We start from the raw sequence: 241,136 nt of genomic DNA, 5'->3' as shown, positions 1-241,136 counted from the left end.
TTTCTCACTATGGATCGGTGAGGGTACATGCAGGTCTGGGAAAGGCATGATCTCGGGGGTGGTAGAGAAGGGTGAGGAGGCATCAGACCCAACTGTGGAATTGGAGAAGGTTCTGAGTAAGGGTTGGCTGGGGGAAGAAGCCTTATAAGGGGAGGGGCCTTGATACCCACCTAGAGTTGAACTCGAGCTCAGCTAACGTGTTTGTTGGGAGAGGGGTAGTTGGGTGGCTGACTGAAGTTTGAATGTCTAGTTTGTCTCAAGTCCTTTCCTACATTTTTTGGAATCTTCAGACTGATCCTGTGTGGAGAACATTTTTACAGGGAAGGAATCCAAAGTCAAGAGCAGTAAGGTGACTTGCCCAAGGTCATCCAACCCAGATAGTGCAGAGCTTGAATTTAAGCCTAATTTCATTTGGTTTAATCACCCGTGTGCCTTCCTCTACACTCTGCTGCCTTCTTCATACTTGGGGGAGGGCAGGGGGGAAGGGAGATGGTGAGTGTGAGACGGGTAGGAATACTCAGTTGCTATGGTAGTCTTCTTTATAAGAGCCACACCCCAAGAAAAACTCCCCCTCCCCAGCTTCTACCCTCACCCCCCACAAGATTACTCCAGTCTTTTTGTTGGAGAGAATTGTTTGGAACACTAATAAATGAGGTAAAAGGGACGCTGCTTGTACTGATTCCAGGGGAAACGCCTGAGAACCACCCACGCAGCCTCCTCTGCTCTGGACTCCCTTCAATAGGGCTGCCACCCTCTGGGCAGTGGAGCGCTGAGACAGACTGGGTTAGCCTGTGGCTCGGGTGAGACAAGGAGGGCTTAGAGAGGGGAGAGACAGGCCACACAGGTGGTGGAGCCAGGTTAGAAACTCAGGAGTTAGCTCACCTAACTCCATTAAGAGATTTTGCTACATTATGCTTGCTTTAGTCATTTTTAAAAAAGAGAAAGTACTCACGCCTTTGGTATCTATATAGCTCCTAATGAAGAGCAGGTATCTATTAAGCAGTTTTCATCCGACTGATACGAGCGTATCAATCCTAGGCACCACCTTTTGTGCCTTTCGGGGACCTTATACCCTGCAGAAAGGACTCAAACCAAGTTAGCCCAGTATGCCAGACCCCCTTCATCACCAGGTAAAGATGCATCCTCAGATGGCCTCCCTTCCAGAAGAGCTGTCCTGGAAGTCCTATCAGTGCTTGGGACAACTGGAGGATTTATGCTCACAAAACCAGATAAAAATGAGGCTGAATCAAGAAAAAGGATGGGAATGGAGAAAAAAAAACCAGGATGCTGGTTGACCCCAAGATAAAGATGCTTTCAGCAGAGAATGGCTCTGTGACAATGGGGTGACCACCTTTCCTCCATTGTGGTTCCTTTCTAGAGCCTCTAAAGAAAACTTTAGACTCCCACCCTAAGAAAAGTTTGTGTGTAAGCATGTTGATGAACAAGACTCACTGTTCACCATCACCCTGCTGAAATGTCCACGGTCCTCAGTTGAACCACTTGTCCTAAAAAATGATGGCACTAATCAAGCACTTATTAGATGCTGGGGTTTGAGTTGGAAAGACAAAGTTTCTTGAACTTCACTAGGTGTCAGGCAAGTCCCCCAGAGGTTTGGATCCAGCAAGCATGTGTGGGTGAGACCCAGGAATCTGCGTTTCCAACACCAGTTCTAATGCAGCTGACTTGCTTGCAGACACGTCTAAGGAGAGGTGTCTAAGGTGTTGCCAGTTTATAGTTGGATACGGGAGCTGCGTAAGCAGAACTGTCGGGACAGAACGGGACCTCTAGTGCCCAACGTGTTTTCGACAAGAGGTGGCCCAAGTATGACTGTACAGGGGAGGGCATGTGGAGCAGGTGGCACATCCACAGGTTACAGATAGGTGCCTAATTGCGCTCCTGAGTGCGCTCCGGTGTGCCATCTGTGCTTGTCACGGGATGGCCTGAGTGACAAGGAACTTGTGGGTCTGTGGGGTTCTGACTGCACCGCCCTGTAGGCAGGGGCTGGACTAAATGACCTGCAGTATTCTGGACCTCCATCCCAACATCCCATTTCGCCATCCCACTGACGGGTCTTTCAGTCTTGCCAAAAAGATGCAGTATTAACACCTGGTACCTTTCTAAATGATCCAAACCCTCCCACTCCCTTTTCTCTTCCCTCTCCCTCACCATTTAATTTGCAGAATCCCAACTCCTGAGTGCCAGGCATACATCAGAGGATGGAAAAGTGACAAGGAGACATGATGGCAGTGAGAAAACCCAGCTGTGATACCATTTCTGATTTTCAGTGGTGAGGATTTGGGGGGTCAGCCCATGGCCTGGCCTGTGAAGCTGCTGTTCCTGCCAAATGGCTTAGTGTGGGCACAGAAATTTGAGTGAATGAGAGTAATGTCGCTCTGAAAAAGAAGGGACTGTATACCTTGTATCACCAGACAACTTCAAAATCAATTCGGTTTTTAAAGGGTCTTGTTAGTCCTTGGAAGTACTCCATCGCTTTCCTAGCTTTCTTGGGGTTCTCATGTATAGAAGAGTGTGTGGAGATCTGTCTTAAGCACTTACATCACATTCTTCCAACCCCAGGGCAGGTACTGTCCCTGTGTCACAGATAAGGACACTGCAGTTCACATGAAGGTCACATATCTATAAACTGGCAGAACGGAGATTTGAATGTAGGAATTTAAATTCATCCTAAGTTCTGAGACTTGGTTTTCTGATTGGCAAAAAAAACAACTGCTCAGGCCTCACTTCTGAACATACATTCACTGAACAGTAAGGCCTCCCCTCCCCAGCACACACAGAAGCCACCCCATATTCCTATTCCCCACCCCCCTTTCCCAGGACAGCAAGGAGACCAAGGAGAGCAGGCAGTATTTCTCTCTGTACAGGTTTTAATTTTTTATTTTTTGATGTTGTTCAGATGAATGACACACTCAAGTTACAAAAATGGGGCCTTAAAAGAAGCACATTGTACAATGAACAAGCAGATTGGAGTTAAGAACACTGAAACGCTAACCCGCTACCACGAGAAGAGACAGGAAGGGGGTACAGGATGGGAAGGGAGGGGCTACCAACACAGGGGTCAGACAACTGAAAGGGGGGCTAACGCGGTGAGAATGGAGGAAAGGCAGGTCTCCTCCAGGGCCCACTGAATTTTGGATGCTACTTCTTGGTCTCCCTTGCCACCACCTCCCATCACCATTCCAACCTGGTCATTCAAATGAGTAGGTGAGAGACACCCACCCCAAGGGCTGAGCCAATCAGATCTTTACCTGGTGGGGTGGTCACCTCGCTCTAGGGCAGCCTTGCCTTTGGGAGGTGATGGTGGCGCAGTGGGAGGAGAAGCCAGGAAGGAGCCAGTTGAGAGTTGATCAAAGATCAAGCCCCTACTTTTCCCCAGACTCCTTGCCCCTCCCGCACCCCACCATAATCCAAAGGCCCTCTCTACAATTTGTCGAGAGGCCCCCAGTCACCCTGCAATTATATAAATAAATAAATACTGAGCCCCTGGGATTGGAGGACAGGCTGGGGGAGGGGCAGCAGGGAAAGAGGAAAGGAGAGGGCAGAGGGGAGGGGTCACAGACATAGTAAATAGTTGTCTCCATCCCAGCAACACTTCTCTCTGGATTTTTCTCTCCTTTTTGTGTTTAACAAGGAGCTAACATCTCAAGGACAAATACTTAAAAATATACATTATTTTTTCTTTTTTGTTTCGCCTTTGTCATCGTCATCTTGCTTTGGAGACTGCTGAGGTCAAAGTTCAAACCGCACTTAGGAACTGCGGCTTGGAGTTTTTGTGTATTTTTTTTTAATTTTTATTTTTTAATTTTTTTCACTTTTTTTTCCAACGTATAAAAAGGTAGCGGAGTTGTCTGTGGGTTTTTTTTTTAATGGTTAAATCTTTGGTTTGTTTCTTTTTTCTCTTGGAGGCCTTTATCTCTCGCACTTGCCTTTCCCACTCAGAGGCCAGTGGGGACCCGCGTGTCTCAATCTTGCTCAGTTTGTCTCACTCTCTCTCTCACTCAGTTCTCTCTGCCCTGGGCTAAAGGGAGAGAGGCACCCCGGGATTTGGGTGAGGAAATCGAGTCGGGTCAGGCCACCCCCTACGTGGCTAGTCCCTTCCCCTATCTTCTCAGGGTACAAGGCTTGGAGAACCTCCCTTGGCCCTCCCCAGGGAAGAGATGTGTGGGAAAGTCATCCTTCCCCCTCCTGATTTCAGCCCCATCTCATACAGGCGCCTGGGTGCCTCATCTCCACCCGCCCCCACTTACACCCCAGCCCCTCCCTCCCAGAAGAGAACAGAGAAGTGTTTTAGTTACTGGCATTTTTTGTGTGTTTTTTGTTTTTGGCACAATTAAAAGGCCCACCATTAGGGTGGACCCAGTCTCTGTCCCTCCCTCAAGTAGGAGGTCACGGTTAGGGAGAAATTCAGAGGGCTCCCCATTTCTCCAATTCAGTCATCTTCCTCTCTTTCTAGCCCAGGCCCCCCACCTCGGAAATCTCACCTAGCCCAGAGCCTGGCCTGGAGTCTCCCTCCCAACCCCACATAACGTTCCCCAAACCCCCCTCACCTCTCTCGCTCACACACAGACACACGGACACAGGCTCTGTACAGACCACAAAATAAAAACGATGAGATAGTTTTGTTTCCCGGAGTCGAGATGGGGGACTGGAGTGGAAAGGGCAAGAGGGGGATGGGGGGCATGAATTCCCCCATCACCTTCCCAACCCTGGCTCCCTCCTGCCCCCCAACCCCTTGCCCTGGCTGGCCCCCAGCCAACGATATTTGGTTTCCTTTTTTTAACATTAAAGTTCTATGAGGTATTTGGTGCCTTATCTCGAGTCCTCAGGGGAGGGGGCCCAGGGGGGAGACCTGGGGCACACTTGCCCCTCCCTCCCTCCTACCCCCTTCCCAATATTTGGTTTCACAGCTGTAGTTAAAGCTTGGGATTTGGTTATTTTTTCCCCCTCCCAGGAATTTTCTTTTATTCTTGTTTTTCTTTTCCTAGTTATGGGGGTTGGATGGGGCGGGTCCCCACCACCCCCGGCTGCATGGGGGTCCCTCCACCAGTGTCAGGGCATCAGCCCCATCCCTGCCCCCTGCTTCCTCCTCTGCTCTCTGCCCCACTCCCCCCCACACTGGGGTGGGGGAGACGTCTCAGATGGCAGGACTAGATGGGGAGGAAGTAGGATGAAGTGGGTGGTGGTGAGTCCTGGATTTTTTTTTCTTTTTTCCTTTTTTTTTTTTTTTTTTTTTTTGGTCTAGAATCATAGTTTTTGAGTCATCTCCACCATGCCTTCCATGCTGCCTGTCTTCTCGGAGGGGTTTTTGGTTGTAATTCCTTTCACTTTGCTCTGCTCAAATGTCCTTCCTGTCTGTTCAGGAGCCCTTAGCCCCCTCTCCACCCTTGGGCCGGAGCCCAGGTCCTCTCAACAGTCTCTTCTCTTCAGGAAATAAAAATGGACACTCAGAGGTAGGGTGAGGGCAGGGAGTCGGTTCAGCGGAGACGCTTACATTCCGGCAAGGACGGTTCGATGGCACACCAGGCCCCATCATGAGTGCCAGGGTAGGAGGGGCAGCCACTCCACCGCTGCCCAGACAAGGCACCCCAGACCCCCGCAACAGCCGAGTCTCTGCTGCCTCCGTGGCCCAGCCCAACAGTTTCATTTCCCGGGTGGGAGAAGGGAGACAAGAGAAAAAGAGAATGCTGAGGCCTCGGGGCCCAAGGTGGCGTCCAAGGCTCTGTCTGCCTCTCCTGGGAGTGTCCAGCAACACTGCCCTAATCCCGGGTTCTCCCCTCCCTCTGCTCTGCCCAGTGAGGGGCGGGGATGGGGGGGCCACTCTGATTTCCATGGCTCGCGTCCTTCACAGCAACACTTTGGTTTGAGGAGAGACACAGAAAGAACGAGATTGATAGAGGCGAGAAGAACGAAGGAAGAGGGAGGGAGAGGCAAGCAAAAAGAAAACAGGAGAGAGGACAGACGTAAGAGAATAGAAAAAGAAATCAAAGGAGGAATCAAACCACCCGAAAGTTTGTTAGTTTTCTTTTGTCCGTTCTTTTTGCCTTCTTATTCCTTTTTCCTGTTTGTTTTGTTTTGTTTTTTAAAGCTTTTTCAGTTGATTGGGGGGGAGTAGGGTGTGTGGGGCTCTTCACCCTGGTCCCTGACACCCTCTCTCAGCCCTGCCCACCAGCTTTTATCCGCCCTGGCTGAGGGACAGGCCCTGCCCCAGCCACCCCCCTCCAGCTTTCCCGAAGACGACGTCCATGAGGTATTTGTGAAGAGAAAGAAGCATCCATCCTTCCATCAGCCTTGGGGACCAAGGGCCTGAACCACGGGGGCAGGGCTTGGCTCCACCTCGCGGCTCCTTCTTATTCTTGAAGAGTCCTCATCTTCTTTCCCTTAAATATATATATATATATATAAATTCTTTTTTTTCCTAGTTTTAATTTATTGTTTGTTTGGTTTTTTGTTTTTGTTTTTGGTTCAAAACTTTGTTGGCCTCCACAGTAGCAGGAGGGCAAAGTGGCTCCCAGCGCCAGCTCTCCTCTGTCCGTCGTCGAGATGTGTCCAGGGCTGAGCATTTAAACACAGGGTCCAGCCAAGACTTGAGGATGGTTTTGTGGGCGTGGTGGCCACCACAGTGCCCTCTTGGATGGGGACCACAGGTCATGGCACTGTCCCTGCCACATGGACCCTGATGGACACGCCATCGCGAGGAACCCCACCGCTGGGGTGCGTGCGGGTATGCATGTGTGGGGGGGAGAGGAAGAGGCTTCTGCCAGTATCAGAGGGGCATGGGGGTGTGAGGTGATTTTTCTTTTTGGTTTCTGGTCAATGTCAAAGAACGTGAAGGATTCCCACGGATAGGCACTGGAATATGAATTTTTTTTTCAGGGAACTGACAGACAAGGGTGAAAAAAAAAAGACAGCTTGAACGTCCTCTTGCCTGGAACTTCTACCTTCCCATGGTCTGGGGAAGGGGGAGATCCCAGAGTAGAGGAGGGTCATGGGCTGAGGGGGTAAGTATGACAGCTACAACTTGGCAAAAAATGGCCTAGCCCATCCTTTAAAGGGAAAAGGGGGAGGTACAGGGGTGGAAAGTCGTCCCAGGCCTTCCCCTGGCTGGGGGGAGAGGGCAGGGAGGAGGTTAAAGCGAGAACCCCCCCTGCCTCAGTGGGGAGAGCTAGGGGCCAGGGGCGAGGGGGATGCATGGTAGGGACACATTCTGTTGAGCTCAACGCTAAAAATTCTGTACATCCTTTGGATGAAGCTACTGAATATTTGGTGTAAAGTTGTTTAGGCCCTTTCAGCTTCTGGAAAAGAACATTTGGCAGGTCGTTCAAAGCCTACCCCTCTGCCCCAGGCTGTGTCCTGTCTTCGCTGGGGGCTGGGGCTAGGAGGCTGGCACATTCTCTTTTTCCTTCTCTGGCCCCCACTGGAGGAAGCAAGGTTGGGGTTTGGCCCCACAGCCAGGGGCTTGGTGAGGTCCGCCCTGTGAGGCTTCTCGGCCCCTGGCTGGGGGTTCTTATTTGGTGTCGTAGCAGTGAGGGTGAGGTCTGGCTTGCAACTGGTTTTTGGTTTGTTTGGTTTTATGGGGGATTTTTTGTTTGTTTTTGGTTTTTTGTTTTTCACATCTGGTTCCTTTGGGGCAGCTGGTTTCTGTTGCGATTATTTTTGGTTTTCTTCCTTCCTTCCTTCCTTCCTTCCTTCCTTCCTTCCTTCCTTCCTTCCTTCCTTCCTTCCTTTTTTTGGTTGGTTGGTTTTTTTGGTCTTTCCTCCCTTGTCGCTCTTGCTCCAAGGACCCTCTGCGCCCCCACCACTGGCCGGGACCGAGGTAGGGGTCAGAGGAGTAGGAGGGGAGGCATGGCAGGCCCTCACTCAGGCTTGGACCCTGCCTCCGGCCCCCCTGGGCCTCCAGGGGTCTGTGCTGCTGCCTCGCTGCAAGTGGAGGAGGAGGACGACGACGAGGAGGAGGAGGAAGAGGATGAAGAGAGGCCAGGAGACTTGCTAGAGATGGAGGCTGCCACAGCCGCAGCGGCTGCTGAAACCAGGCCCACGCCGGGTGGGGCGCTGAGCAGGGGCAGCCCAGCGTGGTTCAAGAAGAGCGGCGAGGTCACCAGGCCAGGGCTCCCTGGGGCTGCGCCGGCTGCCCCCAGCACCAGGTTCCCGCTGCTGTCAAGGCTGGTAAGGGGCAGGGTTCCACCAGAGGCCAGGGCTGGCAGGGGGGAGAGAGAGAGGCCGGGCTGGGGGTGCCTTCTAGCATCCTGCCTGCAATGTCCCCTGTCTTCCCATTGGCCCCACTGACCCCCATCAGCAGCCCTCACACCTTCCCCAAAGGTGAGATGGGTATGAAGAGGAGAGCGATGCAGTGAGCAGGGGCAGGATGGCATGGCTGGAGCACCAATGGGGGGGTCTCGTGGCCCCAGGGGGCAAGGCTGTTGACGATGGGAGTGGCATGAGGCAGCACGCACCTTGGATAGTGGCCAAAGGGTTGTTGCTCATGAGGGCTGGACTCAGCCCGGAGCTCAACCCCACCATTGTGCTTCTGCAAGAGGCAAAGCAGAGGCATTAGCAGGGGCGGGCACCCGCCGGCAGAACTGGGGCTCAGCTCCCCACCCTGGAAGCAGCAGCGACCCTGCTTCTCCCCGCAGCCTCCCCACCAGCAGCTGCCCACTTACCCCGCGCTGGGGTTCAGGCCCGACAAGCCGATAGCCGAGTGGCTGCCTTGAGGGCTGGGATTTGTGCTGTTGGTGGTGGCGGGGGGTGGGGGAGTGACAGAGGGGATGGAATTGAGGGGGGGCGCGGCCCCGCCCCCGCCCCCACCCCCTCCGGCTGTCCGGCTGGGGTGGAGAGTCCCCACAGCTGAGGATAAGGTAGTAACTGCCAGAGAAACATAGAGAGAGGGAGATTTCAGCTTCCATTTGTCCTCCACCCAGGAACCTGAGGTCCACTCCTGCTTCCTCCCCGCCCAGACTTACAGCGTCTCCTGTCAGATCTGACTTGGACTCCCGCCCTCTCTTCCCAGGACCATTTCTTTGTGCCTCTGTCACGGTGACAGCAATCACAGTAGTAGCAATAAGAGCAGCTTTCACCCACTGAGCCTGTGCCCTGTGCCCGGCATGTGCTAGCACCCCACGTACCCTACCCTGAACCTCACCCCTGGGCTCCTTTTATACAGACAGGAACGCAGGGCGCCCAGAAGACAAAGCCCTATGGCTCCCTCTAGGGGCCAGGCAGGGGGATGCGGCTGTGCACGCGGGGCTTTCCGCTCAGGAATTGGCAAGTTGAGAAACCTGAGCTCAGCTAGGGCAGCAATTCCTGGCTCTGTCACGTCCCAGCTGTGGCCTTGGGGAAGTAACTTCACCTCTCTAGCCTCATCTGGAAAATGGGGATAATAATAAAACCTACCTCATAAAATGGATGTGAAGATTAAATTCTCTATAAAGCATTTAGAATAGTGCCAGGCTCACCCTTAGGACTTTATAAACCTCCACTTATTACTTCCCAACCTGGGAAGAGGCACTATGGTATTTGCTTTGTATTATTCTTATCTATGGTGTTAAACACGCCCTGTCCCAAGAAGGGGGAAAGGAGGGCTTTGTACAAAAGTGTGTGTGTGTCTGTGTGACACACTTGTAAGTATATATGCATGTATATAGCTTCCGAATGTATTATACATTCACAGTAATTTTATAAAAACTGAGGCCCACAGTTCCCAGAGAGGTAAGTCACCTCTGAAGTTTACATAGTTTATAAATGCCAGGAACAGAATCCAAGTACATCGCGGTTCAGCAACCCCATGCTTTACTCATAGGAAATCGTGGAGATGAAAGCCGGTGGCTCTGACTGGAAGGGGTGAGGCTGCCCTCTCCCTCGCTCTTCCCTGCCCCCTCATCCCCAGGCTCAGCCTTGAGACCCACGAATGCCCTGAGTCACTTGAGACCCTCGGGCTCAGGCCTGAACTGCATTCTCCACCCCAACCCCCCACCATCTCCTGCCTCCCTGACCTGTTGTGCTCAGACTGCTGGAAGCTTGGGACATCGGCAAGGTCCCGGCACCCCCCTGGGGTGTGACCTGGGAAGAGAGGAGAAAAGGTATGGTTAGGCCACTGTCTCCCAGAAGCCCCTGTGATGCTCCCTATGGGGATGCCACCACTCCTCTGCCCCCAGGATGGGAAACGGGGGCTCTGGGTACAACGCTGTTTCTAATTGCATCAGGAGCTTCCCACAATATCTTTCTTCACATGCACCCTTGGTGACCCTGAGCAGGAAGCAGGAACTCCCATTGGAGGGGCTCCCCTCTCCTCTGACACTATCCAGGTCTGAAATGTGTGTAGGGGGTGGGTATGATAAGTGGTGCCTCTGCATCAGACTGTTGGGATGTCATACGGCTTGATTTTCTGGGACCATCCACCAGCCTCCTTCTTGGCCTCCCTGCCTCCAGTCTCATCCTTCCATCAGCCCCAGAAGCCTCACTCTAAATTTGACCCTGTCCCTCCCCAGCTCAAAACTCCTCCTCAGCTCATCACTGCCCAAGTTCAAGCTTCTCAGCATGTAACTTGGATTTCTGACCACCCCCCACACTCATTCATACACATTCTGACTCCAACCACATTAAATTGTACTGGAATTCCTCAAATAGGGCTCGACACGCTTTGGCTTGTAGGTCTTGTGCGCCCACTCTCTTGTCCTTTATGACTCAGCTCAGACAGTCCCTCCTACATCCACATCTTGGTGACGGGTGGAAGGGGTAGTCCTCTGGGCCCCTTGCTCCTCTCTGTAGCATCACATCCCTTTCCACACAGATGGAACAAAGGGATGTCGCTGTGTGTCTGAGTCCAAGCGGGTCTGTGTGTGCACACCCAGGGGTGTAGTGATGTCCCTGCATGTGTCTGTGTGGTTGTGAACCTGTGTGTGTGGGGGGGTGCCTACATCCCCTACCTGGTATCTATCCCTGTGTGACTATGTCCTGTGATAACTGTTTGACTATGTTGGTGTGTGTGTGGTACTTGTATCCCCCACGTAAGACCACAGTTCCCTGGAAACTATGTGTCCCTGTGTGACAGTGCTCCATCTATGTGACAGCCTGTCCCCAAGGGTGACTCTCCCTGCCTCTGTTCTAGGCACTGTGGACAACCAGGTAAATTGTACTTTGCACAAGGTGCCTGCACAGGGGCAAGGGGAGGAGGTGGCTGAACTTTGTGTCCCCCTCCCCCAGAGGGTCTCTGGTACCAGATGAGGGCTATAGCTGGCTGGCTTCCCCGGGCTGGGCAGCATGGGGGCCGCGCTGCAGGGGTTGATGCGTTTCTCCTTCTGGCGCCGGTTGCAGAACCAGACGCGGATCACTTCCTTCTCCATGTGCAGCTGCTCTGCGATCAGCAGGATCTCCTCTGAGGTAGGCTTCTGGTTCTGCATGCAGAGGGTTCGTTAGCCGGACCCCACTCCGGCCCCTCCTCAGGGCCGCCCAGGACTGGGGGAGGGGGTCTCACCGCTAGAAAACTCTTCTCTAAGGCGAAGCGGACGTTTGTCTCGATGCTGGTCCTCTTCTTGCGTCTCCGGCCGGGGAGCCCATCGAAACCCAGGCTGGGGCTGCTCAGCTGGTTGGGGCTGGGCAGGCTGGAGTCCACAGACATAGTCTCTGTGCCCAGGGGGAGACAAAGACATGAGAGGGCGCCTCCCACGGCCCACCACCTGCCGCACCTGAGAGTCCCAGCCCAGTCCCACCTGCGTCATTGAGCCACTTCTCCAGGAGGGGCTTGAGTTTGCACATGTTCTTGAAGCTCAGGTTGAGGGCCTCGAAGCGGGAGATGGTTGTCTGGCTGAAGTCGTTGCCGTAGAGCTTGCCCATGGCCAGGCCCACGTCACCCTGGGCCAGTGGGGCGGGAAAGAGGGAGGCGGTCAGAGTGGGGCCGTCAGGTACTGGGCTCGCCCCGCCCACTATTTACCACGCCCCTCGTCCCTCCTACCAGATGGCTATGTCCCCGCCCCGTTCCGCCCACCATCTGACCACGCCCCCACGCCCACCGCCTGTTCAGCCCCTCGGCCCCAGACCTGCGTGAAGCCCAGCTTGATGCGGCGTTGCTTGAAGGTGCGGGCGAACTGCTCCAGCTCCTCCAGGTCACTGGGCTCCTCGGGGTGGGATGGTGGCTCCAAGCATTTGGGGGGCTGCGGGTGCGAGAGGTGCGGTTCGGGCAGCGTGGGGCGGGTCACGGCCTGGTGGGGTGGGCAGGTGGGCGGGATGCAGGACGGAGGACCAGGATGGGGCTCAGTAATGGCTGCGCAGACCCCTCTCTCCCTCCCTGCCGTCCAGCCTCTTCCTGCAGATTCCCTTCCACCTCCCTTCAGGAGGCCCCTCCACACTGGGTTGTCAATCCCCGTCAAGGTTCCAATCTGCTGCCCCACGTGGCGCCTCTGCCTGCTGGAACTCTGCACATTCCCTCCCGGCCTGCAACTCCCAGTAGGAGACCCCGGCTTCTTGCGCCGAGGGCCCTTTCCCTGGAGCTGGGGGCGGTGGTTCAGTTCTCCTGTCAAACAGGGGATCAAGGACAGACTCTGCTACCGAATTGCTGGGTGACTCTGGCGAGCCTCTTAACCTCCCTGGGCCCCAGTTTCCCCCTCTGCAGGACGACAACAATGAGGAGTTCTGCCTACTCCGTGGTGTTGTTGGGAAAACTTAGTTAAAAATGATAGGTTGCAAATAAAGTAAAAGTATTTTAAAAAATAGATGGGAAGGCTGACTGGGGGGATTTACAAAGAAGCGACAGCTCTCTCTGGAATGTTTCATTTCCCTACAAATAAAAGACCTGAAGCAGGTGATGGGTGTAGGGATGTTGGTCACACAGGTCCTTGATCCATTATCCAAAACCCTGGGGCCAGATGTGTTTAGGAATTCAGAAAGTTTTCAGATTTTAGAAAGCTTACGTGGAGCTTATATGATAGATGATTTGACCCCCACCCCCACCAAGGTCAAGGCATAGAACACATTAACAGCTCTCAGCAAAACCCAAACCTCACAAGAGGGATAAAGAAAATGGATAGGAGGAAACTTTGAAATCTGTAAAGGATTGTGAAAGATTATTATGAAAGTCTAGAACGCAGGCAGCAAACCAAGCAAGGCCACGGGGCCAGGCAGGAGGAGGCTGAGGTGTCCTGGAGAGCTTACCCCCTGCCAGAGGGGACCCCTGCTTCAGCCAGCAGCCAGCTGCCCACCGCTGACAAGACACATAGACACAGGTCCAGCTTTGCCAGAGCTTCTGGTTTGTTAAAGAGAAGCTGGGAATCTAGCGTTTTCTGGGAATTTTGTTGTCAACTAATTCAATTTTAAAAATACGGCGTGGGCCAAGTAAAACACATCTGTAGTACCCCCCCCCCACAACATTTTCAGTGTCTGGTCTGGGAAAGGGGTATGAATTTTCCAACACATCCTTCCTCAGACACCCTCCATTTGGAGTCCCGGAAGAGAGCTGAGGAATTCGAACCTAAAGGCTTTCCACCCCTTGAAATTTCCTGTGTTTGTGCACATGTGTATGTATGTTGGGGTAGTGGGGGTCAGATTCAAATCTTCCATGTTCTCAAAGGAGTTTATGTGCCTGAAAGGGTTAAGAACCACTGGTCTGGCTGACTCCCCTCGTTTTATGGAGGAAGCTGATCCAGACAGAGAAAGTAGCTTGTTTAAGGTTCCACAGCAGATTAGAGTAGGGGTGGGCCCCTGTCCTGGCGCCTTTGGCTGTGGGGTGGGCCAGATGAAGAGACTCCACCCTCATTCACCCCGCCTTCTGCAGGCCCTGCTGCTGACCCAGCATGGCGTGCTCAGTGGACACTCACCTGTGTGGGCAGCCCGGCCCGGGGCTGGGAGGTCAGAAGAGCTCCCTGGGTTTGCTGAGGTAGCTGGAATAGATTTGGCGTTGGTAGCAGGCCTGGGGAGACAAGGGGGAACACATGGGGTGAGGGGTGAGGGGGAGTCCTGTGGGGCCAACAGGGACGCCATCGGGTGGGGCCTTACCTGGCTGACTCTGCTGGGCCTGCGGCAACAGGAACTGAGCAGGTGGCTGGAGGTGGTGCCCGGGAACAAGCACTAGCTGCTGGAGCTGGAGGAGCTGCTGTATGTCCTGCCATGGAGGGGGATGGACAGAAAGACAGCCTGAGTCCCTCTGCCTCACCTAAGCCCCAAGGTGTGCTGCACAAGGTGGCCTGGCAGTGCGGCATGGAGCACTGGTCTCTGAATGGTGTCCCTGAGCTGAGGGCACCCGGGAGCTTCTCCCAGCCCCGGGCTTCCAGAGCTTCCTACCTGGGCCATCCAGGAGGGCTCACTCTTTATTTACCTTTTCCTTCTTGATGAAATATTTGCCTTGTCTTACATTCCCATGGAACAAATAGAATTGTTTAAAAATGTAAATCAGACCAAGTCTTCCCTCCTTTTAAAACACTCCCAAGGCAAATGGCATTATGTCTGGAATGAGCTTTCACGTACTCCAGCACATAATGGGTGAGGAGATCGCACAACCACTTTGGGAAACTCGTGGCACTGTTATGAGCTGAGCTGTGTTGCCCCCCAGAAAGGATATATTGGAATCCCCACCTTCAGACCCCCAGAGTGCGACCTTACTTGGAGTAGGGTCTTTCCAGATGATCAAGGTAAAATGAGGTCATTAGGGCGGGCCCTAAACCACTGTGACTGATGTCCACATAAAACGGGGACATTTGGACACAGAGACAGATACACACAGAGAGAAGACGCTGTGAAGACACAGGGAGAAGACACCATCACAAGCCAAGGACAGAAGCCTGGAACAGATCCTTCCCCTCCCAGCCCTCCGGAGGAGCCAACCTGCCAACACCTTGAGTTCAGACTTGTAGTCTCCAGAACTGTAAGACAATAAATTTCTGTTGTTCAAGACACCCAGTCTGTGGTTCTTTCTTATGGCAGCCCTAGCAAACGAATACAGGCACTATTGCCTAAAGCTGGTTCCACGCCTGGGTATCAGCCACCACAATGCATACATGTGTTCCCTAAGACATGTGCTAGAATGTTCACGGCAGAACCATTTGTAATAGCCAAACCTGAAGATAGCCCAAGTACCCATCAACAAGTGAATGGGTAAGTAAATTGTGATTCATGGACTGCTACGGCAACGAGAACGAGCAGTCTACAATCTACAATGACACAGCAGTATAAACTTCCCAAGCGTAATAAGTGAAAGAAGCCGCACAATAGAGAACATCCTGTATGATTCCTTTTATGTTCATTTGCATGTCAGAAGTTGGGAGGGAGAGACTAGAAGGGACCCCAGGGGGCTTCTGGGGAGCTGCCACATTCAGTTTCTAGCTCTGCGGGCCAGTTACATGGGCATGCTCAGTTTGTGAGTATCACTGAGCTGCATACTTAGGATTTGTGCACTTTGTGATATTTGTTATGCTTCAGTGAAAAGATTTATTTTTTAAAGGAGAACGAGGCAGGGAAAGAGAGAAAAAAATCCAGTCCCTCCACCAAAAAAGTAAGAATATAGATGAAAGAGGCTTGGCAAAATGTTGGTATCTATTGAGCTGGATAGAGATACAGGTGGTTCCTTATATCGTTCTCTTTACTTTTAGGTTTGAACATTTCCAAAAGAAAAAGCAATGCCTCCCCCCCCACAACACACACACACACACACGCACGCACACACATTCCAATGGCTTCTTGGAGCCCACATCCTTACAACTAAACTCCTCACCTGGCCTCTAAGGTCCCTTATACCGAGGCCGGTGCTAGTCTTCCCGACCTCAGCTCCTACCTCAGGGCCTTTACACGTGCTGTTCCCTCTGCCAGACAGTCAGTTCTTACACTCCTGCCGGGATCCGTCTTGTCACTCAGGTCCTAACACAAAGTCACCTCTTCAGAGATGCCCTCCTTGACGACCTAATCTAAACCAGCCCACCACCACACCTCCCTTTGTCACCTCTATTTCACCTCCTTCATAAGATTTATCACTATCTCAAGGCATCTCGCTTTGTGTTTACTTGTTCCTGGTGCGTCTCCCTCACTGGTACGTCAGCTCCTCGAGAATGTGATCTTGACTGTTTTGGTCACTGCTGTCATCTCAGCACCTAGAACAGCATCTGGCACCCAGGAGATGCTCCACATACATTTATTGAATGAACTAAGACTGATGCTTCATAATTAACTTAGCAACTTTTATGTACAGTTGCAAGTTATATTGCTTAAGGTTACAGTATTTTTTTTCCTTCTAGGAATTTGGTGGGGAGAGGGGATGACACATGCCCCTGATTTCCTCCCAATGTTGTTATTATTGCAGAGACCAATTTATTGTCCCAGGAAGTGAACCACTGGGGGAAATATAAGCAACTTGACACAAAGAGCTCATTTCTCTAATGCATGAAGAGCAATTCAAAATCAATAAGCAAAAACCTAATGACTCAATAGTAATCCGGTCAACAGGTAGGTCTGGTGACTGCTCAGTGAAGGAAATACAAACAGCTCTGAATGAAACAATATTCAGATTCACTCACAATAAGATAAACACAGCTATCAGATCAGCAAAGATAACAACAGTGCTTGACACATGTTGGAGAAACACCCTTGCACATCGCAGGGGAGAGGGTAATTTGGCAATGTCTATCAAAATTACAAATGCACATACCTTTTGACTCAACCACTCCCTTTCTAGGAATTAATCTTAGGGATATACCCTGTTTCCCCGAAAATAAGACCTAGCCGGACAATCAGCTCTAATGCATCTTTTGGAGCAAAAATTAATATAAGACCCAGTATTATATTATATTATATTATATTATATTATATTATATTATATTATATTATATTATATTATATTATATTATAAGACCCAGTATTATATTATAGTAAAATAAGACCGGGTCTTATATTAATTTTTGCTCCAAAAGACGCATTAGAGCTGATTGTCTGGCGAGGTCTTATTTTCGGGGAAACACGGCACTCACACGCGCGCAGGATAACCCCTGTGAAGGATACTCCCAGCAGCAAGCAGCATTTTAGCAAAAGAGTGGAAACAAGCTCAGCACACAGCAGTGGAGGACAGGTGAGAGCATAGGGTGGAGCTTTATGATGGGACGCTATGCCATCATGAAAAATGCTGAGGATGCTCTTTGTGTTCTGATATGGAACAATCTCCAAGATGCCCTGTTGAATGGAAAGCTCATGAGGCAGGACAATGTACCCTGCTTGATGTGCTACTGTTTGTGTTTGAAAAAATTCTATCTCAGTATCTGCTTGGGTACGTATGGGTGAGATCTAGAAAACTACACCAGAAACTGGCAACACTGGAAAATAATTCCTTCTGTACCTCTTGAATTTTGAAAATTTACCTAGTCCAAATAAAGAAATAAGCATCCAGGTGTTCCATGCCCACCCACCCAATTGAACAGTCACTTTTGCCCAGCATCCCTGCTTTTCCAGCCATCTGTCTTGTGACATTTCAAGGCTGGCCCCTGTCCACATGCGAAGGCCTCTGCTTTCTCCATGTGCTTTGGAAAGGGGACAGAGTACCCAATGCCCCTGACCTCTCACCTTTCTCATTCTTACTGCTAATCATCTAAGAATACAGCTTAAAGGATTTGAAGTCCCAGCTCTATCCTTTGAAACAGTGCCCATTCTGACTTCCCTTTCTCACATCCCCTCCCCACCACCAATAAAACTTGCTTTGCATAGCTGCCTCCCTTCCACATGTGGACCGACCCTGAATTGAGTGCAGCTTGGGTTTCAGGAACCCCCTTCCCCATTTACAATGGACCCTTCAAAACCCCGTGACTAATTTGGTTTCATAATTTTGTCTTTTTCTCTAAAAGGCCCAGCAAATTGTATAAACTTCAGGCCCCACCAAACTACCTACCATCTCCACACTGCATTTCTCACAATGCATTGCCTTTTACTTACATATAGTTTTCCTCTGCTTGACTGAAATTCTAGAAGGCAGAGGCCATGTCTCATTCTTCTTGTATCCCTAACACTTAACAGGGCATGGTAAGTCCCATTAAATGCACGCTGAACTGAGTCATGTAAGACCACAAATAAAGTCTTATTACTAGTATTTTTCTGATTTCCTATAACACTTAGCTTGTTAATTAAAATATTTGTTAACGCCTGTCTTTCCCAAGCTTGACACTCAGTGAAAGTCTCCCTTCCTCCCCAGAAGACTGAAAGAGAGGTGTCTGTAGATTTCTTTCTGAATCAGCAGGGAGAGGAAAAGGATGGGGAAAACAGAACCCAATTTGCAGTGAGATCTCATGGTGAGGGTCTGAAAGAAAAAACTGAACCACAGCCCCGGCCACGATTACTCAGGCCAGAAATCTGGGGGATCAGCCTTGATTCCCTCCTCCCTTTCCTCTCCCCCATCCATCCAATCTATCTGCAAGTCCTACCCAAAAAGTTCTAAACATTTTTTTGTGCTCTGAATTCTTTAGTGTCTGACAAAACCTACTGCCCCTTCTCAGAATTAAACAATGCATACAGTAAAGTAAATGGGATTACAAATGAAATCAATTATATTGAAATACAGTCCTCAAACATGTTTTAAATTTGTGATAATAGTAATCTATGGCTTCTTTAATTAGCACATTATTATTTAAGATCAAGCAATAGGTGTGATGACTACTGTAATCTCAAAGCAACGATGAGTAAACATGACATTTTAAGAGGTCTGCAGCAACTGTATAGAATATGGAGAGCTGTGCATTCCATTGGTGACAAAGTGCAAGTACTGCTAACGTGGTCTGTTGCCAATACTCATGCTACAGGGAAATACTACATTTCTGGTTAGAGGATAGTAAAAAGCAAGACAATTGTTTTCCCATCCAAGTTCATGGACCCCCTGAATCCTATCCACAGACCCCTCGAGGGGAGGTCTGTGGAATCCAGGTTCCTGTTCTCAAATATTAATTGAGCCAGAAAGCCTCCATTGTGTTTCACAGTTGTAATATAAAACAACTCCTTGGTGTGGCCCTGCGTGACCCCTGCTTGCCTCTCCTTCCTTACCTCCTGTGACTCTCTCACTCCCTAACTCTGATCCAGCCAGACTGGTCTCCTTTCTGTTACTGAACCCAGAAAGAAGGCCCCACCTCAGGGCCTTTGCACATGCGGTTGCCTTGCACCTTCCTTCCCTTCTTGATCTGCACAATGGGCCCCTCCTTATTACTCACATCTCTAGCAAATGCCCCCTCCTCAGAGAGGCCTCCCCTGGCCACACACGGTGCCTTTTCTTCAATCACTCCCTATTCCATTACATTCTTTTCTTTCCTTCATAGCAACTATCCACTTCCTGTCTGTCTCCCCAACAAGAGTGGGTGCCAGCTCCATGAGGGCACAGACTTGTCTGCCCTATTCCCCACGCAGAAAAGCGCCCGGGCATGGGGGATGTTCACTAAATGTTCGCTGACTAAAGGAATTAAAGAATGAGAAAGGAGACTCTGGGTGAACAGTGAACCGTCTCAGGACTGGAGTTAGCCAGTAGGAAGCCCCATTTCTCCACAATCTAGAGGCAGCAAGAGATCTGAAGCTACTTGGGGGCGCGATCCCACCGAGTCAGAAGGTAAAGAAGTTACAGAAAGTGCAAAGATGTGGGGAGAAGGGCCCCTGCCAGGGCGTTTAGTGCGTCATCTGCTCAGTCACTAACCTGCGAGCAAGACTAGCAGAGAGTAGTTACAAGAAGCAGAATACAACATTAGGAATAGAGACAGTGGAAATGTAATGGCTGCGCGCGGTGTCAGAGGGGTAGTGGATGGGGGGAGGGGGGTTATCACTGTGTGAGGGATATAAATGATAAACGTTTAACTGTTACATTGTTTTGTACACCTGAAACTAATAAAAAAGAAAAGAAAAGACAAGACTAGCAGAGAGGGCTAGCACACCCCATCAAAGCCCAGAAGGAACAGCCCCATTCTTGCTCTTTGCTGCATTGTAATCTCCTCCCACCCCTCACCCTAGTACAGGCACCTAACAGGTGATCAGGAGCTAAAACACTGGTGGTGTTTCAGGGCCGGCTGTGCTTTGCTGCAGCTGGGCTCTTGGCCACAGATTGGGGACAGACAGACTGAGACACATGGTTTATATGACACCTGGGTGACCTGGCGTGGTTCCACCTGGTGGGGGGGAAAGCCATGAGAAGGAACTAGAGGAGACGTAGGCCCAGGTGCAGCGTCTCACCCCCGCGCACGGCGTGGATGCCCCACCCCCCATCACAGGCCTCCACACTTGCTCTGGCAGCCACCACGACTGTCGCATGCCCGCCGACGCCCACTGGCCATCCCTGATCTGGCAAATTATGACCTGTTCTGGATACTCCGTTCGAAGACATGGACAGCCTAGAGTTAAGTCCAGCGTGGGGAGGACAGGAGGGGATGGGGTCTGGGGGCCACGTCAATTATATTGTGATTGATTGTGCTCCAAATGCGGACGGGCTTGTGTTAGTCTGCCCAACGGTAGACTGAGCTGCCTAGGAAGGCAGTGAGTACCTGTGTTGGGGGCCACGTGGATGAAACTGCACTCCCACCTGCCCAGAATGGTGCAGAGGGCGTTCCCACACTGGGTGGCAGGGTAGACTAGACGGGTGCAAGAGTCCCTTCCAGCTGAGAACTCGAGGGATTGATCTTGGCTCTCTTGCCTGCTTCTTGCTGTGTGACTTGGGGGAAAGCCAACACCTCTGGGCCTCGGCCTCCGTAACTGTATAGGGTGACGATGCACTGTGTCCTAGAAAGACCTGGGCTCTGCAGGGGCCAGAAACCTGACTCTGTTCCTCACGCACTGTGGGACTGTGGACACCTTACTCTCTGTAAGCCTCAGTTTCCTCAGGTGACACCTCAATAATTCTGACCTCAAAGGGCGGTTAAAGGAATTAAATGAGACAACGTGTATACAGTGTTTTGCCCGATCCCTGTTCACTATGTGGTCTTCCCTAAATGGTAGCCATTATTACTGAGTCATGTCTCTCTCAGGGCCTCAGTTTTCTCATCTACAGAATGGGGGTAATAATGTCTAACTCTCCACTGAGCGGTTCTGAGGCCTGAGTAATATTATTATCCACAAAGCATTTTGGAGGGGCGGCTACATGGCTCGGTTGGTTAGAGCACGAGCTCTGAACAGGGTTGCCGGTTTGATTCCCACATGGGCCAGTGAGCTGCACCCTCTACAACTAGATTGAAGACGAGCTGCCGCTCAGCTTCCAGAGGGGCGGCTGATGGCTCAGCTGGTTAGAGCGCTAGCTCTCAACAACAAGGTTGCCAGTTCAAGTCTCGCATGGGATGGTGGGCTGCGCCCCCTGCAACTAAAGATTGAAAATGGTGACTGTGTTTGGAGCTGAGCTACGCCCTCTACAACTAGATTGAAGGACAATGACTTGGAGCTTATGGGCCCTGGAGAAACACACTGTTCCCCGATATTCCCCAATAAAAATTACCCAAAAAAAAGCATTTTGGAAATCACTGTACACTCAGGTCACCCTCCTTTCACATCACCCCACGTGACAGGAGCTCTCAGGGCGGGAGCCCCATCTGGCTATCGATTCCAGCCTCTTCCCGACAACTCACAACTTACAGTTCCTGCCCAGACTCTCCACAAGCTCCAGCCTCACATATGTGTCTGACTGTTTGATGTCTCTACTTGGATGATTAATAGACTCTCCCAGCCTACCACGTCCAAAGCAAAACTCCTGGGCCCCTCCCCAGTCCTACAAACACGCTGTTCCTCCCCATCTTCCCATCTCAGGAAACCACCTCAGCACCGCCCAGGTGCCGAAGCCCAAGTGCGGAGTCACCCTTGACCTATCCGATCTATACAAAATAGCATCCCGGACCCCCCTCTCATCACCCCCCCCACACACATGCATGCCTACAAGGACTTTCCAGTGGGCTCCTCGCTTCTACTCCATTCTCCCTCCGGCAGCTGGAGGGAGCTTTGTCAAGCATCAATCGGGTCATGCCACTCACCTGTTTAAAACCCCCAACAACTTCACATCACACTTACACATTCCAAACTCCTCCATCAGGCCCTACAAGACCCCGCGAAGCCTGGTCCTGCCTGCCTCCCCCACACCTCTTACTTATCTCCCACTCATTCGCTCTGTTCCTGCCATACCACCTTCCTCTGTGCCCTGAACAATTCAAGCTGGTTTCCACCTCAGGACCTTTGCACTTGCCGTTGCCTTTTCCTAAGATCTCCTCCAGGCTTCTTCGTGACTGACTCATTCAGGCCTTGGCTCGCAAATGCCACCTTCTCAGTGAAACTTTTCCTGACCACCCTCTTAAAAGTGGCTTCCTCCCTCTACAGCACCACCCAGTTTCATTTTCTTCATTACTCTTACTCTAAAACTGTCTTGTTTTGCTGGTTTGTTTACTTGCTTGCTGTCTGTCTCCCCACTAGAACATAAGGTCCTTAAGGGCAGCCACCTCTGCCTTGCTCACCACTGTCCCCTCAGCGCCATGAGTGGATGCCTGGCATACACATGGTGTTCAATAAGTGCTAGTCGAATGGATAAGTGACTATGGTTTTTCCAGTCACTCCACTAGGGGAAGCTCTAAAGGTGGGGGGCGGGGAGAGAGCATGGACAGAGGTGGCCTGTCTCTAGCATGGGCTCTTTGATGTACCCCTGTCTCCTAGAGGTTGGCCCTGTCACATGGAACCCAGGAAGTCCTGGGTTGGAACAGAACACCACAAAATAGAAAACCATTCAATAGGGAGAAAAACCGCCTACATGCGGAGTATGTGTTACATCCACGCTACCTCATGTTAAAATTCCAGGATAGACCAGCAACAGCAGATCCCAACCCAGGAATTGTGGAGTGCACACCTCAGCCTGCCTCCTGGACTCCTGGGCCTGTGGGTGCACTGACACACACCTCCAGGTGGGTGGTTTGGCTGCCCCTTCTTCAAGCAGTAGGACCCATGTCTTCCTTTTGGGTACTTGCCCTCCCCCACTCTCAGATCAGGGGGTGTAGGTGAGGCCAAACCCGCCTTCTCAGGAGTCCAGGGCGCTGCCTCAAACCTGGCCGGTGGGTGTGTTTTATGTCCCTGGGCAGGGTGGCTGCAAGTCTAGAAGTGCTGGCACCCTGTTAACCGGCCCCAGAATGCAAAAGGAGGCAGGTGCCTGGGGTCAGGCCTGACTTTCCAGCCTGGGCCTTTTCAGTGATCTGAGCCAAATATTCCCTTTTCTTTTCAGCTGCCGGAGTAGGTCTGGGGCCCAGCTGCTACACACTCCCAGCTCATCCTTCACTGTCTTCCAACACTGGCGCCCACCCCCCAACTCCGAGCTCACCCTGCTCTCTCATTTTGAATTCCCCGCTCCCACTGCCTGAAACCCTTTTCTCCAGCTTGTCCACCTGGCAAACTCCTATTTCTCCGGCCTTGGTTCAGATACTGCTTCCTCCCTGACTCCCTCAGACATAGGTCACCTTTCTTTTCTCACCGTATCTAGTGGGTTTCTCTGGGAAGCCTTTATTTACTAGGCCCTACCAGCCCAAAAGATTTTGTCAAGCTCTATTTGCCGTGATCATATTATGAAAATAGAGATTTTCTTTTCACTCTCTAGATACAAAATGATGTTTTAACAGTTAATGTAAATTTTCAATCGATGCCTACCCCTACCCCAGACATTCTGAATGACTCCCCTGGAGAGATGTCTTGCCTGCTCTCAATTGAAAAGCCACAGCAAAACATCCCTCATTGATTCAGTAAACACCCGTGCAGCCCCCGCGGTGGAAAGCATCGTGCTGAGTGCTGGACACGCAAATTATCAAATTGCATGATAATCATCCCTTTATCTGTAGACGCTACGAAAATGCAGGAAGTGTTCCTGCCAAACTGTTTCACTGACATTACTTTGGAAGCTGGCATTACAAGGATGGGGGGGGGGGGGGAACGTCCCCTTCATACTTTTTGTAATTTTAAAGTGATAAGGTTATGGGTGCTTTTGACTTTCTTAGTATTTTTCAAGAAAACCGTTTCCTAGTGGTTCATTGGTGTGTCTATTTCCCGAAAAGGCCGGGAGCTCTCAGGAGCATGGATGGGTCTGCCTCACTCCAGGGCTTGACACAGAGGAGGCTGGGAGATTGTGAAATGACTGCAGGACAGAGCTGAGCAGGCCTGGGACGCGGAAGCAGGCACAAGACACGGCTGGGGAGAGGGGTCAAGCTGGCTGTGGCCTCAGTGGGTAGCCAGGGCTGGGGGAATATGGTCTCTGCCACAGCCTGGGCCCAGCACGGCACCCAGCGGGCGGGCAGCCCGGGATACATGTTTGTCTGTCGGGGATAGAGCCTACGGGCAGAAGACAAACCTGGCCCAGCTTTACATGTGCAGAGGACAGACAGGGGAAAATGAGAGCTGAGGGCCGCTGGAGCAGAAGGAGCGAGAGGAAAGACTTTGGCAGTGTGGGGTTCAGGAGACCTTGAGAAACAGACCTGGCGGGACAGCAGGTGGCAGAGGGTCGGTCTGGAGGCATGGCCTTAGGGGTGCATGAACACGAGGAGTATCTGCCTCACACAGGAGGGCATGGCCACGCCGTCTGCACTAGGCTGCCCTTCCCCCTCCCTGTCACCTTTGTTTCCTCAGCAGATATTTCCACAGGCATATGTGGACACAGCCGTGGGGGATCAGCGCTGTGGCAGAAGGAGAGGCATAGGCTGCGGGACCCCAGAGGAGACAGGAGACAGGAAATCAAACCGGCTGGAGGGATGGACGGCACTGAGGTGTGGGCTCCTGGAGGTGTGGGCTCCTGAGCTGGAGCCTGGAGGAAGAGGAGCTGTCCAGGGAAGGGGAGGGAGCTGACTTCCAGGTGCAAAAATGGATAAGAGCAGGGACACCAAGATTTGAAATCTAGGAAGGAGCCCCGAGCCTTGTGGTGTTCCATGAAGAGCTGTGTGTGCTACGAGGCAAATGGAACCCCTGCTGCTGGGGTCTCTGGTGGTCAGGGTAGGAGGGCAGGACACACGTCCCCCTGCTAAAGACAGCAGCCCTGGATCGTGTGACTGCAGCCCTGGAGCCCCATGTTGGCTCTGCCACTGGTGCTCATGGTGTGACCTGGGGCAGGCAAGTTACTTAGCCCCTCAGAGCCTTGGCCCTGGGGATGTGTGGGTCCAAGGCGGCCACATTAGCACAGTGCCTGGTACCAAGGCGGCGCCCAACAGACTCTAGTTACAGTTACTTGGCGAGCCTGGCATGAGGAGGCTACAATTGGAAAAGCCAGCACAGAGCCACAGGCACAGATGGCTCTGTGGGTTTCTGCAGAACCAGGCCCAGGGGCAGGAAGCTCTAAGGAGGCAGGTACCAGCTCAGTGTGAAGACTAGTCCCGGATGGGAGAACTGGTCAGAAGCGGAAAGGCCCATTGGAAGCAGAACTCTGTCAAGGGAACAGTCCCATGGGCGCTGGACAGCTCCCTGTGCAGCAGCATCTGCCCAGGCGTTCCATGGAATGGGGTGGAGAGAGAAAGAGAGAGAAAGCGATGTGTAGAGAGCAATTGTGGGAAGGAAACGCTGGGCTAAGGGACATTAAACAGGGTTCCTTGCTGTAGGGCTTCTCAGGACGTTCATCGCCTTGGAAAATGGGCCACAGACTCAAATGCTTACGGAAACCCCCAGGCAGACGGCACAAATGCGTAATGTGGGCAGGTGTGCACAGGGTGGGCTGGGGAGAGCCGGCCTATCAGAAGGGGAAGCCTGCCCAGCTCCTACCCTGCTTCTGCTGCTGACTATCCTTATGGGAACTCTGTTGGCCACTGTCATAGGTTGCATTGTGTGTGCCCCCAGAAAGATGCATTGGAAGCCATAACCCCTGGTGCAGGTAAATATGACCTTACTTGGAAATAGGGTCTTTGCAAATGTAATGAAGTCAAAATGAGGTTATTAGGGTGGGCCCTAATCCAATGACTGGTGTCCCTATAAGAAGGGGAAATTTGGACACAAAGACACACGCACAGAGAGAAGATGGCCACGTGACAATGAGGCAGAGATTGGAACCATCCATCTACAAGACACTGAGGATTTCCGGCACCTCCAGAGCTAGAAGAGGCAAAGAGGGATTTCCCCCCAGAACCTTCAGAGAGAGCACAGTCCTGCCCTGCCGACACCTTGATTTTGGACTTCTGGTCTGAGACAATACATTTTTGTTGTTTTAAACCACCCAGTTTGTGGAACTTTGTTATGGCAACTGTAGGAAACTAATATAGCCCCTACTCAGGATCTGACGTCCACCAGAAGTCTCCAGAATGAGGAGCGAGGACGCAGCGTTTCCAACTCCTTTTCTGAAAGAGCGCCTGCTGGCTGAGCCAGGGGACATGATGTGGGCCACTAACGCTGAGTTCCTGCCTTTCTGTTTGTACCCACGCAGGTACCACTGAGGGCGTGACTCCTGCTTTCCTCCCCTATACATGGAGGATGACGTGCCAACCTCCCAGGTGGTGTGAACCCTCAGCCAGATGCACAGAAAGCGCTCAGCTGGGCACTCTGTCCCGTGGAGAACGTCCTGCCTCAGCCGCACTGTGCAGCTCTGCGAGACGGCGGCGGTGTCTCCCAAGCCTTCCTTGGGCTGCTGGGAGCTGCCTGGCCGTGGCAGTCAGGCCCTGCTGGGAGCGGGCCCTCTGTGCGGGGTTGTGCTCTGGGCTGCCCTTACCTGTGCTGTGAGCTGGATGGGCTGGGACAGGGTGAGCTGTGGGGTCCCGGGGGGCTGGCTGGCAGGCTGTGGTGGTGGCAGGTCGCCTCCCCCAGAGGAGGCTGGGGGCTGCGAGGTCGAGGAGGAGGCAGAGGAGGAGGAAGAAGAGGAGGAGGAAGAGGAGGCGGCGGCGGCGGCAGCGGCGGCCAGGAGCTGGGCCTGCGCTTGCTGCAGGAGGAGCTGCTGCTGAGCCGGCATCAGCGCCGTGAGCTGTGGGGGCGGGGCGGCAGGGGCGCAGGGGGGCGTGGGGAGGAGCAGAGAAGGCAGAGAGGGGTTAGTGCCTGAGCCAAACAGGTTAGGGGGCAAGTCTTCCAGGAGGTGGAGGAGGGCAAGAGGCAGGCAGGAGACAGCGGCCGTGGCTCCGGTGGGACACTCAGGCCACCGGTCCTGTAACAGATGGAGGCAGCTGGCCTGTGCCTTGTCCCCATCCTCCCCGAGTACTTACCCCAGCAAGCTGGCTGCCCGTCAGCATGAGCTGGGCCTGGGGCAGATGTGGCTGAGCCGGCTGGGGGGGCGGGGGTGCCGCTGGGGCTGGGTCACCACTGGGATCTTCAGCCTTGATCTGGGGGGGAGAGAGGCAGGGTCCGGGACCCCAGAATGTTAAGTGGAGGCCAGAGAGAATGCCCACCTGCGAACCAAAGAGAGGGCATGAGTGTGGCAACAGCAGCCTCGGGCCGCACAGGAGCAGCGGCCGGGGCACAGAGGCCAGACCCTGCACTGACCGGGGGCTCAGGCCATCCCTGTGGCCTCAGTTTCCTCATCAGTCAGTTGGGCCACCATAACCCCTGCACCCAAACTGCCTACAGGAGAGGGCCACCTTGGGAGAGCACCTTCCCCTCTTGGGAGTCAGTTTCCCCATCTGTGAAATGGAAAATGAGGCCATGGGGCCCTGGAACCTCAAATAAGGGGGTGTGGGTCCCACAGCCCGCCTCTGCTTCAGCCAGAGGTACATCTCTCATCGGTCCAATAAAGTAAGACTTTATTGGAAGAAAGAGTCTTAAGATATTAGGGGAAAAAAAGAAAAAAACCCTGCTTTAGAACACGGGCCATGAATTCCCATGCAGACGGATTCAGGCAGACAGCACAAATGGGTGACCAGGCAGAACTGGACAGTGGGATGGAGAGAGTGTGCCCGCCCCCTGAAGGGGAGGTCTGCCCAGTTCCTGCTCTCCTCCTGCAAAAACCTAAAGCAAAAACGCTGGCAGGACAAGCAAAGCACCCCTGCAGGCCTGAGGTGGCCCGGGTGCTGCCAGCTGTCAGCCTGCACCCCGAAGCCCACCAAGCCCTTCCTCATGTCCCCGTAGGATGTGGATGTATCTCACACCAAACACAGGACAGACCAGCCCAGAGCAGGCCCGGCCCCTCCCTCGCCTAGATAAAGAGCTAGACAACAGTGAGCTGCCTGTGGGGTCTGCTGGTAACGGACACGTGGGAGTGGGAGGAGGCACGGCTTGATGAATCACCCACTCTTAGGCCTCGAGGGGACACTTGGGATCATCCTTCGGCCCAATGTCCCAGCACCATTTTGCAAAAGAGATCCAAAGAGGAAAAGCAACTTGTTCACGGTGACACCATGGCTTGGCAGGGGTGTGGCATTGGGAATGCAGACTGGGATGAACAGAGACACGCAGAGGCCCGGGAAGGCCCACATAATAGAAGGGAAGTGGTATGACCCCCAGTATGGGGTATGAATGTCAGAAAGTTTAAAGAGTACAGAGGGTGCAGCCTGAAACAACAGCGATTATCGGAAACCGGAGCAGTGGCTGTCCCTGGCGGAGAATTAGGGCTTTCTGGAAGTCTGGTTGTGTTCTGCTTTTTGATCTGGTGCTGAGGACACGGCTGTTCTGTTTGTGAAAATCCACAGAGCTGTACACTGAGGACCTACGTGTGTGTCATATTTTAATTAAAAGTAAAACACAACAACAACATGGAGAGCCATGCTGAGAACACTATTCCTTCTTCTGAGCTCTCACATTCTTTCTGGTTCTCTTAAGAAAGTCTTTGTTAGGTGCTAGGATGTCTCTCAGACCTGCCAACATTGGCTAATGTCCCCTTTTAACAAAGGGAGAACAGACCTCAGGCTTAGACCCTTCCGTAGGCAAGAGTCTCTGGGTACATTTTAATAATGATTGTATTTATTTCCACGGCAAGTGATTCTGGTTTTCCATTCGTGAAATTTCCATTTAAAAACATATTTATTTCAGCTGTTGAAAGAGCAAGCCAGTTCATAAGTTGGTAATTGTTGAAGCTGATTGACGGGTGCCTGGGGATTTATTTTCATTATACTCTGCTTTCTACTATCTGCTCCACATTTCCCACAATAAAATGTGTTTTTTTAAATTGAGCCAGTTAACAAAGTTATGATGTAAATTATTGTACATGGAGGTGTGTCGATTTGTCTGAAACCATGATGGGAGCACATGAATCTTTGCAGTTCAGGAAAGACTGACAGCAGAAGTGATGGAGCGGACAGAGAGGCGCAGGCTGAGAGCGGTGTGGATGCAGACTGGGAGTAAAAAGCAGCCACCTCTGCCTCAGGTTACCCCAGGGAACCAGGGCCCAGGCCCGCACGGACGGGAGCAAGAACCCTTCCTTCCCTAGGCCCCTGTGGTTTCCCCACAGAGAAGCAGGGCTGCTGTGGGGTCGGGAGAGGCTGCAAAGATTCAGCTGAGGGGGCGGGGTGGGGGGGAGAAGATGGACGCTCTGAGGGCCAAGGCCAGAGCCAAGCCTGAGACCAGGGAGGGAACTCCCTGGTCCCTGTCCAATCCAGTCAGGATAAGATACCTGCCCATCACGGGGCATCAAGGCGCACCAGCTGTGGAAGGGACCTCACAGGTCGTCTAATCTGACAGCCCTCCCCCATTTAGAGAAGAGGAAACTGAGAAGCCCAGAGAGGGGAAGTGATTTTCCCAAGGTCACAGAGCAGTTCCAAGCCCCCCACCCCATCCCTCTGCCACCTTTAGTCGGGGTCAGGAGTCCTACCCATGCTCCCTCGCCCCTGCCCTCTGTGCTGCCTTGAGGCCTCTGGACCTGCCAGCTGCGCCCCTCCCAGGCTGGAGGGTGGAGACCTGGGCCCCAGACCCCCGGGAACCCAGCAGTGACCAGCAGCAGGGCACTGTCTGCATTTGGGATTTGCCGTCTGGCCGCTTCCAGCCTCGCCATGGTCCTTTCTTACAGCATCTCCCCAGCCCCGCCCCCCGCCATCCTCACTGGGTCTGGCTCCCCCTGACCCTGGCAGCCTCCCGTCATCCAGCCCTGAGTGTGTGTGTTAGGGGGCAGGGAGTGGGGTGGGGCAGGCCCCTGTTTGGTCAGGGAAGTTGGGATGGGGGTGGGGCCCTCGGCTTCCTGTTGTTCATCGCCCTGGGGCTCTGGGGGGGATTTCCCTGGCCACCCCCACCCCCCAGGGAAGGGGAAGGAGCCAGGGTGAGTCACAGGCCTGGGGCGGGAGCCCAAGGGTGAGAAGGGGCGGGAGGAGCCTTGTCACCAGGGTACCAGGGCTCAGTGCCCCCTCAGTCCCTGGGCCCACGGCAGGCCTTCAGAACCCTCTCCCAGATGCAACTGCCACCATCACAGGATACCACTTCCCCTCCCCCTGCCCTGGCTGCTCTGACAGGTGCTTACCTTGGTGCTGGGGCCAGTTGGGGACACGGAGAATGGGGAGGTCTTATTCTGGGGATTCTGCAAAAAGACAGTTGGGGTGGGGATGGGAACAGTGAGATGAAGCAGCTTCTGACACCCGTCTCCCCCACAGAGCCCCCCTTCTTCTCCCTTCTCCCCCTCCCAACCTCTCCTGCTCATCTCCTCCCTCCTGACCTGGTGGTTAGTGTCCGGTCCATTTCTTTCCGTGTCTGCAATGAGAAGGAAAAGGCGGGTTTTCACCAGCCACCCCCAAAGCTCCCCACCACGCCCGCCCCTGCCCACCCTCTGCCTTCCTGCTCCTTTCCCACACACCTGTGTGCTCTGACGGGGAGTCCAGACCTTGCTTCTCGGCCTCCAGGGGCTTAGACATTCTTATTTCTGGGGAAAGAGAAGGGATGGACGTGGGGTGAGGGAGGGGAAGCCAGGAGGGCTCTCGGTGCCTCCTCCAGCACCACCACAGCCTGACCCCAAATCCTCCCCACCCCTGGCCACCTTGCAAGTGTCTCTTTCCAGGAGACATGCCCTCTGTCCTAGGCCCCTGTCTTTCTCTGAGAGGACAAGAGAGGGGCCTTCAGGCCGAGGGATCATCCCTGATCCTTTTCACCCTCTAGAAGGCGCACAAGGGAGGCCCTGGGGCAGGGTGGAAGGCAGATGGAGGTCCTGAGAAGGTTGCTGATGCTCCAAGGGACAAGTCACCTTGGGCCCGTTGCTCAGGCTGCCGCCCAGGCGCCCGTCCTGCCTCACCAGGTTTCGGCTGAGGCATGTTTTCCATTCTGAGTGAGGCCTGGGGGGGTGACGGGAGTGCAGCATCCCCAAAGGAGCGAGTCTTCAGATCTCTAGGTGTGATTCAGCCGCCCGCCGGCCCCCTCCCCCGGCCCACCACTTTCCTGTCCACACTTCACTCCCACCAGCCTCCCTTCTTGTATTCAGTGCACAAGCCTAGCAGCCCCACTCTGACCTTGGTAACTAACTCCAGCTCCAACTCCATCTGGCTCTGCCCTTGACCTTGTCCTTGAACCTAATCCTAGACCTTACCTGGGACTTCAGCCTTGAATTCCAATTGCATGCCCAAATCCCACCGAGATACCCGGCCCCTAAAATGCAATCCCTTTCCATAGACCCTGGAAATGAAAGGTGGTGGCAGGGGGGGTGGGGGGGTGGCAAGCAGCAAGTTGGCACCAGGGGACAAAACCAATGGAGACAGTGCCCTGTCCTCTCAGCACTCTCAGCACTCGGATGCTGACTACTGTGCCAAGCACAGTGCTAAGTAAGACTCTGAACTCATGTTAGCAGTCGGTGCTGACATTACCCCCATTTCACAGAAGAGGAAACAGATTCTGAGAGTGTGTCACCTCCCCAAGAGCACACCGAGACAGCAGAGGTGCCCTGATTGGATCTCGGTCTCCATGACTCCAGGGTTCCCACTTCTCATCAGGACTGCTACGGGCGAATGAACCCCAGTCATGGCTTCCAATAACCACCCCTAGGAAGCTCACCCACTGGGGCCTAGCGCTTCCTGGTCCTAGACGACCACACAAATCTGGGCTTCTGCCTGACCTGTTCTCAATCTCCTTACCCACCCTGGATCCCAACTCCCATCCAGATGGTCCACGTGCTTCATTTGGGCTTGACTCCCAGTTTGGCCTCAGACCTTACTCATGACCCTGACTCTGACCCAAAAGTCTCCCCAACAAGTCACTCCAAATCCCCACGTAAACTGTGACCCCACCCTATCAAGGGAGCTGTCCAACTCTAGTGTGCTCTACACCCAGGACATTTTAGGAAGGCCATGTAAGAGACAGCTGGGACATCCTCAACAATGGGGGAAAAAGTCCAGGAATTTTGCACCTGAGGATTACCTGACACAAAACGCCACTGGGGTTTAAAAGTCGGGAATAAGACTCCAGGGCACACACTCCTGGTGGGAGTGTAAATCGATACAAACACAAGTCAGGAAAGCTAAGAGGTGCCCCCTCCCAGTGGCCCAGCATGGCCACTCCCGGGCATCCTGCCCACCAGTGCCCACGGGCACACATGTTCGCAGCAGCCCTCTCATAACGGCCCCAAAATGGAAATAACTCAAGGGCCGGTCAACGGGGAATGGATCAACAAAATGTGGTGCGTCGATACAGTGAAACACTCCACAGTGGGGTGGGAAGAATGAACCGCATCACATACCAATGAATGTCGCAGGCATGACAGCGAGGGAAAGACATCGGACATAAAAGCGGACAGACAGCAGGACTCCAATTACGCAAAGCTCAGAAACAGGCAAGATGATATCAGATGATCAAGGTCAGACGCCTGGGTACCTTTACGGGGTGCTGACCGGGAAAGGGCAGGAGGAAGGCTGTAGGGGTGGGAAATGTTTTAGATCTTGACTTGTTTGGTGGTTACGTGGGTCTGTACACACGTAAGAACTCATCAGGACTTAAAATCGGAGCACTTTATTATATGTATGTTGTATTTTCACACACAGAAAAGAAAAAATGTAAAAGCTAAAAAAGAAAAGAAAAGAACAAGCCAGCATGTAGTTCTAGTGAGACTAGGCTGGGAAGGGTGGGGCCCTGTTTCTGAGCACTGGGCATGGGGCACCCAGTGACACAAAGGGAACTGCCAGGACGCCCTATTCTGCCTCTGGGCATCAAAGGAGGAGTCGTGCCTGATGCTGCCCCTAACCCTCCCGGCCTCGGCCCTGCTTCAGGCACTGGCTAACCCTCATGCACCGCTAAATCCCACCCCTCCTAGCATCCCCGAAAGCCCCACCCCAGCCCTGCCCCTGATCCCTCCCTCCAGCCAGTGGCCACAGTGACCCAGGCAGATCTTTCCCACAGGCAGTGCTCTCTCACCCTGAACCCTTTCCTGACTCCCCGTCTCCCCAAGAAAAGCCCAGGCTCCTTGGCCTGGCCTTTGGGGTGTGGTCCCTGCCACCCTCCACTGCCATCTCTAACCACTCATGCATCATGCTCTTCAACCACACCAGGCATCTTCTGCTTTGGGGTTCTGCTTGATGGGGAGTCCAGACCTTGCAGCTTCTCTGTTCCTCACCTAGCTGGCGAATGCTTCTGCTGCCAACAGACCAGGCAGCCTCCGACCTCCCCCCACCCCTGAGTGGCTCATCCTTGGTCTCTGTTATGGGCTGCGTTGGGTCACCCAACATTCATATGTTGAAGCCCTACCTCCCAGGACCTCAGAATGTGACTATATTTGAGATGGGGTCTTTAAAGAGATAATTAAGTTAAAATGAGACCACTAGGGTGGGCCTTAATCCAGTATGACTGGTGTCCTTACAAGAAGAGGAGATTGGGACAGAGACACACACGAGGTGAAGACACAGGGAGAAGATGACACCCCAAGCGAAGGAGAGAGGTCTCAAAAGAAACCAGCCTTGTTGACCCTTTGACCTTGAACTTCTACCTTCCAGAACTATGAGAAAATGAATTTCTGTTGTTTAAGCCTCCCAGTCTGTGCTATTTATCAGCAGCCTTCGTAGACTAACACAGCCTCCCACAATTGTGCCCTCCTGCTGTCCCAGCCCCGAGCCCCCAGGGCTGTGGCCACCTCTGTCCCGGTCCTTTCCCACCAGACCAGCGGGTCGAGCTGGGTCTGACGCATCGCTGGGCCCCTGGCATCACCCAGCTCAGAAGACTGTCTGCCGAACAGCCCTCCCTGCAGCTCTGTCTCTTGTTCCTGCCTCTGTCCTGTTGTCTCTGCCACTTAACAAATGTTTCCTAGACCTTGTCCCAGGGCGGGTCCCTCTGCCTGGAATGCTGTTCTCCACGCCATCCACCTGGTTGGTCTCCTACTCATCCTTCAGGACCGAGCGCCTGTCCGGGCTCCGTCCTCTATGAAGTCACCCCCCCATGCCCCCAGATGTCTGTCCCCTGCTCCCTCCACCCTGACCCGTCATCTCCCCTTGTCACCATCCTAGAGACTGTAGCATCTGGGCCCCAGTATGTCTCCCCGATCGGACTAGGGCAGGTCTGACTCATCTTGGGGTCCCTGACACGACCCAGCATAGGCAAGTGGTTTAATGAACAAGGGTGGCCCGAGTCCTCATCTCTCACGTCCAGGCCGTTGCCTCCGCTCTCCTGTGGTCTGGGGAGACCTTTTCCTTCTCTACCAGCAAACTCCTGCTCTTCTCTAAGGTTCACACATCACCTCCTCTGTGAGGTCCTCCCTGACTCCCCAGGTGGTCAGTATCTCTTTCCTCTGGGCTCCCCCCGTCCCTGCTCCCAACACACCTTGACCACCCAGGCAGTGACCCCCAGTCCCAGACTGTGAACTCCTTAGGGCCCAGGCTGGAGTCATCACTGCACAGGCTGGGACTGTGTCTTTGAAATAAATGCGTGGAAGAATCTCCAAGGGACCAGGACCGGGTCCTGTCCCAAAGAAGCCCCACCCCCTGCTGTCACTTGACACCTCCACCCTCAGCCCCAATCCCCAAGCAATTCCAACCTATATCTTTAAGGTAACTTCCCCTCTGCAGGCATAGTGGCTGGAGAGGCAAATGTGATTTGAGGGGACATTTCCGCCACTCTGTTTCCCTTGTTCAACCTAATCACAACCCACACACACAGCTGTGCAACCCTGCTGCCCTTGGCTGGGCAGACGGCAAAATGGCCAGTGCTGCCCTCTGTCCAGGCCTCTCTTGCTCTCCTCCTCCTCCATCAGAGCCCAACCTGAGAAAACGGTGCCATCAAATCATCGCCACCAAGGAAGAGTCAAGAAGATTCCATTTCCACCAGGAAGCCGCATCCAATGATGCCTTAGTGGAGACTTGAGTGACCGGCAATTCCGTCAAGAGGCCGCTGAGCCATCCTCCCTGCAGGCTGTTTCCTGGGCCCAGGCCAGGCTGCCCCACGCCCCCCTCTCTCTCCCACCCCAGATACTGATTTCACTGGCACAGGGTGCCACCTGGGTATCGGATTTTTAAAGCCCCCCTCCCCCACCCTGGGTGAGTCTAATGTACTCCTGCCCCCTGGAGACTTCAAAAGCCCCTCTCAAAGTCTCATTCCTACAGAAAGGTGGGTTGGTTATTTACGGCCATCCCCGCCCTTCTCCCATCCCAGGCAGTGTGTAACTTTTTAGCAGGATGGGCGAGGGGAGGGGAGGTGAAAGCGATGCACAACCCTACAGGCCCCTTGATTCCCACCATCCCAGAATCAAAATCACCCAGGGCTGCTCACGCCCCTGACCTCACACTTGCTTGCCCCTGATTGCCCAGGCCAGGGACTCTGCTCACCCCTCCTCGCCCCTCCCTCCCCGACTTTCACTTCTCCTCTGCATTTCCCCCAGCCAGTTTTAGCAGACTTGGGTCAGCTTCTCGTTAGCACTTACCGAAAATGGGGCTAAATATAGAGGGCCCAAGGGCTGCCCCTCACCCCTTCTGGTCCCGCTTGGCCTGTCCCCTGGGTCCCCTGCCTCCACAGCCCGCTTCAATCAAGACTTGGCCTGGGAGCCCCTGTGGGCAGGTTCTTTGCTGCCGGGAACTACTGTGGGCCCAGCTGGTCTAGCCTGGCCTCCCCAGGAGCCGCACCTCACACCCCGACAACCCCACAGCTGTCCCTGCGTGGCCTCAAGGGAGTCAACACTTCTGAGCTGTCAGGAGAGAGGGATGCAGATATTGGCGGACGCAACAAGAGATGTGGCCCCAGAGCTGTGCTGACAACAGAACTGCCACATAGCACACACACCACAGCACGCAGGGCCCCAGACGTGGATGGAGACCTGCACACACACACAAGGTTGGCTGTGCACAGATCCAGAAAGGAACGCGTGCAGATGGATACCTAGGCCCAGACACAATGACGTGGGCAGACAGGCAAAGCACCCAGACGTGAGTGTGCACACCTGCGCCTACACACACTCACACATCCAGAGTCACCCACACACACATACAGATGGGTACAGATGGGCAAACTCAGACACCCAGGTCACGAAGATGCACAAGGACATGTACACACTCACACCCCAGAGTCAGACAGACACACAGACGTGCACACTCACACACCCAGGTCACTCAGACAGATACACACAGACGTGCACACACTCACACACCCAGTCACCCACAGACAGCTGTACAGACAGACACAGATGTGCATCCACATGTACACGAAGCTGGAAACACACACACAAATGTGCACGTACTAACACGCCTAGAGCCACCTCATCCTGGGAGGTGGACCCCTGAACCCAGTTCGCAGATGTGGAGCCCAAGACCAGGCAGCAGAAGTGATCTGCCCAAGGCCGCACAACGTATTCATTCCTGTCCAGGCAGGGGGGCCCAGCGAGGGCCCCCCAGGCAGGGCAGTTCTGTGAGAAATCCCACGGAAAGGGGCTAACCCAGTGCCTGGCACGTATGAGACCCCCATTCAACCCCAGACAGGGACGAGTCAGTGGTGGAGCAGACTGCATGAGTGTGCGGACGCCCGGGTGTGTGTCCACTGTGGGAGCACACACACATGGACATGTTTGCACACGGTCCCCTCGATAAATAATCATATGCCAGCCTGCAAGGTATCTTCCTCCCATTTCAACCCCCTCCTCACCTTTTCTCTTGCTCACACCCACTCGTCCTTCACATCTCAGTGCAGACATCCCCTCCTCCAGGAAGCCTTCCCTGACACCCCACTGGCTGAACCGGGCAAATCTTATGGGCTCTCATAGTCCCTTGTGCCTCCAGATCCCAGCCCTGACCCCTCTGCCTGTGCCTTCTCCATTGTCTGGTGACAGATCTGTCTCCCCCACTGGACTGGGGACTCCAGGAGGACAGAACGAAAGCTGTATTCAATTGTGTTTCCAACACCTAGCACAGAACTGCTGAATAAATACATGTTGATGAAAGGCCATAGGGATGCCTGCATACCGGGCGTCTGATGTACACAGGACAGCACACACCAAACGGACTCATCCCCACAGACACCTATGAACGTCATACATACCCACAGTCACACCTATACGGCCACAAATAAAACAATTGTGAACTACTGATGACTGTTGTGTTCCAGACACTGTTTTAAGCATTTACACGTACTACCTCATTTACCTCTCCCGTCAGCACTGCTGAGACGTAAGTATCATTATGCAGAGATAGACACATTACACCAAATGAGCTAAAAACCCAAATCGCCTTCTATGGTGCCTCGCGCACAATCTTCACTCAGTCAACTGACATTTGCGGGGTGGGGTGGGGTGGGGGAGAGAGACAGTTAATAAGCACACAGACATATAATAAATTTTCAGGTGGAAATAAATGCCATGAAGAAAAGAAGGCAGGGCAAGGGGGCCGAAAATGGCAGGATTTGTTGCCAGTTTAGATGGGGAGGTCAGGGAAGGCCTCCCTGAGGAGGTGACATCTGAGCAAATGAAGTGAGGAAGCCAAGAGATCCTTGCCAAGGCTACCCCCACAATGCCACACACAACAGCCCCCCACTCTCCGTCACACACAGACACATGACAGTCACACTCAGAAGACTTAGGACTACCGTTCACATATGCATACACAGGTATGCACGCATTCAAATGTCCGGCAACTCAGCCCCCACTCAAGGAGCATTCATGCCTGCCACCCACTGGTCCTCTATCTAAGAGCCTCCTACCACCCCTAGGTTGCATCCCCTCCCCCAGAGCCTTCAGAACACGGGGGCAGAGATGGGAAGAAGAGGCCGGAAGCCCCCAGGTGTCTGAGGTGGTCGGGGAAGGGAAAGAGGAGCTGGGAGAGGGGACCCAGGGTGGGAAAGGGGGAACTGCTGAGGTACAGAGTGAAAGGGCAGAGGAGACAGCTAAGGAGGAAGGGCAGGGCCGGCCAGAGATGGGCACAGCAGGACACACCCCAAGGAGCTGCCCGTGTTCCCTGGCAGTGGCGCTGGCCCCTTACCTGGAGCCCCCATGCTGGAGTGAACCATGCTGCCCGCCCCGCAGGGCTGGGGGAACAACTGTGTCATCTCCCCGCCTTCTCTGGGGGCCAAGCCTTCTCTGCCGGAAGTCACCCTGGGAGGAAACCACAGGGCCCGCCCCCTACGGAAGGGAAAATACCCTGGCGAAGGCCCACCCCAGCAGGCAGTGACCCCAAATAGTGTGTGTTGGGGAAGTGGGGGTATGGGGCAGAGGCCAAGCAGGCTGGAAGGCCTGACTTCCACAGCGGTGCCTCCAGGAGGTGCCTGCGGCAGTTGCCCCTCTCCCTGCAACCTCCATGGGGGAAACACATCTGGAACAGGGTGTGTGGGCCTGGGAGAGAAGGTGGACCCATAACAACAACAACAACAACAACAACAACAACAACAACAACACTGGCTATAAGTATTTGGAGCATGGGACTTTCCCAGTGCGAGACCCTGCACCTCGCACTTGACAAGCATCACCTCTTAAAGCAATCACTATTTGCCCCATTTGGCAGATGAGAAGACTGAGGACCAGGGAGGTGAGGTGTCCTTCCCCAAAGCCCAGAGCCCAGAAGCACAGCAGGGGGTGGCGTTCGCGGTGGGTTTTCGGCGCGGCTGTGGGGAGGGGGGACACTGCCGCGCACCTGTTCTCAGGTGAGGCGACCGGGGCCACCACTGAAAGGAAGTGGCGCCCGTGGGCAGTTCGGGCGGCAGGTCAGGGCCTTGCCCTGGAGCGGCAAGAAGTCGGCCACAGGGCAAATACGGGCGCCGAGGCGGCTCCGGTGGAGGAGCCGGGTCCCCTGGAAGCCGGCTGGATCTTCGCGCCGCGGCGCTCCTGGCCCCGCGCTTCGCTCCGCGCCCGCCAGAGGGCGGCAGCGCCCACCCAATGGGCCGAAGGGCGGGGCCGGCTGCGATGGAGGGCGCCCCTCCCTTCGCTCCCCTCCCGGCCTACTCCCCCTCCGCCCCCGCGCGCACACCTGCGAGGGTCACACAAAGGCGCCGGACTCCCGGCGCACGGCGGCGCAGACAAAGGCGCGGCGGAGCCACTGCCCTTTTCCTCCTCCTGTTGCCTGGTCCGAGGCTACCGGGCTGCCCGGCGCCTCCAAACAGCCCGGCGGCCCTCCCCGGGCCCCCGAAGGACTCGCTGCGACCCACGCTGGGGGACGCCCCCCCAAACCACACGCGCGCGCAACGACGCTTGGACTCACCGCTCCCCCCACACATACACACACATACACATACACTCAAGTATTTCTACACACGGACCCCAGGACTTCTCTCTCTTTTGCTTTCAATCACACATACCACACATACACACGTGTGTGTGCGCGCGCACGCAGACACAGGCCCCAACACCAACCACCACCACCCCCCACCCTCCCTCACTCTTGTGTTCAGACACCGCTCTACTCCCTCAAGTGGATACCTGGGCACAAGGGCACATATACACGTATGTGCCCAGGCAGGCCTCCTGGTCCATTATCTCTCTCTCTGTCTGCTCACACTCACACCCATGCACACTCACGAAGGAGATAACACAGGCAAACCTTCATGAGTGCCCTTCCGTCTGCACCCAGACACGCCCAGGCAGGCAGGCCCCCTGGATGGGAATAACCAGCAGTCCTTACATGTGCTCACAGAGAGAACAGTTCCCAGCTGTGTACACTCCACAACATCCCGTATTATAAAGACCATTTCACTAAGAAAAGCCAGAGATCACACAGCACCAACCCGGCTCCAACTCAGATCTCCTGCCTCCTGGTCCATACCTCTCTCTGATGCAGAATTTCTATACATAAGGGTCTTTGGGACAGCAGTCTGGTGGCAGTAGGGTACTGGAGCCTTGTCTTAATGCTGTATTTGCCAAGTACGCTGTTTTGATTGAGGATTTAGGTTTTGGGGGTTTGGAAATGAAGGTCATAAGGACTAGGGGGGCAGAATCCCACCAAGCCACCCCTGTGCTCCACCAGCCATAGTCAACGTCACCCACGGGTGGAGCGTGCTTTTGGACATGACCCAGGGGCAACCCCTCATTGTGAGCAAGAAGAGAAACACCACCCATTTCTGTGCTGCCCTCCCAGGCCTGCAGCTGAGTGGGGGAGCAGGGGAAAGCCTTACATGTGCCCCCATGGGATGAAGTCACCCCACCACTGCTCTTGCTTCCCACGTTGGCTCCACTGTTACGGCTTCAGGCAGACCAGAACTGAGTCCCTGAGCCAGAGTCGGGGAACCTTGAAGGAGAATAGGCCTGACATGTCCCCCTGCCTGAGAGAGGGCAGAGGGGCAGAGTTTGGGGCACACTGGGTGAGTAGGGCCTGGCAGGCAGGAATGGGGCAGCCCAGGCAGGGGCGATGGTGGCCTCGCAGCTGGAGAACAGGCCTCCAGCCATGTTGAGCAAGACAGGTAGGGCACGGGAGCTGGGGAGCACCAGGGGCCCTGGGGGTGCAGGAAGCCTGGGCGGGAGGCAGCAGCGGGGAGGCCAGGCTGGGCTCAGGGCTGAGCGGTAATTAAAGGAGACGCAGGGGGCTCCCCAGGGCCAGCGGGGCTGGTAACTGACACGCGGGCCCCATTGCTCCGCTCATATTTCTCACCGGATCGATACGTTTGACTCCCGACAAGACAATAATCGCTTGTACGCGGCCGGCGAGTCGATCAAATACATTATTAGAGCGAGGTCCCCCGGGGGCCCGGCGGGGAGTGGTGGGGGGAGCAGCCAGCCCACCGGGGACAGCAGAGCAGGATTCTTCACCCCTCAGGGCCCCCAGCCACGGCCTCTTTCTCTTGGCCGCCCCTGGGGACCCTCTCTGCGGCTTGGTTCCCCAGCATCTTTCTGGATCCTGCTGCGTCCGGCAACATCTCCAATGAGCCCCCGGCTGGATGGGGGCCCCAGGGTCTTTTCTCACAAGTACTGCTTCATCTGTAGGGCTGTAGCATGCGAGAGCTCAGAGAGGCCCCCCCCAGACCCCCAGCTCCGCTGGAGGTAGAGAGACCGTGCAGGCCACACTGTGAGTCCACGGCTGGGCCAGAAGACAAACTGGGACCTGAGACTCACTGAGCAGACCTCTGCCTGCGTCTCAGCACATCGGCCTGCAGCAGAGCCCAGGCCCAGGCAGCCTTTGGGGGTTCAGGGAAAGCTGTCTTAGGGACCCAAACACGTGGGAAAACAGGATGAGGGTGGCAGATGGACACACAAAGAGATGCTTGGCTGGTCCTGCTGCAGGGCCGTGCACTCCTTCCCAGTGGGTCTCCAATACCTCGAATCAAACCCAGCCTGGCCCACCCCCGGCACTGCCTGCCCACCTCTTCCTCACTTTGCTAGCTTCTGGGCTAGAGCCTTCATTTCCTGTTTACACACCTGCTTCCCCGTTGGCCCTGCCCTCAGAACAGCTTCTCCAGTGGCCCTAAGTCGAGGGTAAGCTGTATCCACCCTATGATCTGCTTAGGAGCACCCAGCATCGGAGGACTTCAATATTTCTTCTCCATCATCATCATCATCATCACCATCATCACCAGCAGCAGCAGCAGCAGCAGCAGCACTGCCGATTCTGTGCTAATTGAGCCAATGCATTATTTCTAACCTTCACCACAATCTCAGGAGGTAAGGTCTATTATCATCCCCTTTTTACTGATGAATTGGAGCTAAGAGAACTGAAGTCACTTGCCCCATGTCGCACAGCATGTGAGTGGTGGCGTCATGATTGAAACCCAGACCTGTCCTCAGCTTGCTCTTTCTCTATTCCACCAAGGGCCTCTTTAGAGCCTTAAATTGCTCCCCAGCCTCCAGTGGACAGCAGAAAACCACTCCCTGCCCACTCAGGGACATGGGAATCTCCTCAGAGCCCACAGCCCAACCCCACAGACCTTAGAGTCTGTTCTTGATATTCAGCAATGCATTGGACTCCCTCCTTCTACTGAAGGATCTTTCCTCAGTTCCCCATTTCCTTCAGTTCAAACGTTCCCTGTGTGTCCCTTTGTGCCAAGCCCTGGGCTGGGAGCTAAGGACCCAGAGATGAGCTTGAATCTGCCCTCGAGGAGCTAGCTCATGGACTGGAGTTGATGAAATACCCTGATATTCTATCACTGAGTCAGTAAGTATCCGATAGACAGTATTATGTGTCAGGCCGTGACTAAACTCACAGAATACAGTGGTTAAAAGCAAAACAGTCCATTGTATCTCAGTAAAGCTGAATTTTTAAAAAAGTAAAACAAAGGTGTTGTTTCTCCCTCTGTAGAGCTTACGGTGTTTGGGGGTGGGGACAATTTTAAAAAGCAATCAAATTACGTAATTCCAAGTTGGGAAAAGTGCTTTCAAGAATAGGATATCTGATATAAGATGCAGGGTAGCATTTACTCAGCAATTTGACCATTCATAAGGCAAAGAACGTGGGGAAGAGCATGCAGGCCACAGGAACAGAGGAGGTGATGGCCCTGAGGCAGCAAGCAACATGGCAAATCCAGTAGCAGAAAGATGGTACGTATGGCTGGAGCAGAGTGAGCAAGGAGGAGACAGGTGGAGAGGGAGGCGGGCCAGACCACAGGGCCTTGCAGGACTTTACTGCAAATACAGTGGGACGCCACTGAGAGGGTTTTAAGCTGGGGAGTGACATGGTTCTGTGAACGGTTTCATGGACAATTCTGGCTGCTGGAGGCTAATATGAAGAGGCCAGAATGTGAGGAAGGTTCCCTGTGAAGAAATGGGTGGCATCCACATGAGAGATGATGATGGCTGGGACCAGGGTGGTGGCGGTGGGGGTGGAAAGGAGCAGGCATCCTCAGAAGCAATTTTGAGAGTAGACCCAACAGGGTTGGTGATTGGCTAAATACGGGGTATGGGGGAGAGAGATGAGTCACAGTGAGGCCCAGGAACACAGAAGTACCTTTCCTGCTGTAGAAAGACTGGGAGAGAAGGGGTCAAGCTCAACTGAGAAAGATCCCGGCAGGATGCCATACGTGCCTTGAGGTTGGATCTGATGTTGCAGGTGCAAGGCTTTTGAGCAGCAAGTCTGTGTAAGGGAGACCAATGGGGGACTAGCGTGAGGACAGGTGGGGGGGGGGGGGGAATCTGCAGGCAGGATGGCCAGATGGAAGGCTGGGACAATGGCCCAAACATCAGGGGAGGAAGGGGGCATGAGGAAGCAGATGAGAGTCTGCAGTACTCTAGTGGGTCTACAAGTGGGTGGGTGGGTGGGGGGTTGGGTGGACATGGAGGCTGTCACCAGTGGACAGTGGGAAGAGGAACAGGTTGGGGGAAAGATACTTGGGTTCGTGCCAGGGGGAGGACCAGGAAAAGGCATCTTGGAAGCCGCAAGGTCTATGAACCAGGAAGCCAGCAGGTGTTTAATAAATGCACACTGACACCAACACTCCTTATTGCATCCCCACCACCACCACCAGTTTCCCAAACCCACGAGAATCTCCAGGGGTTCACGTCAAGGAAGAAGAAACTAAGAGCATTGTGATATGGCTCAAAGAATATAAACGTCAGAAGACCAAGCAGGTGCCCATTCTGAAACTGGCCATCTGGTGACCTAGGGCCAGTTCCCTGTGTTCTCTGGGCCTCAGTTTCCCCATCCATAAGTGGGAGGTGGGGCTGGAGGAGCATTCTAAGACTTATTGCAGCTCTAACATTCGGTGACTTGAAAGAATCAAAAACAGGCAAAATGGATTGAGGGATCAACTAGCTGTAGGACTAATATAGAAAGAGAGAGAATGTATTGTAGACTTAGTCTAAGGAGAGCCTGGCTAAGTATACTCCAGGTTCCACTGACTCCTTACCTTTTATTAGAGACTTCTATTATCCCCATTTTAAAGATGAGAAAACTGAGGCCCACAGTCACATAACTAGGCTGGGATGGACCCAGAGTCTCTCAGACGCCAAAGCCTGTTAGGCACAGGCTGTGCTAAGCTCCCCGCTCAGCTTGGCTTGTATGTGTCTCTCACTCAGACTGAGGTCCTTTGAGAACAGGGTCTTTGGCACCCATCACCACATACCCACCAGGGCCCTGGGCTCTCCCCTGACGAGACTCTGTCCTCAGCCCAGGCATCCCCACCAGCCCCCACACTGCACACTCTGCTCCAGCCCGGACTTGCCCTTCACCCAACACTGACTGCAGGCTCCGGGACACCGCTGCGCCCACAGAGCAGGGAGCTGTCCAAAGGCTGAAATGCACTGGCCCTCGACCTAGGTCCAGCGCCATGCAGTGACTCCTTGCTGCCTCCAGCACAAGCCCAATCCCCTCACCAAGGCCTCCAGGCCCTGCAACATCTCACCTCTCCCCATAAGAGCACCACATGCCAGCCACGCTAAAGGAAGCCAAGCTTGTCCCCACCTTGGGGCCTTTGACCTAACTGACCTTTCCCCTAGAATGCTGTTCCCCATCATTTTGATCCTTCCAGACTCAGCTTGAAGGCCACCTCCTCAGAGAGGCCCCCCTTAGTCACCCTCCACTCTATCACCCAGTTTTTATTTTCTTCATAGCACTCTCTGGAACTCAATGACTATTGATGTGTTTTACTGTCCGTTTCTCCCTCTGAAATGTAAGCACTCTGAAAGCAGGTGTCCTGTTTTTTATCTTATTCACTGTGGTATCCCCAGCCCTGAAATACTGCCTGGCACATAGCAGGTGACTGAACCCTATTTGTTGAATGAATTAATCCCTCCAGCCTCCCACGGCCCACAGAATGAGGCCCAGGGCTGGCTCTCCAAGCTCAGGTGGGTATGGGCCCCTGCCAGCCTCTTTCGCCACATTGCCCTCCATGCTCACCTTCTCCCGCTGGTCAATGACTTGGGTTCCCCCACGTGCCCATTCTTCATGCTTCCTTTGTCTGCTGCCCAAATTCTACCCACTTCTACAGCTTCTCTCAAATCTCCCCTCTCTGGAAGCCATTTCTGACTCTGCCAGAGGCCCAATTAATAGTAATGACCTAAGTCTTCCCACAGCTCCAGGCAGCATCCTGGGCTTTACTACTCATACTGCATTGTAATGACCTCTCAGTCAGTCTGTCCCCACAGGGCAGGGCTTGAGGGCAGGGCAGGGCAGGGCAGGATTTGACGGACTCCAGGAATGTGTGTTGAATAAGGGCCTCTGTCCTGCCGACTGTCATGACCTGTGTAGGTGTATATAAGCACTGGTTTGTGAGTCAGACATATGAGAGTTTGGAAACTGGTTCTCCATTCACTTGCTGTGTGACCCCAGGCAACTGACTTCACCCCTCTGAACCTCAGGCACCTCATCTGTGAAATGGGGCAGTAACATGGGCTGAGGGGACTTTCATTAATTTTAAATATAATACTCGCCACCATGCAGAAAAAATTGTAAAAGTTCACGAAGTGTTCATTACATCAAGGTTTCAAATAGAGAAAAATCAGAAACAACCTAGATGCCACCAATAGGACAATGGCTAAGTAAATTGTAGTATATTCACATTCAGTATACAGTCATGAAAGAAAATGAGAAAAACCTACAGATATGAACATGATGACAAGTTCTCTAAGACACTGCTGAGTGAAAAAGCAAGTTGCAGAATGATTTATACAACTTAATATCATTTATGTAAAACACATATGAGTAGAAAAACACTATACATTTTCTATGGGTGCGCAGGTCTCGACAAATGCAGGGAAAACGGTCTGGAAGGCAACTAATTAACTAATGACAGCCACCTTTGGCGAGGGGACAAGGACTAGGAAAGCAGAGGGAGATTTTAACCTTCTCTGTTATGGTTTTGCTTTTTATTAGATTGCATTTGTTTTTGACTAAAAGTTAGAACATATTAAATGATACACAGGTGGCTAACACAAAGAAAAGCAAAGAAATGATTATCTTCAAAGTGAGGACAGTGGTTACTTCCAGCAGGGAGGGAGGGAGGGAGGGAGGAGTCTGTGCGGGAAGGTACACACGGGTGGGGGCTCCTGGGTGCTGGCTGCCTCCTTTATCCTGACCTAAGTGGTGATTGCACAGATGTTTGCTCGATAAAGATTGATTAAACTATACATTTATGACTCATCCACATGATTGGGCTTCCTGTGGGCAGGGGTCAATTCGTACTCGTTGTTGCATCATCTGCTCCCCACCCACTCCCAATCCACTGCCAAGACGCAGACCTTACTAGAGGTCCACGTTCGATAGGGTGCGCCCCACGGCTGCAAGTGCTAGGGGCGGAGGCCGCTGTCCAGGGTACTAGTGGCCGCGGCCGGGGAGGCTCAGGGAAAGCTGACTAAATACGGCAGCTTCAAGACGCTTTATCCTAACCGGCCGCCCCTCCGCCCACCTGGCCTCTGCCTGCCTCTAACACATCACCTCCTCGCTCCCCAATCCTCGCTCAGGTCCACCAGGCTGGCTTTCTGTTCCTGCAACCCAAGTGCCAGCCCCCACGACGTGCCTCAGGACGTGTGCTGCTGCTTTTCCCTCCCCACACCTGGTGCCATCGTTCCCCAGATGTCCCCGTCGTGTGTTCCCTCACTTATTCTAGGACTCTGCGTACACGGCTTCTCCACAGAGAAGTCTTTTTGATCCCCCCACCTCCCATAGCCTTTGCTCTCGGCCTCACTCTTTATCCTTTACCGTGTTGCATTTTCTTCCAGCTCCGCTCAGTCTCACATTCAAGTTTCTGCGTGTGATATGTTTATCGTCTATCTTCTCCCACTTGAATGTTCATGCTGGGAGGACAGGGAGCCTGTCTGTCCTGTTTGGTTTTATCCTCCTTTTTAAAAGGGCCTCAGGTGCACGGAATCACAATTATCATAAGCCTTGGTTCAAAGCAGACCCCCATCATTGGGCTGGGCTGAACCCGCTTCCATAATTAATTTCCTTATTTGTTTTATTTATTTTTAATAATGTGTTCATGTGGACCCACTCAGCATTCAGATTAGAACCGTGACAACAGTCACGCAGACTCGTGTCTGACTCGTTCACTGCTGTGTCCAGTACCTGCCACATAAGAGGCACTCAGCATCTATTTGCTAAAGAAAAAGCTAAGGGACAGTGACCTCCATGCAATGCAAAGGGGAGTTATTGGAAGTGCCCGCCTGGCCTCGCAGGAGGTGGATGGGGGTGGAGAAGAAATCAAAGGCCAGGCCCTTGGCTAAGCTCCCCTTATTCTCCCTGAGGCTCCCACCCCCTGCTCAGCCTGGCTAAAAGCCTCTTCAGTACAATTCAACTCTACACCTTCACGAAGGGCCTACTGTGCCAGACCCAGTGCCCAGATCCGGGGACACAGGGTGCACCGACCTTGGCCATGCCCTTGAGTTCTGAAACCTGTGCCCCCGGCCCCTTGACTGTCCACTATTGTCCCAGGTAACGAGAGCCTGCTCTGTACAGGCATGTGCTATGCGATTTCCTCATATTGTCTCTTGGCCTCTCCCCACCGATCCCTTAAAGCAGGTGCTGTTATTATCCTACCCCCTTTCAGAGCAGCACCAGGAGGCAGGTCAGAGTAGGAAGGTCAATTCCAGAGTCCAGCTCTCCATGAGGTCCTAGGCCTCGGCAAAAGCAAGTGAGGATGGTGGAAAAGGTGTCAACTTTGGAGTCACATAATAGATGGTTGCGTCCCAGCTGCGGGGCTCAGTGAGGCATCAGCAGCGTGTCACCTGGCCCAGGTATCACATTCATGAAGGGCCTCGTTAAATGAAATGTGCATTTTTTTACCACAGTTGGGTGCCACTGCCAGGCCACATCACTTCTAGCATGCTATGAATTTTGTTTTAATAAATCCTGAAATGACTGTAAATATTAGTTAATGTGGCTTTTTTTTTTTATTGTCCTTGCTAAGAGCACAAATCTAATTTCATTTCGGTGTTCCCTCATTCTTAGCATACTGGAAGGCTCAAAAATTAGAAGTGGTCTAGGCCTCTCTCAGCCTCTATCAAGCTTGCTGAGTCTTGGCTGTGTGACTTCAAGCAAGTCACTCAACCTCTCTGTGCCCCTTCCGGAACTGTGAGGTCTCTGCGCAGCACCTGCAGAGGGCCCTGCCTACCTGCAGGAGATACTCCACATTTATTCCGAGGAGTGTAACTTGATGGGCCGCCCAGATCGTATGAGACATCGTCCCTGACGTGGAAGCAAACTCTGAGCGCTGGATACTTGCAGGAAAGTGAGGGATCAAGGGAAATGGGGAGATTTTGGGTGTGACAATCATTTACTGAGATGGAAACAAGCTCCTTGAGGAGCTCAGGGACAGGGAATCAAGAGTTCTGCTTTAGACAATTAAAGGAGGAACCCTGAACCTACTGGTTAGAAACACTTTCCACGCATTATCTCATTGAATCTTCTCAACACCCTATACGAGAACCATTGTCAACATGCTCATTTTACAGATAAAGAAACCGATGCTCAGCAAGGCTGAGTCATTTGCCTGGGGTCACACAGATGGAACCGGGATTAGCATCCAGGCCGCTGGACTGTGCAGTCCATGCTGCCGTCCACTGCCTGCCTCTCCCAGAGCCCTGCCACCTCTTCCCTTTGGCTGTGCAGGAGACACGGGGCGTGGGCTGAGCTTGCTGTCTGAGGCATCCACGCATCTCCCATCCCTGTCCCAGTAGGGCCTCCTGCCAGTATGATCCGTTCGCTAAGAGTTTTCACTAGTCACCTGCCCTGATTCACAGCAATGCCAGAATGCACACTGACCAGTGTCTCTGGGGCTCGGGGATGTTCTCCAAACTCACACAGCAAGGCCATCTGTGAGGGCACCCACTCGCTCCTGCACCACCTTACTCAGAGCTCACTTCCCCCGGGAGTCTCCTAAAGGAAGGCTTCTCACTCCCCTCCATGCAGGACCTCTGTCTGGCAATGAACTTCTCAGCGCCAAAAACACCAGGCACTTTGAGGTTTGCACAGAGAATACGAAACAGACACAGCCCAGGTCTCTGCCTCCCAGAGGCTTCCCCAGCCTCCTCGAGAAAAAGCAGCCTTTAAGCTAAGCTCATGCCAACCCCCGGCCTTTCGCGTGTACCTTTCCCTCTGCCTGGAATGCTGTTTCCCTGGTTAAATCCTATTCCTCTTTCAAGGTTCAGCTTAAATGTCTTGGCCTCTCTCTGTTGGCTTCCTATTCTCGTCTCTCCTTTAGGGGAATTTATCTCAGAAATTTATCTCAATTTCTGATTTTGTATTTAATTGATATTTACACTTAAAGATCTGCATTCCCCTCTAGTTTTTCAGCTCCGTGAAGGGTGACGTACCAGTTTTGTTCACTGCTTTCTCTCCAGTGCCCCACATAGTACCTGGCACATAGCATGACATGGCACATAGCAGGCGCTCAGCAGACATGCGGATGTGTCAGTCAAATGGATCCTTTGAGGGGACAAGCACCTGAGGCAGAGGACTTGAGTCTTCTGAGCCTCAGTTTCCACTTCTGCAAAATCAAGATAATAATTCCTCCCTTATAGGGTAGTGGTGAGGATCCAAACAAGCAAAGACTATTGATGATGGTTTGGGGAAAATGCTCTTCAAATGTAAAAGCTCAAAAAAGCTGGAACCTAGAGGTCGGGCAAGATTCAGAGAAAAAACGACAAGAGAGAAGGGCATGGCCATTTGTCACGCGACCTTATCTGCTGGACATTTTACAGTTCCTCGTTCACTGACTCCTGCAAGATGGTGGTTATGACCCAGAGAAGGAAACTGAGGTCCAGAGAGGAGAAACCACCTGCCCATGGTGTCACAGCAAGTCCGTGGCAGAGCTGGGATTTGAACCCCTCTCTCCCAGGCAGTCACGTTTCCACGCACCTCCAGCAGAACTTGACCCCTAGCAGTGGGCCCTTGACAAACATTTATGTGTTGGACCAATGAAAAGGGCCCGACTGGAGTCACTTGGGCCTGAATGGTAGTCGTGGCTCTGCCACTCACTGGCTAGTGCCCTAGGGCAAGCTACTTCCCTTCCTCAAGCCTCAGTTTCCCCATCTACGAAGTGGGACTCAGGATCCCGCCTGCCAGCTAGGGGGGTCAGTGGATTCCGCAAGAGCCAACAGGTCAAGGGCTTATCAGGCAGTACGCGCGGTCCACGAGCAGCTGTTAGGGCCGTTACCCTTCCAGCAAGGGAACAGCAGGAGCAGAGGGGCAGGTTTCAGGATGAGAGGCCCGTGAAGGGTCAGTCAGAGAGAACCTCTCAAAGGAGAGGCATCTGGAGCCAGACAGAAAGGGATTCCCGACTCTGTGCCTGGCTGTCAAGTCGGGAAGTGGGAAGCTGGCGAGGGGCCCCCTCATCTCCTACCCGCTCTCCCACCTCCTTCCAGGTTTGCTGGGCCTCAGCCAGAATCCCGTACACATTCATCACCCAGCAACTCCATCTCCATCCCAGGGCCCAGCTAGCCCCACTCAGGCGGGCGCTCTCCCTCAGGCCCTGCCCCACCACACGGCCCAGAGGGTCTTTCTTTCTGTAAGGAAGGCCCTTTACTGACTGGAAAACTATCATCTGAAGGTAGTTACATAAAAATCCATAATGGTGAAAGGTAAGAACTGTCTTAGGCACAAGCAAGCACACGACACACGGGTGGGTAGGTGTATATACACCACCTTTGTAACACCAGCTGCCCCTTCCCACGGGCCAGAGGGCTGTAACCCAGAGCTCCTTACTCTGCTTCACAAACCGCTGGCTGTGAGGCCTGTGGGGACGGAATGTGAGTGTTGCACCGATGTCGGGATTTGTTGATTGGTGGGGGCAGTCAGTGAGTCCTAAGTGAAGGGTGGCAAACTGGGAAGGAGATCTGGGGTCATCCCTGAATCCTCCTCCTCCTCCTGAGTGCCCCTCAACTTCCATCAATTCAAGCCAGAGATGTCTGAACCCTTCCCCTCCTTTGCCTGCCCCCAGCCCTGCTTCATCTCTGGCCATCTCTCTGTCCCTCTTTCTCCACTGGCCTAACCGTTATACGGGCTGTTTTTTGCTCCCTCACTTGCTCCACAGGTATCTCTTAAGCCCCATCCCTGTTTCAGACACTGAGCTCGGGACAAGTGACACACCCCTGCCCTCCAGAACTGACAATGGAGGTGGGACCTAGTGCCCTGAATCTATGCCCTCCCCGACTTCCTAAAGCATGACCCTGGTCGGGTCACTCCCCTGCTGAGCCTGAGAGGAAGTCTTGGCATCCTACGCTTTTTCTGGCATTACCTCCCCAAGCTGCCAGGGGAAGGTGAGAGGGCAGGCCTGCAGCCTAGAGATGTCACTGTAGGGGCACCTGGATGGAGGGGTGACCGTACTCCCCAGCAAGAGGATCCTGCCCCCTGTACTCCCTTTCCCAGAGCCTGAGAGAACTCTGGCCCATCAAGGCACAGGTTTTACACAGGAGGGGCCATAAAAGCCATCTAAGCAGCTTGTTTTTTCAGATGAAAACTGGGGTTCAGCACAGGCAAATGACTTGAGCAAAGCCACACATCCTACTGGCGGCAGACAGATGGGGCCCAACCCCCGGTCCTCCAGCTTTATCTATGCAGGTGTAACGAGTTCTAACTCCTCCCGACACTGGTGCCTCCAAGAGGAGGGAGAAGAGGGGCTTGAGACCTTTTTTCTGCACTTCTTGCTGACGGTCCCAGGACCTGGGCCTCTGTTTATTTTCACAGCTGCAGGAGGAGGATACACCAAGAGAGACTTGGAATGAGACAGGGAGGTGGGGAGCAGGCAGGGGAGAGAGTCAGAGGGGAAAGCATGTAGCAGGGCCGAGAAAGAGGGGTGTAGGGAGAGAATAGCGAGACCATCAGGGAGAGCAGAGAACGGTGTAGGGTTCTCAAGTCACTGAAGGAGGAGGCAGCAATAAAGGAGAGTCTAGTCACACAGAGACAGAGACAGTGAGATGCCAAAAAAGAGACAGCAGCGCATGAGGGAGAAAAGCAGAGACAAAGAGAAGGACAGAGAAGAGAAAGAGGGGGAGGAAGTTAAGCCGGGCAGGGCCATCAGAGTCTCTGGAAATTGCTTCCCAATACCCTCACCTCTGGCCCTCACAACAGTTGTCCTGTGGGGTGTGTGGCGTTGTCCCCCACCCTGAATGGTCCGTTTTAGGCTGGGCTGAATTGAGTGGGTAAGTGGGAAAGGGGTCCGACCCCAGCCTATGGCGCCCTCGCTGCCTCCCAGAGACAGGAGCCAAGTCCGGGGTGGAAGGGGTAGGGCAGGCCCTGGAGGCTGTAGCCAATAACGGGGCAGGCCAGAGGAGGTGGCCTGCCTTCCCCAACCTGTCCTTGTCCCCAGCCAGCTGCTACTGCAGGTGGCTTCTGCTCTCGGGACTTCGGCCCATGCCTCCCTCAACCTGTGGCCATCTTCTCCCTGCCTGCCCAAGCCGGCCGTCCTCCTGTCCATCTCTGTGCCCCACAGTCCACTCCTCCAGAACCCACCTTTCAGCTCCCCTGCAGGTTGGGGCCAGCGAGGGTACCCAGCGGCCTGGCTGAGGAGGGGGCTAGGTGGATTGCTGCGGCTGCAAGGGACTGCAGCCGACATGGGTGAAGAGGAAGAGGAGGGGGTCTTGGTGATAGACGAAGCTGATTCTGTGGGGGTGGCAGGGAGGGGGTGGAGGAGGGCTGGGGGAGGGGTGGTGAGGAAGAGGGTTGGGGGGGAGCAGGACCAGGCTCACATTTGGCATTCAGGGCAGCTGACAATAAAAATGCTTTATTGCCAAGAAACTGGATCGATCGGGGCTGGAGGGGGCCGGCAGGGGGGACGCGGAGGGCTCAGCGCAGAGGCCGGCGGCCGGGCCTCCGCAGCGACCAGGGCCCAGCCGCCCTCCCCCCTGCGCCCCCCTCCCTGCCTCCTGCCCTTTCTCTCTCCTGCAGCCACCGCTTAGTTCTTATTATATTTTTTCTTATATATTTTTTCCCCCAGCTTCTCCTGCTCCTGTTATTTTTTTTCTTTTAATTTTTTTTTTTTAAACTCGTTGCACTCCCAATGCCGCAGGCTGGGTGGGGGCAGGGTGGGGGTGTCAGCCCAGGCCAGGCCCCTACCCACAGGGCTTCCAGAGCTGCTGGCTCTGAGCTGAGCCCCACTTTGCCTCCACATCCCCCAGTGCAGTCAGGCTTCCCCCAGGGCCTGCCCACGTGGGTACCTATCTCCCCTTGATGCTCAAGAAACACCCATGAAACACGCCCCCCTCTGATGGGCTCAGGGTCCGGGCCAGGCCTTCCTCCCCTCCCCCTTACCTGGCCCCCTGCTCACTCCCAGAGCCATTTGGCTGATGGTCAGAACTGTCCGTCAAGGGGGCTCTGTGCCCCTGGGGACCCAGATGGGAGGAGGGAAGGGGAGAGGTCGGGGGTCAAGCCAAGTCCCCTCCGCTTGGCTCTTCCCCTCCCCCTTCCAAACAAAGGGAACAGCAGCCCTGACAACACTGGGGTGGGGGTGCGCCGGGTACTCAGGGAAGTGGGAGGAGAGGGGCTGAGGGGATGGCCATGGGCAGGAGGTGGGGGTGGGGCCCGCCTGTCCCTCCTGTGCCCTCCCCCTGAGGTCAAGGCTAAGGTGATTCCTCAACCTCTCAGAGGCTGGGCTGGGAGGGGCGGAGGATCTGGACAGACAAAGAACTGGAGCCCCGGGGAGTTGGGGGCTGGGGGAGAACACCTGGGACCCAGGCAGTCCCGGCTGAGGGGGGGCAGCAGGCACCCCTCTGGCCCTGGCTTCATACTCTGATGGCCCTGCCTCCCATCTGCACCAATCCCTGTGGATCCCGGAGCCACGTGGAACCTCTGAGAGTGGGCAGGATCATTGGGATAGAAGGGAAACTGAGGCTCAGCGAGGGGAGACAGAGCCAGGGTTGGGGTCCAGGGTAGAAGCCCAGCCCCAGGGGTCTCAGCACCATCCAGGAGCGGCTCCCTCCCCGCTTCTTACCTAGGGAGACATCCCTCCTTTCCCTGCCCAGATCTGGGGAGGCTTAGCTGGGGACAGGTTCTACAGGAAGGGAAGAGGAGGCCCAGGAGAGGAGAGGCTGAGGTTTCTGTCTCAGACCATTGGGGTCGGGGGACCAGGAGAAAGAAATTCTAAATGAGGGCTGTCTCTAGCCCCGGCCTGGAACCGCTTGAAGTGGAACTTCAAGTCAGAAAGGGCAGGAAACCGATGTGGACAGGGCCTTCCTGAGCATCTGGCTAGTGGTGGCTAGAGAAGAGGACATTCAGAGAGGTTTTCTCACTTGTCCACGGTCACACAGCAAGGAAGGAGCATTTGTGCTCCTGTCTGTCCCAGACCGAACACGGCACTGCCTCAAGGCCTCACACCTGCCCGTCCCGGACTACGGAGAGCAGAGGGGAGCTGAGGCAGTGAACAGCTTTGAGCCCCCTCACCCATGCCCAGGAGAGATGAAGAACTGCCAGAGACAGAAAGAAATGGGCAAATCTGCTTAAATTTCCTCTACGAAGGTGGCTCTCAAGGAGAGGGCCACAGCGAAGAGGAAGAGGGGCAAGATACAGCAGGCCTCTTTCTGGGGGGGGGCTGGTGCATGCCCCCACAGTCTGCCAAGGAGGCCCCCAGATCGGCCAAGGACTAGAGGGGTCCTGCTGCCCTCCCCCAAACCTCCCCGCCCCTCTCCCTCTTTCTCTGCTGCCTATCGACCGGGCTGTGACATGGTGGATCAATACGGCAGGGATATAAAGCCGGCTGGCTGCCTGCCTGCCTTTGCCTCTCTCTCCCCGCTTGCCTTGCTTCCCTTTCCCGGAGCCGCACCCAGGCCCCCCACCCCCAGGTACCCCTTACCCACGCCGCAGAGGGGCCAGCCCCCACCCCTATCACCACCCCCTACAGCAGGAGAGCTTAGGGAGGCTGAGAGCTTGGACAGCCAGGAAGGGGGTGAGTATGGGAGTGGGCAGGGTATAGACGGGGATGGGGGTCCCACTGGCAGGGAAGGAGACTGGTAGGAATTGAGGGACAGTCCCCCGGGAGAAAGCAGGGATCTCCCTAGTTGGGAGCAGCTCAGGCAGATGGGGCCCTTTGAAGGCATGAGAAGGATGGACCTCTGGGAGGAGGGCAGGGGTCACCTGGGGGGCTGGGGAGACAGTCCTGAGCCCATGGGGCAGGAGAAGGCCTGACAGGTAAGCTAGGGTGAGTGGATGCCAGGAAGAGCGGGGCAGCCCCCCTGCTGCCCACCCACAGAGCGCATGGCTGCCCCGTCCTTGGCGCTTTGTGGGCAGAGCTGCCTGGCCTCACTCCAGAGCCTGGCCCGCACATGTGGGGGTGCTGAGGCTTCAGACAGGAAGTTCCAGGGGAGGGCTGTGCTGTGAGTTGCCATATGTGGAGGGTGTGCGCGTGTCCCCTGTGTGCCTGGGTGTCTGTGTGCCTTTGAGTCCTGCTGTGGGACTCTGGCACTATGTGTCCCCGAGTGTCTCAGACACTGAGTCATGTCTCTGTGACCACCAGCCTGTGGGTGTGTCCCAGGGCACTTGGGGGCTCGGTGTGTACTTCCATGAGTGGGTCCCCCACTCTGGTTGTCCCCAAACATCTGAATGAAGATCTGTGTGTACCCCAGGGAAGTGTGGACATACCCCTGGGAGCAGTGACCCCGTCCCCAGGTAATGTGGTGGCTGCGTGTTCCTGCGTTTCAGGAAATCTGTGTGTTGGCGTGTGCGAGCCTGCACCAGTATGTCTGAGCGTGGATATTTCTGTAAGTGTCGGGACTGGGGCGAGTCCCCATGTGTCCGTGTGTGTGGATTCTGTGCCCGTGTCAGTGGGCAGCTGTAGGTGTGGTGGTGTCTGCACAATCAGAGGCCCTTTCTCTATGAGTGTCAGGGACCACGAGTGCTTTCTGTGTGTCTACGTGACTCCCCTTCTCCCCGTGTGCCGGTGGGTGAGTGGGTCTTGACGAGTGGGTTGGAAGCTCTGGGTGTGTCCCCATGTGTACAATGGTGACTCAGTGCACATGATGGTTTTGGGGGGCGGTCTCTGAGTGGGGAAGGGTTCAAGGCAGCACAGGCTGCCACTGCGATGCTGGCTAGCCCGTTTTTTGGCTATATCGCCTCCAAATCCGCATTTAAGGGCCTGCCTGCCTTTCCATTCCCTGCCAGAGACCCAGACCCCTACCAGGACAGGCCCAGGGCCCTCCGCCTTCCCCCTTGGACGCCTGGACCTCTGCTCCTCAGCACCCCCTGCTTTGGCAGAGGCCACCTCAACTCCACTAAGCGACCTCCGTCCCTCCCAACCCCCCCAGCGCCACCCGCTCCCCCCGCCCTCCCCCCACCACAAGTCCAGTCCAACCCAGACAAAAGCAATTACTCCTGAGGTAGGATGTGAGTGTGGGTGTTAGAAACAGAAAAAAGGGGGAAGGGAGGGGGAGCGAGAGAGACACACACAGAGGCAGGGATGGACAGCCAGAGACCTGGAGAGACAAGGGATGGGGAAGAGACCTACAGAGAGTGTGAGAGACGGACGAGAGAGACAGAAGATGAAAGAGACCAGAAGAGACAGGCACAGACCCAGGAGGCAAGGCGGAGAGAAAACGCAGAGGAAGGCAAACGGGAGGACCAGATTAAGAGACACAGAAGCAGAGACCAGAGAGATAGAAAGAGATACAAGGGAGAGCGGGAACGCGACAGAGCTGAAAACCCAGTGATGGAGCCACGCAGAGAAGGCGCAGATAAAGAGAATGGGAGCCAGAGCCTGGGAGAAGTAGAAAACAGGAGGGGTGGGAGTAGAAAGAGAAGAAGGGAGGGAGGGAGGGAGGGAGGGAGAGAGAGGGGCATGGATGGGGAGAAAACAGGAGCAATACACAGAGAGGAACAGAAAGAATGAGTGAGAATGAGGTAAGATCAAGAGACAGAGAGAGACAGGGAAAGTGAGAGACGCTGGTGAGAAGGGCCTGAGAGACATGCAGCTGTAGGTGGAGGGAAGTTGACAAGCAGGAGAGTCTAAGACAGCAAACCTAGAGAGGGACTGAAGGGGTACTAAGTCCAGAGTTCTCTCTCTCTCTCTCTCTCTCTCTCTCATGCACACACACACCAGTGCACACAGACACACAGCTTTCTCCCCCCTACCCCACAACCAAGTCAGGGGTGCCCAAGCCCTTCCCAGGCAGGGAGGGGACCAAATAGACAGACAGGGGAGGTGCTGGGCAGCAGCAGGGAGGGACAGAGCACACTGGGCAGCTGGGAGCAGTGCACCCTCCTACCACACTCCCTGCACCCTCTCCATTCACATACATGCCACACACTAGGGCCTCGGCCACATTCCTTATACTGCCCAGCACAGCAGCCTGGTGAAGGGTGCGGCCCCTGGACACCAGGGTGGGACACATCCTTCCTGCCTCAGTCAGGCCCACCTTCCTCTGTCCAGCTCTTTCTGGTTGCCCCTACCACCCCAAACCTGGGGGCTTCCATCTCTCAACAGCTGGCTCCCATGGACACACTCACACGGCTCTCTGCTTCTTTCTGAGTGTCTCTGAGTCTCCTCCTGTGCTCTCCCCGCGGGGCTTTTTGCTAACTCTGTCTCTTTTGTCTGCTCAGCTCAGTTGTTTTTTCTCTCCAGGCATTCTCTGTCGTGGGGTGCTCTCTGCATCTCCCTGAGTCTCTCACTCCCACTCTACCCTGCCTGGTGTACTTCCGGACTCCCCTTTCTCAGATGACCTCTCTGGCCTTCCTGTCCACACATGCCACCCCCACCCCCAGCAGGGCAGATGGCTGTGCACGGCCTCAGAAGCCACCCTAGGGTAGGCATTTCCTTTCTTGCTTTCTCCTCCAGCACCCTTTTCCCTTCTCTCTTCCTCACCCCCTTCCACCCCCACCAAGCCCACAAATCCGTTCAGCGCTCTCTGGAGGCAGAAAGCTGGATATGGACCCATATACACCTTCCACGCAAGACTGGAAACAGACCCTGACTCAGAGCAAAAGGAGGCACGGAGGGTGGACGGGAGAGGCCAAGGCACAGACGAAGACCAAGCAAAGGGAAAGAGAAGAGGGCGGCATGAAGCCCCGGGCAAGGCAAAGGAGAGGAAGGAAACCAGAGGCAGAGGCCAGCAGAGGCCAGCGGGGCAGTGGGAGCCTGGCAGCCTGATGATGCCGGGGGTGGGGTGAGGGCATTGTACCCAGGGCCAGTGGGCTTGGACTCCTGGCCTGCCCTCTGCCCATCAGTGCCCTCTATGTGGACCAAGTAACTGTCAGCCCCTGAGGCTCCATGCTTGCCAGGAGAGTGGGCAGGCACTTCGGCCTTCATTTACCGTGGGACTGTCAGGGATCCCAGGGACCCATCGGTCTCCGAAGCTGCTAAGAGATATGAGCCTCTGTTCCCTTCTCCACCTCTGTAACTCCCCACCCCACGGCTGACAGACACTCCCCGGTCCTGGGTGGGTGACAGCTGTCTCCACCCACCCAGGGACAGCAAAGGCAGCCAAAGGATCCAGTGATCTCTTGCCACCTCGCAACACCCCACACCGGCAACAGCCCCTCACATCCCGATTCCACACTGAGAAGTGCCACTGCCTGCAGCCTTGCCACCACGCCTGTAGCAGCACAGCCCTGCCTGAAGCTCCACACAGCTCCACCTCATGGACCATCCCTGTGGGGCCCGCCCCACAGCCACCCCCACACTGCAGCTCCAGCGCCCGCCTCATCCCCCAGCCACATCTGTAAGAGCACACGCCCTAATCGTGTTGCCAAAGCCCAGACTGAGGCAAAACCTAAGGGTGGCTCACAGCCTGGGGTTCTCGGCAAGTCCCTGACCCCACCTACTGGCTTCTTGGTTTTTGTCTGCAGAACACTTGCGCTGCCTCGCAGGCCAATTCTGGGGCACCCCACGACACACCCACCCTCTCCACCGAGGGAGGACGTGCCCACCTTGTAGCTCAATGTCCCTTCTCCTTGTGTAGCCCTGGGTTCTCTCCAAATCACCTCACCAGACCCAGCAATGGAAGCCTGTCACCCACAGCTAAGCTCCTGCTTCTGAAGCACCCCAGATCCCTTGGGGTTTGCGGGCACCTGGGCACACCCTGGTACTACGTCTGAGTCACCTGTGACCCAGGGCCTGGTCCATAGCAAAGGCTACCAAGTCTTTTTGTGGAAGGACAACAGGACAGAAGAGAGGGTGAGACGAGGTGGGGGTACAGCCCATTCCTGCCCAGCACTGGGGGCCTCGGATGCCCCGTGGGCAGCAGCTGGCCACTCCACGGTGCCCAATGTGACCTCTTCATGTGAACTTATTCCGTGGCTTCTCCTAACCCTTCAGGAGCCCCCTTACCACTTTCTCCTCCCAAAGACTGCGGAAGCCCCCCAGGTGGGTCTATGAAACCCCACTCTCCGGACCCAGCACCTGGCAGAGCTGACGGTTCGAGGTAGTAGCATTTCTGCCCGTCTCCCCACCTCCCACACAGGTCACTTCTCCTCGGCATCACCAGACTGAGGCACACAGGAAACCCCAGGAAATGTTGGCTGAAGGAATAAATGGGTGGATACGGGTTTGTGTGTCTGTGTGCTCACTTATTCATTCAATAAATCCCTACTGCGCATTTACACTGTGCCAGGGGCTGGGTGTGCGTGTGTTAGACAAATAGAGAAGTACCCTGCCCTGAAGTTTATGGGGAGACACTACACATATGATCAGATATGGTAACAGTGCTCAGGAAGGAAGAATGGGGGGCAATCCAGCCAGATGGGGGGACTCAGGGAGCCTTAAATAGAGATCTGAGGGAGGCAGAAGAGGGAACCCAACCAAGAGGGGGAGAAGGGCCTGGCCAGCGTGGGAGGAAGAGCCAGAGGGAGTGAAGGGGGGCAGGTGGACCAGAGGCCGACCCAGCACCTCCAGGGTTGGGGGGATCTCATTCACCCTGGGGTTCCAGGCTCCAGCTCCAATCAGGACTCTGAGAAGGCCTGTTCCATTCACGTTTGGGGAATCACTCACCTTCCAAAAGAAGCTATGTAGACAGTGGGGGTGGGGCGATGTTTGTTGTAGTTATAACAAAATGAGAGACCTAGAAGAGTGTGGCCTCCTTCAAGCATGTCTGCCTGTGAGGATGAACTTGAACCACTCAGATATTTTGGCCATAGCCTTCAAGGCCAGTTTACAGATTCCCTCAGCCAAACAGCTCTCTGTTGTAGATTTGTCTCTAGTTTCTATCAAAAAAGCGACAAGTTACCCCAGTATTACCCAACCCTTCGTTGATAAATTTACCAAAGTTGGAGCCAAGTAAAACTTCAGGTGTTCTGCCGAATCAAATTTCCGCCGACAGCACAGTGATTGGCCTCCCTGAGGACATTCCAAAACCTGGGGTGGGTTTTGGTGAGCGGGAAGAACGAGAGCTTGAAGTTCAGGCAGACCCCAGTTCAAACTCTGCCTGCACCACTTACTTGCTCAGCCACCCCTCTCTGTGCCTCAGTTTCCTTCTTTTGTAACAGGTGACTAACATCCACTTTACAGGGCTGCAGTGAGGGTTAAATGCAAAATGCCCAGAACAGACCCTGGCACATACATGGCCCCTAACAGCTGTCAGTTTCCTCATTAGGCTGTAACAGCTCTGGCTCACGTTCCCAACTCTGTCCTGTGTGTCTATGAAAACTTGGATACTGAACAAACATCGGTGTGAACACAAAGGACTAAAATCATAGCCCTGACTGCAACCTCCACCAACTCTGAAGCATGGCTCCTTTTCATTGCCTCTGTTCCTTTAGCCCAACCTTCAGGCATTCCTCAAAACCAGCCTCTAGCCCCCAAACGAATTCTACAACCTGGAAGCTCCTGGATCCTCTTTTCAACGTCAAGAGCATCAGAGACGAGCGTTTCTGGGAAAGCTACAATTCCGTTCCCTGGAGAAAGCATGCATCCTGTCCCCAGACCCTGACATTCTTACCAGTTACAAGGGGCCCATGGATGTGTCTCAGGGAGGCTGTGAACCTCCTGAGGCTGGAGCACAGTTGGGTATATAAGGGTGTGTTTTCCTGGGAGAAAGTCTATACTCAGAGTTGTGAAACTCGAAATCTACGAGCCAAAGGCTGCCTGAAACGTGTGGTTTGGACCACATGGGGATTTTTGAAACTGCATTAGTTGCCAACACTTCAAAATTGGGAGATTTCACATAAAAGTCTGGATTTCTGGCTTCTTTTGAAAAAGGCAAATGGGGGACCTTGTGTCCCTGCATCTCTGCATGGGGACAGTCAGTGACGCTGAAAAGCAGCCCCTCCCTACGCCTTTTCCAGTCCACCATGGCCCCTACCACGCCAGGTTGCAAACCCAGGACTAGTTTCATCTCTTCTTTGAGTGAGTCTGTGACACCTGGCGCAGCCAGGACCCGGGGTAGGAGGCCTATGAGGGCAACCAGCGGCCTCCCCAGGGTCCTGAGGCTGCAGGTTAATCTGCTCTGGTTGGAATTGGGATGACAGCATGGGTGTCCCACGCCACAGGCCCTGCCCCCACCCAGATGCTCACTGCTGGGGCCTCACCAAACTGAGTGGAGCAAACACCAGAGCAGATGCCCAGAGCCCCTGCTTCCTGAGGGGCCGAGCGGCTGGAGAACCCCTGCCCCTGTTTGGGGGTCTCAGTGGGCTCCAGTGAAGGGCCTCGCGAACCCTTGCTTGTTCAGGGGAACTTCCAGCTGTATATCGAGCTCCTGTTTCCCGAGGCTACACGCTTTCATGGAGTAACTTCCTTCTCTCATCCTCACATCCTGGGTGGTGGGTACTGTTACTACCCTACTTTGACAGAAGGGGAAAGTGCGGATCACACAGCTGGCACGAGTCCAGAGCTGAAACTGGAATGACCTCACTGGGCTTCCAACCTCAGGGCAGCACTTCCGGTGGCTTCTGTTATTACTACCCACTACCTTTTACAGATGAGGGCTGGAGGCTCTGACGGTCCCCAGTTACTTGCAGTTAGGAAGGGAAAGAAAAGAGACTGAGCCCCAGTGTGGTGTCAGCCACCAGGTTACCCCCTCTCTCTCTTACTGAGCCCCAACACTCAGCAGAAACCCCCATGGTCACCAACGCCCAGAACCACTGGTTTGGCCAGAAACCCACAGGACACACAGAGGATGAAAACACAAATCAATCAGACGAACCTCATGGAAGGCAAGAGGCAGGAAGGCAGGACAGCACCCCCCCAGGGGGGACAGGGGAGAGGATGGGAAAGCAGAGGCTTCCGAGAGGAAACGGGACCCAGCGCACAGCAACTAGCAAAGCTCTGGGCCCATGGCCCTTACCTCTTGAGCAGACACAGCGAAGCTAATACATTCAGGCCACCAACCCGGTCCAGTCGAGAACCTGGAGAGAGAGCAGAAGGTCATCAGCATCCTGGGGAATTTGTGAAGTGTCCCCGCCCCATGCAGGACGAGGCACTCCTCGAGTGGAGGGACTCTGCTCCTGTCACACATCAGGGGCCACAAGTTGGTGAACGTGGAGTCAGGTCCTGCCAGCCGCTTGCTGCCTTCAGTAGTCATTGCTGGGCTCTGGGCCTCAGGGTTCCCATGTCATAAATGGGCGTCCTGCGGCCTGCCCTTGTGGAACATCTGTTTTCCCATCAGACTGGAAGCTCCTTAAAGGGCAGGGACTGTGTCTTCCAGTTTCAGCCTTTGGCAGAGGGGCCAGCAAAGGCAGGATGCTCAATAAGCACCTGGTGGGTGATTGAGTGGATGCATAAATGGATAAAGGAATTAATTAACAAACTATGTATCACAAAGGAATTCCAGGAGGATCAAATGAGAAAGAAATCTAAGGGTTACTCATCATTAGGTGCCAGTGTGCGATGGGGAGATGCAAATAAAAGTCACGCTGATGTTTCTGTCCTGTGTATCTGTTCCTTCATTTATTCATTGGGTTAATCAGCAAATACTCAGTCTTCCCTGAGCTGGGCTCTGGACCAAGTGTGGAGGGTTCAGAGATGGATTAGACAAGGTCTCTGCCCTGTCCGCTGGGGGCTCGTAGGCAAGCTGGGGAGACCAAATAGAGCCGATGCCAACATGTGGGGGTAGGCAGAGGGTGCTGTGGAAATCCCAGGGGAGGTCAGGGAAGACGTAGGGAGGACACAAGCCCGGAGCCAAGCCTGGCAGACAAATCAACTTCAGTCAGGCAGAGGGGAGAATGGGAGGAAAGAAACCGTCGGGCCTTTGCCTGCCCCAGGCTCAGAGAGAGAAGTGGGAAGGAGGAGGCTGCAGAGACAGCAGGGGCTGACCCATCAGGGCCTGGTCAAATCAGCTGAGGGCAGGGACACGACCCAGTTTGTCTTTGCAAAGGTCCCACTGCACACCGCGTAGCAGACGGAGAAGACAGAAGGGCAGACAGGACATGTGGAGAGCCGTCCCCACAAACCCCACAAAGTGTCTGCTGAGCCTCTCCACAGCCCCGCAGGAAGGCAGAGGGACGGCTGGCATCGTCCCCACTCTGCAGACATGACAGGCGAGGCGACGTGACTTCCCCGGGATGCTGCGTACCTCAGTGAGGCGCAGAGCTGGTTAAGAGAGCTGCGGCCTGTGTATCTCCTCCTGAAACCCAGTTTCCTGCCTCCTGGGAATGTAGTCTTCTTGGGAAAGCTGCCTGAACCCACACAAAGACCACCCTTGCCCCTGTTTGCTGTGAGTATTCAGAGAAGGGAAGAGGACTGTAGGTGAGGGCCACACTGCCCAGAGGAGACAGGATTGCAGGGAAACCTTGCCACCAGACAGTGAGCAACATCGGAAGCTGTGGCTCAGAGAGGGTGAGCCCTGTGGGTCAGGTCACACAGCCAGAAAGCTGACATCTGTGTGGCCCTGTGGGTGTACTCTTGGGATGGGAAGTCCGAGGGGGCGAGCAGGACCACCAGGGACCTTGACGTTTGGCAGAGCACTTTTCTATCTCACAGCAAATCTGGAGGCACAGATGAGGCCCAGGACCAGTCAACGACACAAGGAATTCGTGGAGGTAGGACTGGGGTTCAGGAAGAGAAAAGAGAAAGAGTAAAAGACAGACTGAGACAGCGGAGACAGATGAACAAACGGATGGACAGACAGACAGGAAAGAGAAGAGATGGGAAGACACAGATGGACAGACAGGAGTGGAGGGAACCACAGGCAGAGAGACCAGAGAGAAGCCCAAATGGGAAAGGATAAAGGGGGGTAATAGGAATAAGGGGTTCACCCAATTCCACCCCCAAGTGTTCTCTCTCTACCTGGGCCTCCGTCTTCAGGGGCAGAAGGGGACCAGGACCCCTGGTTCCTGGGGGGAGGGAGGAGCTGGGGTTCTCCCCCCTCAGGGGCTGCTCCCCCCCACCCCCGCCCCAGAGCTAATCAGCGGCTGTCATCTCCACGGTGAGGTCTTGGTTAAGGAGATTTAGGGCCGGGATCAATAGGAAATTTAAAAATCGATGCAGCGCGCAGGGCAAAATCGATGGCGTTTAATCGCCTTGCCGATTCCCAGTCAAAACAATTAGCCGCGCCGGGTGTTGAACACGGTGGCAACACGGCATTAACCGTCAATATTGGTGTAAGTGATGGCGGGGTGGCGGGGAATCCCCGGGTCCTCGGAGGGGCCAGGAGTCAAACAGGCCTTCGGGCTGCGGTCTTCCCCCAGGCAGCACCCATGCTGGGGCTCACCTCCAGCAGGGCCCCCCACTAGCCTCTGCCCTCTACTCCCTGCTGCTGCGATGTCCACGGGCAGCACCCCCCACACCCATCTGCCTCCAGTTCTCCTCGTCGTCCCATCTCCCGGCCCGGTGGCCCCCATATACCCTCTGACAGACCCCTTTCCCAAGTAGGTAACTTCTCCCACGGGAGAGACCGCCCTGTGGGAGCTGGAGGCGTCTTTCCAGCAGTGCCTGCAGATGCAGGAGGTGGGGTGGCAAGTGCTTAGAAGATGCCTTCTCCCCATTTCACAGATGGGGACTCTGAGGGACAGAAAGGGGAAGCAGCTGGCCCACCGTGACGCAACTCAAGAAGAGGAGGAGCCGGGACTTGAACCCTGATTTCTCTGACTCCAAGGTCCATGTGCCTTGCAGCTGCACCACAGGCAAGGAGAAGATCCACCAGATATACTCGCTGCAGAAGGAAAGAAAGCTCAGTATTTGATCCTGGCCCCTCAGCTCTCCTCACTACAACGGTTTGTGTGTCCTGGGGTCTGTCTGCCACCCGCCTGCCAGACTGCGGGCTCCTGGAGGGTAGGCTGGGGTCTGGCTTCTCTGGGGGTCGTCGGCATCACCCAGCACAGGGTGTGGCCCTGGGACAGGCCTGAGGATCAGTGCTCCTTGGGCCCACAGACACAGACTGCCCACATACACCTGCACTGTGGGACAGATGGACCGAGCAACTGGCCCCACACACATTTGTTCAGAGATGCTCAGCAGAGTGGCCCTTAGTGAGAGCGACCAACGACGTTTCCTGAGCTCTAGGGGTGGTCAGTCGCTCTGTGGGTGTGATCTCGCAGGATCCTCACAACTGTTTGGTGAGCATCATTCCCAAGACACAGACGAGGAAATGGAGGCTCAGAGAGGTGAAGTCACTTGCCCAAGGTCACACAGCCAAGAGGGGCAGCTCCGTCTGAGCAGACTCTGAGGGACTGGGATGCAGAACAAATAAGACCTAATGATCACAAGCAAGAGAGCGGGATGCAAGGAGGGAAACAGGAAACTGGCACCTGGATGGAGGGCCCCAAGGGGTCCCCACAGAGCTGGGGGGCCAGGGGCAGGTGAGCAAGGCAGGGGCAGAACCAGAGATGGCACTCTGGTCTCCTGACCTGGCAGGACCAGGACAGGAGATGGTGATGCCAAGGCTGGCTCTCACCTTTTTTGAACTTGCCAAAGGGCTCCTGGTTCTGTGGTGGGGAGGGCAGAGGCTTCCTGGGCCACCTGCTCCCTGACGCAGACGCGCAGGTGGGGGTGGGGGGTGTTGTTCGCAGGGGAGGAGGCCCACGAGATGAGCCAGGGATTGATCTGACAAGGTCCTAATCAGATGGTCAATATCGCTGACCTGACCACTTAACCTATTGATAAGCTGGGAAGGAGGGAGCAGGCGGCGAGTGGGCTCAGGGAAGGAGGCAGTGAGAGGGCTGGGGGGCCTCATGGGGCAGTGCTCGGGCCTGCAGCATGCCTGGGCCTAGGGGCCTGGAACAGGGTGGTCTCCTCAGGCACCCGCCTCCCCTCTGACAGATCGCATGTCTTCTGTCTGAGGACATCTCCCCAAACCCCTCCCTCCACTCAGGGCCCCTCAGCCCCACCCTGAGTGAGGCTGGGAACCATCCGCAGCACCCAGGCCACCCCAGGTCCCCCTGGATCATGCCTTAGCTTTTCACACATGTGAAGGACTTCTCTGAGCCTCAGTGTTCTCACCTGTGAACTGGGGATAATTATAAGGGGGAACACCACAAAACAACCTAGCTGCCCTACAACTGCGGTCTGGTACAATAAATGATGGCATAGCAGCCACATAAAGGACAGCGGAGGTTTAGAAAATATGCTCGAAATAAATTCATTGATAAGGATGCGATGGTAATAATCCATTGCTAGGAAGGAAAAAAAACGCAAGTTATAAACCGGGATGTAGCACATGATCCCATTTTTATGTCTCTGTCTCTGTCTCTGTCTCTGTCTCTGTCTCTGTCTCTGTCTCTGTCTCTGTCTCTCTCTCTCTCTCTCACACACACACACACACACACACACACGTTTTTCCCCAAAGAAAAAAATTTAAAGCAGAAGTCAGAATTCTGAGTTTGGCCCCAGGCATCTGAATTTTAAAACATTCTTTGGGTAAACTTGTAGGCATATTCCCGTTTGGGAAAAAGCTATCCAGAAAGACAGACATTAAGAAGCTAATTTTCTTTTCATTTAACTGGATTATTATGGTGGCTTTTTTTTCTCATCTTTTTGAATATTGGCATTTTCTATCTTTTCTACAATGAACAAGTGTCACAACAGTTAACGTGCAATTGCAAAAAGTGGGGCTAAGGAACCCCGTGTCAGCAAGACAGTGGCTAGGCACTCGGGGGATGCACAGTAAGCCCCCTCCCTTCTCTGTCCCTCTTCCTTTTCCCAACCAGCTTTGGCTTCTGTCCCCGCGTCTCAACTCAGCCGAGTCCAGTGCCCCGGGAACATGAATTAATCTGAAGTCTGCTGCTTACTCCTCTGGTTTCTCCTCAATGAGAGAGGGCAGGGTAGGACCAAGCTGAATTCTATGCCCTGTCGCCTCTTCAGGGAACTGGCTGAGGGCTTACAGACTGGAGGAACAGCTGGAGGGGAAGCTGAGGCCCAGAGGGAGGGAAAGGATTTTCTCAAAGTCAAACAGCTGGTTGTGATAGAACTGAGACCCACGCGGGGGTTCCTGGTTCGGGGTTGTGCCACCCCACCGTGGGGAGGGGAAAACTGCACAGCAAAGTGTGCATGCAGGCCGGAGGACTAGAGAGAGAACACACGCTTCTATGGGGCAGGAGGGCATGGTGGTCCATAAGCGGGTCTGCCGCCGCCTAGCTGTGTGACCCTGGGCAAGTCACTTCACCTCTCTGAGCCTCAGTTTGCTCAAACATAAAAGGGGGATAATAATAACACCTGTCTCACAGCGCTGGTATAAGGGGTCAACAAGACCATGCTTATAACCAACTTAGCAGAGGACCTGATACCGAAAGGGGCAAGTGAGTAGCGGAAATGATACCAGATTATCAGCCACAAATGGGTATGTGAGGAGGGAGTGAGGGGGCTTGGAGGGAACGCAGTGGGAGGGGAAGGGACAGGGTGCGATTGTTCACCCAATCTGTCCTTGGGTGAACAAATGCAATGAAGTTATCTAGTTAAATATGTTATTCATTCACTCACTCATTCATTCATTCATTCATTCATTCATTCATTCATTCATTCATTCAGTAAGCGTTTCCTAAGGCCAATTCTCAGCCAGACCCTAAGTAGGCCCTACAGTCCAGTTATGAAGAACGGAGGTTCCCACTGGGTTAGTAAAGGGCAGTTTGGGATGGCCTGGGCTGGGCTGGCTCTCAGCTGAGAGCTGCTGCCTCAGGGGCCTCCACACTGTCCCTTGGGGCTTCTGCTGACAAGGGCACAAGCCCCACCGACTGAAGGGGGTGGTACTGCAGGTATGTGCGTGTGCGAACACACATTGGAACAGTAAGCTCCGGGCAGATGGGTTATGTTCCCTTTGTCACTCACAGCACCATGTCCCAGGCCTGACACTCTGGGGACATGCCATGCTCAGGCTTTTTCCCTCCATTTCTCTTTAATGAAAAAAAAAAAGTTCAAAGCGTCCAGCCCATTGCCTAACACCTGGCAGGTACTCAATAAATAGCAGTTATTTTTAGCATCATCGTCTCACATGCGATCACTCTTCATCCCCACAAAAAACCTTATTTTGCCAAGGAGGAAAGTTGAGGCTTAAAAGGAGTGATGTGATTTGCCTGTCGCCACGTGGCCAGGACGGGACTCCAAGCAGGTATGTGTGACTCCACAGCCTGGGGTCTCCCCTTCCTCATGGCTGGGGGGAGGGCGAGGAAGGACAACAGTAGGGGGTGAGCAGATGAGATGATGGGGGGCAAGGATGAGCTGACTGGGGTGAGGAAAGCATGGTGAGAGAGACAGAGGGAAGCGACAGGCCCAGGATGACGTGTTTGGAGTCTGGCTGCTTCGAGGCTCAGGCAGGAGGTGTCTGGCTTGCCGACACCCCTACGCCACCGGGAGGTGAGCTCCCTCCGCCCTTGTTCAGTGCAGCAGATGCCCAGCTTCACCATTACAATGGGTAACGAGGACAACAGGGGACCTGGAGGCTCCTGTTCACCTGACACAGACCCAATGAGCACTTACTTACTGTGTGCTGAGCACATTCTAGTAGAGATAGAGCCACGAATAAGACAAAGTCCCTGCCTTCACAGCACTGACCTTCCAGTGGAGGAAGAGATGCAATAGACAAGAATATATACTTCAGAGCTAAGATGACAAACAGATCAGGTGAAGGGGTAAGTTATAAGATGTTACTTTAGACTGAGAGTTCCAGAAAGGCCCTTTGGGGAAGGTAGGTTTTAAGTAGCAGCCCAAATGAAGTATGGGGGTAAGAGCTTTCCTGGCAAAGGAAACAGCAGATGCAAAGGCCCTGAGGCAGGAACAAGGTTGGTGTGTTTGAGGATGAGCAAGAAGGCCAGAGTTGCCTGAGCTTTTAGAGGCTGGAAGAAAAGAGTAGAAGTTGAACAGGCGGGTGGGCGCCAGCTCATGTAAGGCTTCTCAGCTGAGTGTGATGGGGGAATTTCTCGCCGCGGCAGATGAGGGGTGCTTTCATCGTTAAAAACCAGGCTCCATCCCACTCCTTCCCCACACACCCTGTGGGGCCTTCTGACTCATTCATTCTCTAAGAATAAGCTCAAGAAGCCTTCAGTAAACCTTGCAATCCCTGACAGGGCTTTGTCAGCTTTGACTTCCCCAAATTAGGGACTCCTCTGAGGCAGGGAAGGGGTTGGCTCATCCGTGTGCCCTGGCACCCATCTCAGGCCTGGCCGCAGGAGGCCTCAGAAAACAGTAGAATGTTGCTGGTCACTAAGGGGGACTAGAACACTTAACTTCCCACTCCCAGCAAATCTCCACGTGGGGGCAAGCTGTCGCCTGTTTGACTCTGCCCAGTTGCCAGAAGATGGGGCTGGGAGCAGGGGGAAGGCAGTGCCCCCACCCCGGCCAGACCTTGTCCAGGGTCCCAAGAGTGAACAGGCAAGCCCCTCCCTCCAGGCCTCCCCCTCGTCTTCCTGCCCCCCTTCCACACCAGAGTCTGAGGGGTCCCTGATTAGTGCCAGGCTCACAACCTGTCACGTCCCTCCTCACGGCCCTTCCCGGACATGTCAAGCCTCTTCTCGCAGCCCTCCCTCCACACACCTACGGGTCCAGTGACATCCACACCTGCTCACAACTCCCTGCCTGTGCACAGGAAGGACCTCAGGGTAGAAAGCTCTCTGCCTCCCCTTTTCCTCTGGACCCTACCCACCCTTCTCATGCCACCTCCTTGGTGAAGCCCCCTGGACTGTCCCAGGCAGCTCTGCCTCCCCGCTCAACACAGCCCCAGACATCTGGGCCCCAGCCGAGGGGACCCCACTTCCCACCAGAGGAGTTTCCTGGAGGGGCACTGAGGCAAAGCAGGGTGGGGGCAGAGGCATCTGTGCCCTGCACTATTTATGCCTGTGTGTCCTCCGTGAGTTTTGGGAGGGATGTGTGTGCACATTTAGAATCTGTGTATTGTGTCTAACGCTCAGCTTAAATGTCACTTCCTCAGAGGTGTTACACCTGACCCACCAATCTAAATCAGGTTCTCCCATGATCCCCTCCCACGGCCCCTTGTTCCTTTCCTTGCCAGACGTTATCACGGTTTAGAACTAACTATACACTGAGGTCCGATCGGCACCCATCCTATTGGCTCGGATCTCTTGGAGGGCAAGGCCCAGGTCCGGCTGTAAATCACTGTTTCCCTGCTTCTGAGAGGAGCCTGCTCACACAGAGCTCAGTCCCTGTATAAGGAGTAAATTCATTCCGTGAACATTTTCAGACTTGAGCATCTACCCATTTTCATTTCGCTTTAAGTGGGGGATGCTGTGTGCTATCACTCAGGATGTGTCCTTTCTGGTCACCGTGTGTGGCTTCCCTGTGGGGCCTCTGAACGTGGCCTGTGTGCAACCATGGGCACGTGGGCTGGGTGCCACCATGTTCTAGTATCTGTGTTTGTAGGTTTTCTGCTGGAAGAAAACCTCCACCCGAGGAGCACCCTGCTGTTTTGGTATTTGTCTTGCCCTGTGAGTCTCAGTACCTATGTGCACGCGTGGATCTGGACTTTCATACCTGTACGTGAGTCTCTACTCATCCGTGTTTCCAAATCTGGTGTGTCCATTTCGGCATCTCTGGAGACACGTGCACAGATGTCTGTGTGGATCTGCAGGCATTAGTAGCTACGTGTTTTGTAGGAGAAGCTCTGACCAAGGGTACATGGACGCGTGTCTATCACATGTTTGAGAACCTGTGTGTGTGTGTGTGTCTATTTCAGAACCCCTGTATGTGTCTGCATGTCGATTTATTTCAAAATTTGCTTGTGCATCTGTTCGAGACGTATGTAGCCTCTGTAGTTTGGAGAGTATGTTTGTGTGTCAGGGTGATATGGACACGTGTACACCTGTGTGTCTCCTCCCCTGGCTGTTCTGCCTTCCCAGCCTGGAGTCCCTATTCTCTGTCTCTGTCTCACACACCCACCCATGCTCACATAGGCCGTGTGGATGAGGAGGGGGCCGGGGTATCAGCGAGCTCCTGTGTCACAAGGTTAATTTCTCCTCAGCCAGGCAGGCTGGGCCCTGAGGGGAGCGGTGGGGGAGGGGCTGGTCTTCACAGCCCCTCTGATAAATATGTATTTGGGGCTGCTGTGCTCAAAGGTCATGGGGGGAGGAGGAGGAGGGGTGGTCTGCACCGTGCGGCGCTGCTGGGTCCCAGCCAGGCCCGGCATGGGTTGTGTGACCCTCTCCAGAGGGATGATGAGATGCAGGGCGATGGCCCCTCATCAGCTCTGGCCCGCCCCACCCACAGCCATGTCCAGAAGGAGATGCCCTCGTGGACACACAGATATTCAAACTCTGGAGCAGGCACACACGAGCCGACGCCTGCCGATACCCGGACAGGCTCCAATGGATGCACAAAGATGGCCTCGTGGAGAGCGGGGAGTCCACGGACGGACCCAGCCCTTCTTCCTCACCCCAACCTTCACTCTAATGCCAAAAAAACCGAACAGAAACAAGCGCAGAAGAGCGCACAGCATCTCACAACGAGAAAAGGCCCTGTGCACCGACATGCATGTGCATACTTGGACACACAGGGTCCGGGGAAGGGCCTGAGCACTTTGTGGGCAAGCACGTACACACACACACACACACACACACACACCCACGCACACACGCGCGTGTGCACACCAAGAGTCCCAAAGACACAAAGTTCTACGGAGGTAGGTGTACACTGACAGTTGCAGATAAATGTGTGTGCACACACACATACAAACACGCACATACACTCACACATACAAAGACCCCAAGACACACGCACCAGGCAAGCTGCACGGCAGAGCCAGGCTGGGAAACCCACCCTGCGGTAACAGCCGCTCCGGCCCTTCCCCACTGAGGCGAGAATGGCCGGCTGGCCTCTAGGCCATGGCCCCCCAGCCAGCTCCAGCCAAATGCGCCATCATTTGTCCAGCCCCGAGTCACATCAATTGTCGAGCCTCCCCTCCTTGCTGACCAGCCATCTCGGCCATCGGCGGCCTCGGCCATTAGCCAGCTTCTGCCTCTGGCCTGCATTTGTTGAATCTCCCTTACCTGGCAGAACCGTCCAGACCAATGGAGCCCTTTCAGGGTCTGCCTGACCCTCTCCTCAAGGGAGTCCGGTGTCCCCTGTTGTGTGACCTGCGGCCCATGCCTCAGGGCAACCCCCCACCCTCCGCACACTATTCAGGCTGTCATTTTTCACTGACCGCTGGCCACGGTGGTTCTGGTGGATCGTGAGGCTGTGTGTTTGAGTGTGTGTGTGTGAGTCCGCTTGTAGGCATGTGTGTATGGCTGGTGGGATGGCTACAGCTGTGCTTTAAGTCAAAAGGAGAGAGAGTGTGTGTGTGTGTGTGTGTGTGTGTGTGTGTGTGTGTGTGAATAAGGGGTTAGGATGTCAGCAGCTGAGCTTAAAGTCAAAGTATCTGAGTGTGTGCTTGTGCATATGGGGAGTTGGGACGTCAGGGGCTGTGCTTCACGTGTGTGTACGTGCGTGTGCACTTGTGTGTGTGCTTTCATGCAGGGAGGGACTCTGTGGATAGGTCTGGGCTTGGTGTGGGGGCCATAAGGTCTGTTTCTGTCTTGGGCCTGGGGGGCTGCATGGTGCAGGCGTCCGCTTCTCTAGCGGTTGTGAGCAAGTGGAGTGTGTCTCTCCCAGACTCCGTTGCCTGTGTTTGTGAAAGTGACAGATGCTGCCTCTCTGGCCTCACTGCGGAGGATTAAGTCTGTGAATGCCACATGAGTCCGCACCCCACCCCGGTGGGGGAGGGTCCCCAGCCTGCTCTTATACTCTCGCTGGTGGGGGGTGGGGGACACGGCCCTGAATGGTACAGGATCCTGGGGATGAGAGCTTCTGTGAGGGAGAGTGTGTCTGAACAGACACGGGGAGGAAGGGCTCTGTGTGTGCGTGCACTGCACTCACGCTCACATACTCGTCCGTGTTGTCCGAGGCACATTGTCACGAGATGCACATGTGTGCGAGCCATCACATGCAGGACAGCTCCCTGGGGCCGGCCAGATCAAGTTCAAACTTCTCAGAGCCTCCACAGATGGGGCCCTGCAACAACGGAGCCCAGCTCTGCTCTCGGCCACGCCCCCAACCTGGGCGCTTCTTCCCCGCTGCCCTGCCCTCGGCCATCTTTCTGCCCTCGCCTCCCCCCCCCCTTTCCTCAGTGCCTGAGCATCCTCCAAGACCCACTTCCTGGTTTAAACCCATTCCTCCCTCCTGCCAGATTCCCAGTGACCTCGAAGCTCCCTTTGTGCTTCAGGCACCCGGATTATTGTCTACGGCTGGTATGAGATCCACTTCCGAGTCCACGGTTGGTGCCTAAAAATCATTTTCAGGTAGGGAGCGCTCATGCTCCCATTGCCTGTTTATCTCAGGGAACTAACTGTACTTCATGCGCTCAGTGACACACCGCTCAATAAATACCTATTGAGTGTGGGGACCTGGGATGTGGGGCCACCACCTCCAACCTCCCTCTGAGTGTGTCAGAGCTGGGAAAGCTGCTGGCCCTGGGATCTCATGAAGGTGGGGCTGTGGGAGAGTGAGGGAAGGTGCACCTGCCTCTCAAGGCCACCACCTGCATCTGAGAAGGTGGCTGTGCATCCCTGGTCTTCCTGGCAGGGGTCGGGGGTCAGGGGGAAATGTAAGCTCATCCATAGCCCTGCCCTGTCTTTGAAGAGGCCCAGCCCCAAACCATCACCAACAGAGTGAGCTTTCTACCTCGCTCGTGCTCGCTCGTTTGCCGGCTTTTCCTTCAAGATACAAAGAGAGACCCAGGTCCTGGAAGCCTTCGCTGAGCCATGTAAGGCATCTATCCACCTGACAGGTCCTGGGAGACAGGTCTGTGGATGGACATCTCAGGGGACTGGAGCAAGGGGGAAGGGGGAAGGGACAGAGCCAGAGGAAGGAAATGGCGCTGGGACAGCTAAGGGGAAGGGACAGACCTCTGAGAACAGACCAAGCTCCTTATTAGGACCTCAGTCCTAGCACTGCTTGGTGGCTTATGGGCTGGGAGAATTGTGTGGACCTCAAACCCTCACCTGTGAAAGGGGCACCATCAGGGCTGCTGTAAGAGCTAGGTGTCCTCATTATTATTATTATTATTATTATTATTAGATCAGGAGGTGTTGGGCCCAAGGGAAAAAATGACAAGTGATACGTATTTAGAAGAAAGAACAGATCCCAGTCTAAAGAGACCCCACATCCACTTTCTCCTCCAACAATTTTCCACAACCGGGTTTCTCAACCATTTCAATCCTGAAAAATCCTGAAATTAACCAGCCTGTGCCAGACAGGGAAACTGCTCCCTTGCCCCCATCAAGGTTCAAGCAGCCCCTGGTGTGGCCGTCTGCCCTTCTTCCCAGGTCATCCCCACACATTAGGATTCTGCACCAGGGCTCGGATAAGCACTTCCCAGTGGGGTGCTGAAGTTGGGGCCCCTAGCTTGGCTGTCACATTGGTGGGGGAGGGGCTTCTGGCCTATGGCCCCTGCATCAAGGAACAAGTATGTATGAACCAGAATGGAAGTGGCCTGGGGTGGCCACTGATGTACCCACTGGAATAAAATCTGGCCGGCATGTTGTTTAGGATATATAGGCTAATCTCTCTCTCTCTCTCTCTCTCTCTCTCTCTCTCTCTCTCTCTCTCTCTCTCACACACACACACACACATACACACACACACACTGTCCGAGTTCTTTCCCTACCATAGCCCCTATCACAGATACCCTCCATTTTCCCTCAAAAGACGGGCAGAGGGAAGCGAGGGCAACCAAGGCCCCCAAAGATGGCATTGCAACCAGCCAGAGGGTTGGCCAGCAGTCTAAGGGAGATGGAGACCTGAACGTCTCCAGTGGGCACAGATGGGCCTCTGGCCAGCACTCCCCAGCAATCAGGAAGTAGATGTAGAATTGTGTTACCAGCACCTGGAGCTCCTGCCTGCGGCCCTGACCTGGGACACTATGAAGGTTTCCCTGGGCTGGCTGGCTTCGGGGAAGGGGATCTTGTCTTGTTTTGTTTTCTTGAACCCAGCTTCAAGGTTGCTGTGCAAGCACGCTGTCAGCCCACCCGTGCACCCGCGACCTCGGTGCCCATCTTTCATCACTGCACAGGGACGCTGCTTCACCAACAGGCCCTCCTCTGACCCAGGACACAACACACAGACACCTAACAAGAACAGTAACGACAACAATAATAATAGCTCTATTCAGAAACAGTACTTTCACATGTGACTTTATTTGACGTGTCCCTTCGTGTGCACACACCACGTTCAGACCCAGTGCAGGTACGGAGAGTCTCTACTCCAACCATGCTACCTGTCCAGATTCACGCACCCACCACCGATGCCAAACGTGGCCCACAGACCCGCACACACATGGACGGCTGCCACACACAGAGCCAGAGAGAGCCTCCCGAGTGTACACGCAGCGAGGGGTCCGTGACAAGGGAAGCACCAGTATAAATGCACGCGCCAACTCCTTCCTGCACACATATGGCCCACAATGGGGACCCAGTCCCCGGCGCCCCGCTGAACACACATGTTGTGATTCTACACCTTGGGCTTCTCACTCTGCCAAGGCTCCCAGGCCCCGCACACAGTCAGTCTGTCCTGAACACGCCTCGCAACGCACGGAGGCCTTGGGCACACGCACGCTGCCGCCATGGTCAGACTGTGCTCTCCAGCCCCCACCGCGCACTGATGCTCCTCTCTCCTTGTACCTGAGGGAGGGGGGCAAATTCACCTGCCAGTATGACAAGAGACTAAACGTTACCAAGTGAAGTGGCTCATTGGGTCTTTCTCTAAATCCAGGACCTGCTCCCCAACTCCACAGGCCCCAGGATGGAGGGAGAGCGTGGGGAGTGGTCAGCAGGCCAGAGGCTTTCTCTTAGGATCTTTTACCTGGGGCTCCCAAGCTCTGAGGACCTTCTCAGATGGACCCTAGCCCCAATTTCCTCCCCTTTTCACTTCCCACTAACCATCTATGTCATTTTCTTCTCTGTCCACACCCTTCTCTCTCAGTGGGGCTGAACCACAGCCATGAGCCCTCAGTTAAGGTCTTCCCCTCCCCCTCCCACAGCCCCAGCCAGCATCCAGCAGGACTTCTCTAGGAGGCCAGAGGAAATAGGGGGTAGCGCTAGAACCCCCAGGACAGACCCAAGCCCCCGGCAGGGCAAAGAGGATAGAAATACATGGGTGTGTGTGTGTGTGTGGAATAGGCATTAGGTTTGTGGGAACTTGTGGGAGTCTTGTCTCTGCAAGGAGCCCCTCTCCCTGGCTCGCTGTTCAAGGCTGACGCTACCAAAGTGATAACTAAATGAAATCGAAGGAGGGGGTAGGAAGGATGGGGCCACGGAGGAAATGAGTGGCAGGGAGGGAGAATGAAAGAAAAGGGGAAAGGGGGAAGGGAAAAAAAGAGAGAGAAAGAAAGGGAGGGGTGGAGAGAAGGAAGACAGGGGGGAAAAAAGAAAAACTGGGGGAGGGGAGAGAAAGCGTTTGAGAGCAGGAAAAGACAGAGACACTGGAAAATAGGGAGAAAGAGAAACCAGCAAAGGAGATGGAGAAAAAGGAGCTGAGAAAGGACAGGAGAGGAAGAAAAGGGAGCAAAGAGACAGGAGGAGGCAGCCGAGGGGTTCCCCAAGTTACAGACTTTGTCCAGAGAGCTGAGGGGTGCACCCTGGCTCCCCAACATCACTCCCGGACCCTAGAGCTCCACTGCCGCCTCTTCTCCTGCCGGAGAAGCCACCGCTTTTCGGCACCCCATCCCAGCTGCGCCCTCTTCCCCTCTTCCACCCAAGGCACCCCATTTCTTTCTCTGGCCCCTCATTCCCGCCCCCTCAGCCTTTTCCTGGTCCCTGTGTCCTCTTACCTCCGCCCCCCATGCACCCTGCTTGCTTCGGAGCTTCAGACAGCACCACCAACCACCATCCTCACCATGGTCATACTAAACCGGCCCCCACAGCCCCAGGAAAGGGGGGAAAGAAGCAGGCAGCAGCAACACCAGCCTCGACCCCCTCTTGCCTCATTTTCTCCACAGTGGCCCCTTCCCCAAACGCAGGGTCCAAAATGGGGATCCTGCCCAGCCCAGGGGGCCTCTCCACAGCGCCGGAGCCAGCGGGAGCCGATGCCACCTCGCCTCTCTTCTCCGTGCTCGCTCTTTTTTGTATACGGTGGCCCCGGCTGCGAAGTGTTTGATTTTCGTCTTTTTATTGATATTATTTTTTTTCTTGCTCTTTTTCTTTATTTTTTGGCCTGGGATCGGCAGCGACGAACGCCCACCGCCTGGTCTCCTCCGCCAGCTCGCGGCTGTTGGCTCTTTTCTCTAGTCTGCGCTCCTCTCGCCTCGCTCCTTTCTCTTCTCTGTCTCCACTCGCTCCTCCGTCCTTTCAGCTCCGTCCTCCGTCGACTGCTCCCTCCTCTCCCTACTGCCTCCGCTCCACGCCTTTCCTTTCCCCAGCTTTCTTGCCCCTTCTCCCCTTTTGCTCTCCTTTCTCTCCGTCCCCATTTCTTCCCAGCCCTCCCCGCCACCACCGCGGCACATATCTCTCCTTTGGTTCCCTCGCTGTCACCGACGGGGAGCCGACACCCCCTCACCCCCAAATAATAAAAATACCCAGCCAGGGGGCAAAGCCCCCGCGCCGGGCGCCGGGAGGAAGGCGAGAGGGCCGGGGCCGCGGCGGCGACCGGCAGCCGGAGAGCGGTGCGGAGCGAGCGGCGCCCGCCCGGCTCCCGCCCGGAGAGCTCTCTGCAATAGGCCGAGCCGGCTGCATTAAGCTTCTTGCAATCAATAAAGCGCGGGTCAGATTATGCAAAGCGCAGATATTAATATGCAAAGTTTTAAAGATTTTTAAATGGAAGGGCGAGCGCGGCGCGGGCGGGCGGGCAGGGGCTGCGAGGGGAGAGGGAAGAAGGGAGGGCGGGCGGGCGGGCGCGCAGGCGAGCTGGGGAGAGGAGGAGGCTGCCCGCCGCCCGCCCGCCCGGCTGCGCCGCGCCGCCTTGCCTTACCGCTGCTCCCATCGGTAGGCGCCGCTGTCTTCGCCATGCGCGTCAGCTGCACGGCTCCGAGGGGATGGCCGAGGAGGAGCCGCCGCCGCCAACGCTACCCCCGCTCCCGCTCCCGCTCCCGCGCCCGCTCGCTGCCTGCTGCTGGCGCTGCTCTGGCCGCTGCTCCTCGCCTGAGCTGCCGGCGCGAGCCCAGGCGCGCGCCATCCCCGGCTCCCACCTTGTCCCCATGGCAACCCCGGGCCCAAGGATGCTCAGAGAGAGAGCGCGAGCGAGAGAGCGAGGGGGGAGAGAGGGAGAGGGAGAGGGAGAGGGCGGGGAGCGCAGGGGACACGGAGGCTGGGAGAGGCCCGAGACCCACAGAGACACAGAGATACACAGAGACAGAGAGATGCAGAGATACTCAGAGATACACTGAAACAGACAGCCGCAGTTACAGAGAGGGGAGGGGTGGGGAGTAGAGGAGGGCACGGAGACAAGGAGAAGCCCAGAGACCCACAGAGACACACAGAGATATGCAGAGACACAGAGAGACACAGAAAGAGACAGAGGGGAAAGGGAGGGGCGGGAAGCAGAGGGGGACTCAAAGGCAGGGAGAGACCCTGAGGCCCAGAGTCTCTCAGAGACACCCAGAGATATCCAGAGACAGAGACAGAGAGAAAAGGGAGAGGGGAGAGGGCAGAGAGCACAGAGGACACAGAAGCAGAAAGAGACAAAGAGATGCCCAGGGGCAGATATACGCAGAGATACACAGAGACACAGAGAAACATATATACACAGGGACAGAGAGAGAGGAGTGGAGAGCAGAGGGGACTCAAAGGCAGGGAGAGACCCTGAGGCCCAGAGGCTGTCAGAGACACCAGAAACAGAGACAAGGAGGAAAGGGAGAGGGCAGGAATACAGGGGAAAATGAGGCAGGGAGAGACTAACAGAGACAGAGAGATGCCAGAGACACACCGAAACATATAGACACACATACAGTGGGGCTGGGGTGAGGGAAAGAGGTGGGGAGCAGCAGATGGGAACACAAAAGCAGAGCTAGGCACCAAGAACCACAGAGACACCCAGAGACAAAGAGATAGGAAAAGAGGTCCATGGAGAGAGAAAGAGAGATGAAGAGCCAGAAAGCCAGTCACAGAGAAGAAGACACACAGACAGGAGATACAGATAGCCATATATCTATATCTATATCTATATCTATCTATCTATCTATCTATCTATCTATCTATCATCTATCTATCATCTATCTACCGAGAGGGAGAGAGAGAGAGACAGAGTCAGGCAGAGGCAGAGATAAGAGAGAGAGAGATGCAAGAATCAGAGATAGGAGAAAGAGCCACACTCAGAAAGAGAGGGCTGAAGAGGCAAGGCAAGTTGGAGAGAGACAGGCACACAGAGATAGACCCAGAGATAAGGGAGACATGCTAAATCAGAGAGCTATGCAGAAACAGCCATTGAGAGAGAGAAGCAAAGCCAGAAGGACACCAACAGAGACCAAAAGATGTAGAGACTGAGACAGAGACAGAGAAAACAGCAGAGAGGGGGAGAGAGAGAGACAGACAGACAGACAGACAGACAAGGAGAGAGATGATTAGAGTGATGTAGATGGAAACACCATGAAACAGACACAGAGATTCTCAGAAAGAACCTAAGAAACAGACAGAAAGAAAGAAATGTGCAAAGAGACACACAGAGGCCAAGACAGAAAAACAGACAAAAAGAAATACAGAGACAGTGAGAGACAGAAAGCAAAGATGGAAACTTAGAGAGTCAAAATGAAACAAAGAGATACAGAGAGAGACAGGGAGAAACTGCAAGAGGCAAGGCAGGAGCAACCTAAGGAGACAGAGAGATACCATGAGGAGGAGACAGAAAGACATGGGAAGAGGCTTTCTGGGGGACAGAGATCCAGAGGAGATACAAGAAAGAGAGAGAAACAGAGAGTCGAAAGTAGAGAATGAGACTTATGAAAGGGGGGTGCAGGACAAAGAGACACAGCCCAGGGAAGGAAGACAGGGGCAGGCTGGGGTGAGAGTAGAGACCAGGAGACTGACAAGCGGTGCTAGGCTAGGGGAGCAGCCAGGGGGAGAGGGCAGGTGGGGGAGACAAAACAGGGGAAGGGGAAGGGAGGGAGGAGGTAGTAGCCGGTCACTGAGAACATCCCCTGTGCCAGGCACAGTAGGGCTGGGGAGGGGAGAGGAAGGAAAGGGGTGGCTGAGAGGGAAGGGGCCCTGGGCCAGAGGAAGGTCTGAGCTGGGTCTGGGGAGGGCACGTGGCTCCTGCCCCCTGCCGGCAGGGGCGCGGCGGTGCAACGAGGAGAAAGGGGCTGCGAGTGGTACTCAAACCGGGAGAGGGTTTTGGGGGAGGAGGGAGAAGGAGGACACGGGCGCGCGCTGCGCGGTCTCGGCTCAGTAGCCGCAGCTGCCCGTCGCTTTTGTTACCGGTACCTCTGCCCCGCGCGGACGGAGTGGGCACACGGGACCCTCGCGACACGTGCGTGAAACACGAAGATCACCAACTATTCACGTGTACAGAGAAGGCTCCCGGGACCTGCACTGCAAGTGCGTAACAGAAATAAATACTGGAAACACCTACCCCGCGGGCATACAAAGTAAGTACATGGGACCTGTGCAGCGGGCATAACAGACACGGAACTACCCACTACCCTCTGTACGCAGCAACCTCTTGGGACCCACACTGTGCTCTGCGCAAGTGAATGCAAGAAGCAGCTACCCTACCCTGTGTGCACACCATGTAATTACAGGTATCTATGCAGCGTGTGCGTAAGAGACACGAAACCACTTACTATCCACTGTACAGAGCGGGGCCCCAGGCCCCACCCTGCGTGTACACAACACCGATAAATAGGGAACCATCTCCATCACCTGTGCACAAACTAGGCACACGCCACCCACAGGGCATGACCATGAGGGACAAGGAACCACACACCACGCAGCTTCCTGGGACCCACACTGTGTGCCCAACACGAAGGCAGGATTGGCCTATGGTTGTGCCTATAAAATGGGCACCCGAACCTGACGATCTCAGGGGAACACGATAGACACTGAGGCGCAGGGCCTGGAGACCCACAGAGTGTGTATAACATAAGCCAGTATTTTGCCTGCAAAGGCACACAGACCCCACTCGTAAGGTGGAAACTCACAGAGGGTGCCTGCGATGACCACACAGGATCCGCCCACCCTGGAAGGAGCTCGAAGGAGCAGTGGACGCTGAGACCAGTGTGCTGGACAGACTCCTTGGCGGCCGTTGTGTGTGTGCAATAGATGCCTGGAGGCTGCTGGAGGGAAGCTCCGGGGGCAGGGGCGAGGATGGGCGCTCCTTGGCCTCACCTCCAGCACCTAACGGGACCAGCTTGAGGGCGGCCCATTCCAAGAATGACCACGCATGCGATAACTGTGTGGACGCGGAGTATGCACTCAGCACCAGAGGACCAACGGTAAAGATCCGGAAATGCTGACCTGGGGCGTGAAGTCCGTAGGAGACGCTTACTGGACAGTGTGTTGAGGGGGCAGGCTCTGCGTCCCGTGGATGACAGGTGTCTCTTAGTTACCCAGGACACCCACAGGACGCGCAGGCGGCTCTACATGCTCTGCAGGGCTCCACCCAGGCCGCAGTTGTGACCTCACGAGGGTGGATGCAGCCTGGGACACACGCCAGGCACATGCAAAGTTGTACGCGGCACACTGCGTACAACACAGGGAAGAGCTGCCTGCCCTCTCTACTCCAGAAAGAGCTCCCATTCCAGAAGTACCTGGAATATACTACGTGCAGGGCATTGTAAGCTACGAATACTCTAAAGTGTGTGTGTGTGTGTGTGTGTGTGTGTGTGTGCGCACATCAGAATGTACCTCCAGATAGATGTACACGCTCACTAATGCAGTGTATCTGTTCACACATCTGTGGCCACGTGTGTGTGTGTGTGTGTGTGAATGTGCGTACATCTTTGGGTCTGCGTCACAAGTCTTGGGTCTCTCTTACAACCCCTGAAGATAAAGGGGGTAAGATAAGGGAACCAGAGGCACACAGAGGGGGATGGGAGGAAACCGGGAGAAGGAGGAGGGAGGGGCTGGAAGAAGAAGGGGAAAACAAGAGAACTGGAATGGGAAGAAGGAAGGAAGGAGACCCTGGGGACAGAAGCAGTTGGGGACAGGGTGGGTGAGGGAGGAGAAGGGCAAGGACAGGAGGAGAATGGGTGGGAAAGAAAGGAGGGGAGGTTGGGAGAAGGAAAAAGGGAGGTGAGTGGGGACTGACTGGAGAATGGTGAGAAGAGTGCAGGATGGGGGTGTCAAGAAGAGAGAAGGGGACCAGGGAGAAGAGAAAGGAGATGGGAGATGGAGGGAGTCGAGGGAAAGAAAGAAAGAAGAGAAACAGAGGTTTTTCTGGCCTGTACAAAATTTAGAGATTCCCCCAAGGGCCTCCCATGAGAAGGAGTTTGAGGGGGCATGGCAGGAATCACAGGAAGCAGGAGAAGGCAGGGGAAGTCATAATGTAGCTCCCAGGTTGGGGCAGCCAGCTGCCTCCAGCACCCTAAAAGGGGCTCTGAGACACGGGCCCCTGCGGCACAGAGAGGGTACACAGACCAGGCTGAAATGTAGGGTCTTCTAAAGTGGGTGGGGTCCTGGAGGAGGCGAGTGGAGGAGCTGAGAGACTGGCAGACTCCCAAGACAAAGGTTCTAGGGTACGGAGACTTCCAAGGGCCAGAAGGAAGCTGAGATGGGCAGGAGTGGGGGACGAGGAGCAGGTGGAGGGGAGAAGTTCAGAAAGGGGCTGCGAGCAAGAGCCAGCTGACTGGAAATGGTCGGGCAAATGGAGGAGCAGCTAGAGGGCGTCGTGAAGGCCACCGGCTTCCTGCATATAGATGGGTCCTGCCTTAGGCACATCCCAGGGTCAGAAGCTGGCCCAGGTCGGCTCTCACAGAGCATTCCATTCAGTTCCATTTATGAAAGGTTCACTGAAGGCTACGATGTGCTAGGACTACGCTGCAAATTGCAAACACCCAGGTGACGGAGACACCACTCTGCCCTCACACAGAGTCTGGTCTGGGGGAGAACAGACAATAAACACGAACTTACTGACACCCATAGTGAGATGGACGAAGCCCAAAGCTCAGTGTAAGAGTCTGGACACAGAAGATCCGCTGTAGGATTCCGCTTATATGAAATTCCAGACAAAGCAAAACTTTAGTGACAGAAAAGCAGGTCAGTGGTTGAAAGGGGCTAGAAGTGAAAGCAAAGGGCCCAAGAGAGAATTTGTGTGTGTGTGGGGGGGGTAATGGAAATGTTTTGCATCATGATTGTGGTGGTTGTATGACTGTGTGTTGTGTGCGTGTGTGTGTGTGTGTGTGTGTGTGTGTGTGTGTATGACAGAGAGAGAAACCGAACACTTAAAATTGGTGAATGTTATTGCATGTATTTAAATGTTATTGAATGTATTTAAATCACACTGCAATAAAGCTGACCAAAAATAAATAAATAAACAAGTAATTCCAAGCCAGACATTAAGACTTAAAGATAGGGAATATGCAGGGCTTTAGAGGACCCAAGAGGAAGTAGAGGGGGCAGTGAAGGAGGGCTTCCAGGAGGAGGTGATGCCTGAAATAAGACCTGAAGAATGGAGGTGGAGGGTGAGGTATTTCCATGGAAGGACTTCTATACTCCAATACCTGCTTCTTTCACATAGAAGCAGGTGAGAACTGAAAAAAGTTCTGTATGTATTGCACACAGACTGCAAGGTAAGGCTGTCAAGAAACGAGAGGAGAGAAAATCAAGGTTCAAAATGCAAACCCCATGACGACTTGGAGTACCAGGTTGAATAAGCCCCACCTGCACCCGCAAAGGCCCACAAGAGGGAAACTGGTAGACAGGACTGGGAATTGCTAATCTGCCCGTTCCCATCACGGAAAGGGTTCCTTCCCCTGCCCTTCCAGAACTTCTTTCCTTCACGTGGGGACATCCCTCCCCACTAGGAAACAGCCTCTGCAATGGGCGGAACCCGGAGTCCGTGCCCACAGCCCACATGTATCCACAAGCTCGCTGGCCCCAGCGAATCCCTCCCACCTGGATTCTGTGTGGCCACTGCCCCCTGGTGGCTTGAGTGTTGCATTACTGAGGACGAAAGGACAGTTCCAAGGCCAGGCCTAGTCTTGTGTCTCCAGAGCTCAGTCCAAGCCACTCCCGTTGCTGTCCCCACTCCCAGACGACCTTGCTAAACCCAACAGGCACTTTTCAGCCCTATCCGACTTTCCTTCTCTGCAGCACACAGCCACAAACCATCTTTTAAAAATCCTCTTTGGGGAGCACCCTTCTAGTTGCTAGATGGGGTGCGGCCCTATCCATGAATCGCTTAATAAAGCCAACTGGATCTCAAACAAACAAACAAACAAACAAACAAACAAATCCCCTTTGCATCTAAGAAAGTTCACTCCCTTGCTTCTCCTCCGTTGGCTGCTCTCCCAGGGGGAAGCATTGCCTCCCACAATTGCCTTCTTCATGCCAGTAACCCCCAAATTTGTCTCTAACGTATCCCCCTCTCCTAAACTTCAGACCCAGATATCTAGCCACCTCTTGGAAGTCCCAAAGCCACCTCAAAATCAACACATCCAACCTGAACAGGCCCCTTTCCTCACACCGCCCCCCCCAGACCTGGGTTCCGTCTGCGGTAGTGGCAACTCCATCTGCTCTGGCTGTCGCGTTAGAAAAGGGCCTCAGCCTTGACTGCCTCTTCCTCACGTTCACATCCCCCGGGCTCAAAATCCCATCCAGTTCACTTACTCCCTTAATGTTAAGATGAACCATATGAAAATTGCCAATCATCAACTGGCTTTTTTCACAAAATAGTAATTTCATAGAATTTGACCTAATATTTCTCAAATCCATCTCCTCTTCCCTTCTCTACTTGCAGTGTCCTACCATGTTCCCCCGAAAATAAGACCTGGCCGGACCATCAGCGCTAATGCATGTTTTAGAGCAAAAATTAATATAAGACCGGTCTTATTTATAATATTATATTATATTATGTTATATTATATTATGTTATGTTGTCATGTTATGTTATGTTATGTTATGTTATGTTATGTTATGTTATGTTATGTTACATTATATTATAGACCGGGTCTTATATTAATTTTTGCTCCAAAACACGCATTAGCGCTGATGGTCCGGCTAGGTCTTGCTTTCGGGGAAACACAGTTGTTCAGGCCTCTTCACGTCCTGCTCGCCCGTTGTACCTACTTCCTACCGGGCCTCCCAGCCTCCTCGTCCCTTTCTCGTCCATCCTCCACACTGGCCACTGGGGTGATCTTTCTACAACATGGCTCTGATCAAGTCACTCCTGCTTCCAACTCTATCAGGGCTGCCTGTTGCGAACAGAATGAAGGCCAAACTCCCTAGCCCGTTTTTTAGGCCCTTCACAATTTCTGGCTCCCCACTCCCTCTAGTCACTGCCCACTGTGCACTCTGTACTCCAATGCCAGACCACTGCCACTTCCCTGAATCTGCCTCCTCTTACCTCCTGGCCTTGGCACGTCGTTTCCTATAACTGGACTGTCCTTCCCGCTCTTCTCACCCTGGCTAACTTCTTTTTGACTTCAAGAACCAGCTCACACATCCTAGGCTATCGTAAATCTCCAGTTTATACATTCATACATTCAATGCCCACAGTCCAGGGGAGGTGCTGGGGACGCAAAGGGGGAGAGGGGCTGCTCTCCAGAGCTCATGCTCCAGTAAGAGAGACAAACACATCAATAAATCAAAACAACACTGGGACAGGAAACCAGCCTGGGGAAGTTTTCTTGAGTTTTAAAGGGGAAATCGTTCTCCCGAAGTTGGAGGGGCGTTAAACTCAGAGAAGACAGCAAAGAACAAAAGCTAGAATCACGAGGAAGAGCCCATTTTGTGCAGTCAGGCAGTGGGGGTTGCAAAGCATAAGCCATGAGAGAAAGACGCTGCTAGAGAGGCTGGATTGGGCCCGGTCATTAAACACCTTTTGACCTCAGAGACTGTGGGGATTGCATCAAGGGCAGATCAGCATTTTTGAGAGGATGCATTTGAGGAGGTAAGAATAGAGGCAAGAAAAATCATGAAGCTGTTGCAACAGCTTAGGCAAGAGGTGCTAAGCCTGGTATCACGACGTCGGTATCAGGAGCACAGGGGAGGTGCCAGGTTTGCAAAACCTTGAGCTAAGTTGAGGCAGCAGGCTTTATGTTTGGATATGAGAGTGAGGGAGGCGATGGCCCCATGTCTCACCTGGATGCTTGGGTGGATGGAGGTGCCATGGAGGAGAAAATAAGAGGCACAGGACTTATTCAATGAAGTTCTTTGGAAAATTCTTCTGCCTGAGGTGTCCAGCGTTTATGTTGGTTCTACAGTTAATATTAGGATACATTTATGTGCGGCATCGTGGAAACAGATCTGGCTGAAGATCTGGCATCATCAGTGTACAGGTGACAGCTAGAATCATGAGTGAACACTGTCCTTCAGGAAGGATATGAAGAATGAGAAGAGCTAGGGGCCAAGGAAGGGGCCGGGGGAAGGGCCATGTTTCAAAGGTGGGCAGAAGAGGAAGAGTCCCTGCCTGGACCGCAGAAGGAGCTGTCAGAGAGGAAGAAGACCCACAAGTGCTACATCATGGAAGCTGCGGCAGGCAGCCTCTAAGAGGCCCCCAGTGACGCCGCCTCCTGGTACCCTTGCCCTTGTGTGACCCCTCCCCATGCATGTGGGCTGGACCTAGGGACTCACTTCTTTTTTTCTTTTTCTTTTTTTTTTTTTTTTAAGATTTTATTGGGGAAGGGGAACAGGACTTTACTGGGGAACAATGGTCAAATTGTTGTCCTTTCAATCTTAGCTGTGGGGGGTTATGTTCAGCTTCAAGTTGTTGTTCTTTCAGTCTTAGTTGTGGAGGGCGCAGCTCAGCTCCAGGTCCAGTTGCCATTACTAGTTGCAGGGGGCACAGCCCACCATCCCTTGCGGGAGTCGAACCGGCAACCTTGTGGTTGAGAGGACAGGCTCCAACCAACTGAGCCATCCAGGAGCTCAGCGGCAGCTCAGCTCAAGGTGCCGTGTTCAATTTTAGTTGCAGGGGGCGCTGCCCACCATCCCCTGCGGGAGTCGAGGAATTGAACTGGCAACCTTGTGGTTGAGAGCCCGCGCTCTAACCAACAACTGAGCCATCCGGGAGGCAGCTCAGCTCAAGGTGCCGTGCTCAATCCCAGTTGCAGGGGGCAGAGCCCACCATCCCTTGCGGGACTCGAGGAATTGAACTGGCAACCCTGTGGTTGAGAGCCCACAGGCCCATGTGGGAATCGAACCGGCAGCCTTCGGAGCTAGGAGCACGGAGCTCCAACCGCCTGAGCCACCGGGCCGGCCCGGGACTCACTTCTAATGAACAGAATATGGCAGAAGTGATGGGATGTCATGTCTGAGATTAAGTTATAAAAAGTTGGGCGGGCATGTCTCTTTTTCCCTTCTCGCTTCTTTCTCACTTCTCCCGTCTCTCTGTCTCTCTGTCTCTGTCTCTCTCTGTCTCTCTCTCTTCTCTCTCTCTCTCCTCTCTCCCTTCCTCCTTCCCTCCTTCTCTCTCCCTCTGGGGGAAACTGTCATGCTATCTCCTCACACGCACAACCACACAACCGGAGCCTTCAGAAGAGACCACAGCCCTCAGCTGAGGGGCTCATGGATTCCTGCCCTGCAGAAACTATCGTAAATGTTTGTTGTTCTGAGATGCTAAGTTTTGGGTTGATTTGTTATGCAGCAGCCAAGGGAGGAAAGGTTTTCAAGAGAGAGATACTGGTCAATGGAATTAAAAACTGCAGATACAGACTGGAAAATGTCCTTGGATTTGGCGAAAGGTCATTAACATGCTCAGTTCCAATGGTTTCAGTGAACTGAGATTCCAGTGAGAGATGAACGCTGGGGCTGGTGAACAGGAATGCTTCTGCTTACCCAGCATCCATTTCCCCATTGTCTATGTCAGCTCCACGAGACTGTCCATCAGGGCGCCCAGCTGTCCGCAGGCCAAGGGGAGGCACGTGACTCAAGCTGCACCAATCAGAAGCCCTCCCTGTAATTTGAACCATGAGCTTACGTGACAGGAGGCCAGAAAGCGGTTAGCGCTGATTCCTGCGGCGGCCAGGCCCCTGAGGAAACTGCCATTCCTTCCCGCTGTCTCCATCCCTGCCACTACCCTGGCCCCGGTCCCTTCCGAAGCCTGGTTCTTCAGTCTCTCCTTCCATTGTGTGTGCCATCCTCATTTCCTTCTAATAAATTCCTTGCTTGCTGAAGTTAGCAAGAGTCAGTCTCTGTTGCTTGCAGCCAAAGAACCCTAACTTGTACTTGTCCTTTCAAGAACTTTGGATGGTGTGCTCGCTTCGGCAGCACATATACTAAAATTGGAACGATACAGAGAAGATTAGCATGGCCCCTGTGCAAGGATGACACGCAAATTCGTGAAGCGTTCCATATTTAAAAAAAAAAAAAGAACTTTGGATGGGATGAGGAGAACAAAGGACACGCACAAAGTAAAGGGACATAGAGGGTTTTGTTAGTTTTTAAGGTGGTAGAAATTTGGATAATTTATAGGCTAGGAAGGAGGAAAGAGAAGAAGGAAGGAACAGAGAAGGGAAGAATAATAGAGTAACATTCTGGGAGTCGTGATGGGATGGGCAATGCATGGGTGGGGAGGTTGGACTAGAATGGAGCCCGGAGAAGTGAAGTAAGTCTGGGCGTGGATATCTGTAGGTTTGAATTGGAAGCTGAAGAAATCACAACTGCTTAGTCTTCATTTTATTTGTTGAGACCAAAAGGGTAGAATTGGGGATACTCATGGAAGGATGGTAACTGAAAGAGGAAGCTGACCAAGAAGTTGGCACCATATGTACCACTTTGCCACCATTCTTCTCTGAGCCAACCTCAACCACCTGGATCCTGGTTAGGGAAGTGCTGAAGGCCAGGGGTGGAAGGGATCATTTTCCATGTGCCCTTCCAGGGCACACCCCACCCTTCCCTCCCCATGTGGACAGCATCCTCCGGCTCACTTGCCCTCCGACTTCTAAGCGGGGCCTCCATAGGAAGCACCAGCAGGACAGTAGAGGGTGGGAGAGGAAAGCAGTGTTCTGGATATTTCTTCTCTTACTCCCTGCTCTCTGTCAGCACTGTGCCCTCCACAACTCTGGTGCCACTCAGGTATGTTTCATGGTTCTCCCCAGGCTCCAGTAATACCATCACTTCCTTCCCTTACCCCTGCAGACCTAAGGGTGGTCACAGATTCCTGCTGCCTTCACCTCCCTTGTGGGTTCCCTCAACCTTGCCCACACCACTACAAATAGTCCCTTCATTAAATTATCTTCAAAAACCCAGCTGTGATGCCCCCTGTTACCTGCTGGGAGCCTGGCTTTTAGAGAGCTGGTGAAAGAGATCAGATGGTCCGATATGAGGCTCTGGCTGGGCAGGGAAGGAAGAGAAGCCAGGAGGGGTCTGGCTGACTGGCAGAAAAGAGAGGGATCAAGGGGGTGGAGCTCGCTATGAATTGATGCTACAGGTGTGATGGCAGCAAGGGCCTGCCAGGCCTGGAAGGCAGATGCTGGGATCGGAGCACAGGACCCTGGATTTCAAACACGGAAGACAGTACTGTGTTGTGGTTCAATCCAGGGCTTTTAAATTTGGGACGCAGAGAGTCCCGCGTTGGAATCCTGGATCTGCTACTTTACTGCATGCCACCCAGTATTTTTCTCCTTCCCTCACACCCAAGTCATTCAACGATCATTTACCAAGGTATACTTCTGTTCTAGCCACGACAGGCTGCGTCAGACCCAAGCCCTCCCTTGACACGCTCTGCCGTAGTGGGGCACATGGTCACTGGGGGCAGCTCAGAGGGACATACAAAGGGCTGTGGGAACTCAGCTGAGGCAGAGCCGCCCAACTCTAATCTGGCTTCACAGAACCCTGGCTTCCTTGAGTCTTATGTCCTCAGGTTCTAACACCCTCTGTCCCACTTCCTCATGGACATGTGTTGAGTCCCTGGTCACTTCCCCTCATTCCTGAAGTCTCTAGCACCTCCTCAGAGACTTCCCACCCCAGCCCCTCCACCCTGCTGGGATACCTAACCTTCCCATGATGGGCCGTCCTTCCAATGAGCTAGCCGCTCAGTCTCTTTCCACCTCATCTCTGCTGACCTTCAGCCCACCCCAGCCACCCACTCCCATGAGCACACCTTGAACTTAGTCATTAGCTGGAAGGGCAGCACACACCGCGAACGTTTACTGAGCATTTATACCAAATGCCAGGCACTATGCCAAATGGGTCAAATGTGTTTACCCCTCACAGAACCTGCAAGGTGGGTATTAGTTTCCTCATTTTAAAGGTGAGATTACACACTCAGGAAGGTGATGTCACTTCCCTGAGCAAAACATTTAGTAAAGTGGCAGATCCAGGACTCCAACGCGGGACTCTCTGGGTCCCAAATTTAAAAGCCCTGGATTGAACCACAACCCAGTACTGTCTTCCATGTTTGAAATCCAGTGTCCTGTGCTCTGATCTCAGCAGGCCCTTGCTGCCATCACACCTGTGCATCAACTCATAGAGAGCTCCACCCCCTTGATCCCTGTTTTCTGCCAGTCAGCCAGTCCCCTCCTGGCCTCTCTCCCTTCCCTGCCCAGCCAGAGCCTTATATTGGACCATCTTATTTATTGTTGGTTTTGTTCCACTTATATCTCTGCATTATCTTTTAATAACCTAATGCTTAAAAAAAAAAACCCTCTTAATCATTTTAAATAAATGTTTTCTGTGACCCTTGTACATGCTAATCCACCTAACTAGGATACCTTTGCCCATCCTATCCACCCAAAGATGTCCTACTCCTCATTCAAGAATGAACAGAAATCAATCATTAAGGAGAAGAAAAATAAACCACAGTGACATACTACCACACATCCGTCAGACTGGCAAGATTAAACTGTCTGACAATACCAGGCATTGGCAAGAATGTGAAGCAGACAACTCATTCATTACTGGTGGAGAGTAAATTGGTATAAACACTTTAGAAAAACAACTTTCAGTGTGGTAGACTGAAAAAAATGTCCCCCAAAAGATGTCCATGGCTTAATCCCTGGAATCTGTGAATGTTATCATATGTGGCAAAAAAAACTTTGCAGATTTTATTAAAGTAAACATTTTGAGATGAGATTATCCTGCATTATTTGGGAGAGCCCTAAATGCAGTCACATGTATCCTCATAAGAGGGAGAAAAAAGGAGATTAGTCATGGAAGGAAGAGGAGGAAATGTGACCACAGAAACAGAGATTGGAGTGATGTGGCCACAAACCTAGGGATGCTGGCAGCCACCAGAAGTAGGAAGAGGCAAGAAACAAATTCTTTCCGAGAGCCTCCAAAGGGAGTATGGGTCCGACACCTTAATTTTGGCCCAATAAAACTGATTTTAGACTTCTGGCCTCCAGGACTGTGAGAGGACACATTTCTGTTATGTCAAGCCACCAAGTTTTCATAATTTGTTACAGCAGCCCTAGGAAACTAACAAAGGCAGTATCTACCAAACCTGAACATACTTGTGCTCATGTCCAGGAATTCCACTTCTAGGTATATCCCAGCAGAAATGTAAGCATTTGCTCACCAAGAAACATGCACAAGAATGTTCACAAAGGCATTATTCAATGACAGCCCCAAACTGGAAACAACCCAAATGTCCATCAACAGTGCAATGCATGGACTATTTGTGGGATGTTCAAAACATGAGTCAACTACAAATAAACACTGAAGAACCTCGCATATCCATTGTTGAGCAGAAGAAACCAGACACAACAGAAAACATATTGTGTGATTACATTTATGTCAAGTGCAAAAAGATATAAAATTAACTATATCACTGACTGACATAAAACTAGGAAGTTAGAGAAAAGCAAGGAATTGTCACTGTCAAAGCCAGGATAGTGTTCCCACATAGGGAAAGGGGGTTGTGGTCAGGAGGACGCGCATGACAGAAAGGTGGCAGGTTGGGGGCTTCTGGTAATTTATTCTTTAATGTGGGAGGCACAGGTGTTTTACAACAACTTATTAACTGTACGTTTGTTTTATGCACTTTTCTGAATATTTCACAATTAAAATGTATCTTGGTGGTGATAATGGCGGTAGTGTTAATTTCTAATAGAATGAATGGGGCGCTTCCTAATCCCTGAAACCTTCCTGGGTCCCTCCATCCAGTGTCCCTAGGGCTCTTCCAGCCTCTGCTGCTTGTTCAGTCACTGGCCACTCTGGGCTGTGACCCATGGTGTCCCAGTCTGGCTCATCCACCAGAACAAGAGCCAGCATCCAGGCTAGACTCCTCTAAGGGGTCCCAGCAGAAGCCAGCCCAGGCCCTGGCCCTTGGGAGGCCTCCGGGGAACCTGTGCTGCCATGTCCCAGGCACACTGGACCTGCAGATGCCTGCTGACTGAAGGGGTGGCTGACGACACCGCCACTTTGACTCTGTCCATCTGTCTCTCTACATCCCATTCAGTTCCCTAAGATTTTCATGAGGGCTGTTCTCTGCCCGGAATACACCCCCCTGTCATTCTCTTGAACTCTTACTCATTCTTCAAGAACCAGCTGCAGGCTCCTCTCTGTGAAACCGCGGACGCCTTCCTCGGAGCGCCGACAGGCCCCGATTTCCCTCGGCCGCAGCCTATCCAGGTCTTACCCCACAGAATCTTTCTCCGCCTGAAGCTCTTAGATCTCGCTGGGTTGTCCTCAAGGCCTGGGTCTGACCCACTTCTGGGCCTCAGGGGTCTCTTGGTCAGCCCCCGCTCTGGGTGCAGGCTTTCGAAAGCCCAGGCAGGCTCCACACCGCGTGCGCTCCGCGACGCTCAGGAGGCGACATACTTTGCCTCAAGGTTCCCGCCACCGCGGACTCCTGGCACGCAATGCGCCTGCGTGCGCTCTCGGGGCACGCACTTGCCAGAATAAGCGGTGGGTCCCCCGCGCTGAACAGGGTAAAGCGGTAGGAACCTAAAGAAAGGGGAGGGGTGCAGCAGAGGGCGGGGCTGTAGGAGTGGCCTGAGGAATGGGGCGGGGCTGAGACTGGCCCTGGGGCTTGTAGCATGGAACCGAAGTCTTCACGGCCTGAATCTTGTCCAGTAACGCGGCTTGTGGGGCCCATTGCTCAGTAGGGGAGAAGAGACAGGCACCATGGCGGTTCCCGGAATTTAGCCCAGCAGAGGCCAGGACAAGCTGCAGCTCCCACCCTTAAGCACAGTAAGCCACAAGGAGGACCCCAATTCTCAGTAGGTCGTGAAAAGAAAGCCTACTTTGGCTCAAACCTACTCAATGGAAGGAGAAAGGGCGCAGAACCTCCCCGTCTCCCTCCCCAACCTATCTTGGTCCCCTAAAGAAGAGCTGCTCTCCATCTCAGTGCTGCTTCGTCATCCCTCAGGCAAGTCACTTCCCCTCTCTGAGCCCATTCCTTGCCAAAATGGGGATAAAATCCCTACTTTACACAAGAGGCTAAGTATTAAACAGATCTTGAGTAAGTGCCAAATAGACCTTAGCCCCCTCCCAAAGAGGGTACAGGGACAGTCTAGGGTTACACAGCAACTAGCTGGGCCAGGTCTTGACTCCTGGACAGGACTCACCTCCTAGATATGCCCCTTTATCTCTGTATATCAACACAGGTCAAGGGTCCAGGACAGGTTCCTAGATGTGGGCAAGTGGTGCATCCCTTCCCCCAGGAAAAGCCAATAGTTGGAAATCCCTGCCTACCCCACCCCAGACTCCCTTCCCCCTCAGGAAGAAAAACCCCGGATATTGTGTAAGAACTTGAGTTCCTAAGCTCATAAACAAGGGGTGGGGAAAGAGCAGGAGCCACAACCTCCTGCAGCCACAGGGCGGTAGGGAGAAGTGTTTGGCCTCAGAAGAGTTAGGAGATCCAGATTTCAGGAGGTGACTGTCCAGAAGGTGTGAGGGGCAGGGAGCCACCTGGAGAGGGATTCTAGGCAGAGAAGCCTGGTTGCTGGTTTGGTTTCCAAACCTCTGGGCTCTGTCAGCCTTGCAGATCACTGACCCACCTCACTGAACTAGTGGAAAATACAAGCACTCCCAAGGAGCACAGCACTCACGAATAGGCTGGGAGTGTTTATGACTCCAAGGCAGTTATTTCCTCTGACAGATGAGGATACTGAGGTCCAGAGAGGCAGGCAAGCCTGTGGTAGCAGCTGGCAGATGATTTAGCATCCTGCCCACCCTCCAGCCTGATACTATACTGGGCCACAAACTCCAGGACTGGTACCAGGCCCAGGCTCTCACCAGCTCCTTCCTCCAGCCCATTTAAGAAAGAGTCCTAGGGAACCTTGAGGCCCACCTATGCCCCTTCCAGGGCAGTTTTATTGGCGCCATTTGTAAAAGGCCTTTCCCATCAGCCCCCAAGCCTTTGCTTTCTCTTTCTGAGAAGTCAGCTGGCTTCTGGTCCTGGCCCCATGGGTAATTAACACACTTGGTCTGATGCTGTTGCCACACACGTAACACTCTGGGCGCAGGTCCTTGTGCAAGGCCATGTCCAGCTCTGGGGAGCAGAAGAAGGTAGAGGGCCAGGTCTATGTGTGGAAGGCGGGCAGAGCCCTGGCTGGCTGCAGAGATGTGTGGGCAAGGTGAGCAGGTGCCATGTGTGCCCTAGCCCCAGTGCCCAATGTGGCTGAAGCCCAGGGTGGAGGTTTGGGGGGGGGGGGGTAATTCCGAGATCCTGAGAGAAGCCCTTAGGCCAAAGAAGTGTGTGGAGGAGGCCAGCGCAGTAGCCCAGGGGAGATGTACATGGGGGCAGTGCGTGCCCACAGCCCAGGGTCAGGGACGTGATGTGCAGGGGGCCTTTGGTGAGTGTGTGGCTGTGTCTCCTTCTCTTTGGGATCTGCATGCCCGAGCCCCTGGCCCCCTGAAGCTGAAAGAACACACCTGGGGGTGGGGATTGAGGGAGCTTGGGAAGGAAACTCAGCTGGAAGTGGTTTAGGCCTCAGAGCCCACATCCTGTCGGAAGAGCTGTCAAGGCGCCAGGCTATCAGGGAGCCTGGCCATCTATCTGTCTGTCGCAGTCCTCAGAGCTGCCGGAGTGATGGTCTCCTAGTGGCAGAGATGATCTTCGTCCTCCAGGGGAGAAGGTGGCCCGGAGCCTAGGAGGTGGGGTCAGTCCTGCCAGATCCAGGATCAGGAGGCCTCAGTGGGGCGCCGCCCCCCATCCTCCTCCATCAGCAACAGGCGGCGCCGGCCAGCCTCGTAGTCAGCCTCGTCCACACTGACCAGCAGGCGGACAGCCTCCCGGCCCACGGCCTCACGCAGGGCCTCAGTCAGGAACACACCCCGCAGGGCCTGCAGCAGGGCACCACTCAGGTAGTCACCCCAGAAGGCGTCCAGATAGGAGAGCTCCGAGAACTTGATGTCACACACCACGGAGCCCAAGTCTCGGGAGCGGAGCACTGCAGTGGCCTGCCCGAACACGTCCAGCTGCCGCGCCAGCGCCTGGGGCCGCCGGGACGCCACTCCTTGCTCCAAGGCCGGCCCATGTTCACAGTACTCTGCTCGCACCCTGAGCCGAATGTCTGTGAGGAAGAAGGGACTGGTCAGTGAGGGGCCGGCACCAACTCACAGCACAGGAGGACCAGGGGAACCGCCACCCTCTCTCCCTCCCTCCCTCGAGCCGCCTCTGCAGGCAACTCCTGCTGCCCAGTGGGTTGCACTGCAGCTGCCCCCACATCCTTCCCCCTTCTGGTAACCACACCCAACTACGGGTAACACCCTCACATGGCTTCCCTCCTGTGGTCTGGCCTGTTATCTCTTGACCTGCCACCCTCCTCCTCTGTCCCTCACGTGCCCCACTCAAGCCTCATCCTCTCCTTGCTTCTCCCCCCACCACCAGGCAGGTTCTGCCTGGCCCTGCCTCTCTTTCAGCTGGGGATGTTTTGCCCTCAGGACTTGCTCCCTCACTTCCTTCAGGTCTTTGCTCAAGTGCCACCTTCCCAATGAGGCCTACCCCGACCACCCTATTTAAACCCCCCCCACGCCCCTGGCCCCCAGCATTCCCAGTTCCCATACCCTGCTCCACTTTTCCCAGCGCACTTATCACCTTCTCCCCTTACTGTCACGCTTATCACCTGTCTCCCCACAATGTGAGCTCCCTGAAGAACGGAATTTTTGTCTGTTTCATTCACTTGTATAGCCCTGTGGCACACAGTAGGTGCTCAATATATAATCCTATTTGTGGAAGAACCAATGCATGAATGAATGGACTTGCCTTTAGGAAACCAGCCTCACCCCTCACCCACCCTTAAATAGTGAGATTCATGTGGGGCCAACCATCTCCCCAGGCCCCTAACCACCCAGCAAATACCAAGCACAGGGGACTCGAGGCTGGAGCTGGGCTAGCTCTACTGGAACCAGGTACTGTCTTTCCACAGAAGCTAAGATGGAGCGGTAAGCCTGGAACTGCTGGGGGCCATATGCCACCAGGAGGGGAGACAATGAAGCCTGCACCCGTGATAGAGAAGGAAAGACTTCTGAGCTCATCACATGAGTTCCAGCTACAATCTGCTTTCTGCTTAAGCCAATCTGAGTTGAGTTTCTGTCACTTACCACCCTCATCAGCCCAAATAAGGTGGCAGCTATGCACAGGGGACAGGACACAGGACTTGTAAGACTATCCTTGTAAATGTGACCTCGGGAATATCATCTCCCTTTGGGATTACTGAATTCACACCTACGAAGAGGGACTACTAATAGAAAACCTCCTCTCCACACATGGCACAGGCTGTCCTGAGGATCAGCTATAAGCTGGAATAACAACTGCAGTCCGCACCACACAGCACAGAGCGCTGTCTGCCAGGTACCACTCCAAGTGCTGGACTCCTATGAACTCACTGAATCTACAAACTACCCTGTGAGGCAGGCCCTCTTATCACTCCCAATGTACAGAGGAGGAAACGGAAGCAAAGAGAAGTGCAGTGACTAGCCCAAGGTCGCAGGGCCAGGCAGTGGCAGCACTCGACAGAGGTCACGGAACCTCCCAGGCCCGAGAGAACAGCTTTGGGTCAATGGACCCGATTCCAACCTAGAAGTTTCAGGCATTGGCTGTGTTACCTGGGACAAGTCACAACCTCCGAGCCCAGGTTCCTGCCTAAACCAGGGGACAATTCCTGCTGTGAAGGGTTAAGAGGATTAAAAAGAGCGAAGAATAGAAAGGAACTAGCTGGCACTGTGCACACACGGTGCCCAACAGGTGCTCCAAGAATGGCAGCCACCGACATCTCGGATGTGCCAAACACTTTACTCTGGGGACTCAGCAGGATCAGCCCTGTGGGGCAGAGGCCACATTCAACCCACTTGACAGATGAAGAAACTGCAGCCCTGGGAGGGGAAGTGTCATACCCCGGACGCCCTTCACCTTTCACAGACCGTGTCAGCAGCAGAGCACAAAGTAGAAAGCAGGTTCCTGTTCCCTCAGATGAGTTCTCAGCATCTCCCACTTCCTCCTCCCACCCCAAACCCCAAACCCTTCCTCTTTCTGCCTTGAGGTGAACCTCACCCTCTCTGCTCAAGGCCCAGGGAAACCTTCCTGGCCTTGGCCCTCAGGACTCCCCGCGGCACTCAGGCCGGCTCCCTTCATTCTAAGGACCAGGTCAGACCTCTGGTCCCATACCCTTGACTCCCATGAGTCACCATGCCCTCAGTTGACGTGGGCCAGGGGGCAGGGGGCTGGGAGGGGCAGCACCTGTCCAAGGCCACATGGGGCTGCTCAGTGACAGAGGCACAGCCAGGTGGCGGAGTCCGACAGACCTTGAGGCGAGTCCCGGCTCTGCCACACTCTAGCTGTGGGGCCTTGGGCATGTGACCTCACCTCTCTGAGCCTCAGTTTCCCCATCTGAAAAACATAAACAAACAAGAGGTCCCTACTACACGGTGGGATCATGAGGATTAAATGAGGCAACTTGGGAAATGCCTGACCTAGGGCCTACATCACAGAACGCACTCAGAAACAGGAACTGTGATTTCAACACCCGCCTCTAATCCCACAGCCCCTGCCCAGGCCCTGCCCTCTGACCCAACCTCCTCCCTCATCTCCTCCTTCAATCCCAGCTACGTCCTCCCATACGCTGTCCTCCAGTCACCAGGGAAGCGCTCCCAGCACCTGCCTTACTCACTCACAAAATGGCCGACCCACCGCCTCTGCTCAGAACACCCCCCGTCACCCACTGTGTCCCACCCAGGTGAACCCTCTCCGAGATGGCCTTTCTCCTCAGCACAGGCTGCTGCTACACCTGTGGCATAAAGAGCCTCCCGAGCCCCCCAGACAACACGGGAGACAGAAGACAGACAGAACCAGGGTGGGGTTGTGTGTGTCTTGTTCATTCTTTCATTCAAAAGCTATTTACTGAGTGCCGGGAACATGGGGGGACACGAGCACCCTGCCACAAGTGCTTCCTGTGTGCCTGGCCCACCCAAGTCCCTCCCCTCCCTCAGGCCCCAGAATCCTCACAGCACCTCATTATCCCCACTTATAGAGGAGGAAATCCTTCACCAGACCACAGTCCAACCTTGGTCTAAAACACAAGAGGACAGCACACAGCGCGAGGAGGGGCAAAGGAGAAGCTACATTTCTGAACCGCTCCATCTCCGGCCCTAAATCATAGCACTTAGAGCAATCCTCTCCTTGACTCCTACCAAAATAATTTAGTAACAACAGGCAACACCTCTATAGTACTTCCCGCAGGCCGGCACACACTCCACACCTACTGATCCCTTTGATCATCCCTGCAACCTTACGAGGCAGTGCTATTATCCCCTTTGTGCAGATGGGGAAAATGAGGCACAGGGGATGAGTCACCTGCCCAAGGCCACAAAGGCAGGAAGGGGCAGAGCTGGAATTCCAACCGAGGTGCCTGGCTCCAGAGCCTGAACTCTTAACTACCCCATCCTGCTTGCTGCCTCTCACAATCATACACAGAAATCTATAATTAAAAGACATCCTGAGGGCAAGGACAGAAAATTATAGAGAGCAAGGTATAATTTAGATTGAAACGATCAGAAAGGACCTCTCCAGGAAATGACATTGGAAGTGAAATGTAAAGGAGGACAAGTAGATGGAGACAGGAAAACAGGAGGGAAGGGACAAGCAGCACCCTCAGGACAGAGAATGTCACATTCAAGTCCAGAGGCCAAAAATGAACCTGGAGCATTCACAGGCTGAGGGCTTGTATGGCTGGGTCACCCGTGGAGAAAGAGGACACAAGGGGACAATTGGAGGGGTGGGGCCAACCACACCCTGGCAAGCCCAAGGCAGGAAGTCTGGGACCTCCTGAGGTGACCACACCTCTCCACACTTCAGTGGCCCCCTCCGTGACAACACCCTAACCCCAGCACCTGCTCCCATGGGCCCACTGTGAGGATTACACGACTGGATGCAGGTTAAGAGCTGAGGCCAGGGCCTGGCACATAATGAGTCTTCCAAGTACAGGTGGGTGGTCGGGAACAGGACCAGAGCAGCAGTCCCGGAAGGCCGCAGGTGGCTGGCCCAGGATGGAAGCAGCAGACATGGAGAGAAGTGGATGGACTGGCCCAGGTGTGATAGTGAGGGGTGAGGCAAGAAAGGTACCGAGCATTCATGCGACCTGGGCTGGGGGCTGGCTGAGTTGTTTCCTGTGGCCAGAAATACCAAGCGTTTTTCAACAGTTTCTCTCCACTTGGGCAGCTGTAGGAAAATGTTCCCTGGCCCCAGAGCAGAGGGTGGGGCTATGTCTTCCTAGAGAGGGGAGCTGCTCCTGCCTCCTGCACTCAGGTGGGCCCCAGAACCCTCCTGTCCCCCAAACCCACACATCATCAGTCTCTCTTCTTAGACAGAATGAGACACCGAGGAAAATGGGAGGGACCTCCTAGTGGGGGACCAGGGAAGGTATGAGGGGCAGGCCCCAGACCACGTGAGCAGATAAGCAGCCTTGTGTGCCAGGCCCTGTGCTGGGTATGGTTGGGGGCCAGAGATAATCTCACTCAGGTTCTTCCCTCTGCGAGTTCCTAGTAGGGCCGCTGGAGACAGAGGACCTGAGCTCCCATGGTGCGTGGCGAAGAGAGGCAGCCAGTGTGCTACCTTCGCCGCCAGGGCAGGGCCAGCATCGCCGTCCTCCGGACAACAGGAAGACCCCTCCTTTCCTCTAGTCTCTTCCCCAGACACACCCAGAGTCATGGCGTCAAATGTAAAGTTCTTCAACCTCTACTGAGCTAATGGTCAAGGCAATAAGGAGAAGCGGCCACCAACCTCAGAGAAAGGTAAGGGCACAATACCACCTAGGACGTGAGCTTGAAAAACAACATGAAACCAGAAGCTGATCAAGCCTCTCCGTCCCAACTACCAATTTTCCGGAAATACAGACCACAGGGGAACACGTTCAATCAACCCTACCACAGGATGCAACTGGCAAAATCCAGTCTTTGGAAAAGGCTATGGGACTACTTTTAACAAATACAGTGTAAGGGAATGGGGGAGAGAGAAAACAGATGGCAGGGGAGTCTGATAGATTAGGAGAGACTTAGAAGAACCAATACTTATGAGACGATTGGAAATTTGAGCATTCGTTAGACATTTGATAATAAAAAATTGTTAATTTTTTTAGAGCACTCTTATCTTTTAGAAGTACATAGTGAAAAACCTACACATGAAATCACAGGACACTTGGAACTGATTCCCAAATAAAATGGCTGATGAAAGAGCATCAGCCACAAGTGACAACCGTTGATGCTGGTGATGGAGAGCCAGGGTTCATTACACTAGTCTGTTTGCTTCTGTATCTTCTACACAGAAAGTATTGGGAGAAAAGTGAAGCGCAGCCTGTTATTCAAATTCTCCAATTGCTTTCCAACATTTTAAAAAATGGGAAGCCCTGATCCACGGGTCACAGGCTCTGTAGGACGGGCTCCTGGTCATCTCTCTTGCCTTTACCTCCCAGAGCCTCCTCTTGCTCCCTTGGATTCAGCCCTGCCAGCTCCCGCCACCTCCTCACCACCATGGCACACTCCCACTCCAGCCTTGGCTCCTGCTGTCCCCTCTATCTCAGTTTTCTTCCCCAGCCATCCACACGCTCTTCTAAGAGGCCTCCCTAGACTACCCAATCTAGAAAATACATCTAAAACTGCATCCTCCATCACTCTCTACCCCTTTGCTCTGCTTTGTTTCTCTTCTCGACTGACATCTGACATCTCTGTCTCCTGGCTTTCTCCTCCCACCAGAACTCAAGCTCCGTGAGGGCAAGAGCCTCCCATCCCTGCGGTGCCTAGCATATAGTAAGCGCTTTATAAATATATGTGGAATTACCAAATGAACAAACCCCAAGTTTCAGCCCAGCCCCACCCCTGCCATCTACAATGGGGGCCATCACCCCTATACCTCAATGCTATCTTGAGACTTCGAGGTCAGGGGTACCACACCCAGCACAGCATCCAATGGATGGCCCTGAGAGGGACATAGAAACTCAACGGTCCTGTGTCCAAGACCAGGACCCCCACCCGACCCGCCATGCCCTTCTTCCTTACATTCTTGGGCCCTGTGGAGTTTAGTCTGGTTCTACCCCTCATCGGAGGGCAGCCGACAGAGGGTCAATCAACCACAGCTATGACAGGTAAGGAGGGGACAAGAACGACAGGCTCCTTCCTCACTCAAGTCTGGAAAGGCCTCCTTCTACCCCTGGGACTGGGCTTCCTTAAAGGTAAGCTAGCTCCACTTTCAGAGGGGAAAACCAGGGCCCTACTGGAGAAGCCTCACTCCAGCCCCACCCTGCCTCTGAGTCAGCAGTCAGACCTGCTTACCCATCCCCCCCCAAAAGCCAGCCACACCCCATGAAGAACCATCCTGCCCTCAAGGAAAAGACCTGATGCCTCTACTGGCAAAACCCCTCCCCAGCCTCAGCTTGGCGTGCTCCCTAGGGAGGCAATGACTCCTTGGGCCGCACAGCCAGCCTGGTGGCTCTGGTAATTACCCCTGAGTCGGGGTAGAGTCATGACCAGGCAGCCATCCCTTGAAGCCGGGGGCTGTCTGAGATCACAAGCCGGCTCTATTGGTCTGTGCCTCCGGACTCACCCAGCACAGCTATCTGCAGCCTCATCTATGGCGTGGATGTGGCGCCCAGTCAGGAGGGCCTCACCCGGGAGGCAGCAGGCACTGGTGCTCTGTGGGCTGGAGGAGGCTCTGCCAATGGCAGGAGGGAGCCGCAAGGTATTCTGGGCAATGTAGAGCAGCTGCAACTTTGGACCTTCCCACCTGTAATTCCAATCCTCCCACCTCTGCCTGAGCATCTCCCCACCTGATCCCCTCTATGTCTGCAGGCTTGCCCAACTCGGAAGACGGGGTACCGGAGAGGTGGGCAGGGGGGAGTGTGTGAGAGATAGTGTGCCCCCCAGGCCTGTGTCCTCCCCTCAGGACCAGGTGGAATTTCCCAAGGGCAAGGTCTGAGCGTGAGTGTCCACAGCAGAGTGCCCCAGCCTGCCCAGCTCAAGCTGCCTACAGGTCTGCTCAGCCCATGTCTTCATTTCCTTAGTCCAGCCCCCTTCTCACCCTCTCCACTGCGACCACTCCAGGCCGGACCTCCCCTTCTTACTGGACTGGGCAACCCCGTCACCCATTTCCCTGCTCCTACTTTAATTGCCTTAACATGCACCCAACAGGGCATGTGCCATGTGTCCGGAGCTGTTCTAAGTACTTTACAAATCCTAACTCATTTATTAACTGTTTTCCAGACGGGCTCAGAGTTCCTTTAAAAACAGCTGTCAAACTGCCTCACCTCCCCCCACTCAAAAACCTTAATAGCACTTGATTCATGGAATAAAATCCAAACCCCCATCTGCTCTGAGGCCTGCCTGGCGCCTCCAGAGTCCCCACCCTCTCTTCATGGCACTTACTATTCAAAGTGAGCTTCAGTTTCACTGGTCTGTCACTGTACTGGAAAGAGGGTCACCTCCACAAGGGCAGGGACCTTACCACTATTCCCACCCCAAACACATGGCAGTCAGTGAGAAAACTGGTACGTAGCAAAGGTCTGGGAAGGCCCAGTTCCAAGTATATGAGCGTTAATGCATTTTCTCTTTCCACAACCCTGTTTGGAAGGTACCATTACCAGCCTCAGAGAGGAAACTGAGGCACAAAGGGGTTCAGTGCCCTGCCCAAGATCAACCAGCCTATTTAAGTGCCAAAGCCGCAGTTAAATTGGACAGCCTGTCTCAGGGTCCCGTTTGCACCCCTGCAGAAGAAAGGACTGTTGAATAAATACACCCCTGCAAAGGTTGGCTGAATAAACAAATGAAATTGGGGCCAGGGAAGGTTTCCTGGAGGAAGCGGCACACGACGTGCTCCTTCAGCTATGAGCAGGATGGAAGCAAGCAAGATGGCGACAGAAAGGAGGAGGATCCCACTGTGCTGAACAGAGGGATGGGAGCGAGTACGCGCCCACTAGGTGTCCACAGGGGTGCTGCACCCCAAACAAATGCCCGCTCCTCCTGTCCTCTGGCTCTGCAGCCTGCCAGTCACTGTACATGCATTCCCCGAGGACCACAGACACCTACCACAGGTCACTTTGCCTTCCGAGGCAGGTCTGGCCGGCTCCTGCTGCTGCTGCTGCCGCCGGGGGGCGGCTGGGCCTCCTCTCCGACGCCGTCTGGCACCACCACTGGGCCGGCCCCGACTCCGCCGCTGCCGCTTGGTTGGTGGGGAGCCTGAGCAGAGACAGATGGGGTTACTGAGGACCGGGATGATAGGTAGAGGACCAAGGCGGTGCCCGGGGAAGAGATCGAGGCTGGTGTCTGTACAGTGAGACGGTGGGTGAGGCCCTCTGTTTCCTGTGCCTCAGAAGTCTCGTTCATCAGATGAGGAATAAGTATAACCTAGCATCATCTAGAAGGGCAGACGAGCATGACTCCCTCACAGCAGTCCCACTCTCAGGTGTGATCCTAGAGAAATCACTGCACGCTCACACCAGGAGACCAGCATGGCAGCAGCCACTGAGGCACTGTTTATAGTTATTAAGTGAAAATAATGTGAATGTCCAGCAAAAAGAATAGAGAGTAATTTCCAGGATATTTAGTGAAGGAAAGCAATGTGCAAAAGAAATGTCTATAGTGGGGAAAAAAAAGAAATGTCTATAGGGGTGGCCAGTTAGCTCAGATGGTTGGTTGCTGGTTCGATCCCCGCATAGGCTGCTGTGAGCTGTGCCCTCCTTAAAAAAAAAAGTGTCTACAGGTTGCGATACTTCACATACGAAAGGAGAAGAGGGGGTGGTCGGTTGGCTCAGTTGGTTGGAGCGTAGTGCTAATAACACTAGAGTTGCCGGTTCTATACCCATATGGGCCACCGTGAGCTGTGCCCTCCAATAATAATAACAATAATAATAATAATAATAAAGAATAACTGCACGTTAAAAAAAAAGAAGACACAAGACTATATACATATTTGATATTTCTGCAAGATGAAACACTGTGTGAATGAAATTGAAAATGAGAATGAAAGTAAGAATGACACCGGTTACCTATTTGTTTAGGGAGAATAGTGGAAGTGATACTTCTAAGAACATCTTCTTTACATAAGTTAGTTTTCACATATTCAAAAAACTTCACAGACAGAAGAAACAAACCATAAAATTAAACACAAACAGATACAAATGAATCTAATTGTATATACAATTAGTAACATGACCAAGACAAAAGAATTACTTCAAGCTACTTGGAAGAATATTCTGACTGCAAACTCTCAATAGATATACTCTGAGGTGAAGAACCACAAATACATGGTTTCCTTCAGTACCTATAGTCAGCAGATATTAACACTGTAATTTTAAAGCTATTTTTTCTTGTTGTAAAATAAAGCAAATAAACCCACATCTCAATGTTATTAGGAACAATTATTTTCCGTGTAAGAGAAAAAATCCTTGTTATGTGAATTTTGAATTAAAAATACTAATATAAACTTTTAAATAGTAAATTTATTGGGGTGACATTGGTTAATAAAATTACATAGGTTTCAAGTGTACAATTCTATAATACATCTGTATATCTGTATATTACATTGTGTGTTCATCACCAATATGAACTTTTTTAAAGCACAGTTTCTAACTCTAGTCACTACAATGCACACACTCAGCACATCTTGGCCTCTAAATACCACTACCTCCAAAAGATACCAGGCTTCTGGAAACCGCTGAGTCCAAGGCTAGGGAGGGGAAAATACAAGTGAGCCCAGGACATCTTGCAGTGTCACAAAGCAGGAAGCACATAATGAATGATGGAGACATGACAAAAAGACATAGAAGGTAGTCAATCTGAACACCAGATAGAATGACTCATTGATTATAACACAGCAAATAAACATGAAAGCATGAGTCCATAGTTCAACAACAACAACAACAACAAAACACAAAAAAGGGGGGGAGGGAGTGAAAAGGAAAACTTGAAAGAATGCCAGCTAACAGATGTAGAAAAAGTAGTAGAAAATAACCATTTTTCAAACACCAGTGTAATAAATGGTTCAGACAGAGATCACCAATGGATGCTAAGCCCACTGGGGATGCTGTTGGGAAACATGATGTGCCAAAGTGTCATCCCATAGATTGTCTACTAACCATAAAGGGGGGAAAATGTCCCTTTATAAAGGATAAATATGGCAGACACCACCTTAACTAAGTGATCAAACTCACAACAGGAAAATTAGACCTTCTGCTTCCTGATATGCTCCAATAACAAGCACACAGCATCAATCAAGGAACATTCCTGCCAAAAACGTGGAACCTGAGTCGGATCAAGCCTCCAGACCCAATTCCCACTTAGGAAAAATGGGGGACAAGAGGGACAATTTAAATGACACCATCAGGAAATTATCAGACACTTCTGGAAACAATTGGGACACTCTACAAAACAGCTGGTCTTGTAGGGTAAGTCAATGTCATGGGGAAAAAAGAAAATGGCATGGGATGGGGGAGGCATTTCAGTTCTATAAGAGATTAAGATGTAATAACTGAATTCTTAACAACTCAACTATGAGTGGATCCTGAAAGTAGAGACAGTCTTAAGGAGAGATGAAAATGGACCATCAAGACATCGGAGAACGTCTTGGTACTTTCTTAGGTACGATAATGGTCTTGAAGTGGTAGAGGAGAATCTCCTTATTCTCAGGAGAGGCCTACTGATCTAGGGGTAAAGTGTCCTGATACCTAAAACTTACTTTCAAAGAGTTCAACTAAAACACCAGAATTATGTATACACATATGTAAAGCAAAAGTAGCAAATGTTAAAGTTATGGAATCTAGGTGGATAAAATATGAGCATATTCACTGCACTAATCTTTCAACTTCTTTGCATATTTGAAATTACATTTGAATAATTAAAAAACTCGGAGAGGGAGATAGATTGGATAAATTAATAGGCACACCAATTAAAAGACACCAGTTGGAGTTACTCAACATAAATAAACCTCAGAAACATGTCCAGCAAAGACAGCCATGTCAAGAATGATGAACCCATAATGTAATGCCATTTAGATGAAATATAAACCATCTAAATGGCATATAAGAAACAATTCCATACGTTACTTCCAGACACGTGTTTTTGTAGCAATAGTAAACACACACAAGGCAAACATGAGACAGAATGGCCCCTTGGGCCCCTTCCTTGATGGGTCAGGATTGGGGAGGTTCATCAGGGTTCAGAACCAAGAAAAGGACACCACTCATGTCCCCCCCAGCTGGACTCACCTGTCTCCCACTGGCCCTGCTGAGCATCTGAAGAACTGCTTGACTGCCGACGGCGATGGCAGCTGCCCTCTGTCCTCTTTGAAGAAGAGCTGGAGTTGTCATAGTTGTAGCGTTCTGGAGACACTGTGGGGAGAGAATGGAAAGAAGTATTCATAGCCTCCAGCCCCTCCCAGGCCCAGCCTCCAATTCCCATCCCGAGATGAATGCCTGCCCCACGGGGTACCTGAGTTCCCCAGAGGTCAGAGACCAGATACCCACTCCCCCTCCAACACCTCCTTCCTAGTGGTTGCTCGATGCCTCCTGACATAGAGGACTCATCACCTCCTGGGGCCACCCGACCCATGTCTACAGCTGCTCCAAGTTATTCCATAAACTGACTCATAGTCAGGATCCCTACAATGTAACCCCCCATCAACTGCCCCCCCCACTCTCCCTGAGGCCCCAAGGAGTGAGTAGGCCTCTGTGCAGACTCCCCAAATCTTCTCTTCCAGAGCCTGACCTCCTGATATATTTTTCCAAAAGTGCTGTCAGTTCTTCCCTAGTGCTGCGCTTCTACTGGTTATCCAAACCCCATGGGCTTACCGTGTGCAAGGTAGTCTCACAATCCCCCTCCCCAAACTAGCCACCGCCTCAACAGCTCAAGGCCTATGCAACGTGGGGTTCCTATGCCTTAAACCTTCCCAGCTCCTCAAGACTGCTAACCTTCCCTCACAAGGATTAAGGGTATCAACTCTAGATACAAGCTAGCGGGGTTTGACTTCTAGCTCCCATTTTTCTAGCTATGTTATCTGCAAGCCCCTGTGATGTGTGGCTTCTCATCTACCTCTGCCCTCGCTTTGGTCCCGTCTGCTCCTGCCACACTGGTTTCTGATGATGCCAAATTCATTCCTGCTTCAAGGCTTGAAAGCTTGCCTTTCCCTCTCCCTAGAATTTTTCTCCTCTGAGATCTGTGCACAGTGGCACCAGTTCAGCCTCAGTTCAAATGTCACCTTCTCTGAAAGGTCTTGACTGGTTATCCAATCTAAGGGGGCCTCCCTTCACTTAGTGGAACTCCCTACCCTCTATATTCCATTACTTGTTTTTAGTCTTTCTACAACCATATGTAAAAATAAATTGTTTATCTGTTTTAATGTCTGATTCCCCCACTAAATGTAAGCCTCATGGAATAAATACTTTGTCAGATGGTCACCCTGTATCTCCTGTGCCGTCATACAGGATTCAGTTCTTATATATGGACAAGTTGCTTAACACGTTGCATATGGCGGGGTTTAAATCCCTCATGAAGATTCTCGTGATCCATACGCAACGTGTTAACTTCTCTACACCTGATGTTTTCCCTGTAAGGTGGGACAGTAATAGGACTTCCTCATGGGATTACCAGGAGAATATAAAGTGATAGTTCATATGAAGGGCTTACGCTGTGCCTAGCATGAAATAAGCCCTCCATAAAGTGGTCACAAACATCATTATTGATGTGGCCAAATTCCACCAGCTCACCCCTCCCAACGCCATGCCTCCTCCCTCTTGCGTTTCTCACTGATACTCTGTGAGGAGGGGAGAGTGGGATGGGACATAGGCTGTCTGATATGGCGCTGTCCATATCAGGGCACCATAGGGACCCCGATGGGGAAGAAGGCCCATTCCCCACCGGAAGTCTCTCGCCCTTCCATTTAACCATACCTGGCCGGCGCCGCTTGCGCGCCAGGTGCGGCAGCAAGTCGTGCCGGGCCAACACGCGCAGGAGCTGCCCTAGAAAACGCAGGTTGCTCTCGTCGCACTGCCCGCGACGCTCCAGTTCCAGCAGCAGCTCCAGGCCGCTACGAGCGCGGGACAGGCCGCCAGCGGCGCCGGGAGCCTCGTCCAGCAGGAAAGCCAGCAGCTCCAGTTCACACTCGGTCAGCTGCCCGCCCACGACCTCGAACATACGATGAAGCGACAGCATCCCGTAGTAGTCCAGGCACTCATCCTCCTCCCAGCTCGGGGCAGGGGTCGACCCAGACAGCGCCATACCCGGGGGAGAGGGGCGGAACAAGCTCGAACCAGGGCCTAGAACCCACTCAACGGGGAGGGGTGGAGGTCAGCGACGTGGGGGCCTGGCCCCTTCTCCGCCAGTGTGTCTCCCCGTCCCCATCCCGCGGGGCAGGGCCACCCTCACACTTCAGTCGTCTCAGCCTCCCCCTTCCCCGGGAAGGAATGGTATCGCCCGAGGTCCCCTAGTAACAGGTTGAGACGCCAGACCCCACTAGACCGATTAGTCTGTCCTGCCGAGTCCGAAAGCCCCTCCCCAGGTGGTATGTTCCGAACCAGCCTCCGGAACCGACTAAGTGATTCGGTCTGAACAAGATTGCGGGCCCACCCCGAGGCACCCTGCCGACTGCCTTTTGACTCTGGGTAGTACTGTCTGGATGTGACCCTCGGCTCCGTCCAGTGGTACTGTCCGATGAGCCTCACCGCTCCACCCAATTGGTACCATCCCAAAGTGACCCTCTGCCCCCTACAAGTGGGACCGACTCTAAGTAGCCCTGCTCTCCACACAGGTGGTGCTGTCCGAACCCGACCCCCTCGCCTTGTAAGGGTGGTACCGCCCTCTCTCCAACTCCCAGGTGGTTCCGTCTACCCGCCACCAGTCGCCCTTAGGCCTCTCTGGATCCTCACCGGAATCCGGCGTCTAACGACTCCTGGGCGACGGCCGCAGCCACTTGTTTTGGATCTTTCTGGCACCTTCTCTATTATTACGCCTGCGTCACCTCGCCCCTCCTTCCTTCCCCCAACTCGCGCAGGTGCGACCGCCACGCCCCTTAGGCGCAAGCGCAGAGAGATGCTTTCAAGCCCCACCCCTCCAGGCCCGCCCCCAACGGTAGCGTCTGGGTCGGCCTGCGCTGCGCCTGCGCACAGCGTGTGTTGTTCCGCGTCTGAGTTGCATTTAGTACACGGTTGCAGGGCTGCTTCTGCCGGTCCGTGACGCAAATCGCCGGGTCCTTGTTGCCCCACGTCACGACCTTTCGGAACGACTCATCTCATGGACTACAGCCCCCTCTTAAACACGACATAGACGCCTACATTACCACTGCCCCCAGCTGCCCCTGGCAAAGGACCACAATCGTGACGGTCCTGGCTCAGAGTGGTGCCCAGGTTCTTTTGATCGGGACTTGGACGCCCTTCCATTAGACTGCTCCTTACTCCTCATGGCAACCAGGAACCTGCAACCCAGCTGTGCTATCTCGATCCCGACTAGAATCCCTCCTCGTCCAACAGACGCCCTCTCTCCCCCCCATCTATAAGATCCTTCTGAGCAAGACAAGGACTCCCTCACCTCATGTTAGGAACCAATGTCTCCTCCCAGATTTCAGTAGGCCCCTCCAGCATCCATCATGAACCCAACTCCCTCCCCCCCATAACTCCTCCGAGTCTCTGCCCTCCAAGGTCACGGGATCTCCCAATACCCCCATCTCTAACCTGCAACTGGTGTTCAGGCTGCATGGGGGAGCCTTGGGTGTGGTGGGCACCCCGCTCCCAACTTACGTGAGTCAAGGTCAGGGCCCACACGTGCCTTGAGACAAGTCCCCTCCTGGACTGGTTCCCACTTCCGGAATTATCTCCCCTTCGGAGGCGGGAGACCTAGGTACTGCCTGGCACTGGTTCAGCACTGGCTCTGCTTGGGCTGCAGCAGGGACCTTGGAAGAGTCCCTTCCCCTCTTTGATGGCAACTGTAACCTATTGAAGCCCAGTCCACTGGGTCGAACACACAGTAGGTACCCGATCAGCGAATATCATTAAATCAACCGAAGAGTGGGAGGGAAGGGAAAGCAAACTGGGAAGGACTACGTCAATGTTAAATGAGTTATAGTGGGCACCCACGATGTTATCAGGCCCCGCGCTGAGCGTTTTTATGTGTTTGATTTCATCCAATTCCATTAACAGCCTTGCATATGATTCCAGCCCATTTTACACAGGAATAAAAGTAAGGCCTATGTAAAAAAATAAAAAATAAAAAAGAGAGGGGAATTACCCCAATTGTGTCTGGCTCCAAAGCTGTGCTCTCGGAGATGCTCAGTCTCTTCAGCTATGAAATGACACCTCTGATCAAGGTGTCCTGCCGCCCAGGCCACTCCATGGGCCCTTGCTTTCCAATGGTACCCATTTCTCTCCGCTTAACTTTCAGACTTAGCAGAGAAACGGCCCGGGAGAACTGCGCAAGCGCTTCTCGGAGCCCTGAGCCCAGCCCACAGGGCACAGTTGCGTGCGTGGAGAAACTCGCCTAGCCCCGCCTGAGCTTCAACACGCAGGCTCAAGGGCGCGTGCCCTACGCTGCCGGCTCCGATTGGTCGCCACGCGTAAGGGCGCCGCCCAATGGGAGGTGTGGATAGTGAGGGGTCCCACACGCCAGGAGCAGAGGGTCTGTGTCAAGAGCGACGGGGGCTGCAGGAGACGAGAGAGACTGGTGAGGGCGCCGCGGGAAGGCAGCGCTGGGCGTACGGAGAGGGTGGAGGGAGAACGAAGGGGACACCGGGGGTTGAAGAGGACTGGGGCCTGCGCTAGGGCGGGAGCGGCGCGGAGTGGAAGGAGAGCGCTTCTTCCTAAATGCCCCGGAGCATTGATTGAGCTCCCGCGGTGTGCAGGACCCTACGCTTGAGCTCGCCGGCCCCCCACTCCTTGCAGGGAGCTCTTAGGTTGTGGAGTTGATATGTCTGGCCAGAGAAAAGGGATGTGTCGCTGTATAGCGGGAAAGTTGAACTTCCAGGCCCCTGGTGGGTTCTTTCCTGGAAGGACTTACTGATCTGCTGCTGTATAGAAAGCCCCCATTCCTAGCTCCCAAAAGTTCACAATCCAAGATTGGTAAGGGGGTAATGTAAACGAGGAAAGTTCAAATGTTAGGTCTGTCGGGACACCTTCTAGAGGGACATTTACTGAGTGCCTACTTTGTGTAAGCCTTACACCACACGTTGGCCTGCATCCTAGAGGAATTCCCTGTTTGGAGTGGGGCTGTAAACACGGAAAAATTGAACTCTCAGGCACCTGGTTCACTACTTCCAGGAAGATCCTTTATTGAATGGCTATTGTGTGCAGGGCCCTGGCAACTGAAAAATTAGTGAAGGAGTTAAGGAAAGTTTAGCTCCTGGGCTTTTAGTGAATCATTTACTCAAGGAGCATTTATTGGGCACCAACTGAAAGCACGGCCCTGTGCTGGATTGTTACTGTGGGTGTTCATGATCAAATAGGAGAGTTGGTCTGCTGGGAGAAGTGGAATGAGCACAGGGACATTTAAACTCCGGGGGACTCACTTCCTGAGGGAGCATTAATTATCCATTCCCTAAATATCTACTCAGTGCCTACTGTGTGCTAAGCATTGTTCTTGGCACTAGAAATATATCAGTGACGAACGGACTAAAATCCCTGACCTCTGGGAGTTTAATATGAGCAACTTTTGTGTGTCAGGTGTAAACTGAACTCCACCTGCCTCCTGGCACTAGCAGATGAGTTGAAGAAGAGATAGAAAAGGTAGAGACTGAATTTGGAAAATTAGCTCCTAGACCTGTGAGGGAGGTAGCCATTTGCCAAAGGGACCTTGAGTCCCTGCTATGTGAAGAGTCCTAGGTTGGGTTGAGCCCGCACATCTAGAAGGGGAGATGGGGCACATAGAGAAAAGTTCACAAGTTAAAATCCCTGACACTGGTCAGTGGTTTTGTTGATGACAGCAGCCCCTGCAACGAATCTGTCCTGACTACAAGCTCAGTGAGGAGCACAGAGACTTCATCCCAAGTTCACGATAATGGCTACGATAGAGGTGGCACAGGATACCATAGGAACTCCAAGGAGAAGGGAGTGGCCACTAGCCTGAAGATGTAGACATGTTGTCAGAAAAGGTTTCACAAAGAAAATGCTGGGGAGGAGTTTGCTAGACAAAAAGAGGAGAGAACTTTCTTGGCAGAAGGAATAGCAGCATCAAAGACGTAGGGTCTAAAAGCATTTCTGGATAACTGCAAGTGCTACTGTCTAACGTGTATCAAGTACCAGGGACTTTGTGGTCAGTACTACTTTTAGCCCCATTTCACAAGTGAGAAAACCGTCTCAGAGAGAGGAAGTAAGTGATGGAGCTCAGATTCAGGCCAAGGGCAGTCTGGTCCCAGGGCCTGAGCTCTTAATCACTTTGCTTTACTGCACCTCTGTGTCTCCGTGTAGAAGGAGGAAAGGTGCTGCACAGAGAGGGAACTGCAGGCAAAGGCCAAGAGGCCCCAAAATATGTGTGTTCTCGGAAAGGGTGTGACTGGCCCTCTGGGTAAGAAGGGCAGTATCAGAGGCCAGACTGAGGAGGGTTGTCTCTCTCCTGCAGATGCCTGGCCACCTTGGGGCATGTGTCAGCTTCAGAGTCACAGGTTCATTGAAGACTGAGACATAAACACTGGATCCAGACTCGCTGACTGATAGAGGCTGGTGAGTGACAGGATGGCAAGGAAACTCCTGAGACATCCTCCCTCTCTCGGATTCCTGGTGTCTCACCAGCTCCCTTCTTTCTCCAGGCACTGCCTTCCCCACCATGGCAGAGGTGGTGGCTGAGGTGGCCGAGATGGCCGAGATGGCCACACAGATGTCCCCAGGGGCAATGGAGATGTCTATACCGGTGTTTGGGGAGATGATGGAGATGTCAGCAGAGGTGACTGAGATGAAGGCTGGGGAGGCCCTTGCCTCATCCCTCTTCTTCCAGCACCACCAGTTCATGTGCTCTGAGTGTGGCAGCCTCTATAACACCCTGGAGGAAGTCATCTCACACCAGGAGCAGCACGTGCCCACTGTCACCGAGGAGGAGGCGCTGAGCACCCCGGATGCTGGCCTGGAGCCAGAGCTAGTGCCAGGTGCTGCGGATGGGCCCTTCCAGTGTGGTGAGTGCAGCCAGCTCATCCTCTCCCACGGTGAGCTCCTGGCCCACCAGGACGCCCACCTCCGGGAGTCTGCAAGCCAGATCCAGTACCAGTGTGGGGACTGCCAGGAGCTGTTCCCCTCACCTGAACTGTGGGTAGCTCATCGAAAGGCCCAGCACCTTTCTACTGCAGCAGCCGAACCACCAGTGCCACCACCTCTGCCTCCCCCAACACCACCCCCTCCACCCCCTGCTCCACCGGAAGTCCAGATGGAGCCCTACGAGTGTCCTGAGTGCTGCACCCTCTGTGCCACCCCTGAGGAGTTCTTGGAGCATCAAGGCACCCACTTTGACTCCCTAGAGAAAGAGGAGCGCAATGGGCTGGAGGAGGAGGAGGGGTGTGAGGAGGGTGAAGAAGAGGATGAAGAGACGGAGGAGGAAGAGGAGGCAGCAGGGCCTGCAGAGCTTGGTGGCGATTCTGCGGGAGGCGGCAAGACCACAGCTGGCTGGGCCCAGGGCTGTGGGGATTATCCCCAGCACTGGGCCTCGGCAGGGGCGCGCCGGAGACACCGGTTGGCATCCCGAGCCTCTGCGTCAACCACCCACCCCTTCCGCTGCAGCCAGTGCCAGCGCAGCTTCAGCTCCGCAAACCGGCTGCTGGCTCATGGGCGGGCACACGTTGGTGGCACCCACGAATGTCCAACCTGCTTCAAGGTCTTCAAAAAAGCAGCCTCACTGGAGCAGCATCTGCGGCTGCACCGTGGCGAAGCCCGCTACCTCTGCGTGGACTGTGGTCGTGGCTTCAGCACAGAACTCACGCTGGTGGCACACCGGCGGGCCCACACCAGCAACCCACTGCATCGCTGCCGCTGCGGCAAGACGTTCAGCAACATGACCAAGTTCCTCTACCACCGGCGTACCCACGCCGGCAAGAGCGGGGCGCCCCCCACCACAGCAGGGGCCTCCCCGGCCCCCACCGAGCCTCCGCCCCCGCCCCCGCCCCCCGCCCCGCCCACCCAGCTGCCCTGCCCCCAGTGCTCCAAGTCCTTCTCCTCCGCCTCGCGCCTCTCCCGGCACCGACGCACAGTGCATGGACCCCCCGAGCGGCGACACTGTTGCGGGGTTTGTGGCAAGGGCTTCAAGAAGCTGGTCCACGTGCACAACCACTTGCGGACGCACACGGGCGAGAGGCCCTTCCAGTGCCACTCCTGTGGCAAGACCTTTGCTTCTCTGGCCAACCTCAGCCGCCACCAGCTGACCCACACGGGCGTGCGTCCCTACCAGTGCCTGGACTGTGGCAAGCGCTTCACGCAGAGCTCCAACCTGCAGCAGCACCGGAGGCTGCACCTGCGGCCGGTGGCCTTCGCCCGTGCGCCCCGCCTCCCCATCACCGGCCTCTACAACAAGAGCCCCTACTACTGTGGGACCTGCGGCCGCTGGTTCCGCGCCATGGCTGGTCTACGACTGCATCAGCGGGTCCACGCCCGAGCTCGTGCGATGACACTGCAGCCCAGATCACCTCCTCCCGCCCCACCCCCGCCCCCGGAGCCTCAGCAGACTATCATGTGCACCGAGCTTGGGGAGACCATCGCCATCATCGAGACGTCCCAGCCACTGGCTCTTGAGGACACGCTGCAGCTGTGCCAGGCAGCACTGGGGGCCAGTGAAGCCAGCGGGCTGTTGCAGTTGGACACGGCCTTCATGTGACACAGCTAAGAGCAGCAATAAAAGAGTTTGGTTGCAGCAGCAAGTGTGGTCACCTGTAGGGAGAAATGGGACTACACCCTGGCAAGCCAGTCTGGTGCCCACCGGGTACCAGGATGCACCCTGGCCTTACCCGCTGACTCCTCCACAGCCTGCCAGGTTTCTCGTCACCTTTCTCTGCCTGAGGGGAAACTGGAGCTCTGAGACAAGATCTGTCCCAGGTAACCCCACTACATGGCAAAGCAGGTTTGCCAAGGCTGTTTGCTCTGCATCACCCTGCTAGCCAGCAAGTTCAGGGAACCTTTCCTGAGCCCCGGCCACTTGTCAGGTCTGTGCTGGGCACTGTCACATACCTCTTCAGTTCCTCCGCTTGTCCCCCCTGCCCTAGCCTTACCTGGACTCGGCTCTGCCTGGTGGAGGAAGACACTAGACTGCTCTGGGCTCCCTTCATCTCACTTTTCACAATGGGAGAGGAAAGCTGTAAGTGCCCAGGTGCTCGGCTGCAGACTGGGTGACGCTGAGCCCCAGGAATGAGCCAGACACAGGGGGCCCGCGGTGGAGTAGCAGGAACACGCACAAGTACAGAGGGCCTTGCTCTCTGAGCGTGTCTCACTGATTCTCAGCCTGGGTGTCCTAAGGCCTCTTTCCCACGCGCTGGGCACTGCTGGGCCTGAGAGACGAGTCAGGCCTCTGCCCTGCCCCTTGGGGCAGACAGGTTCCTTGGGGCCGCAGTGGGGACGTGCAGGACAGTGAGTCCCAGAGCAGGGACAGAGCTCCGTGGTGGGAGACTTCCTAGACGAGGTAGGACTCTGCTAGCGGAAGAGAACATTCCAGGCAGACAGCACTGCAAGGAGGCTGAGTTCTTGGTCTACTTGGAGACCGTCCAATTATTCACAACTACAACAGCGAACATTTGACTGCCTAGCCGTGGCAGGCACCGCAGTTACTACTAGACATGTATTATGATCCAAACCAGCCTGGGAGCTGATCTCGGGGTTATCCCTGTTACACAGATGAGAGAACGGGCAGAGACTTGCCCAGGTTCTCACAGCGAGGCAGCGGGGTCACTGACATTTGCACGGAGGTGATCCGTTCAGCCCATGTCGGTAACCAGTGCTGCTGAGTGATTACAGCCTGACCCCCATGCAGGGGCTGGGGGCTCAGAGGAGTCTCTGTAACTGGATGAAAGGTGAGCCGGTGCCACAGAGCAGAGCAGTTGGGGTTTGAGGGGGGCCTCAAAAGATCAAAGGTCTTGGGAGCAGGAAGGGATCCCCAACCTTCTCAGTTTTCCTGGGGTGCCAGTTCTTCCCTCTAGATGGAGGATGGTTACGGCAGGTCTGTGGGGCAGGTGCCTCCCAGGCCTCTGCAGACCCTGGTGCTCTGGCAGGCGAGGCAAAATGGGGCAGGGCCGAGTTGTCTGGGAGGGAGGCCTGACCTGGGAAGGCCGTCAAAGCCGTTAAGAAGTTGGGGCAGTGTAAGGAGATGAGGACCATAACTAGGGGTTAGGGGTCCCTGAGGTCAGGGTGGGTGGAGTGAGGGGGAGGCCGGAGATGGTCCAGGAGGGAGAGGATGGGGCCAGAGCTGGGCAGAGGCTGTGGGGGTGGGAGGGTGAGGGACACCCTGGGTGACCTCGTGGCTGACTGGGTGTGAGGGTGGGGTAGGAGCCCGAGGTCTGCCCCTCGCCCGGACCAGCCCTCCTGCCCTCCAGTCCGCCTGCTGTATGTATTCATCTTATGAACAGGGTGATACCTGGGTGGTGTTGAGCGGGGGGCCCAGGATTTGCTCTGGGCAGCAGGCAAGTGCCCTTGGGGTGGCCTGAGCAGACAAAAGCCCAGATGCCACAGAACAGACCTTGAACTCCCTCTGGAATATATGTGAAACTACTCTCTTTCTTCACCCATGGAGCACATCAGTTGCTCCTCCCAAGTCCCCTTTCTACTTCTGGGGCCTCTGCCCTCGCCTACTGCTGGTACCGTGTGGAGGAGGTGCCATTTCCCTCTGCCCATGGCCCCACCATCTGGCTCCAGCATGTTTCTAAATGAGGGTAAAAGCCAGGCTCTCTGCACCAACCTTCCCAACATCCGTTTGAGACATGGAAATGAGGGTTTGGGGCTCTGCCCCCATGCATGCCCACTAAGTCTACACCGGGCTGGTTTTGTGTCCTCTGGGCCCTGAAGCGGCAGCCAGCACAGGCTGAGACAGGGAGAGCTCTTTGTTCATATCCTGATTGTGCCACTTAGGCTCTGTGGCCACAACCTCTCAGATCCCCAGTTCTCACATGTCACCTAAGGGGTGAAAATGCCTCCCTGGATGGAAGCAAATGGTTCCAGCTAGGTCGAGGGGGCAGGCTCCTCCTAGGGCTCTGCCATGGATACGTGAAACCAGCTCACCCCCCACAGGAAGTTTGGGCACCTGAGCCAGCACCCAGACTCAGGCTCCCGATGGCCCAGCCTGGGTTCACTCTGCCCTGTGCCCTGCCTGGGATGCAGCCCACCAGGGACCCCCCTCACCTCCGGAAACAGACAGCCAGACGGGAACAGGTTTTCATGCCAATAATTTATTGAACGGAGGTCTGTACACAGGCAAACCTTACTGTGGAAACTAAGACATCAGGAGTCCCCCCCACTCCGCCCCCTAGCCCTCCAGGGTGAGGAGAGGAGGGAGGAGACCTAGGGCAGAGGATAGTAAGGGAACACAGCTGTCGGAGAGGGACACAGCTGTAGGAGGGGGAAAGGCCAGGTTGGATGGTGCGAATCGACATTTTCTTTAAGAAAAAAATTATAACAATCTATTTACACCAGGGGGCCAGGAAAGGGAAAAGGAGAAGGGCTGGTCTGGTTCTATTTACAAAGGACACAGGAGGGGAGGGGGGTTGGAGGAGGTGGAGGCCTGGGGAGAGGGGCGGGGGCCAAGGGGGTAAGAGGTCCTCATGCCCCCCAACCCCATCCATCCTTCCTTCTCTTCCCTCCCCACAACCAGTTAAAATCCTCTTAAAAAGCCCACCATAGGGGTGAGGCTGGTGAGGGAGGGCCAGGAGGTGGGTACAGGGACTCATTTACCTCTGCCCTCTAGTCTAGGGGCCCAGCCAGGGCAGAAGTTTGATAGGCTATGGCCCCCCCTTCCCAGCCCCACTCGGGGCTCCCAGATGGAAGGGTAGTTGGCGGGGCCCTCAGGAAGAGTTAGTGAGGGGAGCTGTGGCATCGGTTGTCTGCCATTCTGAGCTGGTCTGAGTCTCACCTAAAGCTGCGGGGGAGGAAGGAGCATACAATTAGCCTTTGCCTTTCAGACCCACCTCCTCCCGCCCAGCCCCCAAGAACAGGAAGTCACTGTGGGATGCTACATTAGAAACTGACAACTGTCACTCTAGGTCCAGGGTTGCAAACTCAAATGCCAAAGGGCCATGTTGGTCACTGAGTGACTCACCAGAGAGCCAGGCCCCACATCAAAGGGGGCAGCTGGAACTCAGCCCTGAGGAAAGGCAGGCCCACTGCTGCCCCATCTGATTTTCTTTCCCCAAGAGAAACAAACAGAAAATCTGGATTTGTACATGAAATGGCCCCAATTTTTAAATATAAGCAATAAATTCAACTGTTTGTTTTGTTTGTGCAGGCCAAACATGTCTTTGGTTTTCCAGTTAGCATTTCAACACGAATACGTATAGGCAGTGACGCCCAACACAGGTGGTCAGTCACATGTTGTACAAAATGCTTTCGACACCTTCAAACTGTCAGCAATTCCCAAGTACCTGCAGGAAACTCAGGGGTTGTGAGAACAAGCTCACCGCCCAGGCTGAGAAATGTTGCTTTACCCCAACTTACCTTGTGAGGATGGGGTGAGGGTGGCCGTGCCCCCTGGGGACCTCAAGTGAGGAGGGATGAGAATGGCGTTGAGAGATGGCTGGATGGAGAGTTCTAGAGATAGGAATGGACATGCCCAGTCAGGGGGCAGAGCAGGATGCTTGGAGACCCAGTTGGGATCAGGAAGGGGCACTGAACGGGGATCTAGCTCTTGGTAAGGCCAAGTATGTGTGGACACATACATGTAGCCACTGAACACTTTAAATGAAAGACTATAAAGAGCCTCGCACAGGAAATCAGAGTGTGGGTGAAGCAGGTTCGGGGTCTCCCCAATCAGGGCACCCTCTCCTGCGCCCCAGGCCTTCCCTGTCACCCACCCTCAGCTCCCCACTCCCGTCTTCGACACTAAGCTCTTTTCCACCATCTCTGGCTGCCCCTCCAGCTCCCCAGATCCCAGGCCGTGTCCTCACCGCCAGGACTGAAATTGAAGAGGGGGGGAAGCGAGCGGTTGTTGGGGAGCTGGGTTCCGTGACATCGCAGTTCATCAAAGAAGCTGTGGGCACAGGCTTCCAGTGGGGAGAGCCTCGAGGACGGTGTGTACTCCAACAGGCTAGAGCAGAGTGCGATGGCCTCGGGCGGTGTTCGGGATTTGAACACCTTGGGGGGAGGAGGGGCACAAGTCATGAGGGTGAGACACCCCAGCCACTGGCATACTCCACTGCTGCAGCGCCGGCATCAAATGTGACTGCCCACCTCCCACAAACCCATTTTCCAAATGAGAAAACTGAGGCACAGCCATTGAAGAGGAGCTCAGTTTTTATCACGTGAGCAGCCCGTCGAGTCCTATGGCTGTAGGCACTGCTGTGAGCCTGCTTCCCCGCCAGAAAAACGAGACTCTAGACTACTGTGGGTTCTCAACTTGTGGAGGACAGGAAATTCCATAAACTGAAATCATGAAAGTTACTAGCCCGTTCCCAACCCATGACTCCATAGCCAGGTCCGCAGACCAGTTGGCGTCCAGTAGGGATGTCAGCCATGCTGCCTGAGCCCCTAGCCCTGCCCCACCTTTGTCCAGGGGTGAGCTTTAATCTGGGGAAACTTGAACTCCGTGTAGTTGGGGTTCATCTCTCGGATCTGCTCCCGGGTTGGTGTCCCCAGCACCTGTAGGGCAGGAGAGGAGCCTAAGCCCAGGGCCCGAGCCCCGAGCCCCGCCCCGCCCGCCTGCCCCCCGGCCCTCACCTTGATGATCTCCACCAGCTGGTCTACACCACTGTCCCCGGGGAAGATGGGCTGGCCCAGGAGAAGCTCGGCCAGCACGCAGCCAGCTGACCACACATCTAAAGGGGAATGGGGAAGAGTCAGAGCTACCCTGCCCTCCCCTTACAAACAGCTCTGTCCCTCATGGTCATCCTGAAAGGGGCCAGGAGCTCCATTTTCTTGGCTCAGAGAGGAAGCGCAGTTTGGGAATCCTGGGGCCCGACTGTGAACCTTCAGCTCTGCTTGACTGCACTGCAGTCTCTTGTCCAGGTATGTTTCCGCCCCTCACGGTCTCCCTCTGCTCGGCGACCCCAGTAAACCCTTTCTCTGCCTCCAGCCTTGGAGGACAGCCCAACAGGCCGAGAACAGGCAGCTGTGTTCTCTAGACCTCAGAAAGACAGAGTCGGAAGTTCTGGGCTGCCCTGCTCACACCCTCGCCCACAGGAACTGCTGTAACCTGATACTCTCACCCCTCTCTGGTCTGTACCTTGACCTGCCACAGCCCAAGTTCACACCTAAGGACCACCTCACACTGCCGATCAGATCAAAGTTCTCCAAGCCCATCACGCCCTCCTCATGCCTGGAACGTGGTACTGTCATCCCTACCAACAGGGAGGGACACAGGCTCTGAGTAGGTCACACCCTCACGGTGGCAAAAGGTCACTTCAGACTCCCCCCAGGTCACCCTTAGCCCCCCTCTTGGGATGAGAAGAGAGGACTGATTGGAGGTTTCAGAGCCAGTATGGACTCTGGAGTCAGGTCAGCTTTCAAAGCCCAACCTGCCGAGTCCCAGAGGTGAGACTACGGGCAGGTGTCCTCCCCGCTCTAAGCCTGAGCCTGCTCACCTGTAAAGAAGCTTGTAACAACACAGCCCTCCTAAGTTTGAGGGCTGCATGAAGAACAGACGTTAAGCTTTTATCACCAAGCCCAGCAGAGGCAACAGAACTCAAAAACTGCCATGACAGCTGTCCCTACCCCCACCCTCCCGAAAGTCTGACCGATGGACGAGGTGTAATCAGTGGCTCCAAAGATCAGCTCTGGGGCCCGGTAGTAGCGAGAACAAATGTAGGAGACGTTGGGCTCTCCCCGGACCAGCTGCTTTGCACTGTGGGAAGAGGAGGGCAGGAGGAAACACAAGGCAAGGGTCAGGGTCCACCTCACCACTTCAGCCACCCAGCACACCCCGGGGTCAGGCCCACCTGCCAAAATCGCAGAGCTTGAGGATAGCGGTATCAGGGTCCACCAGCAGGTTCTGAGGCTTGATGTCACGGTGACACACGCCCTGGGAGTGGATGTATGCCAAGCTCCGGAAGAGCTGGTACATGTACACCTGGGATAGGCAGGGGACAGCAGAATTCCAGGCCTGCTCTCCCAGAGCATGCCACTGCTCCACCCGCGACCTAGAGCCCTTCCAGGCCCTGTCCCCCAGACTTGAAAACTGTCCTGCAGCCCCTCGGTTCTCAAACTTGAGTGTGCGTCGGAGTTACTCAGAGGCCTCGCTAAAACGCACTGCCGGGCCCCCTCCTGGAGTTTCTGATTCGGCAAGTTCAGGAAGGGGCTGTTGCAACAAGCCCCCAGTGCTGGTGCTGGTCCCCACTTTGAGAACTACCGCTTCGATCCTATACCTCAGCAGAAGCCTAATAAGTAAGACAGAGACATCAGGAAGGCCTTGTTTGAAAGCAGGCTAAGGAGTCTGCTCCCCACTAACCAAAGCCACTGGCTGGAGGGCTCAGCCTCCTTCATCCACCGGTCAAACCACCGGTCAAACCACCGCAAGCAGCCGTTTGCCTTCCCACTGACTAGCACGTAAGGGCCCAGGAAGCAAGCATCTCTGTGTTTTCATCACTGCCACATCCCCCAGGGGCTACACCACTGCTTGGCAAGTAACTGCTCAGGCCTGCTTCCTGGGCCCCCCCTCCTTTGTTCCTGCTGCCCTTGGCCAGAGATGCCTGGTCTCCTCCTGGAAGCCTTCCTTCATCCTTCCTGCCCCAAAGCAAGCACAGCTGGGGCAAGAATTGTTTCCAGAATTCCCTGCGCTCATTCTAGTATGGCAGCTGCCAGTATTTTTCTAATTCTCTGTGATGTCACCGTTAAACTGAGAATCTTCAGGAATATGGCCTGGGTTTTAATCACCTGGGCCTCTGGAATTGCTCATTGCTGGGCCTGACACACAGGCAGCCACAGGACAGAGTCAGCAAACCAGAGAACTCCCCTCCCGGGAGCTGAGGTCGCACAGCACTAACCACTGGCAGAGCCCCATGGATCACCAGGACCCCCAGCCTCTATTCGCCACATCACCCCTAAGCTCGCTTGCTCGCTCATTCATTCATTCCCTCATTCATTCATTCATTCAAACACCTGCTGAGGGATGGAAACACCCAGGGCTCAGCACCAAGCAGTGGGGAATGAACTGCACCGACGGATGAAGATGCAGGCTTTCCTGGCTCTGTGGACACTAACCTTCCTCCAGCCCTGCCTCCTTCCCACCCCTCTACCAGGCTTTCACCTCAGCATCTCCCTCTCTGTATTCTTGGTCACCACCCCCTAATTCTGAGCCAACACTACTGGTGCCACTGGGCTCCCAGTATGGACCCGAGCAGGTACCTTGCCGCCTCCCCCGCCCAGTCAGCCTGCCTCCCTGATTCAGTCAGGCCCTGCATTTGGCAAGCTCCCTCTCTGGGGGTATGGGGACAGGGAACATGTGGCCTCCAGAGACCAACGTACACTTGGAGAACGAGGAAACCCACAGAGGCAGGAGGGCCCGAAGCCCCTGGCTTTGTGGGCCTGGGCCCAGCAGCCTGCCTGCCTGCCCACCTTGACATAGATGATAGGGATGGTCAACTTGGCCTTGGTGAAATGGCGGGCCACCCGGTACACTGTCTCGGGCACGTATTCCAGCACCAAGTTTAGGTAAAGCTCGTCTTTCTGCAGAGAGCAAATGAAAGGTGTGAGGAAGGGGGGAGGGCAAGTTTGTAGGGAATGGGGGAAGGACTGGCAGTCATGAGAAAGGCAGGCAGAAAAACGGGTGGAGTGAAGATGGGGGCTTCCACCGACCCCCGAAGTCTCACCTTCTCCCCACTGGAGTAGAAAAAGTATCTCAGCCTCACGATATTGCAGTGGTCCAGCTTCCGCATAATCTGCAGCTCTCGGTTCTTGGGGACAAAGGGAGAGCCTCAGAAAACCACCAGCTTGCTCTGCCCCCCACTCCTAGCACGCTTTACCAGAGCCCTACTCCCGTATTCCTGCCAACAGAGCCAAGCAGCTACTCCCTGTGTCCCAGCTCCAAGGTGCCCCTGGGGAAAGCCCCTAATTCCTCACCCGCAACCCATCCCCCTCACACAAAAGATGTGCTTTCTTCTGCCCACTCTTTTAAAATGTTTGATTTATTGCTGACATTTGAAAATCAAGTAACTTCACATATAAATTCAGCTTTGAGGCTTCTCTTGAAAAACCAGGCGATGTGGCCACATTAGGCCAGCCTCCCTGCATAGCAAAAGCGTCACCAGACGAGTAGTGGCCATCCAGTTCATCCCGGTCCCCACTCTTCCCTATTGCTTCCCTTGGAGGCATCTGGGCCCTTGAACCCTGGCTTGGATCCTGAGTCCCAGATTCCAGGCTTCTAATTCTCATCTTCCCAAAGGGGATCCAGCCTCAGCCTCTTCCCAGAAGGCTGGTGGTCTCGGCTTTCTTTCCTATTCCGTTCCCCTCTGGAGCCTCAGAACTTCCCGCCATCGGGTCTCTCTGACTTCTGGGACTCAACACTAATCCAGTACTGATGGACACCCTGGAGCTCCTCCTGCCGAGAGGCCTCACTGCCAAGACCCAGGGCCTGACCTGGCTCCCCAGCCTGGGCTCAGTTCTCCTACGTCCAGACCAGCCTAGGCTCCAAAATGCCGTCCTTCAAACACCAATTATCCCTCAACTTCCACTCCTCCATCTCCTTCTCATTCCCTGAGCTTCCACTCGCTCACAGGGGAGGAGGAAAGGACACCCCATCCTCAGGGGGACACAGCCCCACACCAAGGCACGGGGTTTGGTGAGCGCTGCTGCGCAGGCTGGATCCCACCCCCTACTTATCTGCGGCACAGTAAGACCTTTGCTAACACACTTAATCAGCTCCCCCAGCTTCCTTTCCCCTCTAAGCAGAAGCTTAACTTAGTAAAGGTTGAGGGCTTGGGAATCAGATGCTAGTCTTGACCTCTGGCAATTCTCTTATCTGAGTCTCAGTTTCCAGTTTCTGCTTACTTGAAATGGGAATAACAATAGTATCTACCTTCAGAGAACCTTTATGTAAATTAAGCAAAAACTCGCCTGCAAAGCACTTACAAAGAGCAAAGGCCCAATAAATGTCAGCTCGGGGCTCTGCTGGAATCTATATTCCCATCTTCCACACAACTCACTCTCTTCTCTCCCGTCTCCTCTGGCCCATGCTAAGATCCCCTGTAGAACCCTAAGGCCAGTGCTTCTGGGGCTCTCTCACCAGTCACGCCCAGTCAAACCTCCATGTCCTCACCCGCGCCGCGCCCCCCAAGCTACCTTAAACCTCTTGTCTTGAAGAACCTTCTTGATGGCTACCAGTTCCCTGGTCTCTGCCAGCCGTGCCTGGTACACGACCCCAAATGAGCCATTGCCAATCACTTTGATGTCTGTGTAAGCCACCTCCTGGGAGCGATCCGGGCCTTGGCCTAGAGTGGCTACCACTGTGGTCACCTTGCCGCTGTCACCTGGGGAACAAAGGGGACACAAAACCCACTGACCTTTCCCCTCTTGCCACGATCCCCTCCTGGGGCTGTGGGAGGGAGGGGAATCACTACAGGAAGCTTTCTGGGGCCTCTCTGTCCCTTTTTCCTTTCCCTTCTCCCATATAAGAGGATATTGACATCTAAACCTCTTGCAGACCCTTCATCTCCATTTCTAGTAAGCAGCAAACCACTGGGTCCTTTTGGTCTAAGGAGACACTGACATTCCCAATCCACTCTGAAGTTTACTGCCCTCTGGCCCCTCCTGACTGGGGAAAGCCTTGACCTAACCTCTTCCACTCAAGTGGTAACCCTGAGGTACTTCTACTTTAGAAAAGCACTAACCTTCCTCACAGCTCAGGGCAGAGTGACCTCTACACACTCCCTGGTGGAGCTGGTAACTTCACCAGTGGTTTTTGGTGACAGGAATAAATGACTCCTCCTGGCATGAGTGTGCTAGTGCCCTGACTCTCACTTTTTGGGGACAGTTAGCCCTTACTCAAATACTTTGGGATTAGAGAAGGCATTGACCTGACCTCACTTGTACAGCCCAGAACCCCAGACCCCTTCCAGCATGTGGGTGGACCCTAACGGACAACCACCAAATTGTGAGACTGGTGAACCTGATCTCTGTGACCAAGGGGCTAGCCCAGCTTCCATCCTTCAAAGAAAAGCTGTAATTCCCAGTTCTGGTTTCTGAATGGCAGCAAACTTTGGTAGCATTCTTTGGGAGTCCCTTTTCTTTGGGAAAGTGAAGAAAGGTTCCCCAAAGAAAAGGGGTCATTGATGAATCAAAACCATGTTGAGGGACCAGTTGACACCCTCTTTTGTCAGAGGTGATCCTACGTAGGTCTTTTTCCAGAGCCAATGACACACCTCAGAATAACGAAAGGGGTATAACCAGGTCCATAGTCTATGGAGAATTGTGACTCTCCCCTGCCCTCATTCCATTTTTGTGAAAGGAGACCCACCAAGCCATGTTTTAAGAACAGAGACCATGACTTGGTCTGATGGAAATACTGACTTCCAGTCTGTCCTTATTTCTAAAACGCAGCAACCATTAATTTCCACCATTGGGAGAACAGTTCTACATAATATGAACAGGTAACGATACCAAGCTTTGTACTTTAAAAGGAAAGATGACCTAGGCACCAGGTTTGGAAAGCCCTGGCTCTGATCTTTGGGGACACAATAACTCCAAATACCTGCTTCTAAACAATGTTCACCCCAAATCCCACCCTTTGAAGGGGAGAAAATTCAGAGCCCCTTTTCGGGTGGTGGTGTTTTTATTCTTGTTCTCTTCGGGAACAATAACCCTTGAGCCTCATTCGTGAGTGACGATGACCCCTGATCCTGTTCTCTAATGGATGGCAACGTCAGATCCCTGTTTTGAAGCCTCAAGGACCCAAGACCTTGGTACTGGAATAACAAGAACCTGTGACCCCTGCTTTTTCTAGGGTAACTAATTCTAATTTTAAACTGCAAGTGATGGTTACCCCCCCAAATCATTCTTTGGGAGGGGCAGAGCTCAGATCCCAGTTTTGGGAGGCACAATGACCTCGAGCTCCTATCTGGGCACATAAAAGAACCTGATCTACGATTGAGGGGCTTCAGGAACCCTCATATCCACCCACCGCGGGCGCCCCTAGTACTCACGGCCCAGCTTCACTCCCGGCGGCGGGAAGCTGGTGCCCGCGCTGGGGCCGCCGCTGCCTCCTCCGCCACTGCCGCTGGGGCCACCCCCGGAGCTTGAGGCTCCCACGCCCCCACCCATGGCTCCGACTGACGCCTTCCCGCCGCCGCTGCCGCCCGGGCCGGAGGCCGAGCCCCCGGGGCCGCCACCGCCGCCGCCGCCGCCGCCTCCTGGCTCCGCGAACGAGCTGGTCCGCGCTCGGCCCGAGCCCCCAGGGCCACCCCCTGAAGGCGCGCCGCCGCTCATGGCACCGAGCGCAGGCCCAGGCCGCGGGGCTCGGGCTGCCCGAGCTGCCGCCGCTGCCGCCGCCTTCCCCGGCCTCCGGCCTCTTCCAGGCCGCGCCGCTCGGGCTCCGGCTCCGGCCCAGCGCCCGCCGCGGGGCACACCGGGAGATGCAGTCCGCCTGCCCTCCGCGCCTCCGTCACCGCCCTCGGCCCAGAGAGAGCCGCGTGGCACGCCGGGAAGTGGAGTCCGCAAAGGCTTCAGAGTAGCCCGCGGAGATGATGGGTCGTGCTGCCCGTCGAGAAATAAGGTCCTGGGCAATAAATCGATCCACTGTGCCCACGGCGCACCCAGAAGCACTTTGGGACGCCAAGTCAGAGTCGCACACTTACTCCAATGCGGCAACGGTGAGCCTCTCACCGTTCAGTGTACCTCAGAAATGTAGTCGCAGCCACTCCGTGAGCGACCTCATGCACGCCGGGAAACGGAGTCCAGTCGGTCACTAAGTCTACTAGCTGTGTAGGTCCACCAGCACCAGGTGTACTTTGGGAAATTGAGTCGGCGCAGGAGGACCCGCAGATCTCGGACCAGCAGATCTCGGACAGTGAGGCAAGCCGGGAAATGGAGTCGTCGCCACGCCCTCACCGCATTGCAGGTGTACAGCGACTCCCAAAGCACGCCGGGAAATGGAGTCCCATGTGATTCCCTAAGTCCCAAGTGGATACTGCAGTTCCGGAGATAGGCTGGGAAATGGAGTAGATATAGCGCTCCTCCTCCCTCGTACGCTAGGCCGCAGTTCCTGCCGGGAAATGTAGTCAACACCACGGCTTCAGAGCAGTTGCTACAGCGAGCCCTTGTGTCTTCTGGGAAATGGAGTTCGAGGCAGTCTCCCCATTGACTTAGGGGGAGGGATCTACTATGAGCCCGAAGCATGCTGGGGAATAGTCCAGACCGGATCCTGACACTTTGAGACTAGACTGCCTACGCTGGCGGGGAAGTGGAGTCCAATTGGTGGGTACCTTGGGGAAAGCCTGAGCGAAAGGTGAAAGTCGGCAGTCGCGTGTGGAAACTGAAGAGTGTTTCAACGCCTCCTTCCCCATCTCCAGGTCCCAAGAAAGAGCCTAAGTCGATTAGGAGCTGTTGGAAAGTGGAGTCCAAACACTCCTAAGTTTCCACAAAACAGGAAGGAAACCCCCCCTGCAAACGACTTAGGAAACAGTTACCTGCGGTTTCTCAGAACAATAGTCTTAGGATACAATCTAGCTTTTTCTAGTTTTGTGGTTTGCACCAAGAGGCTGAGCCGAGCGTTAAAAAAGAAAATACAATTTGTCTTGAACCCCCATTCAGCTTTTTGCATCTTTCCACTTCCTAAATTACAGGATCCTGGAGGATCCAAAAGAGGAAGTTGGGCGCTAAGAGTAGCCTTAGGTTTTGTGCACTCTTTAAGTCTCCCCATTTATCGATTTAATACCCGGAAGGACAGTAGCACCAAAGGGAGCTGGGAAACAGAGTTCGTGTGAGTGTGCGTGTGCGTGCGTGTGTCCCGGAAATACTTGGAACTAGAATGAAATCACCTCATCCCCCCCCTCCTGCCTCATGGAATGATGGGAAATGGAGTCTCTGGCCTTCACTTTAATCCGAGCCTGTGTTGGTGCTGTCCTGACCCTTCAGAAGTCTAAAGAAAGTCTCGTCTACTTTGTCCGGTCCTGACTACAATTCCCAATGGACACAGACACCACCACCACCACCACCACCATCACCACCACCCCCGGGGCCGGGACAGACGGTAGAGTTAAAGGCTTTTCGGACTACATTAACCAGAGGCAAAGCGCGGACACACTTCTGTTCCCTCGATGAATGCGGTTGCATCACACACAGCACGGAGCGGGTGTTTCTGGGAGTTGTAGTTTCCCAGAGAAACAGTACCTGCTGCCCTCTGACGGCAGCTCGGAGTCGGAAAGCAAAAATCTGAGTCAAGACCCAAAGCCCTGAGAAGTCAATCCTACACTGGACCAAGAAGGCCCAGAAGGGCAGCGGAGAAGGGCAGGATATTTGCGGTTACTTAACGGCCTGGACCCGTGGGACATGCGCAGTGGGCCGCGCGTAGGCAATCGCCACGAGGTTATTGGGCTCAGTGGGAGTATGAAGGCGACAGTTGGAGGGAATCTTACCAGGATATTTATAGGGCTTGAGAACTTTTGTTGAGGGGTGCCAGCGCGGGTTGTGCCTTTGAAGAGCTTTTGGGTGTCTGGAGGTACTCAGAGGTACCGTGGAGAAGTGAAGGCTTCTTACTGGGGACCAGGGGAGAAGTCAGAGGAGATTTGGGATGTTTTTAAAAGGTCTTTGGGAGACTGAGAAACTACTGGTGACTGAGGGGATCTCTGAGGTGCCTGAAGGGGTAAGGGATGGTTGAGAAGCATCAGGAAGGAGCTTTGGGGGTCAGTGTGAGTGCAGGGCATTATAGATAAAAGGACCTCTGATGGGGTGAATTAATTGATGAAGTGTCGTGGATCTATAAAGGGATTTCTACTTGGAATCAGAGATCCTGGAGGATGTGGTAAGGAGCAAGGGTGTGGTCTTGCAGAAACTGCGAACAGATTTAGGTGGATCATTAAAGGTTAGAGGAGCTGCTGGAGTTTTCAAGACCAGATGCCACCTCTAACATCCCACTCAGCCAGAATTGGGGGCAACCAGTCTGACTGGACCTGGTCTGACCTGAGCAGTTCTAGAGCTGAGCACTATTGAATCCATGTTAGACCTGGTTAGAGGTGCTTTGAAGGTACTGAAATCAGAAGATGAGACTACTAGTCAGGGTCCTCCCCCCTCCCCCCAGTGATGACATCCCCCTCTCCATCACACCACCACCACTAATTCAGCTGCATCTATGTTGCCAGGAGACATGCCTCATCCCAACTTCCAGAAATAGCCCAGTGGCCCCCACCCCAGGGAGTGACTTACATCACCCAGGAGAGGGAGCAGTTGCCCGCAGGCCGCCATGGGAGCCTCGGTTTCCTGCTAATACCCCAGCCCGGGATCCTCTCTTCACTGCCAACATAATCTGGGACCAGCCAACCTTGGCTGGCATGAAATGAGGATGAAGCGAATGGGTAGGAGTTACCGGTTCCTTCCCCCTCAGAGTTGCACAGGGTGGGGTTTCACAGTGAAGCCAGTCCGACAGGCCCTGAGCCCTCAATTCCCACTCTCTTAGCAGCTGTGTGGCCTCAGGTAAACTCCTTCCTGCCTCTGGGCCTCAGGCACCTCACCTGCACGGTAGTTGCTGGGCTGTCTGGAACAGCACTTCCAGCCGGTATTCCTCTTGACTTGTTGATCCCCGATTCGAGCTCCCCAACCTGAGCTTCTAGCTTGATGAGCTCACCTCTCAGATCCTATGATTTTGAGACCCTGGTCTAGATCCAACCATCCTAGCTTTAGGAGGAAAACTCAGGAGTTGAAAGAACACAGACTTCATTTAGTCCTGGCTGGGCTTAGGACCTTGGACAAGTCATTAACTTGAGTCACTTGCCCTGCTGGATGTTGGAGATAAAGGACTGCAGCTCCTAACTAGGTACTAGGTATACAGTAGGTCAATCAATAGCAACTTTAAGCTAGCCCCCGTCTCAACTTGCTGGTGGAGGATGTTCCCATGGTTCCACAAGATTACCAAGGTCCCTTGCAAGGTATACATTCCAAGAGACTGCAGGCCTGTCGCCAAAGGACTCCCAGACTAAGTGCCCTAAGGAGAGTGATGTGTGAGAGGACACTAGAGGTAGTGCAAAAGGAGCTCCAAGCCTTCACCAGAGCCTGGGGACATGGTAGGAATTCAGAGCCAGAGGGAAAAGTCATTTCAGGCAATAGGTGGAGTCTAAATGCTTCCAAGGACAAGCAGCCCCATGGGATAGGGAAGCAATCAGATGATGACCGAGTATGCCTGAGACCTTAATCATTGGGCCCTGGAGGTATGTACCTCCCACCCCCACCCCACTTCAGGTCATTTCCCTGAAACCACACATTCAGATGGGGTTAGGCCCTCTGGCCATAGATTCACTGGGGAGTCAGTCGAGGCCCTTGTCCTTCAGAATCCAACACAGGCTGTGGTCCTTTGATGAGACAGATCATTCCACCCAAAGGTCCAAAGTTTTATTGTTTTGAATACATTCTCCAGCAGCCCCCAACTTCCCTCCGCCCCCCACCCTCAGTCCCCAGTACAGAATAAGGCTTAACCACAGACCCCACCCCAGGGGCCCCAGCCAAGAGGCAGAGGGTCTTCCAGTTTGGATTCAGGGTACCCCCTTCCCACCCCTGCCTACCTATGGGCTGGTCCTAGGAGCAGCTGGGGGTGAAGGGGTTGGACCGGTCCTGGGGTGGGGAGTAGGAGAGGGATAGCAGGCACTTGTAGAGATTTGTGGCCTATGGGTGGCACCCCTCAACCTCCTCTACCCCCCACCCCCCAACACAGAATTTTTGGTTCATCATAAAATGTCCCTCCCTCCCGTTGCAACCCTGTGGGGTGAGAAACCCAGGCACTCATGGCCCCTGGAGGGGCAGGGAAGGCTGGATTGGGGCTGAGGATGGCTGGAGGTGGACAGGGAGAGGTACAGGAGGCAGAGAATAGGGAGGGAGACAAGGCTTTACTTCCTAAGCGATTGTAATAAAAAAGTTCCTGGGCTTCGAGGCCAAAGCCTCAGTTCAAATATAAATTCCCCAGAGTGGAGGTGGCCCCCTTAACAACCCCCTCCCGCCCCCCCACCACCACTTTGCCCAGAGCTTAGAAACCCACCGAGACAGGGACAGGCCCCAGCCCTGGGCACCCACCCACCCTTCACCATTAAAAAAAAAAAAGTTAAGTTTTATACAAAACGTGGGGAGGGGAGAGGAGGAGGCAGGGAAGAGACTAGAGCTGCCCTCACCTCCAGGGCATGGGGGAGTTAAGGCAGCAAAAGAAGCACAGGGGGTGGGGAAACAGGGTCCCCTGCCCACAACCCTCAGGAATCTCGATGCTCCAGAGAGAGCTGGGCTGTGGCATGCTGGAGGTCAGAGCTCACCCGTCTCGGGGTGAGGGGTCCCCCGGCCTCCCCGGGCCCCTCCCCACGCACCTTTTTGTCCTCACCCTCATCCTCCAGGCCCCCAGCAGGGCCCCCACCCCCCTCCAAGCGACAGTCTTCACTCCAGCGCCGTTTAAAGCGAAGCTTGAGGGGCATGCACTGCGCGGCCCCAGGTGCCTCGCCGGGCTCGGGTTTGGGGGGCGCAGGAGGGGCACGAGGAGTCTTGAACACCTCCCCATCTTCCTCATCCTCATCACTGATGTCTGTCACCTCCACCTCCTCTGACTCGCCTTCTGAGATAGGCTCCACCTTGATCTGTGGCGGTGGTGGTGGGACCAGTGCCCCTGCCCCCTCAGCCAGCCCGCCTGCGCTGCCACCGCTGCCAATGCCACTGCTCTTGTCAGCACCGGCCGGAGCCTTCTCCCCAGCTGCCCGCTGCCGGCGGCCCAGCGGGGGCGGCTGGAGCTTAAACTTGAATGGGGAAGAAGAGGAAGAAGAGGAGGACGAGGACGAGGAGGGGACCGGTGGGGTCTCAGGTGCCATGGGTGGCAGCGGGCACTTGTCAGGGCGCTGGGGCTGGGGCACCACCAGCCCAGGGTAGTGCAGGAAGGCGCGGGGGCTGAGGTGGTAGTTGTAGACGCTTTGGGTGTGGGCCTGTAGGTACCGTTTCATGTCCTCAGGGCTGAAGGAGAAGTGGGAGCCTCCCCCTGAGCCACTGGGGGCCCCGCCGCCACTGGGGTACATTGGGCTCAGCGTGGGTGAGGGCGTGTAGGCCAGATGGGTGGGCGTCATGGGCAGAGCCGGTGAGAGCTGAGGGGGTAGCAGGGATCCAGGCCCAGCGAGGGGTGACACAGGGAAGGGGCTCAGGGGCTCAGGGCCACCCCGTGGCCGGGGGTAGACACGGAAGACGCCAGGATCATGGGGCAGGCGGGCCAGTGGGGGTCCTCGAAAGGCACCCAGTTCTGGAGGGCCTGGTGGTCGGGCCCGGGGGTCCTCTCCCAGTGGCTCCTCCAGCTCTGAAGTGCCATCACTACAGTCACTGACCGAGCCTCGGCCCAGGCGTCGGGCCACCACAGCAGAGAAGAGGGAAGATGAGGACGAAGAGCAGGCTGGTGGTGAACGGGGGTCCTCGGTGGGAGATAGCACCTCGGAGGGTGTTGAAGGAGGGAAGCGGAAGTGGCTGCCACCCGACGGCACTGGAGGGGCACTCTGGGGCACTGCACCGCCTGGTAGGAGAGGGGAGATGTGGTATCAAGGCCCCTGGCCTAGTCCGGACATAAAGACAGACCCTCTCCTCCCTCGGAGGCCATGCCTGCCAGCCCTGATACTCACCAGCCAGCCCCACATCGATGAAAGGGTAATTAACCAGCACCAGTTTGTTGAAGTTGAACTTGTAGGTGAACCGTTTCCCCTTGGTCTTGTGCAGAATTCGTTTGTTGTAGTAATAGCTGTGGGTGTAGACACCATCGGATGATTAGTCACAGGGGATCCAAGTCCAAACCCCGTCCCGTGACACCGTTAGGTGCTGCTTGTGAAGGGTAACCGAGAAACCTGGGCCACACGAGGGCAATGAAATGCCCAGAGTGGGGACCAGCTCTCTCTTCAGGTCTGGAGAAAGGCTAGAGGACACACCCATGACTATTCTCTCCTCGGGACACCTGTGTGTGACAAATGGGCTCAGAGAAGGGTTAGGACTTGCCCAAGGTCACACAGGTACGATTTGGAAGAGTCAGGAGTCAAATGCAAAACTTATTTCCAGGGGTCAGGGGCTCCCCAATTGGTGGGGGTTGTCCACATCTACCCAGCGGCTCTGCCCTCCTCACCGCAGGGCCCGGCTCAGCTTGTCATAATTCATCTGGGGCTTGCACTTGCGGACGCCCCAGAGCCGGGCCACCTCGTCGGGGTCCTTGATGACGAATTCCCCGTAGTCCCCCTGCCAGGCGATGACACCCTGGTACTCCTCCTTCCGCAGCAGCTCCAGGATAAAGTGCCACAGCTGGATCTGCCTTGAGCCAGGGGATGACTCCGGCTTGTAAGCCCAATCCGGGAAGGCAAACCCTGGGAACAGAGGCAGGGGAGTGGCCCCAGGTCAGGGCTCCTGGTCCAGGGCTCTGGGTCCTCTCCCAGGGTCCACCTCCTACCCCACCCTCAATGCAGGGGAAAAATGTGTCTCTCCTAAGCGAAGTCAGAACCTGGGTGAGAGAGAGACAGTGTGTGTCTGTCTGTGTATGAGGGGTCTAGATGGGAGCTGGGGGGAGGGGAAGCTGGAGCCTGCTCCAGCGACACCGGGGAGAAACAGGAAACCGTCGGCGGCGGGTCCCGGGGCCAGTGCCAGGGGGCCAGGCACCAAGCCAGGCTGGCGGGCAGGGCTGCCAGTGGGGGAAGGGCAGGAAGGGGCACACGTGGCTATATGGGTTGAGGCAAGCCCCCCCCATGTCCCCCCACTCCGAATCAGGGCCAATCGTACCACCCCTGAACCCCGCCAGCTACTCTGGTCCCCTCCTAGGAACATACACTGTCTCCCTCCCAAGACCTACCAGAGCCCTTACTCCCACCCCAGGACCCGAGAGGAGGATTTTTTTTTTCTTAAAAGGACCAGGAGGGGTGGGGTGGCTGGTTGACGATGAGGTCAGCGCTTGCACACACAGAGGCTTCTGTCTTCCCTGGAGAGTGAAACCCAGACTGTCTGAGATTGGCCCCCCCAAGCCCGGACCCTCTGTGCTACACTGCCCTCCCCAGACCCAGGCACACAAGCCCAACCTGACTGGAGGGCCCCAGCCCAGGCCTTGAGATTGAACAGGCACCACTGAAGCCTGTTCCATCTTCTGCCTTCTCATCCTCAGCTTCTTCCCTGCCCACCTGCCTACCAGCCCCCAGCATTAACCTTGGGTAGAGGTTGGTGGTGGGCTGGCTGGTCCCTGGAGGGGGTGGGCAGCCTGGGGGGGGAGGAGATGGGGGGGCTGCGGTTGTTGTCATTTCCCAAACCCCCGGGTAATCAGGGACCATCAATAATTCAGCACTAGGCAGCCGGTAATGGAGGGGGTGGGAGGAGGGAAGTGGAGGAAGGGAAGGAGGGGGAGGCTGGGCAGGGGCCCTGGTGCCACTAGAGGGAGAAGGCCAAGGTGGACAGCTAAAGATGGGCGGGGTCCCAAGTCTCAGTCGGCTGCCTGGGTCAGTCTCCCTCCCCTGGCCCTGTCTCACATCTTAGCTCTAACAGGTACCAACCAAGCCTGGGGCAAAGCTGAGCCTCCCCCACACTCCACCCCAGTCTGGAATCCAACAGGGGATCTTTCCCCTTGGGGACACGGGGATCAGCAGTTCCTGCTCCCACAGGGACAATCTCCCTTTAAATCCAAAGCTGAATCTCTCCCGCACAGAGACCCAGCTCCCCACCCCTGGCCGTGGGTAGACTGGGTGACCAGCACTCGCCTGCCATTCCCCAATGAGTCCCTGCCCCATTCAGAAATCCCCGCCTCCAACCAGCCCCTCAGGGCTCCAGGGATTCGACCTCCAGCCGGCACTGACAGCCCCTGCTCCATTCAGAAGTGACAGCCCCTAACAACGCCTTCCATGCACCCCAGCATCCATAGCCCCATCCTTCTCGGGAATCCAAGTGTCCACCCGTTTGTCCTCACTCTGCTCGAGAACCCAGGCCCCAGAGGCCCTTGGGAACCCAAGTGACCAAACCACCAGTTCCATGTATCCTCTGACCCCCTCCAAAAAGCCCTTGGCCCTGTCAGGGCACCAAGCTCCATGCTCCTCCCACTTAAACTCCAATCTGGCTCTCAGCCCCAGGAGGGGGGCCCAAACCCCCTGAGACATCGGTCTGGGGTTGGAGGGTGTACTGACTTCCACCCTCCCCCCCAAATTAAAGCCACCCTTCCCAGCCCACCAGCCCCAGCCTCCTTGTCCCGGTAACCAGGCAACGTGTGTGCAGCGACAGTCCTGGGAGCGGGGGAGCAGGAGGCTAAAAATAAACTTTGCAGAAGAGGAGTGAGAGAGACTACATGCAACACAAAGGGAACTCAGAAGGGAGGTGGGGGGCTCTGGAAAGGCCCCAAGCTGCATGTTGGGGGTTGTCCCAGGCCTCCATGGGAAGCCCCCTCCCTGGGCAACCCTGCTCCAGGGCCAGGACCTTGGTTCCAGCTCCTGGCAGGGACCCACCCCACTGCCAGGCCCACCCCTACACCAGCTTTCCTCATCGGACACGGCATACATGAGGGCCTGTTTCAGGCTTTGGGGGGAGAAGGAAGAAGGGGGGGTGACGTCAGGGTGTCTCAATGGGGCTCTGTTCCCCAGGCCTTGGAGCCAGGAGCCAGGCACGGGCAAGGGGAGCGTGTGTGAGTGTGTCCTGTGTCTGAGTCCACGTGCTTAAATCAGGGAACTACCGGGCCTGAACCAAGAAAGCTTGGGGGTGCAGGACCTCTGGAGCATGAGGGGACAGTTAGGCAGGGAGAGAGCAGCTGACACTGAGAGGGGTTCAGGACAGTGCGAGACAGGGTGGAGAGATGGCAGCAAACAGACAGAAAGGGCTGGGAAGGCGGAGTCCCAGAAGGCACACCTGGGTCCCACAGTGGTGGGGTAGAGATTCTCCCTGACACATTGTGGAGACCTGGGGGCGCAGAACTTCTGGACAGCCCCCAAGTTCACATGACTGCCCAAACTTTTTTTAAGGGATTATGGGGGTTGGAAGGGAGGAGTGGTGGTAGAGAAACAGCACAGCCGGCCTCCTGGGGGGCCCCACCACTTCCCCCACTCCAGGCAGCCCTCGGTGGCGCCAGAGCCGGGAAGAAAACAGGAAGTGGGAAACAGCCGCGGCAGAGGAGAGGCCGGGATGTAGGATCGGATGGAGGGGCGCACAGCGTCGGGCCAGGAGTCAGATAGACCCACTCACTGACGGAGCGATCGAAAGGCCATCCCAGGCCCCCGTCTCTTCCCCCAGTCGGGGAACCCACTCGCCGCTCGGCCCCAAGACAGGGTTGGGGGAGCGGCCCAGCCGGTCCCACCAGACGAAGGCCCGTAGCAGGGAGGGAAGACGAGGCGGGGTTGTCTGGGCGCCTAGGCCCCCTCCTCCGGCGAGGGGAGGCTCCTGCTGCCCCCAAGGCCCAGCGGCTCTGGAGCCCGTGGGAGCCGGAGAGTATGTGGGTCGCACGTGACTGACCCTACAGCACTCCGCACCCCTACCCCAGCCCCCCTCCTCGGCCCGGATCCCCAAGCGCCGGAGTCTCGCTCCGAGCCCTTTAAGAGCCGCCCCCACCCGCCGAGCGGGGGGGGGCGGGGTGGGTGGGCCGGTCGGGGCACACACCCGCACAGTAGAGCCCGAGCAGCGGCCGCCGCCGGGGGAAGGAAACAAGTTTGAACAGCGGCGCCCGGCCCCCTTCCCCCTCCCCCGTCCCCGCCCCGGGCCGGATTCCGACGGGGTAGACGGGCAGGGGGCGGCTGGGACCCCTCCCCCCAGCACGCCCGGGCGCAAAGTCCAGCCCGCGCGAGCCCGGGGGCGGCGGGGGAGGGGAAGGGGGAAAGTCCGAGTGGGAGGGGGGTTAATCCCGCTGCCCCCCGCCCGCCGACCGAGCGGAGGAGGGGAACCTTGGCCCCTTAAGGAGGAGCAAGTTGGCGGGGAAGAGGGGGGCGGAGGGAAAAGACGGCCGGTTGAAAGAGAAGAGCTGGGTGACGAAGGGGGGTCAGGGGGGAGCCTGCGCGTTCCCCCCACCTTCCCCACCCTCCTCAACCCCCAGCCCCCGGCGGCGCGGGAGTAGAGTACCCAGGTCTCTCCTGAGCCACCTTAAAGCCGCGCGTTCTAAGGTCGGAAACAAAAAGTTCCTTTTTCGAACGTTCGGGCTGCGCTTTGGAACTTTGCGACTCCGCGCGGGCGGGGGAGAGACAAGCCGGCGGAGACGGGCGGGGGAGGGGCGGCGTAGCCCGGACCCCGAGTCCCAGGCTCCCCACTCACGCCCTCCTCCTAGAGGCCATCCCGTATCCCCCTCTAAGCCGGTGCAGGGCACCCGCCGCGGTGAAGGTCACGGGCCGGATCGCGCAGCACGGAACCCGGGATAGCGGGCCCGATGGACAGGCCCCCCCCACGCCCGGCACACGTCCCGGCCCCCAGAGTGCAACGTGACAGAGCGGCGGGGAGGGACCCGGCCACCCCCGATCCCGGGAATGGGGGAGAGCCCAGCTTTCCGCGTCCAGGCAGGGAGAGGACCAGGACCCGAGAGGACCAGGAGCCGTAGCACCCACACCACTCCGCCCGGAGCCATAAATTGGGGGTCCCATGCAGTAACCCCCGCTCGCACCGTAAGAAGCAACAGGTCTCGAGTGCTTAGGGGTCCCCCGGAACTGGGGATCACTCGGGCTCCCCCAGAACCCTTCAGCCCCCCCAAAGTTTCTCCGCCTTGTTTCCCGGGGCAACAAGTCTCCCCCACACGTGCTGCCCCCGCCCCCACCTGTGTCCGCCGGGGTCTTCATGCTGGGGGTCCGGGGCGAGGCACCCCGACTCCGGGCCGCAGGTCCCGGCGCCCGCGCTGCCCCGTCCCGTCCCGCGCCCGTCGGGCCGCCCTCACCGCTTCACCCGGCCTCGCCTCTCAGAGCCTCTCCCCTCCCCGCCGCCGCCTCCCGGGTTAATATCGCACTCCGGGGCCGGGACGCCCACGCCCCCCGGCCGGCGACGTCACCGCCGCGTCGCCATGGAGACACTGCGCCCGCCCCCTCCCTGCTCTCACGCGCGCGCGCGCACACACACGCGGACACACACACACATACACACACACACACACACTCGCCGGCTCGCAGCCACTGAGGACTGGCCGGCTCTAGGCTTAAAGGGGCCGCGCGACGGGGGAGGAAGGATGGTGGGGGCGAGGGTGGGATGGGGTCCCGGGGTCATGACCCTTCTCTGAGGCTCTAAGTCTGCAGATAACTTAAGTCCTCGACACTCGCAACCTGCCGCCCCTCCTCCTCTCCTGCCCACTGCAGGATCCAGAGTTTCTTTTGGAAGCCTGTAAGAGAGAAGGGGTAGACCTTCTGAGGGGGGTCAGAAACTTTTGTCGGGAGGAGGCATGGACCTTTGAGGAGGCAGAATCTTCTCTGCAGGGGGACGGGGGTCAGGATCTTGGAGGATGATCAAGACCACATTTCCCAGCCTGGCTTTACCCTGCCCCCCCCCCAACCCTGAGCCTGAAGGGGGGCAGCTGTCCAGGGGTGGAGTGGAATGGGTGGGAAGAGTTTCCCAGCATCGGAAATGGGGAGGCGGCTGTGCCCTCTGCTCCTCCGGGATGGATGGGGTCTTGGCTTTCCAGATTGCCCCATTCCCAGCTGGGAAGGAAGTGACCAAAGAGAATGCATTCGGGAGCTCCCCCTCCATCCTCAGGCTGCAGCTGTCCTGGGGACAGGGCTGGCGCCGGAGGTACCCCACCTACATCCACCACCATGCCTGGGGGTTCCGGGGGTGGGTCCAGGATGCGAGGGGGCGACCAAAGTTGGAAGAAATGTGCTCCCAAGGGGTACTGGGGGGGTCGTCCGGACAGAGGTAGTCAGGGTTTAAGCATGAAGGCCGGAACGTAGGACAATGTTAAGTCTCTGTTCTCGCAGCCAGGAGGAATGGATGGAGCTCGAGGATGCGGAAAACCGGAAATCAGCGCTGATCAGATGGCCAGCCGGAGCCGGCAGCGGGTAGAGGGCAAACAGAAGCAATACTCACAGACCAAGCCTGGAGACAGATCTCAGAAAAGACTCTGAGGTACCAGAGGATGGGAATATAGGGGGAGGGGGATGCTCAGAAACGTTGAAACTCAGAAGATGGGCAGGGAGAGACAGTCTACAGGAAGGGCAGAGTCAGCTCTGGGTTCTTAGGGCTTGAAGCCCAGCCTACGTTGCTGGGTTCATAGCTGCATTAGAGCAGTCCCTCACTGGTGCCTTGGAAGAAGTCTCAGCCCTCTTCCTTGGGCAGACCTAGGCCTCCAAGGAAGCATCATCCCCCTGGGAATTAATTATGTAACCTTGCCTACGGACAGTGCAGCTCCCCCACAGATTTGTGACCATCTGGGAGCAGTGTGGTCCGGCAATAATCATCAGGCAATAATCATCATCGTCATTGTTGTTATAACAGCACCCGAATTCCTAGCACTCACGATGCTTCAGACATGGGCCATGCACTGTCCCAAGGGTCTTCTCCTGTAATCCTCACAAAAGACCAAAGAAGCAAATTACTACTATTATCCCCATATACAGATTAAGAAAGTGAGGCTCAGAAGGTAAGTCAGTGTATCAAAGTCCTAGTCAGGAAGTGTTGGAGCTGGAATTCAAACCCAGATCAATCCGATTTGAAACCACCACCTTTAATCCCTATGTTTTACTGCCACCTTTCTTGACTGCCCCCCCCCACCCTAAAGACCATGCAAAGTTTCAAAGATAATGGAGCTGTAACAGCCTCAGTGACCCCTGCACTGGGTTGCAACCCTAACCCTGCTACTTCCTGTCTGTGACAGAGAGCAAGGGAGTTTACCTCTTTGAGCGTCAGCTTCCTCATCTGTAAAATGGGGATATTAACAGACCCTACATGACCAGATTGTTGTGAGAAATCAAAGACATGAAGTAAATGTGCAATAAATACTGGTAATAATTATTGGCAGAGTAAACCATATACTCTGTGGATAATGTAAGCACCCCTTACCCTACAGACTCCAACCGTAGAAAATAAACACACAGCATCCACAGTACGAAGTTGCCTGTTAATGGCATAATCCCACCCTGACCCAGTGGGATAACTCAATCTCACTGCTTCTTATGAAACACAATCATGGATCGTGGGCCTGCCTCACGGGAGATTCTGAACCAACCACAGAGAATGGGAGTCCCTGGTGAAAATGTCACCTGGGCAGTGTGACCTCTGGTGGTTTGTGAAAACGTCCACAGATACTGTAACCCCTTGGGTCTGTGTGACTTCACCATAGAAGTGTAGATTCATTTGGATAGTTCCGTTGCCTCGTGAAAACGAAGAGTCACCCCCAGGAAAGGAGAACACCACCATTACCGTGTGAAACACCCAGAATTTGTGAACATGTGATAGAAAATTATCACCATTGCTCATTCCTTGAAGACATACCATCCAACCAGGGCCATGTCCATTGCAATGAACAAGGGGACTGCCGCTCTCCCCTCCCCCAGTTCACTATGGAAAGCCTCCACGACCCCCCTGGTGAAATGCTGGGGTTGGTGAAAAGCACAGCCTCTCAAAGACCCAGGACAAGCTGGCGATGAACAGTGTAACGCTCCATGGAAAAAACTGGACGGGGAGGACACCCCCACTCTTCCCATGGACCTAGTTCTTGTTCCAGTTTATGGTCCTGACACAGAAAACATTTACCCTATCGTTGTCAGGCTAAGGCATAGATAGAGGCTGTTCTCACAGAAGTCACAACCCTTCACAGACTTCACTCCTGGAACGGAAACGGGATGATCAAAATCATAATCACAACTCACCCATCACCCCTGTGTGTAATAATGTAGTATTACTGCTCTATGAACGTTGTAGTTCCCTTAGAAACAGTGTCACACATCCTATAGAGAGTGTAGCCACCTAAATGGGGCATGACCACCCCAGACAGAAAATGTGACCCCATGATGGTCGCACCCTTCCTCATCTCCCTGACTTGAAACGCCCAAGGGTACCCAGGCGCAGTCCCAGGTCCTCTTCTGTCCTCCATTGCACTCATGCCCTTGACAAGCTTCACCAATTCCAGTTTCATGTATCACCTCTGTGCTGATCACACCCACATGCCCGTCTGCAGCCCAGGACTCGCCCCTGAACGCCAGCATCACACATTGAACTGCCTCACTGGCATCTTCATTTGGATTTCTCAAGTTTGCCAAGTCAAGATGGTCTTTCTGAGCTCCCCCAAACTGTCCCCACCTTCCCCCCAGTCTTCCCCATCTCAGGAAATTGCAACTCTATTTTGCTGGTTGTTCAAGCTAAATACCTTGGTGTCATCCTTGACACCTTTCTCTCATCCGACATCCAATCTGAAGGGAGGTCTCATCAACTACACCTTCAGCTATTTCAGAATCAGTCTTCACGGTCACCACTGTACACCCCCCCACCCCCCCACCCCCCTACCCCCGTCTGGGGTCTCCTCACTGGTCCTACTGCCGCCACTGACCCCTACAGTGTTTGTTCCACCCACAGCCAGAGGGGTTCTAGTAAATCAGGTGACATCCTTTTGCTGCCCCAAACCCTCTAGCAGCCCCTCTGCCCAATGAGAGTAAAAGCCAACTCCTTGCAGTGGCTGGCAAGGCCCTTCCTCCCTGACCCCACCTCCCACCTTTTCTTTCATTTCCTCTCCAGCCTCTTGGCTGTTTCTTGAACATGCCAGTGGTATTCCTGCCCCAGTATTTTGCCCATGCTATTCCATCTGCCTGGAAGGCTTTCCCCACAGAAGTCTGTATAGCTCTGTCCATCCTCTTCAGGTGTTTACTCAAAATCCACCTTCACAATAAGACCCTGCCTGACCTTCCTAGATCCCAGGTCCCTTCTGGGCACTGTTTTTCTCCACAGTCCTCATTCTCATCTGAGGAATATTTCCACAATGTATTTGCTTGTTGTCTGACTCCCACCTCTATAGTGTCAGCTGTAAGAAGGTAGGGGTTTTTTGTTTGTTTTTTGCCTGTTTTGTTGCTTGCACTATCCCCCGAGACTGCTAATCTGTAATAAGGGAATAAGCTCATCTTTGGATAGTGAACCCCATATACCCAATGTGATACCACAAAAGTAGTCCCAGACACACGGAGACACCTCATGGACAGCATAACCCCCTAAGAAGTCTGAACCCCGATGTGAATCCCATAACAGGAAAACCCCATCAAGAGTGTGTTTGTCCTACTGGATGTCAGCTCCACAAAGACAGGGCTTTGGTCTGTTTTCTTAGCTGCTTTTTAAGCGGAGCACAGACCTGAGTCATAGCGCAGGCTGCTGATACGTATTTGCCGACATGAACTGAGTCCGCACACAGCTAGTATCACCCCATACCCCACAATCAGCAGAGCCCATACAGTTAGTAGTGTCCATAACTGATATAAATCCCCACATACAGTGTGACTCGGATGAGGACAGTGGAAACCCCTTATAGACAGCGCAATGCTCAAAAACAGTGTAAACTCCAACGTAGGCAGTGTGACCCTCAGAAACCTCATACAGACAGCGTGACTCTCATAAATGATATGAGTCCCATACAAACTGTGCAGCCTTCATAAACTGTTGTGAACCCTAGGGCAACCCACATAAATGGTGTGAACCCCACGTAGGCAGTGTGGCCCTCATAAACAGCATGAGGCCCAGGTAGGTGGGGAGACAGCAATAAACAATGTGTGCCCCCATACACATGGCATATTCCCTCATTAGTGTGCTCTACCACACAGACAGCATAACTTCTTTGACACTGAATTCCTGTCAACAGGCTCAACTCCCATAACCTGGGGAAGCCCCCCCGCCAAAAACCGCCGTATAAACAAAGTCACTTCCATCAGCTGTGTGACGCTTCATGAGAACAGGGAGCCCCATAATCAATGTGGCCTCAGACAGTGTACCCCATAGACATGTGCCCCCTCACTGGGTAGATCACTGTGAAGAATGTAGACTCACCACTGTGTGCGATAAACCCCAATGTCATTATGTCCATTTTATTAAGTCATGGATAATGTAGCCCTTTCCCATAAATAGGGAGAAACCTCACGTTCCACTTAAACCCTCTGGGCCTTTGTAACCTTCATATCTTCATAAAATTAGTTTATCTGCTCCCCCAAAGTTTTAATTCTCCCATAAAAAGTTACCTAATACCCTTTATTTTCTTTCTTCTTTCTTTTTTTTTTTTTTTTTTAAGGAGGGCTCAGCTCACAGTGGCCCATGCGGGGATCGAACCAGCAACCTTGGTGTTATTAGCACCACACTCTAACCAACTGAGCTAACCGGTCACCCCCCCCCCCCATATCCTTTCAACACATACACAGTAGGACAGTATGACTCCCTGAAGGGTGGTGTAACCTGGACAATGAGGCCCTGAAAAAAGGCGAAGAAATGGTGAATTCCTGAATGGCAGGAATTTCCTAGGGCTCATAAAATTCACCACTCATTTATTGAGCACTTACTATATGCAAGGCCCTGGATTCAACATCTCATGTCATCCTCACCTCAGCTCTATGAGGTAGGTATTCTAAATGATGCCCATTTCTCAGATGAGGAGAGTGAAACAGAGAGGTTACAGGCCCAAGGTTACACAGCTAAAAATCGTTACAGCTGGGACATCAAGGACTAGAACATAATGCCTCCTGATGGACTGATAAATGTCCCACAGATATGCTGAACCCTGGAATCCTTCCAAAAAGCATCACCACCACCACCACCACCACCACCACCGACAGTACAAATAAGATAGGACAAGGTTATGAATAAGATTGTAACAGTATAAGCTCTTCAGGTAGAGATAAATTTCTTCTGAATGACAATAATCATAACAATAGCTAACATTTTTGAGGATTTATTCTGCTGGAGAGACCTAAATGCTTTGCACATGTTAATTCATTACATTTTTATGCCATGAGTTTTTTTTTGTTTTGTTTTGTTTTTGTTTTTTATTATCCCCTTACAGATGTAGAAATGCAGGCACAGGATTAAGTGACTTACCCAAGATCACACAGCTGGGAAGAAGCCCAGCTGGGTTTCACCCCAGCAGCCTGGCTAAGCCTGTGTTTATCCTGCTTCCTGCAACATTATCCCCTCCCACCCTGCATGATAGAGTAATGTCAATGAACTATGTAAATTAACTACATTTTATGTAATTCTCCCAGGGACAGGGTACAGCTCCCTATGCACACCTTTCGTGGATGACAGGGGAAATAGACCTTGGACAATGTGAACTTCCACAGACAGGTCTCCTTTATGTATGGTGTAATTCACATAAGCAATGGGATCCCCCTGTGGACATTATAAACACACCACAGCCAGAGACAATCTGGAACGAACAGCAGAGACCCCTTTCACTACAGCACAGTACTCCCTGGGCAGCGTGAGTTCCTTGGTGGAGAGTACAGACCTCCCCACTGACAGTGTAACTCTCCCTCATAACTGATGCAAACTGACTGGGAACCATCATCCTAATCAATGGAAACCTCTCCCTAACACAATGTAAGCTCCCATCAGGCAACGTGAACCCCAGCCAGTACGGCCTCCTTATGGACAGTCTAATCTCTTTCACACCCACAACAAAGTTAACATGAACAGTGCCTATCACCACGCAGAGAACTTTCTGTGGCTACTGTGAATCCCTTTTGTGACAGCATGAACCACTCTCCAAGGGTCTACCTAAGTGGGCAGTGGGAACACTGATGAGTGTAAACTTTCCTCAGACTCAACACTACCCAATGAACACAGCACACTCTCATCGGTAGTGTGAATGCTACAGACAGTATAAACCTGCAATAGGCTGGGTGCATTTTATTCACATGTGGTGTGAATCCCATGTCGACAGTGGGAACTCAACACAAGCAGCAGAACTATGGCCAATGTTTATTGCTCCCAATTATCCTTCATCAGGGCAAACCAAACGTGGAGAGTATGGATTTACGCCTGGTATAAACTCCGTATCTGGGCAGCAGGAAACTCCTACTGACAGAGCATACTCCTCTCCTCCCCACCCCCAGTGTGAACCCCCCCTTAAAAAAATCTTGCTTCCCCCAGGTGTGAAAACCCACAAAGTGCAGCTCTCCACGGAATGCAGTGTGAAGCCCCAGGAAGCGCTGCATTTCTCCGTCTCGTGTTCCCGCCCATGCCTAGGAGGGGCTGTCAGAAAACTGCGCCGCCATAAATGTCAAAGTCTTGGAGGAAGGGAGTTGTCTCCAGGGCCCCCAAAACCCAGGCCGCGCGCATTGACTACATTGCAGCGCGCGCCACCCCACACACGCACGTTCTCTCCCCTCCTGGTGGCAACAGGGCTTTCCGCGGGGCCGCGCCAGACTTTCTGAAGCTGTTCATTGGTCGTAGTCCCGGCCACCCGACAGCCAATCAAGCGGGGGAAAGGTGACATCACTGTCTCTCCTTCCCTCCCCACCACCCCAAACTTCCCTACTCCCGGCTACCGGCAGCAACAACCACGTGGGGGAGGGGCAAGAGAGTAGAAGCCGGTGAGGTCATTGCACCGCCCCGGCCGCTGCTGATTGGCCGCGGGGCTCGCGGGTGGAGGTTGGCTGCTCCTAGCACCTCCCTCTCGTGCCGCTACCGCCGCTGCTGAGAGGAGCCACCAGCGACGACAGAGCTAGGAATCCGGGTGAGTCGGGGCCCTGGGTCTAAGATGCTCCTGGTGTCCAGTGAGACTCACGAGAAACTGCCCTTCCCGACTTTTTCTCTTCGCCGGGGTTCTTTGGTGCTCCAGGCCCTCTGTCACATGGGAGTTGTAGTCTGCCTTGTACTGTCGACTATGGGCGGGAGACGTAAGAAGACTACCATTCCCAGCAGGAATTGCGACTAGCCGGTCAACAAATGCTCAGGCAACGCCTTCTAAGCCTGCTCATTGGAGAGCCCATCCATTAGCCCCTCCTTCTTGCATTTCATTGGCTACTGTCCCTCACAGAGGCTGGGTTCCGGCCTAGAGTGCAAGGCGACTGGGTACTGTATTTGTCATTCGGCACGAAGACTGCCTGCAATTGGTCAGTGTTGATGTCCATCACTTGCTGTGGGGCAGGGCCCTAGGCAGATCAGACGGTCGTAGGCTCAGGTTGGTGTCGGTCCCAGAGGGAGGCAGGTCTTGGACTTTGGCCCCGCCCCCTAGCGCTGCCGGGTGGGCGCGATTGGTCGTGGCGAGCGTCGCTCGCCGTCAAGAGGCGGAGCTGACCAGGGTGCGAATATCTATTGGTTTAGGACGGCGCCGGTCAGCGGGGTTGTGGCCGCTGATTGGCTGGCTGCTCCAGCTGTTGCAGGTCCATTCACCATTTTGTGTGTTGGAGTAAAAAAAAAAGGGAGAATCGAGAGGGAGAGCCGGAGGGGGGGCGGGGAGGGACCGGACCGGACCGAGCCGGGGCCACGGCCCCCCGCCCCGAAACCCTGCCGAGCCCGAGGTGAGGGACGGGGCCAGGGCTGACACAGCTGGGGGAATTTGGGGTGCTAGGGGCCGAGAGGGGACAGGTGGCAGGGACGGGGAGGGGGTACAGGGGAAAAAAGGTGGGTGGGATGGTGGGAAGCGGGGACAGAGTGGAGGAAGTGGTGGGGAGGAGGGGAGACAGAAGAGGGGTGAGGGGGAGAGGGTGGTGGGCAGAGAATGGGTAACAGGAATGGAGAGGTGACAGGACTAGATCAGGGTGATAGGGAGAGGGAGGGGAAAGAGTTGGAGGGGGTGACAAGGAGAGGTGATGTGGAGAGAAGGTGACAGGTCCAGAGATGGCTGACAGGAGAGTGACTGGGACGAAGAGGTGACAGATAGATGAGGATGACAAGGAGGGGGTGACTGAGGAGGGGGCCTAGGGCCTGTGAGGAGAAAGGCAGAGACAGAGGTGGTGACAGAATGGGAGAGAGAGTAGCAGAGAAGCTGGTGCCAGGAGGGCTGATGGGAGCAGAGGGCCCGAGACCCTGAAGAACCACGGCCTGGGCCAGCCTGGGCTTCAGGAATTGCTGCTCAGATTCTGAGGGGGGTGAGGGCCCACAGGGCCTTGGGTGGGAGTTATCCAGTGAGGAGTGGACAGGAAGAGAGTAGGCCCCAGGGGAAAGAAAGAGGCTTGGCTTCTAGGGTGGAGAAGCTGAGCTGGGCAGCAGGGTCCGGGGTGCCAGGCAGTGCTGTTGTAGGCCCTGGTAGGGTATGCAGAGGTCTGTGTTTGGGCAGGACTGGGGCGGGATTTCAGTCCCCAGGATGGTGCCCCAGCGGGTCAGTGGGGAGAAGGTGGTGGCGGCTGCCCAAACTCCTGGGCACTTGGGTGCCTGCCCCAGTGTGAGACGCCCTGGGCCCTCCAGGCTCTGCCTATGTGGACCCTAGGATTGGCCCAGGGAAGGGGCAGCCTGGAACTGCAGGGTCCACAAGAACAGCAGGCCTCAAGTAGGAGAGCATGAGGTCAGGGGTCCCGTGGGAGCCTGAAACTTGAATCATGGGTGCCTCTGATTGTGTTTGGTTTATGGTCCTGGATCCCCCCCCTCACCCCCCCAGGCTCCCTTTTAGCTTCTCAGGTTCTCTTAGTCACTTCAGAGTAAAGTTTTTTCCCTTTTCTTTTCTCAGGGCAGCTTGAAAGGGGGCGGGCAGTAATGACTGTTCAGGAAGTGGGTGAGGTTGGCTTGCTGGGCTTGTCCTGCTTTCTTTGACCTTTTCCCACTTGCCCCCACCTGGAGTCGGGGGGCATATTTGGGGGTAAGAGGGACCCTCAGCCGCCCTGCCAGTGCTAGCCCAGCCAGGCCAGCCAGGGCGGGGATGCATGCAGGCCAGAAGAGGGGGGGCTGGGCTTGTGGGTATCACGCTGGGTGCTATGGGGGGAGGGGCAGGCTCCTATCCAGTGGGACAGTGAAACCCTGCGGTGTAGCTCTGTGTCCCACTGTGTGATGACGTGTGTGCTTGTGTGTGTATGTGTGTGTGTGTGTGTGCATGCGCGTGCGTGCGCTCATGCACTGCCCTGTGGCAGCGCTGGGTATGAGCCCTTGCCCCAGACGTGCCCCTGCCTGCTCCCTGCCAGGATCTGGGAAGAGGGCTCTACCTGGCAGGCCCTGGGTGCAGAGCAGGGCCGTCCCTCGGGACTCGCAGCTGCCCACTCCTTCCCACAATGCCTGGCCATGCCAGGCTGCTCAGAGGGGTGGGGTGGGGGAGGTGGAGAGAGGCTCACATCACAGCCCAGTCATGTCCCTTTCTGTGACTGTGCTTGTGCATATGTGTGTGTGTGAGTGCGTGTTCTTGTGCTCTCTGGACGGTGACAGTGCAAGGAAGCGTGCTCTCTGGATCACGTGACATGTGCACACTGAGATGGTCAGGAGCACAGATTCTGCAGCCAGATTGCCTGGGTTCAGACCCTAGCTCTGTGTTTCCTAGCTAGCGAGTTTGGACTAGACAAATTTGGATGAGTTGCTTGAGCTTTCTGTGCCTCGGTTTCCTCAAGTGTGAAATGGGACTGCTAGTAGCTCTTGCCCTCTTAGGGCTGTTGTGAGGATGGAATGGGTTAATAAAGGCAAGTTTAGCCCAGGGGTGGCACAAAGTGAGTGCTACATAGGCATGAACCGTTACTGCTTCTTGCATCCCGTTGGGGCAATCAGAGTGTGTGTACGCCTGCTGTGTCCTCTGCAGAGGGAGCAGATGTATGTGAATGTTCCTGAGGAGCCAGAGTGAATAGCTCAGGGGACATGGGTGCCACTCTGTGTCTGGGTGCTAGCCAGGGGCACACTATGCGTTAGGACAGCCAGGAAGGAAGCCTCGGGGATCATGGAATTGAGGCGGGGGGCCTCAGTGAGTGGGAAGTCTTGGGGGATGCTGGTTTGGGGGATTCCTGAGTTGTGCCCAGTGACCCCCGTGTGCCCTCCCACCCTGCAGGTGGACAAAAGATGAAGCCAATGAAGAAGGCGTGTGCTGGCCTCTCAGGTCCTGGCAGCGGAGGCAAGTCCCCCCCAGCTACCAGGGCCAAGGCCCTGAGGCGGCGAGGGGTTGGGGAGGACGACCAGCCAGAGGAGGAGGATGACGAGGTACAGCAGCAGCCCGGCCCAGAAGAGGCTGAGGAGGGTGAGGAGGAAGAGGCCGAGAGGGGCCCCGGGGAAGAGGGGGTCTCCCTGGAGCTGCGCCCCGATGACCCGGCTCCAGGCCCAGCTGAAGACCCCAAGGCAGAGGGGGAGGCAGGCCGCTGGGAGCCCCCACTCAGCCGAAAGACAGCCACCTTCAAGTCACGCGCGCCCAAGAAGAAGTACGTGGAGGAGCATGGGGCCGGCAGTGGCAGTGGGGGGGCAGCTACGGCCCCTGAAGAGCGGGCGCGGACCCCCGAGGAAGCTGGCGCCCTGGGGGTTCCTCCGCGGCCACCCACCTCCACCCGCTCCTCCTCCACTGACACAGCCAGTGAGCACTCAGCTGACCTGGAGGATGAGCCGGCCGAACCTTGTGGGCCAGGCCCCTGGCCCCCAGGTGGCACCAGTGGTGGCTATGACCTGCGGCAGCTGCGGTCCCAGAGGGTGCTGGCGCGGCGTGGGGATGGCCTCTTCCTGCCGGCTGTGGTGCGCCAGGTGCGCCGAAGCCAGGACTTGGGCGTGCAGTTCCCTGGAGACCGGGCCCTGACTTTCTACGAGGGGTCACCTGGTGGTGGCGTGGATGTGGTTTTGGATGCCACGCCGCCACCAGGTGCACTGGTGGTGGGCACGGCCGTCTGTACCTGTGTGGAGCCTGGTGTGGCTGCCTACCGTGAGGGTGTGGTGGTGGAGGTGGCCACCAAGCCAGCCGCCTACAAAGTGCGCCTCAGCCCTGGCCTCGGCTCCCAGCCCGGCCCACCAGCCACCCTCCCACAGCCTCCGCAGCTGCCACACCGTGAGCCGGAGGAGGCCGTGTGGGTGGCCCGCTCCAGCCTGCGCCTGCTGCGGCCCCCATGGGAACCTGAGGCCCTGCTGAGGAAGCCCCCCACGGGCCCCGAGGAGGAGCAGGCTAAGCCAGGGGCCACCCTGCCACCCTGCCCAGCTGCCCTGGACCCCAAGCAGCCTGAGGATGCTGAGGTCTCCAAGATCAGCTTTGGTGGCAACCTGGGGGCTTGCGACGAGGGCGAGGAGAAGCACCCGCCAGCCCTGGGCACCCCGGCCCTGCTCCCACTGCCCCCGCCTCAGCTCCTGTCACCACCACCCAAGTCCCCAGCCTTCGCAGGCCCAGGCCGCCCTGGTGAGCAGCCCTCGCCCTGCCAGGAGGGGAGCCAGGGCGGCAGCCGTAGCAGCAGTGTGGCCTCTCTGGAGAAGGGGGCTGCACCAGCTGCCCGTGCCCGCACACCTCTCACAGCCGCCCAGCAGAAGTACAAGAAGGGTGACGTGGTCTGCACACCCAACGGGATCCGCAAGAAATTCAACGGCAAGCAGTGGCGGAGGCTGTGCTCCCGAGACGGCTGCATGAAAGAGTCGCAGAGGCGGGGCTACTGCTCACGCCACCTGTCCATGCGAACCAAGGAGATGGAGGGACTGGCAGATAGTGGCCCGGGTGGGGCCGGGCGGCCGGCAGGCGTGGCAGCCCGTGAGGGCAGCACCGAGTTCGACTGGGGTGATGAGACCTCGAGGGACAGCGAGGCCAGCAGTGTGGCAGCTCGCGGAGACTCCCGCCCACGCCTGGTGGCCCCTGCTGACTTGTCACGCTTTGAGTTTGACGAGTGTGAGGCGGCCGTGATGCTGGTGTCCCTGGGCAGCTCCCGCTCAGGCACGCCCTCCTTCTCCCCGGTCTCCACACAGTCTCCCTTCTCACCCGCGCCATCACCCTCACCCTCACCGCTCTTCGGCTTCCGTCCCGCCAACTTCAGCCCCATTAATGCCTCACCGGTCATCCAACGCACTGCTGTTCGCAGTCGCCACCTGAGCGCCAGCACCCCTAAGGCAGGCGTGCTGACGCCACCAGACCTAGGTCCCCACCCGCCGCCGCCTGGCCCCCGAGAACGCCATTCTTCTGGCATCCTACCCACCTTCCAGACCAACCTGACCTTCACCGTGCCCATCAGCCCTGGGCGGCGCAAGACAGAGCTGCTGCCTCACCCAGGGGCACTGGGAGCCACTGGTGCAGGGGGCGGAGCAGCTGCCCCAGACTTTCCCAAGAACGACAGCCTAGACTCTGGTGTGGACTCGGTGTCCCACACACCTACACCCTCCACACCGGCTGGCTTCCGAGCAGTGTCACCTGCTGTGCCCTTCTCTCGCTCCCGCCAGCCCTCACCGTTGCTGCTGTTGCCCCCACCTGCTGGCCTGACCTCGGATCCTGGGCCCTCCGTGCGCAGGGTGCCTGCTGTGCAGCGGGACTCGCCTGTCATTGTCCGCAATCCCGATGTGCCACTGCCTTCTAAATTTCCTGGGGAGGTTGGCACTGCCGGGGAGGTGCGGGCCTCAGGACCTGGACGGGGCTGCCGAGAGACCCCAGTGCCCCCCGGGGTGTCCAGTGGGAAGCCAGGCCTGCCCCCACCTCTGCCGGCTCCCGTGCCCATCACCGTGCCTCCGGCCGCGCCGAGTGCTGTGGCCCAGCCGATGCCCACATTTGGCCTGGCTTCCTCGCCCTTCCAGCCAGTGGCCTTCCACCCCTCACCCGCTGCCCTGTTGCCCGTCCTGGTGCCCAGCAGCTACACCAGCCATCCTGCCCCCAAGAAGGAAGTCATCATGGGCCGGCCTGGGACAGGTAAGAGGGGAGGGTGGATGAGCTGCGCGAGGGCTCATTTTGAACAGGGCCTCTTGATAACTGGCTCTCAAGATGGGAGCTCAAGGGGAATCTGGTCTCCTCTCTGCACAGATGTTCAAGTGGGAATTCACATGTCAGGCAAGGGAGTGTTTTGGGAGGCTCCGAGCGGTGTTTCCAGAGGCCTCCTGTTGGGAATGCACTCTGGATGGGTTCGTCAGTCATGGAACCACTCCTGAGTCGTGCTGTTGGGGTTACAGAGGATAATCGTGATGACAGCTCCCATATCTGGAGGCTGGCAGGGGCGTCCCTACGATAAGCGCTGCATGTGGGTTATCTTGCCGAACCCTAACACCCACCCCATGATGCAGCACTCAAAACATACGGGCCCTGCTCTAAACGCTTTTCAACTATTAGCACCTTTAGGCGCCACAATAGCCCTAACAGGTGGGTGCTATGATTATGCTCCTTCAGAGGAAAACGAGGTCAGGTTAGTAACTTGCCCAGGGTCACGTGGCTAGTCAATCCTAGAGCCAGCCTTCAGACCCAGGGAGGCTAGGCCATAGTGCTGTTTATAGATGGGAGACTGAGGCTTTCAGAGGTTCTTCTGCCGGGAGGTGTCAGGACCAGGACTGGAGTCCTCGTCTTCACCATGGACCCAGTAAACATCACAGGTGGCAGTCAGTGCCCTGGAAGAGAGCTGGGGGTGTGCTGGGCGCTGTGCCCTGGTTTCAGTCCAGGTGTGAATCTAGTCTGGCTGCCCTCAGGACAGGGCGTGTAGGCCAAGAGTTGAAGGATGAGTTAGAACGAGCAACCATGGCATGGAAGGGCCTCTTGGAGGCCAATGAGAAGGTAGCTCCAAGGCTGTAAGGAGCACAGCTGTGGAAAGCCAGTGTAGTGTGGCTGGAGGGCTGAGGCCAGGGGCGGGGAGAGGGGCATTTCTGAGATGGTGCTGGAGAGCCAGGGTCCCAGGCAGGCTGGGCCTTGTCAGAGCAACTCTCAGGGAGGGTGACAGACCCGTCACTGGCCTCTTCCTTAGCATCTTTTTCTTACTTACTTATTTGTTCATCTACTGTTGACTGAGGGCCCTTTCTGTGCCTGGCCCTGTGCTGGTTGGTGCTGAGGACACCTCCCAAGGCTCACGGTCCTTGGCATAGACAGACCTGTTCCCAAACAGTGGCTGCCCAGAGTGGTCAGGGTTGTGATGGGGGAAGATCATGAGGCTGTGGGAAGTCAGGGAGGGCTTCTTGGAGAAGGGGCCAAGGGCCTCGAAGTGAGTCCTAAAGGGTGTGCAGAAGGGAGCCTGGCAAGGCCAACAGGAGAACCTTTAGGCAGAGGGAAGAGTTTATGCAAAGGCCTTGAGGCGAAAGCAAGTATTTGAAGGAAGGTGAATCTGCAGAGACAAGGGCTGTAGATGGTGGGTGAGTGATGGAATGTGCGACTGTGTTAGTGAGCGAGGGTCATATCATAGAGGGCCCTTATGAGATCTGTGATCTTGATCCTGAGGACACTAGGGAGCCATGGAAGGTTTTGAGCCAATCTGACCACAGTTATACTAGAGGCAGGGAGACAAGGGAGGAAAGAGCTGCTATGGCTCGGGCTGGGGCAGAGGCCAATGTAGGAAGGAGTCCAGACACTGCCCTCACGCAGCTCCAGTCCAGAGCCAGGGCACAGGGACACAGGGGCTCCGCTTGCCCCTCATATTCATATACTGAGGTTGTGAGCTATTTTAGCCCCACCCCTAACAGTTTTTACATTTGTTACTGTAGTTATGAGCAAAATTCCAAAGAAGTGGACACAGCAGGGATTTTTGTCCTTAGGCAGATAAAGAAACTGAAACAGGACTCTGACCACCCCCTCACCCCCCACCCTCCACAAGCCTACAGCCCCAGAGATTGCCCTCATACATAGCGTCATCTCACATGACCCTGACTGCTGCCCTATGGGGAGGGAATGGCACTGATGCAGGTAGCCTGAGGCCTACTGGGGTAAGCCCATTTTCCAGATGAGGAAAAATGAGGCCCTGTCAGAACAAGAGCCACCCAGCCAGGGACGGGCAGGATTGCACCTTGAAACAGGTCTCCCAATTTCCAGATCACAGGACTCTCACTACCAGAACTTACAGTAATAATAATTTACTGAGCACCACCCATGCGTGTGCCTGGCTCACTGCTCAGTAAGTGCTGACTATTTACTCACTGAATCCTCCTCACAACCTCTCAGGAGGTCAGCATGCTTATTATTTCCAGCAGACAGAGGAGGAAACTGCAGCCCAAGAGGTTCAGTGACTTGCCCAAGCTCACCCAGCTAGGATAAGGAAGAGGTAGGATTTGAACCCAGGTTGTCTGGCTCCAGAGCCCAAGCTCTTAAGGACTCTCAATAATGATTTAAAAAAATAATAATAGTAATCACTCTTTATTGAGCATCTGCCATCTGCCCAGCCTCAGGCGTGGGGCCATCTCATCAGATCCACCCGATGCTGTGAAGGAGGAATTCCCAGCCCTGTTGTCAAGGGGAGATCTGAGGTTCAGTGAAGGGAGGCCCCTTGCTGGAGGCTGCCTGGTCGTCAGAACTTGTCCAGTGCCTGTCCTGGCGGTTCTGAGCCGCGCCTCCCTGACAACACCCATGCTGAGGTATCCAGGTTGCCCTCAGGTTCCCAGCCAGCAGGCCCTTTTGTTCTTTTCCCAAAGGCCTCCCTAAACCCTTGGGAGGTAGGCACCTTGGGGCCTTCTTTCTCTGAGGCCTAGATAGGGCAGATGGTACCTGGTGGCAAAGTGAAGGTGTAGTCCTGGACCCTTCTGCCTGTCCATACCAGGGCCTGACTCTTGCTCAGGGTAGCAGGTGTGAGGGGGTGGCCCAGGGCAGGCTGCCTGCTCCTGCCCCCCCACCAGGCATTTGCTTCCGCTGGGGGACGTGCCGGGGCAGGCGGATGGCATTCTCCACATTCTGTGCATGGCCAGGCCAGCCAGCTGCCATTGCCACCTCCCTCTGACTCTTCCCGCCTGCTCCCCAGGAGAGGAAGCCGCCCCACGGCCTGCAGCCCCAGCCCAGGAGGCCAGATGTCTCAGTCTCATTCCTGGCACGGCTTCCATTCCAGCTCCCAGTGTTCGCCTGGCTTCCCTGTATTGACAGGCAGTGCCCCTTCTCTTGGGCCTGTCTGCCCATCTACCTCTCTTTGAGCCACTGTATGTCTACCTGTCTCTCCCATGGGTTCCTACGTCTGTCTCTGTCTAGGTTTTCATTTTTGGGGCTCTCCGACTCTCTCTTTGGACTTCTGTCTGACTCTCTGTGAGTCTGGCTTTCTGGACCTTCCTCAGTTGGTTTTTCCCTAGACAGTCGTTGTCTGAGCTTTCATCCCACACTCCTTCTGGTTTGGCCCTGTCTTGGGATTCTTTGTCTCTGGGCCAGCTTTGGCCTTTCCCCTGGCCCCCCTCTTCCCACTCTTTAGACAGACTTCCTGCCCACCCTGTGCACATCAGGTGCTCTGTTCCTTAAGCACCAGGTCCTCTACTCCCTTCTTGGGGAGTGTTGGGAGGTTGTCCAGGCCTGGGAGCCCTCTCTTGCTCCTTGACAAATGAACTGCCTACTGGTGTCCCTGAACACTGCTGAGAGGTGTCAGGAGCCATCTGCAGACCAATCCACATCCAAGCACCTGTTCCCAAGATAGGCAGGAAGGCGGGGGTTGTGCAGGTCCAACTAGGAGATCCGGCTGTGGGAGAGCAGTAGAACAGCTCCTGTGCCCACCCACCTGCTAGAGGGCATGACCCAGATCACCCTACATCCCCCTCCCCACCTTTCAGGAGACAAATTTGGTGCCAGCTCCATTTAACTGAGCCCGGCATATGATCCATACCAATGTGTAGGACCTCAGAGACCAGGCAGTGCCCACCAACTATTCTTGGGCAGGTGGGGAAACACGCCCAAAGAGGGGCTGAGAGTCTCCTGATTTCCCAAATCCAGATTCTGCCCACCAGAATTTCCGTTTTGTCTCAGTGAACTCCATCTCTACCACCAGAAGTCCCTTCTCATCCCTTCACCAGACCCAGGATGAAGTCCTGGGGTAAGTGGGTGGGGAAGGCAGATGTGGCTGCAGGCACAGGCAAGGACGACAGAGGGAGGTACAGAGTCTGGGGAAGCCACAGGACAGAGACAACGCTGTGGCTCAATGTGGGGTGATGAGGGAGGTTAAGGAAGGCTTCTCAGTGAAGGTGACATTTAAATTGAAGCAGGAGGAATGAGTAGGTTTCAGGGTAGTGAAAGAAAGGGAACGGCGATCCAGGCCGCGGCGGCCACGGGAGCAAAGGCCAGAAGGGTGAAAGTGCATAACCTCTGAGTGGCTAGTTGAGGCTGAAGCTGACACTAGAGCCTAGGTTTGGCAGAAGGGTGCCAAGAAGGACAGGTCCAGCCAGGCCAGGGTTGAATGCCTTCCCATGAAGAACCAAGAAGGGGTTTAGAGCAGGGGAGGGAAAAGGTTGGATCTGGGTGTCCAAGATCCCCGGGGACTGCCCTGGAAAGGAAGAAGGCCTAGGTTGGGAAGGAGACGACGACTTGGGGGGAGGCGTTTGGGAGGTAGCAGGAGTGAATCTTGGAGACTTCGTGGAAGAGCCCACTGCATAGGCGTTGCGAGGGGTCAGGCTGCCTCCTGGCGGTGGCGTGCGGCGGGGCGGCTGGTGCGCGCATGCGCAGCGGCGGGGGTAGGGGGCGCGGCGGCACAGAGCGCCCGGCGCCCCGGCATTAATGGCTCCATTAGTGGCCGGGAGGGAGGCGCATTAGCGGCTGCGACGGCGTCTGGCTCCCATTACCACCGGCGGCAGCGGCTGCACCGCAGGCGGCTGGACCGTAGCCCGCCGCGCCGCCTCCTCCGCCCGCACCCCGTCCCCTGTTCCCGCTTCCCACCGGGGCCTAGGCCAGGGAACCCTCATCTCCATGTCGGCGGAAAAGCTGGTTGTGAAGCCAGGCAGACCTGAGTTCATAGTCCAACCGTGCTACCTCCCGACTGACTGCAAGATCCTACACCCGTCTGAGTAGCGGGAAAACAGCGGACCGAGGGCTTTGTAAATCTGGACGGGCACCCCTTGAGGGCCGCGCCCAGCCCCCGCCGACGCCGTGGGGCGCAGGTTCCCGCGCCCCAGGGGTAGGCCCCCAGCGTCGGGCCTCGGTCCTTCTTATTGGCTATCGTCACGCCCGCCGGTGCCGATTGGTGGAGACCCGCTCCCCCGTCTGTGCACCATTAACCCCTGCGTGGCTGTGCCCTGGAGCTGGGTGGGGTCCCCCCTCCCGCAGACAGTTCGGGTGCCAGCTGGCCCGCTCCCCGCCGCGGCCCGCGTGGGTGTCAGGCCGGCCGGGTGCCTGCCCGCCCTCCCAGCACAAAGCGGCTTTGTGGGGCCCGTCGGGGGCTGGCGGAGGGCCAGGCGGCGAGTGGAAAATCTCGTAAGCGCGGGAGGGGAGGAGAACGCAGGGCGGCGCCCCCTCCTCCGCCCGGGCTGTGGCGCCTCCCTCAGCCCGCGCCCACCAGCCTTCCCAGCCTGGCGCCTGTGTATACTGCTTCCCCCCCCCCCCCGCCCCCCGCCTTTTCCCACCCCCAAACCCACATCCCGAGCTCCATCCTATCCCGCCCATCTCCCAATCCCTGGAGACCCTCCCCCACACCTCTCGCTTGCCTCTCTTTCCCTCTTGGTCCCCTTGCCTACCCCAGCCCCACTCGCACTGACTCACCCTGGCGCTATTTTTAGGCCCCCATCCCTCCCGAGCCGCACCAGCCCAATCCTGGGCTCGTTCCCCAGGCAACCCTGGCCCTAGCCGATGCCGCCCGGAGTGGGTGGGTGGGTGGGTGTCTATGTAGGGAGCGGGTGAGGGGATCTGGGGACATCGGGGTGGTGAGCCTAGGTGGTGTCCTGGACAAAGTGGTGAGCCTTGGGAGGCGGGGGCGGGGTGCCCTCCGGGCTCAATAAACGGGCCGTGAGTTCCGAGCGTGTCTGACTGTCCCTCAGTCTGTCAGCATCCCTGGCTGTTTGCCCCAGGCCTCTGGGCAGGCCTCGGCCTGTGCCGCCCTGGGTGGCAGTTGGTGTCTCCGTCTGGGCTCCCTGACCCCAGGCTGTGGTGAGGTGGTGCTGTGGGGACTTTTTAGGGCCAAACCTTTTGTGGAGTTGGTTATGGAGTGGTACAGGGGGTGGCTGCACTATAGTTCTGCTTAGTACCTGCCTTGAGTGAAGGATGGTGTTGCACCCCCTCTCAGATTGGGCTGGGGCCCTGGTTTGGGGAACCTCAGCATTTTTCAACTAGAGAGGCCCCAGTTAGGTTGGGATGGCTGGAGAGATGGAGCTGTGTACATATAGGACCTGCTCCCTCTTCTCCACTCCTAATCACCCCCACCCAGGGTTCCTCCACTCCAAACAATGGAAGCTAAGTATAGGGCTGGCCCAGTGCCCAGGGCAGAGGGGCCCTTCCTGCCCGGATTCCGGCCCCTCCCTGCCAAGCTGGGCCCCCACTTGGCTGTACCCTCCCCTGTAAGGGGCCTCTTCCCAACCCTCCTATGTGGGCACTGTGTCTTCTACCAGATGTGTAACCCTCCCAGATGTGTGGGGCCTGCTTTCTCTGCTATGCCAGGCCTAGCTTTTTCTCACCCAACAGAAGTGGGGGAACATGGGGCACGGTTCCTCAGAACTCTGTCCCTGGGCTGCACTGCAGTGGGGAAGGGGTTAACTTGCCAATAGGTGACTCACCGGTGGGAAGAGGAGGGGGCAGCGGTGGGGAGATAGCAGCCACATTGATTTCAGCCTTGATTTCTGCCTCACATTGCAGTCCCTGGGGCAGTGAGGTAATGGAGGGTCTGAGTCTGGGGCTGCATACGGAGGAGGGGGCAGTCACTTAATAGTCCCTCTGGTGGCCCCTCCAGGCTCATAGCCAAGTGTCTGGCCCTGCAGTCTCTGGAGGTCAGAAGGCTGCAGACCTCCCCTTCCCCTCTGCTCAGGTTACCCGGTTTTTGCCCCTTTTCCATGCCTTCCCCTCTGTTAGTGGGTGGGGCAGGCTGAGATAAGGGTTTGTCTGCTCCTGTGTCTGACCCCACCTGTGTGGGAGCCCTGGCTTGGTCCAACTGAGCCTCTACAACCTTTACCTGCCCAGGTGTGACCCCAGGCCTTTGCCTCTACTGGGTGTGGCCCCAGGGTACCCCTTGGGTGATCCAAAGCCTCTGCATTTCTGCCTCTTGGGCCTCAGACCCTTGCCTGTGTCTCTGTGTGTGCCCTCTGACCTTTCTGTAGTTAACCAGTCTCTCTGTATCATTGTCTAACCATATTCCTGGACCTCTGTTTGGGAGTCTGCCTGTGTCTACCCAGAGTTTAAATTTTCAGTAGTGGGAAGAGCACTTGAGTTGGAGCACTGGGCTGTTATGTTTGGCTGCGTGATCTTGCACAATTCAATTTCTCTGAGCCTCATTTTCTCATCTGAACAATGGGCATAATAGTGTTCCTCCCTCGTGGCTGTGAGGATTCAGTGAACAAGGTAATACATATGAGCTCCCAGCACTGCAGCCTCAATGTTAGTTTCCTTCTGCCTCACCCTTTTCTGGAAATAGTGGCTCCCAGCCTAGGGTGGTAGGGCCAGCCCATAGTGGTGTTCTATGGTCCCGTGCCTTACACTGTGAGGTAGAGGGTCCTGGGTGGCTGCTGACTGTTAGGCAGAGTAGCTGAATAACGATGAATGGCCATGACCTTCTGCACACCTGAAGGGCCAGGGTACTGAGGTAGTTAGTGCTCAGCAGGGTAAGTTTGTATAGTTTGTGGGGACACTCTGATGATGTCTATGAGAGTTAACCTGTATTGGGGATGGGAGTGCCAGGAAGGCCATGTGAGAGTGTGTGAAGAATAAAGAGTATGTGTGGTTGTGTGGGAGGGATATTGGGTGTGTGTGATGGACTGTGAAGAGGTGTGCAGGATCATTGTTTGATATGTTGTATGTTTTTGCATGATTCATGTGGGCCAGTGAATGTGTGATGAGGATATGCGTTGGTGACACATGTATGACAAGGCATGCATGAAATGGTTCATGGGAAGATGGGTGAGAATGAGTGTATGATGGTGGGTGTGGAGCGATGGACTGTGAGTGTGGGAGGTAGGACATATATGTGAGCAGGTATTCAAGGTTTGTGACATCGTGTGTGATAGTGAATACAAGACCAAAGGTACATGTGATCGTGGGGTGTGTATGAAATAATGGGTGTGGCAGGAAAGTCTTGTCTATGAGGGGTGTGTATGTGTGTGTGTGTGTGTGTGTGTGTGTGCGCGCGCGCGCGCGCGCTGGTGTGAGAGTTGGTTTGAGGGCTCACGGATGACTCCCAACCCTACGTGCAGTTCGTCTGCCCTGCGGGGCCTTGCTCGCCCACGCGGGCTGAGCCGCGTGTGAGCGTGTTCCTCGCGCCTACTGGACACACGGCACTACACACAACCCCGGGGCCTCCGCACCGCGGCGCCTTGAACCGCCGCCCCCCTGGCTCGGCGCCTTTACTGCAGTGCGCTCGCCCTGCCTCCCTCCTCCCGCGGTCCCGCCCGGGCCGGCTAGGGGCCAACCGGAGCCTGCCCCGCCCTGCCCTTATTTGCATATGACTGACGTTCCCCCGGGGCGGCCAATGGGGGTGGGCGCGGCGGGGACTGACCCGCGCGCGGCGGCGGCAGCCAATGGGCTCGCGCGCGGGGGGCCGGGCTTGCGCGGAAGGCCGCGGGGGAAGCGGGGAAAGGGCGGGGGGAGGCGCGGCGGGGGGAGGGGAGCGCGTAGTAGTGGCGGGGCGGGGAGGCGGCGGTGGTTCGGCGCGGGTCTCGCTCGGAGCGCACGGACGCACGCACGCTGGTCCGTCTGTTCGCCCGGGGCCGGCGTTCGACCCGGCGCTGAGCCGCGGGCCCGGGGCCCAGGAAAGCGGGGCGGCGGCGCCGGCAGCCGGGGCGCGCGGGGCCAGAGCCGTTACCCACCGGAGCTGCGAGGGAGGGAGGGAGCAAGCGAGCCAAAGAGCGGGGAAGGGAGGGGGCCGCCCCCGCGCACGCGCGCCGCGCCCCGCCCCACCTGCCCCGCCCGCCCGGCTCGGCGCGGGAGGAGGGAGAAGGAGGGGGCGGCGCCGATGGCCCCCGTGCCGCGCGCCCCGTGACGGCCCCCGCGCGCGCCGGGGGGCGGGGCGGGGCCGGTGCTCTCTGACCTCCCCCGCCCCCCGGGCGGCGGGAGGCAGGCGGCGCTGTGCGCAGGCGCGCCCGGCAAAGACCCCCCGTGTGGGGCAGCCGGAGGGGGGCGGCGGGGGGGGCATGCGGCGACGGCCTCCAGCTCCCCCCGGGCCCGAGCGGCGGCGGCGGTCGAGGAACCGGCGGCGGGCGGAGCGGCGGCGGCCGGTGAGGAGGCGCGAGCCCCGGCCGGTACCCCCCGCGCCGGACCATGTACTCAGCCCACAGGCCCCTGGTGCCCGCGTCCGGCGCGGCCTCCCGTGGCCTCGGCATGTTCGGTCAGTAGTGCCTGGGCTCTGGGACTGCAGGGGTCAAGCTGTCGGGGTGTTAAATGTGGAGTAACGGTGATGGGGGTATAGTGGGAGAATGGTAGAGGCAGAGTGAAGAGGTGATGGGAAAGTTAGATCTCTGCTGTAGTGGTTAGTGACCGCAGTTCAAGTGGTTAGTGACGGCAGGTGGGAGTGTAGCGGAGTGATGGGTGTGGGGAGTAGCTGGGCTAGTCCTGGTATTTAGGTGGTGGGGTGAAAGAGGTCCATTGTCGTTGGACGTGAACGGTGCAGAGTAACTGGCTTGGGGTATGGATTAGAATCCGTGCAGCCTGAGACCTATTGGCCCTAGGTGTGGACTAGGCAGAGGGAAGGGGCTGCTATTGAGTAGCAAGTGGGGTGGGACAGGGCTTGGGAATTGAGTGAGAGCACTGTTTCTTCTGAGTGAACTGAAACCAGTTGTTGGGCTGGGGTGTTTGTGGTGAGCTCTGGGAGAGAGACCCAAGATCCTGGAGGGTGGTGCACTGGGGAGGAATTCAGGAGGGACAGGACCAAAGGACTGTTTCCCCATTGTCTGCTGGGCCTCTTTCCTTCCCAGCAGATGAGGAGGAGGCCCTGATGAGAAAGATCTTTGTGAAGAGAGGGACAGATCCAGGTCCCTGGGGACTGTTATGGGATTTGTGTCCCCAGGACCCCAGGTGTAGGAGAGGGTCATCATAGTGTCTTGAGTCCCCTCCAGTGCTGGCCTCCTTAGTTCTCTCTGGTTGCCTTAACGTCTGCTTTTTCTCTTGTCAGTCCTTTGCAGATTGAGGTCTGGAGGCCAGTGCCTCACAGAGGGCTTCTCTCCTCCAAGCTTCTGAAGGCATGGGGGGAACCCCAGGTCAGAGGAGTCTGGAGCAGGGGGAGGCCTGGAATGATGGAGACCAGGGCTAGGGCGTTTCCCTCCTCCCTTCTCTTTTCATCATCTTCCCCTAGCAGGGGCCTCCTCTACTGGTTCCACTTCCCCCAGGGAGCTGGCAGTGAGCGGGAAGCCCACTGTTAGCCGTGGCCCGCCCCAGGAGTCCAGCCAGCCACCCAGCTCCTGGGGCTAAAGGTGGGACCTCTGGGACCAGCACCTGGTGAGGGAAGTGCCTTCTTGTGCATATCCTCGAGGAAACACCTGGCACTTTTGCCTTCCCTGGGTAGAGACTTGTAACAGTTCTCTCCCATTGTCTCTGCCTTTTCTTTGGAGTTTACCACACCCTCCTCTCTGGGCTTGGGGGCTGGACCAAACCCTAAAGATATGCTCAGGGCTTGAGAGGGAGGGAGGCTAGGAGGCCTCTTCATGGGCAGTCATTCTCTTTGGGGTTAAGGTGAGAGATGCTGGCGACACCTGTGCCCAGCCCAGAAAGGGCAGGTCTGGGTTCTTGTGGCCTCTGGTAAGCAGAAGGAGGCAGGAAGAAAGACCTAAGACCCCAGCCTGTGGGTAATGGAGGGAGGAGGGGAGGGGAGACCAGGCCATCTGCCTCAGGAAAGAAAGGGAGTGTGAAGCCGAGGTGAGGGGTTATGTCAGATGGCAGCATGGGTGCTGGGAACATGGCATGGCTGGGGAAGGGAGGGTCCCCAGGTTTGCTGAAGTCTTAGGGCCTTGGGACTGTGGGATGGCAGTTGAACATGGCCTGATTTGTGACAGGAGCCATTCGTTCCTCTGGCCTGGTCTCTGGTGGCAGGGCTGGTGGAGGTGGGGGAGGGAGTGGGGCGAGAGCACTCTTTCCCTTCCCTGCTTCTGTTTTCTTTTTTATAAACCTAGAAACCTTTCAGGAAGGAGTTTTTCCCAAGTGATGTCGCATGCACAAGCCCAAGAGGCTCAGGGTTAGGGGAAAGGGGTGTAAAGGAGGAGTGGAGCCACCTGATCCAGGGTAGGAAAAAGCTTGGCTTGGGGGTCAAGGCCAAGCTTTCCTGCTGCTCAGCTCAGCTGGCTCCTTCCCACAGTGTGGACAAACGTGGAACCTCGCTCTGTGGCCGTGTTCCCCTGGCACTCCTTAGTCCCCTTCCTGGCCCCCAGCCAGCCTGACCCCTCTGTGCAGCCAAGTGAGGCCCAGCAACCTGCCAGCCACCCAGTGGCCTCCAACCAGAGCAAAGGTGAGGGGTCGGGGGCTGTGGGAAGCCATGGGGACAGGGCTGAGGTGGCCCGAGAGCCCTCTGATCTGCCTTTCTGCCCTCAGAACCTGCTGAGTCAGCGGCTGTTGCTCACGAGCAGCTACCAGGCGGGACTGGAAATGCTGATCCTGGGCGGCCCCCTGGAGCCACATGCCCTGAGAGCCCAGGACCTGGACCCCCCCATGCTTTGGGAGGGGTGGAACCTGGAAAAGGCCCCCCTCCCACCACTGAGGAGGAGGCCCCTGGCCCTCCAGGAGAGCCCCGGCTGGACAGCGAGACAGAGAGTGACCATGACGATGCGTGAGTGCTCTGAGGCTTGGGACTGGGGGGTGGGATCGCCAGAGACATGGCCCTCACTGTCCCTGCCACTCCCTCCACAGCTTCCTCTCTATCATGTCTCCTGAGATCCAGTTGCCTCTGCCGCCTGGGAAACGCCGGACCCAGTCCCTCAGTGCCCTGCCCAAGGAACGAGACTCATCTTCAGAGAAGGATGGACGCAGCCCCAACAAGGTGCCTCATCCCCACCTGTCCCCAGCTCACCCTGTGACCACAAGACTGTCTCCCCAATCCTAAGTGTCCCACTTGGGCCTGTGTCTGCTGTAGCGGGAGAAGGACCATATCCGGCGGCCCATGAATGCCTTCATGATCTTCAGCAAGCGGCACCGGGCCCTGGTCCACCAGCGTCACCCCAACCAGGACAACCGGACCGTCAGTAAGATCCTGGGCGAGTGGTGGTATGCCCTGGGGCCCAAGGAGAAGCAGAAGTACCACGACCTGGCCTTCCAGGTAACACCTCCTCCTCTTGGCCCCTCCCCAGCTTTTCCTGGCAAGGGGGTGAGTAAAAGGGTCCCCCTGCCCCCTGCCAGGTGAAAGAGGCCCACTTTAAGGCTCACCCCGACTGGAAGTGGTGCAACAAGGACCGGAAGAAGTCTAGCTCAGAGGCCAAGCCCACAAGCCTGGGGCTGGCGGGAGGCCACAAGGAGACCCGGGAGCGGAGCATGTCGGAGACGGGCACCGCTGCTGCCCCTGGAGGTTAGCTCTTTGGCTCTGCTGCCTTGCCATCTCTCTCCCTGAGAGCTGCCGGCGACCCCCTTCCTTGCTCACCCCCTACCCCAGAAGATTCTTTCTGCCCTGTCGTTTTCTTTTGAGGACCCTTATCCACAAAGGAACTGGCACTTGTCTCATGTGAAGGATCCAGGGAGGTCCAGAGAAATAAAATTCTCAATCTCATTACCAACTGCCCCTTACTGAGCATTTACTATGTAGCAGGCATCAAGGAGACTATAATCCCTGGAATTTAAAACCACACTGCGTTTTCAGACCCCATTTTCCAGAGAATAAACAGACTCAGAGAGGCAAAATCGCTTGCTTGAAGTCACAGAAAACTAGTAACTGGCAGAGCCAGCAGTTAAAGCCCAGCTTGGTTGGCTCCAAAGACCACAGTTGGCAGTTCCTCATTGGTGTTTCTATTGACTGAGGGTGGCGCGTGTGCCCAGCACTGTGCTGAGGCGCTTTTCTGGAGCGATCTTGTGGGTTGGTCCACCACTCGGGGTGGGGATGTGATGTGGGAACTGAGGCTCAGACGGGTTAGTGGTTATTAGCTGGCTAATGCCATACAAACCTGTCTCTAGGCATTCTTAATGTCAGAAGGGCTGCCTCCTGGGGAGCAGTGGGCTTGCTCCTTACAGTCCCAGGGGGAGGAACCATTGGGAAGGAGATGCTGGACTGATAGGTGGCATGTCTTTGCTGGGTGGCCCAGGAATTCCAACTTGATTCTGCCCAGTACCTAGAAATACCTGTGGGTGTTTTGGCCAATCCAGGTGCAGATGACAGGCTGCGTGACTGTAGCATTTTTCCTTTTTCACTCTACAGTGTCTTCGGAGCTCCTGTCTGTGGCTGCCCAGACCCTTTTGAGCTCAGACCCCAAGGCTCCGGGGAGCAGCTCCTGTGGGGCAGACCGTCTGCACACAGTCGGGGGCCCTGGCTCAGCCCGCCCTCGAGCCTTTTCCCACAGTGGGGTCCACAGCTTGGATGGCGGAGATGTAGACAGCCAGGCACTACAAGAATTGACTCAGGTCTGGGGTGCAGGACATGGGGGTGGGGGAGACAGGCAGGGAGGGCTTCCCAAGGTGACAGCCCTGGCTAAACTCTCCCTGTACCTGTCCTGCAGATGGTGTCTGGCCCTGCGTCGTACTCTGGCCCGAAGCCTTCTACCCAGTATGGGGCTCCAGCCCCCTTCACAGCTCCTGGGGAGGGAGGTGCCCTGACGGCCAGTGGGCGGCCTCCGTTGTTGCCCACCCGAGCCTCCCGTTCCCAGCGTGCGGCCAGTGAGGACATGACCAGTGATGAGGAACGCATGGTCATCTGTGAGGAGGAAGGGGATGATGATGTCATTGGTGAGCAGTTGCAGGGCCCAGACTCCTGCCCAGGTTTGGAGGGTGGGCAGAGATTGGATCCAGGTTCTCAGGCCCCTGTCTATCCTTTCGCATTTGCGTATGATCTCAGGCATGTTCAGTTCAGGCCTTACTGAGTAAGCCCAGCCCTGCCTTTGGGAAGGAAGCCCCTGGCCAGACAGGAAACCAGGAGGACCCAGGCATGGCGAGGCCATTGGGCACACGCAGTGTTAGGTGCTGTTACCCACATCCTCAGGCAGGTGGGCACATCCCGGGCTGAGGAATAGCCTTCTTGGACAACACTTACTGCGGGCTTGGGGCAGAGCTGAAGCCAAAGCCTGGCATCCAGACTGTTCTCCAGACCTGCACTTGACCCCTTTGCCAATGCTCTTCACTCTGCTCCCTTAGCTGATGATGGCTTTGGCACCACTGACATTGACCTCAAGTGCAAGGAGCGGGTGACCGACAGTGAGAGCGGAGACAGCTCTGGGGAGGACCCAGAGGGCAGCAAGGTGAGGGCTTGGGACTTGGCGCTGTGGTCCCACTCAGCTTCAGGAGGGGGGAAGATCTGTTCTGTGTTTGTTGACAGAGAGAGAGAAAGGCCTGGAGAGGGCGAACTACTTGCCCCATGGAGTATTGGGTCACAGCCTGGATGACTTTTGGCTGGCTTGGCTGCTGGCGGGACGGGGCAAGCAGGATGTGGGTATCCAGGCTCACTGACTCGGTCGTGTCTCTTCCACCCAGAGCTTTGGCCGGAAGGTTTTCTCGCCTGTGATCCGTTCCTCCTTCACCCACTGCCGTCCGTCACTGGACCCTGAGCCCCCAGGGCCCCCAGATCCATCGGCAGCCTTCGGCAAAGGCTACGGGCCCACCCCATCTTCCTCCTCCTCCTCGCCTGCCTCTTCCTCAGCCTCCACCTCCTTCTCAGTGGGCTCAGGGACCTTCAAGGCCCAGGAGTCAGGTCAAGGCAGCACAGCAGGCCCACTACGGCCCCCACTCCCTGGGTCAGGGGGCCCAGTGACACCTTCCAAGTCCACCCGCTTCCTTCCAACAGATCCTACCACCTTCCGGCGTAAAAGACCTGAAAGTGTGGGAGGCCTGGAGCCACCGGGCCCCTCAGTTATTGCAGCGCCTCCTGGTGGGGGAGGTAGTGTCCTGCAGACACTGGTCCTGTCTCCAAACAAGGACGAACGGGAGGGCAGCGGAGGCCGCATACCCTCAGCTCCAGCCCCATCGCTGGCCTATGGGGCCCCAGCAGCCCCCATGTGCCGTCCGGCCGCCACCATGGTCACCAACGTGGTGCGGCCTGTCAGCAGCACTCCTGTGCCCATCGCCTCCAAGCCCTTCCCCACCTCTGGCCGGGCAGAAGCGTCTCCAAATGACACAGCAGGTGCCAGGACTGAAACGGGCACTGGGTCCCGGGCACCTGGGGGCTCCCCGCTGGGCGTCAGCTTAGTATATTCGGACAAGAAGTCGGCAGCAGCCACTTCACCAGCCCCACATTTGGTGGCTGGGCCCCTACTGGGCACTGTGGGGAAGGCTCCTGCCACTGTCACCAACCTGCTGGTGGGCACCCCGGGCTATGGTGCCCCGGCGCCCTCCGCTGTCCAGTTCATTGCCCAGGGTGCCCCTGGTAGTGGGGCCACTGCGGGCTCAGGAGCAGGTGCTGGAAGTGGCCCCAATGGGCCAGTGCCCCTGGGTATTCTACAGCCAGGTGCCCTGGGCAAGGCTGGGGGAATCACCCAGGTGCAGTATATCCTGCCCACGCTGCCCCAGCAGCTTCAAGTGGCGCCTGCCTCAGCACCAGCCCCTGGGACCAAGGCAGCGGCTCCTGGCCCTGCACCTACCACCAGCATCCGTTTCACCTTGCCGCCTGGCACCTCTACCAACGGCAAAGTCCTGGCTGCCACTGCACCCACTCCTGGCATCCCTATCTTGCAGTCCGTACCTTCTGCCCCACCCCCCAAAGGTGAGGCCTGGGCTGGGCAGCGCAAGGAGCGGGACACAGGCCTGTTCCACTCCTTTGTAACCTCCTCTCTCACCTCTTGCAGCCCAGTCGGTTTCTCCTGTGCAGGCCCCGCCCCCAGGTGGCTCAGCCCAGCTGCTGCCTGGGAAGGTACTAGTGCCCCTGGCCACGCCTAGCATGTCAGTTCGGGGTGGTGGGGCCAGCCAGCCACTGCCCCTGGTGAGCCCACCCTTCTCAGTACCTGTGCAGAATGGCGCCCAGCCACCCAGCAAGGTAAGGAAGTCCACCCTCCCTGTGGCCCCATCTGTCCCTCATTCCTCTCCTGGCTATTGGTGTCCATGATTTCTGTCTCCCTTTCCTTTGGTTTCTCTTCCTTTTTCCTGCTTTTTGCTTGTCTGTGGGACTCTCTTGCCATCTTCCCTTCAGCATCTCTGTGCAGCTCAAGTCTGGCTTCAGTGCCTGCAACCTTGTTCCTTCTGTGTGTCTACCACCTTTTGCTGACTTTTTTCACTTTGTTCCAATCCCAAGTTTTCTGCTACTTGTCTTAACTGAGATCCATCCTCCAAGTTCTTGGTCCCCCCTGCCCCTCTCTGGGTCTTCCGCTCACTGTAGCCTGTGGGTGCCCTTGCCCATAGATCATCCAGCTGACTCCGGTGCCTGTGAGCACGCCCAGCGGCCTGGTGCCACCCCTCAGCCCAGCCACGCTCCCCGGGCCCACCTCACAGCCTCAGAAGGTCCTGCTGCCCTCTTCTACCAGGTAATAGCAGCTGAGCCCTCACCTGGAGGACAGCCCAGGAACCGGGGTGGGTAGAGCTGGCGTGCCTCACTCTTCCCCCTTTCCTCTCCCTGTGGCAGAATCACCTATGTGCAGTCAGCAGGTGGGCACACGCTGCCTTTGGGCACCAGCTCTGCATCCAGCCAGGCTGGAACAGTCACATCGTATGGGCCCACAAGCTCGGTAGCCCTAGGCTTCACCTCGCTGGGGCCCAGCGGCCCTGCCTTCGTGCAGCCCCTGCTTTCAGGTGAGGGGCAGCCTGGCAGGCAGTGCTAGGGACCCAGGGTGGGGCTGAGGCAGCCCAGGTCCTAACTTGGGCTCTTGCCTCTCCTGTTTCCTTTTCCATAGGCCAGGCCCCGCTGCTGGCTCCTGGCCAGGTGGGTGTGTCACCTGTGCCCAGCCCCCAGCTGCCTCCTACCTGCGCAGCCCCAGGAGCTCCTGTCATCACAGCGTTTTACCCTGGCAGTCCCGCACCCACATCCTCAGCACCCCTGGCCCAGCCATCCCAGGCCCCTCCAGGCCTGGTCTACACTGTGGCCACCAGCACCACCCCTCCTGCTGCTACGATCCTGCCCAAGGGCCCACCGGCCCCTGCCACTGCCACTGCCACCCCGGCCCCTACCAGCCCTTACCCTAGTGCCACAGGTGGGTGTTGGGCCAACTCAGGGTGGGGTGAGTTGGGGGACCCAGTGAATGGGCTCCAGTCAGGCCTGGCTCAGCAAATGTTCTTCTCCCCACCAGCAGGCTCCATGACCTACAGCTTAGTGGCCCCCAAGGCCCAGCGGCCAACCCCCAAGGCCCCCCAGAAAGTGAAGGCAGCCATTGCCAACATTCCTGTGGGCTCCTTTGAGGCAGGTGCCCCTGGGCGGCCTGGCTCTGCACCCCGGCAGTCCTCGGAGCCTGGCACAGCCCGTGAGACTGCTGCCCCTGAGTCCGAGCTTGAGGGGCAGCCTACAACGCCAGCCCCTCCACCTCCCCCAGAGACGTGGGCTCCCACTGCCCGGAGCAGCCCCCCGCCACCCTTGTCTGCTGAGGAGCGGACCAGCACCAAGGCCCCTGAGACCATGGTGAGTGCCTGGCAGGCCTGGGGGCTCCTGCTGCTGCTGGGCTCTACTCCTTGGCCCACTGCCTGTTTTTCTGTCCTGCCCTTCCCTATACGCCTGTCCAAACTGTGACCCGTCCCTCCTGTTTGTGTGACTGGGCCATCTCCAAGGCTCTGTCTGGGGCAGTCCACATCCATCTCTGTTTCTGGGTTTGGCCCCAGCAAGTCTGAACTCAGTTCCTCCATCTCCTTGCCATCCCCACCCCAGGCCAGCAAATTTCCCAGCTCATCTTCAGATTGGCGCGTCCCTGGGCTGGGCCTGGAGAGCCGTGGGGAGCCTCCCACTCCTCCCAGCCCAGCCCCAGCTCCAGCCCCAGCCCCTGGTAGCAGCAGCAGCAGCAGTGAGGGCAGTAGTGGCAGGGCAGCCGGGGACACTCCTGAGCGCAAGGAGGCGGCTAGTACTGGCAAGAAAGTGAAGGTGCGGCCCCCGCCCCTGAAGAAGACCTTTGACTCTGTGGACAAGTGAGCATGGGCTGGGAGCTGTGGCACAGCCTGGGGGGTTGGTGGCAGAGAGGGTGGCTACAGGCTGGGCAGGGGTGGTGACCCTGCCCGCTCTCCAGCAGGGTCCTGTCTGAGGTAGACTTTGAAGAGCGCTTTGCAGAGCTGCCTGAGTTTCGGCCGGAGGAGGTTCTGCCCTCGCCCACCCTGCAGTCTCTGGCCACCTCGCCCCGGGCCATCCTTGGCTCCTACCGCAAGAAAAGGAAGAACTCCACTGGTAGGCAAACTTGGGACCCCTGGGGTAGGCTGGGGACAGACTGGGGCCACCTCTGAGCCTGCTTGTTTCGCCAGACCTGGACTCGGCCCCTGAGGACCCCACCTCGCCCAAACGCAAGATGAGGAGACGCTCCAGCTGCAGCTCAGAGCCCAACACCCCCAAGAGTGCCAAGTGCGAGGGGGACATCTTCACCTTTGACCGCACAGGTGCCGGTGCCTTGGCGGGTGGGGCTGTGGGGGACCCAGGGCCTGCAAGGGGGGCGTGTCTTGGGAACAGGGTTAGAGATGGGAGAGGTGGGGTGGGTGTTGCTGAGAGAAAGGGACAGCAGGTCAAGGATGGATTCTAGAGTCCAACAGGCCCCCACACTGCCACCACATGACCTTGGGTGGGTTCCCTTTTGGAACCCTGCTGTGAAATAGAATTCAGTGAGGGCTGGGTGGACTCTCAGACACTGGTGTGGGAGTGGGGTGGCCAGGCTTCTGCAGTAGCCTTGACCGTGTTCCCTGCATTGCTCCCAGGTACAGAAGCCGAGGATGTCCTCGGGGAGCTGGAATACGAGAAGGTGCCATACTCGTCACTGCGGCGCACCCTGGACCAGCGCCGGGCCCTGGTCATGCAGCTCTTCCAGGACCACGGCTTCTTTCCATCAGGTAAGCATGTCTTAGAGTCTTGGGGGGCACTTGGACAGGACCTGCCTGCCCATCTCACCCTGCCTTCCCCACCCTCCACCGTCCTTCTGTCCCCAGCCCAGGCCACGGCAGCCTTCCAGGCCCGCTACGCAGACATCTTCCCCTCCAAGGTCTGTCTGCAGTTGAAGATCCGTGAGGTGCGGCAGAAGATTATGCAGGCGGCCACTCCCACGGAGCAGCCCCCGGGAGCCGAGGCGCCCCTCCCTGGACCGCCCCCCACTGGCTCCACTTCCGGCCCTGTCCTCACTCCCAGCCCTGCTGGGGGCCCTGACCCCACCTCACCTGGCTCGGACTCTGGCACAGCCCCAGCTGCCCCACCATTGCCTCCACCCCCAGAGCCAGGGCCCGGACAGCCTGGCTGGGAGGGGGCCCCCCAGCCCTCCCCACCGCCCCCTGGTCCCTCCACAGCTGCCACAGGCAGGTGAGGGGCCCTGAGATCCCAGGACCCACAGTACCCCCCTCAGGACATGGATAGTATATAGGTGGCAGGAATTGGGGGGGCAGGATGGTTACCCCCTCCCCAATAAAGCCATTTCGTCCTTTCGATTTTGGGACGGAATGAGCCTGCTCTTGTCTATCCCTGTCCCCCCACAGCCCCCTCCCTGTGATGGGGGACAGCTGAGAGGAAGCAGGGGCACAGTCTCCCTCCACCGAGCCCCTGTACATAACCTGGAGTGTGTTACCTTCAGACCTTTTCACTTGTACTTTATGCAAAATGGCTCGCGTGAGGGCTGCAAGCGGAGGGTAATGAGGGCCTTGGGCCACAGGGAGGCGTCTGTGGAGTAGGGGGGAGTTCATGCACCCCTTTTTCCCCCAGAGGGGCTGGACTCAGGTTAGTTTGGGGGTGGGGGCTCCTGCACTTTGCCACAGGCATGGGGAGGTTTCTCTCCCCACCCCCCTGCCCTCCCAACTTGGGTTGTACTTTCTAAGAAGGTGATTCCCCTACCCTTGTCCCCATCCCTAGAACAAAACATGTTGATCATGTGCAATATTTCTTACTGTGCCGAGAAGCCGCAATGACGAGATTAAAGCTGTTTAACACACCTGTGTGGCTGCCCACTGTAAAGGGAGAAGGGATGTTGGTTGTACCAGTCCTGCCCCCAGATGGCCATGGAGCTATACATTTTCCCCCCAGTGAGGTGAGGAGAGCAATGCCAGGACCACCCCCTTCCAACATCAGAGGGACCCCATGGGCCCAGGTCCCTGACTTAACTGTGGACAGGGCAGCCCCTCTCCAGGCTTGGTGCTCAGGGAGTCCTGACGCCTACTCGGCCTCTTTCCCAGCCATCCAGCACACCTGGGCTTGGGGAAGGCCTAGCTGTGATGCTGCAACAGCTCAGAACTTTGGAAGTTCCAGTTGGACCTGACAGGTCTCAGCCCAGAGGTGGCACTAGGCTGGAAGACCCCACCCCCAAGTGCTGCGGTGTCCTCGGTGACCCCTGCTGCCCCCATGTGGCCTGAGCTAGCACCACAGTCAGGCCAGGAACTGCTGGGTTACACCCCTCTGAGCCTGTGGACAGTGCCCCTGCGGGGGACAGATGTGTACCCTCTGTGGAGGTTGCTGTGGGTGGGAGGGTCAGAAAGATTCCACAGGAAGTGGTATCTAAACTAGGATCAGAGCACCAGAAGTTCCAGCCAGGAAACCTGTGTGCGAAGAAGGGGGGCCTTCTTTGGGAGCTGGGCTTAGACTGTTGGGCCACTGTTCCCAGAATAATTGCGTGACCCTAACCCTATAGGGTAGTGATGGCAAACTGCTTTCACGTACTGTTACTGATTGGTAGTGATTGCCTGGGGCACTACTGTGATGGTAGAAATCCACGTGACTCCAAGAACCAGAGTGCCTTAATGGTTTGGTGACGCCTGCCCTCGGCAGAAACAACACATTGTAGAACTGCAGGGTCATAGATCAGGGCTGAAGTTGACGTACCCAGATGGGCTTGGCCACGAAGCAGGAAATGGGACGGGAGACTGAAGAATAAGAATTTAATGTTGCAGGAAGGCAGATGTTTAGGGGGTGGGCTCTGGCAGGGGGACACCCTGACCCTGGTCTTGGGCCAGTAGGCGCAAAAGCAGGGAGTGCAGGGCCCGGCAGACAGGTGTGTAGCCCAGGCGGCTCAGGTGCAGGTAATCATACATGTCATGGTGGCTTATGGTGCCATCTGAGTGCACAAAGCCAGGGTCGGCATCTAGGAAGTGGGCACGTGGATGGCCAGCCAATGCCTCCCGTACCAGCTCGTTCACCCGTCGGTTTTTCTCACGAAGTGGGTTAGGATGCTGGCCCCTCGGAAGTAGGCCCTGAGGAGGGGCACCAAGAGTTGTGAGAAGACATCCTACCAACATGGGGGTCTGATCAGCATCTCTGTCAAACTTTTCCAACCCCCACCGTGAAGTCCCCAGCTGCAGAATACAGAAGGGATGGGAAACTAGAGGACTGGAAGGGTAGTTGTAGTGCCTGATGTCCTGTCTGAGCCAATTCAGTAACAACCTGATGCTAGTGTCTTTCTAAGTACTGCTCATAAAAATGTTGACATAATGGCAAGGGGTCAACCCCTCTTTCAGAGAGGAAATAACGTCCGAGGTAGAAGTGATGGAGCCTAGATTCACCCCAGGAATGACTGACAACTTTCGGTTATTCGAGTTTTTGACACCCCAGAATCTCCAGTGCTCCCCTGCGCAAAAGGTGCTGCTTGGTCCCTGAACATCTTGTTATCCACAGCTGCTCTGATGGGTGTAGCAAGCTTCAATGTGAAATTTTGCCTGAAAGCCACTGCTCTGTGCCAAGCTGCCCAGAACTGTGCCTCCTGTGATTACACCGGAGGGGGTCTCAGACCACTGCCATTCTTCTTTCCCCGCCCTCCCTCCTCCTTACCAGCACCACGACTCGGGCCTGGGGCTGCCGCTCGTTCACCAGTTGCACGATGGCCTGGATGCCACCAGCCACCTGCTCTGCTGTGTGCCCATGGTTGTTGGTACCCACCCACACCACCACAATCTGTGGAAAGAGGTGTGAAGCAATAGTGAGGGGGCAGGCTAGGGGGGCTTTAGTTGTCCACCCAAGCCCTGCTCACCTTGGGCCGGATGTGTTCCAGCTCCCCGTTCTCCAGCCGCCATAGCACATGCTGTGTGCCATCACCGCCAATGCCAAAGTTAAGTGCATGCAGAGGAGAGAAAAGCTCCCGCCAGATCTGTAGGCAAGAAGTGGTGTGGGCACAGGCGCACTATCAAGCATGGACCAGCACCCGGGGTCCAAATGTTAACCAAATGTCATTATGGAAGAGCCTCGTTTCATGGAAACAGTCTGGTTAAATTTCACCTTGAGCAAACCCCAATATGGTCAAACCTCACTTTATGCAAATCTATTATAGTCTCCCATTCACAGAACCCCATAGAAGACAGACTCACTTTATAGAAACCCATTCTGCTTGAGCTATGCATTGAATCAAAAGCTGAACGTCATTTTGAGGAAATCCATTACGGTTTAACCTTGCTTAGTGGAAAGATATTATAATCAAGCCCCCTTTGTGAAGAGCTATTACAGTTGGCCTTCACTTCGTGGAAAGGACAATAGCTTTGGAAATCCAAATCCATTAAGCAAACAATAAAGAGCCTCCTCACCTTAGCTCACTATACACAACTCCAGCCTGACATAGCCAGGGTACACATTTCCTTCTGAGTAGAATGTTGTACCTTACACGGAGATTCTGGGTTCTGGGCGCTATCTGAGGATATTTCAGGTACCTCAAATCCCGCCTGGCCTGAGGTTTCATCCAAGTGTGTCAGTGAGAACCCAGGCCTGGGTGGGGCAGGAGAAGGAAGACGGGCCTCACCTCGCAGTGATGCATTAGCTGGACCAAAGAGTCCCCGATGAAGACGACTTCGGGTTCCTTATCTTTGTTGTCTGCCACGAACCGGTGGTGCTGCGGGGACGAACAAGGGGGAGTCAGTGGCACGCGCGCGCTGCTGGGCCCGCCCCGCCCTGCTTCCTTAGGCAGCACCACCCCAACTGCCCTCAGTTTTCCAATCAGGTAGTGACAGCCGCACAAACCAGCTGAATTCCTGAGCCCCCCACCCCCACCCCGATTCCTGAGTGTCACGGGTGGGTTCGCTCACCAGGGACATCCAGCGCCCGTCGCCCTGCACGTCCTGCACTGGCGTGGGTTTGCTGGCCGGGTTGCCCTCTCCGCTCATCTTGGCGCCGCAGCTCCTGCAGGAAGAGCGAGCGAGGTCGGCCCTGGAGTGTTCTCGAAATAGGTGGCTCCGCCACGCCCACCCTTACCCCTTCAGGCAACAATGGACCTTCCGGACGCCCGCAGTCCCGCGGTGGACGACGGCCGGTCCCGGGCGCCGCCTCCTCTCCAGGGGCGGAAGTCTTCACTTAGGAGGGGAGGTGGATCAGAAACGGTTGCTTCCCCCGCGGCGGCCGCGCAGTGAGCTCGTCCGGTGCTTCCCGCTTGGGCGCGTCCCACTCTCTGGCCTGGGCCGGGGCATCTAGCCTACACCGGCACCTGGGGATGGGGGGAGGCGAGACCATCCACCACCCATGGGGAGAGGAGGAAGAAACCACCCCACTGGAGTCACCGGGTGGAGTGAACTACCTGAAAGGCCGAGAGTGGGCGGGGAAAACCTAGTGCCCTGCCTCGTGGGAAGAAACCATTTGCTGAAGGGCTAGAAATGTGAGGAAGGAACTCGTGTGTGTGTGTGTGTGTGTGTGTGTGTGTGTGTGTGTGTGTGTGTGTGTGTGTGTGTCCCATTCACGTGGTGGGGGGAGGGGAGTGAGTGGACAAGTCCATTCTTGGATCCCTTGAAGGGGTGGCTCGTATGCACCTGGCTAGGAGGGGACGCTCTCAGTTTTTACTGATGTGTAAGAGAGTAAAGGAAGATGGCAAAATGTGAAAATTAGAGGCTCTGTTGTAAGGAGACACTCTAAGGCGGCTCCAGGACTTTAGTGAGCTTATCTGCTCAAGGGCCTCCCCTGCTCAAAAACAGCAGTTTTGTGGCATCAAATCTAAACTACACGTTTTTGCATTACGGACATCACTGGCCCTGCAAGGAGGGCAGAAGAAGGTGCAAAAAAAGAAAGGAAATTAGAGACGATGCAAGGCCCAGGTCCAGCCTGGCGAACCTCCCGCAGCAGCTCATCTTGCAGATCTGCGGCCTGTTCTCCCCTTCCTAAACCTACTGCGGACCAACAACTTCAGCTGGGTGTCTGGGCTCTGAAACCCACATCCACAGCCAAGGCCACCTAAGGTTGAAGAGTTGAGGAAGACCATACGTCTTCCCAATCTCCCTGTTCTAGGGGACCACACCCCTAGACCTGGCTGTATTCCCAGATGGGACCTTCCTATCTATTCATTCCTTCTAGGTAGGTTGATACTGAGATAGATTAGTCTTATTTATGTTTTGCCTCAAACCACTTTCCTGGAACAGGGCCTAACTCATAGTACCAAGTACTGTGCCTGCTCACAAGTACTTGTTAAATCAATATTAAATTAATGGGTTAGATCCTAGCCTTGTCCCAGTGTGTTGGGGGAGACAGATTCAGACACAGAGCTGAGAGAAGGATCAAGGTTGTGGTTAAGGGAGGAACTGGGGACCTCTAGGGAGGAGGCAGAGAAGGACTCTGACGGTGTGGGGTGTCCTAGGAGTAGTATCTGAATTAGGTTTTGAAAGATCATGAAGGTTGGGCAAGCAATATTACACAAGTAATATAGTTTGTTGGGCATGGGGAATACTCTGGCATAGCCTGCTTTTAAAGTCTACTGGGACAAGTGCAGAAAGATAAGTTGGAGAGGTAGAGAGGCAATTCCTGAAGCAAGGCTTAGTGAAAAACAAAGCTTCGAGATATTCATTCACCAAGCGCTGTTTTAAGTTAGGTGTTAGCTCATTTCATACTTTGAGCAACCGAATGAAGGAGATACTATTACAAAACCCATTTTACAGATTAGAAAAGTAAGGCTTGGAGCAGTTACACAATTCTCCAAGGTCACACTGCTCAAATGTGGCAATCTGGGCGTTTGAACTTAGGTAGTATAGCTCCAGAGCCTAGCTCTGAATGACGATGCTATACTGATTCTCTAGGTACGGAGTATATCTTTGAGCACTGGGGACTGCCTGTGCACCGGGTGTACCATGGTCCTTCACGCCAGGCCTTCTCTCGTGTTCCAGACAGAAAGTCCACCCATAGATCTCTAAACCAATCAGCATTCAGGAAGGGGGCAGGTCTAGTTGACCTCACAGCCAATTGGTGGCTGGGAGGTGCCTAAGGACAAATGAGAAGTTTCCGAAAGGGAGGCTGGGAGGGATGGGGCTATAACGGGCCCTCAAGGCCTGTGGCACGTGCCCCTGAGCCTCGAGCCTCTAAGACGCAGCGAAGCGAAAGGGCGTGGGAGGGGCACGCGCATGCGCAGGAAACCTGGCCTGAGAAAGCCCGGAAGAGTGCCGGGCTCAGTAAGCTAGGGTCGCCACCGAAGAGAAGCCATTGAGCCCCCACAGCCACGTGGGGTGGGCAGGGCGCTGGGTTCTTTGGGCAGGAGAAGGTGAAGTGCCCCTCCCCCACCTTCCCCCCACCAACCGTAACCCCCCCTTTATCTACCTCAACTGCCCCACTTTTGCTTCTCCTCCAGCCTCACTCCTCCAACACCCCGTGACCAGGTCCCAGTCTGTGATAGCTCCTCTGTCACCCTTTCTGTGTCCTTCAGGCTTTCTCTGTCCAGCTTCTCTTTTGCTGTCACTCTCTCCTGTCTTTTTTTTTTTCCTTGACAATATCTCTCCACTTTCTGCGTTCTCCAGCACCTCCTCAGTCCCAGGATTTCTCTTGTGTCCAAAATCCCTTTTTGGTTCACCAGATCCCTCGAGTCTCATGATCCCTTTCTTGTCCCATCCGTTGGCTATTTTCCTCACGTTCCTATTCCTTATTACTCTTTCTGTATTCCCTAACAAATCTTCCCCCTCACTGTGGCTCCCTTGACTGCACCCAACCCCCATGACTCCTTCCCTGACCAAGCCTTTTCCCATCTCTCTTCGCACACTTCTTTCTCTCATCGTATTTCTCTAAATAGTGCTCCCACTTCACCCCAAACCATCTCTTCTCACTACTCACTTTTAGGTCCCTGACTCATCTGCATGCACGCTGATGACTATCTTTATCTTCCAGGACACCATGGACACCCGGGCACCAGCCACCCAACCTTTCCAGAGGGCTGAGAAACCTGGTCGGGTCCGCCGTCGGAAGACCAGGCGAGAGCGTAACGAGGCCTTGGTGGGCAGCCGCCGGCCACTGGCCCGTCAGGATCCTCCTGTGGCCAGTCGGAATCCACCTTTAGCCCTCCGGGATCCCGTGGCCCCTACTGCCCCCAAGCTGGTGGTCATAACCCAGGGCCGGCTGAGCAGGGAGCACCGGGGCCTCTTCAACCACGAGGTGAAATCTCTGGATGTGGCACGGCTGCTGAGCAGTGGGTCCCTGGATCCAGTCACCCCCACACTGACTACCAAGCCTTCCCCAAGCCCAGACAGGGCCAGAGAACCAGCCTCACAGTCAAGAGGCAAGGAGAACCAGGTGCCTGGAGGCTCGGGCCCAGGCCCACCTAGTCCTCCCAAGCTCCCTGGCTTGGGGCAGCTGCTGGCGGAGCTGCAGTGTCATCTGATTCTGCCACAGGCCTTCCCCAGGAGGAACCTAGTGCAAGAGGCCAGGGACGCCGTCGTGGGTACCTTACAGGCCTGCCATGGCTGTGTGCCTGACCTTATGGTGGTGCTCCGGGGCTGCCAGCCACCCTTGTCAGGTGAGCCCACTTCCTGTTCCTTGTGTTCCCCTTCCCCTTGTCTGTTCTAGCTCAGCTGCCCCTCCATGCTTCTTTTCTTTGTGCCAGGGACCAAGCCTGGGGGCCCTGAGAGACGAGGAATGACACCCTCCTCCTGGGTCAACAGCCCTGAGCAGGCCCCAGGGGAGAGGAGGCGACAAGGGACAAAGGCATTCACCTTTACCATGCCTCACACCTCCAGCACTCCCGCTACACACAGGGTGAGCGTGGCACCACCGAAAAGTCCCTGGCTACCTCCATTGCCCTCAATGTCTTCACCATCCGGGGTGGCCTGGGGCCCCCCAACTGCCTTTGACCTGCTGAAAAGCATCTGGCTGGTAGCCACACCGCCCCCTCCCCGACCCTGGGAGGTTCGCACACAACAACCCCTGCCTCACCTGCCATCACCCTTGTTGCCCCGAACCTCTGCTCTGGACTGGAGTCCCAACCCCCCTGTCCTGCAGCCCAGCCTCTCTTGGTTGGTGACTCAGAGCAGCCCAGAGGCCTGGTCCTTTCCACCCATGAGATTGTACTGAGAAGGCTAATGCTGGGATGGGGGCAGGAATCCTGCACTTCCAATCACCTCAATAAAGTATCTTCTTCCTGGCCCGCTTGATTTTTAGTGAATGGCTGACTCAGGAGAGCAGCTTACCTTAGCTCTGAGTTCTGGGTCCAAAATAGAGGGGAAGGTGCTGTCACTTATCACCTTCCTAGGGCCTGAGGGGCCAGCAGGCTGGAGAAACCTGGGACTTCAGTCAGTCCAAAATGTTCACCCACGGAAGGCAACAATGTGCTAGACTCTTGGCTCTGGCGATGCTGGGGTCCCAGAGTGAGTGAGATAGGCTCTGTCCCCAGGAGATTCCCAGTCCAGTGGTGGGTACAGACAGTCCCAGCCCCAGTGGTTGCAACTGGGAGAGAGAGAGAGGTGCAGGGGCTTGGGGAGTCCAAGAAGAGTACAGGCTCTGCCCCAGGGATGAGGAAGGTCTTAATAAAAGAGCTGACACAAACCTTTGTATTTCTCAAGATTGGTGGAAACTTGCTAGTAGAGGAGGAAAAGAATATTTCAGGCAAGGGGAACAGTATATGCAAGGCCTGGAAGAGGGTGAATAGGGGATGTGGGACCATTTTCATTCAGCCCATATCTGTAGACCATGCCGAGATCTAGAGGGTCACATTGGGGCCCTGCCCTTGAGGGGCTCCTGGTCTGCTGAGCACAAGAACAGTGTGTGAGCACGGTTAGGGCAGGAACAGCAGATGGCCTGAATCTGGCTCACAGGCTTTTTTATTTGACCCATGATATATTTTACATTTTTGAAATCAATTGCCTATTGTTATAAATCAAACAGTTTGCTTTAAAAAAAAAAAAAAAGAATTGCATTTCTGGCTTCTAAAAACAAAAATAGAGAGAAAAAAGGAAAATGAGTTGGCACCCCACCTGTTATCCCCTCAGCAACAACTGGCTCAAGCCAAGTAGCAGAGGCCCCCTTTCATTGGGACCCACACTCTCCCTTGAAAGTGTATCACTCTTTTAGGTTTCCTGCTTGGCCCCCTGGCTTAGAGAATTTAAAAATGGTATTTTGAAGAGCAGTAAATTTTTTGCAGTGGAGGGGGAGGGATGAAGCTAGAAATATGTTGGAATCCGATCAGGAAAATCAAACCCAGGGCCTTGGAAGCTACACTGTAAAGCTTTTCCAGGTTTCCCCATTGCCACTGGGAAACTAGGTGGGTACCACCTTAGTTTGGAAGGGACTGGACTGGGAGATAACAGGGCTGTGACTTGGCTGAGGTCTTATGGCGAGAAAGAGGCAACGCTGTGATTTGAACCCGGGCAACTTATTTGAGTCTGATTTATGAGCTTCTTAACAACACCTCTGTCTCAGCAAACCAGTCGCACAACCTCGTAAGCAGTGACAGGACAGGGTCAGGCAGGGGGTGCAGTGGTTGAGGCGGAGGGCTCTCTGCCACCTCAGTGTTGTGTGACCCAGAATAAGTGGTTTTCCCTCTCTGTCTCTCTCTTGGCACGTAACAGTGCAAGGGGTCTGGAACGCTGGCACCTCAGGTGGACCCAGCAGGGGATAGATGGCTTGGGGGAGTGGATGAGCAGTTTGTGGACTAAATTGCGGGGAGGTCAGGACAGAGTTGGGGTCTGGCAGTTGTGGGCGCTTTAGAGACGGCAGTCTGGAGGAGGCACAGCTTGGGGGAAGGTGAGTTTAGTTTAGGACACAGGGAGCCGGAGACTCCCAGAGGGGAGACTGCAGCTGTGCCTGGGTGGACAGGATGGGAAAGGGGCGTCCTCTCCCACGGGGATTAAAAAGAGGCCCGACTGGGCCACCTCGGAGGAGGGGGCGGGGAGCGCGGCGCCCAGCGGCCCCTTTAATCGGGGGCGCGCGCCTGCCGGTCCGCGCGCTCTCGCTGCCGTCGCCGGGCCGGAGCGGGAGCCGGAGCGGAGCCGGGGCCGGGGCCGGAGCGGGCGGAATGGAGCCCCCGCGCGCACCCGCTCTGCGCCGCCTGCTGCCGCCGCTGCTGCTCCTGCTGCTGCCACTGCCCCCCCGCGCCCGGGCCAAGTACGTGCGGGGCAACCTCAGCTCCAAGGAGGTGAGCTCGCCGAGCCCTCCCCTCCCACCCGTCGGGCCCCCGGGGGAAGGGAGGGAGGGAGGGAGGGGCGGGGGAGAGGGCCGCCAGGCCCCAAGCCGCCCCTCCTGCTCAGACCTGGAGAGCCGCTGGGGTGGGGGTCGGGGTTGATGGGGGACTGGGTCAGGGTTGAGGCCGAGGGGAGTCGTGTGCGAGAGGAGACTCGGCGGTTGTAGGAGGGACATTGAGGTCAGAGCTGGGTGGGGAGCAGGGCCGGGTTGGTAGAGTCGGAGTTTGAGGTGGGGGTGAAGGGACGCCGACGTGGTGCTGAAGGGACAGCACTTTTCACTCCGCAGTGAGTCCAAGCTCCTGCTCAGGACCAGGAGAGGGCCTGGAATATTTCACAGCCCAGGGTGGTCACTAGGACCATCGTGGGGTGGTGTGTGGATAACAGGGGATACCAGTCAGAGGGTGTCTGGGACAGAAAGTGGCGGGGATGGGGATCTGGGCCTCCAGGTCTTTCTCAGAGAGCCTGGGATATGGGAAAAGTGTTTGAGGGAAGGGGAGGAAACTTGGGGGGCATCTGAGGCAGGAATCCTGGACCCAAGGTGAAGGGATCAAAGAAGAATTTTAGAGGTGACTTGTTTCCCTTATGCTTCTTGGGAAACTAGGTACTGAGGGTAGGGAAGAAAAGTTGGGGGTCTGTGGAGTCAAGGAGAGTTCTCAAAGGACTCGGAAGAGGGTCTGACTGGGCCCCTTTTTCAGGACTGGATGTTCCTGACGAGATTTTGCTTCCTCTCGGATTACGGCCGATTAGACTTCCGTTTCCGATACCCTGAGGTGAGCCTTTTGCAACCACTCCCACACTGAAGCTGGACACTCCCTTGGCCTCCTGGGGCAAGGGCTCCCCCAGCTCCCCACCTCCTCCAAACCCTGAAATCTCTGGGTCTGCAGGCCAAGTGCTGTCAGAACATCCTTCTCTATTTTGACGACCCATCCCAGTGGCCAGCCGTGTACAAGGCTGGGGACAAGGTGAGGGCTGTGAGCAGGGCGTACAAGAAGGGGAGAAGGAAGGTCACAGCTGGTCAGGGAGTGACCATGGCCCTGCCTCCTCAGGACTGCCTGGCCAAGGAGTCAGTGATCAGGCCCGAGAACAACCAGGTCATCAACCTCACCACCCAGTATGCTTGGTCAGGCTGTCAGGTAAGGGCCGAGCCTGGGGGACGGGGCAGGTGCTGAAGGTCAAGGGCCCGGGGGTGGCAGACACTGCCTTCAGCTTCTCACTCCTCCCCAGGTGGTGTCGGAGGAGGGAACACGCTACCTGAGCTGCTCCAGTGGCCGCAGCTTCCGCTCAGTGCGTGAAAGGTGGTGGTACATTGCACTCAGCAAGTGTGGGGTAAGGGGCTGAGCTGGCCACCTGGTCTTTCTCCTCCTTGCCTTTCTGCGGACCCCCTATCTGCCCAGAGCCCCCCTTAGGCTTCCACACTCCCCACAGGGAGATGGGCTGCAGCTGGAGTACGAGATGGTTCTCACCAATGGCAAGTCCTTCTGGACGAGGCATTTCTCGGCTGATGAGTTTGGTGAGCATATGGGGACCTAGAGCCCAGAGGTGGGTGCCTGCTGAGGGACACCCAGCCCAAATAAACTGTTTCCTCCTTCTTCCACATGTACAGGGATCCTGGAGACAGATGTGACTTTCCTCCTCATCTTCATCTTCATCTTCTTCCTCTCCTGTTACTTTGGATGTGAGTCCAGAACATGGTGTGGGGAGGCTAGGAGACATGGCAGGCGAGGGGGAGATGAGCTGCTCTCCCATTCTGTCTGTGAACAGCCTATCCCTACCCCTGTTCTAGATTTGCTGAAAGGTCGTCAGTTGCTCCACACAACTTATAAAATGTTTATGGCCGCAGCAGGAGTGGAGGGTGAGGTTTAGAGTATCTCAACTTTTGAGTTCTGTGAAAGTAGGGACTTGGGGCCCAGATACCCAGGCCTGAGGGAAGAAGGGCTGGGAACCTGGACTCCTGGGTCCCGGGAGAGGAGGGCTGAGAGCTTGGACTCCTGGGTCTGAGGGAGAAGGGACTGGGGGCCTGGGCTCCTGGGTCTGGGGAAGGAGGGGCTGAGGGCTTGGACTCCTGGGTCTGAGGGAGGAGGGGCTGGGGGCCTGGACTCCTGGGTCTGAGGGACGAAGGGCTGGGGGCCTGGGCTCCTGGGTCTGAGGGGGGAGGGGCTGGGGGCCAGGATTCCTGGGTCCTGGGAGAGGAGGGGCTGAGGGCTTGGACTCCTAGGTCAGTGGGAGTAAACGGTCTAGAATCCTGATGGGGACAGAGAAGGGTTCTGGTCACCTGGATCACAGTGCTAGGGATCAGGGATGCTCCAAAGATGGTTTCTGTCCTTTCCTCTCTCTGCCCATCCTCCCCTCAGTCCTAAGCCTCCTGTTTTTCTGCATCTACTGGGGCCAGTATGCCACTGATGGCATTGGCAACGAGAGTCTGAAGATCTTGGGTGAGAATGACGGGGGCCAGGGTGGGCACTCGGGATCCTCTCCGACTGTGTCTGAGCCGCCCTCTCCTCCCTTCTCCCAGCCAAGCTGCTCTTCTCCTCCAGCTTCCTCATCTTCCTGCTGATGCTCATCCTTCTGGGGAAGGGATTCACGGTGACACGGTGCCCAGGCTGGGTTGGGAGGGAGTGCTGGGGATGGGAGGTGGCTGGGCTAGGGAGAGGGTCTGGGGGGTAGTCGCCCCCTCCTCCCTGACGGCTCCACCCCTGCCATCTCCTCTCATGGCCTGCTGCCAGGGGCCGCATCAGCCACTCGGGCTCTGTGAAGTTATCTGTCTACATGACCCTGTACACCCTTACCCACGTGGTGCTGCTCATCTATGAGGCCAAGGTGAGTGTCACCTGCCACTGCCCAGGCCCTGCTTGTTCCCGCAAAGCTTTCGTGGCTTCCCTCCTCCAGCTGTCTGCTAGTCCTTCCTCACGTCCCACTCCTGGAGCGTGCATCCTCTCTTTCGATTTCCCGCCTTCCCATCTGTCTAAGTGCATTCCTCCCCTTTTCTCTGTCTCTGAGTAGCTTCTTCCTCCGCCCTCTGTCTCTCACTGTCTGTCACATTCATGCTCAATGTCGTGAACAAGATTTCAGGAGTCACACAGACATGGATTCCACTTAGACTCCCCCACTTCCCAGCTGGCTAACCTCGGGTGATGGCCCCCCTCTCTGGACCTGTTTGCTCCTCTAAAATTAGGAGGGTATACCCACACCAGGGACTCCTCTAAGGCTTTATAGCACCTTGACTTTGGCTTTAGCCAAAAAGCTTCTCTCTTAGCCTCAGTTCCCCTCTCTGTGAAGTGGGGTGATCCTAAGACCTACCTCATAAGAGTTGATACAAATGGAAAGTTTCCACATGGTGTTTACTCCCTGTTGGGCTCATGGTAGCAGAGGTATTCTCTTCCTATCTTTGTCATCTTCTCTACCTCTGTATGCTTCTGTCTCCATCCTTCGCTCTCCTGCTACTTCTGTCCTGACCAAGTACTCTGCCCCCTGGGTGCGAAGGGGTGGGGTTTTGGGTCCCTGTGTACAGGGCAGGAGTCCAAAGCTATGAAGAACCCTTTCCCTCGGGTCCAGTTCTTTGACCCGGGCCAGGTACTATATACGTATGAGTCGCCAGCGGGCTACGGGCTCATCGGGCTGCAGGTGGCAGCTTACGTGTGGTTCTGCTATGCCGTGCTCGTCTCCTTGCGCCACTTCCCAGAGAAGCAGCCCTTTTACGTGCCCTTCTTTGCTGCCTACACCCTCTGGTGAGATGTGCTGGGCCCCCAACCTGTCCCTGCCTCCTGTCCGGGGCTCCCCAAAAGTGGCTATCCCCAACTCAGACCCTTCTCAGTGAAGCAGATAGGCTTTCAGGTCAGGAAGCTGTCACTAGAATCGGCCACTACTCCCTCAGTGACCTGGAAAAAATTACTTTCCCAAAGTAAAAAACAAAACAAAAACAAAGTGTGCCTCTGGCCGCTAACCTATAGTTTGTCAAGAGTATATCCTTCAAAGGGTTATCTTGAGCATGCATAGGGCAATATATTAGGGCTTCGTGTCTGGCATATAGTAAATGTTCAATATAGCAGTAGGCAGATTCTAAGCCCGATTGCCTGGGTTCAGATCATATTTCTAAAGCTTGTAAACTGTGTGACCTCACACAAGTCAATTAACTTCTCAGCCTCAGTTTCTTCATCTGTTTAATGGACATGGAAATTGTACCTGCCTCACAGTCACTGTGAGCATTAAATGAGTTTATATACATGAAATGTGTAGAAACGGGTCTGACATGTAGTAAGTCTTCAGTTGTTATTATCATATGTTAATCCATTCATCAAGCATCTATTGATTTCCTATCAGGTACCAAGATGTGGGGTGGGGCAGAACTGAGTTCAATTCAACCTAGTCCTTGCTCCCCAGAATTTCCCAGGCCAGTGGGATTCCTGCCTCCTTTTAACCTCTGGCTTCTGAAGGTCACACTGGCTTCCCTCACATTTGGGACCCACCTGGGGCCTGTGTGCATGCATGGCAAGGGAGTTGGGACCACAGGGTTGGGTGGAGGGCAGGGGCATTGTCTCTACAAACCCAATTCATCCCCTTCAGGTTCTTTGCGGTTCCTGTCATGGCCCTGATCGCCAACTTTGGGATCCCCAAGTGGGCCCGGGAGAAGATTGTCAATGGCATCCAGCTGGGGATCCATTTGTATGCCCATGGCGTGTTCCTGGTGAGGATGGGCATCTGGTGGGGTGGGAAACCTATGGAGGAAGGATGCATGAGGCTTCCCACCATTGATCTGCCTGAACCTTCTCTTCTGAGCTCTTGATCCATTTCCTTCACTTCCTCCCTTCAGTCATTAAACAGACACTTATTGAGAGCCTGTTGGTTTCCTGCAGGCTACTCTGTGTCCCCCGGACTCCCTCCACCCTCTTCTATTCCTCTCTCCCACCTTCTGTCCTGGACTCTTTGCTCCTCTCCACATTCCCATTTTTGACCCTGTGTCCCCAGTCTCTCCTATTTCCCTTCTGTATCCCCACTGCCTTCCACAAGCCCCTTAGTCTCTATTCCACCCTTCCCCCACACATTCTCCTATCTCTGCTGCTCCATCACAGGCTATTGTTCAGGAAGAAGCAGCTGGGGTGGGCCAGGCTGGGGCTCAGAGGCATAGAGCTGAATGGCATCAGGAGGGTACCAGCAGCAAACCTCTTCTTTGCCCTGGTTTACATCCCATCTGGTCTTCCGGGTGACAGATCTTATATTTATTCATCCGTCCATCCGTCCATGCATCCATCCATCCATCCATCCATCCATCCACCCACCATTCAGTGGGCACCTATCTCAAACTAGCCTCTGTTTCATGTTAGGAACACCCATATGTGTTTATTCCTGCCCTCTTTTTAAATTGTCAGAGCAGCTCCATGACAGAATGGATAATAGTTATTGGACCCACTATGTAGAGGAGAAGCTAAGAGAGGGGAAGTGACCTGCCAGGACTCCACGGACTTTGGTGGCAGGGCAGGGACTTTGAACCCAGTCCTTCTCCAGCAGACCACAAGATCTGGCATGAAAGGGAACCAGACAGGAAATAGGGATCACTGAGGGCCCCCTCTCCTGTTGCCAGGGGTCCACCATGTGCTCTGAGTAGGGAAGGTACTCATCCATGCAGGGGGTTCCCTCATCTGCTACTCCAGAGCCTGACTTAGATACAGACTGTCTTCCAGGGCCGGTCCATCTTGAGGCTTTGCAGAAGTCAGAAAGGGACAGAGGAGAAATGCTGAGAACCCACCATGTGCCAGGCTCTGCACCAGGGGTTTTCATGTCCACCTTCTCCTCATCTTTCCAAGCAGGCACTGTCATCCCTTTTTCCCAGTTAGGCTCAGAGAGTGTAATCAACAGGCCCCGGATCCCATACTCAGTGAGCTGTGGGGCTGAGAGGTGGGGTGCAGGCTCAGAACACCAAACGCTGTGCATACCCTTTCTGCTGTATTTCACCTTCAGCCAGTTTCCTTCCTAAAAAACGCTCACGTTAGCTCAGCACAGCTGCACTGCTGACATTCCACTGCTCATTGATTTCAGCTCCTTATTCATTTATTTAGCGCAGCCTCAGAGGGGCTGTGCTGGGCTTCCTGGGTGCAGTGCTAGCATCATACCCAGTCCCTGTCTTTCTAACTGACTAATTGGGGAGACATCTCTACATTCAATCAATATTTATTGAGAGCTTATATGTGCCAGGTACTGTTCTAGAAGATATTGGGGATTCAGCAGGGAACAGAGCAGTCAAGTTCCTGCCCTCATGGAGCTAACATTCTGGAGTCTATCAGTTGCTGTGCAATTTAACTTTATGTGTTTATGAGACTATTCTATGGTTTTGCTGTCCAACATGATAGCTACTCTCCACATGTGGCCATTGAACACTTAAATGTGGCTAGTGTGACTGAGAAACAAAAATTTTAGTTTAATTTTGGTTAACTTAAATTTAAATAGCCATATATGGCTAGTGACTATCATACTAGACAGCGCAGGACGCGGTAGCTTAACTAGTCAATGATAATTCAGTGATCAGGGCTCTGATGGAGGAAAGCACGGACAGCGGAGCAAGAGTTGTGATGGAAGGAAAAGGTCGAAGAACCCAGGGGAGGAGCCTAATCCCGTTTGAAGGGTTGCAGGGAAGCGTGGGGGATGTCAAGTGAAGGGGAATCTGTAGGATCCCATGTTTATGGAGATAGCCTGAGGCCTGGACAGCGCTTCTCCAAGCTGTACTTGGTCCCTCATCCCAGATCATGACACGCCCGTCGGCGGCCAACAAGAACTTCCCGTATCACGTGCGCACGTCGCAGATCGCCTCGGCCGGGGCCCCGGGGCCCGGAGGGAGCGAATCGGCGGACAAGGCCTTCCCGCAGCATGTCTATGGGAACGTGACGTTCATCAGCGACTCGGTGCCCAACTTCACGGAGCTCTTCTCCATCCCCCCGCCCGCCTCCTCCGTAAGCCCCGCGCCCCCGGCGCCCGAGGAGCTGCTGGCGCCGCCCCTGGAGTACCTGACCCCGCTCCCGGCCCCGCCGCCGCCCCCCGCGCCCAGGCGCCTGAGCCCACCCCCTGCCTTTCGCACGCCCCGCGCCCCCATGCCGCGCCGCGACCGTCCCCCGGCGCCCGCGCCCACCCTGCCTGACTGGGTCCTGGCGCTGTTGCGTACACCTCCGCAGACGCCACGCGCCGTGCCCCCGCCGCCCGCCTTCCGGGGCTCTCCCCCGCCTCCCCCGCCGCCGGCGGAGTTTGCCCCGCGCGTCCCGACGCCGCCCCTTGAATACCTGGCCCCGCTGCCCAGGCGCCCCACCACCCGCTCCTTCCCTGACTGACACAGGCGCCCACACCTCGGGAGGGGGGGTCCTCCGGGGGAGGGGGACGGGCCTTCGGGGCCGCATCTGCCCCCCATGGGTCCCGGACGGCCTCTGACCCTGACCCCCCTCCCAGGCCGGGAAGCAGGTGGAGGAGACGGCGGTGGCGGCGGCGGTGGCCCCGAGGGGCCGCGTGGTGACCATGGCCGAGTCGGGCGCGGCCTCCCCGCCCCCTCCCACTCGGTTCCCCAAGGCGGCCGACCCAAGCTGGGATGGCCCGACGCCACCCTACCAGCCGCTTGTGCCCCAGACGGCGGCGCCCCACACCGGCTTCACCGAATACTTCAGCATGCACACGGCCGGGGGCACTGCACCCCCGGTCTGAGCACCCCTGCCCGCCCCTGCCCCAAGGGCCGCGCGCCGGGCCCCCGCCGGGCTCCGGACGCCCGCTCTATCCCGGCCCCAGGCCTGGGCCATCCCAAGCCTTCCCGACCCTCCCCACCCCGCGCGCCCAGGTAGGGGTGCACAGTGTCCCGCTCTTCCCCTATCTACCCTGACTCTTGTGCCAAACGGTCCCGCGGGAGCCGCTCTCCCCGTCCCCTCCCTCAGCCCCTGCCCCGAGCAGCGCCGGATTCTGGGCTCCCGCTGTTCCGTGACCTCCGGCCCCCTGGCCCCCTCCGAGACCTCTGACCCCGCCGGACCCAGGAACACCAGTGACGATCGCCAGGACCCTGCCCGTGACGCTCCAGGATTCCGCGACCCCGAGCTACTGCCCCCGGGACGGATATTGTGAAGCTGGTCTCGACTCTGAAACCTTCCCTTGGATCTCTGTGACCTCGGACCCGTGCTCTGTCCACCCGCATCTCTATCCCGAGGACCCTCCCTCGGGTCCCCGGCAGAAAAACTTTTTTCCCTTCTTGCCAAAATAAAGAGGATTCATTGAGTTTTTATCTATAAGATGGCCTCTTTTGCATTTTGATGGTGCTCAGAGACGCGGCTGAACAAGAACCGTTCCAGGCTCAGGACCTCTGTGAAACGGAATTTTGGGAAAGGCCTGCAGTAAGCTGACCTTTATGTTGACCCAGAGTCGGGGAACACTGAAGAAAGAGTCATCTAGCCTTTACTGCAACGCTCCTTTATTTTTTACCTTCTCTTACCCACTCAGAGGTAGAGGCGCCCTCCAGTGGCATATGCTTCGCTCAGCCACCCGCACCCCGAGTTTGGGTTACGATTTTAGCATTGCGCATGTGCAACACTCTCGGCGCAGACCAAGGAGGTCACTGCTGCGCATGCGTCTGGGGACAACTAGGCGGGGATGTTCCCGGAAGTCTCCATTTGTGGAGGGATGGGGTTGGATTCTCCGTGGTCCTCCCAGGGCCGCTCTGACCTGCGGCTCCGCGACTTCTCGCCTCCTCTTCGTCCTCCCTCCCACAGCGGCCGCTCGGCCCCGTCCCCCCGCCCACCCAGCGGTCTTCCCAGGGCCGCTCTGGCCCGAGTGTCCCCTCGTCTCTTTGATCTGGCCTATCCGACTCCGGAGGGAGGCGCGGGTGGGTGAACGAGGGAGTGAGTGTATGGGGTCCGGGCCCGAGCCCCTGAGGACGGGCTCCGCCCCCTGTCGCGCCCCGCCCCCGGCTGGAGTCTCTCCTGGACCATTCCGGCCTGGCCCGGCCCGGCCGGCACCCTTTATGGAGTCCCCCGCCCGGCTATAGGGCTCTTCGCCCCCTGGAGACCCACCCGTCTCTAAGGTCCGTTTCGGCCTGCAAAGGTCCGCGTCTATAATTGCTGGACACCATTTATGGAGTCAGCCAGCCTATGGAGGCCTGTGCCTATAAGGGGCTCCCACGGTCCCTAGGGGTCGGCCCTGTCCATAGCGACCCCATTTACAGGGCCTATCATGGGTCTATAGAGCCCACCCCTCGACTTCTAGAGCCCGTCAACAGTGGCAGTTCCCTTAGCGGCGTTTGCGACTCCTGGACCTCCCCGGTCTACAAGGCCATGTCCCGTCCATAGAGGTCGCATTTGCAGGGCCTCACGCCAGTGGAGGGTCCGCCCGGGTCCGTGCCTTCTGTAAGGGTCAGTGCTGGAGGCGGCGATGGCCCTGGGCCGGGCTCTGGCCGTTGCGCTGGCTCTATCTTTGGCCGTGTTGGGGCCGCTGTCCCCTGGGGCCTGGGCGGGGGACTGTAAGGGGCAGCGGCAAGTGTTGCGGGAGGCGCCAGGCTTCGTGACGGATGGTGCTGGCAACTACAGCGTCAATGGCAATTGCGAGTGGCTCATCGAGGGTGAGTGGGGCCGCGTGGGTCACACACCCATTCACTAATAATTCATTTGTGCACTCATTCATCCACTCACCACATTCCCAGAGCCTGGTTCTGGTCCATGCCCTTTGCTCTAAGCAGCAGCCAACCTGGGCCCTGCCCTGCAAGGCCCTGAGATCTGGTGGGGGAGTTCCACCCAGACCCAGATGGACAGTTACACACCAGGAGCATCAGTGAGTGGTATTCTGAGTAATTGATAAGAACTGGGGCTCTGAATAGGAACTGGCTTTGAATTTGGGTTTCACTTCTTACACTAGCTTTGTGAATTTGGGGAGGTGGCTTCCTATCTCTGAGGTTTAGTTTCCCCTCCCCCCAAGTGGGGATAATAATACCTACCACACAGGGTTGTTGAAATGAAATGAGAACAGGTATTTAACGTGCTTGGCAGATAGTAAATGCTCAATACATGATATTAGGATTATTACTGTGGTTATTTTTAAAGTACTTCAATAACAGCTCCCGCCCGCCCCCCGCCATCTATGTGCCAGATATTATATTTGCCACTGGGACATAACAGAGACCAAGGCAGTTCTAGCAATCCCCAATGACTTGGGGCTTGGAATCCAGTGGGGGAGACAAACACATTAATAGACAGTGATAGCCCAGAGTGGTTGGGACTGTGATGGAACAACCCCACAGGCCTGGGGGAGCCCAGAGGAGGTGCCTGACCTGGGAGTGGGAGAAAGGTCTTCCTGGAGGAGGACATGTCTGAGTTGAGACCTGAAGGGCCAATAGGAATCAGCTAGGAGGATGAGGAGGGTTGCAGGGCAAGGGAACAGCCCTGCAAAGGCACCAGCCCTATCCTCATGGGTTCCCAGTCCAGTGGGGGAAACAAACCCACCCCCAGGGAGTGGGAAGCCCAGAGAAGATGTCTATTAGCCTGGGTGATAGCTGAGACCCGAGGCATGTGTAGGAGGGAGCAAAGGGGTATTGCAGGCAAGGAGAATAGCCCGTGCAAGGGACTGGATGCAGGAGGGTGTGCTGCTTTTGAGGAACTAGAAATGCAGTGTGCTAGAACACAGAATACAAGAAGATAAACCATGAGCCAGAGGCTGGAGATTGGTGGGAGGCCGAGGGTGTATTTTGAGCTACTATATTGTCATTTTGAGCTGTGTCCTGAGGGCAATAGGGAGGTAGAAGTCCAAAAGCAGTAGTTGGCCAGAGAAGTCCAGGAAGGCCTCTCTTGGCAGTGGATGTAGGAGCTGGCCTCCAAGGAGAGATGGGGGTCCCCCAGAGGAGGTCCTGGGCAAAGGCCAGAGGTGTGACAGGGCCTAGATCATGCAGGGCCTCCTTTTGTAGGCTGTGGCGCTTGGTCTTTATCCAGGGCAATGGAGAGCCATGCAAGGATTTTGAACAGGGAAAGGACATGGTCTATGTTTTATGTATTATTTATCTATGGCTATTGTGTGGGGTATGGATGAAGCATGTTTCTTGGGAATGTGTGTCTGTGCCCAGCTTGGGAACTATTCCTGTCTGGCGGTTGAGAACAGAATGGAAGTTTGTGTATGTGTTGGGGGTATAAATTATCCTCCAGCTTTGAAGAGCCCCAGTGTGCTCAGGGCTGAGACAGAAGGAGGTGTAGGGTTGGATAGATGGGCCTAGGGGAGTGAGAAGACTCTTCTGGGGGTCACAGAAGAGGAGGCACTGGAGCAGGGTTCTGAAGCATGCATAGGAGTTTACTGGGTGAGAAAAGGGAACAGCCTCTGTGAAGACAAAAGAGAAGCTGGTGTGTCTCAGGAGCCATGTCTAGGTTTGGCTGGACTGTTGGCTGGGAGGTGAGGAGGGCGCCACACACAGGGGAAGAAGGGCCTTGAATTTCATGTAGAGCAGTTTGGCTTTTTTCTTGGGATTGAAGGGGAGCCACAGAAGGATTTTGAGCAGGAGTGGGGCTTTGCTCTCAGGCTAGGTGGAGGGCAGACTGGGATCCTGGTGTGCTAATCTCGCAGGAGACGATGAGTTCTAACTGGGGCGGTAACTAAGGAGGTGGAGAGGGGCAGAGAGCACTGAGAGATGTTTGTGGCATTTCACTAATGAGACTTGGGGACCAACTAGCTGGATGTTGGGATAGGGAGGAGTCTGTGAGACTTTCAGACTCTCCTTGATGTCTCATCCTTCCCCATGCCTATTACCCATAAGAACCAATATGTTCTCTTATCTATTAAGAAATAAGTCACTGACCACGTTCACGCTTTATTGTATCCAGTCCTCATACAGCCTCATGAATCAGAGGCATCTGCTTTTGAAAAGCAGGGGTTTTGTGGCTGGATCTCTGTTCAGGATAGCATGGATGTTGGGCCCATGTTGGGTGGAAACAGGAGACCCTGAACTTAGGGAAGGCAGATGGTGAGCTGGCCTCCAGCAGGCACTTGACAAAAATGTACTTGTGTGAGCTTTGTAGTTTGGTTGAGTCTGGTAGGACTCTGGGAGGTCTGGTTGCCTAGTCTGACTGAATGGTTCTTCTGAATTCCCCAGACCATGGCTTGGGGTCAGCTATGTTCTCTAGGACTCTGGTCAGAGCTGAGGGAGAGCTGCCAACTTCAATATTCTGTCTTTTGTGCATTTCCTCATTCCTTCATCCAGCATTCCTCAGCCCTTGCCCAGCAGCAGGTCCTGTGCTGGGCAATGTCGGGGAGGGACCCCAAAATGAGTTAGGCCCAGGCCCTACCCTGTGGACCTCCTAGGCTGCAGGGATGACAGACCTGGACACAGCTGGTCCTGGCCCAGAGAAATGAAGATTATAATGGAAAGTGAGAGCCTCTAAGAGGGGCACCTAACTCAGGCAGGGGGCATCAGGGGAGGCTTCCTGGAGGAGAAGATAGGGAAATTTGCTGGTGGGAAGAGAGAATGTGCTACAGACAGAGGGAGAAGCTTGTGCAAAGGCCCAGCTTCTGATAGAACTGCAAGCAACAGGGTGATGTGAGACAAGGTGAGACTTCAAATGCCAGGTTAAGGAGCTGGATTTTCTCTTGGGGATGGTGGGAGCCATGGAAGGCTTTTGAGCAGGGGAGGACCAGGGCCAGATGTTGAGTTGGGAAGATCCTTCAAGGACCCATATCAGGGCAAGATGGGAAGCCAGGAGGCCAGGAAGAAGGCTGGATCAGTGGTCCTGGTGAGAGAAAATGAGGCCTGGGCTGGCATATTAGAGTCGCCATCTCGAATCTTCACACTAGTCTTAGTGGGTGGGGAGAATTATCCCCGTTTTGCATCAAGGAAACAGGCTTGGAGAGCCCAGGGCACTGGTCCAAGATCACACAGCTAGTGAGTTGTGGTCGAGTCTACAGATGAGTCTACTGAGGGGCATGGGGGAAGAGGCTGGCCTAGGGTCCTCCAGCAGGTCAGGAGCAGAGCTCGAATCCAGGTCTCCTAGTGTGAGATGTGGGATGAGAGAATCTTCTGGAATCAGGATCTGGCAGAGAGCAAGACTCGTCACAGTGCTAGGAGTAGTGGCCTTAGGAAGTGCTAGGCCCCATTAAGCACTTTAGATGCATTATTGCCTTTCATGTGGGCCCAGTCAGGTATCAGCTGGGGCTGCAGTCATCTGAACACTCACTTGGGCCAGATGTCCAAGACGGCTACCTCTCAGGGCTGGCAACTGATGCCGGCTGTCAGCTGGAAGTTCAGCTGGGGTTGTCAGCTGGGATGCCTACATGTCACCCCTCCATGTGGCTTTGGCTTTTCGTAGCATGACAGCTGTATTCTGAGAAGGAGCATTCTATGACGCCCAGGTAAAAGCTTCCAGGCTTCCTTTGATTTAGCCTCAGAAGTCCCAGAATGCCACTTCTGCTGCTTTGTATTGGTCAAGCTAGTATCTGAGGCTCTTCCCAGATACAAGAGCAGGGCATCGGCCTTCACCTTTTGATGGGAGGAGTGGCCAAGAAGTGTGAATTCATCACTTTACAGATGTGGAAACCAATCCAGAGAGGTTAGGTGACTTGCCCAAGGTCATACAGCTAGTAGCTAGTAAGTGGCAGAGCCAAGATTTGAGCCTAGGCAGTCCGGCTCCAGAGTCTGTGCCCTTAGCTACCACAATAAACAGATGAGAACCTGGGTTGGGCAGAGAGGAGTTGTGGTGCTCCAAGTTTCGGCCTTTGTCCAGGGGAAAGAAACGGGCCTCTTCCCTTGGAGCTCTGTTTGCCCTGGAACAGGGGACTCTCACAGAGGCCCTTTTCCATCTGGGATATGCCTCTCTGCTTGGGCCTCGGCCCTAACCCCCAGGCCTGGGCATGTCTGCAGCTCAAGAGTAAACGGAAACAGCTCTGTGTGACCATTGGGATGGGCTTCCTCTCTCGGCACGTCAGTTTTCCCGTGGGAACAGTGAGGGGTGTTCAGCCTGATCTCAGGAGCCAGTTCCAGGGCTGATACTGCAATTCTTTCTCTGAACTTCTGTCCTCTTGCTGTCACCGCTCTGACCTCCCTGGGCTATGAGATCAGGCGCCCATCCACGGCAGGGCCCAGGTCAAACTCATTTTTAGGCCCCCCAAATCACGTGGAGCAGGGCTTGCGTTATCGAGTGGGCTGCACGGAGGCGTGTGGAGAGGGTCCACGTCTGAGCCCGGGCCCCCTGTTCTCATTGCCCAGCGCCGAGCCCCCAGCACCGAATCCTTCTGGACTTCCTTTTCTTGGACACGGAGTGCACATATGACTACCTGTTCGTGTACGATGGCGACTCCCCCCGTGCGCCCCTGCTTGCCAGTCTGAGTGGCAGCACCCGGCCCCCGCCCATCGAGGCTTCTTCAGGCAAGGTTGGTGGGGCCGGGCTGTGGGCAGTGTTTGGACACTCTCCATGCAGTGCGGGGTGAGGGGGTGCATCTACACAGGGAGGGGCAGAGACACAGCAGGAGAGACTTGACATCAGACAGGACACAGGCACTGAGAAAGGTGGAGAGAGGCAAAGGAGGTGGGGACCCCTTTGGGGGCGTGGGGTGGGGATGGGGCAGGAGTGGCCGGCCCCCCAGTTCGGTGCCGCAGCCCTGCCCACCTGTGCCCACAGATGCTGCTGCACCTCTTCAGCGACGCCAACTACAACCTGCTGGGCTTCAATGCCTCCTTCCGCTTCTCCCTGTGCCCGGGGGGCTGCCACAGCCACGGGCAGTGTCGGCTCCCAGGGCTGTGTGCCTGTGAGCCAGGCTGGGGGGGCCCTGACTGCAGCCTACAGGAATGCTCAGCCTACTGTGGGAGCCATGGCACCTGCGCCTCGGTGAGCCTGTCTCCAGCTGTGTCCTCCTGGGGCTCTGATCTGTGACCACACCTGCTGCTCCCATCTCCTGGATCCGACTCTGCCCCTTCCTGAAGCTCCTTCCCCATCCCACCCTCTGCCATGACACTGACCCCGCCAGGGACCCTGATCTCGCCCACAGTACTACCTTCCCTTTCTAGATCCCACCTCACGTATTACTCCAACCCAACCCCACCTTCATCTGGGGCCCCTCCTTTACGTGAGCCCACTCTTGTCCTCATCTACAACCCACCTCTCACCTGGGAACCGGCCCTTTTTCCTCTTGCTAGGCCCCACTCCATCCTCCCACCCCGCCACTCTGTCTGGCCTTGGGCCCCCAGCCATGACTCGGACTTTCAATCACTGACCTTGGCCCTGAGCCATGCGTATCCATCTTTGGACCTGGATCATGCCTTGTGCCCTCCTGCCTTGCCCTCCCCAGATGTGAGCACTTCCAGCTCAGGCTGACACTGACCTTACCACTGTCTCCCTTTGCCAACCTGTCCTCTGTCTGTCCTCATTTTTCTCTCTGGGTCTCTCTTTTTCTCTTGGTCTGTCTTCTTTTCTCCACCTCTTTCTTCTGGTTGTGTCTATATCCCTTTCTTCCCCTGTCTGTTGGCCTGTTTTCTTCCTGTCTCTGTGTGTCTCTCTGCCTCTGTCTCTTTCTCTCTCTCTATTCCTACTTCTGTGTCCCCTTCCCCCCAGCCCCTGGGACCGTGTCGCTGTGAGCCTGGCTTCCTGGGACGTGCCTGTGACCTGCACCTGTGGGAGAACCAGGGGGCTGGCTGGTGGCACAACGTGAGTGCTGGGGACCCCGCCTTCTCTGCCCGTGTTGGGGCAGCTGGTGCCTTCCTGTCCCCGCCGGGGCTGTTGGCCGTTTTTGGAGGTGAGCATATGTGGTGTGTGTCTGGGGACTGCAGACCTGACAGCCTGTGGCCAGGGCTTGAAACCGTCTACCTTCCACAGGCCAGAATCTCAACAGCGCCCTGGGTGACCTCGTGCTGTACAACTTCTCTGCCAACACCTGGGAGCGCTGGGACCTGAGTCCTGCCCCGGTATGGACCCTACTTCCACCCTGCCTGGAGGCACCTGTCCACTCTGTCAGTCCCAGCCAGGGCCCCCCAGAGCCACCCCTTCACCCCACAGTCCCCACAGCCCACAGCTTGATATGGGAACATCTACTCATCCATGTCTGCTTTCTATTGTATTTTCTTCTGTTTTGCTTTAGCTCCCTTTCTGCATCTTTTCCTTCTGTGTGTCTCCTGTCTCTCTATCGGTCCATCTCTCTGTTTTTGTCTCGGATTCTTGGTTTTTGTGTCTTCTTTTCTCTGGGTTGTACCTCTATTTCTCTCTGCTTTTCTGTGTCATTCCTGTCTCTCTGACTCCATCTCTCTTACTGTGTTTCTGTCTCCCCACTGTTTTTATTTGCATATGTCTGTCTTTCTGGGTCTGTCTCTTTTCTCTTTGCATTTCTCTGTCTCTGTCTCACCTTTGTTTGTCTTTCTCTCAGTGTCTGCGTCTCTTTGTCTATGTCTGGCTCTCTTTGTCATTCTCTGTGTTCCCATCTGTTCCCCTCTCCATCTCTATCTTCTGGTCTCTTCCTCACAGGCTGCCCGTCACTCCCATGTGGCTGTGGCCTGGGCCGGCTCCTTGGTATTGATGGGAGGTGAGCTGGCCGATGGCTCCCTCACTAGCGATGTGTGGGCCTTTAGCCCCCTGGGCGGGGGCCACTGGGAGCTCCTGGCACCACCTGCTTCCAGTTCCTCGGGGCCACCAGGCCTGGCAGGTCACGCAGCCGCCCTAGTGGACGACATCTGGCTCTACGTGTCAGGTGGCCGCACCCAGCACGACCTCTTCTCCTCCGGCCTCTTCCGTTTCCACCTTGACAGTATCAGTGGGGGCTATTGGGAGCAGGTGATTCCGGCAGGCGGGCGGCCCCCTGCCGCCACCGGCCACTCCATGGTGTTCCACGCCCCGTCTCGTGCCCTGCTGGTTCACGGTGGACATCGGCCCTCCACTGCCCGGTGAGTGCCCTGCCCCACAACCCCTGCCCTGCAGGGCCAGGCCTGGCCCAACACCTGGGCCTTTAGTCTTTTCTGTTCTTTGCCCACTGATAGACTCCTGCAGTCATGCTCCTTCCTTCCTTCCTTCACTCACTCACTCCCTCACTCACCCTCTGATCTTTCATTCAATCAGTTGGTCACTTGCTTCTCCACACACTCCCACCATCTGTCCTTCCCACCATCTTCTGTTTGGTGTCCAACCCTGGCGAGGTTATGGGGGGAACACAGACATGAGTCCAACCTGGGTCCTGCCCATGGGAGGGGACATAAACCCAGTCACAGCATGTCTCAATCCTGGCTGATCACTCAACTCTCAATCGCGCAGAGGAGGGAGGGGGCCCCTCCTGCCCTGAACCCCTCCTCTGCCCCACCCCTGTAGGTTCTCTGTGCGGGTGAACTCCACTGAGCTCTTTCACGTGGATCGGCGCGTGTGGACAACGCTGAAGGGCCGGGATGGGCTTCACGGTCCGCGGGAGCGAGCCTTCCACACAGCCAGTGTCCTGGGCAACTACATGGTGGTCTATGGTGAGGAGGCTTCCCCGATCCCGCTTGCCTGCCAGGGACCCTGGCCAACCATGAGCTGAGGCTCCTTGAGTGAGTGTCCCCCATGCCCCCAGGCTTGCCAGCTATGCCTCTTTCCTACTTTCCCAGGGGGCAATGTGCACACCCATTACCAGGAGGAAAAGTGCTATGAAGATGGAATCTTCTTCTACCACCTTGGCTGCCATCAGTGGGTGTCAGGGGCTGAGCTTGCCCCACCAGGAACCCCTGAGGGTGAGTGGCCCCTCTATTCCCTGATGGGCTCCTGACGGTCACATTTACCCCCCACAGCGAATCTGGTTTTGGACAGGAGCCACTGCAGTCCTTGTAAGGGTGAGCAAGACGTCCTGTTAGAGCTGGTTCAGGAGGCAAGCCTGGACCACAGACAGGACTAGGGCATTGTTGCCATGGAGATGGGAGGCGGTTATGTCAGCATCAGATCTAGGTTCCAATCCAGGTTTTGCCAGTTTCCAGCTGCCCCAGGGAACTGCCCATGAAGAAGCAACTTTTTCATGGTCACACAATGGGCAAGTGGCAGAACCAGGATGACTGGCCCCAAACAACTATCTGTACAAAAACCATCATTTAATCGCTCTGTGCCTCAATTTCCCCATCTGTAAATGGGGATTATAATAACACTGAAGCCACTGGGATGTTGTGAGAATAAATTGAGAAGATGCATGAAGAGTGAAGACAGCCTAGGGAAGGGCTCAGCACGTTGTTTTTCCATTAGCAGCTGGAGTCCTTGGGCAGGGCCAGGTGACTCACCTGGAAGGGGATGTGGAGAACCTTTCAAACTCATTAGATCAGAGGCTGCTTTCAGAACTGGAAGAAAGCCACAGGCCCTCTCCTCAGAAAGAAATTTATATGCAAAAAGTGGGCATATCATTTCAGGGGACTGTGGACTTCCCAGAGGCCTGTCTGTTCTCGCACCGCACTGAACAGAAGAGTAAGGACAGAAAACAAGCATAAGGAAGGGACATTAACACTTAAGGGGTGGACAGGAGGAAGGGTCCCCAAGGAACCTGATGTGACCGTCAGGGATAAAACTCAGGCTTGGTATGCAAGACCTCCGATACAGGGCTCCTCTGCCTGTCCCTGTCCCTCTTTTAGGTCCCTTCACTGGGCAGGCGAGAGTGTGAGGTTTCTGCAGGCCTCTTCCTCCTCTATAGTTTGTGATTCCTTGAGCTGAGTCCCATGTGCTTACAGAGCATACAGGTTATTAAGAGGGTGGGGGAGTCACCAATCACTGATCTGTCAGTCAGGACTCTTGATTGTAAGTGACAGGAATCCAACCCAACCAGCATAAGCAAAAAGAATTTCTTGGCTCACTTGAGTGAAAACTCCTGGCTTCAGGTTGGGCTGGATCCAGGTGCTCACATGGTAGTATTAGCCATTTCTCTCTCCAGTTCTCAGCTGGGTTTACTTCATTCTCTAGCAGCCTTGCCTTTTGTAGGTGGCCACCAGCAGCTCTGGGGTTATATTTTACCCCTTTAAAATGCCCAGAGGGGAGAGAGTGCCTTTTTCCCCAAGAATTGTAGGAATTGAGTCCCATTCCTGAACTGATAGGTTTGGCTAAAGCCCCATTTCTGCCAGAAGCAGGGACGGCTCAACTTGAGCCTTGTGGACTGGGAGTGGGAGAGGGTGGTTTTCCAGAGGAAAATCAGAGGCTGTCACCAAAAGGGAGGCTGGTGCCTGGGCAAACAGAAACAGGTGAGAGCCAGGCAGCCTGCCTCACAGCTCCCCAAGGGCGGGATGATGGTTCCATTTATAGAGGAGGAAACCCAGACTCAGAGAAGTCAAGTCTCTTGCCCAAGGCCACACAGCTAGTCAGCAGTTGATTCATGATTTGAACCCAAGTAAGTGTCATACCCAGGATTTGAACCCAAATTTTTCTGACCCCAAAGATCATGCTCTGTTTGAAAGCTGACACGGGCAGGGGTGTGGGAACCCTAGGGGAGAGAGGACTAGAGCTGGTGCAGGGCCAGGCAGGTCAGGAGGGTTTCCTTGGGCAGGTGGGTTGAGGCAGGAGCTAGGAGACTGGGCTGAGGCATAGGAGAGTCAGGGTTAGCTCTCTGGGCAGGGGAGCCATGAAGATGGGAGGGCATTCGTGGTCTTATGTCCTTGCGGTTTATATTCTCCTAGGCCGAGCAGCGCCTCCCAGCGGTCGGTACTCACATGTGGCCGCTGTGCTTGGTGGCAGTGTCCTCTTGGTGGCTGGTGGGTACAGTGGCCGGCCCCGCGGGGACTTGATGGCCTACAAGGTTCCCCCCTTCGTGTTCCAGGCACCTGCCCCAGATGTGAGCACTGGGGTTATAGGGAAAGGGTGGTTGGGGAGGAGGTAGCATGGTTCCCACAGATGAGGGAGAAAGTTGGGGGTCCCTGGGAGAAAGGGTAGGGGTTCTTAGGGCCATGAGAATGAGGTCAGCCCCCAGGTTCAGTGGAGAAGGAATGGAGGTCCCTCGGGCTGAGGGCAGAGGGGCAGTGGTCCTTGGGACTGGGAGAAGATTGGATGGGGGTCCTCCAGCTGCTGAGCAGTCAGGGTTCCCTGGGATGATCAAAGTGAGTGGGGACATGGGAGCAGGCCCCCGTCTGAGGAGCCCCCTCCGCCACCCCCATCTCTCTACAGTACCACTTGGACTACTGCTCCATGTACACAGACCACAGCGTCTGCTCCCGAGACCCTGAATGCAGTTGGTGTCAGGGGGCCTGCCAAGCTGCACCGCCTCCTGGGACCCCCTCTGGGGCGGTGAGTGACTGTCCCCTAGCACAGAGACAAGCCCTCAGTGTATCCCTCTGCTGAAAGCAAGTGGAGAGGGACTACCCCCCTCCAACATCCCCCTTCCTTATGCTTGTTTTCACACCTAAGTTGAGCATCTCTGATTTCTGATTGCTGACCCTAAACTTTGACCCCCTCTGCAATCCTTTTGAACATATCTGTCCCCAGATCCCCAGCCCCTCTCTTCTTGATCTTTTGCATTCTAACCCAGCTTTCAATTCCCTTCTCCAATTTCCTGACCCCTTCTACCCCCAAACTCCTAAATCCACAGCCCTTCCCAGATACCTTAAGCCCCAGTGGACAATAACAATAACCCTTGTCCCCTTCCTTCCCTGCAGTGTCCGGCTGCCAGCTGCCTAGGCCTGGGCCGCCTCCTAGGTGACTGCCAGGCCTGCCTTGCATTCAGCGGCCCTGCAGCTCCTCCCCGGGGGCCTGGTGCCCTAGGCTGGTGCGTGCACAACGAGAGCTGCCTCCCTCGGCCTGGTGAGTGACCAGTGGCAATGTGGGAGGGGGCAGCTCTGCACCCCACACTGACCCCCAACGCCCACCCTCCTGTCCTCACAGAGCAGGCCCGCTGCCGAGGGGAGCAGATCTCAGGCACTGTGGGCTGGTGGGGGCCTGCACCTGTCTTCGTTACATCCCTGGAGGCCTGTGTCACCCAGAGTTTCCTTCCTGGCCTGCACCTGCTCACCTTCCAGCAGCCACCCAACGCGTCCCAGCCCGATAAGGTGGGGAGCTGGGGATGGGACCTAGTGTGCAGTGTTGAAGGGCTGGTCCTAGGGTTTTTGTTTTCCAAATGGATCTTTATCTCTCTTGTGTTTACCCTGTAAGTGTTTATATTCAAGCCTCTGATTTTTCTTACCGATTTAAAAGCATTTTTAAAAATTGTGGTAAAAGACACATAACATAAAATTTCCCATTAGTGACATTCAGCACATTCACAATGTTGTCCAACTGTCACCACTATCTAGTTCCAAACCATTTTCCTCAGCTCCAAAGGAAACCCCGGTCCATTAAATAATCACTTTCCATTCTCTTCTTCCTGGCCCCTGGCCACCACTAACCTTTTTCTGTCTCTGGATTTGCCATCTCTGCTTATGTCATATAAAGCGAATCATATAATATGTGGCCTTTTGGGACTGGCTTCTTTCATCTAGCATGTTTTCAAGGCTCATCCATGTTGTCACATGCGTCAAAACTTCATTCCTTTTTAGGGCCGAATCATCTTACGTTGTATGGTTATGCTACATGCATTCATCAGCTGATGAATATTTGGGTTGTTTCCACCCTTTTGCTGTTGTGAATAGTGGTGCTATGAACATTCATGTACAAGCTTTTGTTTAAACACCTGTTTTCAACTCTTTTGGCTATATATCTAGGAGCAGAATTGCTGGGTCGTGTGGTAATTATATGTTGAACTTTTTGAAGAGCTACCAGCTCCTTATTGATTTTAAAATAGGTAATATAGTATAGTCCCATGGTTTAAAAATCAAAATGAGGTAAAAAGTTGTCGAGTGAAAAGGTTTCTCCCATCTACCCCACTCCCCTACCTCTCAGTGTGGGAAGCTGGATCCTGTATCCCTGCAACTCAAGACTACCCTAACTCGCTCTGGAAGATCTATTTGGATTTCATTCTTATATCCTTCCAGAGTCTACCTATTCCAATGCAAGTAGATGTGACTTTTAATCATTTTTCTTTCTTGCACAAAAAGTAGTATACTACCACTTACATCCCAGCAACCTTCCCATAAGAGAACTTAAGAAACACCCTCATTTTTTCACAGCTGTATAATATTCCACTTATTTCTAATGCTATAGTACTGTAGTTTATTTAAACAGTCTCCCATGATGAACGCTTGGGTTGTTCCATTTATTTGCAGTTGCAAAAACACCTACTAGCAATAGATCATGTCATATACCTGTCACTTTGAATGTTGGATCTGGGCTCTTTTTAAAAAACACTTACGTACTGGTTAATTATATAACAGAGAACATGATACATAGAGTGAGGTCCAGAAGGGTCCTGAGCACAGGAGCTTTCATTCCCATGGAGCTGGGGTGTGGTGCCCTCCTGGCACATGGATGTGTTCACTAACCTGGACGTTCTCCAAACCTTGTAGTTAAGAGATTTTTTTTTTTTTTAAAGATTGTATTGGGGAAGGGGAACAGGACTTTATTGGGGAACAGTGTGCACTTCCAGGACTTTTCTCCAAGTCAAGTTGTTGTCCTTTCAATCTTAGTTGTGGAGGGTTCTGTTCAGCTTCAAGTTGTTGTTCCTTCAGTCTTAGTTGTGGAGGGCGCAGCTCAGCTCCAGGTCCGGTTGCCGTTGCTAGTTGCAGGGGGCACAGCCCACCATCCCTTGTGGGAGTCGAACTGGCAACCTTGTGGTTGAGAGGACACGCTCCAACCAACTGAGCCATCCTGGAGCTCAGTGGCAGCTCAGCTCAAGGTGCCGTGTTCAATTTTTAGTTGCAGGGGGCGCTGCCCACCATCCCTTGTGGGAGTCGAGGAATTGAACTGGCAACCTTGTGGTTGAGAGCCCACTGGCCCATGTGGGAGTCGAACCGGCAGCCTTCGGAGTTAGGAGCACGGAGCTCTAACCTCCTGAGCCACCGGGCCAGCCCGGGATTTTTAAATTTTAAAATTTTTTTTAAATTTTGATCTGGACTCCCGAGGGCTTAGGTGGAGAGGTGGGGCACTGGGGAAGAGGACTCTGAAGTTTAAGGAGAGGTGGGGATGAGTGGGCCCTGGGACCGTGTTATCCATTGATTGAGTTGGCGTCCGACTCTTCTCCCAGAGTGATTGAGGAGTGCGGGCACTGTGCGCCATTCAGAGATGCACTCACGGACACCCCCTCCCTGGCTGGCACAGGTCTTGATTGTCCGCAGCACAACCATCACTCTGACACCCAGTCCAGAGACCGACGTATCCCTAGTCTACCGTGGCTTCATCCACCCACTGCTGCCGGGAGGGCCCGGCGGGCCAGGGGCCGAGGACGTGGCCGTGTGGGCCCGGGCCCAGCGCCTGCATGTCCTGGCCAGGATGGCCCGTGGCCCCGACACAGAGAACATGGTGAGGGTGCTTGGGACACCCAGCGGACTGTTTATGGTTCAGACGGGGGCTGGGTTATGTGTGCAGGGAGGACTGAGGAGAAATCAGAAGCAGGAGATGTATCATTTGTGAGGGGAGGGCCCTGGGGTTTTCAGTTGTGAACACAATTTGGGGGGAATTTTGAAGCAGGTAGGGAAGGTCTGTGTTATGAAGTCAGACTTCCCTGAGGAGGAGGAAGGTTGCTGGTGGATTTGGGGGCACTTGAGGGTTCTTGGGGGTCTAAGGAACCCTGAGATGTCCTTTCCAGGAGGAGGTGGCTGCTAGGTGGGCTTCAGGGGTTGGGGAGGTGTGGGAAGTGCTGAGGTCCTTCTCTGTCCTCACCCCCACCCCAGGAGGAGGTGGGACGCTGGGTGGCTCAGCAGGAGAAGGAGACGAGGCGGCTACAGCGCCCAGGGTCTGCTCGTCTCTTCCCGCTGCCTGGCCGGGGCCACAAATACGCAGTAGAGATCCGGGGCCAGCTCAACGGCTCGGCGGGCCCTGGGCACAGCGAGCTCACCCTGCTGTGGGACCGTACCGGCGTGCCAGGAGGCAGCGTGAGTACCCAGGCCTGGGCCTCAGATCCCCTGGGCTTTCTGAACGACACACCTTGGCCTCTGAATGCCAGCTTCACCTCGCACCCTCCAGACTCCGCTCTCTGACCCCAGACTCTGACCTGTTCTCATATTCTGACCCCTGCCCACATCTCTACTTCCTCCTGGCCTGCCCCTGCTGCCCCTGACTTCTGCCCTCCGTACTTTGACCTCTAATCTCTAGATTGTCTCCAACCCTCATCCCCTTTGGTCTGCTGATGTTGTAAATCCTGACTTTCTATACACCTGAGTTCTCAACCTTGTTTCTAAAGACTTAAGTTTTTAGCTCCAAACTCTGACCCCTACCCCAAACCTCAGCTCCTGACCCTTGACCCAGAACATGGACCCCTGACCTCCTATGCCTCCTCCCCCAGGAGATCTCCTTCTTCTTCCTGGAGCCCTACCGTTCGGCGGCCTGCGCCTCCTACTCCTCCTGCCTGGGCTGCCTGGCCGACCAGGGCTGCGGCTGGTGCCTGACGAGCGCCACCTGCCACCTGCGCCAGAGTGGGGCCCACTGTGGGGACGACGGGGCTGGTGGGTCCCTGCTGGTACTGGTGCCCGCCCTCTGCCCACTCTGTGAGGAGCATCGCGACTGCCACGCCTGCACCCAGGTGCCCACCAGGCCACAAAGGGCCTGTCTTGAGATGGACGCAGCCCAAGCAGGCGACTAGGAAAGGGGGAGGGCCTCCCAGGGCTGATGTGGGTAACTGGCGGGGGGAGGGGGCATGATGGCTGATGGCTGTTGGGGGAGACAGCTGGGGCCATTGTCTTTGATTTGCAGGCAAGAGCCAGGTGGGGCACAGAGAAGAGGGGCTGAAGAGTGGGTTTCAGTCAGTCGGGACTTTCCTTGTCATAAGGGCCAAAATCCCAACTCAGTGCCTTTTCACTAGAGGATCATTTATGGGCTTAGGCTGCAGAGTCCAAGAGCAGGTCTTCAGGCTGGGACCTCCAGCAGTTCGGACCACGTGGTCAGGCATCCCCCTCCCCCCATTGCACATCCTCGTTTTCCGTGGATGGTCATTCCTTGGGAGTAGCAGGGAGCCACAGCGCTCTGGACTTTCATCCCCCACTCAGCCAAGGGGACAGCACCTTTCTGTCCCTACCCTACTGTCACCCCTCAGGTCAACAGACATCCCAGAAGTACGTTTCACTGGCTGTGGTTGGGTCTTGTGCCGACCGACCCTGGGACTAGTTGATGAGGGCAGTGTATATATGTGTGTGTGTGTGTGGGGGGGGGGTAGCCCCCTGCTCACCTCTGGATTCCCACCTCAATCACACAAAGGGTGTAGTGCCCAAAAAGAGAGTAGGTGCTGGGCAGGCAGAAGCCGTGGCTGTCTTTGGCTGAAGAGGAAAGTCTGAGACTCGGGCAGTTGGGAAGAGGGGGACCTGCAGGGATCTGTGGGGGAAGCAGTTTAGGAAAGGAGGGCGCTGCGAAGCCAAGGGAGAGGGCCAAGCTGCCTCTTACTCTTCCAACCCCCCAGGACGCCTTCTGTGAGTGGCATCAGAGCACCAACCGCAAAGGGGACGCAGCGTGCAGCCGGCGGGGCCGAGGTCGGGGTGCCCTGAAGAGCCCGGAGGAATGTCCCCCTCTCTGCAGCCAGTGAGTCCCAGTGGGCCCAGGGAGGGGGTATGTATTGGCCAGCCCTGGCATGACCCCGGCTCCTCTCCTCACCCTCAGGCGCCTGACCTGTGATGACTGCCTGGCCAACTCCAGCCAGTGTGCCTGGTGCCAGTCTACTCATACCTGCTTCCTGTTCGCTGCCTACCTGGCCCGGTACCCACATGGTGGCTGCCGAGGCTGGGATGACAGGTGCGATCCTGGTGGCCTGGCTCATAGAGGGCTGGGTGGAGACCAGTGGAGGGGGCTGGGCTCTGACACCCCCTCCCCCGTCACCTGTCACCCTGTAGCGTGCACTCAGAGCCGAGGTGTCGTAGCTGTGACGGCTTCCTGACCTGCCATGAGTGTCTGCAGAGTCACGAGTGTGGCTGGTGTGGCAATGAGGACAACCCCACGCTGGGACGGTGAGGCCTGGACAGGGGCGGGGGGCCGGGCAGGATGGGGGGGCCAGGCAGGATGGGGGGGCTCTCCACAGCTCGAATTCTAACGGCTGCTCTGTTTCTCTGCCCCTCTGCCTGATTCCCTACCATCATCTCTTTTTCTCTCCTTTCCCCTTTCTCTCCATTTCAATTTCTGTTTTCTCTCCACTTTTTCTCTGTCTCTGTGACTTGTTTTCTGTCATCTTTCTCCTTGGCTTTCTGTTTCTGTCTCTTCTCTCCCTTTCACTGTAGTCCTGTCTCTGTCTCTCTTCTGTTTGTCTTTTAAAATATTTTTTGTCTGACTTCTCTTGGTTTCTCTCTCTTTCATTTCTCCTGTTTCTTTCTCCATATTCATATTTCTGTTTCTCTCTCTCTATTGGCCTCCTCTCTCTGTCACTGTTTTCTTGTCCCTTGTCTCTTCTTTCTTTATCATCTTCCCTCATCCCACCCCCTTCTTCAATCTCTCACCCACCAGGTGCCTCCAGGGGGACTTCTCAGAGCCCCTGGGTGGGGGTAACTGTTCCCTGTGGGTGGGGGAGGGTCTGGGGCTGTCTGTGGCCCTCCCTGCCCGCTGGGCATATGCCCGTTGTCCAGATGTGGATGAGTGTCGCCTGGGCCTGGCACGGTGCCACCTGCGGGCAACCTGCCTGAACACGCCCCTCAGCTATGAATGTCACTGCCAGCGGGGCTACCAAGGCGATGGTATCACATACTGCAACCGCACGTGAGTGGGGCATGGGTTTCCATGGAGATGTTGCCCCATGGCTGGGCGCACTGGAGGTGGAGGGAGTAAGTGATTATGGTGCTGAGATCCCTCCTATGGAAACAGTATCCTCAGTGAGCGTCGGGTTTTTACCTTGCAGACTAGGTCCTCATTAGAGTGATAGGGTCCCCAACGTAACACTAGTTACTGTGGAGATAGGTCCCTCACAGACTGCGGGCTGTAGTCTTCAGCAGTAGAGATGGAGGAGGACCAAGCTGAAACAGGGTTTTCACAAAGAACCGATCACCAGTGGTGATGTGTTGTTACTATAGAGACGAGTTGCCACGTGTGTGGGGTTACTTTAGAGATAGGGCCAGCAATGTAGTCCAGGGCAGTGGAACAGGCAATAGCTTGTGTTGGTGTTGCCATGGAGATGATGGGGTGTAGTGGGGTGACGGGGGGCTGCCTTGGAGACTTTTCCCCCACCCCTGCCACGGCCCCTCAGGTGCCTGGAGGACTGCGGCCATGGTGTGTGCAGTGGCCCCCCTGACTTCACCTGCATGTGTGACCTGGGCTGGACATCTGACCTGCCCCTGCCCACGCCTGCCCCGGGACCCCCTGCCCCCCGCTGTTCCCGAGATTGTGGCTGCAACTTCCACAGCCACTGCCGCAAGCGGGGGCCTGGCTTCTGCGATGAGTGCCAGGGTGAGCTGCCCTCCTCCCGAACTCCCCCGGACTGGCCTCAAGGGAGCTTCATTAGGGCTCCAGTTTCTTTTTCTCTACGTGGGCTTCAGTGTCTCCTCACCCAGCTCTGGGTCCTCCTGCCCCATTGCCTGCTCATGACCCCAGACGGGCTTCAGTGCCACCCATCTCGTTGATGGGGCCTCCTTTTGGGACTTGCTATTACCCCAATCGGGGCGCTGGTTACCCTCCTTTGAAGCAGCCAGGTTGGGTCAGGGATCAGCTGAGCCAGTTGGTCAGGCCCCTTCCTGCCCTTGGCCCTGACTCTGCGTCCTGCCTGCTGGGGCCTCCACAGACTGGACGTGGGGCGAGCACTGCGAACGGTGCCGGCCTGGCAGCTTTGGCAACGCCACGGGCTCGGGCGGCTGCCGGCCCTGCCAGTGCAACGGGCATGGGGACCCACGCCATGGCCACTGCGACAACCTCAGCGGGCTCTGCTTCTGCCAGGACCACACTGAGGGTGCCCACTGCCAGCTTTGCTCCCCCGGCTACTACGGGGACCCCCGGTGAGCCAGGGGCCAGCCACGTGGGGTGGGGGCTTAGGGGCGAGGTGGGATGGGGCGGGCCTGACCTGACACTGGCTCTCCTCCATTTCCTCAGGGCCGGTGGCTCCTGCTTCCGGGAGTGTGGGGGTCGTGCCCTCCTCACCAACGTGTCCTCAGTGGCACTAGGCTCACGCCGGGTTGGGGGGCTGCTACCTCCAGGTGGTGCAGCAGCAAAAGCCGGGCCAGGACTGTCCTATTGCGTGTGGGTCGTCTCGGCCACAGAGGTTCTGCAGCCCTGTGCCCCGGGGACGCTCTGTCCGCCACTCACCCTCACCTTCTCCCCTGACAGCAGCACCCCCTGCACGGTGAGCTCTAAGAGCACGAGGGCTCGGACCCATGTCTCCCCCACCCTTTTTGACTCCTCAGAGAGACCCAGACCCCCATGTTCCCATTTTTTTATTCTTCAAACGCCAAACTCTATTTCTGTTTCAGACCCCCAGCCCTTCATTCCTACACCCACAGACCTTCCCGGTTCCCAGATCACCTCCTGTTTTCTGGACTCCGAGTCTCCGTTCCCCAGGTCCTCAAACTCCCTTGCCCCAGTCCAGGCATCGCAAACATTTACACTGTGTGTGCCAATTCTGATCAATTATAGTGGCCACCAGGAGCTGTGGATTGAGAAAAAGGCTCCAGGTGACAGTGCCTGATTGATTAGCCATGTCTGCTGTCAACACACCAGGGAAATGGTAGCCTCCGTGCCAGTTTGAAAATCTACCCAGGATGTTCAAACAGCCCGTTTCCCCGTCTCACATTGCCCGATCCCCTTAAACTCCTCCTTCCAGACCCCAAGCGTCCCTCTTTCTCATCCTCATCGACCCCTAATCCTCCGCTTTGTACCCCTGCAGCTGAGCTATGTGCTGGCCTTTGATGGCTTCCCCCGCTTCCTGGACACTGGAATCGTGCAGTCGGACCGTAGCCTCATTGCTGCCTTTTGCGGCCAGCGGCGAGACAGACCCCTCACTGTGCAGGCCCTGTCTGGTATGGGGACTGGGGGGGGGGGGGGCTCTGTCCTGTGCTGTGTATCCCTTGACCCTGCACCTTGCCAACTGAGGTGGGCTCAAGACCCGGCCCAACTCTGCCACGGACTTGCTGGGTGATACAGTCCCTCGCCACCTCTGGGCCTCAGTTTCTTCAGCTGAGAAGCAAGTAGAGAGGATTGCGCTGGCTGCCTCTGGAGAGTAGGGCCGAGCAAGACATGCTGGGGCACACAGAATGGGGCTGGTGTGAGGGTCCCTGAGCGTCCCCTCAGTCCATGGTTCTCAGCCAGGGCTCATCATACCCTTGGGACATTTGGCAATGTCTGGAGATGGTCTGGTTGTCATGATGGGGGTGCTACTGGCATCTCCTGGTGGGGCCAGAGGTGCTGCTCCTACAGGGGACAGGAGCCTTCACAGCCAGCGTTCTCTAGGCCCCAAACATCAGTGGGGCTGAGAGAAACCCAGCTTAGTCCCATGGAGATTCACTAGAAATAATTTGTTATCCATGGCGATTGAAGGGCCGAGGGTTGGAAATGCTGTCAATCAGAGCGGCTCCAAGCTTGGAGAGAGGGCAGAATTGTAGCTGGTGGACTGTAGACCCCTTGCAGTTGAGGGGCCCTCGTTTCATTTCACTCGGTAAGTGTTTACTTAGCACCTGCAGTGAGCCAGGCCTGCGCTAGATTCTGGAGGTGCAGCAGTGAACAGGGGACAAAGGTGCTGTCTGCATGTAGCAAAGGTGCTACAGTGTGTGTGTGGTGGGGGCGGCGAACAAAAAGGCTCAGAGTAGTGAGGGACATAAGGAAGTGGAAGAGAGTGGGCGCCTGGCCTGTCTGGGGAGTCGTGAGGGCTTCTGTGCAGAGGTGAAGTTTCACTTGAGGCCTGAAGGGGGCGGTGTGGGCGAGGGTGACTTCTCCAGGAGGAGGAATAGCAGGTGCCCTGGCCCTGAGAAGCGGGCAGGGGAGGTGGTGCTGGAGCCGAGGGCCGGAGAATGGGAGGTGATGATGTCAGAGGGCCTGTAGGGCTTTCCTGTTTAAGAAATATAACTGTACGGAGGCAGTGTTTTACATATCATTAATTCCCGTGCGTTCTACCCAGTCTACTTTCTAAGGAGACTTGGTTTTACATAAGAGCAGGAGGGAGCTATGGAAGGTTTGGAGGTTGTGAGTGACAGGATCAGATTCATGGGCTGCTATAAAAGGCAGAGTGTAGGGGACCCAGGAAAACCAGTGGTGGGGGTGGGGTGGGGGAACTGGTGCTGGTGGCTAGGCCAGATGGGTGAATATGAGAGTTTGAGGTTTTAAAACCAATGGAACTTGATGGGCTGATGAAGGAGAGTGTGTGTGGTGTGCAGGACAGTAAATCATGGCAGTGATCGTGGATGACCGAGGTACCTTGCTTCCCTACCCAATTACATGGGGGCTTCTCAAAACCTGGGATGGAGCAGCGCCTGCACTGGGACCTTGCTACATGTTTCTGGCCTCTCCCCCACAGGGCTGCTCGTGCTGCACTGGGAGGCCAACGGCTCCTCGTCCTGGGGCTTCAATGCCTCGGTGGGCTCTGCCCGCTGCGGGTCAGGGGGCCCTGGGAGCTGCCCTGTCCCCCAGGAGTGTGTGCCCCATGATGGGGATGCAGGTGCTGGACTCTGCCGCTGTCCCCAGGGCTGGGCTGGCCCACACTGCCGCATGGCTCTGTGTCCTGAAAACTGCAACGCCCACAATGGGGCAGGGACCTGTAACCAGGTACAGGTGGGACAGGTCAAGCCAGGTGGGACATGAGTGTTGCTCAGGGTTCCTTCTGAGCCTCCTTCTGTTGTCCCCCAGAGCCTGGGCGTGTGCATCTGTGCTGAGGGCTTCGGGGGCTCCGACTGTGCCACGAAGCTGGGCGGTGGACAGCTGGTCTGGGAAACCCTCATGGATAGCCGCCTCTCAGCTGTGAGTTGTGGCTACCTACTGTCTGGGGAGGTGCCACACCGCCGGGATCATTCTCTCTCCTCCACTCCTGGGACCACCCCCCAGACCCTATACTGAGCCTGACACTTTGTCATGACCTTAGCCTGACCCTTCACTTCTTTATCCCCACTCCCAGGACACTGCTAGCCGCTTCCTGCATCGCCTGGGGCACACCATGGTGGAGGGGCCTGATGCCACCTTGTGGATGTTTGGGGGCCTAGGCCTGCCCCAGGGACTGCTGGGAAACCTGTACAGGTGAGGACTGCCCTGGGGAGGTGGGATACCTAAATAAGAGAAGGTCACCTCGGGATGCTGAGATGTCTGTCACACAAGAGTCCTCTCAGGGGGCTGCAGGCAAACCTTTACAGATGAAGGACACCCCAAAGGTTGCTGGGACACTTGTCATAGGAGTTTTACCGCAGGGGTGGGATACTTTTTGGATGGTGCTACCCCAGGGTATAGTAAGGTGATTGTTGTAGGAAGGTCACCCTAGGGGATGTTGGGAGACCTGTCGGGGGTCACCTCAAGGAATGCTGGGATACCTGTGAAGGGGTCACCCCAGGGGATGTTGGGATGACTGGACAGTGAGGCTGCTTATTTGCATCTCGGCCCCAGGTACTCAGTGAGTGAGCGGCGGTGGACACAGATGCTGGCAGGAGCCGAGGACGGGGGCCCAGGTCCCTCACCCCGCTCCTTCCACGCGGCTGCCTATGTGCCCGCTGGCCGTGGTGCCATGTACCTGCTGGGGGGGCTCACAGCTGGGGGCGTCACCCGAGACTTCTGGGTCCTCAACCTCACCACCCTGCAGTGGCGGCAGGAGAAGGTGAGCATCTCTCCCACCCCCAACCCCCACATCTGGGCTCTGGCAAAGATGGCCAGAGCAGCTTCTGCCAGCTTTGCCCCCAGAGGAAATGGCTTCCTCTCTGAGGCTCTAGCACAAGTCCCAGAATTGAATTTCATTGGCCGTCTGGGTCACATTATATTTCCCAGCCATTCTCTGGCCAAAGGGATGTAATACTCTGGTTAGCCAGGCTGGGATACAGCCTGTGGCGTGGATACAATCAGCCCTATGCAGCTAGAGTGAGAGGCGAGGGGCAGGGCTTCCTAAAGGGACACAGGTGGCTCCTGAGGAAGTGACACTGAGAGGCAGAAATGGCAGGAGGTCTACTGCAAGCCTGCGAGACAGGGCTGGTTGGAAGGTCTAGGGTCTGACCAGTTCTGGGCAGCTCACTACCTCCTGAGTGGTGCAAGGCGAGTGTGGGAACTCTGAGTCTTGCTTCTATCCATAAGATGACCCCTGACCTCTGGCCACCTGTGACCTCCGCCCTCTGTCCGTCAGGCCCCTCAGACTGTGGAACTTCCAGCCGTTGCTGGTCATACTCTTACCGCCCGCCGAGGCCTGTCTCTGTTCCTGGTGGGTGGTTACTCCCCTGAAAATGGCTTCAACCAGCAGCTGCTCGAGTACCAGCTAGCAACCGGCACCTGGGTATCCGGAGCTCAGAGTGGGACACCCCCCACAGGTGGGTGGGGCTGGGGAAAGGAGGCCACAGCACCTTTGACTGTCCCACCGTCCAGGGCTTCATGTAGGCTCTCTATTCACTCCAGTACTCTATGGTCATTGCCCCCCCCCATATCTTGTTATCTCCATGTCTTCCCCCAACCCCCACCCAGATTCTCAGGGAACCATCTCTTGAGAAGTTCAGTTTCTCTATTTACCCCTCCCAGACTCCATGATAAGCTGCCCACCTCCTGCCCAGTAGCAGTGGGTCACCATCTCCCTCCCCCAGGGCCTAGATCACCACCCCTCAGGTATTCTTTCTCTACCTCATCTACATTTTTTTGGTCACTGTCCCCAGGATATTCTGGCCACGGCATCTCCCTCTCTTCTCTTTCCCTGAGTCTCTATTAAGATTGTCCTTTGAACTGACGGGAGAGGGAGGGGTTGGGATCCTAGGTCTGGCCTCAGGGCCTGGGAGGATGTTGTGGTCACAAGAAGGGGAGCCCAGGAAGGCGGGCAAGTTCTTGATCACCAGCTCTTGCCCAGTGTCTTTGCTCACTCTGCCCCCCAACCCTGCCAGGTCTCTATGGTCATTCTGCGGTATACCACGAGGCCACCGACTCCCTCTACGTGTTTGGGGGTTTCCGTTTCCACGTGGAGCTGGCAGCCCCATCCCCTGAGCTCTACTCCCTGCACTGTCCTGACCGCACCTGGAGTCTTCTGGCCCCTTCTCAGGGGGCAAAGGTCAGGAAAGGAAGTCTAGACAGATGGATGTAGGGCATGGAAGAGGGAGGGGCCCCCCATACCAGTGACCCAGGGACTGCTCAACCCTGGATTCCTACTTCCCCTCCTTTCCAGTCCCCTAAACTAAACTTAAGAGTACCCCAAGTGTTCCCTTCTTCTATCCCTGGCTTGGAGGAAAGATTCCTCGCCCAGGAAGTCAGAGGCCTGGGTTCTGCCCCAGCTGCACCCCACTTTTGGTGCAGCCCTGGCAGGCCCAGCTCCTGTTTCTGGCCCCCCGCATCTATAAATGGGGATTGAGGGTGCTTGTGCTTCCTGCCTTCAGGGCCAAAGGAGAGGGTGTGGGAGATGGCGAAACCTCAGATGTGCTGGTCAGAGACAATTGGATTTTCTGTCCACCAGCATTTTTCCAAGCTCTTTATGGGGCCGGACTGAGGGAAGTGAAAGTAAGAGACCCAAGCCTCACTGCAGACACCCCCAGCCCAGCCACAGGAGAATGTGGGGTTCTTCCTAAGCAGTCCAGGCTAGGTTCCTGAGGATGTAGGGGTTCAGGGGGAAAGAGATTGTTCTGGGGTCTGCTCTAAGGAATGAGGGAGGTTTCCTAGAGGAAGGAGATAAGATCTGAGGAAAGATAGGATGGGATGTGCTGGTGGGGGGCTGGGGTACAAGGATATTTGGGGTGGCAGGTGAGCTGAGAGAGTGAGGAGAGGACTGTGGGCCTTGACAGGCCATCTCACCACCTGTCTCCCCAACAGCCCCACCCCCGACTTTTCCATGCCTCAGCTCTGCTAGGGGACACCATGGTGGTCCTTGGGGGGCGCTCGGACCCTGATGAGTTCAGCAGCGATGTGCTACTCTACCAAGTCAACTGCAACGCCTGGCTCCTGCCTGACCTCACCCGTAAGTCCATTGCTGTCCCTGGGAGCCCTGTCGTGGGACCCCCTCTCATTCAGAGTCAGTTGGGCCCCTTTAGACCCACCGGCAAAGCTCCTGCTGTCCCCTTCATGCTATCTGAGCACCCATGGGGATGCCCTCCTTTTTCTTTTCTCTTCAAAAAGTTTATTTTTTTATTAAAAATTTTGTTTAAAAATGTTAAAAACCTGATTATAAAAGTAATAATATTCATTGTATGTAATTTGTGAAATAGGAAGAAAAAAATCCCCGTAATCCCACTCTCTAGAGACAACCACTATTACATGTGGGCTGTTTCCAGTCTCTCCTATTTATAGGCTCGACAGAGGTTTGTGTCTTGCCTTTTTATTTCACATAACCTTGTAAGCGACTGACTGTGTATGTTTCCTGGGCCTGTCTCCTTTTCTTTTTGCTTCTCTCTCTAACTCTCTGTCTCTAATTCCCTTTTTCTCTTAATCTAGTTTTTTCCACCACTCTATGACTTTGGTTTTTTAGGATTTAAAACATTGAGGTGAAAGTCACATAACGTAACATTAACAATTCAGCAGCATTTTGTCCCTTCATAATGTTGTGCAACCACCACTTCTCTCTGGTTCCAAAACGTTCGTTGTGTGACAATCTCAGCCTGTCAATAATCAGTGTTGTGACTGGACCAGCTCTCCTCGTTCTTATTATGATTGCAAGACACCCTTTAGCAATAACTGTCAGGAAACTTGGAAAAGATACAGGTTCATTACTTACAAGACCTGGAAACTACAGAGCGCGCCTGGCTGTGGGCCACATGGTGAGGTCACGGGTAGAGAGGGAGACTGCACAGGCCTGGGGTGCTGCTTTTCTTGGGGTTGAGGGTGGGAGCCTAAGGTTTCAAGGTCTCACTCTTTACTGGTGACTTTAAAATGTATGAGCAGGGATTTGAAAAGGAAGAGAAAGCAAACTAGCCCAAAAGGCCTGTTACTGAAATCAACCAAGATCTCTAAAACAAAGGCGCCTCCGTGGCGGGAGGTGGCTGGCCCTGGGTTTTTTGGCGACATTCATCCTTGAAGCAAGTGCCTCTTTGAAATGGATGCCTCCGCAGTCAAAGCTTAAGCCAGGCACCTGCATCACAAAGAGGAAAAAAACCCACAATAGATGTGAGGGCTTAATACTACAACATTTGTCTCCATTCTTAATTTCACTCTTCCTTCCTTTTTTTCTCTGTTGGTGTCTCTCTCCCCCTCTTTTGTTTTGTTTTGCTATCTAGTGTCTCAGGCCCTGTCTGGCCTTATTTCTCTCTGTCCTGCCGTTTCTGGCTCTGCTCTCCAGACATCTCTCCACTCAGGTTGCTCTCTGACTGGCCTCTTACTGGCCTCTTTGTGTGGGTCTCCTGTCTGCTCTCTTTCTGAACACTGCCGTCTTTCCCCAGGTCAGGCCTCTGTGGGGCCCCCAATGGAGGAGTCTGTGGCCCACGCTGTGGCAGCAGTAGGGGACCGCCTATACATCTCTGGGGGCTTCGGGGGAGTGGCCCTGGGCCGCCTGCTGGCCTTGACCCTGCCCGCTGACCCCTGTCGCCTGCTGCCCTCACCTGAAGCTTGTAACCAGTCTGGGGCCTGCAGCTGGTGCCATGGGGCCTGCTTGTCTGGGGCCCAGGCCCACAGGTAACGATGTTGACTGACAGCTGCAGGGGAGGGAGATACTGGTGCCCTTCCGAGTAGGTTCTGTGTTCGGCCAAGCTGGGGGAGGCCTCGGGAGGGTACTGTCTGATCAAGATACAACTCATATGGGAAAATGGCCCGTTCATCACAGACATGGATGGGCTGGGGGCCCCCAAAGGGGAAGCCCTGCTTGTGGGCTGGAGAATCATCCACGAATGCTTTCTGGAGGAGCTGGGTCTGAACTGGGCCCTAAATGAGCAGGAGACTTTACATCAGGAAAGGTTTGGAAATGGAGCTGCGCCTGGTATATTTGAGAGATCTTCTGAGTTTGGGGAAAACGAGACTGGAAAGTTGGATGAGGTCAGCTCAGGAAGGGCTTCTAGTGCCTGGCCAAGGTTCTGGGCTCTGTCAAGGTTCACAGACCCCTCATCTGTAGTTTGGGAAGCTGCTCATCTCAGGAAACTGAAAGTGCTGTCCTAGGTTTAGCACAGACTCAATTTGGTTGCATGATTGTCCTGAGGTGATGTGAGGTACTAATGGCTTTATTTGTCCCATTAAATGTGTCACCATGTTTAGTACAGAAATACTAAAGGGTTTGATTTATGGGGTGCACCCCCAGACTCTACTAGGGGTGTTAAGTAACAGTGGGTATACCCACTGCTTTTCTAAAATTTGGAAAGTTCTGAAGCATGTGGGCCTTCAAGGGTTTGGGATAAGTGATTGTGGCTCTCGGCTGTGAGTGACGGGGAGCCACAAAGGTTTGCGCAGGAGTGGGCAGGGGCAGGCCTGGGCAGAAGGGCCTAGAGCTGTTGTGAGGGAGGAGTGGCAAGGGGAGGCAATGGGTAGAGACCAAAGAGGAAGCCAGGGCGAGAGGAAGAGGCCTGAATTGGGCAAAGGGCTGCAGAGGTGGAGAGGGGGCACAGTCAGGGAGAAATTCGGGAGGCTGAAGGCCTCAGTCGCTGGAGGGGTAGGGGATATGGCGTATTGTCCTGTGTCTCTGCCCTGTGGATATGGGACCATCACCAAGTGGGATGGGGGAGGAGCAGGTTCGTGAATCCTGTGCTGAGTCCAGTTTGGGACACACATGGGGGTCTGCAGGAAGGTGTCCAGGAGGCACCAGGAAGAGGCGAAGGTGGGAGGAGGAAGGATGGGGCCTGGCTGGGTGTGATGAGCCAGGCCTCGTGCTTCTGCAGGCTGGGCTGTGGGGTCCCCCCATGCTCCCCAATGCCTCGCTCCCCTGAGGAATGTCGACGTCTCCGGACCTGCAGTGAGTGCCTGGCCCGCCATCCCCGGACCCTGCAGCCTGGAGATGGAGAGGTGAGTGGTGTGAGGTGGGGCTCGGGAACCACTGCGCTCTTCAGCTGTGACTGGGTGGGAGGAGCTGGGCCAGGAGGTGTGCTGGGGGCCCTGAGGACCCCACAGAGCCTGTCTTTCCCACCAGGCATCTGTCCCCCGTTGTAAGTGGTGTACCAACTGTCCCGAGGGCGCCTGCATCGGGCGCAACGGGTCCTGCACCTCAGAGAATGATTGTCGGATCAATCAGAGAGAGGTCTTCTGGGCAGGAAACTGCTCGGAGGCTGCGTGTGGGGCTGCCGATTGCGAGCAGTGCACCAGGGAGGGCAAGTGCATGTGGACGCGGCAGTTTAAGAGGACAGGTGAGGAGCAACGCTTGGTCTCTCAGAGGACAGTTTGGGGGCCTGGGCTCCTGGGTGTGAGGGAGGAGGGGCTGGGGGCCTGGGCTTCTGGGTCTGAGGGAAGAGGGGCTGGGGGCCTGGACTCCTGGGTCTGAGGGAAGAGGGGCTGGGGGCCTGGACTCCTGGGTCTGAGGGAGGAGGGGCTGGGGGCCTGGACTCCTGGGTCTGAGGGAGGAGGGGCTGGGGGCCTGGACTCCTGGGTCTGAGGGAGGAGGGGCTGGGGGCCTGGGCTCCTGGGTCTGAGGGAGGAGGGGCTGGGGGCCTGGGCTCCTGGGTCTGAGGGAGGAGGGGCTGGGGGCCTGGGCTTCTGGGTCTGAGGGAAGAGGGGCTGGGGGCCTGGGCTTCTGGGTCTGAGGGAGGAGGGGCTGGGGGCCTGGGCTCCTGGGTCTGAGGGAGGAGGGGCTGGGGGCCTGGGCTCCTGGGTCTGAGGGAGGAGGGGCTGGGGGCCTGGGCTTCTGGGTCTGAGGGAGGAGGGGCTGGGGGCCTGGGCTTCTGGGTCTGAGGGAGGAGGGGCTGGGGGCCTGGACTCCTGGGTCTGAGGGAGGAGGGGCTGGGGGCCTGGGCTCCTGGGTCTGAGGGAAGAGGGGCTGGGGGCCCAGACCCAGTTCTAATCACTGTGCCCACAATCCCAGGAGAGACCCGCCGCATCCTCTCAGTGCAGCCTACCTATGACTGGACGTGCTTCAGCCACTCTCTGCTGAATGTGTCCCCAATGCCAGTGGAATCATCGCCCCCACTGCCCTGCCCCACCCCCTGTCATCTCCTGCCCAACTGCACCTCCTGCCTGGACTCCAAGGGTGCGGATGGGGGCTGGCAGCACTGTGTCTGGAGCAGCAGCCTCCAACAGGTACTGCACACGGCTGGGGGTCCCAGTGTCCCTGTCTGCTCCACACTGACTTTCTCCACCACCTCCTCCTCTGTCCTACTTCCTCCTCCATCTCCCTAGCTCTGGTGCCACCATCACGCTTTTGCTTTGCTCCTACTTTCTCTTCTCTCCTCCCAGCAACTCTTTCTTCCCTCCTTGCCTTGTGAGTCTCCCTGGTGTGTCTTTTCGCCACACTCTGTGCCACCTCCAAACGCCGCAGCCCTGTGTGTCTCCAGCTCTCGTTCATGCTCTCTCCGCCCCATCCTTCCATGACTCCTCCCTCCTCCATCTCTTTCTCTCTCTGCTTTTAGAACTCTTGGTTGTAGGAAACAGAAACCCACTGGAGCTGGTTTTATTATAAGGAACTGGGGGTATTTGATGGAATCTGAGGACAGGAAGCACTGTTGCGCTGAGGTTCTCAGGCCACATGGTCTTTAATCTCAGCTGTTCTTTGCACGTTTCCATCCTCCTGTTTCTCTCAACTTGATCATCAACACACATTGCCTACAATGGCAGCCCTTGACCCTTGGTCTAGGTGGCTTTCTAATTCCAGAGACTAGTCACCTGTTTGTCACTTCACTCACATTCTCAAGGGAAGACTTCAGCTCAGCTCACAAGTTAGGTGTCCAGCCTTTGTCCAAGGAGACATAGCTGGTGGGGCAGGGATAGGTGCCCATGGTTCTAACACAGCAGACCCACCCCTCCTCTGTGGTTGTGGGCTGGAGAGATGATTCTTGAAGGTCTGGGGAGGTGCTGTATGTGCCAGTCACTGTCCTCCCCTTGGCTGCCCAGCACATGCTCCCTCATGACGTCCTAGCATGATTTAGATGTCCGAGTGGCAGACATTGAAGGCATTTACTGCTCCCCGCAAACCTATCCCAGTGGAAGACAAGAAAGGTTCACATCCTGCTGTCACATTCAAAAGCAGCGTCACTGGGCCAGAGTTCTGAGGCTCCAGTTCCCGCTGATGTTCGATCCCCATTCGTATCTTTATTGTGCACGACCCCATTGAGGCGCGACCATTCACCATCTCAACCCATGAGCCTACATGAATCTTTGGTAAAATAGGAGTGATATCAACAGACCCGATCTGGGGTGTTTCCAACACCAACGACCGATTCACCGCCTCTTGGACCCCAGTTGGGTGTCCCACAATTCAGTTCACCCCTGACACCATTTACCTGGCATTAGCGTCAGATCCCACAAGTTAAAAGGCTCAGTCCTGCGAGACTGCCCCTGCTTCACACACTGCTCACGCATCCAGGCCACCTGTATTCTGACCAACCAGCTATAAATCAGGGGTTCCACCACTCCCTCTGCAAGTTCGATAATTTGCTAGAAGGGCTCACAGAACCCAGAGAAACATTTACTTACTAATACCAGTTTATTACAAAGGAGAAAACTCTGGAAGAGCCAATTGGAAGAGATAAATGGGGCCAAGTAAGGTGGGGAAGTGGAGTTCCCAGGCCCTACCTGGGCACACCACCCTCCCAGTGGATGTGTTCACCAGCTCTGAACCTCGAGGAGAGTTTTTATAGAGCTTGATCTCCAGCTCCACCCCAGGTCAGTGGGAGAGGCTGAAAGTTACACCCCTCGAATGACTTGGGCTTTCTGGGGACCCCTTCCTAAGTCACCTCATTGGCATAAACTCAGGTGAAAGGGGCAACTTGTGAATAACAAAAGACATTCCCATCACTGAGGAAATTCCAAGCATTTTAGTACCTTGGTGCCAGGAATTGAGACAATAAAACAAATGTATTTTTGTGTTGCAGCACACTGTCCTTTAGGCAGGTTGTACAAATTAAATGGGAGGATGTATTGAGAGTATGGAGCAAAGCCTGCCTTGCGGTAAAAACTCGGTAACGCCCCAGGTTCCACCCATGGGGAGGATTCCCAGTCTCCACAGTCTGGGACACACCTAGAGGATCACTGCAGCTGGGTGGGGAGGTCATGTCCCTGTGGGGGCGCTCAGTGTGACCCTGCAGGGTCGGTCTTTAACAGGCAGAGGCCTGTCCTCCCCAAGCCTAGGGTCCTTCTGGTGACGCATGTTCCCTCCAGATATTATTGAGAGTGTCATGACTTGTCTCTGTGGGGACTCCAGGGACCAGAAGGCAGTACCAGATAGCACGTGCTGCTCCCCCAGCCCCTCAGAGCTGCTCTGGAAGTGAGGGACCTGCCAGGTGAGAGGCTGCATGTGAGTGTGAGATGACTTCCGCCAGATCTTCTGAAGGTTTCTATGAAATCAAGTTGAAGTGTTGGCTCAGGTTTTTTAAAAAGCACCACAGCACAGCTCAAACATAACAGTTGTGCTGGCCAGGCCTGTTATGATTTGGCTCAAGGGCAGCTGTATCTCAGCCATCTAGCTGTGTTCTTTTGAATGATTTTGACCTCAGAGCCTGGAGCAGGCAACAGAGTGCTCCCTTCCCTGGCTGGCCGGCTTCTTTCCTCCTTTCCCTTCTCTTTCACCACATACCTTATTGAGCACCTTCCTTGTGCCTCGCACTTTGCTAGGTTGTGGGCATATGTCCGCAGACGAGCTGGGATCCTGCTCTCGGAACTTACGTTCATCTGTCGCTGCCAGGAGCACAGGAAATAAAGTTACAGTGTTGGGCAGCCATGCATTTGGCCATTAGGGAGGTCACAGCAGAAAGCACTGTGCAGACTGGGGCCTCGGGCTTCTCTCCGCTCCCTTCCAGATTGCCCCACTGTCTGTCAATGAACCAAATTTAGATCTGGAGGCCTAGCCTGGCAGCGACTTCAGCAGTTGAGCAAGGCTCAGCTCATCGCCGGCCGTCACCCTCAATGTGCTCAGAGCTCTGGCCACAGCAGTCAGGGTTTTCTATTTCAGGATTGCATGGTGGCTTTGCTTTGTCCTAAATGCTTTCAGCTTGCCAGCTCAGACTAATCGCTTTCCTCTTATACTTCATATAAGGCCCGAGCAGTAAATAAAATGCTCTTATACACTGCAGTAAGTTCCCAAGGGTCTGACCGTCACTGTGTTGCTCGTCTGGGTCCCGGGACATTATGAGTGATGGTGTGTGAGCTGCTGCTCAGCCCTGACTGCGGACTCCTCAGCTTCCCAGCCTAAGGCAGGCGCATCCTATAGCCCCGGTAGCCAGGTCCCTGGTTTTCTAAGCAACTGTGGCTTGCAACCTCCCTCCTGAGCCTGGTTTCTGCCTCTACCTGGGATCATTGCCTACCTTTGATTGTAAGAAGCAGCTGTGCCCCGAGCAAGGTGGGTAAAGGGGACTCATTACACCAACACAGTGGCACCTCTCAGAGGCCAGGGTGCAGAGTGCAGCCAGGCGTCACCAGGGACTGGATATGGAGCTAGAAAGCTGCCTTTCCACCCGTGTTCTGGGCGTGGTTCTCATGTGCTTCCTTCTGCCTCTGATCTTTCCCTGCCGCCCTCCTCTTCATTGTTGTCATTTGCTCGTCCAAACCGCCTGCCAGCCCTAGTTTGCATAATGTTTGAGTTTCAAGGATGTCCCTAGTCTGACTTATAGATGCTTGAGAGGGAGAATGTGATGACTGCAGCTGGTGTCCGCTTTGGTTCACCCGGCTGTGGCCAGGGCGGGTGAGCTATCCGAGAAGTGGGTGCGGTCCAAGAAGATGCACAGGATGTGTTCGTCTGACCCTCTTTCTCTGCATTTCCCCTCCCCTGGACAGTGTCTGAGCCCCTCCTACCTGCCCCTGCGATGTATGGCCGGCGGCTGCGGGCGGCTGCTCCGAGGGCCCGAGAGCTGCTCCCTGGGCTGTGCTCAGGCAACCCAGTGCGCTCTGTGCCTGCGGCGCCCCCACTGTGGCTGGTGTGCCTGGGGGGGCCAGGATGGGGGCGGCCGCTGCCTGGAGGGTGGACTCAGCGGCCCCCGTGATGGTGAGAGGGGCTGTGCAAAGAACCTGGGGGCGCTGGGGGTGGTCTCAGGTGGGGCTCAGGGGAAGCAGGAGCGAGGGCCTAGGAGGCTGGGTGGGTGGTACAGAGGCCCCCCAGGTGAAGTCCTGTCTCCCCATACCAGGGCTGACGTGTGGGCGTACTGGGGCCTCCTGGGCCTTCCTGTCCTGCCCCCCTGAGGATGAGTGTGCAAATGGACACCACGACTGCAATGAGACACAGAACTGCCACGACCGGCCCCATGGTTATGAGTGCAGCTGCAAGACCGGCTATACCATGGACAAGTGCGGCTGCAGCCAGACTGGAGGCCGGGAGGGATTGACGGGAGTGGGGCCGGGCAGACTGTGGGGTGGGAGACTGGGAGCAGTAAAGGATGAGGTGTGGACCAAAGCGGGATGAAAGGAAACAGCCTAAGGCGTGAAGGTAGTGGGATTGATCCAGGAGGGCGTGCACGTAGGGGGCTAGGTAGTGGAGGGGCAAGGTTGGTGAGTTTGATGGGGTACCCCGGGAAGGGGGCGTGGGCTGGCTCCTGGAGCGGGGACAGTGATGGAACAGAGCAGGGGTGAGGATGGTGGGTGGTGGGCTCGCCGTTGTCCTGCCCTAACCCCTCCGCCCGCCTTGCAGTGTCACGGGTCTGTGCCGCCCGGTGTGTGCCCAGGGCTGTGTGAACGGCTCGTGTGTGGAACCCGACCACTGCCGCTGCCACTTTGGCTTTGTCGGCCGCAACTGCTCCACAGAGTGTCGCTGCAACCGCCACAGCGAGTGTGCCGGTGTGGGGGCCCGAGACCACTGCCTGCTCTGCCGCAATCACACCAAGGTGGGCTGCCTGGCCCTCCGCCCCTCCTTGCCTTCAGCCGAGCCCCAAAAAGCCAGGCACAGGGGTGGTGGCATGACCCGTTCCAAGAAATGTGAGAAGACTTTGGGGACACCCTCCAAGTTTGTGTCAGAGGGGCGCCCTGGAATAGTGGACAGAGTCGGCAGTGGGCCTGGTAGGGTGGTCATGTGGAGGAAGACTTGAGATAGTTTAGGGAAGGGCTTTCTGAGCTCTGCACTTTGGGCTGGAGGGAAGTAAACCCCCCATCATTGGAGGTGTGCAGGCGAAGGTAGACGGCTAAAACGCAGATAGGCTGGGATCGCCCAAGCCAAGTGCCAAGCCCACTACCCTCCTATGGCACTCTCAGAAGTCCCTTCTCCACTGTCACGTGCCCCCATGATTCTCCAACCCTGCTGACTGCCTGATCCCGGTTCCCAGGGCAGCCACTGTGAGCAGTGCCTCCCGCTGTTTGTGGGTTCCGCAGTGGGAGGCGGAACCTGCCGACCCTGCCATGCCTTCTGTCGAGGCAACAGCCACGTGTGTGTTTCCAGGAAGGAGCTCGAAATGGCCAGGAGGGAGCCAGAAAAGTACTCGCTGGATCCAGAGGAGGTGAAAGGGGCTGGAGGCCCAAACTCCTGGGTCTGAGGAAGGAGAGGACTGGTCCCTGCCTTTGTGTGACCACCCTGTCCTTCCTTGGCCAGATTGAAAACTGGGTGACAGAGGGTCCTAGTGAAGACGAGGCCGTGTGTGTAAACTGCCAGAATAACAGCTACGGGGACAAATGTGAGAGCTGCCTCCATGGCTACTTCCTCCTGGATGGGAAATGCACCAAGTAAGTAGAAGGGAGTCCTTGCCCTGTTCACTGGGCACAACTCTGGGAGCCAGACACCCCTCCACAGTCCTCTGCCCTCAGCCAGGAAAGGATGAAACCCCAGGGAGCCCCCAGGCTGGAGCAAGGGTTGGGGGAAGGAGCTGGGCTTCGATGGGAGACCCCCGACCTCAAAGGTAGTCCTGAAACTCAGGCTACAGAGCAGCCCTGTGGAGATACCGGTGGGCAAAAGAGGTCCACTGAGGGAGAGGCCGTGAGACAGTCCCCGTTCCAACCCCTTCCTTCTGAAGGCTCTGTCCGTGCTGGTTTCTAGTCCTCTGCACTTAGCACCCCTGGCCTTGGGCAAGGGCTGCTCGTGAGCCTCACTTTCCTCTTCTGTCCTAGGTTGGCGCTCACATATGCAGCCTCCAGCCAGGGCCCCTGTAGGTCATGGGAGCACTAAACCCCTGTGCTTCTCCCCTCCTCAGGTGCCAGTGTAATGGCCATGCGGATACATGTAATGAGCAGGATGGGACGGGCTGCCCGTGTCAGAACAACACGGAGACGGGCACCTGCCAGGGCAGCTCCCCCAGTGACCGCCGAGACTGCTACAAGTACCAGGTACAGCTAGAGAAATGAGTTATGGGCCAAAGGCACCACATTCCCAAGGGGTCAGAGCTGGGAGGAGGCAGCCTGGCCCAGGCCAGACCGGCAGTACAGTTCTGATCTCTGTGGTCATGCATTAAAGTCAGATTGATAGACTGTTCCTGAGCCTCAGTCAGTTTTAGGACCCAGGCAGTGGTGCTGAGCAGTTCGCACTGGACCGCAGGAATCAAAATAGCTGTGATCCACTCATCCATTCAGCCCATATCTACTGAGTACCTGCTATATGCAGGTCCTGTGTGAGGCGCTGGGACACAGTAGGGAACAAAACAGGCAAATGTTCTGTCCTCAAGGAACTTACATTCTCACGGAGGAGTCCAGCAACAGACAAATCAGTAAGGCAGATACACAGTGTGGTGGTGATGAACAGTAAGGAGGGAAATTAAGCAGAAAGGACAGCTAGGAAGTGTTGGGGAGTGGCAATGGTGGACACTGTGGCCAACGAAGGCCGCAGTGAGAAGGACACACGAGTGAAAACCTGATGTAAGTGAGAATGCAGACAAGCGGACGTAGGGGTGGGCCGGGGCCGGGTGGAGAGTGATCCAGGCAGAGCATCAGCCAGTGCAGAAGCCCTCAAGTGGGATGTACCTAACACAATCCAGAAACAGCAAGGCTGGTGGGCAAGGCTGGCCCACCCTGTGCTGTGCCTGTGCTTTCAGCAGTCCTGTGAGCCAGCTGTGTTACAGCTCTGTGCAGGGAAAGAATCTCAAGTTCAGTCAGTCTTCCAAGGCCACACACATAGCTGGTGAGGAAGTAGAACCAGGATTCAGCAGAGTTCTTCATCGCTTTGCCTCAGAGTTCCAGAGGCCTCAGCTTCAAGGTGTTGTGGCCACTGGGGTGACACCAGGGACAGCAGTGCTGGAATACGGTCCTGGCAGCATCCATATTGTCAGGGAGGTTCCGCGGGCTCACAGGAAGCTGCTGGGGGCACCGGAGGAACCCGGGCCTTGGCTCCTTACCAATAGGTACAGAGTGTCAGCCCTGCTCCGAGCAGGGCTGGGCACTGAGCTCAGCCCTGATGGCTGCCTCCACCCACTACCCCTGCCTGCAGTGCGCCAAGTGCCGGGAGTCCTTCCATGGGAGCCCACTGGGTGGTCAGCAGTGCTACCGCCTCATCTCCGTGGAGCAGGAGTGCTGCCTGGACCCGACGTCCCAGACCAACTGCTTCCATGAGCCCAAGCGCAGGGCCCTGGGCCCTGGCCGCACGGTCCTCTTTGGCGTGCAGCCAAAGTTCACCAATGTGGACATCCGCCTGACGTTGGACGTGACCTTCGGTGCTGTGGACCTCTACGTCTCCACCTCCTACGACACCTTTGTGGTCCGCGTGGCCCCGGACACAGGCGTCCACACCGTCCATATCCAGCCTCCCCCGCCCCCGCCCCCACCCCCACCCCCTGCAGATGGTGGGCCTCGGGGCGCCGGGGATCTGGGGGGACCAGGAGCAGGGAGCGGGCCAGCTACTCCAGCAGAGCCACGGGTGCGGGAGGTGTGGCCACGGGGCCTGATCACCTATGTGACAGTGACGGAGCCATCAGCAGTGCTGGTGGTGCACAGCGTGCGGGACCGGCTGGTCATCACCTACCCGCATGAGCACCACGCCCTCAAGTCCAGCCGCTTCTACCTGCTGCTCCTGGGCGTGGGAGACCCAAGTGGGCCCGGCGCCAACGGCTCCGCGGACTCGCAGGGCCTGCTTTTCTTCCGGCAGGACCAAGCCCACATCGACCTGTTTGTCTTCTTCTCTGTCTTCTTCTCCTGCTTCTTCCTCTTCCTCTCGCTCTGTGTGCTCCTCTGGAAAGCTAAGCAGGCCCTGGACCAGCGGCAGGAGCAGCGCCGGCACCTGCAAGAAATGACCAAGATGGCCAGCCGCCCCTTTGCCAAGGTCACCGTCTGCTTCCCGCCGGACCCTGCTGCCCCAGTCCCTGCCTGGAAGCCAGCCGGGCTCCCACCACCCACATTCCGCCGCTCAGAGCCCTTCTTGGCACCCCTGCTGCTGACAGGGGCTGGGGGGCCCTGGGGACCTGTGGGAGGGGGCTGCTGCCCACCCGCCATCCCCACCACCACTGCCGGCCTGCGAGCTGGGCCTATCACCCTCGAGCCCACCGAAGATGGCATGGCCGGTGTGGCCACACTGCTACTCCAGCTGCCTGGCGGGCCACATGCACCCAACGGCGCCTGCCTGGGGTCAGCGCTTGTTACACTGAGACACAGGCTGCATGAGTACTGTGGGGGCGGCGGGGGTCCTGGGGGCAGTGGGCATGGGTCTGGTGTAGGCCGGAAGGGACTATTGAGCCAGGACAATCTCACCAGCATGTCCCTCTGACCCACGCTGGGTCACCTGATGGGGCTGCTCTGAACTTGGGGCCTCTCCATGTGGGGGCCCCTGGACATTATCCTCAGAGACCTCTGGTTCCCTTCCCTTGGGGTCCTCAGGGCCTTCTTTGTTCTTCATTCAACAATTATTTATTGAATACCTACTATGTATCAGGCACTGTTGACGGCACCAGGCAAACAGGAACCAAGACAGAAGGTTCCCTGATCCCCTGGGACTGATGTGGCTGTAGGGACCTCAGGGTAAAGTCAGCTGGGCATTCAAGAAGCTAGACAACGACATAGAGGGAACTGGCTGTGGGAAGTGAGTTCCAGGCAGAGGGAACAAAGGCGCTGAGGTGAGAACCAGCTGGTTTTATTGGAAAGATCGAAAACTGGCCAGTGTGATTCTAACCGAGTGTGAAGAGGAAATAGGGTCGGGGTCAGGCAGGGGCTGGATCACCCAGGGCCTGTGGGCTTTGGTTCTCAGGGCAATGACAGGATACAATGTATTTAACAGGTCACTCAGCTGTGGTGTGGAGAATGGGTTGGAGGGAGTGGGAGAGGCAGCAGAAGGACGAGATGATGCGCCAGACCAGGGTGGTGGCCCTGGGAGGGGGTCAAGGACAGATGCAGGATGTGGCAGAAGCATGTAGTGATGGTGTAGATGTTGAGGTGAGGGAGGAGGGAATCCAGGATGATCCCAGTGTTGTGGCCCAAACCGGGTGGATGATGGGAACCTTTATTAAGATGGGCAGACTGGGCCTGTGGGGAAGATGAGTCCAGTTTTTGACCTAAGATGCCCTTTCGACCTCATAGTTCAGGTCCAGCCGAAGAAACAGAAACCATTCTGAGCGTTTCAGAGGAAGGAACTGAGTGCAGGGGACTGGCTGGACTGGTAAGGGACACGGTGGAGAAGAGGCAGGACAGTGAGGCAGCCCAGGGGCTCCAGCAAGGGCAGGAAACTGCTGCTGCCACCCCGAGGCTGGTTACCTGACCCCAGGACCGGGTCCCCCAGCTCAGGAGCGCTAATGCTGCCTGAGATGCTGCCCCAGACATGGGGAGGAGGGGTGGGGGTGGACACCAAGGCTGGAGATACAAATGGTGGAGACCTCAACATACAGCTCTCTTCCCAGACAAAGCTGCCTGGGTGACTTCTGGGCTCTCCAGGGGCTGCCCCAGACCCCAGCTATCACCTTGGACTTCGGAGCTCCTCTACCCCTTGAAGACAACCCCCTCCATCCTAGCCACCTTGAACTTGAGACTCTCCTTTCCCAAGACTCCCATCTCCCAGATGCTTTTTTAGACCTTGGGGAGCTGGGCCTTGTGTCTTCCCTTTTTCTGGGGGCCTCAGTCTAAGAGGCCTGTGCACATGTGCCATTGGAGGCCAGCTGAGAGATTGGGGAGTGATTGAATCGGCAAAGAACGTGGGGAAGACTGGTGTCCCAGCACTCTGCAAGCAGGAGATGAGTGTCTTGGCTCTCTGAGCCAACACCTGAGCTCTGGATAAACTGGATAAATGTCCTTATCTTGGTGCCCCCTCCAAGCCACGCTACCTGTGCCTGACTCCTTGCTTCCCGTCCTAGACAGGAGTCAGGGTGGTGCCACTACAGAAGCTCTTGTTCCCAGAAGGGACGGACAAACCAAGGGGACATGAGGGCTGTGAGGCCTTCCACCCTATCCCGATGCCTGTTGCAGTTTGTTTCAGGAGGGAAAACAGACTGCCTTGGTCCCAGTACAGTGCTACCTCGGTTTTCGAACGTAATCCGTTCCGGAAGACCATTCGAGTTCTGGAACGTTGGAAAACAGCCGACAGCTAGGCCTCAGGATCTTGCACTCAGCGGAAGCCGCGTGACATGTTTGACTTATGAGGCGTATTGAAAAACCGAAGCATTTACTTCTGGGTTTACAGTGTTCGTAAACCGAAATGTTCGTCAACGGAGACATTCGAAAACCGAGGTACTACTGTATCAGATTTAATTCTGGTTCCTGACATGAGAGACAGGAGTTCAGGCAGTGCGGAGACGGAAAGGAGGCCCTAGCCCCAGCATGGTGAGCTTACCCTAATTCAGGTAGACACAACCAAAAGTATCCTGGGAGCCATTAGCTGCCAGTGGCCTGGCAGGCAAGAGCTCTGAGGCAAGAGGAGTTGGGAGCGGGAACTCTCTGTCCCCTTGGCTGGCCTCTCTGACCATGGAAATCTTGCTGGGAATGTTAAACTATGTACTTTCTGTGCAAACGAGCCTCTAGGTACAAGCTGGCTGCTTCAGCTGATGTTCAGCCGAGGGGTGATGTGTGGGACTTAGGGGCATGTGGGTCTCCAGTGTGGTCTGTGAATATCAGTATTTTCAGACTTTCTGGGCAATTCAAGGGATTTTCAGGAATTCCTCGGCCCACACATGCGTTTTGGCTTTTATGAGCTGATGGTAGTACCTAACCTCCAAGACATGACTGTGAACTTGTATTTACTGAGCACCAATGCTAGACAGTTTGCTTGGCTTGTTACTGCAGTGGTTTTATTTGATCTTTCCAACAACTGTATGAGGTAGGTACCATGTAATCCCTAGTTTGCAGATGAGAAAACAAATAGGCTTTATTTAGCTGTTGAGTGATAGCCGTCATTTGAACCTAACCTCTGTGCACCTTTTGACTTTCAAATCCACGAGCCCTGACGACAGCCCACCAACTGTCAGCTTCTGCCTCCAGAGAGAAGGCACAGGTCGACGACCTGAGAGCTGGCCCAGCACAGAGTGGGCACTAGGGGCAGAGTGTTCAAAATGGCCAATTCCTACTGGGGACAAGGTAAATTTCCCAACTGGGAAGGTAACCAGCAGCGGGACATGCTGCCTCAGGGAGTCCCCAGGCCAGTGGAGAGGTCATTGGGTGACCAGGAAGGAGCTAAGGCGGCTCTTCAAGACTGCTCCGTGCTATGCGTGGCCCCTTTGGTAAGGTCTCTTCCTAATGTGACTTTGCCTTCCTAAGTAGAGTGTTTGTACTGTGGCTGGAACTTTTCTCTGGGATGCACAGCCACCCTTCTTCCAACTCCTGTCATTGTCATGCAGATACCCATGTACAAATGCCCCACAGTACGTGTTCCTCCTCCCTCCATTGTCAGCCCCTCAGCTGTCACCTCTCCCTGGTATCCATGCACCTAAATGCATGAGGCTCATGGAGTGTGAGAAAAAGCCTGGGTGTGGGAGGCTAGAGGCCTGGATTCCAGCCTATATGTGGCCACAACGCCCTAGGGATTGGCAACGCTCAGGAAAGGGGGTGGGGGACGGAATACTTCCAAGGGCCAACCACACTCCATGCACTGTGTGGGGTGCTTGCATGAGCCTTAACCTTCCTAGCAGGGAGGCTGGGAAGATTAAGTCTGGGCCCCCCAATTTGCAGATGTGGAAACTAAGTCCCTTGCCTAAGAACTCAGAGCTAATTAATAGGTGCACCCAGATTCTGATACCAGCCTGACTGAGTTTCCATCCGCTGCCCTCCCATTACCTCTAAAATCACTTCTCTTTGCTAAGCCAGTGTCTCCCACTTGTGATAACTTATTATTTCCACCTACAATGGGTTCCACACTGTCCTAGGTGCAGGGGACACAGCAGTGAACAAGGTCCCTACCCTCATGGAGCTAACAAACCAGTGGAAAGCCTGATAATAAGTAAGTGGTGAGGTATATTGGAAGATGACTAGGAAAATAAGGCAGTGAAGGAAGGGGTAGGAGGCTGGTACTTGCTGTTTAATGTAAGCTGGGAAGGGAAGGCCTCGCTCATAAGATGACGTGAGCAGAACTGGAGGAACGAGCCATACAGACGTCTGAGGGAAGAGAATGCCAAGTTGAGAGAACAGCCAGGGCAAAGGCCCTGAGGTGGGAGCGTGCCTAGCATTCTAGAGAAACAACAAAGACATGTGGTTGGAGTGGACCGAGCTGGGCATATGGGGAACCAGTGGAAGATCACGCAGGTCCTTGGGCCAGGTGAGGACTCCAGCTTTTACTCAGTGCAGGAGGAGCTCTGAGAAAGTTCTGAGCAGAGGAGGAATGTGTGATCTGACTCACATGTTCACAGGGCTTCTCTGGGGAAGCAACTAAAGGACCAGTGGGGGTGGGGCAGGGAGTCCAGTGAGGAGCCACTGCATTAGTTCAGGCTGAGGAGGACGGCGGCTGGAACAGGTGGGGGCAGCGGAGGGGGAAGTGAGATTCTGGATATATTCTGAAAGTGGGGCCCACAGTTTGTTCACAGATTGGATGCTGGGTGAGAGAGAAAGTGACTGAGCAACTGAAAGGTTGGGGCTTGCTAGTTTCTGAGATGGGGAAGGCGGTGGGAAGAGCAGGCTTGGGAAGGAAATCAGGAGTTAGGTTTTGGACACGTCAAATTTGAGATGTCTATTGGATAGTCCAAGTGAAGATGTCACTCGATGGTTGGATCCACAGATTGAGAAGAATAATAGCAAATAATACAAATAATATATTATTAGAATAGTTATAATAGTATTCATAAAATAATAATAACAGTTTATTAAGTTCCATCTTTGGCCTTTCCATCTGTTTCATCTCTTGCTCTCAACAATAGCCATAAGACATATTAGGGTTTATTCTCAGAGGGGGAAACAGGCTTAGAAAGGATTACGTAGTACGTGGTAAGAGTCAAGATTGGATCCCAGGTCTGTCCAGTTTTGAGGCAAGAACATAATTTGCTTGTTGCTTTTGCAACAGAGAGAGTGGATTGAATTGGCTGATCCTTAAGGATTTCTTCCTGTTCCAGAGAGCCCCAAACCTGGCAATTCTCTGCTTTGGAAACAAAGTCCCCCCAACCTGTTAGAACTGTGTGTAGGGTAAGAGTCCATAGGTAGTGAATGAGCAGGAGGGCTTTCCTAAATATTTTCTTTGAACTTGAATGCCTGGACTCTACCAAGAGGGCCTTTCTGATTTTGCTTCTTTTCAGAATCTGGACAGAGCTTCAGGTAGGCAGCCAAGGGGGGAGTTCGTTTTACTTTGCGAGCACACCCTGACTTAGAGAGAAAAGAGACTTGCCAATTTCATCCCTAGAAGGTGGGGGTCAAAGATCTGAATGGACTGCAACTCCTCCTTCCACACCTAGGCATCTTCCCTGTGTCCTCACCTTCCTCACCAAACCTCCTTCTCCACCCAGATTCCTTCTCTGGGACGCAAGACATAGGCGGAGTTGGTTTTCAGGTTTTTATTGTGGGTGTATTTCTTGTGGCAGGATGGGGTGGAGGGGCAGGCCCTCCCAGGAGTGGGCAGAGGAGGCCAGGCAAGACAGGTGGGAGAAGAGTGTCGGGGGACACTTCTTTACTCTCGGATCTTCAGTTCCCGCGCCATCTGACAGAGGGCGCAGGGCAAACAAAAGGTGAGGGCCGCCCAGTCGTGCCCGACAGAGCCCTAGAGGGTGGGAGAGAGAGGTTAGGATCCCTGCGGGTCCCAGGAGGCCTGTCCCCAGTCTCCTGTCTCCGCGGCTCACGGCCCCACGCGCACCTGGATGCGATAGCGCTCGCGCATGCCGGTGCGCAGGGAGTGCAGGCCTCCAGGCAGGTAGGGCGCGCAGCAGCACTCGCCGAAGTCGTCGGAGATGCGGCAGGCGAGGCACAGAGGGGCGAAAGTGCCGCACAGACCTGCGGCGGAGTCGGGGCGGTCAGAGCCGAGCAGGGTGGGGTGCTGGGGAGCCCACCCGGTGACTCCTGTCGGCTCCGCCTCCGGGAGGGCCGAGGCTGTCCCCGCAGCAAGTCGAGGGTCCCAGAGGGAATTGAGTATTGGGGGAAAGCAAAGTGAAGGTCCCAGAGGGAATGGGGAGGGCTTAGAGATTGGGAAACAGGGTTTGAGTGTGCAAGAGGGAGGTTGAGGGTCAGAGGGGAAGTTGGAAGGTGTGAGGTCAGGATCCTAGGAAGTGTTAGGGGACCGAGGAGGGCCTGAGGGTTAGAGAGTGGGAATTCGGAGTCCAAAAAAGGGAGAAGGGAGTGGGATTAGTGGGGAAGGGGGGAAGAGGTGACCCTCCCTCCCCTTTTGCTCTCCCGCCGGCCTGGAGGGGAGAGGCGCGCACTCACAGACGGGCATGTCGTTGCAGCAGTCCGTGAGACCGGTGTGCCAGTCACTGAGCTGGGTCTGGTAGCAGGTGCTGGCACATTGGGGCTGGCTGGTCACTGGGTAGGACATGGCTGCGGAGGTGGGAGACTGAGGTCAGAGGGCAGCCTTGCAGCTCTTCCAGGGTCCGCGCACCCTTGCCACTCCTCCCTCTGCCGGGCAGGCTGGGCGGGGCCGCCAGGCCGCCCACTGAGGGGACTCCACTGCGCCCCCTTCCCTTCTGCTACATCTGAGCACCGACACCCCAGTCTGTCCCATTGCAGCTGCCTCCTGCACGTCTGGCTGAGCTGGGGGTGGGGAGCGCCTGCACATCTGGGGAAGGGTGGGCGCCACATGTGGGCGGGGCCAAGACGTGCTGCTGTCTCCTCCACTTCTGGGCCTGGGGTGCTGGGTCCCGCATTTCGGGGGCCTCTGGGGTGCAAGCAGGTGCCGTCTGTCTTCGAAGCCAAGGTGCCCAGGGGAGGGAAGCGGCCAGATTCCAGGGACTGGAAGGGTTTCCGGTCCATCCAGTGGTCCCACCTTTGCCTTTCACGTTGTCGTGCATCTCAAACTGCATCTTGCTGGCCCTGAGGAAGTGGCGTTGGGGACGGCAGAAGTGGCAGCGGTGACAGCGGTGCAGTCTGTCCAAGGGACACTGGATACTGGGGGAGGGGAGGGCAAGGGGCAGGGGCACTGGGGGCTGGGTTCTCAGGGGGAAGGGTGCTGAAGAGAAAGAGGCCAAGTTAGCCTGCCATCTAGGAGAGGCATGGAATAGGAATGTATGGGGTGGGGGCGAGAAATTCGCCCAACTCTGTGCTGCTGCCCGACAGACCCCAGAGGACCCTCCTCATTCCAGAGGCAGAGCTGAGACCAAGAGACAGAGACAGTGCACGTCAGAGACGAGGGGAGAAAGAGATCAGAGCCAGGTGCCCATAGAGATGCCACCAGTAACACTCATACCTGCCCAGCAGTGTCACTTCTCTGCAAGCCCATTTCACAGACAGCGCTGAGGCTCAGAGAGGTGAAGAGAAATGCCCCACATCTGATAACCCAGGCCAAGGAGGTTAGTAGAGGGGGTGCTGGGCCCCATGGTTTCCAAATTCAACCTTGCGCCACTCAGGGTGACAAGGGGGTACAGGGGCCACTGAGAAAGACAGGGATGTCCAGAGAGAGAGAGAGAGAGAGAGAGAGAGAGAGAGAGAGAGAGAGAGAGAGAGAGAGAGAGTCAGAGATCTGCAAGGGGAAAGAGAGTTGTGAGTGGAGTGGGGTGAGGGGAGAACAGAGCAGGCAGAGGTGCTGGCCTCAGAGCAGAAGGCTTAGAGGGGGTGTTCCTACCTGCAGGCAGTTGATGGCGATGATGGAGACAGAGGTGTGGATGACACAGGCACTGAGTTCTCAGTCTCAGGCCAGGAGCTGCTTATATTTGGGCGGGCCATGAGGCACTGGGCGGGTCTATGACAGAGGTGGCTAGGGAGCCAAGCCGGTTGGGCTGACCCTCTTCCCCCCACCACTGGGACTTCCCCTCCCTCTCTATCTCCCATCCCCCCACTTCCCCCTCCTGCTGTGCCTCAAAGGACGGAGGAAATTGTGGGGAGGGGTCCAGGGATGTGGAGCTGGGAGTGGAGATAGGAAGGGGAGTGGGCAGAGCTGGGGAGAGAAGGTGGAGGGGAGGCGCAAGAGGTATAGCTGGGTCAAAGTGGGGACCGAAAGAGGGAGAGACAGAGAGATAGGGAAGGAATGGGGGACACAGAGACAGAGGGGAGGTCTGTCGAGATTGGAGAGAGAGAAATAAGGAGATTCAGAGATGGAGGGAGAAGAGAAGACCTAGAGGGATGGAGAAATAGATGCCTAGACAGAGGCACAAAGATCTGGGGAGAAATAACAAGGAGGGGGAGACAGACTTGGAGCAGAGAGATGCAAAGATGGAAAGGTGGAGGGGCAGGTAGGTGGAGGCCATGGCCACCACAGGGCTTAGAGGGAAGGGAAGGTGGGAGAGAAGAAAGGGCTGCAGGGTGGTAGAGAGGACAGTGTGGGCTTCCTTTGAGGGGCTCGCCCATCATCCTTAGTGAGGATGTCCCCTGGGAGAGGGGTCATTGTCCTCCCATTCCGGACCATGAGGCACATGGGGGGGGGCAGTGTGTTTTGGGGGTGACTCATGCTGGAACCAAAGTAAATAAACACACCTCTCTCCACCTCTACATGGGGAGAGAGGAGGCTGGAAACTGAGAAGCCTGGTTCCTGAAGGAGGTGGCTGAGTCCTAACAGAGCAGGAGACTAGGGACCTGGATTCCTGGGTCTGAGGGAAGAGGAGGCTGGGGGCCTGATCTCTGGATCCTAATAGAGGAGGGAGAGGGGGCTCAGATTCCTGGGTCTGAGAGAGGAGGGGTCTGGGGTCCAGATTCTTGGATTAGGCCAGGCTGTATCCCTGAGTTGGGGAGGGAGTCCTGGGATTCCAGACCTGCTGGGTTCTTGAGAGGTGAGAGACCTGGGGGCCTGGATGCCTGAGTCACCAACGACTCCCCCCACAGACCTGGCGGGGTTAGACGTGACTCAATGAAGGAAGCAGCATTAGGGCCGGGTGGGGTTTTGAGCACGGGTGTTACCCCAAAAATGTAGGAGGCACTGGAAAACTGGGGTGTCAACTGCAGAGAAGGTGGTGTCGTCACCCCACTGGTTATGGGTATGGGGTGACGGCAGGTGGCTCACTATGTTGGCTTGAGATCCCAGCTTTCCCCCACCCCCTGGTCCAACACATCAGGTCCCAAGCCTTGGTCTCCTGGTATCACCCAGATGGCTTGCTAGCCTTGTCCCCAGACCTGTGGGCAGCACGCAGCCGTCTGGCCTGCGTGTGTCCATCACTTGGTCCGGGATCGTGAATGTCTGCCGAACATCTCTCCACTTCTGTTCGTATCCCTGTCCCCCCATCTCTGCATCTTTGTCTCTCCAGCTCTAAATCTCTCCACTTTCTTTCCTCAGTCTCGGCCAATCTGTTTCCAAATTTCTCTGGTTCTCTGTCTCCCGATCTCTGAGTCTCCCTCCTGCCAAGCTCTGTGTCTCTTTCCCTTCTCCTGGGCTCTCTGCCTATCTCAGCACCTCTCCCTTCTCCAGGCCGACCCCTTGGAGGCAGCCAAAGGGCCCTATCCCCAGCTATTCAGACCATGGACTGCAGGTGACTCAGGATTAGTCATCTCTGAGGACCCTGGGGCTCCTGGTGTGACAACCTGAGTTCTCTTCCAGTTTCCTTCCTCACTCTGACACAGCTTGGGGGCCGCAATTAGATACAGCAACTCATGTAGATGAGGAAATCGGGACTGGGGAAGCTGTGAGGTGGCCTGCTTAGGGGTGAGGAGGAGGGCGGAGGGCAGGAAGAAGAGAGGCCTGGGGGCTGAGGAGTGACCATGGCAGAGTCTCCAGCATCTGGCCTCCTCCCCCTCAAATAGGGTTGCCAGATAAAATACAGGACGCCCAGTTAAATACCTTTTTTTTAAATATGTATGTGTTGTTCATCTGAAATTTAAATTTAACTGGGCATCCTGTATTTTATCTGCTAAATCTAGAATGCTACCTTCAAAAAAAGAGGAATACAAGTACCTGGCTCCCCCTTTTTGCAGAACCCAGGATTCTAGGCCCCCAGCCCTCAGGACCTGAGAGTCCAGGCCCCCAGGCCCTCTACCCGCAGACCCGAGTCCAGGCTCCCAGCCCCTCTCTCCCCAGAACCCAGGAGTCCAGGCCAGGCTTGGGTCCAGTTGCCCAACATGGGTTTCACAAGGCAGGTGGTGCCATCCGTGGCCCTCGTGGAACCGGTCCGGCCGAGCGGACAAGTGAGGTGGCCCCCCCTTCCCATCCTAAGCATGCTGCTTCCTCGAGCGCCAGCCCAGTGGGGCTGGGGGCAGAACAGAGCTCTGGGTGGGTCCGTGTATCTGGGTTTGGGTGTGTTGTTGTCTCTGTGTGGTGTGTGCCTCTGGGTGCTGTGTTTCTGTGTGGAGATTGTCACGATATGTCACTTTGTGTGTCCCTGTGTTATGGGGTGTGACATGTGAAGGAGTCTTTTTTATTTGTGTGTTTCTATTGCCCTCCTGTTAGTCTACCCACTGTGTGCCTGAGTTTGGGTGTGGTTTCAGTCATTCAGGTTCTGTAATTCTGACTGGATTAAGGCAGGAGTTATTTATTGAGTAGACCTGTGTGATGGCCTTGAGAGCCAGAAAGCCTGTTACAATCCTGATGGCCTCTTCACTGGCGGTGAAACCTTGGGCAAATCACTGAACTTCCCTGGACTTCAATTTTTCCACCTGCAAAATGGGTTGTTGTGAATAGAGTTATTGAGAGGATTAAATGAGTTAATTCATGTAAAGTGCCTAGACTTGAGTCTAGCACATAGGAAACATCTTGTGTTTATGGTGATGATGACAATGATGGAGGTCTGTACTAATTGCTGGGGCTACAACAGTAAATGAAAGCAAGTCTTTGCTCTTGGTCCCAGTAGGGGATTGAATGAATGCCTATCAGTAGCTGGGCATATAACTGCATAAGGGGGTTCTTTGTTTTGCATGTGGAATAGGATAGTTCTGTGTGTGTTAGTGCAGCGATTCTGTGATTGTGTGTCTATGTTTGTGTTTGTAGGTGATTGCGTGTATGTGATTCTGTGTATGCGATTCTCTGATTGTGTGGGTGTAAATGCAAGATCACCCTAAGGATATGTTGTAAAGGCATGTGCTTGGGGCGATCTTGCATTTCTGACTCTGAGGCGCTGGGAATGTGTCTGTATCTGGGGCCTTGAGAATCTTTCTCAGCTACTCCTTTACATGTCCCACAGGTGGCCTTGGGAGCGTGACTCTTTCCAAAATGAGCCTCAGTTTCTCCCTAATGGGGATGATGGCTCTGTGGCTTCAGGAGAAACACCAGGGTGAAAGGGAAGGTGGGAGAAGATGGATGAGGCCAGGGAGAGGCTGAGAAATGAAATGATGGGGACACGAGAGAGGGTGTGATGGGGCCAGAGGAAGAGCTGCACAGAGAAACATGGATGTTCGTTTATCTACTCCATTAGCATTGGCTGAGCCCCTGCAATGAGCCAGGACCTCTGGTGGGCAATGATTCAAGGTCTGGGGGAAAGGAGAGACCCAGAGAGTGAAGACCCACCAGCAAAGCTGTTGCTGTCCTAGGGTGGCCCACCTGTCTCCACAAGGGGCTCAGTGACAGTTCTGAGTGATGGAGACCCAGTGATGGAGAGTGACAGAGAGAGCCCTGCCCCACCCTGGTCCTCCCTGAAGTCTGATCTGTCCAGATCAAATAACAGAGGCTGTGGGGGAAAGGCCCCTCCCTCTGGGGCTCGGGGTATCCCCATGAATCATTATCTTATCAGCTTCTGATAGGCTAATGACATACCTGCTTCCTCCTAATCATTATTTTTGACCTCAACCAGGCCCAACGCCCACAGCAAGAAGGGCTGGACAGCGTGGTATGTGGGAGTCAGGGTAGGAAATACCTAAGAGTCCCCATCCTTGGTCCTTCCTTCCTTAGGATCCAGGAATCTGGCCCCCCCGGCCTGCCCTCCACCCCCTAGGAGTGACAGATCTCAGCCCCTCTCTTTTTTACCCTTGTCTGCCTGTTCTTTTCTTTGGGCCTATCTTTATCTCTTTGTTTATCTCCATCTGTGTTTTGTGTCTCTCCTGTCTTTTTACATCTTGATTTTTTTCTCCCTGGGTGTCAATTTTCTCACTTGTAAAATGGGGATAATAATAATAATCCAATCTTTTAGAGCTGTTATGAGGAAGACATGAGATAATTACATAAAATGCTTAGGACAGAACCTGGGCCACAGTAAACTCCATACAAGAGAGCTCCATTATTATTATTGTTGTTTTCAATATTTTAATCTCTCCATTGGTATCTATGTTTTTGTCTCCACGTGAGTTTCAAGTCTCCTCCCACTCTGACTTCCTTTTGCAGACAGCACTCTTCCCCTGGCTTCCTTTTAGGGATGAGGAAAGGGCATGTAGAGGCCAGAACTGCTAAGCTTCTTCCTCTTCATCTCTAGCCCAAGCTCCACCTCAG

General features: G+C 55.6%; 11 protein-coding genes, 1 long non-coding RNA gene and 1 other non-coding gene across 43 annotated transcripts in view; 6 read left to right on the top strand and 7 right to left on the bottom strand.

The window, feature by feature from the left end:
• Window positions 1-7,567: 7,567 nt before the first annotated feature.
• POU2F2 (POU class 2 homeobox 2) lies at window positions 7,568-78,426 on the bottom strand. 15 transcript variants are annotated; one of them, XM_074314251.2, is made up of 17 exons: window positions 78,277-78,426; window positions 62,246-62,306; window positions 30,614-30,679; window positions 30,476-30,510; window positions 30,284-30,340; window positions 27,108-27,290; window positions 26,624-26,872; window positions 13,999-14,104; window positions 13,821-13,912; window positions 12,048-12,209; window positions 11,721-11,862; window positions 11,486-11,634; window positions 11,229-11,405; window positions 10,005-10,071; window positions 8,676-8,877; window positions 8,469-8,542; window positions 7,568-8,212 (listed from the first exon to the last, which is right to left on the bottom strand). In XM_074314251.2, exons 3-17 carry the CDS (start codon window positions 30,669-30,671, stop codon window positions 7,872-7,874), a joined length of 2,094 nt encoding a protein of 697 aa, XP_074170352.1. In that variant the 5' UTR covers window positions 30,672-30,679; window positions 62,246-62,306; window positions 78,277-78,426; the 3' UTR covers window positions 7,568-7,871. The 15 variants fall into 15 exon arrangements, with proteins under 15 accessions (XP_074170352.1, XP_074170349.1, XP_074170350.1 ...); XM_074314248.2 differs by lacking the exons at window positions 62,246-62,306; window positions 78,277-78,426 and adding an exon at window positions 38,181-38,284; XM_074314249.2 differs by lacking the exons at window positions 62,246-62,306; window positions 78,277-78,426 and adding an exon at window positions 38,181-38,284 and having other exon boundaries at window positions 12,048-12,161.
• On the bottom strand, window positions 75,491-78,159 carry LOC141567673 (uncharacterized). The gene is made up of 2 exons (XR_012490501.2): window positions 77,141-78,159; window positions 75,491-76,015 (listed from the first exon to the last, which is right to left on the bottom strand). It is a non-coding gene; the product is annotated as an uncharacterized LOC141567673 (long non-coding RNA).
• A 10,222-nt stretch (window positions 78,427-88,648) lies between the features above and the next one.
• On the top strand, window positions 88,649-88,755 carry LOC141567749 (U6 spliceosomal RNA). Its single transcript, XR_012490578.1, has one exon. It is a non-coding gene; the product is annotated as a U6 spliceosomal RNA (small nuclear RNA).
• Window positions 88,756-94,621: 5,866 nt separating this feature from the next.
• On the bottom strand, window positions 94,622-111,249 carry DEDD2 (death effector domain containing 2). Of its 5 annotated transcripts, XM_074314247.2 has the most exons (6): window positions 111,039-111,244; window positions 110,552-110,761; window positions 108,710-109,075; window positions 107,030-107,152; window positions 103,854-104,003; window positions 94,622-95,857 (listed from the first exon to the last, which is right to left on the bottom strand). In XM_074314247.2, exons 3-6 carry the CDS (start codon window positions 109,035-109,037, stop codon window positions 95,466-95,468), a joined length of 993 nt encoding a protein of 330 aa, XP_074170348.1. In that variant the 5' UTR covers window positions 109,038-109,075; window positions 110,552-110,761; window positions 111,039-111,244; the 3' UTR covers window positions 94,622-95,465. The 5 variants fall into 5 exon arrangements, with proteins under 5 accessions (XP_074170348.1, XP_019569318.2, XP_019569317.2 ...); XM_019713759.3 differs by lacking the exon at window positions 110,552-110,761 and having other exon boundaries at window positions 111,039-111,249; XM_019713758.3 differs by lacking the exon at window positions 111,039-111,244 and having other exon boundaries at window positions 110,552-111,020.
• A 95-nt stretch (window positions 111,250-111,344) lies between these two features.
• Window positions 111,345-116,475, top strand: ZNF526 (zinc finger protein 526). 2 transcript variants are annotated; one of them, XM_074314245.2, is made up of 3 exons: window positions 111,345-111,470; window positions 113,361-113,461; window positions 113,548-116,475. In XM_074314245.2, the coding sequence occupies exon 3, from the start codon at window positions 113,565-113,567 to the stop codon at window positions 115,590-115,592; it is 2,028 nt and encodes a 675-aa protein (XP_074170346.1). In that variant the 5' UTR covers window positions 111,345-111,470; window positions 113,361-113,461; window positions 113,548-113,564; the 3' UTR covers window positions 115,593-116,475. The 2 variants fall into 2 exon arrangements, with proteins under 2 accessions (XP_074170346.1, XP_019569311.2); XM_019713752.3 differs by lacking the exon at window positions 113,361-113,461 and having other exon boundaries at window positions 111,353-111,470.
• A 1,651-nt stretch (window positions 116,476-118,126) lies between these two features.
• GSK3A (glycogen synthase kinase 3 alpha) lies at window positions 118,127-127,907 on the bottom strand. Its single transcript, XM_019713753.3, has 11 exons — window positions 127,039-127,907; window positions 125,180-125,367; window positions 123,712-123,795; window positions 123,458-123,568; window positions 121,843-121,973; window positions 121,642-121,748; window positions 120,626-120,723; window positions 120,452-120,547; window positions 119,857-120,043; window positions 119,408-119,500; window positions 118,127-118,832 (listed from the first exon to the last, which is right to left on the bottom strand). The coding sequence occupies exons 1-11, from the start codon at window positions 127,319-127,321 to the stop codon at window positions 118,759-118,761; spliced, it is 1,452 nt and encodes a 483-aa protein (XP_019569312.1). The 5' UTR covers window positions 127,322-127,907; the 3' UTR covers window positions 118,127-118,758.
• Window positions 127,908-131,412: 3,505 nt separating this feature from the next.
• Window positions 131,413-138,949, bottom strand: ERF (ETS2 repressor factor). Its single transcript, XM_019713772.3, has 4 exons — window positions 138,783-138,949; window positions 134,163-134,397; window positions 133,672-133,787; window positions 131,413-133,565 (listed from the first exon to the last, which is right to left on the bottom strand). The coding sequence occupies exons 1-4, from the start codon at window positions 138,802-138,804 to the stop codon at window positions 132,280-132,282; spliced, it is 1,659 nt and encodes a 552-aa protein (XP_019569331.2). The 5' UTR covers window positions 138,805-138,949; the 3' UTR covers window positions 131,413-132,279.
• A 7,550-nt stretch (window positions 138,950-146,499) lies between these two features.
• Window positions 146,500-172,957, top strand: CIC (capicua transcriptional repressor). 9 transcript variants are annotated; one of them, XM_074314238.2, is made up of 21 exons: window positions 147,284-147,435; window positions 149,874-152,672; window positions 164,107-164,256; window positions 164,340-164,574; window positions 164,655-164,784; window positions 164,878-165,060; window positions 165,141-165,306; window positions 166,147-166,349; window positions 166,445-166,670; window positions 167,076-167,179; window positions 167,412-168,636; window positions 168,719-168,906; window positions 169,269-169,390; window positions 169,489-169,655; window positions 169,757-170,053; window positions 170,153-170,475; window positions 170,719-170,972; window positions 171,074-171,225; window positions 171,300-171,431; window positions 171,744-171,875; window positions 171,972-172,957. In XM_074314238.2, exons 2-21 carry the CDS (start codon window positions 149,885-149,887, stop codon window positions 172,337-172,339), a joined length of 7,545 nt encoding a protein of 2,514 aa, XP_074170339.2. In that variant the 5' UTR covers window positions 147,284-147,435; window positions 149,874-149,884; the 3' UTR covers window positions 172,340-172,957. The 9 variants fall into 9 exon arrangements, with proteins under 9 accessions (XP_019569290.3, XP_074170339.2, XP_019569293.3 ...); XM_019713734.3 differs by having other exon boundaries at window positions 171,071-171,225; XM_019713735.3 differs by having other exon boundaries at window positions 170,150-170,475.
• A 926-nt stretch (window positions 172,958-173,883) lies between these two features.
• PAFAH1B3 (platelet activating factor acetylhydrolase 1b catalytic subunit 3) lies at window positions 173,884-176,502 on the bottom strand. The gene is made up of 6 exons (XM_019713742.2): window positions 176,211-176,502; window positions 176,025-176,118; window positions 175,742-175,831; window positions 174,983-175,099; window positions 174,784-174,906; window positions 173,884-174,209 (listed from the first exon to the last, which is right to left on the bottom strand). Exons 2-6 carry the CDS (start codon window positions 176,100-176,102, stop codon window positions 173,922-173,924), a joined length of 696 nt encoding a protein of 231 aa, XP_019569301.1. The 5' UTR covers window positions 176,103-176,118; window positions 176,211-176,502; the 3' UTR covers window positions 173,884-173,921.
• PRR19 (proline rich 19) lies at window positions 176,449-180,311 on the top strand. Of its 2 annotated transcripts, none has more exons than XM_019713740.3 (3): window positions 176,449-176,587; window positions 179,068-179,692; window positions 179,780-180,311. In XM_019713740.3, the coding sequence occupies exons 2-3, from the start codon at window positions 179,074-179,076 to the stop codon at window positions 180,244-180,246; spliced, it is 1,086 nt and encodes a 361-aa protein (XP_019569299.1). In that variant the 5' UTR covers window positions 176,449-176,587; window positions 179,068-179,073; the 3' UTR covers window positions 180,247-180,311. The 2 variants fall into 2 exon arrangements, with proteins under 2 accessions (XP_019569299.1, XP_019569297.1); XM_019713738.3 differs by lacking the exon at window positions 176,449-176,587 and adding an exon at window positions 176,658-177,276.
• A 1,663-nt stretch (window positions 180,312-181,974) lies between these two features.
• Window positions 181,975-190,597, top strand: TMEM145 (transmembrane protein 145). Of its 3 annotated transcripts, XM_074314242.2 has the most exons (15): window positions 181,990-182,305; window positions 183,047-183,121; window positions 183,236-183,313; window positions 183,398-183,484; window positions 183,576-183,677; window positions 183,777-183,861; window positions 183,955-184,026; window positions 184,135-184,203; window positions 184,703-184,783; window positions 184,864-184,942; window positions 185,075-185,168; window positions 185,904-186,076; window positions 186,912-187,032; window positions 189,083-189,289; window positions 189,777-190,597. In XM_074314242.2, the coding sequence occupies exons 1-15, from the start codon at window positions 182,186-182,188 to the stop codon at window positions 190,023-190,025; spliced, it is 1,692 nt and encodes a 563-aa protein (XP_074170343.1). In that variant the 5' UTR covers window positions 181,990-182,185; the 3' UTR covers window positions 190,026-190,597. The 3 variants fall into 3 exon arrangements, with proteins under 3 accessions (XP_074170344.2, XP_074170343.1, XP_088656269.1); XM_074314243.2 differs by lacking the exon at window positions 185,904-186,076 and having other exon boundaries at window positions 181,975-182,305; XM_088800143.1 differs by having other exon boundaries at window positions 182,007-182,305; window positions 189,083-189,919.
• A 367-nt stretch (window positions 190,598-190,964) lies between these two features.
• MEGF8 (multiple EGF like domains 8) lies at window positions 190,965-229,177 on the top strand. The gene is made up of 41 exons (XM_019713724.3): window positions 190,965-191,919; window positions 196,534-196,697; window positions 196,946-197,152; window positions 197,876-198,056; window positions 198,137-198,225; window positions 198,779-199,194; window positions 199,613-199,758; window positions 199,885-200,007; window positions 201,919-202,073; window positions 202,403-202,522; window positions 202,891-203,035; window positions 203,117-203,280; window positions 205,424-205,624; window positions 205,996-206,196; window positions 206,607-206,843; window positions 207,714-207,832; window positions 207,911-208,042; window positions 208,141-208,254; window positions 208,745-208,993; window positions 209,478-209,677; window positions 210,009-210,219; window positions 210,314-210,563; window positions 211,104-211,236; window positions 212,727-212,974; window positions 213,056-213,166; window positions 213,321-213,439; window positions 213,800-214,007; window positions 214,524-214,704; window positions 215,263-215,426; window positions 216,179-216,323; window positions 217,738-217,969; window positions 219,160-219,283; window positions 219,408-219,621; window positions 220,293-220,507; window positions 224,195-224,402; window positions 224,542-224,701; window positions 225,042-225,234; window positions 225,670-225,840; window positions 225,933-226,063; window positions 226,528-226,660; window positions 227,754-229,177. The coding sequence occupies exons 1-41, from the start codon at window positions 191,733-191,735 to the stop codon at window positions 229,020-229,022; spliced, it is 8,370 nt and encodes a 2,789-aa protein (XP_019569283.3). The 5' UTR covers window positions 190,965-191,732; the 3' UTR covers window positions 229,023-229,177.
• Window positions 229,178-234,192: 5,015 nt separating this feature from the next.
• CNFN (cornifelin) overlaps window positions 234,193-241,136 on the bottom strand; it is a 7,312-nt gene continuing 368 nt past the window's right edge. The window contains exons 2-5 of the mRNA XM_074315894.2: window positions 235,626-235,808; window positions 235,070-235,180; window positions 234,504-234,640; window positions 234,193-234,410 (exon numbers count right to left, since the gene is read on the bottom strand). Coding sequence (XP_074171995.1) covers window positions 234,321-234,410; window positions 234,504-234,640; window positions 235,070-235,180; window positions 235,626-235,662 — 375 coding nt within the window. The 5' untranslated portion in view covers window positions 235,663-235,808 and the 3' untranslated portion in view covers window positions 234,193-234,320. The remainder of the gene's footprint in view (window positions 234,411-234,503; window positions 234,641-235,069; window positions 235,181-235,625; window positions 235,809-241,136) is intronic.

Source organism: Rhinolophus sinicus, chromosome 8 (genome assembly GCF_057876585.1).
Source record: "Rhinolophus sinicus isolate RSI-liver-muscle chromosome 8, RSI-T2T, whole genome shotgun sequence".
Taxonomy (NCBI): domain Eukaryota; kingdom Metazoa; phylum Chordata; class Mammalia; order Chiroptera; family Rhinolophidae; genus Rhinolophus; species Rhinolophus sinicus.
This window is presented reverse-complemented; position numbering and strand designations above follow the sequence as displayed.

Coding starts and splice junctions, on each gene's coding strand:
- TMEM145 (XM_074314243.2), top strand. CDS start 181,988: ATGGGAAAGGGGCGTCCTCTCCCACGGGGATTAAAAAGAGGCCCGACT. Junction 183,678..183,776: donor TTGCACTCAGCAAGTGTGGG/GTAAGGGGCTGA, acceptor CACTCCCCACAG/GGAGATGGGCTGCAGCTGGA. Junction 184,784..184,863: donor CGAGAGTCTGAAGATCTTGG/GTGAGAATGACG, acceptor CCCTTCTCCCAG/CCAAGCTGCTCTTCTCCTCC.
- POU2F2 (XM_074314248.2), bottom strand. CDS start 38,247: ATGACACAGTTGTTCCCCCAGCCCTGCGGGGCGGGCAGCATGGTTCAC. Junction 27,291..30,283: donor CAACTGGCCCCAGCACCAAG/GTAAGCACCTGT, acceptor TTTGGTTCGCAG/GTGGGCATTCTCTCTGGCCT. Junction 14,105..26,623: donor CCATCCAGCTCACAGCACAG/GTAAGGGCAGCC, acceptor CCTCCATGGCAG/GACATACAGCAGCTCCTCCA.
- DEDD2 (XM_019713759.3), bottom strand. CDS start 109,037: ATGGCGCTGTCTGGGTCGACCCCTGCCCCGAGCTGGGAGGAGGATGAG. Junction 107,153..108,709: donor GCGCAAGCGGCGCCGGCCAG/GTATGGTTAAAT, acceptor CTCTCCCCACAG/TGTCTCCAGAACGCTACAAC. Junction 104,004..107,029: donor GCAGGGCCAGTGGGAGACAG/GTGAGTCCAGCT, acceptor GTCTCTGCTCAG/GCTCCCCACCAACCAAGCGG.
- PRR19 (XM_019713740.3), top strand. CDS start 179,074: ATGGACACCCGGGCACCAGCCACCCAACCTTTCCAGAGGGCTGAGAAA. Junction 179,693..179,779: donor CTGCCAGCCACCCTTGTCAG/GTGAGCCCACTT, acceptor TCTTTGTGCCAG/GGACCAAGCCTGGGGGCCCT.
- ZNF526 (XM_019713752.3), top strand. CDS start 111,380: ATGGGAGGTGTGGATAGTGAGGGGTCCCACACGCCAGGAGCAGAGGGT. Junction 111,471..113,547: donor GCAGGAGACGAGAGAGACTG/GTGAGGGCGCCG, acceptor TTCTTTCTCCAG/GCACTGCCTTCCCCACCATG.
- CIC (XM_019713731.3), top strand. CDS start 149,885: ATGAAGCCAATGAAGAAGGCGTGTGCTGGCCTCTCAGGTCCTGGCAGC. Junction 164,785..164,877: donor ATGGACGCAGCCCCAACAAG/GTGCCTCATCCC, acceptor TGTCTGCTGTAG/CGGGAGAAGGACCATATCCG. Junction 166,350..166,444: donor CACTACAAGAATTGACTCAG/GTCTGGGGTGCA, acceptor CCTGTCCTGCAG/ATGGTGTCTGGCCCTGCGTC.
- GSK3A (XM_019713753.3), bottom strand. CDS start 127,321: ATGAGCGGCGGCGCGCCTTCAGGGGGTGGCCCTGGGGGCTCGGGCCGA. Junction 120,044..120,451: donor AAGCTCACCCCTGGACAAAG/GTGGGGCAGGGC, acceptor CCTCCCCCCAAG/GTGTTCAAATCCCGAACACC. Junction 118,833..119,407: donor CCTCACCCCATCCTCACAAG/GTAAGTTGGGGT, acceptor CCTCCCCCGCAG/CTTTAGGTGAGACTCAGACC.
- MEGF8 (XM_019713724.3), top strand. CDS start 191,733: ATGGCCCTGGGCCGGGCTCTGGCCGTTGCGCTGGCTCTATCTTTGGCC. Junction 225,235..225,669: donor TCTGCCGCAATCACACCAAG/GTGGGCTGCCTG, acceptor CCCGGTTCCCAG/GGCAGCCACTGTGAGCAGTG. Junction 225,841..225,932: donor ACTCGCTGGATCCAGAGGAG/GTGAAAGGGGCT, acceptor TTCCTTGGCCAG/ATTGAAAACTGGGTGACAGA.
- PAFAH1B3 (XM_019713742.2), bottom strand. CDS start 176,102: ATGAGCGGAGAGGGCAACCCGGCCAGCAAACCCACGCCAGTGCAGGAC. Junction 174,907..174,982: donor TGGAACACATCCGGCCCAAG/GTGAGCAGGGCT, acceptor CTCTTTCCACAG/ATTGTGGTGGTGTGGGTGGG. Junction 174,210..174,783: donor AGGCCCGAGTCGTGGTGCTG/GTAAGGAGGAGG, acceptor GCCCCTCCTCAG/GGCCTACTTCCGAGGGGCCA.
- ERF (XM_019713772.3), bottom strand. CDS start 138,804: ATGAAGACCCCGGCGGACACAG. Junction 133,788..134,162: donor AAGCTGAGCCGGGCCCTGCG/GTGAGGAGGGCA, acceptor CTACACCCACAG/CTATTACTACAACAAACGAA. Junction 133,566..133,671: donor CATCGATGTGGGGCTGGCTG/GTGAGTATCAGG, acceptor CTCTCCTACCAG/GCGGTGCAGTGCCCCAGAGT.